The sequence below is a fragment of the Vulpes vulpes genome, chromosome X (genome assembly GCF_048418805.1).
Source record: "Vulpes vulpes isolate BD-2025 chromosome X, VulVul3, whole genome shotgun sequence".
NCBI classification, from domain to species: Eukaryota; Metazoa; Chordata; class Mammalia; order Carnivora; family Canidae; genus Vulpes; species Vulpes vulpes.
The window spans coordinates 55,179,465-55,467,822 of NC_132796.1; the positions used below are offsets into that span (position 1 = coordinate 55,179,465).

The 288,358-nt window shown below is 37.8% G+C and overlaps 2 protein-coding genes across 6 annotated transcripts; both read right to left on the bottom strand.

Annotated features, from left to right (window-relative positions):
* Positions 1-52,468: 52,468 nt before the first annotated feature.
* ZDHHC15 (zDHHC palmitoyltransferase 15) lies at positions 52,469-225,103 on the bottom strand. 5 transcript variants are annotated; one of them, XM_025987814.2, is made up of 12 exons: positions 224,707-225,103; positions 189,507-189,533; positions 155,752-155,846; positions 126,577-126,697; positions 123,489-123,558; positions 114,580-114,612; positions 113,732-113,852; positions 109,265-109,397; positions 107,572-107,698; positions 105,772-105,875; positions 64,329-64,403; positions 52,469-56,614 (listed from the first exon to the last, which is right to left on the bottom strand). In XM_025987814.2, the coding sequence occupies exons 1-11, from the start codon at positions 224,840-224,842 to the stop codon at positions 64,357-64,359; spliced, it is 1,014 nt and encodes a 337-aa protein (XP_025843599.1). In that variant the 5' UTR covers positions 224,843-225,103; the 3' UTR covers positions 52,469-56,614; positions 64,329-64,356. The 5 variants fall into 5 exon arrangements, with proteins under 5 accessions (XP_025843599.1, XP_072600924.1, XP_025843598.1 ...); XM_072744823.1 differs by lacking the exon at positions 64,329-64,403 and adding an exon at positions 103,339-103,435 and having other exon boundaries at positions 224,707-225,064; XM_025987813.2 differs by lacking the exon at positions 64,329-64,403 and having other exon boundaries at positions 224,707-225,087.
* Positions 225,104-263,158: 38,055 nt separating this feature from the next.
* MAGEE2 (MAGE family member E2) lies at positions 263,159-265,482 on the bottom strand. Its single transcript, XM_025987815.2, has one exon. The coding sequence runs from the start codon at positions 265,257-265,259 to the stop codon at positions 263,688-263,690; it is 1,572 nt and encodes a 523-aa protein (XP_025843600.1). The 5' UTR covers positions 265,260-265,482; the 3' UTR covers positions 263,159-263,687.
* Positions 265,483-288,358: the final 22,876 nt, after the last annotated feature.

A 288,358-nucleotide genomic window follows, 5' to 3' on the forward strand; every position in this document is an offset into this window, starting at 1 on the left:
GGGTCCTGTGCTGCTGGACCCACACTTCCCTGGGGGGGAGGGTCACCTCTTCCAAAGGGAATGGGGCAGAGCCACCTTCATCTGGAGCCAGCCCGCCTAACCGACTGGCTTCTCCCAAATGTTCCGGAGAGCTGCGGCCCTCCAGCCCTTTACTGATATTGGACTGCGGTTTGTGGTACGCTTTCCCCAGGTGCCCCTCCTCTTGTAGTGACTCCCAGAATCTTGAGGTTTCACTGCCCCTCCAGGGATTTTGCCTGATTTCCCTGCTAAGCACTTTACCGTCCCTGAAAATTCCGGTACAGATTTTTAAAGTTCCCGCTTCTCCAGGGCTGGGCTTTCATGTCCCAGAGTCTTTTGGGGCTCCACTTTAGCAGGGCTACTCGTGGTGCCCCGACCCCACTTTATTCTTTTTTATTTATTTTTTTCTGCCTTCCTACCTTGTTAGAAGCGAAAACTTTTTTCTCTGTAGCATTCCAACTGTTCTCTCTTTAAATCTCAGGTTGAATTCATAGGTATTCAGGATGTTTTGAAAGTTATCTAGGTAGATTTGTGGGACCAGGTGAGTTGAGGACCCCTACTCTCTACCATCTTGCCCCTCCCTCCCTCGTATTCATCCTTTCCTATGGCTGAGTAATATTCAATTGGTATGTATGTATGTATATATATATATATATACACACACACACATATATACATATATATACACATATATATACACACAACACACACACATATGTGTGTATATATACACATATGTGTGTGTGTATATATATATATATACACATACCAATGGATATATATACCAATGGATATATATATATATGTATGTATATATATGTGTATATTTTTTTTTTCATAGTTTTAAGACTTTTTTATTGGAGTTCAATTTGCCAACATATAGCATATCATCCAGTGCTCACCCTGTCAAGTGCCCCCCTCAGTGCCCATCACCCAGTCACCCCAACGCCCCGCCCACCTCCCTTTCCACTACACCTTGTTCATTTCTCAGAGTTAGGAGTCTCTCATGTTCTGTCATCCTCACTGATATTTTCACTCATTTTCTCTCCTTCCCCCTTTATTCCCTTTTAATAGTTTTTATATTCCCCAAATGAATGAGACCATATAATGTTTGTCCTTCTCTGATTGAGTTATTTCACTCAGCATCATACCCTCCAGTTCCATCCACGTCAAAGCAAATGGTGGGTATTTGTCGTTTCTAATGGCTGAGTAATATTCCATTGTATATATATACCACATCTTCTTAACCCATTCGGTATTTGTCGTTTCTAATGGCTGAGTAATATTCCATTGTATATATATACCACATCTTCTTAACCCATTCATCTTTCGATGGACACTGAGGCTCCTTTCACAGTTTGGCTATTGTATATCACATATTGTTTATCCATTCATCTGTTGAAGAACATCTTGGCTCTTTCCACAAGTTGGCTATTATCGACATTTCTGCTATAAACATTGGAGTGCAGGTGCCCCTTCAGATTACTACATTTGTGTCTTTGGGGTAAATATCTAGTAGTGCAGTTAAGGTCATAAAATAGCTCTGTTTTTAACTTCTTGAGGAACTTCCATACTGTTTTTCCAGAGTGGCTATAGCCACTTGCATTCCCACTAACAGTGTAAGAGGGTTCCCTTTTCTCTGCATCCTCACCAATATTTGTTATTTCTTGGCTTGTTGATTTTAGCCATTCTGACTAGTGTGAGGTGATATCTCATTGTGATTTTGACTTGTATTCCCTAATGCTGAGTGATATGGAGCATTTTTCTTTTCTTTTTTTTTTATGGAGCATTTTTCATGTGTCTGCTGACCATTTGTGTATCTTCTTTGGAGAAATGTCTGTTCGTGTCTTCTGCCCATTTCTTGATTGGATTCTTTGTTTCTTGGGTGTTGAGTTTGATAAGTCCTTATGCACCTTAGATTGCTAGCCTTTATCTGATATGTCATTTGCATATATCTTCTCCCATTCCATAGATAGCCTTTTAGTTTTGTTGACTGTTTCCTTTGCTGTGCAGAAGCTTTTTATATGAAGTCCCAATAGTTCATTATTGCTTTTGTTTCCCTTGCCTTTAGAGATATGTCTAGTGAGGAGTCAAGGAGTCGCTACAGCTGAGGTGAAAGAATTTGTTGCCTGTTTGTTCCTGTAGGATTTTGATGGATTCCTGTCTCACATTTAGATATTTTATCTGTTTTGAGTTTATCTTTGTGTAGGATGTAAGAAAAAGATCCAGTTTCAGTTTTCTACATGGCAACCACTAATTTACCTACTGTTTCTATGGATTTGCCTATTCTGAACATTTGGCTTAAATGATGGTGGAGTAGGAAGACCCTAAACTCATGTCATCCCGTGGACACAATTAGATGATATTTCCATCAGAGCAGACAACCCAGAAAAGTGCCCAAACAAACTTCACAACTAAATGTAGGGAAGAGGCCACATCAAAGAGGATAGGAAGGTAAGGGCTTAGTGGCTACCTAAACCCTGTGAGTCTCACCAGCAAAAGGAGGCTTCTGTGGGCACAGAGAATGGTAAGAAAGAAACTAGTACACCAGGGAGCCTACAAAGGGAAGATAAATCCCCATATCATTTTCCTTTTAAAAATCAGAGGGGCTAACGTGGGAATATATATATATATATATATATATATATATATATATATATATATATATATATATGAGTTAGGAGTCTTTATGTTCTGTCTCCCTTCCTGATATTTCCCAACATTTCTTTTCCCTTCCTTTATATTCCCTTTCACTATTATTTATATTCCCCAAATGAATGAGAACATACACTGTTTGTCCTTCTCCGATTGACTTATTTCACTCAGCATATATATATATATATATATATATATATATATATATATATATATATATTCATTCAGAGGGGCTGAATTTAGTGAATGTTTACAACTAGTGGGATTTAAAGCCTGAAATTTAAAAAATCAGGGGGCTTGCTTATGAAAGAGACCAGAGGACTATAGGAAACTGAGTCCTTGCCAGTAACAAGACAGCATAGCTGGGAAACAACAGTTTGAAAAGTAGCTGGGGCTTGTGGGATAGAGAGTTAGTTACTAACCTCAGAGTTTTCTCAGGAACTTCACCAGGAACAAAGGAGGTGGCAGATGCCATTTCTCTCCCTCACCCGACACTATAAACACACAGCCACCTGCAGGAACCACTGCAGCACCCAACTTACTACCTAACTTGCTTACACTGTTCTCTGTCACCATCAGCCAGACCTGGATCAGTCCCAGTGCTTTGGGTACCCTCCCCAAGAAGACTCATGCAAACTTTAAAAAGCACTGCTTCTACTGAACTCCCGTGGAGAAGTAGCACACCTTTGTTAAAAGTGCACACCTTGATGAAGGGAAGGAAAAATAAAACAAGATGAAAATTGAGAGGGAGACAAACTATAAGAGACACTAAAGTCTAAGAAACAAACTGAGGATTGCTGGAGGGGAGAGGGTCGGGGGAGAGATAGTTGGGTGATGGGCATTAAGGAGGGCACTTGATGTAATGAGCACTGGGTGTTATTTGCAACTGATGAATGACTAAATTCTACCTCTGAAACAAACAAATAAAAATAGATAATAAAAAGAAAGTGCATCCGTTGCCTGCACATACTTTGTCAAGCAGCCCAGGCTGGCCCGGGTCTATAGGGTGGCAGCAGGTCCCCTGTGGGAGAGGACCAATGCCCACAGCTTGTGTAACTGTGCCCCTTTCCAAATGTACACACTTTGTGAAGTGCCCCTGTCACCTGTGCAAGTTTTGTGGAGCTCCACCTCCTGCTAGAGGATGACCAGTTCTACCTGGTTAAAAGTTTGGCCCAATACTTTCAAGAGCAAGAGACATATTTGACTTTCCTAACACAGAGAGGAAAGATGAGGAGACTGAAGAATATATTACAAATGAAATAACAGAACAAAACTACAGATAAAGACCTAAGTGAAAAAGATATAAGTAAAATGCCTGATAGAGAATGTAAAGTGATAAAAACAAGATATTTACTGTGTTTAAGAAAAGAGTGGAGGAAATCAGTGAGACCTTAAGAAAGAGGTAGAAATCATAAAAAAGAACCAGAGATAACACAATAAATGAAATTAAGAATAGAGTTGATAGAATAAATCGCAGGGTGGAAGAAACAGAAGGAATTAATGAACTAGAATCCAGAGTAATGTAAAGTAATAAAGCTGAACAAATGACAGAAAAATGAATTATGCAAAATGAGAATAGACTTAGGGAATGTGGTGACTGCATCAAGCGTAATAACATTTGCATTATGGAGATCCTAGAAGAAGAGAAAAAAAAAAGCAGGAAGAAAATTTATTTGAAGAATTAATATCCGGAAACATCCATAATCTAGTGAAGAAAACAGATATCCAGATCCAAGAGGCACAGAAATCCCCCCAAAAAATCAATCAAAGGAGGTCCATATTAAGATACATAGTAATCAAAATGGCAAAAAGTAGTGATAAAGAATGAGGTTTTTTAAAATTAATTTTTACTGGTGTTCAATTTACCATCATACAGAAAAACACCCAGTGCTCATCCCGTCAAGTGTCCGCCTCAGTGCCCGTCACCCATTCCCCTCCAACACCCGCCCTCCTCCCCTTCCACCACCCCTAGTTCGTTTCCCTGAGTTAGGAGTCTTTATGTTCCGTCTCCCATCCTGATATTTCCCAACATTTCTTTTCCCTTCCTTTATATTCCCTTTCACTATTATTTATATTCCCCAAATGAATGAGAACATACACTGTTTGTCCTTCTCCGATTGACTTATTTCACTCAGCATAATATCCTCCAGTTCCATCCACGTTGAAGCAAATGGTGGGTATTTGTCGTTTCTAATTGCTGAGTAATATTCCATTGTATACATAAACCACATCTTCTTTATCCATTCATCTTTCAATGGACACCGAGGCTCCTTCCACAGTTTGGCTATTGTGGCCATTGCTGCTAGAAACATCGGGGTGCAGGTGTCCCGATGTTTCATTGCATCTGAATCTTTGGGGTAAATCCCCAACAGTGCAATTGCTGGGTCGTAGGGCAGGTCTATTGTTAACTCCTTGAGGAACCTCCACACAGTTTTCCAGAGTGGCTGCACCAGGTCACATTCCCACCAACAGTGTAAGAGGGTTCCCTTTTCTCCACATCCTCTCCAACATTTGTGGTTTCCTGCCTTGTTAATTTTCCCCATTCTCACTGGTGTGAGGTGGTATCTCATTGTGGTTTTGATTTGTATTTCCCTGATGGCAAGTGATGCAAAGCATTTTCTCATGTGCATGTTGGCCATGTCCATGTCTTCCTCTGTGAGATTTCTCTTCATGTCTTTTGCCCATTTCATGATTTGATTGTTTGTTTCTTTGGTGTTGAGTTTAATAAGTTCTTTATAGATTTTGGAAACTAGCCCTTTATCTGATATGTCATTTGCAAATATCTTCTCCCATTCTGTAGGTTCTCTTGCAGTTTTGTTGACTGTATCCTTTGCTGTGCAAAAGCTTCTTATCTTGATGAAGTCCCAATAGTTCATTTTTGCTTTTGTTTCTTTTGCCTTTGTGGATGTATCTTGCAAGAAGTTACTGTGGCCGAGTTCAAAAAGGGTGTTGCCTGTGTTCTCTTCTATGATTTTGATGGACTCTTGTCTCACATTTAGATCTCTCATCCATTTTGAGTTTATCTTTGTGTATGGTGAAAGAGAGTGGTCCAGTTTCATTCTTCTGCATGTGGATGTCCAATTTTCCCAGCACCATTTATTGAAGAGACTTTCTTTCTTCCAATGGATAGTCTTTCCTCCTTTATCGAATATTAGATGACCATACATTTCAGGGTCCACTTCTGGGTTCTCTATTCTGTTCCATTGATCTATGTGTCTGTTTTTGTGCCAGTACCACACTGTCTTGAGGACCACAGCTTTGTAGTACAAGCTGAAATCTGGCATTCTGATGCCCCCAGCTATGATTTTCTTTTTTAAAATTCCCCTGGCTATTCGGGGTCTTTTCTGATTCCATACAAATCTTAAAATAATTTGTTCTAACTCTCTGAAGAAAGTCCATGGTATTTTGATAGGGATTGCATTAAACGTGTAAATTGCCCTGGGTAACATTGACATTTTTACAATATTAATTCTGCCAATCCATGAGCATGGAATATTTTTCCATCTCTTTGTGTCTTCCTCAATTTCTTTCAGAAGTGTTCTATAGTTTTTAGGGTATAGATCTTTTACCTCTTTGGTTAGGTTTATTCCTAGGTATCTTATGCTTTTGGGTGCAATTGTAAATGGGATTGACTCCTTAATTTCTCTTTCTTCAGTCTCATTGTTAGTGTATAGAAATGCCATTGATTTCTGGGCATTGATTTTGTATCCTGCCATGCTACCAAATTGCTGTATGAGTTCTAGCAATCTTGGGGTGGAGGCTTTTGGGTTTTCTATGTAGCGTATCATGTCATCGGCGAAGAGGGAGAGTTTGACTTCTTCTTTGCCAATTTAAATGCCTTTAATGTCTTTTTGTTGTCTGATTGCTGAGGCGAGGACTTCCAGAACTATGTTGAACAACAGTCGTGAGAGTGGACATCCCTGTCTTGTTCCTGATCTTAGGGGAAAGGCTCCCAGTGCTTCCCCATTGAGAATGATATTTGCTGTGGGCTTTTTGTAAATGGCTTTTAAGATGTCGAGGAAAGTTCTCTCTATCCCAACACTCTGAAGTGTTTTGATCAGGAATGGATGCTGTATTTTGTCAAATGCTTTCTCTGCATCTAATGAGAGTATCATATGGTTCTTGGTTTTTCTCTTGCTGATATGATGAATCACATTGATGGTTTTACGAGTGTTGAACCAGCCTTGTGTCCCGGGGATAAAACCTACTTGGTCATGGTGAATAATTTTCTTAATGTGTTGTTGGATCCTATTGACTAGTATCTTGTTGAGAATTTTTGCATCCATGTTCATCAGGGATATTGGTCTGTAATTCTAATTTTGGTGGGGTCTTTGTCTGGTTTCGGAATTAAGGTGATGCTGGCCTCATAGAACGAATTTGGAAGTACTCCATCTCTTTCTATCTTTCCAAACAGCTTTAGTAGAATAGGTATGATTTCTTCTTTAAACGTTTGATAGAATTCCCCAGGGAAGCCATCTGGCCCTGGACTCTTGTGTCTTGGGAGGTTTTTGATGACTGCTTCAATTTCCTCCCTGGTTATTGGCCTGTTCAGCTTTTCTATTTCTTCCTGCTCCAGTTTTGGTAGTTTGTGGCTTTCCAGGAATGCGTCCATTTCTTCTAGATTTCCTAATTTATTGGCGTATAGCTGTTCATAATATGTTTTTAAAATCGTTTGTATTTCCTTGGTGTTGGTAGTGATCTCTCCTTTCTCATTCATGATTTTATTAATTTGAGTCTTCTCTCTCCTCTTTTTAATAAGGTTGGCTAATGGTTTATCTATCTTATTAATTCTTTCAAAGAACCAACTCCTGGTTCTGTTGATCTGTTCCACAGTTCTTTTGGTCTCGATATCATTGAGTTCTGCTCGAATTTTAATTAACTGTCTTCTTCTGCTGGGGGTGGGGTCTATTTGTTGCTTTTTCTCTAGTTCCTTTATGTGTAAGGTGAGCTTTTGAATTTGAGTTCTTCCCAGTTTTTGAATGGATGCTTGTATTGTGATGTATTTCCCCCTCAGGACTGCTTTTGCTGCATCCCAAAGATTTTGAATGGTTGTATCTTCATTCTCATTAGTTTCCATGAATCTTTTTAATTCTTCCTTAATTTCCTGGTTGACCTTTTCATCTTTTAGCAGGATGGTCCTTAACCTCCACGTGTTTGAGGTTCTTCCAAACTTCTTGTTGTGATTAAGTTCTAATTTCAAGGCATTATGGTCTGAGAATATACAGGGGACTATCCCGATCTTTTGGTATTGGTTCAGACCAGATTTGTGACCCAGTATGTGGTCTATTCTGGAGAAAGTTCCATGTGCACTTGAGAAGAATGTGTATTCAGTTGAGTTTGGATGTAAAGTTCTGTAGATATCTGTGAAATCCATCTGGTCCAGTGTATCATTTAAAGCTCTTGTTTCTTTGGATATGTTGTGCTTAGAAGACCTATCTAGTATAGAGAGAGCTAGATTGAAGTCACCAAGTATAAGTGTATTATTATCAAGGTATTTCTTCAGTTTGGTTATTAATTGGTTTAAATATTTGGCAGCTCCCACATTCGGGGCATATATATTGATGATTGTTAAGTCCTCTTGTTGGATAGATCCTTTGAGTATGAGATAGTGTCCCTCTTCATCTCTCACTATAGTCTTCGGGGTAAATTTTAATTTATCTGATATAAGGATGGCAACCCCTGCTTTCTTTTGAGGACCATTTGAATGGTAAATGGTTCTCCAACCTTTTATTTTCAGGTTGTAGGTGTCCTTCTGTCTAAAATGAGTCTCTTGTAGACAGCAAATAGATGGGTCCTGCTTTTTTATCTAGTCTGAAACCCTGCGCCTTTTGATGGGGTCATTAAGCCCATTCACGTTCAGAGTTACTACTGAGAGATATGAGTTTAGTGTCATCATATCTATTCAGTCCTTGTTTTTTTGGATTGTTCCACTGAACTTCTTCTTAAAGGGGAATTTTAAGAGTCCCCCTTAAAATTTCTTGCAGAGCTGGTTTGGAGGTTACATATTCTTTCAGTTCCTGCCTGTCTTGGAAGCTCTTTATCTCTCCTTCCATTTTGAATGAAAGCCTTGCTGGATAAAGTATTCTTGGTTGCATGTTCTTTTCATTTAGGACCCTGAATATATCCTGCCAGCCCTTTCTAGCCTGCCAGGTCTCTGTGGAGAGGTCTGCTGTTACCCTAATATTCCTCCCCATAAAAGTCAGGGACTTTTTTTCTCTTGCTGCTTTAAGGATCTTCTCCTTATCTTTGGAATTTGCAAGCTTCACTATTAAATATCGAGGTGTTGAACGGTTTTTGTTGATTTTAGGGGGGGATCTCTCTATTTCCTGGATCTGAATGCCTGTTTCCCTTCCCAGGTTAGGAAAGTTTTCAGCTAGGATTTGTTCCCAATGGATATTCTTTCCTGCTTTGTTGAAGTATATTTTACCATATAGTTGTATTTTCATTTCTGGATTTTCTCTTCTGTTCTGTTGTGTGTCTATTTTTGTGCCAGACCCACATTGTTTTGATCATTATACCTTTGTAATATAACTTGAAGTCTGGAATTGTGATGCCTCTAGCTTCGTATTTTTTTTTCAAGATTGCTTTGGCTATTCAGAGTCTCTTGAGCTTCCATAGAAATTTTAGGATTGTTTGTTCTAGCTCTGTGAAAAATTATGTTGGTATTTTGACAGAGATTGCATTAAATGTGTAGACTGCTTTGGATAGAATAGACATTTTCACAATATTTGTTCTTCTAATCATCATGGAATGTCTTTCCATTTCTTTGTGTCCTCTTCAATATCTTTCATTAGAGTTTTATAGTTTTCAGAGAATAGATCTTTCACCTCTTTGGTTAGGTTTATTCCTAGGTATCTTATGGTTTCTGGTGCAATTGATTCCTTGATTTCCCTTTCTCCTGCTTCATTATTGGTGTATAGGAATTGCAACAGATTTCTGTATGTTGATCTTGTTATTATGTGACTTTACTGAATTTGTGTTCTTGCAATTTTTTGGTGGAATTTTATAGATTTTTTATAGAGAATATCATGTCATCTGCAAATAGTGTAAGTTTTACTTATTTGCTGATTTGGATGCCTTTTATTCCTTTTTCTTGTATGATTGCTGTGGCTAGGACTTTTAGTACTATGTTGAATCAAAGTGGTGAGAGTGGATATCCTTTTCTTGTTCCTGACCTTCGGGAGAAAGCTTTCAGTTTTCATCATTGAGTGTGATGTTAGCTGTGGGTGTTCATATACGGACTTTATTATGTTGATGTATGTTCCTTCTAAACAAACTTTGTTGTGGGTTTTTATCAAGAATGAATGTTATACTTTGTCAAAAGCCTTTTCTGTGTCTATTGAAATGATCATATATTTTTTATCCTTTCTCTTATTGATTTGATGTATCACAGTGATTGATATGCAACTATTGCAACCTGGGAATAAATCCAACTTGATCATGGTGAATGATTTTTTTAATGTATTGTTAGATTCAGTTTGGTAATATGTTGTTGAAGATTTTTTGCATGTATGTTCATCAGAGATATTGGCCTGTAGTTTTCTTTTTTTATAGTGTCTTTATCTGATTTTGGTATCAGTGTAATACAGGCCTCATAGAATAAATTTGCAAGTTATACTTCCTCTTCTATTCTTTGGAATATTTTGAGAAGAATAGTAATAGCCCCTCAATGTTTGGTAGAATTCACCTGTGAAGCTGTCTGATCCTGCACATTTTTTGTTGGGAGTTTTTTAATAACTGATTCAAGTCCATTGCTGATAATAGTTCTGTTCAAATTTTCTTTCTTACTGATGCAATTTTTGGAGGTTATATGTTTCCAGGAATTAACCATTTTTTCTAGGTTGTCTGCTTTATTGGCATATGATTTTTCTTACAATTGTATTTCTGTGATGTCAGTTTGAGTATTATTTATTTTATTTATTTGAGTCTTCTCTCTCTCTCTCCTTTTTTTCCGATGAATCTGGCTACACATTTATCAATTTTGTTCATCTTTTCAAAGAACCAGCTCCTGATTTCGTTGTAGTTTTCTTTTCTATTTAATTTATTTCTGCTTAATATTTATTATTTCCTTCCTTCCACAGTTTTTAGTTTTGTTTTTCCTTCTTTTTTAGCTCTTTTATGTGTAAGGTTTGGTTGTTTATTTGAGATTTTCCTTATTTCTTGAGGTAGGCTTGTATTGCTAAGATTCCATCTTAGGACAGCCTTTGTTTCATCCTAGTAATTTTGGACCATTGTTTCTTTCCTTTTCTTTTCTCTCCATGTATTTTTTTAATTTTCTCTTTGATTCTTCATTGGCCAATTTATGTTTAGTAGCATGTTATTTAACCCACATATTTGTGCTCTTTACAGGTTTTTTTCTTATGTGGTTGATTTCAAGTTTCATAGCTTTGTGGTCAGGAAAGATGCAAGGAATGAATTTGATCTTTTTGAAATTTATTGATACTTGTTTTGTGATTTATTCTGGAGAATATTTCATGAGCACTTTTAAGGAATATAGATTCTACTGTTTTAGAATGGAAAGTTCTGAAAATATCTGTTAAATCTATCGAATCCAATGTGTCATTCAAAGTTACTGTTTCTTTTTTGATATTCTGTTTGGATGATCTCTCCATTGATGTAAGTGGGTATAAGTCCCCTGCATTATTGTATTACTACCAATCATTTCCTTTATGCTTGTTATTGACTGCTTTAAGAATTTGGATGCTCCCATGTTGGGTGCATAAATATTTACAATTGTTATGTCTTGTTGGATTGTCCCCTGCATGGTTAAATAGTGTCCTTTTTTGTCTTTTGTGATAGTATTTGTTTTAAGCTCTGTTTTATCTGATATAAATGTTGTTACCCTGGCTTCCTTTTCACATCCATTTGTATGGTAGAAGTTTCTCCATCCCCTCACTTTCAATCTGTAGGTGTATTTAGGTCTGAAATGAGTCTCTTGTAGGCAGAATACACATGGGTCCTGTTTTTTATTCATGCAGTCACTCTATGTCTTTTCTTTCTTTGTAGTTTCAAGTTTTTATTTAAATTCCATGTAGTTAACATACAGTGTAAGAGTAGTTTCAGTAGTAGAATTTAGTGATACATCAAACATAACACCCAGTACTCATCACAAGTGTGATTCTTAATATCTATTACCCATTTAACGCATCCCCTTGCCTGTCTCTCCAACACCACTCACGTCATTCTCTATAGTTAAGAGTCTGTTTAGGAGTGTCTGGGTGGCTCAGTTGGTTGAGTGTCCAACTCTTGGTTTTGGCTCAGGTCATAATCTCAGGGTCATAGGATTGAGCTCTGCATTGGGCTCCATGCTCAGCAGGGAGTCTGCTTCAGATTCTCTTCCTCTACCCCTCCCCCTTCAAATAAATAAATAAATAAATAAACAAATAAATAAATAAACACTATTTATTTATTTATTTAGACAAAAAGAGTCTCGGGGCACCTGGGTGACTCAGTAGTTGAATGTCTGCCTTTGGCTCAGGTTGTGATCCCAGGGCCCTGGGATCGAATCCTGAATTTAGTTCCCCACAAGGAGCCTGCTTTTCCCTCTGCCTATGTCTCTGCCTCTCTCTGTGTGTCTCTCATGAATTAATAAAATCTTTTTTAAAAAAAGAGTCTGTTTTATGGTTTGTCTCTTTTTTTTCTCCATATGTTCATCTGTTTTGTTTCTTAAATTCCACATGAGTGAAATCATATGGCTATTTCTCTTTCTCTGAGTTAATTTGCTTTGCATAATACAGGATATCTCCATGCACATTGTTACAAATGGCAAGATTTCATTCCTTTTTTAAGGCCAAGTACTATTCCATTATATATATATGCTATATATATATATATATATATATATATATATATATATATATACCACATCTTCTTTATCCATTTATCAGTTGACGGATATTTGTTTTTTTCCCATAATTTGGCTATTGTTGATAATACTGGTATAAACATTAGGGTTCATGTTTCACTTTGAATCAGTATTTTTGTATCACTTGTATATATACCTAGTAGTGCAATTGATGAATCATAGGGTAGTTCTATTTTTAATTTTTTGAGAACCTTCATACTGTCTTCCAGAGTGGCTGCACCAGTTTGCTTTATCACCAACCCTGAGAGTTCGTCTTTGTACATGTTATGCCAAATCTTTTGTTTCCTGTGTTGTTAATTATAGCCATTCTGACAGGTGTGAGGTGATATCTCATTGTAGTTTGATTTATATTTCCCTGAGGATGCGTGATATTGAGCATCTTCTCCCTTGTGTATTAGCCATAGGTAAGTTTTCTTTGGAAAAATGTCTGTTCATGTCTTCTGCCCATTTTTTAACTGGATTATTTGATTTTGGGTGTTGAGTTTGATAAGTTATTTATATATTTTGGATACTAACCCTTTATCAAATAGGTCATTTGCAAATATCTTCTCCCATTCCTTAGGCTGCCTTTTGATTTTGTTGACTGTTTCCTTTGCTATGCAGAAGCTTTTTATCTTGGTGAAGTCCCAATAGTACATTTTGCTTTTGTTTCCCTTGCCTCCAGAGATGTATCTAGTAAGAAGTTGTTACTGCCAATCTTGCAGTGGTTACTGCCTGTGATCTTCTCTAGGATTTTAATAGTTTCTTTTCTCATATTTAGGTTTTTCATGCATTTTGAATTTATTTTTGTGTTTTGTGTAAGAGTCCCAGTTTCATTCTTTCACATGTTGCTGTCTAGTTTTCCCAACACCGTTAGTTAAAGAGACTTTTTTCCCCCACTGGATACTCTTTCCTGCTTTGTTGAAGATTACTTGACCATAGAGTTGTGGGTCCATTTTTGGGTGTTATGTTTGTTCCATTAATGTGTGTGTCTATTTTTGTGGCAGTACTATATGGTTTGGTCCACTACAGCTTTGTAATATACATTGAAGTCCAGAATTGTGACGCCTCCAGCTTAGATTTTCTTTTTGAAGGTTGCTATGTTTCTTCAGGGTCTTTTGTGGTTGCATACAAATTTTAGGGTTGTTTGTTCTAGCTCTGTGAAAAATGCTGGTGGCATTTTGATAGGGATTGCATTGAATGTGTAGATTGATTGCTTTAGTAGTATAGACATTTTAACAATGTTTGTTCTTCCATTACATGAGCATGGAATATCTATTTCTTTGTTTCATTTTCAATTTCTTTCATCAGTGTTTTCTAGTTTTCAGAGTACAGATCTTTTACCTTTTTGATTAGTTTTATTCCTAGATATCTTATGTATTTGGTGTGATTGTAAAAGGAATTGATTCCTTGATTTCTCTTTCTTCTGCTTCATTATTGGTGTGGAGAAATGCACCAGATTTCTACACATGGATTTTGTTACCTGCAGCTTGACTGAATTCATATATCAGTTCTAGCAATTTCTTTGTGGAGTCTTTTAGATTTCCTACATAAAGTATCATGTCTGCAAACAGTGAAAGTTTGAATCCTTCCTTGCCTATTTGGATGCCTTTTACTCCTTTTTGTTATCTGACTGCTGAGGCTAGGACATTCAGTACTATATTAAGTAACAGTGGTGAGATTGGATATACCTATCTTAATCCTGACCATAGAGGAAAAGCTCTCCATTTTTCCCCATTAAGGAGCTGTGGGTTTTTTTGTATTTGGCCTTTACGATGTTAAGTCATGTTCCCTCTATCCCTACTTTGGTGAGGGTTTCCATCAAAAATGGATGTTATACTTGGTCAAATGCTTTTTCTGCATCTGTTGAGAGGATCAAATGGGTCCTATCCTTTCTTTTATTAATAGTGGTGTACCATATTTATTGATTTACAAATATTGAACCAGCCTTGCAAAATCCCACCTGATTGTGGAGAATGATTGTGTTAACATATTTGAGTTGCTAGTATTTTGTTGAGAATTTTTTTTTTGCCCATATTCATCAGGGATATTGGCCTGTAATTCTTTTTTCAGTGGAGTCTTTTTTAAAGAAAGATTTTATTTATTTATTTGAATGAGAGAGAGAGAGAGAGAATAAGCTGAAAGGAGAGGGAGAATCAGGCTCTCCACCAGGAGGGAGCCCATCATGGGGCTTGATCCCAGGACCCTGGGATCATGGCCTGAGCCCAAAGGCAGATGCTGAACCAACTGAACCACCCAGGTTCCCCTTCAGTGGAGTCTGTCGGGTTTTCAAATCAGGGTAATACTGGCCTCATAGAATGTGTTTGGAAGTTTTCCTTCCATTTCTATCGTTTGGAATAGTTTTAGATGAATAGATAGTAACTCTTCTTTAAATGTCTGGTAACATTTCCCTGTGAAGCCATCTGGCCCTGGACTTTTGTGTGTTGCTAGATTTTTAATACTGATTCAATTTATTTGCTGGTTATTGGACTTTTCAAGTTTTCTGTTTGTTCCTATTTCAGTTTTGGTAGTTTATATATACTTTAGGAATTTATCCATTTCTTCCATGTCTTCTACTTTATTGGCATATGGTTTTTCATGATTTTTTTTATAATTGTTTGTATTTCTGTGGCGTTGGTTATGATTTCTCCTGTCTCCTTTGTGAGTTTATTTATTTGAGTCCTTTAACTTTTCTTTTTTGATAATTCTGGCTAGGAGTTTATCAATTTCATTAATTATTTCAATGAATCAGCTCTTGGTTTCATTGATCTGTTCTACTGTTTTTTGTTTGTTTCTATAGAATATAGATATATATTCTATATATATATCTAATCTAAATATATAATCTAAATAATCTATCTAAATATAGCAGTTATTTCTGCTTTATTATTTTCCTACTTCTGGTGGCTTTAGACTTCATTTGTTCTTTTTCTATCCCTTTTAAAGTGTAAGGTTAGGTTGCTTATTTCAGATTTTTCTTGCTTCTGGAGGTATGCCTGTATTGTTATATACTTTCCTCTTAGGACCACTTTTGCTGCATCCTAAAAGTTTTGGAGTATCATGTTTTCATTTTCATTCATTGTTGTGCATAATTTTAAATTTCTCTTTGATTTCTTGGTTAACTCATTCATTCTTTAGTTGTATGTTCTTTAACTTCCAAATATTTATGGTCTTTCTAAATTTTTCTGATGATTGACTTCAATTTTCAGAGTTGTTGTGGTTAGAAAATATGCATGATATGATCTCAGTCTCTTTGTACTTGTTGGGGCCTGATTTGTGACCTAGTATGTGAGAATGTCCCATGTGCACGTAATAAGTTATGTGTATTCTATTGCTTTAGGATGAAACTTTCTGAATATATCTGTGAAGTCCATCTGGTCCAGTGTGTCATTCAAAGCCATTGTTTCCTTGTTGACTTTCTGCTTAGATGTTCTGTCCATTGATGTAAGAGGGGTGCTAAGGTTCCCTAATATCATTGTATTGTTATCAATACATTCCTTTATGTTTGTTTTTAAGTGTTTTATATATTTGTGTGTTCCCATTTTGGGTACATAAATATTGACAATTGTTAGATCTTCTTGTTGGATAGAACCCTTTATTATGATATAGTTCCATCCTTCATCTTTTGTTACAGTCTTTGGTTTCTTTTAATTTTTTAAAGATTTTTACCTATTCATGAAAGACACAGAGAGAAAGAGAGAGAGGCAGAGACATAGGCAGAGGGAGAAGCAGGCTGCATGAAGGGAGCCTGATGTGGGACTCAATCCTGGGACTCCAGATAACACCCTGGGCTGAAGGCAGGCACTAAACTACTGAGCCACTCAGGGATCCTTAGTCTTTGGTTTAAAATCTAGTGTGTTGGGCACCTGGGTGACTCAGTGGTTGAGCTCAGGTCATGATACCAGGGTCCTGGGATTGAGTCCCACATCAGGCTCCCCACAGGGAGTCTTCTTCTCCCTCTGCCTATGTCTCTGCCTCTCTCTGTGTGCCTCTCATGAGTAAATCAATAAAATCTTTAAAAAAATCTAGTTTGTCTGATAGAAGTATTGCTACTCAAGCTTTGTTTTGACTGCAATTCGTATGATAAATATTTCTCCATCCCCTCTGATGGGTCTCTTCTAGGCGCCCCTTATTTTCTTTGTTATTATTTATTTAGTTAGTTTTTAAAATTTAAAATCAATTAATTAACATATACTATATTACTTTCAGAGGTAGAGTTAAGTGATTAATCAGTTGCATATAATACCCAGTGCTCAGTACATCAAGTGCCTTCTATAATGCCCATCGCCCAGTTATCCCATCCCCTCACCCAACTCCCCTCCAGAAACCCTCAGTATGTTTCCTATAGTTAAGAGTCCCTTATGGTTTGTTTCCCTCTGATTTCATCTAATTTTATTTTTCCCTCCCTTCGCCTATGTTCATCCGTTTTCCTTAAATTCCACATATAAGTGAAATCCTATGGTATTTGTCTTGCCCTGACTGACTTATTTCACTTAGCATTATACCCTCTAGTCCCATCCAGTCATTGCAAATGGTAAGATTTCATTCTTTTTCATGGCTAAGCAATATTCATATATATATATATATATATATATATATATATATATATATATATACACACACATATATGTATAATGTCACCTCTTTATCCATTCATATTGTTAATGGACATCTGGGCTCTTTCCATATTTTGGCTATTGTAGACATTGCTGCTATAAAATTGGGGTGCATGTCTCCCTTCAAATCACTATGTTTGCATCCTTTGGATAAATAGCTACTGGTACAATTGTTGGGTTGTAGGGTAGCTCTATTTTTAACTTTTTGAGGAACCTCCATACTGTTTTCCAGAGTGGCTCTACCAGTTTGCATTTCTACCAGGAGCATAGTAAGGTTACCCTCTCTGCATCCTCCCCAACATCTGTTGTTTCTCAAGTTGTTAATTTTAACCATTTTGACTGGTGCAGTGATATCTCACTGTGGTTTTGATTTGTGTTTCCCTCATGCTGAGTGATGTGGAGCATTTTTTCATGTGTCTGTTGGCCATTTGTATGTCTTCTTTGGAGAAATATCTGTTCATGACTTTGTCTATTTCTTGAATGGAATATTTGTTTTTCGAGTGTTGAGTTTGATAAGCTCTTTATATATTTTGGATATTAGCCTTTTATCTGATAAGACATTTGTAAGTATCTTCTCCCATTCTGTAGGTTGCCTTTTAGTTTTGTTGACTGTTTCCTTTACTTTGCAGAAGTTTTTTGACTTGATGAAGTCTCAATAATTCATTTTTGCTTTTGTTTCCCTTGTGTCCAGAGACATGTATACCAAGAAGTTGCTGAGGCCCATGTCAGAGAGGTTGCTGCCTGTGTTCTCCTCAAGATTTGGATGGATTCCTGTCTCGCATTCAGGTCTTTCATCCATTTTGAGGGTTTTATTTTTGTTTGTTGTTTGTTGGTTTGTTGGTTTGTGGTGTAGAAATGATCCACTTTCATTTTTCTACATGTGGCTGTCCAATTTTTCCAACACCATTTGTTGAAGAGACTGTACATTTTTCTCCATTGGATATTCTTTCCTTCTTTGCCAAAGATTAGTTGATTATAGCGTTGAGGGACCATTTCTGGGTTCTCTATTCTGTTCCATTGATTTATGTGTTTGTTTCTATGCCAGTACCATACTGTCTCGATGATTACAGCTTTCTAATACAGCTTGAAGTCTAAGATTGTGATGCCCCTACCTCTGGTTTTCTTCTTCAACATTCTTTTGGCTATTCAGGTTCTTTTTTGGTTCTGTACAAATTTTAGGATTACTTGTTCCAGTTCCGTGAAAAATGTTGGTGGTATTTTGATAGAGATTGCATTAAATGTGTAGATTGTTTTGGGTAGCATAGACATTTTAAATATACTTGTTCTTCCAGTCTATGAGCATGGAATATTTTTCCATTTCTTTCTGTTCTCCTCTATTTCTTTTGTCAGAGTACAGATCTTTTACCTCTTTGATTAGATTTCTTCCTAGGTATCTTATGATTTTGTGTGTAATTGTAAATGGGTTCAATTCGTTGGTTTCTCTTTCTACTACTATAGGCAGCATTTAGATGTGTCTTGTATTTTTTTTATCCCTTCTCAAACCCTATGTCTTTTGATTGGACCATTTAGTCCATTTGCATTTAGAGTAATTACTGAGAGTAATGAATGTAGTGCCATTTTATTACTTGATTTGTCACTATTTCTGGAGATTTCCCTGTACTTTTCTAGTGTTTGTAGCTGTTGGTCTTTCTTTCCCACTCAAAGAGTCCCCTTGAAACTATTTCTTGCAAGGCTGGCTTAGTGGTCATTAACTCCTTTAGTGTTTGTTTGTCTGGGAAACTTTTTATCTCTTTTTCTATTCAGAATAACAGCCTTGCTAGTTTCCAAGATCTATAAAGAACTTATTAAACTCAACAGCAAAGAAACAAACAATCCAATCATGAAATGGGCAAAAGACATGAAGAGAAATCTCACAGAGGAAGACATGGACATGGCCAACATGCACATGAGAAAATACTCTGCATCACTTGCCATCAGCGAAATACAAATCAAAACCACAATGAGATACCACCTCACACCAGTGAGAATGGGGAATATTAACAAGGCAGGAAACCAGAAATGTTGGAGAGGATGTGGAGAAAGGGGAACCCTCCTGCACTGTTGGTGGGAATGTGAACTGGTGCAGCCACTCTGGAAAACTGTGTGGAGGTTCTTCAAAGAGTTAAAAATAGACCTGCCCTACGACCCAGCAATTGCACTGCTGAGGATTGAGGTTCTATGAGGCCAGCATAACCTTCCCCATTGAGAATGATATTTGCTGTGGGCTTTTTGTAGATGGCTTTTAAGATGTTGAGGAATGTTCCCTCTATCCCAAGACTCTGAAGAGTTTTAATCAGGAATGGATGCTGTATTTTGTCAAATGCTTTCTCTGCATCTAATGAGAGGATCATATGGTTCTTGGTTTCTCTCTTGCTGATATGATGAATCACATTGATTGTTTTACAAGTGTTGAACCAGCCTTGTGTCCCAGGAATAAATCCTACTTGGTCATGGTGAATAATTTTCTTAATTTACTATTGGATTCTATTGGCTAGTATCTTGTTGAGAATTTTTGCATCCATGTTCATCAGGGATATTGGTCTGTAATTCTCCTTTTTGGTGGGGTCTTTGTCTGGTTTTGGAATTAAGGTGATGCTGGCCTCATAGAACGAATTTGGAAGTACTCCATCTCTTTCTATCTTTCCAAATAGCTTTAGTAGAATAGGTATGGTTTCTTCTTTAAACATCTGATAGAATTCCCCTGGGAAGCCATCTGGCCCTGGACTTTTGTGTCTTGGTAGGTTTTTGATGACTGCTTCAATTTCCTCCCTGGTTATTGGCTTGTTCAGGTTTTCTCTTTCTTCCTGTTCCAGTTTTGGTAGTTTGTGGCTTTCTAGAAATGCGTCCATTTCTGCTAGATTGCCTAATTTATTGGCGTATAGCTGTTCATAATATGTTTTTTAAATCGTTTGTATTTCCTTGGTGTTGGTAGTGATCTCTCCTTTCTCATTCATGATTTTATTAATTTGAGTCTTCTCTCTCTTCTTTTTAATAAGGTTGGCTAATGGTTTATCTATCTTATTAATTCTTTCAAAAAACCAGCTCCTGGTTTTGTTGATCTGTTCCACAGTTCTTCTGATCTCGATTTCGTTGAGTTCTGCTCGAATCTTTATTAACTCTCTTCTTCTGGGTGTAGGATCTATTTGCTGTTTTTTTCTCTAGCTCCTTCAGGTGCAAGGTTCGCTTCTGTATTTGAGTTCTTTCCAGTTTTTCGATGTCTGCTTCTATTGCGATGTATTTCCCCCTCAGGACTGCTTTTGTTTCATCCCAATGATTTTGAATGGTTGTTTCTTCATTCTCATTAGTTTCCATGAATCTTTTTAATTCTTCCTTAATTTCCTGGTTGACCCTTTCATCTTTTAGTAGGATGGTCCTTAACCTCCACATGTTTGAAGTCTTTCCAAACTTCTTGTTGTGATTAAGTTCTAATTTCAAGGCATTATGGTCTGAGAATATGCAGGGGAATCCCACTCTTTTGGTGTCGGTTCAGACCTGATTTGTGACCTAGTATGTGGTCTATTCTGGAGAAAGTTCCATGTGCACTTGAGAAGAATGTGTATTCAGTTGAGTTAGCATGTAAAGTTCTGTAGATATCTGTGAAATCCATCTGGTCCAGTGTATCATTTAAATCTCTTGTTTCTTGGTGATGTTGTGTTTAGAAGACCTATCGAGTGTAGAAAGTGCTAGATTGAAGTCACCATGTATAAGTGTATTATTTTCAAAGTATATCTTAACTTTGGTTATTAATTGATATATTTGGCAGCTCCCACATTCGGGGCATATATATTGAGGATTGTTAAGTCCTCTTGTTGGATAGATCCTTTAAGTATTTTATAGTGTCCCTCTTCATCTAGCACTACTGTCTTCGGGGTAAATTGTAGTTTATCTGATATAAGGATAGCTACCCCTGCTTTCTTTTGAACCATTCGAATGGTAAATGGTACTCCAAACTCTTGTTTTCAGGCTGTTGGTGTCCTTCTTTCTAAAATGAGTCTCTTGTAGACAGCAAATAGATGGTCCTGCTTTTTTATCCAGTCTGACACCGTGCGCCTTTTGATGGGGTCATTAAGCCTGTTCACGTTCAGAGTTACTATTGAAAGATATGAGTTTAGTGTCACCATGATATCTATTCTGTCCTTGTTTTTGTGGATTGTTCCACTGGACTTCTTCTTAAAGGGGAATTTTGAGAGTCCCCCTTAAAATTTCTTGCAGAGCTGGTTTGGAGGTCACATATTCTTTCAGTTCCTGCCTGTCTTGGAAGCTCTTTATCTCTCCTTCCATTCTGAATGAGAACCTTGCTGGATAAAGTATTCTTGGTTGCATGTTTTTCTCATTTAGGACCCTGAATATATCCTGCCAGCCCTTTCTGGCCTGCCTAGTCTCTGTGGAGAGGTCTGCTGTTACCCTAATCCTCCTCCCCATAAAAGTCAGGGATTTCTTGTCTCTTGCTGCTTTAAGGATCTTCTCTTTATCTTTGGAATTTGGCAGCTTATCTATTAATTGTCGAATTGTTGAACGGTTTTTATTGATTTTAGGGGGGGGGATCTCTCTATTTCCTGGATGAATGCCTGTTTCCCTTCCCAGATTAGGAAAGTTTTCAGCTATGATTTGTTCAAATACATATTCTGGACCTCTGTCCCTTTCGGTGCCCTCGGGAACCCCAATAAACGTAGGTTTTTCTTCCTCAGGCTGTCATTTATTTCCCTTTATGTATCCTCATGATCTTTTAATTGTTTGTCTCTTTTTCCTCAGTTTCCCTCTTTGCCATCAACTTGTCTTCTATGTCACTCACTTGTTCTTCCACCTTGTTAAGCCTCGTCGTTAGGACTTCTAGTTTGGATTGCATCTCATTTAATTGATTTTTAATTTCTGCCTGATTGGATCTACATTCTGTAGTCATGAAGTCTTTGAGTCCTTTATGCTTTTTTCTAGAGCCACCAGTAGCTTTATAATAGTGCTTCTGATTTGGCTTTCTGACATTGAATTGCAATCCAAATTTTGTAACTCTGTGGGATTGAGGACTGTTTCTGATTCTTTCCTTTGAGGTGATGTTTCCTTTCTAGTAATTTTGCTCAGTGCAGAGTGGCCAAAAAAAGTTGTATTGCGAAAAGGAGAAAGAGAGAGGAGAGAAAGAAGGAAAGAATAGAGAAAAAGAAAAAAAGAGAAAAAGCGAAAGAAAAAGAATGAAAGGAAAAAAAGGGTAGGGGAAGCAAACAGAAATCAAAAAGCAAAAAAAAAAAAAAAAAAAAAAAAAAAACCACAGGGGAGTATCTTCTGATTCTGTATACTTTAAGTCCCTTGACTTCCCCTGGAACTTGTCTGTCTAGCTGGTCTTCTGGGGAAGGGCCTGTTGTGCTGATTTTCAGGTGTTAGCACTTGGCGGAGCTGCTCTGCCCCCTGCCTGGTGCAGGGCTCAGTGGGGGTTGTTTACCCCGTGAGGCCCCAGGAGGAACAGCCACAGTGGCGGGGGCAGCTCTGGAGCCCTGTATTCAGCTCCCTCAGTAACTCTGGAGCTTTCAGCCTGCAAGGGCCTGGATGCTCCGGGGGCGGGGCCGCTGATCTGCTCACCTCAGGGCAGGAGCGTCCTTGCTGTCCTGTGCCCTCCTGGCCTCTGCCTGTCCTGCGGGGAAGCCTGATCCTGGGCTGTGTCCCGGCGCCCTGTGCTCCCGGGCTTGCGCTGTTGGATTCGCGGTCCTGGCCGAGTAGCCCCCTCTAGGTGGAGCCGCCGCTGGAGTCCCTCCGAGCTGCTCCCGGGTCAATGAGTGCGCAGGCTGGAGCCCTTTAGGGAGCTCCAAGCACTCTCCCCGGTGTACAGTTGCTCTGTTAGTGTCCCAGGGAGCCTGAGGGCATCCCCGTCCCTTCTAGGGTCCTGCTCTAACTCTCTGCGAGTGCCTTTCTGTCAGGGAAGATTAGTGCAGCTCCTGCTTGTCCGGGACAGGGCTCTCCTGTCCTGGGGACACTCGCCCCGACCTTAGCCCGGCTCCTCGCGGAACCCCTCCCCCTTGGATGCCTTTTGTTTCTTTAATTCTTCCCCCCTCACCCCATCTTCCTACCTTGATAGAATCGCGAACTCTTCTCACTGTAGCATTCCAGCTGGTCTCTCTTTAAATCTCAGGCCGAATTCGTAGATTTTCAGGATGATTTGAAGGTTATCTAGGTAATTTGGTGTGGACAGGTGATTTGGGGACCCTACTCTTCCGCTACCTTGCCCCTCTCCGCTTGTACCCTTATTATTGTTGCTTTATTTTTTTTTAAATTTTTATTTATTTATGATAGTCACAGAGAGAGAGAGAGAGGCAGAGACACAGGCGGAGGGAGAAGCAGGCTCCATGCACCGGGAGCCTGATGTGGGATTCGATCCCAGGTCTCCAGGATCGCGCCCTGGGCCAAAGGCAGGCGCCAAACCACTGCGCCACCCAGGGATCCCTTATTGTTGCTTTAAATTCTGGTTTGGGCATATTATGTATATCTGTTCTGAGTAGATTCCTGTTTGTGACCTTTTCGTATTCTTTCTTTTGTGTTGAATACCCCCATCATTGCATTTTTTTTCTAGGCCTCTTTGTTCTTTCTTATGAAATTCTGTTATGGTTCCTGGTCCAGAAATTAATGGCTTTAGAAAAAAGATGTCATATACTGCTATTGCCTTGTGCATCAGGATGTATCTCTGTTGTATGCTGTGTGCACTCTGCTGCTGTGTTTTGGTTGCTTTTTTCTTTGAGTCAGCTCTCTGCAGAGATTTTCCTTGCCTGCAATGGGGAGTTTTTTTTACCATGCCCAGAGTATGGTGAGTTTTAAATATGTGTGCTCTGGTCTGCTTGTTGTAAGAGACCCAACACTGTTTCTATTAGAGCTGAAGCTTTGTAGAACTATGTTCAGTAGATAAAGTGTCTGTGGGGTTGGGTGGGGTTGTGCTGGTCTTCTGATGGAGAGACTGCTGCTCTGGTTCTGAGGTACGCTTGCCCTCGAAAAGCAGTACCTACAGAACACAGAGGGCAGGGCTTGGGTGTAAGCATTATAGGTCACCACTGTTGGTGCTATGCTGCTTACTGAAGTTACTTTATCCTGAGGGGAAGGGGAAAGAAATGGTTCCAGCTCTCCCTAATCCTGGAGATGGGAGTTTGCACTCATTGCTGTCTGGGTAGCCCTCTCAGAAGAGCAAACAATATCCCCTTGTGTGTCCAGGCATCCTTGATATCCCTGCCTTCACCCTCTTTGTATCTGGGCTGTCTGCCCACCTGGTACCACAGCGCACCTGTATTACATTCTAGGCAAGCTGGATGAGCTTTAAAGCAATGAACCTTAGTGACCTGGCATAGTGGGGACTGGCACTCTTACTCTCGGGGATGGTTTAGCTGCTCTGTGTCTGATGCAAGTTTGTCCCAGAAGGGCAGTCACACCAAAGTGCACAGGCATGGATTTTAGACTAAAGTACAGCAAAGAGCTGTGTCCAGGTTAGCTGCCCTCAGCAGATGTCTCTGCACCTGTACTGAGTGCCACAACAGGATAATGGCACCTACAGATCCTTTTGTCCCTGGAGATGCAATGCTGTTTCTTGAAGATGCGCTCCAGAAAAGGGGAACTGTCTCTCCTCGTGCATCCCAGGGGATCCTCAGATCTCACCCTCTGCTACTGGGCTATTTGCCCTCCACCACAGGAGCACTGTAACACCCACTAGCCATGTTGTGGACCACTGAAACCCCAGTCTTTCAACCCTGCTGGTTGTGAAAACTCATAAAAATCAGCTCCTCTGGTTTTTCTAGTCAGTGGCTTTCGGGAAGTGTTTTCCTTCTGCATCCCCTGAGTGCTTCCCTCCCCATTGCCTTCTCTCCATGACCAAGGCTCCCTACCTTCCACATCCCAGGGGATATTTTGCTTTCCCAAATCACATCTCTGCACCTCCTACCTTCTACGATGTGGCATCATCTCTCCTTCTAGTTGTGTAGTTTGTTCTGTCAGTCCTCAGATCAATTTCTTGGGTATTTAGAATGATTTGATATTTATCTAGCTATTTTCAAGGGATGGGGCAAACCCAGGTTCCTCCTAAAGCCAATATTTTAGCTCCTCACTTCTATCAGTTTTTTTGGTGGAGTCTTCTGGGTTGTCTATGTAGATTTCTATATTCTATATAGAATATCACCTCATCTAACAAATAATGAGATTTACTTCTTTATTGTCAATATCCTCTTTAATTCATTTCATTGTCTGATTGCTGTGGCTAGGACTTTCTGTACTATGGTAAATAACACTAGTGAGAGTGGGCATCCCTGTTTTGTTCCTGACCATAGAGGAAAAAACTCAGTTTTTCCCCATTAACTATGATGTTAGCTGTCAGTTTTAAATCGATGGCCTTCACTATGTTCAGGTATGTTCCCTCTGAACCTACTTTGATTAGGGTTTTTATAATGAATGGGTGTTGTACTTTGTCAAATGCATTTTATACATCTATTCAAATGATTATATGTTTCTTAGCCTTTCTATTATTAATGTGGTCTCACATAGATTGATTTGTGAATACTGTACCACCCTTGCAACCTGGAATAAATCCCACTTGGTCATAGTGAATGATTCTTTTAATGTATTGTTGGATTCAGTTTGCTAGTATTTTATTGAGAAATTTTGCATGCATGTTCATCAAGGATATTGGCCTGTAGTTCTCTTTCTTACCTGAGTCTTTATCTGGTTTTGTTATCAGACTAATGTTGGCCTTGTAGAATGAATTTGGAAGTCACTCTTCTTTTCTATGTTTTGAAATAGTTTAAGATGAATAGATATTAACTCTTCTTTAAATGTTATTAAAGGGGTTCAGGGCAAGATGGCGGAAGAGTAGGGACCCCAAGTCACCTGTCCCACCAACTTACCTAGATAGTTTTCAAATCATCCTGAAAACCTATGAATTTGGCTGAGATTTAAAGAGAGATCAGCTAGAATTCTACAGCAAGAAGAGTTCGCAAGTTTGCGCTTCTATCAAGATAAGAAGATGGAAAAAAATAAAGAAATAAAAAAACATCCAAGGGAGAGGGGACCCCTGAGGAGCCAGGCTAAGTCCAGGCAGCGAGTGCCCCAGGACAGGAAAGCCCAGTCCTGGAGAAGCAGAAATTTTCCCAATCTTCCAGGATGGAAAGGTGCCCGCAGGGAACTCAGGCAGGATCCCAGGAGGGGCAGGGATGCCCTCAAGCTCCCAGGGGTACTAACAGAGGAACTGCACCCCAGGGGAGAATGCACCACTCACTGCGGGCCAAGCTCCCTAAAGGGCCGGAACGTGCCCAGCACGGCCCGGGAGCAGCTCAGGCAGTGGCTCAGGTGGTGGCTCCACATGGAGGGGGCTGCCCAGCCCAAGGAGCCGATTCCAGCAGTGAAGTCCCCAGAGCCAAGGGCTCTGGGGGAAACAAACCAACATCCTGCACTCCCCCCAAGACAGGCAGAGACCGGGAGGACACAGGACAGCAAGGACGCTCCTGCTGCCAGGTGACCCTGAACTGTGAAGATCAGCGCGCTCCACCCACGGAGCATCCAGGCCCCTGCAGACTGGGAGCTGCGGTAGTTCCTGTGGGACCTGACTCCAGAGCTGGAGAGCTGGCCGCCACCATTGTTATTGTTCCTCCTGGTGACACCTTGTACCCGGGACTGAGCAGGGGCCTCACAGGATAAACAGCTTCCACTGAGCTGTGCACCTGGCAGGGGGCTAGGCAGCTCCCCCAGGTGAACACACCTGAGAATCAGAACAGGAGCCCCCCCGCCCAGAAGACCACCTGGAAGGACAGGGAACAGCAAGTTATTGACCAAGCAGCACTGAAAGTTCCAGGGGAAGTCGAGGGACTTACAGTATATATAATCAGAGGATACTCCCCCTTGTTTTTTGTTTTCTGTTTCTCCCCCCCCCCCTTTTTTTTCCTCTCTCTTTTTCTTTTTTTCCAGTACAACTTGTTTCTGGCCACTCTGCACTGAACAAAATGACTAGAAGGAAAAACTCACCACAAAAGAAAGAATCAGAAACAGTCCTCTCTCTCACAGAGTTACAAAATATGGATTAAAATTCAATGTCAAAAAGCCAAGTCAGAAGCACAATTATAAAGCTACTGGTAGCTCTGGGAAAAAGCATACAGGATTCAAGAGACTTCATGACTTCATGACTTCAGAATTTACAAATAATCAGGCAGAAATTAAAAATCAATCAAATGAGATGCAATCCAAACTGGAGGTCCTAACGATGAGGGTTAATGAGGTAGAACGAGTGAGTGACATAGAAGACAAGTTGAAGGCAAGGAAAGAAGCTGAAGAAAAAGCAGAAAAACAATTAAAAGATCATGAGGATAGGTTAAGGGAAATAAATGACAGCCTCAAAAGGAAAAATCTACGTTTATAATTGGGGTTCCCAAGGGCACTGAAAGGGACAGAGGTCCAGATTATGTATTTGAAAAAATCATAGCTGAGAACTTCCCTAACTTGGGAAGGGAAACAGGCATTCAGATCCAGGAGATAGAGAGATCCCACCACCTAAAATCAATAAAAACCGCTCAACACCCCTCGACATTTAATAGTGAAACTTGCAAATTACAAAGATAAAGAGAAGATCCTTAAAGCAGCAAGAGACAAGAAATATCTAACTTATATGGGAGAACTATTAGATTAACAGCAGACCTCTCTACAGAGACCTGGCAGGCCAGAAAGTGCTGGCAGGATATATTCAGGGTCCTAAATGAGAAGAACACGAAGCCAAGAATACTTTATCCAGCAAGGCTCTCATTCAGAATACAAGGAGAGATAAAGAGCTTCCAAGATAGGCAGAAACTGAAAGAATATGTGACCACCAAACCAGCTCTGCAAGAAATATTAATGAGGGCTCTGTAAAAGAAAGAGGAAGTCCAAGGAAAAAATCCACAAAAACAGGGCTTGAATAGGTATCATGATGACATTAAATTCATATCTTTCAATAATAACTCTAAATGTTAATGGGCTTAATGACCCCATCAAAGGGCAGGGATTCAGACAGGATAAAAGAGCAAGACCCATCGATTTGCTGTCTACAAGAGACTCATTTTAGACATAAAGACACCTCCAGCCTACAAACGGAGTGGAGAACCATTTACCATTCAAATGGTCCTCAAAGAAAGCATGGGTAGCCATCCATATATCAGATAAATAAAAGTTTTTCCCAAAGACCGTAGTAAGAGATGAAGAGGGACACTATATCATACTTAAAGGATCTATCTAACAAGAGGACCTAACAATCATCAATATTTATGCCCTGAATGTGGGAGCTGCCAAGTATATTAATCAATTAATAACCAAAGTTAAGACATACTTAGATAATAATACACTTATACTTGGTGACTTGAACACAATGCTTCCTACAATTGACAGATTTTCTAAGTACAACATCTCCAAAGAAACAAGAGCTTTAAATGTTACACTGGAACAGATGGATAACACAGATATTTACAGAAATTTACATCCAAACGCAACTGAATACACACTCTTCTCAAGTGCACATGGAACTTTCTCCACAGTAGACCACACACCCGGTCACAAATCAGGTCTTAACGGAAACCAAAAGATTGGGATCATACCCTGCATATTTTCAGACCATACTGCTTTGAACCTTGAACTCAATCACAAGAAGAAATTTGAAAGAAACTCAAACACGTGGTGGTTAAAGACCATCCTGCTAAAAGATAAAAAGGTCAACCAGGAAATTAGAGAAGAATTAAAAAGATTAATGGAAACTAATGAGAATGAAGATACAACCATTCAAAATCTTTGGGATACAGGAAAAGCAGTCCTGAGGGGGAAATACATCGCAATACAAGCATCGATCCAAAAACTGGAAAGACATTTAGGGAATATAAATATTAGTGAAAGGGAATAGAGGGGAAGGGAGAAGAAATGGGTAGGAAATATCAGAAAGGGAGACAGAACATGGAAGACTACTAAGTCTTGGAAATGAACTAGAGGTGGTGGAAGGAGAGGACGGCGGGGGGGTGGGGTGACTGGGTGGTGAGCCCTGAGGGAGGGAACTTGACAGGATGAGCACTGGGTGTTATTCTGTATGTTGGCAAATTGAACAGCAATAAAAAAATAAATTTATTATTTAAAAAAACTGGAAAGAACTCAAACACAAAAGCTAACCTTGCACCTAAAGGAGCTGGAGAAAAAAGAGCAAATAGATCCTGCACCCAGCAGAAGAAGAGAATTAATAAAGATTCGCTCAGAACTCAATGAAATAGAGACCAGAAGAACTGTGGAACACATCAACAAAACCAGGAGTTGATTCTTTGAAAGAATTAAGAAGATAGATAAACCATTAGCCAGCCTTAATAAAAGAAGAGAGAAAAGACTCAAATTAATAAAATCATAAATGGGAAGAAGAGATCACCACCAATACGAAGGAAATACAAACAATTTAAAAACATATAATGAGTAGCTATACGCCAATAAATTAGACAATCTAGAAGAAATGGATGCATTTCTGAAAAAACACAAACTACCAAAACTGGAACAGGAAGAAATAGAAAGCGTGAACAAGCCAATAAACAGGGAGGAAGGGGGGAGGGGCAAGATGGCGGAAGAGCAGGGTCTCCAAGTCACCTGTCCTCAACAAATTACCTAGAAAACCATCCAATCATCCTGAAAATCTACGAATTCGGCCTGAGATTTAAAGAGAGACCATCTGGAACGCTACAGTGAGAAGAGTTCGCGCCTCTATCAAGGTAGGAAGACGGGGAAAAAGAAATAAAGACAAAAAAGGCCTCCAAGGGGGAGGGGCCCCGCGAGGAGCCGGGCTGAGGCCGGGGCGAGTGTCCCCAGGACAGGAGAGCCCCGTCCCGGAGGAGCAGGAGCTGCACCAACCTTCCCGTGGAAAGGCCTCCCAGGGAATTGGAGCAGGATCCCCAGAAAGGCGGGGATGCCCTCGGGCTCCCTGGGACAGTAACAGAGGAACTGCGCCCCGGGGAGAGTGCGCCGAGCTCCCTAAGGGCTGCAGCGCTCGGCGGGACCCGGAGCAGCTCGGAGGGGCTCTGGCGGCGGCTCCGCGGAGGGGGCTGCGGGGCTCCGGGAGCAGCTCGGCGGCGGCGCCTCAGGCGGAGGAAGAAGCTCCGCGCGGAGGGGGCGGCGCAGCTCCGGGAACAGCTCGGAGGGGCTCGGGCGGCGGCTCCGCGGAGGGGGCTGCGGGGCGGGAGCGCGAATCCAACAGCGCAGGCCCCGGAGGACAGGGCGCCGGGACACAGCCCAGGATCCGGCCTCCCCCAGGGACAGGCAGAGGCCGGGAGGGCCCAGGACAGCAAGGACGCTCCTGCCCCGAGCTGAGCAGATCAGCGGCCCCGCCTGGGAGCCCCCAGGCCCTGCAGACGGAGAGCCCCGGAGCTACTGCGGGAGCTGACTCCAGGGTCCCAGAGCTGCCCCCGCCACTGTGGCTTCCTCCCGGGGCCTCACGGGGTGAACAACCCCCACTGAGCCCTGCACCAGGCAGGGGCAGAGCAGCTCCCCCAAGTGCTAACACCTGAGAATCAGCACAGCAGGCCCCTCCCCCAGAAGACCAGCGACACGGACCAGTTCCAAGGGAAGTCGAGGGACTTAAAGTATACAGAATCGGAAGATACTCCCCGTGGTTTTTGTTTTTGTTTTTTTTTTGTTTTTGTTTTTGGTTTTTTTGTGTTTTTTTTTGTTTGTTTATTTGTTTTGTTTTGTGTTTTTTTTTCTTTCTTTCTTCTTGATTTCTGATTGCTTACCCCACCCCACCCCTTTTTTTTCTTTTTTCTCCTTTCTTTCTTTTTCTTCTCTTTTTCCCCTTTTTTTCTTCTTTCTCTTTTTTCTTTTTCTCTTTTCTTTCCTTCTCTCTCTTTTTCTCCTTTTCCTAATACAACTTGTTTTTGGCCACTCTGCACTGAGCAAAATGACTAGAAGGAAAACCTCACCTCAAAAAAAAGAATCAGAAACAGCCCTCTCTCCCACAGAGTTGCAAAATATGGATTACAATTCAATTTCAGAAAGCCAATTCAGAAGCACTATTTTACAGCTACTGGTGGCTCTAGAAAAAACCATAAAGGACTCAAGAGACTTCATGACTGCAGAATTTAGATCCAATCAGACAGAAATTAAAAATCAATTAAATGAGATGCAATCCAAGCTAGAAGTCCTAACGACGAGGGTTAACGAGGTGGAAGAACGAGTGAGTGACATAGAAGACAAGTTGATGGCAAAGAGGGAAACTGAGGAAAAAAGAGACAAGCAATTAAAAGACCATGAGGATAGATTAAGGGAAATAAATGACAGCCTGAGGAAGAAAAACCTACGTTTAATTGGGGTTCCTGAGGGCGCCGAAAGGGCCAGAGGGCCAGAATATGTATTTGAACAAATCCTAGCTGAAAACTTTCCGAATCTGGGAAGGGAAACAGGCATTCAGATTCAGGAAATAGAGAGATCCCCCCCTAAAATCAACAAAAACCGTTCAACACCTCGACATTTAATAGTGAAGCTTGCAAATTCCAAAGATAAGGAGAAGATCCTTAAAGCAGCAAGAGAAAAAAAGTCCCTGACTTTTATGGGGAGGAATATTAGGGTAACAGCAGACCTCTCCACAGAGACCTGGCAGGCTAGAAAGGGCTGGCAGGATATATTCAGGGTCCTAAATGAAAAGAACATGCAACCAAGAATACTTTATCCAGCAAGGCTTTCATTCAAAATGGAAGGAGAGATAAAGAGCTTCCAAGACAGGCAGCAACTGAGAGTATGTAACCTCCAAACCACCTCTGCAAGAAATTTTAAGGGGGACTCTTAAAATTCCCCTTTAAGAAGAAGTTCAGTGGAACAATCCACAAAAACAAGGACTGAATACATATGATGACACTAAACTCATATCTGTCAATAGTAACTCTGAACGTGAACGGGCTTAATGACCCCATCAAAAGGCGCATGGTTTCAGACTGGATAAAAAAGCAGGACCCATCTATTTGCTGTCTACAAGAGACTCATTTTAGACAGAAGGACACCTACAACCTGAAAATAAAAGGTTGGAGAACCATTTACCATTCAAATGGTCCTCAAAAGAAAGCAGGGGTTGCCATCCTTATATCAGATAAATTAAAATTTACCCCAAAGACTATAGTGAGAGATGAAGAGGGACACTATCTCATACTCAAAGGATCTATCCAAAAAGAGGACTTAACAATCGTCAATATAAAAAAAAAAAAATCCTCAATATATATGCCCCAAATGTGGGAGCTGCCAAATATTTAAACCAATTAATAACCAAACTGAAGAAATACCTTGATAATAATACACTTATACTTGGTGACTTCAATCTAGCTCTCTCTATACTAGATAGGTCTTCTAAGCACAACATATCCAAAGAAACGAGAGCTTTAAATGATACACTGGACCAGATGGATTTCACAGATATCTACAGAACTTTACATCCAAACTCAACTGAATACACATTCTTCTCAAGTGCACATGGAACTTTCTCCAGAATAGACCACATACTGGGTCACAAATCGGGTCTGAACCGATACCAAAAGATCGGGATAGTCCCCTGTATATTCTCAGACCATAATGCCTTGAAATTAGAACTTAATCACAACAAGAAGTATGGAAGGTCCACAAACACGTGGAGGTTAAGGACCATCCTGCTAAAAGATGAAAAGGTCAACCAGGAAATTAAGGAAGAATTAAAAAGATTCATGGAAACTAATGAGAATGAAGATACAACCGTTCAAAATCTTTGGGATGCAGCAAAAGCAGTCCTGAGGGGGAAATACATCGCAATACAAGCATCCATTCAAAAACTGGAAAGATCTCAAATTCAAAAGCTCACCGTACACATAAAGGAACTAGAGAAAAAGCAACAAATAGACCCGACCCCCAGCAGAAGAATACAGTTAATTAAAATTCGAGCAGAAGTCAATGATATCGAGACCAAAAGAACTGTGGAACAGATAAACAGAACCAGGAGTTGGTTCCTTGAAAGAATTAATAAGATAGATAAACCATTAACCAACCTTATTAAAAAGAAGAGAGAGAAGACTCAAATTAATAAAATCATGAATGAGAAAGGCAAGATCACTAAAAACACCATGGAAATACAAACGATTTTAAAAACATATTATGAACAGCTCTACGCCAATAAATTAGGAAATCTAGAAGAAATGGACACATTCCTGGAAAGCCACAAACTACCAAAACTGGAGCAGGAAGAAATAGAAAAGCTGAACAGGCCAATAACCAGGGAGGAAATTGAAGCAGTCATCAAAAACCTCCCAAGACACAAGAGTCCAGGGCCAGATGGCTTCCCAGGGGAATTCTATCAAACGTTTAAAGAAGAAATCATACCTATTCTACTAAAGCTTTTTGGAAAGACAGAAAGAGATGGGGTACTTCCAAATTCGTTCTACGAGGCCAGCATCACCTTAATTCCGAAACCAGACAAAGACCCCACCAAAAAGGAGAATTACAGACCAATATCCCTGATGAACATGGATGCAAAAATTCTCAACAAGATACTAGCCAATAGGATCCAACAACACATTAAGAAAATTATTCACCATGACCAAGTAGCATTTATCCCTGGGACACAAGGCTGGTTCAACACTCATAAAACCATCAATGGATTCATCATATCAGCAAGAGAAAAACCAAGAACCATATGATCCTCTCATTAGATGCAGAGAAAGCATTTGACAAAATACAGCATCCATTCCTGATCAAAACCCTTCAGAGTGTTGGAATAGAGGGAACTTTCCTCGACATCTAAAAGCCATCTACCAAAAGCCCACAGCAAATATCATTCTCAATGGGGAAGCACTGGGAGCCTTTCCCCTAAGATCAGGAACAAGACAGGGATGTCCACTCTCACCACTGCTGTTCAACATAGTTCTGGAAGTCCTCGCCTCAGCAATCAGACAACAAAAAGACATTAAAGGCATTCAAATTGGCAAAGAAGAAGTCAAACTCTCCCTCTTCGCCGATGACATGATACGCTACATAGAAAACCCAAAAGCCTCCACCCCAAGATTGCTAGAACTCATACAGCAATTTGGTAGCATGGCAGGATACAAAATCAATGCCCAGAAATCAATGGCATTTCTATACACTAACAATGAGACTGAAGTAAGAGAAATGAAGGAGTCAATCCCATTTACAATTGCACCCAAAAGCATAAGATACCTAGGAATAAACCTAACCAAAGAGGTAAAAGTTCTATACCCTAAAAACTATAGAACACTTCTGAAAGAAATTAAGGAAGACACAAAGAGATGGAAAAGTATTCCATGCTCATGGATTGGCAGAATTAATATTGTGAAAATGTCAGTGTTACCCAGGGCAATTTATACGTTTAATGGAATCCCTATCAAAATACCATGGACTTTCTTCAGAGAGTTAGAACAAATTATTTTAAGATTTGTGTGGAATAAGAAAAGACCCCGAATAGCCAGGGGAATTTTAAAAAAGAAAACCATAGCTGGGGGCATCAGAATGCCAGATTTCAGGTTGTACTACAAAGCTGTGGTCCTCAAGACAGTGTGGTACTGGCACAAAAACAGACACATAGATCAATGGAACAGAATAGAGAACCCAGAAGTGGACCCTGAAATGTACGGTCATCTAATATTCGATAAAGGAGGAAAGACTATCCATTGGAAGAAAGACAGTCTCTTCAATAAATGGTGCTGGGAAAATTGGACATCCACATGCAGAAGAATGAAACTGGACCACTCTCTTTCACCATACACAAAGATAAACTCAAAATGGATGAGAGATCTAAATGTGAGACAAGATTCCATCAAAATCCTAGAGGAGAACACTGACAACACCCTTTTTGAACTTGGCCACAGTAATTTCTTGCAAGATACATCCACAAAGGCAAAAGAAACAAAAGCAAAAATGAACTATTGGGACTTCATCAAGATCAGAAGCTTTTGCACAGCAAAGGATACAGTCAACAAAACTAAAAGACAACCTACAGAATGGGAGAAGATATTTGCAAATGACATATCAGATAAAGGGCTAGTTTCCAAAATCTATAAAGAACTTATTAAACTCAACACCAAAGAAACAAACAATCCAATCATGAAATGGGCAAAAGACATGAAGAGAAATGTCACAGAGGAAGACATGGACATGGCCAACATGCACATGAGAAAATGCTCTGCATCACTTGCCATCAGGGAAATACAAATCAAAACCACAATGAGATACCACCTCACACCAGTGAGAATGGGGAAAATTAACAAGGCAGGAAACCACAAATGTTGGAGAGGATGCGGAGAAAAGGGAACTCTCCTGCACTCTTGGTGGGAATGTGACCTGGTGCAGCCACTCTGGAAAACTGTGTGGAGGTTCCTCAAAGAGTTAAAAATAGACCTGCCCTACGACCCAGCAATTGCACTGTTGGGGATTTACCCCAAAGATTCAGATGCAATGAAACGTCGGGACACCTGCACCCCGATGTTTCTATCAGCAATGGCCACAATTGCCAAACTGTGGAAGGAGCCTCGGTGTCCATCGAAAGATGAATGGATAAAGAAGATGTGGTTTATGTATACAATGGAATATTACTCAGCAATTAGAAACGACAAATACCCACCATTTGCTTCAACGTGGATGGAACTGGAGGGTATTATGCTGAGTGAAATAAGTCAATCGGAGAAGGACAGTGTATGTCCTCATTCATTTGGGGAATATAAATAATAGTGAAAGGGAATATAAAGGAAGGGAGAAGAAATGTTGGGAAATATCAGGAAGGGAGACAGAACATAAAGACTCCTAACTCGGGGAAACGAACTAGGGGTGTTGGAAGGGGAGGAGGGCGGGTGTTGGAGGGGAATGGGTGACGGGCACTGAGGTGGACACTTGATGGGATGAGCACTGGGTGTTTTACTGTATGTTGGTAAATTGAACACCAATAAAAATTAATTAAAAAAAATAAACAGGGAGGAAATTGAAGCAGTCATCAAAAACCTCCCAAGACACAAAAGTCCAGGGCCAGATGGCTTCCCAGGGGAATTCTTTCAAACGTTTAAAGAAGAAACCATAGCTATTCTACTAAAGCTGTTTGGAAAGATAGAAAGAGATGGAGTACTTCCAAATTCGTTCTATGATGCCAACATCAGCTTAATTCCAAAACCAGACAAAGACCCCACCAAAAAGGAGAATTACAGACCAATATCCCTGATGAACACGGATGCAAAAATTCTCAACAAGATACTAGCCAATAGGATCCAACAACACATTAAGAAAATTATTCACTATGACCAAGTAGGATTTATCCCCGGGACACAAGGCTGGTTCAACACTCGTAAAACAATCAATGTGATTGATCTTATCAGCAGGACAAAAAACAAACCATATGATCCTCTCAACAGATGCAGAGAAAGTATTCGACAAAATACAGCATTGATTCCTGTTAAAAACTCTTGAAAGTGTAGAAATAGAGGGAGCATTTCTCAGCATCTTAAAAGCCATCTACCAAAAGCCCACAGCAAATATCATTCTCAATGGGGAAACACTGGGAGCCTTTCCCCTAAGATCAGGAACACGACAGGGATGTCCACTTTTACCACTGCTATTCAACATAGTACTATAAGTCCTAGCCTCAGCAAAGAGGCAACAAAAAGAAATAAGGGGCATTCAAATTGGCAAAGAAGTAGTCAAACTCTCCTGCTCACAGATGACATGATACTGTACATAGAAAACCCAAAAGACTCCACCCCAAGATTGCTAGATCTCACACAGCAATTCGGCAGTGTGGCAGGATACAAAATCAATGCCCAGAAGTCAGTGGCATTTCTCTACACTAACAATGAGACTGAAGAAAGAGAAATTAAGGAGTCAATCACATTGACAATTGCACCCAAAGCTTAAGATACCTAGGAATTAATATAACCAAAGAGGTAAAGAATCTATACCCTAAGAAGTACAGAACACTTCTGAAAGCAATTGAAGAAGATACAAAGAGATGGAAAAATATTCCATGCTCATGGATTGGCAGAATTAATATTGTGAAAATGTCAGTGTTATCCCGGACAGATTACATATTTACTGCAATCCCTGTCGAAATACCATGGACTTTCTTCAGAGAGTTGTACAAATCATCTTAAGATTTGTGTGGAATCAGAAAAGACCCCGAATAGCCAGGGGAACTTTAAAAAAGAAAACCACAGCTGGGGGCATCCCAATGCCAGATTTCAGGTTGTACTACAAAGCTGTGGTCATCAAGACAGTGTGGTACTGGCACAAAAACAGACACATAGATCAATGGAACAGAATAGAGAATCCAGTATTGGACTCTCAACTTTATGGTCAACTAATATTCGACAAAGCAGGAAAGACTATCCACCGGAAAAAGGACAGGCTCTTCAATCAATGTTGCTGGGAAAATTGGACATCCACATGCAGCAGAATGAAACTAGACCATTCTCTTACACCATACACAGAGATCAACTCAAAATGGATGAAAAGATCTAGATGTGTGACAAGATTCCATCAAAATCCTAGAGGAGAACACAGGGAACACACTGTTTGAACTTGGCCACAGCAACTTCTTGCATGATACATCTATGAAAGTGAGGGAAACAAAAGCAAAAAATGAATTATTGGGACTTCATCAAGATAAGAAACTTCTATACAGCAAAAGAAACAGTCCACAAAACTAAAAGCAACCTACAGAATGGGAGAAGATATTTGCAAATGACCTATCAGATAAAGGGCTAGTATCCAAGATGTATAACGAACTTATTAAACTCAACAACAAAGAAGCAAACAATCCAATCATGAAATGGCAAAAGACATGAACAGAAATTTCACAGAGGAAGACATACACGTGGTCAACAAGCACATGAGAAAATGCTCTGCATCACTTGCCATCAGGGAAATACAAATCAAAACCACAATGAGATACCACCTCACACCAGTGAGAATGGGGAAAATTAACAAGGCAGGAAACCACAAATGTTGGAGTGGATGTGGCCAAAGGGGAGCCCTCTTGCACTGTTGGTGGGAATGTGAACTGGTACAGCCACTCTGGAAAACTGTGTGGAGGTTCCTCAAAGAGTTAAAAATAGATCAGCCCTATGACCCAGCAATTGCACTGTTGGGGATTCACCCCAAAGATACAGATGCAGTGAAACGCCGGGATACCTGCACCCGAAGGTTTATAGCAGCAATGTCCACAATAGCCAACCTGTGGAAGGAGCTTCGGTGTTCATTGAAAGATGAATGGATAAAGAAGATGTGGTTTATGTATACAATGGAATATTACTGAGCCATTAGAAAGGACAAATACCCACCATTTTCTTCGTCATGGATGGACTTGGAGAATATTATGCTAAGTGAAATAAGTCAATCGGAAATGGACAAACATTATATGGTCCTTTTCTTTTGGGGACCATATAAAAATTTGTGAAAGGGAATAAAGGGAAAGGAGAGAAAATGAATGAAAATATCAGTGAGGGTAACAAAAAGACAGGTAATTCTGCGAAATGAACATGAATAGTGGAAGTGGCAGTGGGCAGGGGGTTGGGGTAACTGGGTGACAGTCACTGAGGGGGGCACTTGGCAGTATGAGCACTGAGTGTTATGCTATATGTTGGCAAATTTAACTCCAATAAAAAAATAAATGTAATTAAAGTGTAATTCCCCTGGGAAGCCATCTGGCCTCGGACTTTTGTGTGTGGGGAGACTTTTCATTATTGATTCAGTTTCTTTGCTGGTTATTGTTGTTTTCATTTTCGTTCTTACTGTATCAGTTTTGGTAGTTTATATGTTTTCTAGCAATTATCTATTCTTCCAAGTTATCAAATCTGTTGGCATATTGTTTTTCATAATATTCTCTTATTGTTTTTATTTGTGTGGAGTTGGTTGTTATCTGTCCTCTCTCATTTGTAATTTTCTTTTTGGGATCCTTTCTCTTTTGGATAAGTCTGACTAGAGGTTTATTAGTAATTTTTTGTAGTACCCACCTCCTGGTTCCATTGATCTGTTGTGTTGTTTTTTTCAGTGTCTATACCAATTATTTCTGCATTGATCCTTATCATTTCCCCTGTTCTGCTGGCTTCAGGCATTTTTATTGTTCTTTTTGTAGATTCTTTATGTGTAATATACATCCTTCTTGGGACTGCTTTTGTTGCATTCTGACGGTTTTGGACCATTGTGTTTTCATTTTCAAATATTTGATTTTTTTTCCTTGATTTCCATATTGACCCATTTATTGTTTAGTACCATGTTGTTTAGCCTCCATGTATTTGTGAACTTTGCAAATATTTTCTTGTGGTTGACTTCAAGTGTCATAGCATTGTGGGCATAAAAGATATAGGATATAATCTCAATCTTTTTGTACTTGTTGAGGCCTGATTGTGACCTAGTATGCAATCTATTCTGGAGGATGTCTTATGTGCATTTGAAAAGAATGTGTATCCTGCTGTTTGGGGATGGAATGTTCTGAATATGTCTTATAAGTCTATCTGGTCCAGTGTGTCATTCAAAGCCATTGTTTCTTTGTTGATTTTATGTATAGGAGATTTGCCCATTGATGTAAGTTGGTATTAAAGTTTCCTACTATTAATTTATTATCCATTATTTCCTTTGTGTTTGTTACAAAATGTTTTACATATATGGGTGCTCCCCTTTTGGATGCTTAAATATTTACATTTTTAACATCTTTTTTGATAGATCCATTTATTATGATATCATGACCTTCTTCATTTTTTGTTACGGTCTGTTGTTTTATTTTGTTTTTTGTTTGGTTTTGATTTTAATGTATTTAGATTAAATTTTTAACATATAGTGTGTTATTAGCTTCAGGGGTAGAATTTAGTGATTCATCAGTTGCATGTAATACCCAGTACTCATGACATCAAGTGACTCCTTAATGCTTATCATGCAATTACTACACCCCTCATCACCTCCCCTCCAGCAACCTTCAGTTTATTTCCCATATATCAGATTTATGATTTGCCTCACTCTCTGTTTCTATTTCATGTTTCCCTCCTTTCTCTACGTTCACCTGTTTCATTTCTTCAACTCCACAAATGAGTGAAATCATATGGTATTTGTTTTTCTATAACTGACTTATTTTGCTTAACGTAATACTTTTTAGTTCCATTCATGTTGTTGCAAATGTCAAGATTTCATTTTTATTATTTGTTATTGGAGTTCAATTTGCCAGCAATAGCATATCACCCAGTGCTCATCCCAACAAGTGCCCTCCAAGTGCCCATCACCCAGTCATCCCAACCCCCCACCCACCTTCCTTTCAACCACCCCTTGTTCGTTTCCCAGAGTTAGGTGTCTCTCATGTTCTGTCTCCCTTTCTGGTATTTCCCACTCTCATGTTCTGTCTCCCTTTCTGATATTTACCACTCTCATATTCTGTCTCCCTTTCTGACATTTCCCACTCATTTTTCTCCTTTCCCCTTTATTCATTTCCCTATTTTTTATATTCCTCAAATGAATGAGACCATATAATGTTTGTCCTTCTCCGATTGACTTATTTCACTCAGCATAATATCCTCCAGTTCCATCCACGTCGAAGCAAATAGTGGATATTTGTCATTTCTAATGGCTGAGTAATATTCCATTGTATACATAGACCACATCTTCTTTATCCATTCATCTTTCGATGGACACCAAGGCTCCTTCCACAGCTTGGTATTGTGGACATTGCTGCTATAAACATCGGGGTGCAAGTGTCCTGGCATTTCACTGCATCTGTATCTTTGGGGTGAATCCCCAGCAGTGGAATTGCTGGGTTGTAGGGCAGATCTATTTTTAACTCTTAGAGGAACTTCCACACAGTTTTCCAGAGTGGCTGCACGAGTTCACATTCCTACCAACAGTGCAAGAGGTTTCCCCTTTCTCCATATGACCCTGATATCAAAACTAGACAAAGGCAACAAAATAAAAAAGACTACAGACTAGTATCCCTGATAAACACAGATACAAAAAATCCTTAACAAAATATCAAATTGCATTCAATGATATATTAAAGGATCAGTCACCAAAATCAAGTGGTATTAATTCCAGAGATGCAAGGATGGTTCAATATTTGCAAATCAATATGATACACCACATCAGTGAAATGGATAAAATCATATGATCATCCCAATTGATGGCCCCAAAGCATCTGACAAATTCAACATTTGTTCACAATAAAAAGTCTCAACAAAGTGGATTTAGAGGATGCCTCAACACAATAAAGGCCACATATGAAAAACCCACAGCTAACATAATAATGAAAAACTGAGATTTTTCTCTAAAATTAAGAAAACAAGGATGTCCACTCTAGTCATTTTTATTCAATATAGTCTTAGCCATAGCAATCAGAGGAGAAAAAGAAATAAGTATCCATACTGGTAAGGATGAATTTAAGTTGTAACAATTTGTAGATGACCTGATATGAAACATGGAAAACCGTAAATACTCCATCAGAAAACCGTTAGATGTAATAAATTAATTCAGTAAAACTGCAGGATACAATATCAATACCGAGAAGTCAGTAGTATTTCTATGCATTAATTATAAAGTAGCAAAAAAATTAAGAAAACAATTTCATTTGCAATTGCACCCAAAATAATAAAATATCTAGGAATAAACTTAACTAACGAGGTGAATGACCTGTACTCCGAAACCTATAAAACATGGTTAAAAAAATGAGGATGTCACAAATGGAAGGATATTGCATGCTCAAGTATTGGGAGAACAAATATTGTTAAAACTTACATATTACCCAGAGAAATCTATAGATTCAGTGCAATCCTTATCAAAATAACAAAAGCATTTTTCACAGAACTAGAATAAATAATCCCAAAAATTTATATCAAACCACAATAGACGCTGGATAGTCAAAGCAATCTTGGGGAAAAAAGAACAAAGTTGTAGTTATCATAATTCCAGATTTTAAGATATATTATAAAACTGTAGTAATCAAAACAATATGGCTCTGGCACAAAAATAGGCACATAGATCAGCAGAATTGCACAGAATCAGAAATAAACCCATGAGTATATGGTCAATTAATCTATGACAAAGGAGGCAAAACTATACAATGGGGAAAAACAGTCTTCAATAAATGGTGTTGGAAAACTGGAAAACTATATGCAAAATAATGAAACTGGACTAATATCTAACAGTACACACAGAAATAAAATCAATATGGATTAAAGACCTCAGTGTGAGACCTGATACCATAAAACTCCTAGAAGAGAACACAGGCAGTAATTTCTCTGATCTTGGCTGTAGCATCATTTTTCTAGACATTTCTCCTAAAGACAAGGGATACAATCTTTTTTTTAAATTTAATTTTATTTATTTATGATAGGCACACAGTGAGAGAGAGAGAGAGAGAGGCAGAGACATAGGCAGAGGGAGAAGCAGGCTCCATGCACTGGGAGCCTGACGTGGGATTCGATCCCGAGTCTCCAGGATCGCACCCTGGGCCAACGGCAGGTGCCAAACCACTGCGCCACCCAGGGATCCCAAGACAAGGGATATAAAAGCAAAACTAAACTTTTGGAAGTACATCAAAATAAAAAGCTTTTGCAGAGTGAAGGAAACCATCAACAAAGTACAAAGCCAACTTAATGAATGGGAGATGATATTTGTAAATCTCCATGCACCTGATAAGGGTGGGTTATGTTCAACATATATATAGAATGTATACAACTCAACACACATATAAACAAACAATCCAATTGAAAAATGGGCTGAGGACTTGAACAGACATTCTTCCAAAACAGACATACAGATGGCCAAAAGACAGAGGAAAATATGCTCAACATTACTAATCATCAGGGAAATTCAAATCAAAACCACAATGAAATATCACCTCACACCTGTAAAAATGGCTAAAAAACACAAGTACTGAGTGTTGGCGAGGATATGGAGGAAAAGAAACCCTCATGCTATTGGTCCAAAATGTAAATTGCTACAGCCACTGTTGAAAATAGTATGGAGGTTCCTCAAAAAACTAAAAATAGAAATACTATGTTGATCTGATAATTTCACAAATTGGTTTTAACCCAAAGAAGATTAAATCACTAATTTGGAAATATATATGCATCCTTGTTTATTGTGCAGCATTTACAATAACCAGGACATGAAAGCAACTTAAATACCCATCAATAGATTAATGGATATAGAAGGAAAAGATATATGTTATGGAATATAACTTAGCCATAAAAGGATAAGATTTTGCCAACTGTGACAACAGGGATGGACCTAGAACTTATTATGCTAAATGAAATAACTCAGACTGAGAAATACAAATACCATATGATTTCATTCATGTGTGGAACCTAAAAAACAAATGAGAAACAAAAAGCAGAATCAGACCTATAAATACAGAGGACAAACTGATGGTTGCCAGAGAGAAGCAGGATGCGGGTATGCAAAATTGATGAAGGGGAGAGGGAAATACAAGCTACTAGTCATGGAATGAATAAGGCATGGGCGTAAAATGCACAGCATAGAAAATGTAGCCAATGATATTGTAATAGTTTTGTACAGTAACAGTCAGTAGCTACACTTATGGTGAGCATAGCCTAACATATGAAGAAGTTGAATCACTATGTTGAATGCCTAAAATCAATGTAACATTGCATGTCAACTATACTCAAAATTAATAAAAAAAAAAAAACAGATGCAATCCCATGGCTGTAAGACTTATCATGAAGTAGTTTTAAAAGCTAGACTAGGTATAATAGAAGGACTTCATAAACACTTCATGCAGTGTTTTTATTTTTCAGCTAGGATTGTTATGGTCCACATTCTTTGAAAAGAGTCATATGAGGGCAAAATTGTTTCTGATGACTTTGGCTATTAGTGTACAAAACTGCCAAGTGAATAAAAAGTAGAAGACTTAAAAAAAGTAGACTTGATGAATTCATGACAAAGGAATATATTTTAAAAATAATGTTTAGAAATAGATGTTCTACGTGGTTCTATTAAGATATTCAGACAGAAGCAGTGATACAAATGCAAATCTGAAGTTGTCTCTGGATCAGTCAGCTAATAGGATAGATATAGAAGAGGTAAATTATTTTTACCCTCAACTAAATTACAATTTTAATAAACTGAAAATATGTAGGTAGAAAATAGAAGGCTTCAGAGTTTACAAGCAGTAGATAATCAAGTGGAAAGGGGTTAAATATGAATGTTTCCTATCTCATCTTCACTTATTTCTCCTAGAATTCCTCCTTGATTTTTTACATCTCACCAAACCCTCAATATTCAGTGTCCAGTAGTTTCGTCACACACAGACACATGTAATTCAGAAACAAGATTTGCATTTCTGTTGCATCCCTCTGAACCACATGACTCTAATAAGTACTTTCTAATTGTCCAGGGTAATTTACATTATACTGTGACAGTGGATTGGTAAGATAATGATGACTTTTGACTAACTGGTAACCTAACCTACATTCTTTAATGTTCCAAAGGCAAAAATTTTGCTTCCCCTGTACAGTGAATTGCATTTTATTTTTATTGAAATTCTTCTATGCCACGGCCAGATTCATTGTAGAATTTGCCAACACTGTCAGGATCTGGGTTTGATACTATCCTCATTTGCAAAATTGATTTGAATACTTCAGTTAAGGTTAGAGGAAAATTTCTTTACAAATCATAAACATATTCAAATACTTTTTAAAAATTTGCTTAAATTGTGCCTTTTACTATCATAAATTCTCCACCCCATAAAGCTGCCAAACATTGAAACATTGAACTACTGTGTGAGAATGAATATTTTTAATATACAAAGTGAAGTTGATTATTTTTTTCCATATATTTTTTATTGGAGTTCGATTTGCCAACATACAACATACAATATAACACCCAGGGCTTATAACACCTGTCAGGTGCCCCCCTCAGTGCTCATCACCTAGTCACCCCATTCCCCTGCCCGCCTCCCCTTCCACTACACCTTGTTCATTTTCCAGAGATAGAAGTCTCTCGTGTCTCTCGTGTCTCACACGATTTTTTAAAAATTTCTTTTTATTGGAGTTCAATTTGCAAACATATAGCATAACACCCAGGGCTCATCCCATCAAATGCCCCTCAATGCCTGTCACACAGTCACCCCCACCCCCCGCCCCCTCCCTTCACCCACCCCTTGTTTGATTCCCAGAGTTAGAAGTCTCTCATGTTCTGTCACCCTCTCTGATATTTCCCACTCATTTTCTCTCCTTTCCCCTTTAATCCCTTTCACTATTTTTTATATCCCCCAAATGAAGGAGACCATATAATGTTTGTCCTTCTCTGATTGACTTATTGCACTCAGCATAATACCCTCCAGGTCCATCCACGTCAAAGCAAATGGTGGGTATTGGTCATTTCTAATGGCTGAGTAATATTCCATTGTATACATAGACCACAGCTTCTTTATACATTCATCCTTCAATGGACACCGAGGCCCCTTCCACAGTTTGGCTACTGTGGACATTGCTGCTATAAACATAGGGGTGCAGGTGTCCTGGCGTTTCACTGCATCGGCATCTTTGGGGTAAATCCCCAGCAGTGCAATTGCTGGGTCATAGGGCAGATCTATTTTCACTCTTTGAGGAAACTCCACACAGTTTTCCAGAGTGGCTGTACCAGTTCACATTCCCACCAACAGTGCAAGAGGGTTCGCCTTTCTCCACATCCCCTCCAACATTTGTTGTTTCATGTCTTGAAGATTAAATCTTCACCATTCTCACTGGTGTGAGGTGGTATCTCATTGTGGTTTTAATTTGTATTTCCCTGATGGCAAGTGATGCAGAGCATTTTCTCATGTGCGTGTTGGCCATGTCTATGTCTTCCTCTGTGAGATTTCTCTTCATGTCTTTTGCCCATTTCATGATTGGATTGTTTGTTTCTTTGGTGTTGAGTTTAATAAGTTCTTTATACATCTTGGATACTAGCCCTTTATCTGATATGTCATTTGCAAATATCTTCTCCCATTCTGTAGGTTGTCTTTGAGTTTTGTTGACTGTTTCTTTTGCTGTGCAGAAGCCTCTTATCTAGATGAAGTCCCAATAATTCATTTTTGCTTTTGTTTCTCTTGCTTTCATGGATGTATCTTGCAAGAAGTTGCTGTAGCCAAGTTCAAAAAGGGTGTTGCCTGTGTTCTCCTCTAGGATTTTGATGGAATCTTGTCTCACATCTAGATCTTTCATCCATTTTGAGTTGATCTTTGTGTATGGTGAAAGAGAGTGGTCTAGTTTCATTCTTCTGCATGTGGATGTCCAATTTTCCCAGCACCATTTATTGAAGAGACTATCTTTCTTCCAATGGATAGACTTTCCTCCTTTATCGAATATTAGTTGACCATAAAGTTCAGGGTCCACTTCTGGGTTCTCTATTCTGTTCCATTGATGTATGTGTCTGTTTTTGTGCCAGTACCACACTGTCTTGATGATCACAGCTTTGTAGTACAAGCTGAAATCTGGCATCGTGATGCCCCCAGCTATGGTTTTCTTTTTTAAAATTCCCCTGGCTATTCGGGGTCTTTTCTGATTCCACACAAATCTTAAAATAATTTGTTCTAACTCTCTGAAGAAAGTCCATGGTATTTTGATAGGGATTGCATTAAACGTGTAAATTGCCCTGGGTAACATTGACATTTTCACAATATTAATTCTTCCACTCCATGAGCATGGAATATTTTTCCATCTCTTTGTGTCTTCCTCAATTTCGTTCAGAAGTGTTCTATAGTTCCTAGGGTATAGATCCTTTACCTCTTTGGTTAGGTTAATTCCTAGGTATCTTATACTTTTGGGTGCAATTGTCAATGGGATTGACTCCTTAATTTCTCTTTCTTCAGTCTCATTGTTAGTGTATAGAAATGCCATTGATTTCTGGGCATTGATTTTGTATCCTGCCACACTGCCAAATTGCTGTAGGAGTCCTTGCAATCTTGGGGTGGAGTCTTTTGGGTTTTTACGTGCAGTATCATGTCATCGGCGAAGAGGGAGAGTTTGACTTCTTCTTTGCCAATTCGAATGCCTTTTATTACTTTTTGTTGTCTGATTGCTGAGGATAGGACTTCTAGTACTATGATGAATAGCAGTGGTAAGAGTGTACATCCCTGTCGTGTTCCTTATCTTAGGGGAAAGGCTCCCAGTGTTTCCCCATTGAGAATGATATTTGCTGTGGGCTCTTCATAGATGGCTCTTAAGATGCTGAAGAATGTTCCCTCTATCCCTACACTCTGAAGAGTTTTGATCAGGAATGGATACTGTATTTTGTCAAATGCTTTGTCTGCATCTATTGAGAAGATCATATGGTTCTTGTGTTGTCTCTTGTTGATATGAGCAATCACATTGCTTTATGAGTGTTGAACCAGCCTTGCATCCCAGGGTTAATCCCTCTTGGTCATGGTGAATAATCTTCTTAATGTATTTTTGGATCCTCTTGGCTAGGATTGTTGAGAATGTTTGCATCTGAGTTCATCAGGGATATTGGTCTATAATTCTTTTTGGTGGGGCGTCTGGTTTTGGAATTAAGGTGATGCTGGCCTCATAGAATGAGTTTGGAAGTATTCCAACTCTTTCTATCTTTCCAAACAGCTTTAGTAGAATAGGTATGGTTTCTTCTTTAAACGTTTGGTAGATTTACCCAGGGAAGCCATCTGGTCCTGGACTTTGGTGTCTTGGGAGGTTTTTGATGACTGCTTCAATTTCCTCCCTGGTTATTTGCTTGTTCAGGTTTTCTATTTCTTCCTGTTCCAGTTTTAGTAGTTTGTGGCTTTCCAGAAATGCATCCATTTCTTCTAGATTGCCTAATTAATTGGCGTATTGCTGCTCATTATATGTTTTTAAAATCTTTTTTATTTCTTTGGTGTTGGTAGTGATCTCTCCTTTCTCATTCATGATTTTATTATTTTGAGTCTTTTCTCTCTTCTTTTTAATAAGGCTGGCTAATGGTTTATCTATCTTATTTATTCTTTCAAAGAACCAACTCCTGGTTTTTTTGATCTGTTCCACAGTTCTTCTGGTCTCAATTTCGTTGAGTTCTGCTTGAATCTTTATTAACTCTCTTCTTCTGGGTGTAGGATCTATTTGCTGTTTTTTCTCTAGGTCCTTTAGGTGCAAGGTTAACTTTTGTATTTGAGTTATTTCCTGTTTTTGGATGGATGCTTGTATTGTGATGTATTTCCCCTCAGGACTGCTTTTGCTGCATCCCAAAGATTTTGAATGGTTGTATCTTCATTCTCATTAGTTTCCATAATTTTTAAAAATTATTATCTATTTTCCTGGTTGACCCTTTCATCTTTTAGCAGGATGGTCCTTAACCTCCACGTGTTTGAAATCTTTCCAAACTTTTTTTTTTGTGTGTGATTTATTTCTAATTTGAAAGCATTATGAAAAAAAAGAAAAAAAAAGAAAAAAAAAAGAAAAAAAAAAAAAGAAAGCATTATGGTCTGAAAATACACAGGGAATGATCCCAATCTTTCAGTATCGGTTAAGACCTGATTTGTGACCCAGTGTGTGGTCTATTCTGGAGAAAGTTCCATGTGCACTTGATAAGAATGTATATTCAGTTTTGTTTGGATGTAAAGTTCTGTGTATATCTCTGAAATCCATCTGGTCCACTGTATCATTTAAAGCTCTTGTTTCTTTGGGGATATTGTGCTTAGAGAACCTATCAATTGTAGAAAGCACTACATTGAAGTCACCAAGTATAAGTGTATTATTATCTAAGTATGTCTTAATTTGGTTATTATTTGATTCATATACTTGGCAGCTCCCACATTCAAGGCATATATATTGATCATTGTTAAGTCCTCATGTTCCATAGATCCTTTAGGTATGATATAGTTTCCCTCTTCATCTCTCACTACAGTCTTCGGGATACACTTTAGTTTATCTGATATAAGGATGGCTACCCCTGCTTCCTTTTGAGGACCATTTGAATGGTACATGGTTCTACTACCTTTTATTTTCAGGCTCTAGGTGTCCTTCTGTCTAAAATTAGTCTCTTGTAGACAGCAGATAGATGGGACTTGCTTTTTTATCCAGTCAGAAACCCTGCAACTCTTGATGGGGTCATTAAGCCCGTTCACGTTCAGAGTTACTATTGAAAGATATGAGTTTAGTGTCATCATGATACCTATTCAGTCCCTGTTTTTGTGTTTTGTTTCCTTGGACTTCCCGTTTCTTTTACAGAGTCCCCCTTAATATTTCTTGGAGAGCCCATTTGGTGGTCACATGAAGCTCTTTATCTCTCCTTCTATTCTGAATGAGAGCCTTGCTGTATAAAGTATTCTTGGCTGAAGGTTATTCTCATTTAGTATCCTGAATATATCCTGCCAGCCCTATCTGGCCTGCCAGTTCTCTGTGGAGAGGTTTGCTGTTTTCCTAATGCTTCCCCCCATAAAAGTTAGAGATTTCTTGTCTCTTGCTGCTTTAAGGATCTTCTCTTTATCTTTGGAATTTGCAAGTTTCAGTATTAAATGTCCAGGTGTTGAGTGGTTTTTATTGATTTTAGGGGGTGGGATCTCTCTATCTCCTGGTTCTGAATGCCTGTTTCCCTTCCCAAGTTAGGGAAGTTCTCAGCTATGTTTTGTTCAAATACATATTCTGGCCCTCTGTCCTTTCGGCGCCCTCGGGAATCCCAATTACATGTAGATTTTTCCTTTTGAGGCTGTCATTTATTTCCCTCAACCTATTCTCATGATCTTTTAATTGTTTTTCTCTTTTTTCCTCAGTTTCCCTCCTGGCCATCAACTTGTCTTCTACGTCACTCGTTCTACCTCATTAAACCTAGTCGTTAGGACCTCCAGTTTGGATTGCATCTCATTTAATTGATTTTTACTTTCTGCCTGATTAGATCTAAATTCTGCAGCCATGAAGTCTCTTGAACCCTTTGTGCTTTTTTCTAGAGCCACCAGTAACTTTATAATAGTGCTTCTCAATTGGCTTTCTGACTTTGAGTTGTAATCCAAATTTTGTAACTGTGGGAGAGAGGACTGTTTCTGATTCTTTCTTTTGTGGTGAGTTTTTTCCTTCTAGTCATTTTGTTCAGTGCAGAGTGGCCAAAAAAAGTTGTACTGGAAAAAGCAGAAAAAGAGAGAGATAAGAAAGAATAATAAAAAGGGTGGAGGGGAACAAACAGAAAACAAAAAACAAGGGGGAATATCCTCTGATTCTATATACTGTAAATCCCTCGACTTGCAGCACTTTGTCAAGAACTTGCTTTTCCCCTGTCGTCCTAGCTGGTCTTCTGGGGGAGGGGCCCGCTGTGCTGTTTCTCAGGTGTGTGCCCGTGGGGGAGCTGCCCAGCCCACTGCTAGTTGCAGGGCTCAGTGGGAGCTATTTATCCTGTGACTCCCCTGCTCAGTCCCAGGTACTAGGTGATACCAGGAGGAACAACAGTGACGGCGGACAGCTGTCCAGCTCTAGAGTCAGCTTCTGCAGTAACTACCGCATCTCTCAGTCCGCACAGGGCCTGGATGCTCCAGGGGTAGGGGGTGCTTATCTGCACAGCTTGGGCCGCCTGGGGGCAGGAGCGTCCTTGCTGTCCTGGGCCCTCTGGGTCTCTGCCTGTCCCAGGGGGAGTGTCGATCTTGGGCTGTGTCCCCTTGGGCCATGCGCTCTGGGGCCTACGCCACTGGAGTGATGCTCCCAGTGCCGCACAGCCTCGTCTGCTCCGAAGCACCCCTGGAGCCCTGCCAGAGCTGCTCCCAGGGCCTCACCTGGTGCGCTCTCCCCCGGGGTGCAGTTCCTCTGTTAGTGCCCCTGGGAGCCTGAGGGCATTCCTGCCCCTCCTGGGATCCTGCTGGAATTCCCTGGGAACGCCTTTCTGCCTGGGAAGATTGGTAAAGCTCCTGCTTCTCCTGGTCGGGGCTTTCCTGTCCTGGGGGCACTGGCCAAGGGGCCTTAGCTGGGCTCCTTGTGGGGCCCCTCCCCCTTGGATGCTTTTTTATTTCTGTATTATTTTTTCCCCCATCTTCCTACCTTGATAGAAGCACTAACTCTTCTTACTGTAGCATTCCAGCTGTTCTGTCTTTAAATCTCAGACCAAATTCGTAGGTTTTCAGGATGATTTGAAAGTTATCTAGGTAAGTTGGTGGGGACAGGTGACTTGGGGACCCTACTCTTCTGCCATCTTGCCCTGCCCTCCCACCCTCTCTATTTTTTAACGTTCCTGCATAGTGAGAAAATTTGAAAAGTTTGTTTATAACATTAAAATGCTTGTTATTATGTTTACACATTCCTGTATAAATCATTATTGTAGATCTTTATATCAATAAAATTTCCTTTTGGTCATCTCTGCCTTTAATTTTCTTAGTAACCTCTTCAAATAAGATTCTTGTATAAGTCTCTTCCTTTATGCCTTTTTTAAAATCTAGAAATAAATTATTTGTCTTTTGTTTATAGTTTTTGAATTTTTTTCACTCTAATGCAAATTCAAGCTGTTCGTAGCTGATGCCTTAGAATAAATGAAATGGGATTTTCAGTTGAGATGTTTCAGGTCTTTACCTAAGCTAAGTAAGTACTATTTTATAATTATATTGATAACTTATTTTATAATTTATTTGGAATAAAATACTTTTTTTCTGGTTTTGTGTTAGGTCTGACCTCTATGGGCTGGGCTTCTCCCACATAATTCATGTTCTACACTATTATTGCATTGAGGTCAGCAATGACTGTTTCAAACTTCAACTTTCAATGCTTTGCATTCTTAATGACATGCCTTCTTTTTGGCTTATTGGGAGGCTTTTCTTTATTCTGTCTAAAAAGGTCTTTTTGTGCAGATGGTGCATCTATTGAGAGAAACTTCACTTGGAACTAATGAGGGTCTCTTCAAATATTTCTCTGAGGGTAATGTATAATTTAGAAGCAAGTGCACCATTGTGTTCTTTTCTCAGGATGATTGTATTCTTTTTATCAGGTGACATGCCTCTGGAGATAATAAACTTAGTGTTCAGTGTAAGAAAAAATAAACCAGAGTTCATACCACCCTTAGTCACATACGATAAGCTCTTTCTTTTTCTTTTTACTTACCGCATCAACAGAGGGAAAGGCAAAAGACACAAGGCTGAGCAGAGACCAAACATGATCATGTGCCATTAGACTAGTCAGCTTTCTATCTAGAAGCCATTACTGCTAACTTCCCAACTCATATCCATGTAGGAATATAAGAAAGACTGAGCACAGGGAAGGGGTCTGTTCAGTAGGTATGTTACATAAGAGTCTACATATTTACACTGTATGTATGTTACAGAAAAGTCCCAGTCACCCTGGCAGTGAATAAACTGTACTGTAACCCTGTGAAATCAAGTGTATGGAAACTTACATCAAAATGGTCTAAAATTTTAAGCTTTGCCAACATCGTTTAACAAAACTATAATATACAAAAGAAACAGTTTTATGCATATAGTTTTAATAAAGGACATAGTAAGATAAAGCTTGTTAGTATTTGTGGGTGTTTCTGTAAAGACACAGGATTTTAAGAATACCATATACAATAATTTTGAGTAGATTGGTGGAAAAAAAGATTTATAGCAAATTGACAAGTTCAGCTCACCTGCTGAAGGCCACAGTGCCTTTCTTTTTCTGGCTCTCCAATACATTTCATATATTATCAAGGCTAAGTACCAGCTTTCCTCCTGTGTCTGCTGATTTAACCAGCAGGGTGACAGCAATTATTCCTTGAATGCATCTTACCATATTGCTTTTTTTTTCTTTCCATGCCATTCCCTACTAAAATTGTTTCCTAGTATATTTCATTCGTTGTCCATTTTAACTCATTCTTCTGATGGCCACATACCAGCCTACTACAAAGAACAAATTTAGTAGTTTTAAACACTGTGCAGGACACAACCCTAGCCCTTCTGGGGAAACAAACAGCTGTTGGTTGCATGCTATTAGGAGCCACCTATTCATTATTATATTACATTGCATTCAAAAGACTACAACTTAATATGGTACATTATAGCTAAAGTTAAAGAAATGCAGATCTACCATACCCCATAAACCATTTTCTACTGATTAGATGGAAATCATAAATTTTATAAGAACGTAGGTCTTGTGAAAGGGTTTAACAATCTTTTTTGCACCAAATGAGTGCCATAGCTACTCTGGGATTAGAGGTTTTAGAATGAATAAATGGAGTGTTCTTCACTTGCAATGAGTGTTGGACTTTTTTCTAAAAGGAGAGGACAAAAAAATCACTATTTAAAGTATTTGCTCCTGATGACTAAGCAGCCTGCTTTGGGGGCAGTGTGTAGTGTACATATGTGTAGGCACACATGTATGTAGATATATATGTGTGATGAGGGGTAAAAGGGATAGGCTTTGCATAACTGTTAAATTTCTATGAATTTCGGCCATGTTAAATTTCAGGTGAATGTCACAATAATGTACATTCAGTATTCTTAAAACACACCTGCTTGGGATTGTGCTTAATCTCCATTAACCTCAATGACTACACTTTGTGCAATTTGGCATAAATATGGGGAAGCACATTCTTTTCCCTGGCAAAGACAGCCTGAGATTGGGCTCTATGAGTACCAGAGGAGATACTGGCACTGGCTGATGTCATGTAGTGTGAAATATATGTGTTACATGGGACCAGTGTGGGAAAGAGACACATATTACATTTATATCACATAGAAAATAACAGTTGTTTAATTGCATACTTTTAGATTTTGGATGAAGTGGAGCTTTTCTGAAATGTGATCCTGCCCAAATTGTTCTCAATGTTCTAAGCTGTTCCCTGATAATTCCAGTACTGGGAAGCCAAGTCAGTCTAACAGTGCACTGGAAATGATAAGTGAGGTGTATTCTGGACAGCTATGTGCTTTTGGAGGCTACTTCATTTTTTTTTTTGCTCTTAATTTTTTCCAGATGTGCCATGGGGAAAATGATTTCTATGCAAGGACATTGTTGTAATGAATTGAGGAACTTAAGTAATATAAACTCCGAAATAACAGGTCAGCAATGAGAATATGAAAGAAAGAATGGAGCACACTGGTTTGCCTAGAAACACTGTTATGGTTCCAGTTTTCATTCCAGTCCTTCAATGAAAGACTTTTAAAAGCACTAGAGAGTTACATAGCACCTTTCAGTTGTAGGATCCCAACAATAAGTGTCTACGCTTTGCAAATGGAGAATATGGGTACCAAAAATTGGAGGATGAGATCCCACAGAGGTAATTTGATAGGGCCTCAAGGAAAACAGGCAATAGAGCCAGATCAGGATACACTAATTATTAAATGACACTGTCAAACAATAGTCAATCAATTGGGGGGGGGTGTCTATGTACAGTAGTTAATACTGAATGATCTATGGATAGGGATATTATCAGAATTTATAAATTAGCAGAATAAAGGTGCTGAGATAGGAATAGGGTTTATTTCTTCAAGCCCCCACTTAAAACTCATTTATTTGGCCCTTTGAAGATGGTGTTAAGTCTGTAAGACATTAAACAATCAGCTTTGCATTATAGCTCTCCTGAGCTTTACCCTTTCAGTGCTTCCCTGTAGTTTCTTGACACTGTCTCTAATGACGTGATTTATATCATTGCTCAATGCTGATACGCTCTTTGCATTCAAGGTAGTTATTGATTCCTTCCTGACTTTGAATCATAGTTAAAAACTATTATTGGCAGAAAATGATAGATGGGAAAGGAAAAGATTTCTCTGAGGCCCACTGGCTGTGGAGTTAAGTAATGGCCATATCTTTGGAGAAAGGTGCATTACTATATGAGTAAAAGGCAAGGTTTGTCCATTTTAAGACCATGTGAATAGCTAAATTAGCTTTCAAGAAAAACCTAAACAAGAGAGTGTTTTGGAGACAGAGAGAGGAAGAGGGAAAATCTTCCCACCTGAACATACACTATTTCACTTGTGAAACCTATTGTGTATAGTCTTCTAGGTTGCTTCTTAGCATCTGAGTTTGAGAAACAGTCCCTGGCCCTAATAGATTTTGTCATGTCTAGTATTCTCTCAAATGAAACACCCACACAATCCATTTAATTTATGCTAAAAGTCTTACCCGGCCCCAAATCACCTAGGAGATACAAATGGACAGGTTTTTTTTATTTCTTTAAGTAGCTGAATTTTTCACTTTCTCAGCTCTACTGAAGCCTGAATACCAAATAGTTTGTGGTAGGTAAATTTTCTTTTACTCAAAAAGGTTTTAGTGGGGGATTACTTAGTAAACCTAATATCCTTCTAGAGCTCAACTCCTTAATATCTGTAAGATGCCTCTAACTCTCACTAATCTCTGTAAGAGTTGGGACTTCTACTGCTGGCAGCTGGGCACTAGAACACTGACTGAGAAATGAAAAACATCAATGCTCTTAGGTATTGTTATTATAAAGATTCAGCATTAGTGTTCATACTCATTAATTCAGGCACTAGGACTAAAAGAAAGGCTGATTATAAATAAATGCAGAAATGAATGTAAACTACCTTAATGGCTAAACTACCACTGAATCTAGAAAAAAAGAAAAAGAAAGTATTGGCATATTACTATTAGGTTATCATTATCTGTACATTAACCCCCTGTTGTGAAACCACAGATCTTGAGTGCTAATCATTAGGCTAATTTCAACTTTGAAACTTTACCCTATGAACAGTATTGTAATTAAACTTGAAAACTACCCTTAAGCCCCTTAACAAAATCTATGGTGCATGACTTCGGAGTATAGTTTTTTTTTTTAATCATAAGAACAATTCATATAGACAAAAATAAATCTAGGTAGCAGAGAAAATAATAAAAGTAACTGGAGAATTTTACTATAGCCTACATTAAAAGTCTTTAAAACACCAACTTATGTTTAATAAAGTGGAAATCTGATCTGATCTTCTCAGTTAGTTGTGGTGTTTTCAGGAACATCATACATTTATGACAAAGAATAGGCTTTGCATTGTTGTTCAATTCCCAATTTGAGGACCTTGATTATGGTATGTTGATTCTGCCTTTTGAATTTTAGATATCTGATATAGGGATGGTATTCACAGCCCAGCAAATATATATATTGCTCTTTAGGGAAGACAGTAGGATTGAATAAAAACCTTGTTTTTTTTTAATCTTGATTTTCACAACACCACTGCAGAATTTTGTGTAAATATGCTGCACATATGCATGCTTATAAATGCACAGGCACACAAGTAGCAAACACAGTCTTTTCCCCCTCAATACCACAAATATCTTATAAATATAATTAATAGTCTTTCCAGGGGAGTTAGAGACTCCATGGAAGTCTTTTGAATTCCTCTTTACCTGAGAAGAGGAATAAAAAGAGCCTCTGGAAAGGTATATATGTTACATTTAGGTTTTTACAGATTGGAGAGGTAAAATGAAGAAAGAGAGGAAGACTGGTTTGAATTAATTGCTACTAGATTGATGACTTCAGTTAGTAAACAAATAACTTGTAAAGTCCTGAAACATCTATCTGCGCAGCAAGTTTGATGGAAGCTTTCAATCCACCATGGTGACTTATTTTGAAGATTAAAATGGTTCCCAACATTGAACTCTGTAAGCCTCATGGGAGATGGAAGGCCCTGGGAATGGAAAAAAAGAAATTCACAGGTGAGCTGAACAACTGTAAATATCCACGACATTTGACATCCATTGACAATAATATGCAACCATTAAAATTATATTTATGAATAGTATGAGTCAGCACTGGAAAATGCTAAGTGAAAAGAGTAGGATAAAAAATTATACATACACTGTTATTATTATTTTTTTTTTAATTAATTTTTATTGGTGTTATTATTTTTAACCCAGAAATTGTATCTGAAACAAAAAACAGGGAATATACTAAATTGTTCGAAGTGGTGGTTTCATGGGTAATTTATTTTTATCTTCTTTACATTCTACTTATGCTTTCCATATTTTCTCAAGTAAATAAATAATCATTTGATAGCACAAAATAGTTATTTTTGAAATTCACACGAAAATAACATGAGCTTTGAAAGTGGGCAATTCTGAATTTGAATTCTAGCTTTGCTATACTTGTTTATCTCTGTGACTCTGGACAAATAACATCAATGGATCTTAGTTTCTTCATCTGTAACATAAGCACAATAAAATCTACCTGAAACAACATCTGCCATATAGTAGGCACTGAAGTAGCTATTATTAATATAAACTTTCTGGAAAACAATTCAGCCATATATTTTAAGAGTCTTTAAGTTCATACCAGTAATTTTGCTTCTAGGATTCTATCCTAAAAAATGATTATAAATGAGAAAACAGATTAATATTCAATGATATTATTGATAGCCTTATTCATAATAGTGAAAAATTGGATAAAATCTTAAGGTTGGAAAGTTAAAAAATTGATTAAATAAACAACAGTACCTTGATATAATGTGAAATTACTATCAGTGTTAATGAGAAATGCAGAATTCAAAACAATGCAATATGAGCTCAATGATTAAAAATATATTCATAGAAAATATTGGAATATTCATAGAAAAGATTTAACATCAGTTATCTTTAGGTGGTGGAATAGGTGATTTTAATTTTCTTCATAGTTTTTTCTTTTTGTTATGCTTGATATACCTTTAAAATTAAGTCTAATGTGTTTATTATAAAAGCAATTCATATTCATCACAGAATAACTGAAAAATATAGAAAGGAATAAAGAAAAATAATGACATATAACCTCATAGACTGTTTTTCATTCTCTCTCCTCATCATTCATTCAACAAATATTTATTGCATACTTAAAACATGCCAGGCACTGTTTAGGGACTGGCACTAAAATGTGAACAAGACATAGTCCTTGCTCTCAGGAAGCTTACAATCTAGTGAGGGAGGCAGAGAAGTAAATAATTATAACACAGAATAAAAGTGTTCTCATAATGTTATTATGGTAGCATCCAAAAGGGACATAGACCTCAACTATGTAGGTCAGCCAGTGATGTACCTGAGTAAATGATATGGAAGCTGAAAACTGGAAAATAAATATTATATAGCTAGATGAAGGAGACTGGTATGGAGGAGGTAGGACAGTGCTGAGAAAGCATGCCAATCATGGAAAACAGCAGGGTTTATGTTTGAGGGACTGAAAGCAGTAGAGTGTGGCTCAAGCATAGGGTGTGGAAATAAAACTAGTGGAGAGGAAGCTTCAAAGTTCAGAATTCTGGGAGATGAACCTGGAGAGATGAGCAGGAGCCAGATCATGAAAAGACTTGTAAACCATGTTAATGTGTTCAGACTATGCTGAGGCCAATGAAAGTCATTACACAGATTTGAGTTTTTTAACATCATTCTAGTTGCAATATGGTGAATGGATTGGATGAGGGGCAAGATTGAGGCAGGGAAGCCAGCTAAGAGGCTACTGCAGCAATAGAGGGGACACATGATCTGGGGTCATGGTAATTAGTATAGAGAAAAGTGCACAGCTTCCAGAGATATTTAGGAAACACAGTCAACACACCTTGGTGATTAACTGGATGTGGGTGGGAGATGAAGGAGTGGGAACAAAACAGGAAAAAGGTTTTGGATGAGTGAAGTTGAAAGGCATTTGGTTATTCAGGTCTAGAGTTCAGGAAAGAGTCCTGGGTTGGAGAAACATATTCAGTAGTTGTTAGTGTGTGCGTGTGTGTGTGTGTGTGTGTGTGCACAGTGTGTATATATAGCATATATATTATATACATTAATTATATATTACATACATATACACACACTCTTTAGCCAAGGAAAGGATAGATTTCCTAAGGACTAAGTAGATTAATGTGATGATCAGGAAAAATACTTGGTAAAGTTTGGGAAGATATTATTTTAAGGAGGAGATCTCTGATGGTGGGTGGGGGGGAAAGAAATTGTAGAAAGTTTCAGAGAAACATGACAGAACTTAAAATTTTTGCTTTGTTGTTTAATTTTTAAATTTAAATAAAGTAAAATTAACTTTTGTTTGGTATTATGAGGTTTTAGACATGCGTAGAATCTCATAACCACCATCTCAGCATACAGCTGTTATTTTCATATACGATTCTTTTTATTTTAAAGATTTTATTTATTTTTTCATGAGAGAAACACACACACACACACACAGAGAGAGAGAGAGAGAGAGAGAGAGAGAGAGAGAATGAGAGAGAAAGAGGCAGAGACACAGGCAGAGGGAGAACCAGGCTCCACATAGGAAGCCGGATGCGGAACTCAATCCCGGGACTCCAGAATCACGTCCTGAGCCAAAGGCACACGCTCAACCGCTGAGCCACCCAGGCATCCCTCATATACAAATTTTCTATAAACATATAGGTTTTCATTCTAGGGAAAATATACAAGAGTGGAATTACTGGGTCATATGGTTTAACTTTACAAGAAACTTTTAAACAAACTATCAAACTGTTTTCCAGAGTACCTGTGCTATTGTGCATTCCCACCAAAAATGTAGGAGAATTCAAATTACTCTGTCAACACTTGGAATTATCACTATCTTTTTAAAATTTATCCATTTCAGTATGAGTGTAAAGGATTCTCCTTGAAGTTTTAATTTGCATTTTCCTAATGGCTAGTGATGTTGAGCATTTTTTCTTGTGCTTTTTTTCCACTTTTTTGGGGAAAGTGTCCATTCAAACCTTTTGTCCATTTTTTATCATGGTGTTTGTTTTCTTATTTTTCAGCTTTTAGAACACCTGCATATTCTGAATACAAGTCCTTTATCAGATACGTGTTTTGCAAATATTTCCTCTCAGTCAGTGGCTCATCTTTTTATTTTCTTAACAGTGTTCTTTTGAGAAAACATTTTAAATTTTGTCCAAGTCTAATTTGTAAATTTTTCCTTTTATGTATTTTACTTTTGATGTCATATCTAAGAACTTTGCCTAAGTCAAAGTGACATAGGTTTTCTCCTACATTTTAAGAGTTTTATAGTCTTGAATTTTACATTTACATATATGATCCATTTTGAATTTTTTATGTTGTGAAGTGTACATGTTGCAGTGATATCTAGTTGTTCTAGCACCATTTGTTGAAGAGATTGTAATTTTTACCAGTGAATTACCATTATATCTTTGTGTAAAAACCCATAGATCATCTTTATGTGGGTCTATTTTTTAAAAATTTTTATTTATTTATGATAGTCACACAGAGAGAGAGAGAGAGGCAGAGACATAGGCAGAGGGAGAAGCAGGCTCCATGCTCTGGGAGCCCGACGTGGGATTCGATCTCGGGTCTCCGGGATCGCGCCCTGGGCCAAAGGCAGGCGCTAAACTGTTGCGCCACCCCGGGATCCCTATGTGGGTCTATTTTTGTATTTGATTTTTTTCTGTTCCATTGGGTCTTTTTGCTGCTACCACATTGTATTGACTATTGTGTAATTATAGTATGTCTTAATATTGGACAGATATTGTCTTCTGACTTTGATTTTCTTTTTCAGAATTTTTCTGGCTATTGTAGTTGCCTCATTTTTCCATATAAATTTTAGAATCAGCTTGTTTATATCTACAAAAATCTTGCTACAACTTTTTAAAATATTTTATTTATTTACTTGAGAGAGAGTAAGAGTGAGAGAGCAAGAGCAAGAGAGCACAGAGGGAGAGGGAGAAGCACACTTCCCACTGCGCAGAGAGCCCAGAAGCCTGAGATCATACCTTAGCTGAAGGCAGCCGCTTAACTGACTAAGCCACCGAGGTGCCCCAAGCCTGCTACAATTTTAACTGGGATTGCATTAAACCTGTATACCAACTTGGGGAGCATTGAAATCTTAACTATATTGAGTCTTCTGACTCATGAACGTAGTACATCTCTTCATTTATTTAGGACTTCTTTGATCTTTTTCATCAGTGTTTTGCAGATTTCAGCATACAGACCTTATATATAGTTTGTTAGATTTATATCTAGCTATTTATTTTTGGAATTATTGTTTTGGCAAATATTGTAGGTGGTACTGTTTTTTTTTATTTTGGTTTCCCAACTGCATTGCAAATGTATAGAAACACAATAGATGCTTGTGTGTTTATCTTGTGTGTTGTAAACTAGCTAAACTCACTTATTACTTCAAAGAGTTTTTGTAAATTCTTTGAATTATCTATGTAGACAATCATGTCATCTGCAAATCAAGATAGTTCTATTTTTTTCCAGAATGCCTTTATATTTTTTTCTAGCACTATTGCATGTGTTAGGATTTCATTATGATATGTGATAGGAGTGATATGAGAAGTTGTGGTTAATAGAAAAATTACTGGTAAGAAGGTAAGTAATGGTGATTTTTCAAGCCAATTTAGGCTGAAGATAACAAATGTGTAATCTCAATTGTGTTATTTGTAATAAGTTGCAATCAGTATTTATAATCTGTTGTGTTATTTTTGTAGTAGTTCTCAGCAGCCTTGGTATAGGAATGGAGAAGGCAAATGGATTGAATCTGGAATTTTCTTCAAGCTGAGGCAATGGAGTTAGGGAGATAAAAATATTGGCAAGAAATGCCATTTGCAACAACATGGATAGACCTAGAAAGTATGATGCTAAGTGAAATAAGTCAGTCAGAGAAAGACCAATATCATATGATTTCACTCATTTTTGGACATTTAGGAACAAAACAAATGAACAAAGAAAACAAACAAAAAAACCCTGGACTCTTAAATACAGAGAACAAACAAGAGGTTGCCTGAGGGAAGGTTGTGAGGGAGGGGTGAAATACATAAAGGGAAACAAGAGCACAACTTACCTTGATCAGCATTGAGTAATGTATTCAATTGAACCACATTGTACATCCGAAACTAATTAACACTACTTTATTATGCTTCAAAAAATATATTGGCAAGAGAGAAACTGAAGGCTCTCTCCAGTCAAAGCTGGGAGTAACCATGTAAAAATTTAATTTTCACTTATGTTTTTGTTACATTTTCTTTCAGTGTTTTTCTACATAGCTATATTTTAATACTTAACAGTTTTATTTTTATTTATTTTTTTTAAATTTTTATTTATTTATGATAGTCACAGAGAGAGAGAGAGAGGCAGAGACACAGGCAGAGGGAGAAGCAGGCTCCATGCACCGGGAGCCCGACGTGGGATTCGATCCCGGGTCTCCAAGATCGCGCCCTGGGCCAAAGGCAGGCGCCAAACCGCTGCGCCACCCAGGGATCCCAATACTTAACAGTTTTAAATTAAAATTTAAAATGTAATTTTAGAATCCTTTCAAGGTTTATCCATATTTTAACATATATTCTTTTGGTTGCCAAATAGTATTCACTTGTATGGATATTCCACATTTATTTATTTATTTATCAGCAGATAGACATTAGAGTTGTTTCCACATTTTGGCCATTATGAATAATGCTGTTGTAAACATTTATGCACAAGTTTTTGTGTGGACATATATTTTCATTTCTCTACATTATATACAAGGACTAGAATTTCTGGGTCATGTGGTATTTCTATGTTTAACATTTTGAAAGACTGTCAAACTGTTTTCCAAAGTGATTGAATCATTTAACACTCTAATCAGCAATGTGTGAGGTTTCTGATTTTTCCACATCATTGTCAACACTTGTTATTTTCTGTCTTTTGGATCCTAGTGGATATTAAGTGGTATTTTGTGGTTTTGATTTGTATTCTTCCAATAGCTAATAATGTTAAGCATCTTTTCATGTGCTTGTTGACCATATACCCATGGAGAAATATCTAGTCAGATACTTTGTTGTTTTTTTAAATTGGATTTTCTTTTTATTATAGAATTGTAAAAGTTCTTTATATATCCTGCACACAAGTTTCTTATCAGATATTTGATTTGCAAATATTTTCTCATCAAAGGCCACATATATAATTCCATGGGATCATGAATTATGTGGAATGTCCAGAATAGGCAAATCTCTACAGACAGAAAGGTAGATTAGTGGTTACCAAGAAGTGGGATGGAGGAATTGAAAGTGACTGCTAAAGAGTATGGTATTTCTAAATATTCCAAATTAATTGTGGTGATAGTTGTGTAGCTTTGTGAATATCTTAAAAACCACTGAATTGTACATTTTAAGTGGTCAAGTTATATGGTATTGTGAATTATATCACAATATAAGCTGATGCAAATATACCTTTAAAATTACACTGCATTAATACGGCTTTTTAACATAACTCTATTAATTGTTCTTCAAAATACTTTTATTGGTGTAATATATTTCATCATAATAATGAAGAAATTTATTTCACCATTCCTCTATTGTTAGATATTTAGCTTTGTTTCTACTTTTCTGGTGTTATGATAAGTTGATAATAAATAGTTGTGCAGGGACGCCTGGGTGGCTCAGCGGTTGAGTGTCTGCCATCGGCTTGCGGCTTGATCCCAAGGTCCTGGGATTGAGTCCTGCATCAGGCTCCCTGTGAGGAGCCTGATTCCCCCTCTGCCTATGTCTCTGCCTCTCTCTGTGTGTTTCTCATGAATAAATAAATAAAATCTTAAAAAAATAATAAAATAAAAAACCAGTTGTGCAGATCTCTGATTATTTCATTAAAGTACATCCCTAAAATTTGGTTATCAGAAAAAATTATATGAACATTTTATGGGTTTTTATATGTTACTAAATTTCATAAAAACGATGAATGAATTTAAATTTATAACAGCACCTGTTTCAATACATCCTTACCAATACTAAGTACTATAATTTATAAAAATTGGCTATTATGGTAAACAAAAAGTGATATTTTGGGTTATTTTAATTTGCATTTCTTTGTAGTGAATTTGAATAATTTTCATGTTTATTCTTCATTTTAAATTTTTTTGTTCATTGTTTGCATTGTTTACTCATTTTCTAATGGTTGTATTTTTTTTCCTTTCTGATTGGCAATATCTTTGTAAATTAAGGGTGTTAAATTTTGAGTGTTACATATTTTGCAAATGTTTCTAGTCTTTTCATATTGAAGGAAATATTTATAATTAGTGCTTTTTATATAAAAATTAGGGCAATAATGTCTTTTTTTACCTACAAACATTTTAAGCAAATTTAAAAATATGTCAGCAATTGTTAATTTCAAATTGTAAATAAATGGTCATTTAATTTAAACAATTTTGGGGAGATGGAGCATTATGCACATGAATTCTATGGAGTGTTATGGACATGAATTCTATATAAGGTCTACAGAAATGGAAACACATTATAAGGGCTATTAGTCAAGTTGTATAAATTATATATAGAACTTCTACTTATGTGAATAATATGAGGGTGAAAAATTTAATATCTTACTCACCAGAGCAAGAACTTAATTCTTTTCTAGTCTGCCCCTTAGCAGTCCAGGCAGCAATCTATATGCCTCCCTCAGAATACTGACCTGAGAGATGCAGGAAATGTGTAAACTACTATGTTTCTGTTTCCATGGTGAGAGATGATGAAGCTTCTGGATAATCTGAAAGGTTGAAAAGTGAAGGTGATCAAATGACCCTTTTTATTTTATGGGCGGGTATTATTTCACTGGTATATTTCATTTTTTTTCAATCCCTGGAGACAGTAGATATCTGCAGATCTCTAAAGACTGGTGTGCTATCCCAAAGCATTTGTAACCAGTTGAGATTTTCATATTCCAAAAGTAGTCAGGTTGATGTACTGTAAAAGAAGATTATTTTATTTCTAAGCATTATCTGATCTATAATAATGGCAGGTATTAGACTTAGACAGCTGATAACAACTCAACATCATCTGGCTTTAATGGGATGCTTTGGGTCTTGCTACTCAAAAAATTATCCTATTTCATGTTTTTCTACTGGACATATTGAAATAGCTATTAAAGTACTTTTGCTGTTGCTGTGTTTCTAAAAAGGACTAAGGCATCCAGAAAGCAAGAGGCTTTAGAATTAACAACATCATTTATGGTACACATGTTTTTGTTTCTAATATGAGCATTTTGGAGGAGTAAAGTACTTTTGAATCAGCTTGCTTAATGTACTGATAATCACTTTCTTTATACTCCTTGCATAATATTATACTTAGCAGTTTGAGATTTAAAAAAACAAGCTGACGGGGAAAGAAAAGTGGTGGTGGAATAGGGAGACTCTGGGCATGTCTTGTTCCATGAACACAATGAGATAACCATCAAATCATTCTAAATACCCCAGAAGTAGAACTGAAGACTGACAGAACAAACTCCACAAATAAAGGAAGAGAAGAGGTCACATCAAAAAAGGTAGGAAGTGGGGAGACATGGCTTGTGGGAGAAATGGATCACAGGTGCTGCAGAGGGGAGGGAGCCATGTTTGTAGAGAGAAGCATGCTTGCACACACGTGCATGCACACGCAGGAGAGAGAGACACACACAGGGGAATGCACAAGAATGCTTCCCCAAAGCCATTGGCTTGGAAAAGGGGAGGAGCTTAATTTCATGAATTCTTGCAAAAAGCAGAGCTTAAAGCCTGGAGTTTTATTTATTTATTTTCAAATTTTTAAAATAAATTTATTTTTTATTGGTGTTCAATTTACCAACATACAGAATAACACCCAGTGCTCATCCCATCAAGTGCCCCCCTCAGTGCCCATCACCCATTCACCCCCACCCCCCGCCCTCCTCCCCTTCCACCACCCCTAGTTCGTTTCCCAGAGTTAGGAGTCTTTATGTTCTGTCTCCCTTTCTGATATTTCCCACACATTTATTCTCCCTTCCCTTAAGTTTTAAAGGTCAGTAAACTTGACTGGGACAGAGCCTGGAGGGCACTTTGCTGCTCCTGGAGAGAAGACAGGTTGGGAAAACAATGATCTGAAGAAAACCCAGAGCACATGGGGGGAGATTATTAGCTCTTCTCAGAGCATATCTCTGAGAGGCAGCATTCACAGAGATGCCTCTCCAGGAAAAAAGGAGTTGGCCTGCATCATTTCCCTCCCCCACCCATCAGCATAAATACAGAGTCACCTGTTGGAAACACAGCAGTGCCTACCTTGGCTGTCTAACTTGCTTATATGAAGCCCCACACCCCTGCACACTGGTAGGACTGCCCTTTTCAGTCACACTTGCCTCAGTCCCAGTGTGGTGAGCCCTTCCCCCAGAAGACCGGCACAAACCCCTGACCAGACCATGTTTCCCAACCAGAGAGTTCTGCAGGGCTTCAGTTGTGGTAAAGATCTCCAGTCAGATCTCATTCCACAAGAAGACCAGAGCACACCTAGTTCAAACTCTCATCATTCAGGACAGGAACCAAACACTAAGGAGAGACTGCAGAAACTGGCCTGAAGGATAGAGAAGCCTAAACACAACAGCAGAGTACACAAAGCACACATCAGAGATACTACTCCCTGAAGGGCTAATCCCTGGGCACTACATAACCCCTTTGTCATAAAGCCATTATATTCAGGTGACATAGGAGACATAACTGGCTTTTCTAACACAGAGATGAAGGCAGAGACTTAGACAAAACATGAAGACAGAGGAATTTATCCTAAATGAAAAACAAGATAAGGCCATGGCCAGAGATGTAAACAAAACAGATGTAAGTAACATGACTGATAGAAAATTTGAAGCAACAATCAGAATAATTACTAGGCTTGAGAAAAGAATGGAAGACATCAAGGAATCCCTTACCACAGAGATAAAAGAATTACAAAAATCAGAAATGAAGAATGCAATAAATAAGATTGGAAACAGGCTTAAGGCAATGAATAGCAGGCTGCAAGAAGCAGAGGAATGGATCAGTGACCTAGAAGACAAAAGAATGGAAAGTAACGAAGGTGAACAAAAGAGAGAAAGAAGAATTATGCAACACAAAAATAGACTTAGGGAACCCAGTACTTCATCAAACATAATAATATTCGTATTGTTGGAGTCCCAGAAGAAAAGAGAGAAAAGGGGCAGAAAATTTATTTGAAGAAAGAATAGCTGAAAGTATTTCTAACCTGGGGAAGGAAACATATCCAGATTCAGGAGGCACAGAGGATTCCCATCAAAATCAACAAAAGCAGATAAACACCTAGACATCTCATAATTAAATTTGCAAAATATAGTGATAAGGAAGAAAATCTTAAAAGCATCAAGACAAAAGAAGTCCTTAATTTACAAGGGAAAAACCATAAGGCTAGTTGGGGATGTCTCAACAGAAACTTGGCAAGTGACAGAAAGTGGCATGTTATATTAAAAGTGCTGAATGGGAGAAACTGGCAGCCAAGAATACTCTATCCAGGAAGGCTATCATTCAGAATAGAAGGAGAGATAGTTTCCCAGAGAAACACTAAAGGAGTTCATGACCATAAAACAAGTCCTGAAAGAAATATTAAGAAGGACTCTGAGTGGAAAGGAAAAAAACAAAAGTAAAAAGACAAGAAAGGAGGGGTGCTTGGGTGGCACAGTCAGTTGAGCATCTGACTCTTGGTTTTGGCTCAGGTTGTGATCTCAGGATTGTGAGATGGAGCCCTGTGTCAGGCTCCATGCGCAGAGTAGAGTCTGCTTAAGATTCTTCCTGTGTCTCTCCCTTCTGCACTCTCTCTAAAATCAATTAATCAATCAATCAATCCTAAAAAAAGACAAAGATCAGAGAAAATCTCTAGACACAATGAAAAAAACAAGTAACAAACTAGTACTAAATACATATCTATCAATAATTAATCTGAATGTAAATGCACTTAACACTCTAATCAAAATACATAGGATGTCAGATGGATAAAAAACAAGACTCATCTACATGCTGGCTATAAGAGACTCACTTTAGACCTAAAGACACCTGCAGATTGAAAGTGAGGAGATGGAGAAAAATTTACATCACAAATGGATGTCAAAAGAAAGCTGGAGAGAAATACTTTTTTAAAGGATTTATTTATTTATTTTAGAGAGAGAGAGAGAGAGAGAGAGAGCGCAAGTGGGAGGGGCAAAAGGAAAGAATCTCAAGTAGACTCCCTCCCCATTGAGTATGGAGCCTTACATGGAGTTTGATCTTATGACCCTGAGATTATGACCCCAGCTGAAATCAAGAGTCAGATGCTTGACCAACTGAGCCACCCAGATGCCCCAAGAGAAGTACTTATATCAGACCAACTAGACTTTATTTTTTTAAAGATTGATTTGTTTATTTTAGAGAGAGCATGGGCAGGGTGGGAGAGGCAGAGGAAGAAGGAGAGAATACCAAGCAGACTCTCCACTGAACCAGGAGCCTGGTGCAGGACTAGATCCTAGGACTCTGAAATGATGAGCTGAGCTGAAGTCAAGAGTCAGATGCTTAACTGACTGAGCCATCTAGCACCACCAGACAAACTACACTTTAAAACAAAACAAAGCCTATAACAAAAGATGAAGAAGGGCCTATATAATCATAAAGGGGACAATCCAACAAGAAGATCCAAAAATTCTAAGTATTTATGCACCCAACATGGCAACACCCAAATTTGTAAAACAGTCAATAACAAACATAAAGGAACTAATAGATACAAATACAATATTAGGAGACTTTAACACCCCACTTACATCAATGGACAGATTATCTATACAGGAAAATAAACCAGGAAACAATGGCTTTGAATGACACACCGGATCAGATGGACTTAACAGATATATTCAGAACATTCTATCCTAAAACAGTGGCATACACATTTTTTTCAAGTGCACATGGGACATTCTCCAGAATAGATAACATACTAGGTCACAAATCAGGCCTCAAAAAATACAGAGAGACTGAAATCATACCATGCAACCTTACTGATCACAATGCTATGAAATTAGAAATCAGCCACAAGAAAAAGTTTGGAAAAATACATGCAAAGTTAAACAACATGCTACTCAACAATGAATGGGTCAACTAGGAAATTAAAGAGGAAATTAGAAAATACACGGAAACAAATGACAATGAAAACACGATGGTCCAAAACCTTTGGGAAGCAGGAAAAGCAAATGCAAGAGGGACATATATACCAATAAAGGCCTTATTCAAGAAGCAAGAAAAGTCTCAACAACCTAATCTTACACCTAAAGGAGCTAGGAAAAGAACAAATGAAGCCTAAAGCTAGCAGAAGGAAGGAAATAATAAAGATTAGAGCACAAATAAATGATATAGAAACCAAGAAAATAATAGAACAGATCAATGAAACCAGGGGGTAGTTCTTTGAAAACATTAATAAAATTGTCAACCTCCTAGCCAGGCTTACCGAAATGAAAAAGAAAGGACCCAAATAAATACAATCACAGATGAGAGAGGATAAAAAACAATCAACATGACAAAAATCCAAACAATTATAAGAGAATATTATAAAAAATTATTCCAACAAACTGGGTAATCTGGAAGAAATAGATAAATTCCTAGAAACTTATACACTACTGAAACTGAAACAGGAAGAAATAGAAGACTTGAATATACCAATAACAAGCAGAGAAATCAAACTGAATCAGTAATAAAAAAAATCTCCCAACAAACAAATTCAAGGACCAGATGGTTTCACAGGTGAATATTATCGAACATTTAAAGAATAATTGATACTTATTCTTCTCAACCTATTAAAAAATAGAAAAGGAAGAAAATCTTCCAAATTCATTCTATGAGACCAGCATTACCCTGATACCAAAACCAGAGGGAGACACCATTGAAAAAGAGAATCAGGGGCCAATATCCCTGATGAACAAGAAGGTTAAAATTGTCAATAAAACACTAGCAAACCAAACCCAACAATACTTCAAAAAAACCCAAATAATTCACAATGATCAGTTTGGATTCACTTCTGGGTTGCAAGGATGGTTCAATATTTGCAAACAAATCAATGTGATACACCACAATAAATGAAAGGATAAGAATCATATGATCATTTGAATAAATGCATAAAACGCATATGACAAAGTTCCACATCCACTCATGGTAAAAAGCCTCAACAAAGTAGGTGTAGAGGGAACATACCTCAACATAATAAAGGCCATAGATGAAAAACCCACAGCTGACATCATATTCAATGGAGAATTACTGAGAGTTTTACTTCTATGGAAGGGAACAAGACAGAGATGTCCACACTCACCACTATAATTTAACATAATGCTGGAAATCTTAGCCACCGCAATCAGACAACAAAAAGAATTAAAAGGTATCCAAATCAGCAAGGAATAAGTAAAATGTTCAGTATTTACAGATGACATAATACTTTGAATAGAAAACCTGAAAGACTACCAAAAAATTGCTAGAACTGGTACACAAATCTAGTAAAGTCACAGGATACAAAATCAACATATAGAAATATATTGCTTTTCCACACATCAATAATGAAGTAGCAGAAAGAGAAATCAAGGAATCAATCCCATTTACAATTGTATCAAAACCCAAAACATACCTAGGAGTAAACCTAACCAAAGAGGTGAAAGACCTGCATTCTGAAAACTAGAAAATACTGATTAAAGAAATTGAAGATGACACAAAGAAATAGACATTCCATGCTCATGGATATTGGAAGAACAAATATTGTTAAAATGTCTATACTACCCAAAGCAATCTATGAGTTTAATGCAATTCCTACCAAAATACCATCAGCATTTTTCACAGAGCTAGAACAAACTATCCTAATATTTGTATGGAATCACAAAAGACCCTGAATAGACAAAGAAATCTAAAAAGAAAAGTAAAGCTGGAGGCATCACAATTCTGGACTTCAGGTTATATTACAAAGCTGTAATAATCCAAACAGTATGGTATTGGCACAAACACATAGATGAATGGATGAATGGAACAGAATATAAAACCCAGAAATGAACCCATAACTATGAGGTCAATTTATCTTTGACAAAGCAAGAAAGAATATCCAATGGAAAAAAGACAGTGTCTTCAACAAATGATGTTGGGAAAACTAGACAGCAACATACAAAATAATGAAATTGGACCACTTTTTTACACCAAAGGCGAAAATAAATTCAAAGTAGATTAAAGAACTAAACTCTGAGACCTGAAACTTTAAAAATCCTAGAAGAGAATAGCAAATTCTCTCTGGATATGTCTCCTGAGGTAAGGGAAAGAAAAGCAAAAACAATAACAACAACAACAACAAACTATAGGGACTTCATCAAAATAAGCTTTTGCACAATGAAGGCAACAGTCAACAAAACTAAAAGGCAATCTATGGAATAGGAGAAGATATATGCAAAATGACATATCTTATAAAGGATTAATATCCAAAATATACAAAGAACTTATAAAATACAACACCCAAAAAACAAAGAATCCAGTTAAAAATGGGAAGAAGGCATGAGTAGATATTTTTCCAAAGAAGACGCCCAGATGGCCAATAGACACATGAAAAATGGTCAATATCACTGATCATCAGGGAAATGCAAATCAAAACTGCAAAAACATATCACCTCACATCTGTCAGAATGGCTAAAATCAACCACACAAGAAACAGCCAGTGTTGGTGGAGATGTGGTGGCGGAGAAAGGGGAACCCTCTTGCACTGTTGGTGGGAATGCAAACTGCTGCAAGCTGCTCTGGAAAACAGTATTCAGGTTCCTCAAAAAGTTAAAAAATATAAATAACCTACAATATAGCAATTGCAATCTTAGGTATTCACCCAAAGAATACAAAAATAGGAATTCAAAGGGATACATACATCCTGATGTTAATAGCAGCATTATCTACAATAGCTAAATTATGGAAATAGCCCATGTGTTCATCAATAGATGACTGGAGAAAGAAGATGTGGTGTGTGTGTGTGTGTGTGTGTGTGTGTATACAATGGAATGTTAGTCATAAAAAATAATGAAATCTTGCCATTTGCAAAGACATGGATGGGGCTAGAGAGTATTATAGTAAGCAAAATAAGTTTGTCAGAGAAAGGGAAATATCGTATGATTTCACTCATGTGGAATTTAAGAAACAAAACAAATGAGCAAAGGGGAAAAAAAGAGACAGAAAGAGGCAAACCATGAAAACAGGTGCTTAAGTATAGGGAAGAAACTTATCTTACCAAAATGCAGGTGGATGGGAGAATGGATTACATAGGTGATAAGGATTAAGGTGTGCACTTGTTATGAGCACAGGGTGATATATAGAATTGTTGAATCACTATATTGTACACCTGAAATTAATATTATACTGTATGTTCACTAACTGAAATTTAATTAAAGACTTAGAATGAATGAATGAATGAATGAATGAATAAAAAGGTAGCAGTGATTGTCCCTAATAGTTTTTGGTTAGTACATTCTCCTTTATGAAATCAATGTGCCATTCAGAGTACTTCCATAACTGTTCCATGGTGGGCACAACATTCTGTCTTATCTGGAATCCCAGGTTTAGGGTGTTCTTTCCCTTAGGTCTGAACAGAAAGCAACTGTATTGATCCAGCTCTTCAGTGAAGGATATATAGAAAATAACTCATGTTTGTCAAACATCTTGAAGAGAAAAATAGGCAGTAAATGCTTAAGCATACATCTCATTCTCACCTATATATTTCTACCAAAAAGGTGATTGATAAAGTGTGAAAGGCAATTCTGGAAGTGCAATGGGCTATCTGCCTTTCTGCTCCTTGCTGATGGTTGGTATTTCAGAATTTGGTAGGTATGATTTGACAATACACTTTTTCAGAAATTGACTTAGTATTCTGCTAAATGGGTTTCGTTAGCTTTTTACCAGTGCAATGCACACTCTTATTTGGCACAGAATGCTTCCTCCCAGCCATTAATTGATCAGGCTTGCAGACATTGAAGCCTGAGCTGAAAAACTGGATTATCAACTTCATGGTATCACTCCTGGCATTGATCGAGCTAAGGCAGCAAAGGTAGAGTCATCATGTGGTGAGGACTAAATTGAAAAAAAAAGCAGATACTTCAAAAAGTCATGCTATGTGTAATAGAAGACAAATGAAAAATTTGGGAAGTCAATTTGACTTCTACTATCTGTACCTATACTGCTTTCCCCACTCCTACCTGCTCTTGATGCCTGTGTTGTAGTGATTTCATCATTTATTCAATATATATCTACTTAAACCAAGAATGATGTAATTTTAGTATTAGTGTATTCTCAGTATTCATTCTCTTTCTGTATCATTCTAGATCTCCTCCTTTACTTTAAAATTCTATATTCCTACATAAACCCTGGATACCATGGGAAATGACCATAACAGTATGTGTATACTTCTTTCTAGTCGTTGGTTTTCAGAGATGGGGAAGTGTAGGGAAATGGACACAGTGTGGAATCTGGAAGAACCTAGTGAGTTGAAACTGCTTCATGGCCTTATATAAGTCACCTTATCTCTTCAGCCTCACCTTTTTCATCTGTAAAACAGGGAAATACTCTCTCATCTACAGTATTTTTATGATGCTCTCACCCAAATTATGAGTATCCTCTAAGGCTCTGTCATTTACACTCTATATTTCTCTTTTTCCATTCATTTCCTTATCCTTATACATGCATCTCATATTGCTTAGGTGATTCCAAATTTCACATTTATCTCCTTTTGCTAGCTTTATTTTCTCCCTTGATGATCTACATTTCTCATAGGTTTAACTGCCATCTCTATATGAATGAATCCCAGATCTCTCTAGCCAATGGGACTATTTCCAGTTAATTAAAATGTCTCCTGACTTTGATTCTTCTTCATTTCTAATGTTACCACCAGTCATGAAGCCATTGTGACATATGTCCAACTATCTATTGCTCTTTCTGGTTTTTGTATCTCCAAATTTCAATCCATCCTGCATACTAGTAACTAAGTTATCTTTATAAAATTTATGTTTCTTTATATCAATATTACTCAAGACCAAAGTTAATAGCGATTTCTTTTTGTATCAAGTCTAAAAAGCCCTCTACCATCTGTTCATATCTTACATCTCTAAGATTACTTCCCACAACCCACAATGCCAACCTTTATAGGAATGGATGGTTTCCTCAGTGATCTTGCCACATTCATGTCATACTTCTTACCTGCAATGTTGTTTCCTTATTTCTAGCATCTATCCAGATGTTACCCATCCAAATAACATATAGTTTAAGTACTGTCTCTTCCTCATAAGTTTCACTACTATAGCCCTTTATTAATATGATCAGTGTTTAAGCATCACACACGCTTACCATGTGTGCCACAAAGTACTTAGCATGGGTCTAAGCCTACATTAGTTATGTAATTGCTATCATCACTTTGATGGCAATGTGCACATTAAGGCTTGTGTTAGACTTGTGTGCTTTTCCTATCCTTCCTTACAATTGAAAATTACTTGGGGGCAGAGGTCACCTATTATTTATCTTCGTATCCTTCCACAGTACCTTGTCTGAGGTGTACCTTCAGGAAATGTTTTCTGAATTAAACTGATTGATTGGAGACCTTCAGTATTTCAGGGAAATGTACCAATTCAGAACTGAGTGTTGGACACTTCAAGTAAATTGGTAAAATGAACATTCATGATATTATTACATGAGTTAAGTTTTTCAGAAGCTGTAGGTATGGTCACTTCCTTCTTACCTAGAAACTAGGGAAGAAGTCACTTGGAAAATGCCTAGTTACCTAAAGGGTAGTCCCTCCATACCTTAGTGTATTATGTTTGATACTTTCAGGGATGAGACCTAGAATTTCTACTCTCAAGTAAAGTTAAATGATGAATGTGAGAATAGTTTGTTTACAGCCCAGTGGTCAAAATGCTAGGTGGATGTGATAAGAGGTAACAACTGGGTGTACTTAGGAGAATATTTGATTAAAGATATTTTATTCCACAGTAAGGGAGGCATATTTATAATGTGAATTTACAGTGGCTGCTCAAGTATAATATTTCTTCAAAAAAGAAAAAGAGCCATTTTGTTATCTAGTTGTGGTTATTCAGTTTGACTTCTAATTCCTCAGTATCAGATGGGATCACAGGACATCACACCTTAGAGCTGAGGATAGCTTAGAGATCATGCAATTGTAACTGAGGTCCAGAGAAGAGAAGGGACTTTCTAAAACTCATTCATTAAACCTAGTGGCAAAGCTTGGAAATGATTCCCATGCCAGGGCTTTATCCATGTTTTTTCATCATTCTATTTCTGATGAAAAAGGCATAGGAACTGAGATAATTTTTAAAATGGACCTTAAAAAGGTCTATAAACTTAAAAGTAAATAGCAAAGAAGAGACACAGTGATTAAGGGTTTGGACTTTGGAGCCAGATTGTCACTTATTAGCTATGTGACTTTGGGCTTCTCTACATTTGAGTTTCCTCATTTGTAAAATGGGTTTATTTAATATTTACAATTCATAAAATGTTTATGACTCTTAAATGTGACAATGTCTATAAATTACTTGGCATAAAATAGCCATTCAACAAATGTTAGTTGTACCCTTAGAATCAAGCAGTTATCTACATGCAACCTTAGTTTGCTAGGGCTTCAGAGAATAATGAAATAAAGGTGACAATGTTTCTCGAATCAAGGAATTCCCATCCAGTCCCTTACCATCCAAATTCTTTGTTGGAACCAGGCTACTATCTTCATCACTTAGCTTGGGGTCTCATGCATTACTTGTGATTTATGTGTACCTTCTACCTCTTCCTTCCTTGCCACCAATCTAAGTTCTATCTAATCTTTTCTGACCAGTCCAGCTCATAGGAATCACTCCTCTTTGAATATATATATATATATATATATATATATATATATATATATATATCTTTATGGTTCTACTCATTTGGTCAATATTATATCCTGTATTGTGTTTTGTTAAGCAAATTTTCATGTATGTGTCTTATCTCCTCAAATAAATTTAACAAATGTTAGTTTCTCCCTCTCCCCTGTCCTTTACCTAAATATCCTTGGTCAATCAACCAGACATTCTCCCCCAAAATGGAACTAACGCCTGTAAACATTCTGAATAATGGAAAATAGCCTTTAGGAAAAGAGCCACTCAATTAATCATCCCAAATGTGTATTCATAAGTATAATTCATTGGAAGATCATTGGTAACATGTTAGTATAGGCCTATGTATCTTGAATTCCTATATAGAAAGCTGGTAAAGAATTGACTTGGATTATGGATACTTCCATAGTTGGCCCTACCTATTGTTACTCTGCATGGGAATAAATAAGGACAATTTAGTACCCCAAAGGAATATATTCTGTGAGGTAGAAAACATGAATTTAACTTAGGGCCTTGCCTAAGTACTATGGTAGTATCTTCAAGTTCTTCATGGATGATCACGGAAGTCTGCTTAGGCTCAAAGAACTATGTGATAGGGTAATTTTTTTCTTTAAGCAAGATTCAATGGCTGTCTCTGACTGGTAGGTGATTGCACAGAATATCATCCATAGATGTTTCTAAGCAATATAGTTCTTGATATGAAAGGTCCCTTGTCTCAGAATCAGAGCTCTTATATACAGGATGTACATGAAGAGTTTGAGTTCTGATAAAGAGAAGGGCTCTTACCAATTCTCTCAGAAGGTCCAGAAATTAGAGCAATCTCTGAAATAGAATGGAAGTGTGCTTTGATAGGAGTATCACTTCATCATCTTCCTAAAACAGTATTTTCCTCACATGCACAAAAACCTGCACAAAAACCATCAGTAGTTCCCCATCACCCATATAATAAAGTTCTTAGTCTTATATCAAAGGTCCCAACCAATCTGACACCAATTTACTTGCTAACTTAATCTCATAATCATCTTCTATATGCAACACTATTTTGCAAAGTTTGCAGAAAATACTGAAATCAAGGTGACTAGGTCTCTGACTTCAAGGAATTCTCATCCACTCCCCCACCATTCAAACTAGCTGGAAGTAGGCTACTTTCTTCAAGTCCCCCTCACTTAGCTTGGGGTTCTATGCATAGCCTGTGGCTTTCCTAGTATCGTCCGTATTTTTATTCTTTGCCACTAATTCAAATCCTATCTAATCTCAAGACCAAAATTCTACTTGTTCTGTAAAGCATTTCCTGACTAGCCACAGAACTCATTCTCTCCTTTGAATTCCTATAGCATAAACTTCATGGTTCTAATTATTTGGTCAATAACATATATTGTACTTTGTTAGGCAACTTTTCATATATGTGTGTCTTATTTCCCCCAAATAAATACAAAACCCTTGAGTGCACAGACAATAATGCATAATGTCTCTTATGATTCTAATGTCATAACCTTAGCACGTTCTCAACAAATACTAGCTTATTTATTCTGTTATTCTTCCTAATGGATTATTTATTATGGCAGCAGGGACTACAAGACTGAAAATAAATCAGAAGCCTCTTCTACCTTGAAAAGTCACTAATTGTTTCAAACACAAAAGTTTTATCCAAACAAAATAGTAGGAAATTGCCCTATATAAAACACATAAAGGGGAAAGGAGAAAAAATAAGTGGGAAATGTCAGAAAGGGAGACAGAACATGAAAGACTCTAACTCTAGGAAACGAACTAGGGGTGGTAGAAGGGGAGGTGGGCAGGGGGTGGGGGTGACTGGGTGATGGGCACTGAGGTGGGCACTTGACGGGATGAGCACTGGGTGTTATTCTGTATGTTGACAAATTGAACACCAATAAAAAATAAATTTATTTAAAAAAAACCTCAGGAACACACAGTAAAAAAATAAAATAAAATAAAATAACATAAAATAAAGCACATAATATACTACAGTCTAATTCAATGTTTTTCTGGATAAGTGTCCAGCATTTGATAAGACTAATTTTTCTGAGCCCTGGTTATCATGAACACTAGAAGACTGAATTAGCAAGTTAAAGCAAATATTTTTTTTTGTATTAAGGAGATTTTTTCTTGACAAAAAAATCCCTTCTGGGACATACTATATTAAAATTATTAAAATAGGGATTTGGGTGGAAGATGGCAGGGGAGTAGGTGGACCCTAGGCTTGTATCGTCCCTCAAAGATAGGTAGATAATACATATCAGATAAAGGGCTAGTTTCCAAAATCTATAAAGAACTTATTAAACTCAACACCAAAGAAACAATCCAATCATGAAATGGGCAAAAGACATGAAGAGAAATCTCACAGAGGAAGACATAGACATGGCCAACATGCACATGAGAAAATGCTCTGCATCACTTGCCATCAGGGAAATACAAATCAAAACCACAATGAGATACCACCTCACACCAGTGAGAATGGGGAAAATTAACAAGGCAGGAAACCACAAATGTTGGAGAGGATGCGGAGAAAAGGGAACCCTCTTACACTGTTGGTGGGAATGTGAAGTGGTGCAGCCACTCTGGAAAACTGTGTGGAGGTTCCTCAAAGAGTTAAAAATAGACTGCCCTACGACCCAGCAATTGCACTGTTGGGGATTTACCCCAAAGATGCAGATGCAATGAAACGCCGGGACACCTGCACCCCGATGTGTATAGCAGCAATGTCCACAATAGCCAAACTGTGGAAGGAGCCTCAGTGTCCATTGAAAGATGAATGGATAAAGAAGATGTGGTTTATGTATACAATGTTATATTACTCAGCCATTAGAAATGACAAATACCCACCATTTGCTTCAACGTGGATGGAACTGGAGGGTATTATGCTGAGTGAAGTAAGTCAATCAGAGAAGGACAAACATTGTATGTTCTCATTCATTTGGGGAATATAAATAATAGTGAAAGGGAATATAAGGGAAGGGAGAAGAAATGTGTGGGAAATATCAGAAAGGGAGACAGAACATGAGAGACTCCTAACTCTGGGAAACGAACTAGGGGTGGTGGAAGGGGAGGAGGGCGGGGGGTGGGGGTGAATGGGTGATGGGCACTGGGGGGGCACTTGATGGGATGAGCACTGGGTGTTATTCTGTATGTTGGTAAATTGAACACCAATAAAAAATAAATTTATTAAAAAAAAGGTAGATAATAATCAAGTATTTCTAAATACCGCAGAAACCACCCTAAAGACTGACAGAACAAAGTCCACAGCTAAAGGTAGAGAAGAAGCCATAGTGAAGAAGGGAGGAATTGTGGAGACATGGTTTAGGGGAGAAATGGATCTTGAGTGCTACAGAGGGGAGGGATCTGTGGTTGTAGAGAAGGATGAGAGAGAGTAAAACACACAGGGGAACACACAAAGAGAACATTTCCCCAAAGCTATTGGCTGATAAAATGAGTGGCTGATTTTCATGAGTTCTTGCAACTAGTGGGGCTTAAAGCCTAGAGTTTTAAAGGGCAGAGGGTTTAGATGGGATAGCACCCAGAGAGCACTGCATTGCTCCTGGAGAGAAGGCGGCAAAAAACCCAAGGGGCAGACAGCATGGAAATAGTGATCTGAAAAACACCTGGGACACACAACGGGGAGAATATTCACTGTTCTCAGAGTGCTTCCCTAACAGGCCATATTCACAAGGATGTCTCTCCAGGGACAAGGTTGCTACTTGGCCCCATTTCCCTCCCTTGCCTCACAGCATAAACACAGAACCACTTGCAGGAAGCAGTGTGCAGCAGTGATACTGGTTCCCTACCTTGCTTATACCAAGTCCCACACCCCTACACTCTGGTGAGATTGCCCTTCTCAGTCAAGCTTGCTTCAGTCTCAGTGGAGTGGGCCCCTCCTCCAGAAGACCTGCAGAAACCCCTGTACAAACCATGTCTCCCAACAGAGTTCTGCAGGGCTTCAGTTCTAGACAAAGCAGTATTAGGTCTCATTCTCTACATAAGCAGACCAGAGTTCACCTTCTTAAAACTCACTACATTCTGGTCAAGGACCAAACACTGCACACCATAGGGAAGGACAGTCTCTGTAGACGACTAGCTTGAAGGATAGAGCAGCTAAAACATAATAGCAGAGCGCATGCAGCACACACCAGAGATGCTCCTTGAAGTACCAGGCCCTGGACACTATATGGTGTCTTCTTCATAAAGCCATTACTTTTAGGAGCAGGAGACACAATTGTCTTTTCTAACATACAGACAAAGGCAGAGACAGACAAAATGCCAAGACAGAGGAATTCTTCCCAAATGAAAGAACAAGATAAGGCCATGGACAGAGATGGGCATGCTAGGTGGAGAATTTAAAGCAATGATCACAAGGATACTCACCAGTCTTGAGAAAAGAATGGAAGACATCAGGGAGACCCTTGCCACAGAGATAAAAGAGTTAAAAAAGAATCAATCAGAAATGGAGAATGCAATAAATAAGATTGGAAATAGCTTGATGAAATGAACATCAGGTTGCAAGAAACATAGGAATGAATTAGTGATATAGAAGAAAACAATGGAAAATTAAGGTGAACAAAAGAGAGAAAGACTTATGCAACATGAGAATAGGCTTAGGGAACTCAGTGACCCCATCAAACATAACATTCATATTACAGGAGTCTCAGAAGAAGAGAAACAAAGTGGGGCAGAAAATTTATTTGAGAAAATAATAGCTGAAAACTTCCCTAATCTGGGGAAGGAAAGAGACATCCAGATCCAGGAGGAACAGAAAGCTCCCATTAAAATCAAAAGAGAAGGCCAATGCCAAGACATTTCATAATTAAAATTACGAAATATAGTGATAAAGAAAAAAATCTTAAAAGAAGCAAGTTAAAAGAAATCCTTAACTTATAAGGGAAGACCCATAAAGCTAGCTGGAGATTTCTCAACAGTTACTTAGAAAGCCAGAAGGAAAAAAAAAAAAACAAAAAAAACAAAAACAAAAAACAAACAAACAAACAAAAAAAAAAACAAAAAAAACCAAAAAAAAAAAAAAAAAAAAAAAAGAAAGCCAGAAGGGAGTGTGACATGATATATTCAACATGCTGAATGGGAAAAATCTGTAGCCAAGAATAATCTATCCAGCAAGGCTATCATTCAGAATTGAAGGAAAGGTAAAGAATGTCCCAGATAAAGAAAAACTAAAGGAGTTCATGACTACTAAACGAGCCTTGCAAGAAATATTAAAGAGGTCTCTTTGAGTGGAAAGGAAGACAAAAAGTGACAAAGACAAGAGAGGATCAAAGAAAATCTCCAGAAACAATGACAAAACAAGCAACAAAATGGCACTAAATGCATATATATCAGTACTTACTTTGAATGTAAATGGACTAAATGCTCCAGTAAAGAAAAAGACCTATCAATATGCTGCCTATAAAAGACGCATTTTAGACCTAAAGACACTTGTGGATAGAAAGTGAGGGCATGGAAAAACATTTATCACAGAAATGGATTTCAAAAGAAAGCTGGAGTAGCAATACTTATATCAGACAAACTAGATTTTTAAAAAAATTCCTATATAAATTCAATTTAATTAACATAGTGTATTATTAGTTTCAGAAGTAGAATTTAGTGATTAGATTAGTTGTATATAACACCCAGTGTTCATTCCATCTAGTGCCCTCTTTACTGACCATCACCCAGTTTTCCCATCCCTCAACACACCTCCCCTCCAGCAACCTTCGGTTTGTTTCTTATAGTTAAGAGTCTTTTATGGTTTGTCTTCTTCTCTGATAGTCTTATTTTATTTTTCCTTACCTTCTCCTATGTTCATCTGTTTTGTTTCTTAAGTCACACATATGAGTGAAATCATGATATTTGCCTTTCTCTGACTGACTTATTTTGCTTAGCAAGGACAAACTAGATTTTATTTATTTATTTATTTATTTATTTATTTATTTATTTATTATAGTCACACACACACACACACACAGAGAGAGAGAGAGAGAGAGAGAGAGAGAGAGAGGCAGAGACATAGGCAGAGGGAGAAGCAGGCTCCATGCACCAGGAGCCCGACGTAGGATTCAATCCCGGGTCTCCAGGATCTCGCCCTGGGCCAAAGGCAGGCGCTAAACCACTGCACCACCCAGGGATCCCAACAAACTAGATTTTAAAACAAATACTGTAACAAGAAATGAAGAGGGCACTATATCATAATTAAGGGGAAGATCCAACAAGAAGATCTAAAAATTATAAATACTTATGCACCCAACTGTATAAAACAGTTAATAAAAATATAAAGGAACTAATGGATAATATGTTAATAGTAGGGTACTTAAACACCCCACTTACATCAATGGACAGATGGTCTATACAGAAAACAAACAAGGAATTGTCTTTGAATGACACACTGGACCAGGTGGACTTAACAGATATATTCAGAACATTCCATTCTAAAGCAGCTGCATACACATTCTTTTCAAGTACACATGGAACAGTCTCCATAATAGATCACATATTAGGTAACAAAATAGGTCTCAACAAATACAAAAAGATTTAAGTCAGACCATACAGCTTTACTGACCACAACACAATGAAAGTAGAGGTCAACCACAAAAAAAGATCTGGAAAGTACATGGAGGTTAAATAACATGTTAGTAAACAAAGAATGGGTTAACCAGGAAATCAAAGAAGAAATAAAAAAAAAATAGGTGTAAACAAATGAAAATGAAAACAAGACATTCCAAAACCTTTGGGATGCAACAAAAGTGTTTCTAAAAGGGAAGTATATAGCAATACAAGCCTATGTAGAGAAGCAAGAAAAATCTCAAATCAACAACCTAAACTTATAACTAAAGAAACTAGAAAAAGAACAACAAATAAAAAAGCCAACAGAAGGAAGGGAATAATAAAGATTAGAGCAGAAATAAATAATATAGAAACTAAAAAGCAATAGAACAGATCAATGAAACCAGGAACTGGTTGTTTGAAAAAAATAATAAAACTGATATACCTCTCACCAGACTTATCAAAAAGAAAAGCATTTCTAAGAGGGAAGCTTTTGCAATACAGGCTTACATCAAGAAACAAGAAAAATCTCAAAAAAATCTAACTTTACACCTAAAGAAACTAGAAAAAGAACGAATGAAGCCTTAAGTTAGTAGAAGGAAGGAAGTAACCAAGATCAAAGCACAAACAGAGACAAAAAAGCTAAACAAAATACCAACGAATCTAGGAGGTGCTTCTTTGAAAAGATAAGCAAACATGACAAATTTTTAGCTAGATTCTCTAAGAAAAAAAAGAGAGGGCTCAAGTAAATAAAAGCAGAAATAAAAGAGGAAAAATTACAACTGATACCATAAGATGTAGAACGAGTCATAAGAAACTAGTATGAACAACTGTACACAAATTGAACAAGAGGAAATCGATAAATTTCTTACAACCACTCTTCTAAAAGTAAATCACGAAGAAATAGAAAATCTGAATAGAACAATTACTAGGAAGTCAATTGAATAAGTAATCAAAAACCTTCCAGCAAACAACTGTCCAGGACCAGACAGTTTCACTGGTGAGTTCTATGAAATGCTCAAAGAAGATGTAATACCTATCCTCAAACTTCCAAAAAGTAGAAGAGGAGGGAATGCTTCTAAATTCACTTTACAAGACCAGGATTACCCTGATATCAAAACCAGATAAGAACAAGACAATAATATATAATTGTGGGCTAATATCCTTAATAAACATAGTTGCAAACATCCTCAAGAAAATATTAACAAACCGAATTCAACAATACATTAAATAGATCATACAGCATAAATAAGGGGGATTTATTTCAGGGATGTAAGGATTTTTTTTTTCATACGGATGTTTCAACATTCACAAACCAATCAACATGATATACCACATTATCAAAATGAAAGATGAAAATCCTATGATCATCTCAGTAGATGCAGAAAAGCATGTGACAATATTCAACATACATTTATAACAACTCTTAACTAAGCGGGTATGGAGGGAAAATACCCCAACACAATAAAAGCCATATATTAAAAACCCACAGCTATATCATGCTTAATGGTGAAAAACTGATAGCTTTTACTCTAAGATTAGGAACAAAGGCTTTATTTATTTATCACCACTTTTATTAAATATGGGATTGGAAATCCTTAAGGCAAGAAAAAAAAGGCATCCAAATTGGAAAGGAAGATGTACCAAGGTCTTTATTTCAGATGACATGAAATCATATGTAGAAAAGTCTAAGGTCTTCACCAAAGACTGTTAGAACTAATAAATTCAGTAAATTTGTGAGATACAAAATCAATATACAAAAATGTGTATATATCAATATAATAATAAAATATCAGAAAGAGAAACAAAGAAAATATTCCCATTTATAATTACATCATAAAGAATAAAATACCTAGAAATAAATTTAACCAAAGGGACAAAACACGTGTACACTAAAAACTATAAGACACTGATGAAATAAATTGAAGACACACAAAAAATGGAAAGATACTCCATGCTCATGGATTGTAAACATCAATATTGTTAAAATGTCCATATTACCCAAAGCAATATATAGATTCAATGCAATCCCTATCAAAATTCCAAGTGCGTTTTTCAAAGAAATAGAAAAATAATTTTAAATTCTTTTTTAAAAATTTTTATTTATTTATGATAGTCACAGAGAGAGAGAGAGAGGAAGAGACACAGGCAGAAGGAGAAGCAGGCTCCATGCACTGGGAGCCCGATGTGGGACTCGATCCTGGGTCTCCAGCATCGCGCCCTGGGCCAAAGGCAGGCGCCAAACCGCTGCGCCACCCAGGGATCCCTAGAAAAATAATTTTAAAATTTTCATGAAATTACAAAAGATCCCGAATAACCAAGGTAATCTTGAGAAAAAACAAAGGTGTAGGTATCATGCTCCCTGGTTATTTTGGTTTTGTTTTTATTGAAGTTCAATTTGCTCCCTGGTTAAAAACTATACCACAAAGCTACGGTAAGCAAGGCATTCTGGTATTCGCATAAAAACACACACACAGGGCAGCCTGGGTGGCTCAGCGGTTTAGCGCCGCCTTGAGCCCAGGGCCTGATCCTGGGGACCCAAGATAGGGTCCCATGTCAGGCTCCCTGCATGAAGCCTGCTTCTCCCTCTGCCTGTGTCTCTGCCCGTCTCTCTCTCTCTCTCTCTCTCTCTCTCTCTCTCTCTCTCTCTCATAAATAAATAAATAAATAATTAAATAAACTCTTTTTAAAAATACACACAGATCAATGGAAGAGAATTGAGAGCCCAGACCCACACACATATAGGCAATTAATATATGACAAAGGAGATAAGTATGCACAATGGAGAGAGAAGAGTCTCCTCAATAAGTGGTGCTGGAAAAACCACACAGGCACATGCAAAGAAATGAAATTAGACCACTACCTTACACCATACACAAAAAACAACACAAAATAGATTTAAGACTTGAACATAAGACCTGAAAACTTTAAATTTGTAGAAAAGGTCTTTGTAGTAAGGTCTTTGTAAATTTGTAGTAAGGTCTTTGACATCAGTGTCATTGATGTGTTTGTATATTGATGCCAAATGCAAGGGAAACAAAAAGCAAAATAATCAAATGGGACTACATCAAACTAAAAGGTTCTGCACAGCTAAAGAATCATCATCAAAACAAAAAGGCAACCAACTGAGTGGGAAAAGATATTTGCAAGTCATATATCCAATTAGGGGTACATAAAGAACTCAACAATAAAAAAACCGATAAAAAATGGAGAGAGGACCTGAATAGACATTTTTCCAAAGAAGACGTACAGGTGGCTAACAGGAGTGTGGAAAGATATTCAACATCACAATCATCAGGGAAATATAAATCAAAACTACACTGACATATCTCCCTTACACTAGTTAGAATGACTAAAATCAAAATGACAATAAATAACAAGTATTGGTGTGGATGTGGATAATAAGGAACCCGCACGCACCATTGGTGGGAATGTAAATTGGGTTAGCCACTGTGGAAAACAGTATGGAGTTTCCTCAAAAAATTAAAAGTAGAACTACTATATGATCCAATAATTAGAACTACTGGGTATTGACCCCCCCTCAAATGAAAATACTAATTCAAAAAGATATATGAACTTCTATGTTTATTGTAACATTCTTTACAATAGTCAAGATATGGAAGCAACCTAAATATACAAAGTGGAATATTACACAGCCACAAAAGGATGAGACTGTATCATTTGAAAAAACACGGGGGGACCTAGAGGGTACTATGCTAAGTGAGATAAGTCAGACTGAGAAAGACAAATACCATATGATTCTATTCGTAAGTGGAATCTGTAAAAAAAGGGATAAACAAACAAAGTAGAATTCAACTCTAAATACAAAGAAGAACTGATGATTGCCAGAAGGGAAGGAAGTGAGGGGATGGGCAAAATGGGTGAAAGGGAGAGAGAGATAAAAGCTCCAAGTTATGGAATGAATAAGTCATGGGAATAAAATGTGCAGCATAAAGAATACAGTAATGATATTGTAATAGTGATGTAACAGGATAAATGATAGCTATACTTGTGATGAAACAGTATAAAATATAAACTTAAAAATCACTAAGTTGTACATCTGAAACTAATGTAACTTTGTGTGTCAATTAAGTAAAAAAAAGAAAAAGAAGTACACTATATAATGATAAAAGGATCAATCCAACAAGAGATATAATAATTATAAATATTTATAGACCCAACTAGAAGTACTGCATAAAGAAAATATTAATAGACATAAGGTAGAAATTGACAGTAATACAATAAATGTAGGGGACTCTAGCTCCCCACTTACATGACTGGATAGATCATCCAGACAAAAAATCAACAAGGAAATAGTAGCTTTGAATGACACATTAGACCAAATGGACCTAACTGATATATACAGAGCACTCCATCTAAAAACAGCAGAATACACATTATTCTAAAGTACACATGAAACATTCTCCAAGGTAGATTGCTTGTTAGGCCACAAAACATTCCTTAATATATTTAAGAAGCTTGAAATCATGTAAATCATCTTTTTCAAACAAAACAATGAAACTAGAAATCAATTACAAGAAAAAACTAGAAAGAACAAAACCACATGGGGGCTAAGAAACATGTTACTACACAACCAATGAATCAACAACAACCACAAAAATAAAGAATACATGGAGACAAATGAAAATGAAAATGCAATAGTTCAAAATCCTTGGGACACTAAGCAGTTCTTTGAGGGAAGATTATAGCAATACACCTCTACCTCAAAAAAAAAAAAAAAAGAAAAGAAAAAGAAAAAAAAGAAAAAGAAAAACTTCAAATAAACAACCTAATTATATAGCTAGAGGTATCAGAAAAAAAGAACAGAGACTATAAAACAATAGAAAAGATCAATGAAATCAAGAACTAGTTCTTGATAGATAAATAAAATTGATAAACCCTTAGCCAGAACCATTAAGAAAAAAAGAGGACTCAGATAAATAAAATCTGAAATGAAGAAGGAGAGATAACAACCAACACCACAGAAATATAAACAAACAATTATATGAGAATATTATGAAAAATTATATGCCAACAAATTGGACAACTAGAAGAAATTAGATAAATTACTGGCAACATACAATCCTCTAAAACTGAATAAGAAATAGAAAATCTGAAAAGACCAATTACTAGTAATGAAATTGAATCAGTAGTCAAAAAATTTCCAGTAAATGAAAGTCTAGGACTGGATGGCTTCACAGGTGAATTCCACCAAACATTTAAGGAAGAGTTAATACCTCTTCTCAAACTATTCCAAAAAAATGGAAAAGGAAGGAAAGCTTCCATATATATATTCTATGAGGCCAATGTAACCCTGATACCAAAACTGAAGACACTATGAGAGAGAGAGAGAGAGAGAGAGAGAGAATAGGAAGAAAACTACATGCCAATATTTCTGATGAACACTGATGAAAAATCTTCACAAAATATTAGCAAACTGAATTCATCAATACTTTAAAGGATCATTCACTATGATCAAGTGGGATTCATTACAGGGGTGCAAGGGTGGTTTGATATTTGCAAATCAATTAATGTGATATATCACATTAGCAAGAGTAAGATTAAAAAGTATATGATCATCTCAATAGAGAGAAAGCAAAGACAACATACTTTCATGATTAAAATCTCTCAACACAGTGAGTTCAGAGGAAACATACCTCAACATATGGGTGACATATGAGAAACCCACAACTAACATCATACTCAATGGTGAAAGACTAAAAATGTTTCCTCTAAGATCAGGAACAAGACAAAGATATCCAATCTTAACCACTTATAATCAATATAGTATGGGGAGCCCTAGCTGCAACAATCAGACAAAAAATTGAATAAAAGGCATCCAAATTGGTAAGGGAGAAGTTAAATGGTCACTATTTACAGTTGACATGATACTTCATATAGAAATCCTTAAAGATTCCACCAAAAAATTAGAACTGATAAATGAATTCAGTAAGGTCACAGGATACAAAATTAACATACAGACATCTGTTGCATTTCTATACACTAATAACAAAGTAGCAGAAAGAGAAATTAAGAAAACAATCCCATTTAAAATTGCATCAAAAAGAATACAATGGATAGGAATGAATTTAACCAAGAAAGTTGGTTGTATACCTGAAAACTCTAAGACATCAGTGAAAGAAACTGAAAATAACATAAACAAATGGAAATATATACAATGCTTATGGATTGGAGGGATTAACATTGTTAAAATGTCCATACTATTCAAAGCAATCTATAGATTCAATGCAGTGCCTATCAACATGTATAGAACTAGAACTAGAAGAAATAATCCTAAAATTTGTATGGAGCTAAAAAGGACCCTGAATGGCGAAAATAATCTAGGACAGAACAAAGCTTGTGGTATTACCACCTCAGATTTCAAGATATACTACAAAGTTGTAGTAAAACAGTATGGTACTGGATAAAAACAGATACAGATCAGTTGAATGGGATAGAGAACCCAGAAATAAGTCCACACACATATGATCGATTAATCTATGACAAAGGAGGCAAGAATATGCAATGGGGAAAAGACTATCTTTTCAACTAATGGTGTTGTGCAAACTAGACAATTATATGCAAAAGAATGAAACTGGACCACTTTCTTACACCATACACAAAAGTAAACTCAAAATGGATTAAAATCCGAACTGTGTGAATGCAATACAAAACTCCTAAAAGAAAATGTAGACAGGCAATGCGAACAAAAGTAAAAGTAAAGTATTTGTACTACATCAAAATGAAATATTTTTGCATAGCAAAGGAAACTATCAACAAAACAAAAAGGCAGCCTACTAAATGATAGTAAATATTTGCAAATGATATCTTATAAGGGTTTAATATTAAAAATATGTTAAAAACATATAGCTGAACACCAAAAAAGTCCCACAAACAATCTGATTGAAAAATGGGCATAGGATCCGAATAGGTATTTTTCCGAAGAAGACAAACAAATGACCAAAGAATATATGAAAAGATACTCAATAAAAACCACAATGAGATATCACCTTAAATCTTTTAGGATGGCTAGTAATAAAGGACAAAAAATAACAAGTCTGGCAAGGATGTGGAGAAAAGGGAACCCTCATGCACTGTTGTTGGGAATATAAATTGGCACAACCACTTGGAAAATATTATAGGGGTTCCTCAAACATTTTTATTTTTTATTATTTTTTAAAAATTTTTAAAAAATATTTTATTTATTTATTCGTGAGAGACACACAGAGAGAGAAAGAGAGGTAGAGACACAGGCAGAGGGAGCCCGACTTGGGACTCAATCCCCAGTCTCCGGGATCACGCCCTGGACTGAAGGTGGTGCTAAACCGATGAGCCACCCAGGCTGCCCCCTCAAACATTTTTATTTTATTTTATTTACTTAAAAATATATATTTTATTGGCGTTCAATTTACCAACATACAGAATAACACCCAGTGCTCATCCCGTCAAGAGCCCCCCTCAGTGCCCGTCACCCATTCACCCCCACCCCCCGCCCTCCTCCCCTTCCACCACCCGTAGTTCATTTTCCAGTTAGGAGTCTTTCTGTTCTGTCTCTCTTTCTGATATTTCTCACACATTTCTTCTCCCTTCCCTTATATTCCCTTTCACTATTATTTATATTCCCCAAATGAATGAGAACATACACTGTTTGTCCTTCTCCGATTGACTTACTTCACTCAGCATAATACCCTCCAGTTCCATCCACATTGAAGCAAATGGTGGGGATTTGTCGTTTCTAATGGCTGAGTAATATTCCATTGTATACATAAACCACATCTTCTTTATCCATTCATCTTTCTATGGACACCGAGGCTCCTTCCACAGTTTGGCTACTGTGGACATTGCTGCTATAAACATTGGAGTGCAGGTGTCCCAGCATTTCATTGCATCTGCATCTTTGGGGTAAATCCACAACAGTGCAATTGCTGGGTCGTAGGGCAGGTCTATTTTTAACTCTTTGAGGAACCTCCACACAGTTTTCCAGAGTGGCTGCACCACTTCACATTCCCACCAGAAGTGTAAGAGGGTTCCCTTTTCTCCGCATCCTCTCCAACATTTGTGGTTTCCTGCCTGGTTAATTTTCCCCATTCTCACTGGTGTGAGGTGGTATCTCATTGTGGTTTTGATTTATATTTCCCTGATGGCAAGTGATGCGGAGCATTTTCTCATGTGCATGTAGGCCATGTCTATGTCTTCCTCTGTGAGATTTCTGTTCATGTCTTTTGCCCATTTCATGATTGGATTGTTTGTTTCTTTGCTGTTGAGTTTAATATGTTCTTTATACATCTTGGAAACTAGCCCTTTATCTGATAGGTCATTTGCAAATATCTTCTCCATTCTGTAGGTTGTCTTTTCGTTTTGCTGACTGTATACTTTGCTGTGCAAAAGCTTCTTATCTTGATGAAGTCCCAATAGTTCATTTTTCCTTTTGTTTCTTTTACCTTCGTGGATGTATCTTGCAAGAAGTTACTGTGGCCGAGTTCAAAAAGGGTGTTGTCAGTGTTCTCCTCTAGGATTTTGATGGAATCTTGTCTCACATTTAGATCTTTCATCCATTTTGAGCTTATCTTTGTGTATGGTGCAAGAGAGTGGTCTAGTTTCATTCTTCTGCATGTGGATGTCCAATTTTCCCAGCACCATTGTTTAAAGAGACTGTCTTTCTTCCAGTGGATAGTCTTTCCTCCTTTATCGAATATTAGCTGACCATAAAGTTCAGGATCCACTTCTGGGTTCTCTATTCTGTTCCATTGATCTGTGGGTCTGTTTTTGTACCAGTTCCACACTGTCTTGATGACCACAGCTTTGTAGTACAACCTGAAATCTGGCATTGTGATGCCCCCAGACATGGTTTTCTTTTTTAAAATTCCCCTGGCTATTCAGGGTGTTTTCTGATTCACACAAATCTTAAAATAATTTGTTCTAACGCTCTGAAGAAAGTCCATGGTATTTTGATAGGGATTGCATTAAACATGTAAATTTCCCTGGGTAACATTGACATTTTCACAATATTAATTCTGCCAATCCATGAGCATGGAATATTTTTCCATATCTCTTTGTGTCTTCCTCAATTTCTTTCAGAAGTGTTCTATAGTTTTTAGGGTATAGATCCTTTACCTCTTTGGTTAGGTTTATTCCTAGGTATCTTATGCTTTTGGGTGCAATTGTAAATGGGATTGACTCCTTCATTTCTCTTTCTTCAGTCTCATTGTTAGTGTATACAAATGCCATTGATTTCTAGGCACTGATTTTGTATCCTGCCACACTACCAAATTTCTATATGAGTTCTAGCAATCTTGGGGTGGAGGCTTTTGGGTTTTCTATGTAGAGTATCATGTCATCGGCGAAGAGGGAGAGTTTGACTTCTTCTTTGCCAATTTGAATGCCTTTAATGTCTTTTTGTTGTCTGATTGCTGAGGCGAGGACTTCCAATACTATGTTGAATAGCAGTGGGGAGAGTGGACATCCTTGTCTTGTTCCTGATTTTAGGGGAAAGGCTCCCAGTGCTTCCCCATTGAGAATTCTATTTGCTGTGGGCTTTTTGTAGATGGCTTTTAAGATGTTGAGGAATGTTCCCTCTATCCCTACGCTCTGAAGAGTTTTGATCAGGAATGGATGCTGTATTTTGTCAAATGCTTTCTCTGCATCTAATGAGAGGATCATATGGTTCTTGGTTTTTCTCTTGCTGATATGATGAATCACATTGATTGTTTTACGAGTGTTGAACCAGCCTTGTGTCCCGGGGATAAATTCTACTTGGTCATGGTGAATAATTTTCTTAATGTACTGTTGGATTCTATTGGCTAGTATCTTGTTGAGAATTTTTGCATCCATGTTCATCAGGGATATTGGTCTGTAATTCTCCTTTTTGTTGGGGTCTTTGTCTGGTTTTGGAATTAAGGTGATGCTGGCCTCATAGAACGAATTTGGGAGTACTCCATCTCTTTCTATCTTTCCAAACAGCTTTAGTAGAATAGGTATGGTTTCTTCTTTAAACGTTTGATAGAATTCCCCTTGGAAGCCATCTGGTCCTGGACTTTTGTGTCTTGGTAGGTTATTGATGACTGCTTCAATTTCCTCCCTGGTTATTGGCTTGTTCAGGTTTTCTATTTCTTCCTGTTCCAGTTTTGGTAGTTTGTGGCTTTCCAGGAATGCGTCCATTTCTTCTAGATTGCCTTATTATTGGCGTATGGCTGTTCATAATATGTTATTAAAATCGTTTGTATTTCCTTGGTGTTGGAAGTGATCTCTCCTTTCTCATTCATGATTTTATTAATTTGAGTCTTCTCTCTCCTCTTTTTAATAAGGCTGAATAATGGTTTATCTATCTTATTAATACTTTCAAAGAACCAACTCCTGGTTCTGTTGATCTGTTCTACAGTTCTTTTGGTCTCGATTTCATTTAGTTCTGCTCGATCTTTATTAACTCTCTTCTTCTGCTGGGTGTGGGATATATTTGCTGCTTTTTCTCTCGCTCCTTTATGTGTAAGGTGAGCTTTTGTATTTGAGTTCTTTCCAGTTTTTGAATGGATTCTTGTATTGGGATGTATTTCCCCCTTAGGACTGCTTTTGCTGCATCCCAAAGATTTTGAACGGTTGTATCTTCATTCTCATTAGTTTCCATGAAACTTTTTAGTTCTTCCTTAATTTCCTGGTTGACCCTTTCATCTTTTAGCAGGATGGTCCTTAACCTCCACGTGTTTGAGGTCCTTCTTGTTGTGATTTAGTTCTAATTTCAAGGCATTATGGTCTGAGAATATGCAGGCGACGATCCCAATCTTTTGGTATCGGTTGAGACCCGATTTGTGACACAGTATGTGGGCTATTCTGGAGAAAGTTCCATGTGCACTTGAGAAGAATGTGTATTCAGTTGAGTTAGCATGTAAAGTTCTGTAGATATCTGTGAAATCCATCTGGTCCAGTGTATCATTTAAAGTTCTCATTTCTTTGGAGATGTTGTGCTTAGAAGACCTATCGAGGGTAGAAAGAGCTAGATTAAAGTCACCAAGTATAAGTGTATTATTATCTAAGTATTTCTTCACTTTGGTTATTAATTGCTCTATACATTTGGTAGCTCCCACATTCGGGGCATATATATTGATGATTGTTAAGTTCTCTTGTAGGATAGATCCTTTAAGTATGATATAGTGTCCCTCTTCATCTCTCACTACAGTCTTCGGGGTAAACTTCAGTTTATCTGATATAAGGATGGCTCCCCCTGCTTTCTTTTGAGGACCATTTGAATGGTAAATGGTTCTCCAACCGTTTATTTCCAAGCTGTAGGGGCCTTCTGTCTAAAATGAGTCTCTTCTAGACAGCAAATAGATGGGTCCTGCTTTTTTATCCAGTCTGAAACCCTGCGCCTTTTGATGGGGTCATTAAGTCCATTCACATTCAGAGTTACTATCAAAAGATATGAGTTTAGGGTCATCATGATACCTATTCAGTCCTTGTTTTTGTGGATTGTTCCACTGAACTTCTTAAAGGGGAATTTTAAGAGTCCCCCTTAAAATTTCTTGCAGAGCTGGTTTGGACGTCACATATTCTTTCAGTTCCTGCCTGTCTTGGAAGCTCTTTATCTCTCCTTCCATTCTGAATGAAAGCCTTGCTGGATAAAGTATTCTTGGTTGCATGTTCTTCTCATTTCGGACCCTGAATATATCCTGCCAGCCTTTCTGGTCTGCCAGGTCTCTGTGGAGGTCTGCTGTTACCCTAATACTCCTCCCCAAAAGAGTCAGGAATTTCTTGTCTCTTGCTGCTTTAAGGATCTTCTCTTTATCTTTGGAATTTGCAAGCTTAACTATTAAATGTCGAGGTGTTGAACGGTTTTTATTGATTTTCAGGAGGGATCTCTCTATTTCCTGGATCTGAATGCCTGTTTCCCTTCCCAGATTAGGAAAGTTTTCAGCTATGATTTGTTCAAATACATATTCTGGCCCTCTGGCCCTTTCGGCGCCCTCGGGAACCCCAATTAAATGTAGGTTTTTCTTCCTCAGGCTGTCGTTTATTTCCCTTAATCTTCATGATATTTTGTTTTCTCTTCTTTCCTCAGTTTCCCTCTTTGCCATCAACTTGTCTTCTATGTCACTCACTCGTTCTTCCACCTCGTTAACCCTCGTAGTTAGGACTTCTAGTTTGGATTGCATCTCATTCAATTGATTTTTAATTTCTGCCTGATTGGATCTAAATTCTGCAGTCATGAAGTCTCTTGAGCCCTTTATGCTTTTTTCTAGAGCCACCAGTAGCTGTATAATAGTGCTTCTGAATTGGCTTTCTGACATTGAATTGTAATTCAGATTTTGTAACTCTGTGGGAGAGAGGACTGTTTCTGATTCTTTCTTTTGAGGTGAGGTTTCCGTTCTAGTCATTTTTCTCAGTGCATAGTGGCCAAAAACAAGTTGTATTGGGAAAAGGAGAAAATGAGAGGAAAGAAAGAAGGAAAGAAAAGAGAAAAAGAAAAAAGGAAGAAAAAAGAAAAAAAAGAGAAGAAAAAGAAAAAGTAAAAGAAAGAAAGGAATAAAAGGGTTGGGGGAAACAAAGAAATCAAAAGGCAAAACAAAACAAAACAAAACAAAACCAAAACAAAATCCAAAACAAAAAAAACACGGGGGAGTATCTTCTGATTCTGTATACTTTAAGTCCCTTGCCTTCCCCTGGAACTTGTCCGTCTAGCTGGTCTTCTGGGGAAGGCTCTGTTGTGCTGATTTTCAGGTGTTAGCACTTGGGGGAGCTGCTCTGCCCCTGCCTGGTGCAGGGCTCAGTGGGGGTTGTTCACCCTGTGAGGCCCCGGGAGGAAGCCACAGTGGCGGGGGAGCTCTGGGACCCTGGAGTCAACTCCCACAGTAACTCCGGAGCTCTCAGCCTGCAGGGACCTGGATGCTCCGGGGGCGGGGCCGCTGATCTGCTCAGCTCATGGCAGTAGTGTCCTTGCTGTCCTGGGTCCTCCCGGCCTCTGCCTGTCCCAGGGGACGCCGGATCCTGGGCTGTGTCCCGGCGCCCTGTGCTCCGGAGCCTGCGCTGTTGGATTCGAGCTCCCGCCCCGCAGCCCCCTCCGCGGAGCCACCACCCGAACCCCTCCGAGCTGCTCCCGGGTCCAGCCGCGCGCACTGCAGCCCTTCAGGGAGGTCAGCTTACTCTCCCCGGGGCGCGGTTGCTCTGTTAGCCTGAGGGCATCCCAGCCCTCCTGGGTCCTGCTCCAAATTCCTGCGAGCCCCTTTCCACCCGAGAAGATTGGTGAAACTTCTGCTTCTCCGGGACGGAGCTCTCTTGTCCTGGGGACACTCGCCCCGGCCTTAGCCCGGCTCCTCGCGGGGCCCCTCCCCCTTGGATGCCTTTTGTTTCTTTATTTCTTTTTTCCCTGTCTTCCTACCTTGATAGAAGCGCGAACTCTTCTCACTGTAGCATTCCAGCTGGTCTCTCTTTAAATCTCAGGCCGAATTCGTAGATTTTCAGGATGATTTGAAGGTTATCTAGGTAATTTGGTGGGGACAGGTGATTTGGAGACCCTACTCTTTTGCCATCTTGCCCCTCCTCCCCTCAAACATTTTTAAATAGAAATATCATATGATCTAGTAATTCTCCTACTGGGTATTTATCTAAAGAAAACAAAAACAATTATTTGAAAAGATATATACAACCCTATGTTTATTGCAGCATTATTTACAATAGCCAAAATATGGACAACCTAACTATCCATTGATAAATGAATACAGAACATGTGACTATATATATATAATAATATATAATATTATATATATAATATATAATATTATATATAATAATATATATAATATATAATAATATATATATTATATATAATAATATATAATAATATATAATAATAATATATATATATATTATTCAGCCACATAAAAAAATAAATGACAATATGGATAGACCTACAGAGTATTATGCTAAATGAAATAAATCATACAGAGAAAGACAAACATCATACAATTTTCCTTACATGATGGAATCTAAAAAGCAAGACAAAAAATTCAGACTCCTAAATACAGAGAGTAAACTGGTGGTTGCCAGAAGGTAGTGGGTGGGAGAATGAACAAAATAGGTAAAGGAGATTAAGAGTTTCAGACTTTCAATTATAAAATAAATAATTACAAAAAAAAATAAAAAATAAAATAAAATAAATAATTACAAAGATAAAAAGTACATCATAAGGAATATAGTCAATAGTACTGTAATAATGTGCTATGATGACTTTACGTATTGTGGTGAGCATTGAGTAATATATAGACTTGTCAAATTAATATTTTGTACACTTGAAACTAATACAATATTGTATGTCAATTATACTTTAATCATCATCATCATCATCATCAACTCTTGAGAGGTCCTGGCCAGCTACTGGAAAGTAGTTATTCCTTTACTCCTCTATCCTGTCCCTAGGCAGACCAAGAGAACCGTATCACTAGGTTGTAGAGATTTTGGAGGCAAGCAAAATGAAAACAGAGACCAGGCATATCATTTAAGAAAAACTGCATATTGAAGAGAAAGGAACAACTAGTGAAGACATATGATTATGAATTGGTATTATCTAATGGTATTTATAAATGAAGAGAGGCCATGAAAAATTTACAGATACCTGAAAATTTTATATAAAAGATAGTTGATATCACTTAATTTTTATGAGCATTTATTCACAGGAGCTAATAATTACCTTATGAATTATAATTCTTGCTTTTTCAGGTATCAACGGATAGAAGAATTTTTTTAAGATTTTATTTATTTATTCATGAGAGACACACACACACAGAGAGGCAGAGACATAGGCAGAGGGAGAAGCAGGCTCCATGCAGGGAGCCCGATGTGGGACTCGATCCTGGGACTCCAGGATCATGCCCTGGGCCAAAGGCAGGCGATAAACCACTGAGTACCCAAGGATCCCCAGATAGAAGAATTCTTAATTGCATGTGCTCCAATCCAAGAAATTGGTGGTATTCTGAATGTCATACTGTTGGACTTTTTAGAATGTCTCAAACTTTGGGTCTGAGAATTTAGTTTATCCAGAAAACAACAAGACATGGTACCTGCAAGTTCCGAAGATGCTAAGAAACTAAGTAATGTATCTATAACGTTTACCAGCTTACCTGGGGCTAAAATATAGTTATTTGTCAGTGAAAGCTCATCTCTATTTATTAGATCTGTTAATGCAAAAACCTCAATTTCAGAAACTTAACTATTTTCTTTTTATTTTTTTAAAGATTTTATTTATTTATTTATTTATTTATTTATTTATTTATTTATTTATTTATGAGAGAGAGACATAACACAAGCAGGGATAGGGGCAGAGGGAGAGGTAGACTCCCCACTGAGCAGGGAGCCCAAGTCAGGGCTCAATCCAGAACCCTGGGATCATGACCCAAGCCAAAGGCAGATGCTTAACTGACTAAGCCATCCAGGTGCCCCAAAACTTGACTATTTTCATTCCATCTTACATTTTCGTTAGGTTTCAGTTATTTTTTTTCTAAAGATTTTATTTATTTATTCTTGAGAGACAGAGAGAAAGAGAAGGAGGCAGAGACAGGAAAAGCAGGCTCCCCGTGGAGCAGGGAGCCTGATGCAGGACTCAATCCCAGGACCCTGGGATCAAGACCTGAGCCGAAGGCAGATGCTTAACCAATTGAGACACCCAGGTGCCCTAGTAATTATCTTTTTGAATAGAATCTGCTGCTTCCATACCTTTGATGGAGGAAGACTATTCTTAGTGGCCCATTGTGATAATCACTGTGAGAACTGAGGTAGAAAAATCCCAAGAGGAAGTGGAGGTGCTGAAAAGGGCAGCTTGAGGCCCATAAAGATGGGAGATAATGTCAAGGAGGAAAATCTGGCTAAGATACTTTGCCCCAATGATCTTAGATTTTATTTAGTAGGCAGTGAGGTGTCAGTAAATGTGTTTGACTTAAAATAAAACCCTTTTTATAATGTAGTGCTACATTTATAGTTAAAGTATTTTGCTTACCAATACAAGACTCAGATGTGAATAGCTTTTTCCATTGTGGAAATATTTCAAAGCAGGTTATTAACACCCTATATTTCTCTGATTTTTTATTAGAGCTTGTTTTAAAAAACTAAACTAAACTAAAATTCTTATCACTTGTAACTGCTATAACTAAAAGTTGGCTCAGAAAGAGTGATAGCTGGAGCTAAAACAGTGGCATAGTAGGAGGACCCTAAGCTGGTCTTGTTCTTGGAACATAACTAGATAGCTATGAAATCATTTTAAATACCCCACAAATGAACCCAAAAACTGAAAAAACAAACTGCACAACTAAAGGGAGAGAAAAAGCCACATAAGGAAGGTAGGAAGTACAGAAATGTAGTTTGGGGGAAAAATGGATCATGGCTGCTGTGGAGGGGAGGGAGCAGTGGTCATGGAAAAAGGTGAGAGAGACAAGCACACAGGAATGCACAAAGAGAACACTTCCCTAAAGCCACTGGCTAGGAAAATGAGAGGGACTAGTATTTGTGAGTTCTTGCAACCAACAAGGTTTAGAGACTGGAGTTCTAAAGGTTGGCAGGCTTGGATGGATAAAGGCTTCAGGGCACTGCCCTGCTCCTGGAGAGAAGGCAGATGGTATGGAAATAGTGATCTGAAGAATGCCTCAGGCACACAGGTGGACATTGTTCACTCTTCTTGGAGCATCCCTGAGAGGTAGATTCACACATATGTCTCTCCAGGACAAAGGAGCCTGTGGGCACCATTTCCCTTCCCTGCCCCTTAGCATGAACACAGAGCCACGTATGGTACACAGCACAGCATCAACACTAGCTGCCTAACCGGCTTATTCCAAGTTCCATTACCTGTGCTCAAGCAGTACTGACCTACTTGGTCACATTGGCCTTAGTCCCAATATGGTGGGCCTTTTCTCCAGAACACCAGTGGAAGTCCTTACCGACAGCATGTCTTCCAACAAGAGAGTTCTGTAGGGTTTCAGTTATAGTGCAAGTAGGATCAGGCCTCATTTTACAAGCAGAGCAGGGCATACCTACTTAAAATTCACCACATTCTAGCCAAGAACCAAACACTGCCCACCATGGGCAAGAAGAAACTCTGCAGATGACTGGCTTGAAGGATAGAGCAGCCAAAACACAACAACAGAGTGCACCCAGCATACACCAGACACTCTCTGAAGTGCCAGGCCCTGAGCACTAACTACAAGGCCTCTTCTTCATAAAGCCATTACTCTCAGGATAAAGAATGATAGCTTTTCTAACACAGAGAAGAAGACAGAGATTTAGCAAAAATGCAAAGATGGAAAAATTCATCCTAAAATAAAGAATGTAAGAAATAAGGTCATTAACAGAGATCTAAGCAACACAGATAAGCGTAAGATACCTGGTGGAAAATTTAAAGCAACAATAATAAAGATAGACACCAAGCTTGAGAAAAGAATGGAGGACTTCGAGAGGCCCTTAATGCAGAGATAAAAGAGTTAAAAAACAATCAGTACGAAATGAAGAATGAAATAATTAAAATTCGAAACATACTTGATGCAATGGACACATGGAATGAAGAAGAAGAGGAATGATTAAGTGATAAGGAAGATACAACAATGGAAAATAATGAAGCTGGACAAAAGAGAGAAATAAGTCTTATGCAACATGAGAATAGACTTAGGGAACTAAGGGACTCCACCAAATATAGTAACGGTCATATTATAGGAATCCCAGAAGAACAAGAGAGAAAAGTGAGCAGAAAATTTTTTTTAGCAAATATTAGCTGAAAACTTCCCTGATTTGGGGAAGGAAAATGATACCAAGATCCAGGAGGCACAGAGAACTTCCATCAAAATCAACAAAAGCAGGCCATCACCAACAAATCCTGTCATTAAAATTGCAAAATATAGTGATGAAGAAAAAAAATTATTAAAAGCAACAAGACAAAAAAGTGCCTAACTTACAAAAGAAAATTAGATAGCTGGAAATTTCTCAACAGAAATTTGGCAAGCCAGAAGAGAGTGGCATGATATATATACACAACATGCTGAAGAGGAAAAACCTGCCACCAAGAATACTCTATCCAGTAAGCCTATCATTCAAAATAGAAGGGAAACTAAAGAGCTTACCAGACAAAGAAAACCAAAGGAATCTGTAATCACTAAAACAGCCCTGTAAGAAATACAAAAGGGGACTCCTTGTGTGGAAAGAAAAGAACAAAAGTGACAAAGACAAGAAAGGAACAGAGAAAATCTCCAGAAACAATGACAAAGTAAGTAATAAAATGACACTAAATACATAACTGTCAATACTTACCCTGAATGTAAATGGATTAAGTGTTTCAATCAAAAGTTATGGTGTCAGAATAAATTAAAAAACCTAGATCCATCTATATTCTTCCCACCAGAGACTCATTTTAGACCCAAAGACACTTGCAGATTGAAAGTGAGGGGATGGAAAAACAAGTATCTTGCAAATGGATGTCAAAGGAAGCCAGAGTAGCAATACTTATATCAAACAAAGTAGACTTTAAAACAAAGACTGTAACAAGAGATGAAGAAGGGCAAATGGGACAGTTTAATAAGAACATACAACAACTGTAAATATTTATACACCCAACACGGGAGCACTCAAATGTCTAAAAATTTTGATAACAAACATAAAGGAACTAACTGATGTTGCAGCAACTTACAGCAATGGACAGGTTATAGCAATGGACCTACAGCAATGGACAGATCATCTAAGTAGAAAATCAACCAGGAAGCAATGGCTTTGAATGACACTGGACCAGGTATATTCATAACATTCCATCTTAAAGCAGTGGAATGCACATTCTTTTAAAGTGCACATGGGAGAGGGGCACATGGGTAGCTCATTCAGTCAAGTGTCCAACTCTTGATTTTAGCTCAGGTCATTATCTCAGAGTCATGAGTTCAAGCCCCGCATTAGGCTTTGTGCTCAGTGAGGAGTCTGCTTGAGATTCTCTCTCTACACTCCCTCTGGCCTTCCCTCACCCCTGTACTCACTTTCTCTCATAATCAATCAATCAATCAATCAATCAATCAATCAATCTTTACAGTGCACATGGGAATTCTCCAGAATAGATCACATATTATATCACAAATGAGGCCTCAACAAATACAAAAAGATTGAGATAACACCATGCATCTTTCTTTTCTGACCACAACAGTATGAAACTTGAAGTCAATCACAAGAAAAAATTTGGAAAGACCACAAATACATGGAGTTGTATTACTCTGATACCCACAACAGAGAAAGACTTCATTAAAAAAAGAGAACTAAAGGCTGATATCCCTGATGAACATGGATGCAAAAATTCTCAATAAAATACTAGGAAATCAGATCCAACAGTATATTAAAAGAATCATTTAAGTGGAATTTACTACTGAGCTGCAAGGTTGGTTCATTATTGGAAAACCAATCAACATGACACATCACATTAATAAAAGAAAGGATAAGAACCATATGATCATTTCAAAAGATGCAGAAAAAGCACTTTAAAAAGCACAACATCGGGAATCCCTGGGTGGCTCGGCGGTTTAGCGCCTGCCTTCAGCCCAGGGCGTGATCCTGGAGTCCCGGGATCGAGTCTCACATCAGGCTCCTTGCATGGAGCCTGCTTCTCCCTCTGCCTGTGTCTCTGCCTCTCTCTTTCTCTCTCATGAATAAATAAATAAAATCTTTTTTTAAGAAAGCACAACATCCATTCATGATTAAAAAAAAACCCTCAAAAATGTAGATTTAGAGGGACTATATTTCAACATAATAAACGAAACAAGACAGTCCAAAACCTTTGGGATGCAACAAAAGTGGTCCTAAAAGGGAAGTATATAGCAATACAGGCCTGCCTTAAGAAGCAAGAAAAATCTCAAAGCAATAAATTAACCTTACACCTAAAGGACCTAGAAAAATAACAGCAAATGAAACCTAAAGCCAGCAGAAGGGAAATGATAAAGATTAGAGCGGTGGCTCAGCAGTTAGTATCTGCCTTTGGCTCAGGGCATGATCCTACAGCCCTGGGATTGAGGGAGCCTACAGGCTTCCCACAGTTAGCTTGCTTCTCCCTCTGCCTATGTCTCTGCCTCACTCTCTCTGTGTGTCTCACATGAATAAATAAATAAAATCTTTTAAAAAAAGAATAAATGATATAGAAACTAAAAAAACAATAGAACAGATCAATGAAACTAGGATTTGGTTCTTTGAAATAATTAATAAAATTGATTAACGCTTACCTAGACTTATCAAAAAGAAGAGGAAGGACTCAAGTAGATAAAACCACAAGTGAGAGAGGAGAAATAACAAACAAATACCACACAAATGAAAAGAAATGCTACTCTACAGAAAATCTGAGAAACTCCACCAAAAAATTTCTAGGACTGATACACAAATTCCATAAAGTCACAGGATACAAAATCAATGTGGAGAAATCTGTTGCATTTCCATACATTAATAATGAAGCTGCAGAAAGAGAAATCAAGGAATGGATCTCATTTATAATTATACCAAAATCCATAAGATACCTAGGAATAAATCTATCCAAAGAGATGAAAGACCTGTACTCTGAAAACTAGGAAACACTGATGAAAGAAATTGAAGATGACACAAAGAAATGGAAAAACATTCCATGATTATGGATTGGATTGTGGATTGTTAAATTGTCTATATTATGCAAAGCAATCTACACATTTAATGCAAAATTACACCAGCAGCAGTTTTCACAGAGCTAGAACAAGCAATCCTACAATTTGTATGGAATCACAAAAGACACTGAATAGCCAACACAAAACTGAAAAAGCAAAGAAAAGCAGGAAACATCATAATTCTGGACTTCAAGTTACATTACAAAGGTGTAGGGATCAAAATAGTATATTACTGGCACAAAAAATAGACACATAGGGATGCCTGGTTGTCTCAGCGGTTGAGTGTCTGTCCTCGGCCCAGGGTGTGATCCCAGAGTCCAGGATCAAGTCCCACATCGGGTCCCTGTGAGGAGCCTACTTCTCTCTCTCTGCCTGTGTCTCTGCTCTCTCTCTGTCTCTTGTGAATGAATAAATAAAATCTTTTAAAAATAGACACATAGATCAATGGAACAGAATAGAAAATCCAGAAATGAACCTATAACTATATAGTCAATTAATCTTTGACAAAGCAGGAAAGAATATCCAATGGGAAAGATAGTCTCTTCAACAAAGAGTGTTGGAAAAATGGGACAGCAACATGCAAAAGAATGAAAGTGGATCACTTTCTTACACCATACACAAAAATAAATTCAAAATGGATTAATGACCTAAATGTGAGACAGGAAACCATTAAAATCCTAGAGGAGAACATAGGCAGTAACCTCTTTGACATCAGCTGAAGCAACTTCTTTCTAGATATGTCTCCTGAGGGAAGGGAAACAAAAGCAAAAATCAGCTATTAGGACTTTATCAAAATAAAATACTTCTGCACATTGAAGGGAACAATCCTCAAAACTAAAAGGCAATCTATGAGATGGAAAATATATTTGCAAACAATATACTTGATAAAGGGTTAGTATCTAAAATATATGAAGAACTTACCAAACTCAACACTCAAAGAACAAATAATCCAGTTAAGAAATGGTCACGGGCACTGAGGGGGGCACTTGATGGGATGAGCACTGGGTGTTATTCTGTATGTTGGCAAAAGGAACACCAATAAAAAATAAAAATAAAAAAAATAAAATAAATGGGCAGAAGACATGCATAGACATTTTTTCAAAAAGACAGATGGCTAACAGACATAGGAAAAGATTCTCAACATCACTGACCATTAGGGAAATAAAAATCAAGACTACAATGAGATTATCACCTCATACCTGTCAGAATGGCCAAAATGAACAACACAGGAAACAACAGGTGTTCGTGAGGATGTAGAGAATGGAACTCTTTTATACTGTTGGTGGGAATGCAAACTGTGCACCCACTCTGGAAAACAGTATGGAGGTTCCTCAAAAAATTAAGAATAGAACTACCCTACAGTCCAGCAATTGCACTACTAGGTAATAACCCAAAGGATTTAAAAATACTAATTTGAAGGGATAAACACACTCTGATGTTTATAGCAGCATTATCTACAGGAGTCAAATTATGGAAAGAGCCCCAATGCCCATTGACTGATGATTGGATAAAGAAGATGTGGTATGTATATACAATGGAATAATAGCCATATAAAGGAATGAAATTTTGCCATTTGCAAGGACATGGATGGAGCTAGACAGTACTATACTAAATGAAATAAGTCAGAGAAAGAGAGATACCATATGATTTTACTTATATGTAGAATTTAAGAAACAAAACAAACATGGGGAAAAAGAGAAGAAAACCAAGAAATCAACTTTTCACTATCTGGGAACAAACTGATGGTTATCAGAGGGGAGGTGTTTGGGGATGGGTTAATTAGGTGATGGAGATTAAGGTGCACACATATTGTGGTAGCGCCCTGAGTTTTATTGAGTGTTAAATCACTAAATTTTATACCTGAAATTAATATTACACTGTATATTAACTAATCAGAATTTAAAAACTTGAAAAAGAAAAAAATTGAAAGAGTGATAGCTGATGGAAAGTAGGTCAAAATACAGTTTTTCAATAAAGGGTCAGCAGGAGTCAATAGGGAGGTGCTCAGTCAGCTGGGCAAGAACTCTTTCCCTTTGTAACTGAATTTTGGAAGGTTTTATCTTGCTTAGTCCTAACAACCCATCTTACTCTAAAACTGGACTTCCAAATAGAAATGCTAGGCCTAGATAATCTAACTGGGTAAACATTTATAAAGCTATGTTTCCCATCTGTGTTCCTCATCTCAATGCTTTTTTTAATGTCCTCATCAGCCTTATTCACTCTAGGTAATTTTTGACAAGCACTACAATTTCTCACTCAAAATTTTTATCAGCTATTGTATTATTGGGATCTGCTGGTAAAAATTACACTCTGATGCCTGGTATTAGAAACATAAACAAATGGTGGAGGCACACTTGTAAGCATAACGTCACGTGGAGACAAAGAACAGGTGATGGTAGGGGTATGTGACATGAGAACTTAACTTTCACCTTTTCACACACACACACACACACACACACACACACACACGCACACACCACAAATCTCATTATGATCCAAAATCTAGTGGGAGAACGGTGGAAGGACAAAGTTCTGCTTCCTCATTTTTCCTTTGCTGCTCTGCCTTTTAGAAAAGTAGACTACATGCAGGTGTAGGCTTGCCTACACATACTATATTTCTTTGTGTATTTAAACCATTTTAAAAGAGAATGGGAATGGGATTTTAAAGAAAATTTAACCAACATTAATAAATTAGGGTAGAGAAAGGTGAGCTGCTGCCCTCTGATTAAATTAACTCAAACAAAGCACCATGAATGGCCAACTGGCTGGATTATTTACAAATATAAACAGTAGTTTATTATGTGTCCTGACTTATCTGACTGATTATAAATCATGGTATCACAAATTTCGTAAGCAACCTTCCAAGTTGCCATCTAATCCAACCTAAGCCACCCATATTTGCTACACAAATCTGCCCATACTTGCCCTTTTCTATTCAAAGGGCACTTAGGAGGTTGACATGATTATATAATCTTTCTGGACACTATTTTCTCACTACACTACATCGGTTGTATTAACATGGTCTTTATTAGTGCTTGCTCTGCTGGGTGGAGAGCAGACTTCCTTTTGAGCCTCCTTACCTCGGTTTTCATCTTCATTGTCTTCCCAAGGCTCTTCATTTGCTAGCAGTGGGTTCTGTGACTCATTCATAGACCTCATAGGGAAGGAGTGTCCATCACCAGGGCTGTTGGGTAAAGGAAGGCAGTGAGCTCTTGCAGCTGACATAGACTTTTTATGAAGGTAATAGCCCTCTTAGAAATAGGAGGGGGTTCTTAGAAAGATTTAAACCATTTAGCTTATTTGCTAAAGCCATGGTGGAATAAGATTTTACAATAGCATCATTTAGTTGCTGTATTGCTCTCAGTGTCTATATCTGCATCAGTGTCAACTGTTCTGGTTTGTAAGCAACTGTTTAACTTGTTTCCCATAGTGCCCATTATGGTAATATGCACACATGGTGGGCTTCATAAATATTATTTACTGATGATCATCTCAATTTATATACAATTATTTTATTGCTTTGGTTCTAAATTTTCAACAAAAATTAGCAGATTCAGATTGTTTTCAACAAAAATAATCACTGATATATTGGAGATAAGTTGCTATGAATTGGTGATAGATATTAATGTCTGGATGCTCTGTTATTTGGCTTGAATGGCAGAAAGGTTATTGGGAACTGTGCGAAACAGCCAGAGTGAGGTATCTCTAGGAGTGCAGATTCTGGGGGCAATTATCCTCATGTGGGATCCACTATAGTAATCTAGGGCTACCTTCTTAGTTAATCTCTGTCCACTAACAGATGGGATGCGTTGGAGGGAACTAAGTTAGTTCTGGCTAGAGTGGGCTACAGTTTGGACACCTGAGTATATATATCTGAATGCACTGCAAATTTATATCTGAGTGACTTTTGGATTATTAGTTTTATATTACCTATGCCTTTTCTCCTGTTCACAATTGTCGTTAACTGAAAGTTGACAGATTTTATTGATAGTTCCCTACAGAAGATATAAGTATACTGATTATAAGGGAATGGGCTTTGCTTTTTGCTTTTGTTTTTTTTATTTCAGAGAAGACTCATTTTAGGCCTCTCTTTGATGTAGTGATAGTGCGTGTATATTTGTGTGTGTATGTGTAGTAGTGGGGTGCAAATAATTGCTGGTAAGAGTTATTAATCAACATTACCCACCAACACACTTTTGTCTTTTGCTTTATAGCCAGGATAGTAAGATATGCCATAGACCTTAAATAAATGAGCCTGTAAAACACTAACTGGTACCACTTACCACTTACAGCATTTTAGGGGTATATGTCCCCTCTGTTGGTTTTCGTCGGTATATGTTTATACATATTTTTGTGTATATTTTTAATCACAGAGTACATACCATTTGAATTCTACATTTTCCACTTAAAGTAGAGTATTTCCCTTTATTGTGACAGTCTTAATAATTATTATTTATGACTACATAATATTCCAGTCAGTGGGGATATATATAGCATATTGTTGAGTATTTAGGTTGGATGTTTTCTAATCATTGGCTGAAAATGATGTTGTAATGCACATTTCTGTGCCTAGTTTGTCTTTAGGATAGATTTTTAGAAGTGGAATTCTAAACAATGGACATGTGGATTCTTACAATTTTTGATACATATTACCAAATTCATTTGTAAAAGAGTGGTACCAGTTTGCATTGCCATAAAGCATGAGAATGTCCATTTATCATATCCTCATGTCTAATTTGTCTTTATTAACCTAGAAATAAAAAAACTTGGGAAATAGAGTTTTTCATTGGACTGTTACTTGTTACAAACAATTAAAATTGAATTTGCTACTTCAAGTCATGGTCTGGCATCAACGTCTTTCAGTGGTAATAATTACCTACCTGGACCCAATAGGTATTAACCAGAACTTCTTGTTATCTCCAAACACCTGCTGGATATTTTTGATGAAGCCAAGGTTGAACCCATTTTTCTCTGGGCCACTTGTAAACACTGGAGTACAGAAGGCCTCTAGGGCAGAATAGGGGAGTTGAAGAAAAGAGGGAAAAGGAACAAATTTCAGGACTATCATGATTTTATAGTTCTCCATGAATGTGACTTGATGTTATAGTGTCTTTTTGTTGTGGTAGCATAGGCTTCTCATCTTTAGATATTGTTAAATTACTTAGTAAAAAACAGTCTAATCACTTAATATAAAGTAATTTTGTTATTAAATGCAAAGAATTGGTACTCTTTTTTTTAAAGGCAGAAGAAGCACATAGTGGCAGAAATAATTAAGCAGCCATGAGGGAATTATATTTTGTGCTGCTGCATGTAAGGAGTAAAAGAACAAATTTAACAGTGCTTTATTTGAATGTAAGTGGCAATAGCAGCCAAATGGTCTCGATCTTTAGAGTTGAGACTAAAGTAATGATGAAGAGATGGTTATGACATTGATGTGGTTTTGAAACATTTCAGAAATGAAGATGTTTGCACTGAAACCTGCAATGTAAGAAATAAAGTTTTACTCCAGAAAAAAATGTCAACAGATGAACTATAATCACCCCAAAGGCTGAGGAATTGGACCATCTTAGTACACCTTATTTTTAGGCACATATTTATCCCATTAAGCAAACACTCACTGTTGGGCCAGCTGCATCTGGCCATTTCCCATTTTTTTCTTTGTTTTCAGACTCCATTATTGTGAAGTTTTTCGTGCTTCTCTACTTTGCAGTTATGTCTAAGCCAAATGTGGTGATCTACCACCCTAACAACTAAGTACTACAGATATTTGGTTTAGAAAAGGAGTGTAAATACTTTCTTAGATATTAGCATTATAAGTAAATGTGTTCCAAATATATAGTGGCTTTTGTACTAAACTTTCCTCAATCTATCTTAGCTAAACATTCAACACTTGGACACTTTCTCCTCATTCCTTATGCATTTATTTGTATACTATAGTGAAATATACATCTATAGTGAAATATGAAATAAAATTGTTGCACTTGAATTAATCAGAAATATAATTCTCCAAATAATAGCTTGGAGTATAGAGTAACAGTAAAAATGTTCACTTGTATTCATTTTCTAGAAACTTGCTTATTCAGTGTATTTATCATGCTCCCAGGCCCTCCAAAGATATTTGATGATTGTAGATATCCAATGATTTGTTGGTTTAGATTCTCAGCACTCTGTCTTTGGATGCCCTCAATAATTTCAATTCTTCTATCTTTATTAACCTTCACCTCCACCTTCTGATATTCCCTTCTGTAGTGATTTTTACCTTCACTTCCTCATGTGAACACATTAAGAAATTTTTCAAGCCATAAGTTTGGGGACCTATTACCCAATGTGAGCTATAAAGAGCAATGGTCCATTTTGGTTTTGTGTGAGGTTTCATTCAATAATGCTTTCTTCATTCACTATGGCTCTCCCAGTTTGGTTATATGCGTTTATACCTGTCTCAGTTTGGAGGCAAAGGAATGTCACTACAAATAAAATGCTTCACTGGAACTTTTTCTCTTCCTTGGGAATAATCCATAGGTCACTATGATATACATTAATGTGTTTTTCCCTAGTCTTAACAGCCATTCTTACCTAAGGTGGTTTTGTTTCTGCTGACAAGCCAACAATGGTAACCAAAGAGAATCACAAGGCTGACAAAAAACATGCAGGCCACAAAGAGGAGGAAAAGAACATGGAACTTTGAGCGAACACTGGGCAATTCCCCCTAGAAAAGAAATAATAAACAAATAGAAACAAAGGATTAAAGTGATAAGGATTGGCTAGTTTTTCTATATGTTATCATTTTTCTCACATGTATAAAATGTATAGTTATAATTAAAATGTAAATTTTATAGAAGTTTTAAAAAACAGTTCTGTTGATGACCATACCACATTATGGATATATTTTCAGTGTACAAAGCCTAAAATGGATCCCTGATTAAGTTCAGTGTAAAATCGAGTATATACTGCAGCAATTAGAAAAGGGTAGTGTAAAAAGGGTATAATCAGGCCATAATTGGTATGTGACCTCTTAAAGCTACTCCATTTAGTTTGCAAATTATGAATCACTGGCCAAAGGTGATCTTGAGGTCATATGGTTCATCCTCCTGTCTCAAGTTGGTTTTTCTGAAATACTTTATATATCATTATTCCTTGGACATATATGTGTTGAAAACATCACAATGGGGATCCCTGGGTGGCACAGCGGTTTGGCGCCTGCCTTTGACCCAGGGCGCAATCCTGGAGACCCAGGATCGAATCCCACATCGGGCTCCCGGTGCATGGAGCCTGCTTCTCCCTCTGCCTATGTCTCTGCCTCTCTCTCTCTCTCTCTCTCTCTCTCTCTCTCTCTCTCTGTGACTATTCATCAAAAAAAAAAAAAAAGAAAACATCACAATGATACATGTAGGAAGTTAAAACACACAGGTATATTTTTTAAATGCTCTACCTATAAGTTATAACCTGACGTTAAAGCTACTGAAAATTTTTTGTGGTTGTTTTTTATAGTTGAAGTAGAATGTCCTGGTATATCACATCCTGTGAAAAATAGCTCATTGGACAGTAAATTCAAGCAGGATTTGACAGGCAATTGTAAAAGTAGGTAGCTAAAGACTTTTATAATTATCTGGGACATCTTATTTTCCATGTGAAATCAGCTTTCCTTTTTGCATGCAGCCTTAAACCAGCATGCACAATGTGTAACATGTTATCTTCTGAAGAGAACATTAGAAAACAATTTCAATTCTGGAGTGAGCAGTTGAGAGAAGTTTTTTTATTTCCCCCTTTCCTGTGCTGATAATTGTTTTGGCATAATGAATTGTATTAAAGTATTTCCAAATACTCTTGAGTAATAAAATTAAAAGTGATTCTTGATTGAAGTGGACCTTAACATTAGTATCTTGTTCTACTTCAATTTGGAAGGAAAAAATTAAGACTTGAAAACACTTGGAAAATTCAAATAGCACAGATTTCTTTCTTAAAGAAGATTTTTATTTATTTTGATGTAAGGAAATATTGGGGATCTTTCAGAGTATATATATTTGAAGGATGAAGATAAAGGGAAATCAGTTAGTCAGATGTTTTCAGCTGAGGGGTGGTCTGGGTAAAGTTTGCATGGGGCAGAGCACCCCAGGAAATAGTTACCTCAGGGACTTCAACCTTCGGAAACCTTTATCTGAAGCTCCTTCCTGAAATGATCCCTCCACAAAATCTTGGCCTAAGCACCCAAACTGAATTTGATTAGTTTATGTTTGTTTTGTTCTGAGTTTATAGGAAAAATTTTATACATTGTTTTGTAGTGGTTTTAGCCCAACTAGGTTTTTGCTTTCATAATCTCTACTCTTTGAGTATGTTTGTTAAAGCTTTTAAAGCTTACATTTATTTTACTTCTTACTTTTCATGTTTAAGTGGGCAATAGGAAATGTCTAGGCAAGAGGGACTGATAGAAAGTTCACACTCTGGGTAGTTAAGCTGGAAGTCTTTTCCTCCCTTAATTACTCTTGCAGAACTATCTTTTATATGCCAAAGGATATCCCTTGATAAAGTCCTTTTTTGTTAGAAGAGGTTGACAGCCCTATGTTCAAAATTACCTTCCCAAGAGATAACTAAGCTAAATTGCTCAAAGCAATAATCACCAGAAACAGTTCAGGGGAATTTGGTAGAATAATACTACTATTTTGGCTCTAAAATAATTCACAGTCTCTGTGAGGAGATTCATGTCCCAGTGCGGAAGGGGTATATTACTACTTTTTTAATAAGGCAAAGATCAATTTCCTATCGAAGATGCTACTCTTTAAGCTAATATATAGAGAAAAAACATTCTTTGATGATAGTTTTCTGAATTCTTTATTCCAAAGAAGCTATAGCTTTTCCATAGCAGAACCATAATAGCAATAGGGTATGGCATAGTGTTTAAGATCTCTGGGTTTAGGGTCAGACAGCTTCCAGTGAGCCTCAACTTTATAATTTTTAAATGAGACTAACAATTCCTGTCCTGTGTACTTTATAAGGCTATGGTGAGAAGATGAGATAATAGGTATGAAAGTACTTTGAATATGGTAAATGGGGGTTGCTGTTCTTAGGAGAACCACTAGTCTCCTTGACACATGGTTTTTAAAATACATGGCAGTATTTACTTTTTATTTTAAGGTGAGACTCAATTTAAACTGAGAAAGCCTTCTCTAAACCACCCCAAAGTGCTTTCAGGTTAGAGAGACTGCAAAGAAGCATTTCTCTGAATAGTCAATGTCCTTTTCATTATGAAGGCAAGCCAAGACAGGTTTTCTTATGTCCCATCTGTCAGGCATGAGCTAGTCTATTGTAGAGAAAAAATGAGGGTATAGAAAAAGTACGAGGCTATATTCTTGTGCTTGTGAATACTGGCATATTTATAGTAATTAATTCATATCCAAATATAATCTATCAATAATAAAAAGTGCATACAGAACCTGGATAGCATTGTGGTAGTTGATGATTTGACTGACTTAGAGGGCCAAGGCAAAATGTGTAAAATGCAACATTGTTTACTCCATAAAGAGTTCTTAAATAGCAGCAGCCTATGTATTGAAGACCAAGTAAGGTCTGTAGTGAAGACCAAGTAAGATCTGTAGTGAAGACCAAGGCTGACACTTTCCCTGTTGAATTGGATGTAATAGATTTTCTTTACATTCAGGTAGTAGCTCAGTATGTGAATGGGATGCCAAACAGGTCATAAAAACCTGAGCAATAGATAAGAGATCCTGTGATGTGGAAAGGAGCCATAGAAGAGATGGAAGATAATGAAACATTTTGTATTTGGGGAAAATTTAAGAGAAAATTTTATTTCTGCTTATACTTTTGTATCTCTGAGTTGATATTTTGGTATACATTATATAATTCCTGATTCTTAAAGTTATTAAATATCTGAATCAATTAAGCAAGTTGGGGGAATGGAAAGCACATTACTATAATTTTCTATACTGTATTTTCTACACTAGTAGGGATAAAAACACTAAATAATTTAACTACTCTCAGGTATTTAGGTTCTCACTGCCTGTCTTTCTTCTTTGTTCTCCAGTTTATTATAATCTTTATTCTGGTCACAGGATTCACATTCTTTCCCTGCTGCTTTACCTTTTCACCTGAGGTGAGATATTCCTGTTATATGGGCTCTTATATAATTCCTACAGTAATAACTAATAGCTCTGCCCATATCTGTCTTTTGCCACTTATTTACAGTTTGGAACCCTCATCATGGAAGATTATTATATTTTAACTACTGTACTGGAATTGTGGGGAAGGGATATCTTCTGAAGTCCATTTGTATGAAATAAAAAAAATTACTATACTGCTGCCAGACTCCATACACATATGTAAAGTAAAAATATGCCTTCAACTCTTTTGGAAATAGGGTATAGTTGAAATCTTCAAGTAGAAGAAATATGAAATTATTTTTTAGATTTCACTATAATCATCAAAATCGTATGTTGAAACGTAAAATACTTTTAACATATGTTTTATCTGATCTTGGCAGTGAGTCAGTGAAGCAGGTAACAGAGCCAGCATTAGAACTTAGGTTTCCTAATTCTCAACCCAGTGTTTGTCATACAAAGTTCAATAAGACTCATTTCATTTTGGTCATATGCGAAGATTAGTCAATTAATCTTTGTGTTCAGTAGAAAATTTGCATTTCTCTTTTGAACAGGAAATGAGAAAGTCTTTTGCTAGCATTTTTCTTAGGAAACTAGAGATTCAAAATTACTTTCAACATTTTAGAAATCTATAATTGGAAAGAAGTGGATTTTTAAACTTGACTAGATAAGTACATTATAAAGAATCACTAAGAGTCAAGAGATTAGGTTCTTAAGGGTCTTAACAAGATTCTCATGTATGACATAAATTTGTTTAAGTGGAATCCTTAAATAACAAATTCCTAAATCTCAGAATAGTCAACATGGGAAATTTGTTTTTGGTGCCTTCCTTTCTGGTTACTTTAGTATTACCTATTTCAAAATGTAAAAAAAAAAGTTGAAAAATATCCCAGATTGGAGTACGTATGTATTTGTTCTGGCGATGACTTACTCTCCAGTATTTGATGAAATAGTTGAAGACTGTTGTAGCAATATACAGGCAGTAGAGAACAGAATAAGCTAAGAACTGAAGAAAGAATTTGTAGTTGGAAAATCCAATGCAATTATTAACCCTAAAAAAAGAAAAAAAAGGAAAACTAATTTGAAATCAAGATCCATTGATTGAAAACACACTGATACATAAGTGAACAAAGCAATGAAGTATGTTACTCCTGCTACTTCATTATGTGTTGTGTAGAAACTCAAAAGAAATAGAAGTCCCTTAATAGGAACAGATTGGAAGAACAAGTTCATGTCTCACTTGTTTTTCCTTTCATTTACAGGCATAGAGACACCTGGCCTACTTAATAGTTCTGGACTGGTTTCTGACCCACCCAAGGAAACCTGAATCTTGGATGCTGAAAACCTATTACAATTTTAACAGCTATACTTAGTATAGTGTGGCATGTTCTCTTTGTAGTTACATGGTTTCAGATGGATTCCCTAAGTCAGACCTATGGAATTTGGAGAAGAATTCCTGAAATTAACAATCTAGAATATTTCAAGCATCAAGACAACTAAAAATAGAACTGAATTGTATAATGTCAAAGAAGAAAACTATTTGTGCTTGATTTCATTACTACACCCAGCTAATTTTGAGAGCCCAAGAATTCACTACCATACCTTTGGTAGTATATTTATTTTTGCTTTAAAATGTTATGCCTCCCCTGTCCCCCATGTACATACAAAACCCAGTGATTTATGGTTGTATAAACACACATTACAACTATGCTTAGGAAGGTAGGTATTTTGAGCAATTTTGACCCTTTCAGAGTAAAGAAATGAATCAGAAGGATATACCAAGGGCAGTGATGGTCCATTTTTAATACACACCTACAAAATAAACAAAATACAATGTGGTAAGTGGAGCTACGGAAATGAAGTATCACTTCATAATTGAACTCAAATCTCAGTATTTTTACATGGTACCAGCACACGCATTCCTAGATTTCCACTATGAGCTACTGCAAAACTATTTTGTCTTCAGTTATTTCTAGGATAAGCCAATCACAACACTTTACAGGATTATGCTGGCAGCAAGTTACATGCCTAGAAGTACAAGATATCTTCCCCATTTTGCTCAATATACAGATTAATAAAAGTACAGAAAACAACACATGGCTACAATCTTTTAAAATAAAAAAAACAAATGGAGAACACCTTTGAAAATTTCCCAAGTGTACAAAACCAGTTTAGTCATACAAACAAAGCTTAATTTAGCTTACTTTGTAAGACTGACTTGACCTGGGTCATTTCTTGCTTATGACTCTGGAAATCATTAGTAAAATTTAAACTGTTTTCCAAGGTTTATATAATCACTGACCAAGTTTCTATCATTTAAGAAAATTCTAAATATTCTAACTAATCACTGTGAAGAATAAAAAGCCCTTGTTTTCTCACTATATAAGCTATTTTATATCAATATACCTCAAGCCTCATTTTATGCTTTGGTTTGAGTGCTCCTGGTTTGCAAACTGTCTTTTTTGTGTGTACAAAATAAAATTTTGCTAATTATGGGCACCTGGGTGGCTCAGTCAGTTAAGTGTCTGCCTTCGGCTCAGGTCATGATCTTGGAGTCCTGGGATCGAGCCCTGCATTGGGCTCCCTGCTCAGTAAGGAGTCTTCTTCTGCCTTGCCCTCTGCTCCTCCTCTGCTTGTGCTCTTTCTCTCTGGCTCTCTTTCTCTCAAATAAATAAATAAAACCTTTAAAAAAAACCAAGAAAATCTACTAATCACTATTCTGGTGATTTATTTGTTTCACATTGGGTATTTATGAACTTTTGACAGATCCGTTTGAATCAAGAGTAAGAGAAATATGCGTGGAACACACAGCCAAGAAGAACATGAAGATTATATTTATTAACATAAAGATGTGACTTTACAAAGCTAGAGTAATTCGAGTAAGAAAATAAAGTGATATTGAGGTATAACCCACAGTATAAAGGAATATCCATGCCTATAGACTTATATGAATAATCAACAAATAAACAAGCAAACAAAGGAGAAGAGATAAACTCCCATGCAGAAGAATTCCAAACAATTTATGTAGATACTCTGCCTTCAAGGAGGGGGAGCATAGCTTCCTCCATTCCTTTAGTTTGGGCTATACATAGTGACTTCCTCCCAAAGAGTAAAGGAAGCAGAGGAGGAACAGTAAATTTACATTACAGAAATCTGACAAACACTACCTTAGCTAGAAGATCAACGTTAATATTGGAGTGATAAGTCATGTTCATAGTATGTGCCATTGATAAAATAATGGCACTTTACCTCTAAGCTCTTCCTAACCAAAACATAGTACCCAAGTCTAATCATGAGAAAAATGTCAGACAAATCCCAACTGAGGGATATTCTACAAAATAGCTGATCAGGGAGGGGCAAGATGGCAGAAGAGTAGGATCCCCAAATCACCTGTCCCCACCAAATTACCTAGATAACCTTCAAATCATCCTGAAAATCTACGAATTCGGCCTGAGATTTAAAGAGAGACCAGCTGGAATGCTACAGTGAGAAGAGTTCGCGCTTCTATCAAGGTAGGAAGACGGGGAAAAAGAAATAAAGAAACAAAAGGCCTCCAAGGGGAGGGGCCCCGCGAGGAGCCAGGCTATGGCCGGGGTGAGTGTCCCCAGGACAGGTCCCGGAGGAGCAGGAGCTGCACCAATCTTCCCGGGCGGAAAGGGGCTCGCAGGGAGTTAGAGCAGGACCCAGGAGGGCGGGGATGCCCTCGGGCTCCCTGGGACACTCACAGGCACCTGCGCGCCCAGGAGAGTGCGACAAGCTCCTGAAGGGCTGCAGTGCGCACGGCGGGACCGGGAGCAGCTCCGACGGGCTCGGGTGGCGGCTCCGCGGGGCGGGCGGGGGGGGGGGGGGCGCTGCGCGGCTCCGGGAGCGGCTCGGCGGCGGCGGCGGCGGTGGCTCGGGCAGAGGAAGAAGCTCCGTGCGGAGGGGGCTGCGCGGCTCCGGGAGCAGCTCAGAGGGGCTCGGGTGGCGGCTCCGTGGAGAGGAGGCTGCGCGGCCGGGTTCGCGAATCCAACAGCCCAGGCCCCGGAGCACAGGGCACCGGGACACAGCCCAGGATCCGGCCTCCCCCCGGGACAGGCAGAGACCGCGAGGGGCCAGGACAGCAAGGACGCTCCAGCCCGGAGCTGAGCAGATCTGCGGCCCCGCCCCGGAGCCTCCAGGCCCTGCAGACTGAGAGCCCCGGAGTTACTGCCGGGGCTGAATCCAGGTTTCCAGAGCTGCCTAGCCATTGTGGCTGTTCCTCCTGGGGCCTCACGGGGTAAACAACCCCCACTGAGCCCTGCACCAGGCAGGGGGCAGAGGAGCTCCCCCAAGTGCTAACACCTGAAAATCAGCACAGCAGGCCCCTCCCCCAGAAGACCAGCTAGAAGGACCAGTTCCAGGGGAAGTCAAGGGACTTAAAGTATACAGAATCAGAAGATACTCCCCCATGTTTTTAGTTTTTAGTTTTTTAGTTTTTTTTTCTTTTGTTTTGTTTTCTTTCTTTTTGATTTCTGATTGCTTCTCCCACCCCTTTTTGTTTCAGCTTTCTTTCTGTTTCTTTCTCTTTTTCTTCTCTTTTTTCCATTTTTTTCTTCTTTCTCTTTTTCCTTTTTCTCTTTTCTTTCCTTCTCTCTCTCTCTCTTTTTGTCCTTTTCCCAGTACAACTTGTTTTTGGCCACTCTGCACTGAGCAAAATGACTAGAAGGAAAACCTCACCTCGAAAGAAAGAATCAGAAACAGTCCTCTCTCCCACAGAGTTACAAAATCTGGATTACAATTCAATGTAAGAAAGGCAATTCAGAAGCACTATTATACAGCTACTGGTGGCTCTAGAAAAAGCATAAAGGACTCAAGAGACTTCATGACTGCAGAATTTAGATCCAATCAGGCAGAAATTAAAAATCAATTGAATGAGATGCAATCCAAACTAGAAGTCCTAACGACGAGGGTTAACGAGGTGGAAGAACAAGTGAGTGACATAGAAGACACGTTGATGGCAAAGAGGGAAACTGAGGAATAAAGAGACAGACAATTAAGAGACCATGAAGACAGATTAAGGGAAATAAACGACAGCCTGAGGAAGAAAAACCTACGTGTAATTGGGGTTCCCGAGGGCGTCGAAAGGCACAGAGGGCCAGAATATGTATTTGAACAAATCCTAGCTGAAAACTTTCCTAATCTGGGAAGGGAAACAGGCATTCAGATCCAGGAAATAGAGAGATCCCCCCTAAAATCAATAAAAACCGTTCAAAACCTCGACATTTAATAGTGAAGCTTGCAAATTCCAAAGATAAGGAGAAGATCCTTAAAGCAGCAAGAGAAAAAAAGTCCCTGACTTTTATGGGGAGGATGATTAGGGTAACAGTAGAACTCTCCACAGACACCTGGCAGGCCAGAAAGGGCTGGCAGGATATATTCAGGGTCCTAAATGAGAAGAACATGCAACCAAGAATACTTTATCCAGCAAGGCTCTCATTCAGAATGGAAGGAGAGATAAAGAGCTTCCAAGACAGGCAGGAACTGAAAGAATATGTGACGTCCAAACCAGCTCTGCAAGAAATTTTAAGGGGGACTCTTAAAATTCCCCTTTAAGAAGAAGTTCAGGGGAACAATCCACAAAAACAAGGACTGAATAGATGTCATGATGACACTAAACTCATATCTGTCAATAGTAACTCTGAACGTGAACGGGCTTAATGACCCCAACAAAAGGCGCAGGGTAATTTCTTGTTTATGACTCTGGAAATCATTTCAGACAGGTTTCAGGTTTCAGACTGGATAAAAAAGAAGGACCCATCTATTTGATGTCTACAAGACACTCATTTTAGACAGAAGGACACCTACAGCCTGAAAATAAAAGGTTGGAGAACCATTTACCATTCAAATGGTCCTCAAAAGAAAGCAGGGGTAGCCATCCTTATATCAGATAAACTACAATTTACCCCGAAGACGGTAGTGAGAGATGAAGAGGGACACTATAGCATACTCAAAGGATCTATCCAACAAGAGGACTTAACAATCCTCAATATATACGCCCCGAATGTGGGAGCTGCCAAATATTTAAACCAATTAATAACCAAACTGAAGAAATATTTAGATAATAATACACTTATACTTGGTGACTTCAATCTAGCTCTTTCTACCCTCGATAGGTCTTCTAAGCACAATATCTCCAAAGAAACGAGAGTTTTAAATGATACACTGGACCAGATGGATTTCACAGATATCTACAGAACTTTACATCCAAACTCAACTGAATACACATTTTTCTCAAGTGCACATGGAACTTTCTCCAGAATAGACCACATACTGGGTCACAAATCGGGTCTGAAGATACCAAAAGTTTGGGACCATAATGCCTTGAAATTAGAACTAAACCACAACAAGATGTTTGGAAGGACCTCAAACACGTGGAGGTTAAGGACCATCCTGCTAAAAGATGAAAGGGTCAACCAGGAAATTAAGGAAGAATTAAAAAGATTCATGGAAACTAATGAGAATGAAGATACAACCGTTCAAAATCTTTGGGATGCAGCAAAAGCAGTCCTGAGGGGGAAATACATCGCAATACAAGCATCCATTCAAAAACTGGAAAGAACTCAAATACAAAAGCTCACCTTACACATAAAGGAGCTAGAGAAAAAACAGCAAATGGACCCCACGCCCAGCAGAAGAAGAGAGTTAATTAAAATTCGAGCAGAACTCAATGAAATCGACCAAAAGAACTGTGAGTTGGTTCTTTGAAAGAATTAATAAGATAGATAAACCATTAGCCAACCTTATTAAAAAGAAGAGAGAGAAGACTCAAATTAATAAAATCATGAATGAGAAAGGCAAGATCACTAAAAACACCATGGAAATACAAACGATTTTAAAATCATATTATGAACAGCTCTACACCAATAAATTAGGCAATCTAGAAGAAATAGACGCATTCCTGGAAAGCCACAAACTACCAAAACTGGAACAGGAAGAAATAGAAAACCTGAACAGGCCAATAACCAGGGAGGAAATTGAAGCAGTCATCCAAAACCTCCCAAGACACAAGAGTCCAGGGACAGATGGCTTCCAGGGGAATTCTATCAAACGTTTAAAGAAGAAATCATACCTATTCTACTAAAGCTGTTTGGAAAGATAGAAAGAGATGGAGTACTCCCAAATTCGTTCTATGAGGCTAGCATCACCTTAATTCTGAAACCAGACTAAGACCCCACCAAAAAGGAGAATTACAGACCAATATCCCTGATGAACATGGATGCAAAAATTCTCAACAAGATACTAGCCAATAGGATCCAACAGTACATTAAGAAAATTATTCACCATGACCAAGTAGGATTTATCCCTGGGACACAAGGCTGGTTCAACACTCGTAAAACAATCAATGTGATTCATCATATCAGCAAGAGAAAAACCAAGAACCATATGATCCTCTCATTAGATGCAGAGAAAGCATTTTTTTTTTCAGAGAAAGCATTTGACAAAAGACAGCATCCATTCCTGATCAAAACACTTCAGAGTCTTGGGATAGAGGGAACTTTCCTCGACATCTTAAAAGCCATCTACGAAAAGCCCACAGCAAATATCATTCTCAATGGGGAAGCACTGGGAGCCTTTCCCCTAAGATCAGGAACAAGACAGGGATGTCCACTCTCACCACTGCTGTTCAACATAGTATTGGAAGTCCTAGCCTCAGCAATCAGACAACAAAAAGACATTAAAGGCATTCAAATTGGCAAAGAAGAAGTCAAACTCTCCCTCTTCGCCAATGACATGATACTCTACGTAGAAAACCCAAAAGCCTCCACCCCAAGATTGCTAGAATTCAAACAGCAATTTGGTAGCGTGGCAGGATACAAAATCAATGCCCAGAAATCAATGGCATTTCTATAGACTAACAATGAGACTGAAGAAAGAGAAATTAAGGAGTCAATCCCATTTGCAATTGCACCCAAAAGCATAAGATACCTAGGAATAAACCTAACCAAAGAGGTAAAGGATCTATACCCTAAAAACTATAGAACACTTCTGAAAGAAATTGAGGAAGACACAAAGAGATGGAAAAATATTCCATGCTCATGGAGTGGAAGAATTAATATTGTGAAAATGTCAATGTTACCCAGGGAAGTTTACACGTTTAATGCGAACCCTATCAAAATACCATGGACTTTCTTCAGAGAGTTAGAACAAATTATTTTAAGATTTGTGTGGAATCAGAAAAGACCCCGAATAGCCAGGGGAACTTTAAAAAAGAAAACCATATATGGGGGCATCACAATGCCAGATTTCAGGTTGTACTACAAAGCTGTGGTCCTCAAGACAGTGTGGTACTGGCACAAAAACAGACACATAGATCAATGGAACAGAATAGAGAACCCAGAAGTGTACCCTGACCTTTATAGTCAACTAATATTCGATAAAGGAGGAAAGACTATCCACTGGAAGAAAGACAGTCTCTTCAATAAGTGGTGTTGGGAAAATTGGACTTCCACATGCAGAAGAATGAAACTAGACCACTCTCTTTCACCATACACAAAGATAAACTCAAGGTGGTGAGAGATCTAAATGTGAGACAAGATTCCATCAAAATCCTAGAGGAGATCACAGGCAACACCCTTTTTGAAGTCGGCCACAGTAACTTCTTGCAGGATACTTCCACAAAGGCAAGAGAAATAAAGGCAAAAATGAACTATTGGGACTTCATCAAGATAAGAAGCTTTTGCACAGCAAAGGATACAGTCAACAAAACTAAAAGACAACCTACAGAATGGGAGAAGATATTTGCAAATGACCTATGAGATAAAGGGCTAGTTTCCAAGATCTATAAAGAACTTATTAAACTCAACAGCAAAGAAACAAACAATCCAATCATGAAATGGGCAAAAGACATGAAGAGAAATCTCACAGAGGAAGACATAGACATGGCCAACAAGCACATGAGTAAATGCTCTGCATCACTTGCCATCAGGGAAATACAAATCCAAACCACAATGAGATACCACCTCACACCAGTGAGAATGGGGAAAATTAACAAGGCAGGAAACCACAAATGTTGGAGAGGATGCGGAGAAAAGGGAACCCTCTTACACTGTTGGTGAGAAAGTGAACTGGTGCAGCCACTCTGGAAAACTGTGTGGAGGTTCCTCAAAGAGTTAAAAATAGATCTGCCCTATGACCCAGCGATTGCACTGTTGGGGATTTACCCCAAAGATGCAGATGCAATGAAACGCCGGGACACCTGCACCCCGATGTTTCTAGCAGCAATGTCCACAATGGCCAAACTGTGGAAGGAGCCTCGGTGTCCATCGAAAGATGAATGGATAAAGAAGATGTGGTTTATGTATGCAATGGAATATTACTCAGCCATTAGAAACGACAAATAAGGGATCCCTGGGTGGTGCAGCGGTTTAGCGCCTGCCTTTGGCCCAGGGCGCGATCCTGGAGAACCGGGATTGAATCCCACGTCGGGCTCCCAGTGCATGGAGCCTGCTTCTCCCTCTGCCTATGTCTCTGCCTCTCTCTCTCTCTCTCTCTGTGACTATCATAAATAAATAAAAGTTAACAAAAAAAGAAAAAAAAAGAAACGACAAATACCCACCATTTGCTTCAACGTGGATGGAACTGGAGGGTATTATGCTGAGTGAAGTAAGTCAATCAGAGAAGGACAAACATTGTATGTTCTCATTCATTTGGGGAATATAAATAATAGTGAAAGGGAATATAAGGGAAGGGAGAAGAAATGTGTGAGAAATATCAGAAAGGGAGACAGAACATGTAGACTTCTAACTCTGGGAAATGAACTAGGGGTGGTGGAAGGGGAGGCGGGCGGGGTGTGGGGGTGAATGGGTGACGGGCACTGAGGGGGACACTTGACGGGATGAGCACTTGGGTGTTATTCTGTATGTTGGTAAATTGAACACCAATAAAAATTATTTTAAAAAAATAGCTGATTATTTGTCCTAAAATCCTAAAAACTGTCATGGTTATCAAAAACAAGTAAAGTCTGAGAAACTTTCAGAGCTAAAAGAGCCTATGAAGACATGCCAAATAAATGTAATGTGATATCCTTAATGGGATCTTGGAAAAGATAAAGAATACTAAATAAAACTAAGGAAATCTAAATAGAGCATCGGCTTCAATTAAAAATAATGAATTGATGTTGGTTCGTGAACTGTAACAAATGTATCATATTAATGCAACATGTTGACAATAGGGGAAACTGGATGTAGAACATATGAGAACTATCATCACAATAATTCTATAAATCTAAAACTTCTAAAATAAAGTTTTATTTTAATTAATTTATTAGTTTTAAAGATTTTCTTTATTTGAGAAAGAGAGAATATGAAAGAGAGAACACAAGCAGAGGGAATGGAGAAGGAAGGGGGGAGAAGTATACTCCCCTCTGAGCATGGAATCTGATGTTTGGCTCCATCCCAGGACCCTGAGATCATGACCTGAGCTGAAATCAAGATTTAAATCCTCAACTGACTGAACCACTCAGGTACCTTGAATATTTATTTTTAAAATGGGGTTTTATATCCCTTTCCTATCTTTAGAATACTTTGAATCACCATCATTCCAAGAAGGTGTATGGCATGTGCTCATTATGATTGAAAAGAAATGCTCTTATCTAGGCATGGTCACATGCTAGGATTAATCACTTTGTTGTCCAAGTTCAGCCCAGGGGAAATATAGATGTCACTTACATGGCACAGACAGAGCAGTGGTGGCAGCGATCCGGCTTGATCAAATGGCACCTGTCACAGAATCTAACAGCTATAGGAGAAATAAAATGGTTAGCATTGGTTTAGGGCTCAGTATGACACTATGTATCTTGTTAGCCTATCTGGATGACTTGTTATACACTGATTACAAGTAGTCAAAGTCATCTCAAATTACCAAGAAAAAGGCATTTCACAGAAGAGAATTGTGGTATGTATTTTTTTCTCCTGTTAGATTAGTCTTGATGGCATCTTTTAGGGGATGAAGGTAAAGGGGAAAGTTTTCATATCTGGATATCTGATAATAAGATTTGGCATTATAAAACAAACTATACCGTCAACTGCTTGACAATTGGGAAAATTATGGGAAAATAATTTAAATTCTGTTTACTCCAACTTTCCTATATGAAAATAATCAATTCAATTGACCATTTCACAAATAAAGGAAGTAAAGACTTGAGCCATATCAAGTGACTTCCACAAGATCACATAGCAAGTAAACGGCAGGACAGTGACCACTATGGTTTTCCTGATTCCTTAGTTGATTCAGGGTTCTCTTCACTCTGTAAGTCTCCAATTCATATCATATACCTTTGGTTTATAACCAATCTCTGTTCTATCATATCATTCTGTTTACTACTGTGAGAAATTATACAAATAATTTCCTGTCTACTTTTCACTATATTTCAGTATGCACATATATATATTTCATACATATAATATATATATAACATTTCTCCCTCTTCCTTCTCTCCTTCCCTTTTTATTTCCCTTAGATGAAAGGCATTTTCTTTTTCTTCTCATTTTTTTTCTGTTCATTGATGAGTATGACTGTTTAATGTAATTATTATTAAGTGAAACAACTAAAATCATATATAATTTGAGCTAACATAATAATTCATCTGAAGTGTACATTAAGCACACATAACTGATTCAGCATAATGGACCACTAATTCAGCAGTTTGTGTTTATGTCTAGCAATGGGGAGGATGACAGAAGTATGGTTATAGATGAGTCAAGGAAAAAGGGAGAAGGACATTCATGCTTAATTCATTCAGATGTTTTTAAAGATACAGTAATGCCATTGCCTAGTTTAAGTCACCATTATCTCTCATTTGGATGTCTGCAGTAGATGCCTTATTATTTACTCTGCTTTCATTCATGTTCCGCATAATATGTTCTCTACAGAATAGCCAGATGATCTGTTAAAATGTAAAACAGATTATATCATTTTTACTTAAAACCTTCAATGGACTTCTAATGCCATTAGAATAAATTCCAAATTCCTTACCAAGGTCTGCATCATCTGGCCTCTGCTTGCCTCTTCAGTTTTTATTGGTATCACTCTCCAGTTTTTATCCTCCAGTTCCATGGCTATCTGTCTATTCTAATACTGCAAGCTTGTTCTGGTATAAGGGACTTTTGTACTTGCAGTTCCTTCTGCCTAGGATGTTAGTCCCTCTGCTTTTTACTTCCTGCTAGTTACTTTTTATTATTCAGGTCTCAAATCAAATGATATTTCCTCATAGGATCCTTCTCTATGTCATAGGGCTGCAAACAAATGATTCAAGGGTCCAGAGAATTGTGAGAAATGAGTGAAGCAGCCAGTTGGAGACTGTGAGAGAACTTGAGAATGTAGGCCTTATTTAAAGAGAGTGGATCCTACTCAACTTTAGCTAATTAACTTTTGCCATGTGAAAATGCAGATTGAATGCTGCCATAGTCCGAATTTTCAAGAGAAGCCAGAAATATAGAATTTCATGTGGAAATATTCTAATTGTTAAAAATCAGTAACAAATGCAAAGTTTTAAAAGATACTTTAGAGATCAAACAAAATTTATCTCGGGTCCAATTCATCCCGTATATCTTTAGTTTGTAACCAATCTGTTCTATCATATCATTCTGTTTACTACTGTAAGAAATTACTACTGTGAGAAATTACATGAAAAAATTTCATGTCTACTTTTCACCATATTTCAGTATGTATGAAGACTATTAAAAAATCATGACCACCATGACATCAATGCTTTAACAAAATTAATAAAAAGTCCCTAATAACTAATACCCAGACCATATTAAAATTCCCTCAATTGCCACATTGGATCTTAACAAATGACTACTGAATAAATAAATGACAAACAGATGAACATAAATGTCAGTATAATTCTCAAAGCCTTGAGACACAATCTTCCTTATTAGAAGCATTATAATGACTTGTCAAAAGAGGTTTGATTTTCAAATTTCGAAAGGTGGAGAATTGGTTCAGCTAGTAATATCGATTTAAACTAATAGTCAAACTCCATAGTGGATATTTACCCAAGAAAGATGACATATCTCTGCACAAATACTTGCACAAGAATATTAATAGCAAACTTGCTCATGATAGCTAAGCACTGGAAACACCAAATGTGCATCAGCTGGTGAATGGATAAACAAACTATGCTATATTCACACAATGAAATATTACTTAGCAATAAAAGGAGTAAAATACACAGCAATGTGAATGAATCCCAAAAAATATTATGCTAAGTAAAAGAAGCCATATACAATAGTACATACTGTATGATTACAATTATATAAAATTCTAGAGCACGTAAAACTAATCTATGATGGAAAACTATCAGAATAGTGGTTGTCTTGGTGGTGGTTGATGGGATTGACTGGGAAGGAGCATGAGAGACCTTTCTGGGAGTGTGGTAATATTTATAGAAGTTTTGGTAACACAGATGTGTACATTTGTCAAAATACTGAATGGCATGCTTAAGATTTGTATATGTCTTTGTATGCAAATTTCACCCTGAAAAGAATGATAAAATATTAAGGTAGATGTGTACTGATATCTGCTGCTTAATTTGAAATGTATGAATAAATAAGATGGCTTTATGGATGATGGCTAGAGGGATGGGTTTGTAGACAGATATGTGATAAAGTAACATAGTAAAATGTTAGTGGTAGACTCCAGTGCTAAGTATACAGATGAGCCTGTGGATATATATGACTTAGACTTTTTCAGATCCTTGCTAGTCTCAAAAGGTGACTTGCCGCTTCTCTAGGTGACTTTGGATGAACTGACCTCCACTCCCAGTTCTTGTGTAAACCGGTAGTTTTTTGGCCATATCGACGAGCATCTGCTTCTGGACCTCAGGTCTCTCTTCATTTTCATAGCGTTCCTTGTCTGAATAGGACAAGTGGAACTAGAACCAGAAGTGAGAGGCCAGAATTTATTTTCCAAGGTTTGCAGAATATGTTAAAAACATTTTAACATTTAAACAATAACTATTTAGATGAAAATATTTGTTATTTACCCTTGGAGTCCAGGTACCAATTTGGCTCATAACTTTCTTGGCATAATTATCTTAATTATTGTAATCTGGCTTTTATATTAATTTTCATAAGTCCATGTGATAGGTAGTATTGTTTTATAAATAAAGAAAAGAAAATTTAGCAAGATTAAGTACTTTGTCCATGGTTATACTCACTTAACTAGTATGTAGCAAAACTAAGGTCCAAACCCAGTTCACTGGGCTCCAAGACTTGTGCCTTTTCTACTCCATTATACCATAATATGATGTTATATACAGATATGTGATGTTTTGCTGCCAGGCCCTGTTGATGATTAATGATGATTGTTATTAAGTTGTAGTTATTTTTCAGAGGTTGCACTCTTAGGGAAGATGGATGAGACTGCTTGTGACACTATATTCTAATTTTGCAAATGAGTAGAAATTTGGGTAGTCTCACTATTTCAGAAATTTTTAGTCTGATATGAAGCTTATTGCCAACATTGGCACCACACTTTGCTAATCTTGCAAAAGATATGTCAACAATTTTCCAGAGTAACATAGACTTGAAAGCTTTCTTCTCTCTGGGCCAAAAGGTAGGCAGAGGTGAAAAAGAGAAAGGTCTGTGATCAGATCTTTGGGGTTTAAACCTCATCTCTTCCACTTAATAGTTAAAAAAAAATCACTTTGAAAAACCAGACACTCTTAACCCAAGTTTCTTCCTCTGTGAAATAGAGAAAATAATACCTACTTTATAAGATTGATATAAAAGTACTGGACAATGAGTAAATAAAAGTTTCTTTTACAAGTCCAATTTCTTAAATCATTTAAAAGATTTGATACTAGAATTTTAGATTTAACTATTCTAGTTAGTAGTATAAAGTTCAAACAATTATTATTTTGAAGATTTTATTTATTTATTCATGAGAGACAGAGAGAGAGAGAGGCAGAGACATAGGCAGAGGGAGAAGTAGGCTCCCTGCAGGGAGCCCAATATGGGATTCAATCCCAGGACCCTGGGATCATGACCTGAGCCAAAGGCAAGGTTGAGCCAAGGCTCAACCACTGAGCCACCTAGGTGCCCCTAAACAATAATTTTTTATTTTGATAAAAGTAGCACTTGGGGAAGCACTTTAATTTGGGGGCTGACCTTGGGAATATAACTTTTGTGTTGCATACTGCACCTGCTTGAAAAGCAGAGGCAGAGTTGTTACTGCTAGTATATGATGAAAACCTTGTGGTTATTCAACACGTAAGCTTTGGATTGGAATAAGATGTCATCTCTGGATGCCCTATCTGGTACCAAACACGTCATTTTGAGGATTAGAATGCAATTAACCAGTAAACACATTTTGGGTGGGCAATTGGTGATAGATTGGGATGTATTTGGTATTAGGGAAATAAATATCATGGCTATGAAATAGGCCCCAAAGACTCACCTTTTTTTTTTTTTTTACCAATTAAAAATGATGAAGATGTAGTCTTAGGTGTTAGAAATTTGCAATTCTTATTTAAATCTTACTATCATTCCACCCAGTTTAGTCCTACAAAACTCCCAACCATTCAGTCTTTCTGTTGGCCTACAAGCTTTCTAAATAGTGTGAAGGGGACAGTTATTTACACTGAGCTAAAATCCACATAACATAAAATTCCATTTTATTTTTTTTAAGATTTGTATTTATTTATTTATTTGAGATAAAGCATGAAAGAAAGAGAGATCACAAGCAGGCAGGAAGGGTAGAGGGAGAAGCATACTTCCTGCTGAGCAGGGACTGCCCCCCCCCCAATGTAGGGCTCGATTCCAGGACCCTGGAATCATGACCTGAGCTGAAGGCAGATGCTCAAATGACTGAGCCACCTAGGTGCCCTAAAATTTCATTTTAAAGCATACATTTCATAGCGTACAATTCAGTGGTATTTAGTACATTCACAGTGTTGGGCAGCCGTCACTACTATCTAGTTCCAGAATATTTTCATCACTCTAAAAGGACACCCCATATGTATTAAGCAGTAATTTCTTACTTCCCTCATCCCCAGATTCTGGCAACCACTAATCTACTTTCCACCTCATTAGATTTCTTTCCTTTCTGGATATTGCATACGAATGGTATCAAACAATATGTGGTCTTTAGTGTCTGGTGTTTTTCATTTAGCATAATGTTTTCAAGGTTCATCCATGCTGTGTGTGGCATGTATCAGTAATGCACTTTTTGTAATTGGCTGGATAATACTCCATTTATGGACATACCATCCTTGGTTTACCCATTCATCTGTTGATGGATATTACATCTTTTGACTATAGGTAATAGTGCCCTTATGGACAACTGTGTATAACTTTTGAACACATGTTTTCAACTTGAGCATATACCTAGTAATAGAATTGCTAGGTCACAAGACAACTTTATGTTTAGCTTTATGAGAAACTGAAAAATTGTTTTCTACACCAGCTGTACCATTTTACATTCCCAGTAGCAATGTATGAGGATTCAGAGTTTCTCACATCCACATTAACAGCTGTTCTATTCCTTCCTTCCTTTTCTCTTTTCTGTATGTATGTACATTTTGGACTTCTTAGTGGATGTGAAGTGGTATCTCTTGTAATCAGTTTACATTTCTTTATTGACTAATGATGTCAATCATCTTTTCATGTGTTTTTTGGCCATTCACATATATTCTTCAGAGAAATGTCTAGTCAAATCATTTGCCCATTTATTAGTTGGGTTGTCTTTTTGCTGTTGAGTGGTAAGAATCTTTAAATATTCTGGATAAACGACATTTATTGAGTATATAATTTGTGAACATTTTCTCCCATTCCACAGGTTGTCTTTTCACCCTGTTGGTTGTGTTTTTTAATGTCCAGAAGTTTAAACTTTAATGTAGCCCAATTTACTTTTACTTTTGTTTCCTCTGCTTTTGATGTCATATCCAAGAAATCATTGCGAGCTCCAATGTCATGAAACTTATTCCCTATGTTTTTTTCTAAAGATTATTTATTTATTTATTTATTTATGAGAGAGCACACATGAGAGAGGGCATGAATGGGGTGGGAGCAGAGGGAGAGGGAGAAGCAGATGCCCCCTTGAGCAGGGAGCCCAACTCAGGTCTCCATCCCAGGGTCCTTGGGACCATGACCTGGGTTGAAGGCAGATGCTAAACCAACTGAGCCACCCAGGCAACCCACCCATGTTTTTTTGTAATGGTTTTGTAGCCTTTTAGTTGTAGGTACTTTATCCATTTGAGCTAATTTTTTTATATGTTGTAAGGTTTGAGTCCAACTTCATTATTTTGCATGTGCATGTCCAATTTTGCCAGTACCATTTGTTGAAAAGACCATCTTTTCCCCATTGAATGGTCTTGACATCCTTTTCAAAAATCATCTGCCATATATGTAAGAATTTATGAGTCCAACTTCATTATTTTGCATGTGCATGTCCAATTTTGCCAGTACCATTTGTTGAAAAGACCATCTTTTCCCCATTGAATGGTCTTGACATCCTTTTCAAAAATCATCTGCCATATATGTAAGAATTTATTAGTAGGCTCTTACTTCTATTCCATTAGCCTTTGTGTCTGTAGCATCCTGTTTTGATTACTGTAGCTTTGTAGTAAGGTTAGAAACAAGTAAGTGACACCTACAACTTTGTTCTTTTTCAAGATTATTTTGGCTATTTGGGGGTCCCTAAAGATTTCATATGAATTTTAAGATGGAATTTTCTATTTATGCAAAAAAATCATTGTGCTTTTGATAGAGCTTGCATCAAATCTGTAGACTACTTTGGATAGTAATGACATTCTTAATATTAACTTTTCTAATCCATGAACATGAGCTGTATTTCCATTTATTTGTATCTAGTTGTTTTTAGCAACAGTTTTTAGTTTTCAGTGTAGATTTTCACCTCCTTGGTGAAGTTTATTACTAAGTATTTTTCTTTTTCATAATATTGTAAATGTAACTGTTTTCTTATTATTCATTGTTAGTATATAGAAATGTAACTAATTGTTGTGTGTTGTGTGTTTTGTATCCTGCAATTTTGCTGAGTTAATTTATCACTTCCAATAGGTTTTTTTGGGGAATCTTTAGAGTTTTCTACATGTAAGACCATACTATCTGTGAACAGAGGTAATGTTACTTTTTTTCTATCCAATTTGGATGCCTTTATTTTTTTTTCTTGCCTACTTGGACTGGTTAGAGAAAGTGTTCCTCACTTTCTTTCTGTCTGTCTGCCTGTCTGTCTGTCTGTCTCTCTTTTAGGAAGATTCTAAGAAGGACTCATGTTAATTCTTCTGATTGAATTTACCTGTGAAACCATCTGGTCCTGAGCTTTTCTTTGTTGATTATTTTTTGATTAATCTCTTTACTTATTTTATGTATATACAAGTTTAAAAAATATTTTCTTCTTGAGTCAGTTTTGGTAGTTTGTGTATTTCTAGGAATTTTTCCATTTCATCTAGGTTTCTAATTTGTTGGTGCACAATTCCTCGTACTATTATTATTCTTTGTTTCTGTTAGGTCTGTAGTAATGTCCCACTTTCATTTCTGATATTAGTAGTTTGTGTCCTATCTCTCTTTGTTCAGTCTAGCTAAAAGTTTCTTAATTTTGTCAATCATCCCAAATTCCTAATTTTGTTTTTGCTATTTCTATTATTTTCTATTCTATATTTGGTTTTATCTCTGCTCCATTCCTCACTATTTACTGCTGCTAACGTTGGGGTTAGATTGCTCTTCATTTTCTGATTCTTTAAGGTGTAAAGAATATTGAATTGACATATTACTCCTTTTATAATATAAGTATTTATAGATATAAATTTTCCTCTGAACCCCGCTTTATTGCATCCTAAAATTTTTGGTATGTTGTTTCTCATTTAACCTCAAAGTATTTTTTAAATTTCCCTTATGATTTTTTAGTTAATTTCACAAATTTGTAAATTTATAGTTTTCCTTAAGTTATTGATTTCTAGTTTCACTCCACTAAAGTCAGAGACAATCCTTTATATGATCACTTTCTTTAAATTTATTGAGACTTGTTTTGCATCCTAATGTAGGGTCTATACTGGAGGATGTCCTGTTTGCTCATGAGAAGAGTGTATGTTATTCTATTTTGGGGTGGAGTATTCTATACATGTGTGTTACATCTAGTTGGTTTACAGTGTTATGAAATCCTCCATTTCCTTATTGGTCTTATATCTAGGTGTTTTATCCATTATTGGAAGTGGGTTATTGAAATCTCCAATTATTGTAGAACTGTATTTTTTTTCTTCAATTCTGGGTGTTTTTACTTCCTGTATTTTGGGCCACACTCTATGTTTATAACTGCTGCATGTTCTTGCTGAATTGACTATCTTATCAGTATGTAATGTCCACCCCTCTTTTTCTTTGAGTTAAATATTTTATTCATTTTATTTTTTCCAGCTTTATTGAGATATGGCTGGTGGATAAAAATTGGATATATTTAAGGCATGTCATGTGATGTTTTAATATACATATAAATTATGAAATGCTTACCACATCAAGCTGATGAACATCTGTCAACTCACAGAGTTAAGATTTTTGTTGTGGTAGAACACTTGAAATTATTCTCTTAGTACTTTAATTATACAATATTACTAATTATTAATTATAGTCACCATTCTATACATTAGGTCTCCATAACATTCATTTTATAGCTATAATTTTGTATATTTTTGCCAATATTTCCCCTAAGCCCCACCTCCCAGTTCCTGATAACCACCATTCTGCTTTATTACGATGAGTTTGACCTTTTTTTTTTTTTTTTTAAAGATTCACATATAAGTGAGATAATGCACTAGTTGTCTGTGTCTGGCTTATTTCACTTAGCATAATGTCCTCCAGGTACATCCATGTTGTTGCAAATGGAAGGATTTCTTTATTTTTAAAGACTGAATAATATTCAATTAAACATATATCCCATATTTTCTCTATCCACTCATCTGTTGATGAACAAATAGGTTGTTTCTATATATTTATGACTGTAAATAATGCTGCATTAAACATAGGAGTGCATATGTCTCTTCAGCAACCTGTTTTCATATCTTTTGGATATATAACTAGAAGTGGGATTATTTGATCATATGTTATACCGTTCTATTGCTAATTTCTGAGGAACTTTGATATTGTTTCCCATAACGGTGGTAGCAATTTACATTCTGTCAAACAGTGAAAAAGGACTCCCTTTCTTCCACATCCTCACAAACACTTGTTTATGCCTAGACTTTTTGATAATAGCAATCCTGATAGCTGTGAGGATTTGGTTTTGGTTTACATTTTTCTGATGATTAGTGAGGTTGGGTACCTTTTCATGTACCTGTGTGCCATTTGTACATTCTTCTTAAAAACATCTATATAGATCTTTGACCATTCTTAATAAGGCTATTACTTGACCCCATCAAAAGGCGCAAGGTTTCAGACTGGATTAAAAAGCAGGACCCATCTATTTGCTGTCTACAAGAGACTCATTTTAGACAGAAGGACACCTACAACCTGAAAATAAAAGGTTGGAGAACCATTTACCATTCAAATGGTCCTCAAAAGAAAGCAGGGGTAGCCATCCTTATATCAGATAAATTAAAATTTACCCTGAAGACTATAGTGAGAGATGAAGAGGGACACTATCTCATACTCAAAGGATCTATCCAACAAGAAGACTTAACAATTCTCAATATATATGCCCCAAATGTGGGAGCTGCCAAATATTTAAACCAATTAATAACCAAACTGAAGAAATACTTTGATAATAATACACTTATACTTGGTGATTTCAATCTAGCTCTTTCTATACTAGATAGGTCTTCTAAGCACAACATATCCAAAGAAACGAGAGCTTTAAATGATACACTGGACCAGATGGATTTCACAGATATCTACAGAACTTTACATCCAAACTCAACTGAATACACATTCTTCTCAAGTGCACATGGAACTTTCTCCAGAATAGACCACATACTGGGTCACAAATCGGGTCTGAACCGATACCAAAAGATCGGGATAGTCCCCTGTATATTCTCAGACCATAATGCCTTGAAATTAGAACTTAATCACAACAAGAAGTTTGGAAGGACCACAAACACATGGAGGTTAAGGACCATCCTGCTAAAAGATGAAAAGGTCAACCAGGAAATTAAGGAAGAATTGAGAAGATTCATGGAAACTAATGAGAATGAAGATACAACCGTTCAAAATCTTTGGGACGCAGCAAAAGCAGTCCTGAGGGGGAAATACATCGCAATACAAGCATCCATTCAAAAACTGGAAAGAACTCAAATTCAAAAGCTCACCTTACACATAAAGGAACTAGAGAAAAAGCAACAAATGGACCCCACCCCCAGCAGAAGAAGACAGTTAATTAAAATTCGAGCAGAACTAAATGATATCGAGACCAAAAGAACTGTGGAACAGATCAACAGAACCAGGAGTTGGTTCTTTGAAAGAATTAATAAGATAGATAAACCATTAGCCAACCTTATTAAAAAGAAGAGAGAGAAGACTCAAATTAATAAAATCATGAATGAGAAAGGAGAGATCACTACCAACACCAAGGAAATACAAACGATTCTAAAAACATATTATGAACAGCTGTATGCCAATAAATTAGGAAATCTAGAAGAAATGGATGCATTCCTGGAAAGCCACAAACTACCAAAACTGGAGCAGGAAGAAATAGAAAACCTGAACAGGCCAATAACCAGGGAGGAAATTGAAGCAGTCATCAAAAACCTCCCGAGACACAAGAGTCCAGGGCCAGATGGCTTCCCAGGGGAATTCTATCAAACGTTTAAAGAAGAAATCATACCTATTCTACTAAAGCTGTTTGGAAAGATAGAAAGAGATGGAGTACTTCCAAATTCGTTCTATGAGGCCAGCATCACCTTAATTCCGAAACCAGACAAAGACCCCACCAAAAAGGAGAATTACAGACCAATATCCCTGATGAACATGGATGCAAAAATTCTCGACAAGATACTAGCCAATAGGATCCAACAGTACATTAAGAAAATTATTCACCATGACCAAGTAGGATTTATCCCTGGGACACAAGGCTGGTTCAACACTCGTAAAACCATCAATGTGATTCATCATATCAGCAAGAGAAAAACCAAGAACCATATGATCCTCTCATTGGATGCAGAGAAAGCATTTGACAAAATACAGCATCCATTCCTGATCAAAACACTTCAGAGTGTTGGGATAGAGGGAACTTTCCTCGACATCTTAAAAGCCATTTACGAAAAGCCCACAGCAAATATCATTCTCAATGGGGAAGCACTGGGAGCCTTTCCCCTAAGATCAGGAACAAGACAGGGATGTCCACTCTCACCACTGCTGTTCAACATAGTTCTGGAAGTCCTCGCCTCAGCAATCAGACAACAAAAAGACATTAAAGGCATTCAAATTGGCAAAGAAGAAGTCAAACTCTCCCTCTTCGCCGATGACATGATACTCTACATAGAAAACCCAAAAGCCTCCACCCCAAGATTGCTAGAACTCATACAGCAATTTGGTAGCGTGGCAGGATACAAAATCAATGCCCAGAAATCAATGGCATTTCTATACACTAACAATGAGACTGAAGAAAGAGAAATTAAGGAGTCAATCCCATTTACAATTGCACCCAAAAGCATAAGATACCTAGGAATAAACCTTACCAAGGAGGTGAAGGATCTATACCCTAAAAACTATAGAACACTTCTGAAAGAAATTGAGGAAGACACAAAGAGATGGAAAAATATTCCATGCTCATGGATTGGCAGAATTAATATTGTGAAAATGTCAATGTTACCCAGGGCAATTTACACGTTTAATGCAATCCCTATCAAAATACCATGGACTTTCTTCAGAGAGTTAGAAAAAATTATTTTAAGATTTGTGTGGAATCAGAAAAGACCCCGAATAGCCAGGGGAATTTTAAAAAAGAAAACCATAGCTGGGGGCATCACAATGCCAGATTTCAGGTTGTACTACAAAGCTGTGGTCATCAAGACAGTGTGGTACTGGCACAAAAATAGACACATAGATCAATGGAACAGAATAGAGAACCCAGAAGTGGACCCTGAAATGTATGGTCATCTAATATTCGATAAAGGAGGAAAGACTATCCATTGGAAGAAAGACAGTCTCTTCAATAAATGGTGTTGGGAAAATTGGACATCCACATGCAGAAGAATGAAACTGGACCACTCTCTTTCACCATACACAAAGATAAACTCAAAATGGATGAGAGATCTAAATGTGAGACAAGAGTCCATCAAAATCCTAGAGGAGAACACAGGCAACACCCTTTTTGAACTCGGCCACAGTAACTTCTTGCAAGATACATCCACAAAGGCAAAAGAAACAAAAGCAAAAATGAACTATTGGGACTTCATCAAGATAAGAAGCTTTTGCACAGCAAAGGATACAGTCAAAAAAACTAAAAGACAACCTACAGAATGGGAGAGGATATTTGCAAACGACATATCAGATAAAGGGCTAGTTTCCAAAATCTATAAAGAACTTATTAAACTCAACACCAAAGAAACAAACAATCCAATCATGAAATGGGCAAAAGACATGAAGAGAAATCTCACAGAGGAAGACATGGACATGGCCAACATGCACATGAGAAAATGCTCTGCATCACTTGCCATCAGGGAAATACAAATCAAAACCACAATGAGATACCACCTCACACCAGTGAGAATGGGGAAAATTAACAAGGCAGGAAACAACAAATGTTGGAGAGGATGCGGAGAAAAGGGAACCCTCTTACACTGTTGGTGGGAATGTGAACTGGTGCAGCCACTCTGGAAAACTGTGTGGAGGTTCCTCAAAGAGTTAAAAATAGACCTGCCCTACGACCCAGCAATTGCACTGTTGGGGATTTACCCCAAAGATTCAGATGCAACGAAACGTCGGGACACCTGCACCCCGATGTTTCTATCAGCAATGGCCACAATAGCCAAACTGTGGAAGGAGCCTCGGTGTCCATCGAAAGATGAATGGATAAAGAAGATGTGGTTTATGTATACAATGGAATATTACTCAGCGATTAGAAATGACAAATACCCACCATTTGCTTCAACGTGGATGGAACTGGAGGGTATTATGCTGAGTGAAATAAGTCAATCGGAGAAGGACAAGCAGTGTATGTTCTCATTCATTTGGGGAATATAAATAATAGTGAAAGGGAATATAAAGGAAGGGAGAAGAAATGTTGGGAAATATCAGGAAGGGAGACAGAACATAAAGACTCCTAACGGGGAAACGAACTAGGGGTGGTGGAAGGGGGGAGGAGGGCGGGTGTTGGAGGGGAATGGGTGACGGGCACTGAGGTGGACACTTGACGGGATGAACACTGGGTGTTTTTCTGTATGATGGTAAATTGAACACCAATAAAAATTAATTAAAAAAAATAAGGCTATTACTATTATTATTATTATTAACAGTAACTACTACTGTTATTGAGTTGTATGAGTTACACATATATTTTATATAATAACTGCTTATCAAATAGTTACAAATATTTCCTCCCATTCCATAGATTGGCTTACTACTGTATTTGTTGTTACTTTTGCTATGCAGAAACTTTTTAGTTTGATGTAGTCCGACTTGTTTATTTTTGCCTTTGTAATGTGTGACTTTGGTGTCAAATCCAAAATATTACACTAAGACCATTGTCAAAGAATTTTCCTCTTTCTTTTTTTAGGATTATTATGGTTTAAGGTGTTTTGTTTAAGTCATTAACTCATTTTATTTTATTTTTTAAAGATTTTATTTATTTATTCATGGAACACACACACACACACACACACACACACACACACACACACACACACACAGAGGTACAGTCACAGGCAGAGGGAGACACAGGCTCCATGCAGGGAGCCAACGTGGGACTCAATCCCGGGTCTCCAGGATCACACCCTGGGCTGAAGGCAGGGCTAAACCACTAAGCCATCTGGGCTGCCCAAGTCATTAATTCATTTTAAATGAAATTTTCTGAGATAAAGATCCAATTTTTCTTTTGCATGTGAATATCCAAGTTTCCCAGCACATTTATTAAAAAGATTATCATTTTCTGATTGGGTATTCTAGGCAACTTTGTTAACGATTAATTGCATATGCATAGGTTTATTTTGAGCTCTCTCCTAGTGGTCTATGTGTCTCTTTTTATGACCGTATGATACTGTTTTGATTGCTATAAATTTATAATGTAATTTGAAATCAGGAAGTGTAGCACCTCCAGCTTTATTTTTCTTGCTCAAAATTGCCTTAATTATTTAGGATCTCTAATGATTCCAAATGAATTTTAGGATTGTTTTTCATATTTCTGTAAAAAATGGCATTGGAATCTTGAGAGGTATTGCTCTGAATCTGTAGATAGCTGTGGGTGTGTGGACATTTTTACAATATTAATTCTTCCAATTCATGAACATAAGAAATCTTTCCATTTAATTGCCTTATTCAATTTCTTTCATCATTGTTTGTAGTTTATCGTGTATAGTCCCATCAAAACTTTGGTTAAATTTATTCCTAAGTATTTTATCCTTTCTGATGCTATTGTAATGCAATTGTTTTAACTTTTTGGGGGGATAGTTTGTATTTATGGTATAGAAATACAACTGATCTATGTCTTTTTCTCTTTTCCTTACAACATTATTGAATTTATTAATTCTAAAAGGTTTTTCTTGTGTATTTTTTAGCGTTTTCCATAAGTAATATCATGTCATCTAAAAACAAAAAACTGTTTCCTTTTTGATTTGTGTGCCTTTATTTCTTTCTCTTTCCTAATTGCTCTACCTAGCACTTTCAGTACTATGTTGAATAGAAGTGGTGAGAGTGGGCAAGCTTGTCTTGTTCCTGATCTTAGAGAAAAAGCTTTCAGATTTTCATGGTTGAATATGATATTAGCTGTGGTTTTATCATATATGGCCTTATGCTGTTGAGGTATGTTCCCTTTAATTTGATGAGAGTTTATTTTTGTATATTTTTTAATTGGAGTTCGATTTGCCAACATATGATGATCTGATTCCCTGTGATTCTATCACATTTCTTTCTGGAGGTGAAAGTTCTAAATGCTCACGAAAAGGGCTAGTCTGGGGGATCACTGAAGGATCCATATCCACAGCAAATGAGAAGCGCACACTTATCCTAGCTACCAGCTGCTGAGCACTTACTATGTACTGCCAGGTGCTGTTAATCCTTACGCTTGAGGGTCAGAAGTCAGAGGTCCAGAGGGTCACAGTTCTCGGACATCTATGGATGCATCCTTAGGGAACCACTAGGAATTGTGTAACACTTAAATACTTGTATGTTTAGAAAAGAAAGGAGAAAAATATCAAATTTTCAAAGAAAAAAAAAAGCACTGGTATAACACCCAGTGCTTATCTGGTGAAGTGCCCCACTCAGTGCCCATTACCCAGTCACCCCATGCGCCTGTCCACCTCCCTCTCCACTACCCCTTGTTCGTTTCCCAGAGTTAGGAGTCTCTCATGTTCTGTCACACTCTCTGATATTTCCCACTCATTTTCTCTCCTTTCCCCTTTAATCTCTCTCACTATTTTTTATATTCTCCAAATGAATGAAACCATATAATGTTTCTCCTTCTCCAATTGACTTATTTCACTCAGCAAATACCCTCCAGTTCTATCCACGTTGAAGCAAATGGTGGGTATTTATTCCTTCTAATGGCTGAGTAATATTCCATTGTTTATATAGACCACATCTTCTTTATCCATTCATCTTTCAATGGACACCGAGGCTCCTTCCACAGTTTGGATATTGTGCACATTGCTGCTATAAACATTGGGGTGCAGGTGTCTCAGCTTTTCACTGCATTTGTATCTTTGGGGTAAATCTCCAGTAGTGCAATTGCTGGGTTATAGGGTATCTCTATTTTTAACTCTTTGAGGAACCTCCACATAGCTCTCTAGAGTGGCTGCACCAGTTCACATTCCCACCAACAATGCAAGAGGGTTCCCGTTTCTCCACATACTCTCTAACATTTGTGGTTTCCTGTCTTATTCATTTTCGCCATTCTTACTGGTGTGAGGTGGTATCTCAATGAGGTTTTGATTTGTATTTCCCTGATGGCCAGTGATGTGGAGCATTTTCTCATGTGCTTGTTGGCCATGTATATGTCTTCTTTGGTGAAAATCCTGTTCATGTCTTCTGCCCATTTCGTGATTGGATTGTTTGTTTCTTTGCTGTTGAGTTTAATCAGTTAATTATAGATCTTGGATACTAGCCCTTTATCTGATATATCATTTGCAATTATCTTCTCCCATTCTGTAGGTAGTCTTTTAGTTTTCTTGACAGTTTCTTTTGCTGTGCAAAAGATTTTTATCTTGGTTTAAGTCCAATTGTTCAGTTTTGCTTTGTTTCCCTTGTCTTCTTAGATGTATCTTGCAAGAAGTTGCTGTGGCCAAGTTCAAAAAGGATGTTGCCTCTGTTCTCTTGTGTTGCCTAGGAATTTGATGGATTCGTGTCCCACATTTCTATCTTTCATCATTCTGAGTTTATCTTTGTGTATGCTGTAAGGAAATGGTCTAGTTTCATTCTTCTGCATGTAGCTGTCCAATTTTCCCGCACCATTTATTGAAGAGACTGTCCTTTTCCCAGTGGATAGTCTTTCCTGCTTTGTCGATATTAGTTGACCAGAGTTGAGAGCCCACTTCTGGGTTATTTGTTCTGTTCCATTGATCTATGTGTCTCTTTTTTTTTGTTTTTGTTTTTTGTTTTTTTGTTTTTTGTTTTGTTTTGTTTTGTTTTGTTTTGTTTTGTTTTGTTTTGTTTGGCAGTACACACTGTCTTGATGATCAGGGCTTTGTAGTACAACTTGAAATCCGGCCTGGTGATGCCCCCAGCTCTGGTTTTCTTTTTCAATATTCCCCAGGTCTTTTCTGATTCCACACAAATCTTAAGATGATTTGTTCCAACTCTCTGAAGAAAGTCCATGGTACTTTGAAAGGGATTGCATTGATCGTGTATATTGCCCTGGGGAGCATAGACATTTTCAGAATATTAATTCTTCCAATCCATGAGCATGGAATATTTCCCCATCTCTTTGTGTGTTCTTCAATTTGTTTCAGAAGTGTTCTGTAGTTTTTAGGGTATAGACCCTTTACCTCTTTGGTTAGGATTATTCCTCGGCATCTTACACTTTTGGGTGTAATTATAAATAGGATTAACTCTTTAATTTCTCTTTCTTCAATCTCATTGTTAGTGTATAGAAATGCCACTGATTTCTGGGCATTAGTTTTGTATCCTGCCATAGTGCTCCATGGCTTTATGAGTTCTATCAATCATGGGGTGGAGGCTTTTGGGTTTTCTATGTACAGTATCATGTCATCTGGGAGGAGGGAGAGTTTGACTTCTTTGCCAATTGGAATGCCTTTTATTTCTTTTTGTTTTCTTATTGGTGAGGCTAGGACTTCTAGTACTATGTTGAATAGGAGTCGTGAGAGTGGACTTCCCTGTCATGTTCCTGTTCCTAGGGGAAAGGCTCTTCGTTTTTCCCCATTGAGGATGATATTTGCTGTGGGGTTTTCATAGATGGATTTTAAGATTCTGAGGAATGTTCCCTCTATCCCTACACTCTGAAGAGTTTTGATCAGGAATGGATGCTGATTTTGTCAATGCTTTATCTGCATCTATTGAGAGGATCATATGGTTCTTGTGTTTTTTCTTGCTGATATGATCTATCACGTTGATTGTTTCATGAGTGTTGAACCAACCTTGCATCCCTGGGATAAATCCCTCTTGGTCATCATGAATAATATACTCAATGTACTTTTGGATCCTATTGGCTAGTGTCTTGTTGAGAATTTTTGTATCTGTGTTCATCAGGATATTGGTCTATAATTCTCCTTTTTCTTGCGGTCCTTGTCTGGTTTTGGAATTAAGGTGATGCTGGCCTCATAGAACAAGTTTGGAAGTATTCTGTCTCTTTCTATCTTTCCAAACAGCTTTAGTAGAATAGGTATGGTTTCTTCGTTAAAGGTTTGATAGAATTCCCCTGGGAAGCCATCTGGCCCTGGACTTTTGTGTCTTGGGAGGTTTTTGATGGCTGCTTCAATTTCCTCCCTGGTTATTGGCCTGTTCAGGTTTTCTATTTCTTCCTGTTCTAGTTTTGGTAGTTTGTGGTTTTCCAGAAATGCATCCATTTTTTCTAGATTGCCTACTTTATTGGTATGTAACTGCTCATAATACATTTCTAATATTTGTATTTCCTTGGTATTGGTGGTGATCACTCCTTCTCATTCATGATTTTATTGAGTCTTTTCTCTTTTGTTTTTATAAGGTTGGCTAATGGTTTATTTATCTTATTAATTCTTTCAAAGAACCAACTCCTGGTTTTGTTGATCTGTTCTACAGTTCCTCTGGAATCTATTTCATTGATTTCTGTTCAAATCTTTATTAACTCTCTTCTGCTTGGTGTAGGTTTTATTTGCTGTTCTTTCTCCAGTTCCTTTAGGTGCAAGATTAGCTTGTGTATTTGAGTTTTTTCCAATTTTTTGAGGGATGCTTGTATTGCGATATATTTCCCTCTTAGGACTGCTTTTGCTGTATCCCAACGATTTTGAACAGTTGTATTTTCATTGTCATTAGTTTCCATGAATCGTTTTAATTCTTCTCTAATTTCCTGGTTGAACCTTTCATCTTTTAGCAGGATGCTCTTTAACCACGTTTTTGAGTTTCTTTCAAATTTCTTCTTGTGATTGAGTTCAAGGCTCAAAGCATTTTGGTCTGAAAATATTCAGGGGACAATCCCAATATTTTGGTATCAGTGAGACCTGATTTGTGACCCAGTATGTGATCTATTCTGGAGAAAGTTCTATGTGCACTTGAGAAGAATGTGTATTCAGTTGCGTTCAGATGCAAAGTTCTGTATATATCTCTGAAATCCATCTGGTCCAATATATCCTTGAAAGCTCTTGTTTCCTTGTAGATGTTGTGCTTGGAATATCTGTCATTTGCAGAAAATGCCGTGTTGAAGTCTCCTACTATACATGTATTATTATCTAAGTGTCTTTACTTTGGTTATTAATTGATTGATATACTTGGCAGCTCCCGCATTTGGGGCATAAATATTCATGATTGTTAGGTCCACTTGTTGGACAGATCCTTTAAGTATGATACAGTGTCCCTCTTCATGTCTTACTACAGTCTTTGGGATATACTTTAATTTATCTGATATGAGGATTGCTACCCAAGCTTTCTCTTGAGGGCCATTTGTTTTTGTTTTGTTTTGTTTTGTTTTAATAAATTAATTTTTATTGGTGTTCAATTTACCAACATACAAAAAAAACACCCAGTGCTCATCCCGTCAAGTGTCCCCCTCAGTGGAGGGCCATTTGAATTGTAAATGGTTCTCCAACCTTTCATTTTCAGGCTGGCGGTGTCCTTAGGTCTAAAATGCGTCTCTTGTAGACAGCAAATAGATGGCTCTTGCTTTTTTATGCAGTCTGAAACCCTGCATCTTTTGATGGGATCATTTAGCGCATTCACATTCAGAGTTACTATTGAAATATATGAATTTTAGTGTCATCATGATACCTATGCAGTCCCTGTTTTTGTGGATTACTTCTTTGGGCTTCCTATTTCTTTTACAGAGTCCCCCTTAATATTTCTTGCAGAGCTGGTTTGGTGGTCACATATTCTTTCAGTTTCTGCCTATCTTGGAAGCTCTTTATGTCTCCTTCACTTCTGAATGAGAGCCTTTCTGGATAAAGTATTCTTGAGTGCAGGTTCTTCTCACTTAGGACCCTGAATATATCCTGCCAGCTCTTTCTGGCCTGCCAGGTCGCTGTGGAGAGGTCTGCTGTTACCCTAATACTCCTCCCCATAAAAGTCAGGGATTTCTTTTCTCTTGCTGCTTTAAAGATTTTATCTTTGGAATTTGCAAGTTTCACTATTAAATGTCGACCTGTTGAACGGTTTTTATTGATTCGGGGGGGATCTCTCTATCTTCTGGATCTGAATGCCTGTTTTCCTCCACCAGTTAGGGAAGTTATCACCTATGATTTGTTCATATATGCTTTCTGGCCCTCTGGCCCTCTTGGCGCTCTCTGGAACCCCAATTATACCTAGATTTTTCCTTCTGAGGCTATCATTTATTTCCCTTAATCTTCCCTCATGGTGTTTTAATTGTTTTTCTCTTTTTCCCTCAGCTTCCTTCCTTGCCATCAACTTGTATTCTGTGTCACTCACTGGTTCTTCTACCTCATTAACCCTCATTGTTAGGACCTCCAGTTTGGATTGCATCTCATTTAATTGATTTTTAAGTTTGGCCTAATTAGATCTAAATTCTGCAGTCATGAAGTCTTTTGAATCCTTTATGATTTTTTCCAGAGCTACAAGTAGCTTTATAATTGTGCTTCTGATTTGGGTTTCTGACATCGAGTTGTAATCCAAATTCTGTAACTCTGTGGGAGAGAGTATGGTTTCTGATTCTTTCTTTTGTGGAGAGTTCTTCTTTCTAGTCATTTTGCTTAGTGCAGATTGGCTGTATAAGCAGACTGAGTCAAGAACATCAATCATGGCCTAAGTAAATTTCACCCTAGATGATTCTGATGAGGTCAGAGACCAGAAATTGAAAACAAAGAATGTTATAAAACAAAAGGATCTCTAAAGTGAAAAATATATTTTAAAACAAGGTGTTATAAAATAAAAGGCCAAGAATCCCAAAGAAGAAGAGAAAGAAAAAGGGAAAGGAAAAGAAAAAGGGGGGGCTGAGAGACGGTGGTCGTGAGGAAGTTGTAGTGGAGGGAGAATGTAGTCTACCTGAGGGGTTTTAGAGGGTGATCCCCTTGTTTCTGAGTATATTAAGTTCTGTACATTAGAAGATGTTAGAAGATGCTCTGTCCTGAGTTTATATAAACCAGAAATACTTATAGAAGGCCCCAACATTGACCACGAAAACATAAATGAGATAAAAGAGTGGGGCAAAATGGGAATGATGAATTTCACAGCATGAACGAGCACCATATACTAGTTGGTTCTGGGTGCATGCGGTTATGTTTTAGAAGGTATTAACTTCCACCATTGTATAAAAAAATGAGGCAGAGAAACAAAAAAACCCATATCTTGTATATCTCCCAAAATTACGTTGAGCATGGTGAAGGGAATCTAGAAGTGGAAAATATATCTAGGACCTGTAATTGTAGAAATATGAAAGTCACAAAGGAAGAATCTTAAAAATGAAGAGGTGGTAAAATATCGTAGCTAAGGTGAGAAAAGGGAAAAAAAAGTTGAAAATTTACAGTGTGATATAAAAACGAGTTTTACTGGAAAAAGGAAGAAAAGGAAAAAAATAGGATGGGTACCCTCTGGTTCTATATATTGTAAATCTCTCGACTTCCTCTAGAGCTTTCTAGTGCTGCTTGGTCAAGAACTTGCTCTTCCCCTGATCTTCCAGCTGGTCTTCTGGGGGAGGGGCCTGCTGTGCTGATTCTCAGGCGTGTGCAGTTGGGGGAGATGCTCCACCCCCTGCCTGGTGCTGGGCTCAGTGGGAGCTGTTTACCCCGTGAGGTGTCTGTCCCCTGGTGTCTCCGCTCCTCCCAGGCACACAGTGAAACAAGGGGGAACAACAACAATGGCAGTGGCCAGATCTCCAGCTTTGGAGTCAGCTCCCGGCAGTAACTACCACAGTCTCTCAGTCTGCACCTGCTTAGATGCTCCCAGGCCGTTGCAGGTGTGGTGATCTGCACAGCTTGGGGGCGCTCAGCGCAGGAGAGTCCTTGCTGTCCTGTGCCTTCCCGCCTCCACCTTTCCCGGGGGAGTGCAGGATCGTGGGCTGTGTCCACAAGGCACGCTGGAATCCCTGGCCTGTGCTGCTGGAATCGTGGAATTGTGCTTCGGAGGCACAGCTCCTGAAGGCAGCAGGGCACAGTCCCCTCCACCCGGAGTCCCAGCCTGACTGACCGGCTCCTCCCGAGGTCCCGCCGGGTGTGCGCTCCAGCCCTTTACCGAGTTTGGCCCAGAGTCTGTGGGCTCTCTCCTCCGGGGTGCACTTCCTGTATTAGTGACTCTGGGAAACCGAAGGCTCCACTGCCCCTCCTACTATTCAGCTTAATTTCCCTGCTAAGCACCTTTCCGTCCTGGAAGAATTCGGTGGGGATTTTTTAAAGTTCCTGCTTCTCTGGAACTAGGCTTTCCTGTCCGGAGGCTTTGGCCACTGGGCTTTAGCCTGACTCCTCACGAGGCCCCTGCCCCACATGACTTTTTTAAAAAAGTTTTTTTCCACCCTCCTACCTTGTTAGAAGAGAAAACCCTTCTCTCTGTAGTGTTCCAGCTGTTCTCTCTTTAAATCTCAGGTCGAATTTGTAGGTTTTCAAGATGGTTTGAAAGTAATCTAGGTAAATTGGTGGGGCCAGGTGAGTTGAGGACCTCTATTCCTCCGCCAGAGTTTTTTTTTTAATCATGAAATGATGTTAAAATTTGTCAAATGCTTTTTCTGTATCTATTGAGACCATCATATGATTTTTATCCTTCATTTTGTAAATATGGTGTATCACATTTATTGATTTATATATATGTCAAACCATCCTTGTATCCTGAGTATGAATCCCACTTGGCCATGATGAATGATCTTTTTAATATGCTGTTTAACTTGGTTTCCTCGTATTTTGTTAAGGATTTTACATCTATGTTCACCAAGGATATTGGCCTGTAGTTTTCTTTTCTTGTAATGGCTTTGTCTGGCTTTGTTATCATGATAATGCCATCCTTGTAAAATGAGTTGTGAAATGTACTGTCTTCTCCCGATACATATAAATTTTCCAGTTTTCATCCTGTTATTGATTTCTACTTTCATGAAGTTATGATCAGAAATTATCCTTAATATGATTTCAATTTTCTTAAATTTAGTATTTGTTTTTTTGTCAAGTAGATAATCTAGTCTAGATAATGTTCTGTGTGTGAAGAGGAAAAAATGTATTATTCTGTTGCTAGTAGAATGTTTTGTATATATTTTTTGGTCCATTTGGTTTATAGTGTTATTCAAATTTGCTTTTTCCTTATTAATTTTCTGTCTGGATGATCTATGCATTGATAAAAATGGGGTGCTGAGGCCCCCTATTACCGTATTGCTGTCCATTTCTCACCTTGGTTCTGCCAATCTTTGTATGTTTAGATGCTCCAGTGTTGGGTACATATATATTTACAATTTTATACCCTTCTGATGAATTTAACCCTGTATCATTATATAATTATCTTCTTTGTCTCCTGTTACAGTTTTTGACTTAAAGTCTCTTTTGTCTGCTATAGTATAGCACCCTTAATTGCTTTTGATTTTCATTTGCATGGAATATCTTTTAGTATTCCTTTGCTTTCAGCCTATGTGTATCCATAAATCTGAAGTGATTGTCTTACATGCAGCATGTAGTTGTGTTTTGTTTTAAAATCCATTCATCCACTCGATGCCTGTTGGTTGGAGAATTTAATCTATTCACATTTAAATGACTGATAGGTAAGGATGTACTATACCATTTTGTTAATTGTTTCCTGGCTGTTTTGTAGTTTCTTTGTTTCTTTTTCTCCTTGCTATTTTCTTTTGTGATTTGATGTTTTGTATAGTGGTGTGCTTTTATTTCTTTATCTTTTGTGTATCTGCTTGAATTTATTTTTATATTTTTGAAGATTTTATTTATTTGTTTGACACAGAAAGAGAGTGCATGCATAAGCAGGGGCAACAGCAGAGGGAGAGGGAGAACAGGCTCCTTGCTGAGCAGGAAGCCCAGTGAAGGCTCAATCCCAAAACCCTGGGATAATGGCCTGAGCTGAAGGCAGACACTTAACCAACTAAGCCACCCAGGTGTCCCTTGAGTTCATTTTTTAATTCGTGGTTACCACTGACCTTTCATTAAACACATTTGTATTATTCTATCTGAAGCTAGTTAGAAGGCAACTTTGGATACATACAAAAATGTCACCCTATCTCTTCCCCTCAGTATTTTATGGTTTTGATTTCACAATTTACACCTTTTCATAGTATATTCATTAATAATTATTTTAGCTATGGTTATTTTATATTTTTATGACTATTTTAATGATTTGTCTTTTAACCTTTATATTAGAGTTAAAAGTGATTTACCGGGATCCCTGGGTGGCGCAGCGGTTTAACGCCTGCCTTTGGCCCAGGGCGTGATCCTGGAGACCCAGGATCAAATCCCACGTCGGGCTGCCGGTGCATGGAGCCTGCTTCTCCCTCTGCCTATGTCTCTGCCTCTCTCTCTCTCTCTCTCTCTCTCTCTGTGACTATCATAAATAATAAATAAAAAAAAAGGAGCAACTGGCTCTTAAAAAAAAAAGTGATTTACCCACTACCATTACAATATTGTAGTATTTTTAAATGGTTATATAGTAACCATTACCCGTGATTTTTATTTACTTTCATATGTGTCCATATTACTAATCAGAATATTTCCATTTTAGCTTGAAGAACTCCCTTCAACACTTTTTTTGTAAGACAGTTCTCCTGGTGATGGACTCTGTCAGGTTTTGCTCTATGGGAAAGTATCTCTCCTTCATTTCTAAAGGATGGCTTTGCTAAGTAAAGCAATCTTGGTCCATCATTTTTTCTTTTCCTACCAGGAGTTTAAATATATCATCCTACAAAGTCTTGATACACAAGGTTTCTGCTGAGACATCCACTGATAGCTTTATAGGGGTTCCCATGAAAATAACTAACCTATTTTCTCTTGCTGCTTTCAGAATTCTTTGTCTTTGATTTTTAAAGATATGTATGTATTTGATAGGCAGAGAGCACAAGCAGGGGGGGCAGGAGGCAGAGGGAGAGCAAGATGTGGGGCTCAATCTCAGGACCCTGGGATCATGACCCAAGGTGAAGGCAGATGCTTAACAAACTGAGCCACCTAGGCACCCTGTCTTTGATTTTTTAAAGTTTGATTATAACGTGTCTTGGTGGGAGTACCTGGGTGGCTTAGTCAGTTAAGCATCCAAGTCTTGATTTCAGCTTAGGTCATGAGCTCAGGGTTGTGAGATAAACCCCATGTTGGGCTCTGTGCTGGGCATGGATCCTGCTTATGATTCTCTCTCTCCCTCTACCTCTCTCTCCCTAACTTGTGCATGCTCTGTCTCCTCTCTAAAAAAATAATGTGTCTTGGTGAATTCTTCTTTTGGTTTAACCTATTTGGGGACTTTTGGCCTTCATATATCTGAATGTCCATATGTCTCATCAAATTTGGGAAGTTTTCAACCATTATTTCTTTAAATAAGCTTTCTTCCCCTTTCTTCTCCTTCTTTTATTACCATAATGCATATATTCTTATGCCTGATAGTGTCTTACAGGTTCCATGAGCTGTCTTTACTATTTCATTTGTTTTTCTTTCTGTTCCTTTAACTGGGTAATTTCAAAGGACCTGTCTTTGTGTTTGTAGATTCTTTCTTCTGCTTGATTAAGAATGCTGTCAATATTGTCTCTACTGTTTTTCATTTCCTTGTGTTCTTTAGCTCCAGAATTTCTATTTGGTTCTTTTTTATGGTTTATTTTTGTTTAACTTCTTGTTTTGTTTATATATTGTACTCTTAATTTTGTTAAGCTATTTATCTGTGTTCTCTGTTTGCTGAGATTCCTTAAAACAATTATTTTGAAGTAGTTTTTTTTAAATAGGTATCTATTTCTTTGCAGGTAGTTATTGGAATGTTGTTGCTTGAATGGTGTCATTTTCCCTTGAGCTTTTATGTGCATATTTGATGGAGCTGTCATCTTTTCCAGACTATATGGACTGGTTTCAGTGAAGAAAGACCATCACCTGTAGATTGGTGCAAGGGTGCTTGATGGGTGGGATGAGGCAGTTCTAGCTCCAGAGTAGATGCAGTAGCATGGTCCCTGTGCACCTCTGTTACCTGTCATCAGAATCAACATACACTAAAGGGGTCTTTGATGGTCAAGCCCACAGGTGTCTGCAGTGGCAGTGAGGGCTGTTGGGGTCTTCAGTGGTGAAGGCGCTTGGGGCCTCCTGGTCTCTTTTCCTCCCATGGTGGAAGTCATGGCTGAGAGGATCTTTCCAGGCCCTGGATTCAGCTTGTGAGCACACTTACAATGGCTATGTCAATGATGTTTTATGCATGGGTGCCCATGGAGTAGCAATGGAGCCAGAATCTGGGGTGGAGGCATGCATGAAGCCCCTAGGGTTGCTCTGGGGTCTGGGGTAGTGGTGGTATTAGTGCTTGGGATACAAGCACCCCTACTGTATAGTGTTGGTAATGGTGTGTGAGGTAAGGTCCTTGCAGAACAGCCATGGAGCTGGGGACCAGAGCACAGGCTTGCACAAAGCTACAGAGGCTCTGAGATCTGAGGCACAGGTACTCCTGCTGTTGAAATGACCCCATCACCCTTTGTGAAAGAACTCACAGAGCAGTTACAAAGCAGGGGTCCAGGGAGTGGCTTGTGAGATGCATGGATGAGCCTGCTATGGCAGTAGCTTGGGTGTCCTAAGTTTCAGCACTTGTGGAGCAGCTGTGGACCTGAGTTCTAGAGGGCTGGTGTACCCGCTGCAGCAGTGCTGCAATTCCTATGAGTACTTGAGGAGTGGCCATGGAACCAGGGTCCAGAGTACAGGTGTGTATGAAATGATAGTGTCTCAGAGTCTAGGATATGGGATACCCTGCAGTGTTGGTGGCTCTGGTTTTGGAGGTGCTGGTGCATGAAGAATGGCCATTGAGTCAGGGTCTGGAGCATGAGTGTGCATTCAGTGGTTGTGAAGCTGGGGTCTGTTGTGCAGGTGCACATGAAGTGGCCATGGCTCTAGGATCTAGGGCAAGCACAGGTTTGGCAGGAAGGGGGATGGCAGACCTGGTACTGGTGTGGCACAACAGTGGCTGTTTCATATGAAGTTCTCAGCAGTGTCTCACTCTATAGGGAGTCTGTGGTGGTGATAGCTGTTGGTTACTTCAGTTGCAAAAGCTGCCAGTATCATCTGCGGAGCAGGCTGCTGGGGTCGGTCCCACACAACAAACATTATGGAGTGCTCTGCTATAAAAGAAGTGGGAATTTGTGGCTGCCTTGGGAGTTGTTGAGGTCCTCAGAGGTGAAAACTGCAGGTTCCTCCATTGAGCAGGACACTGGGAACTTTATTGTTACCTGCCACATGGCTGATACTGATAACCTTTGCCCATTTTCTTTGTTGTTAGTCTTTTCCAGATGTCTCAGCCATGCTGCTTTCCCCAGTAATCCTTCTGTGAGATTATTCTTTTTTTATTTTATTGTGTTGTTGTATGTTCTTAATTAGACTCTTGAGCTCTACCAGTGCTATTTTCATTCAAACATACTGTCTGTCTGTTTGTTTGTTTTTGTGGTAAGAAAAAGGCTGTCTTTTCTACTTTGCCATATTTCTGACATCACTAATATGGTCTTTTTTTCTTTGTATCTTGTAATATTTATTGGCTTAAAGCCCTTTTTCATGTGATATTGTATACCTACCCTTGGTCTTTTAAAATTACTATTTGCTTGGAATAACTTTTTCCATCCTTTCACTTTCAGTCTATTTACCTTTGGTTATAAAGTGAGTTGCTTATAGATAGCATAAAAAATAGATGATAAAGGGGCTTTCAGGGAAGATGGCAGAGTGGGAGGACCCTAGGCTCACTTCTTCCCGCAGATAAACTAGATAACACTCACATCAGTGTAATAACCTGGAAAATGACCTGAAGACTGGCAGAATAAACTCCACAACTAAATGCAGAGAAGAGGCCATGTCAAAGAGGGTAGGAAGGGTGGAGACACAGTCAGGAACTAAAGGGGCTCCTGAGACTGTCTGCGGGAGAGAAGGAAGGCTTAAGCATGAAAAGGGGAGTGAAACAAACTCCACACTAGGAAGTTTGCACAGAGAATACAAAACCCCATATCATTTGCCTTTAAAAACCAGAGGGGCCAAATTTATGAACTCTTATAACTTCAGGACTTAAAACCTGAAATTTTTAAAAATCAGCAGGTTCAGCTCTGGAAGAGCTGGTGGACAAGAAGAAACTGAGTACCTACCCTTAAAGAAACAGCGCAATAAACAGCCTGAAAAGATACAGTATAGAAGCAGCAGTTTGAAAGGTGCCTGGGACATATGGGAGGGAGTTATTTATTAATCTCAGAGCATGTCCTGGAGGGACAGAACTAACAAACAACTCCAGAAACAAAGGAGCTAGATGCCATTTCTCTCCCCAGCCCTAAAGTTGGACTTGCTATGTAAATTGCTAGCAGTGCCACTTAAATCCTCCATGCATTGCTTCTGCCAGTTCACTGCTCCAGATACCTCATCTCAGTCTGTCACTGCAGGGCCCCTCCCACAGGGGACCACAGGCACACAAAGTTTGCTGTCGACACAGTGACACCAACCAATACCTCCTTCCCCCATGGTGCTCCAGTAGATGTGCACTCTTCAATATGCTTTTGGTCAAAGCCCATACAGGATGATGCCACAAGTCTGGTAGTGTGCAAGCAGCTCCTATAATGGCTAGCAGCACACCAAAGTGTGTGCCTTAGGAGAGAGGGAAAGATAACCACAAACACCACTCGGACTAAGGTCCCAGCAGACGGCTAGAAGCAGATTATTGGTCTGACTTCAGGCTTTGCCCACCAGTGAAGGCTTCTCAGGGACAACATGGGGAAAGCACCCAGAAGTTACATGCTATTGCATCTCTGGCAAATGCCTGTTCTGACTTAACTTAAGGCATCCTCATATTGCCCTACACCACAGGGAGAAAGAGCTACTGACAAAAGGCAAAGAACCAATAGGGATGACAGGACTGAGGGGAAAAGGTAGCTTAGTCACAGTGGCAGAGTGTGTGAATTACACATAGGAGACATCCCTGAAGTGCCAGGTTCTGAACAGGGGATAGTGCACAGTAGGGCACTACAGGACTCTTCTCCATAAGGCTATTACTTTCAAGTGCAGGGGACAGATCTGTCTTTCCTAACACAGAGAAACAGATACAGAGAGTAAGGCAAATGAGGATACAGAGGAGTATGTCCCAAATAAAATAACAGAATTACAGTTAAGAGACCAAAGTGAAACACAGATAAGTAATTTGCCTGATAGAGAGTTTAAAGAAATGATTATACTCATTGGGCTTGAGAAGAGTGGAAGACATCAGTGAGACCCTTATGAAAGATACAGAACACACATAAAAGAACCAGAGATGAAGAATACAATACATGAAATTTAAAATATATTAGATGTAATATATAGTAGACTGGATGAGGCAGAAGAATGAGTCAGTGATCTGGAGGAGAGAGTAATATAAAGTAATCAAGCTGAAGTAGGTGAGAGGAAAAAATGTGCAAAAAAAGAATAGACTTAAGGAGATCAGTGGTGCTATAAAGTATAATAACATTTGATCCCATATGGATCCCAGAAGAAGAGAGAAAAGGGTCAGAAAATTTATTTGAGGCAGTAATAGCCTAAAATTTCCTGAATTTGAGGAAGAAAACAGGAATCCAGATTCAGGAGGTAGAGAGATCCCACAATAAAATCAACCCAAGGAGGTTCACATCAAGATACATAGTAATAACTAAGATGGCAAAAAAAGTAGTGAGAAAGAGAATTTTAAAAGCTACAAGAGAACAGAAGACAGTTACATAAAAGGGAACCTTCATAAGGCTATCAGCTGATTTTTCAACAGAAACCTGCAGGCAAGAAGAGAGCGGCATGATACATTCAAAGTGCTGAATGGGAAAATTTTGCAGCCAAGAATACTCTATTCAGCAAGGCTATCATTCAGAATATAAAGAGATAGCGTTTGCTCAAACAAAAGTTCAAAGAATTCATAAAGACTAAATCAGTCCTGCAAGAAATTTTAATTTTTTTATATTTATTTATGATAGTCACAGAGAGAGAGAGAGAGAGAGGCAGAGACATGGCAGAGGGAGAAGCAGAGGCCTGCAAGAAATTTTAAAGGTGAGTCTTTGAGTGGAAAGGAAAGACCACAAGCAAGAGTAAGGAAAGTAGGAAGCACAAAAGTAGTAAAAGTAAGTATATGTGTAAAAATCAGTAAAGGGACTCCCAAAATAAAAGAATGTAAAGTGTGACACCATATACTTAAAAAGTGAGGAGGAGAGAAGTCAAGAATGGGTTCAAATTTAACCAACCATCAAATTAGTATAGACCACCATATACAGAAGATCTTATATATAATCCAAATAGTAACCAAAAATTAAAAAAACAGTAATAGATATGCAAAAGATAGAGAGAAAGGAATCAAGGTTTATCACTAAAGAAAGCCAATTAATCATGAGAGAAGAGAGCAAGGTAAGAAAGGGATACAGAAAAAACTACAAAAATGATAAAACAAGTAACAGAATGGCTATAATAAATACATATCTATCAATAATTACTTTGAATGTAAGTGGACTAAATGATCCAATCAAAAGACATAGGGTGACAAAATGGATTTAAAAAGACCTATCTAAAAAAAAGACCTATCTATATGCTGCCTACAAGAGACTCATCTCAGACTTAAAGACACATGCAGATACAAATTGAGGGGATGGATAAGCATTTATCAGGCAAATGGATGTGAAAAGAAAGCCAGGATAGCAATACTTATATCAGAAAAAAAGACTTTAAAATAAGGACTGTAACAAGAGACAAAGAAGAATACTATATAATAATCAAGGGGAGAATCCAATAAGATATAACAATTGTAAATATTTATACACCCAACAAGGGAGCATTCAATACTTAAAGTAGCCGATAATAAACATGAAGGAAGTAATAGATATAATTGTAGGGGATTTTCACACCCCACTGATATTGATCACAGATCATCCAAACAGAAAATCAACAAGAAAACAGTGTCTTTGAATGACACACTAGACCAGAGAGATTCAACAGATATGTTCAGAGCAATCCATCCTAAAACAGCAAAATACACATTCTTTCCAAGTGCACATTGAACATTCTCCGGAACAGATTACATATTAGGCCACAAAACAAGTATCAACAAATTCAAAAAGATCAAAGTTACACTGCTCATCTTTTCTGACAATAATGCTATGAAACCAAAAGTCAACAAGAAAAAAAATCTGGAAAGACCAAGAAGCAAGAAAAATCTCAAGGAACCAAACTTTCCATCTAAAGGAACTAGAAAAAGAGGAACAAACAAAACAAAACAAAAAAGAAAGTTAAAAATAGAACTATCCTACAATCCAGCAATTATACTGCTAGATATTTATCCACAGCATACAAAAGTACTGATTTGAAGAGGTACATGCACCCCAGTGTTTATAGCAGCAGTGTCTTCAGTAGTCAAAATATGGAAAAAGCCCAGATATCCACTGACAGATGAATGGATAAAGATGATGTGGTATATATATGACTATTACTCAGCCTACAAAAAGAATGAAATCTTACCATTTGCAATGATGTGGATGGAACTAGAGGGTACTATGCTAAACAAAATCAGTCAGAGAAAGACACATACAATATGATTTCACTCATATGTGGAATTCAAGAAACAAAACTGCTGAACAGAGGGGAAGGGAGAAGAAATTAAAAGAAGATAAAAATAAAGAAGGAGAGAAACCATAAGAGACTCTTAACTATAGGAAACAAACTGAGGGTTGCTGGGGAGGAGGTGGGTGGGGAGATGGTGTAAACTGGGTACTTGGTATTAAGAAGGGAGCTTGATGGGATGAGCACTGGGTGATAGGTGCTACTGGGTGATGAATCACTAAATTGTACTCCTGAAAATAATAATACAGTATCTGTTAACTAAATTGAATTGAAGTAAAATTTTTAAAAAATAATTATATCACTAATTGAAATAGTGGTTTCTTAGTCTTCAAGTATGTATGGCCAGTGAATTTGCAATAGAGCATCCTACCCTTAATTTACCTTTATCATTAAGAGTCCTTTTTAAAGATTACCCTAATCTCTCCTGTAAATGAAAGTTATTTGCTTTTTTGCATTTCTGCTTTCCTGTTTTTTAACCTTTAGGAAGCAACCAGTATTCTTACCTTCTGATTTGGCTGTTGTGGGAGTGTAAATATGGACTTCCAGTAGGTCCAGGTAAAGAACACAAAGATGGCATGGTAGAATATGAGGTAGATAACTGAAATTTAAGAGAAAAAATTCATTGTTTATACTATCATTTTTGTTTATATCTAGGGGTTCAGAAAGACATAACACTAAACAACAAATTTTGGTTTTGTTTTCCTATTACCAAGTATTTTATAGTATTATAAAATGTTAATTCTTACCTTTTTTCCCATGCAGTGATAGAAAAAGTTACAGTGCCAAATTTTCAGTGAGACCTTCTGGAAGTTGCATGTTTTTAAAGTTGCCATGTGATTATAAAAATAAAGGGGAAATGTTTTTTTAAAACAATGTGAGGGAAGCTCCCATAGCCACTTATTATCTCTGCCATTTTAGTTGCTAAAAGTTGATAATGATAATATTTGCACAACACTCTAGAGTTTACAACGTGATTTCATGATGTTATATCTTTTTATTGTTTCAATAACTTTGTGAGATAGGTAATAGGATAGGGAAAGTTGGTTAACCATCAGGAGAAGTTGACTATCCAAAGTGATACACCTACTATCTAATGTAATCTGGTCTTAAACACAGTATTACTGTCTATAAACTGCAAGATCTTTTCAGTAGCCTCAAAGACTACATATTTATTTTTTGTGAGCAGTCTGGACTCATATTTATTGAAGCCAGTAATGAGAGACATCTTTTCCAGCACTAGAAAGCAAGGTTCCACATGACTGCATAACTGCATCTGGTTAGAGCCTCATTCCTGGACTAAGACTGGTGGAGGAATAATCTGCAGTCCTAATTTTACATTAAAAATACCAATAAACTTAGTATAAAGATGACAATGAACTTTCACTTGCAGCATCAACATGGTTAAGGTCATTATGTACAGACCAGATACTTTCAACTTTGTTAAACTAATAAAACATGACAGTATCTTCAGATTATATACTTTCGAATTGTGAGTTGTATCATTGCAATAGTTGTAGAAGTTGGTCCATAGCTTATCTTTTTATACTCTTTTTATAGCACTTTTGATATCAAAAACTTCACTATTCTACAGAGGCCATTATAAGACTGATGGTCATTTCACTATTTCATTGCAAGTCCTTGCATGGCAAGGTGTTATTACCTCAATCCATCAGAAAGACCCAAGGGAATGATAACTCAAGGACAAGTTAATAGGGCTGAGCACCTTATACATATATGGTTGAATTGAAAAACCTGTACTCTCTTGGTCCAATGTTCCTAATCTTATGGTGCAAGTCCTTTTTTATGTGCCTAATTTGTGTAATTATGAAATCTCATTTTTAAATTCAAGAAATTTAAAGTAAAAAGTAAAACCTACCACACATATACATCGAGCCTCCCACCTCCTCCTCCTAAAGGCATTAATACCTGTTTGCTGTTTGGTATATATCATCCCAGACCTTCTGATTTTTATCTCTTTATATAAATATATGAACACAATACAAATATGGAATTTTTGTCATATTTAAATTTTTTTCAATATATTTCTTTTGAAAGATAATACATTCACAACATTCAAAATTTGAAGGCATAAAATAGCATACAGTAAAAGTTTCCTTTCCATCCCTGTCCCTCAGCCACCAAGTTTCCTTCCTGGAAGCAACAAATCTCAGTTTCATGACTTTATTCTGTACACTTGTAGATTTTATACATATAAAAGCACTGAAACTGTTTTTTCACACAAACAGTAGTATTATATACACAGTTTTGTACAAATTTCTTTTCATTTTCTGTAAGTTGGAGATCGTTCTATTTAGTATAACTTGCAAAGAGTAAGTTTCCTCATTCTCCTTTAAAAATAATGCATGGGGGGCAGCCCGGGTGGCTAAATGGTTTAGTGCTGCCTTCAGCCCAGGGTGTGATCCTGGAGACCTGGAATCGAGTCCCAAGTCAGGCTCCCAGCATGGAGCCTGCTTCTCCCTCTGCCTGTGTCTCTGCCTCTCTCTCTCTCTCTCTGTCTGTCTCTCTCATGAATGAATAAATAAAATCTTTTAAAAAAAAGCTGCATGTGTTTTCACTGCATCAATGTGGCCTAATTTAACCAAAGTGTTTCTTTTTTTTTTTAACCAAAGTGTTTCTGATGAAAATTTTGTTTCTCCCTCTTTTCTTGCTAATACAAAGAATCCTGTAAAAAAAAACTTTGTAAATATGTCATTAGCACATGTACTAAATCTATAGGGTCAATTCCTTAAAGTGGGATTGCTAGGCCCAAACATAAGCCTTTTGGTAGATAATGTCAAATTGCCATTTAAAAAAGTTTTGTTTGTTTGTTTGTTTATTTTTTGGTGTAGAGTAACCATAAGGTTCCATAAGGCCACTCGGGTGATATTTGGGACAGGGCCACTCAGGTAGTATTCAGGACAGGCATGCCCAAGCATTGCAAGGCAGAACCATGAGGGGAACACTCACATGAGGGGAGCATCGGGATCTTGCTCACACTGAACCTACTGACCTCCCACATGCCAGTCCGCTGCCTCCTTCCTGCTGCTGCTCTACCATGCATCCTCCCATGCATCCTCCATGCTCCATGGATGGGCACCGGAGGTTCCATATGGCCATTCACTGAATTGTGGTTCGCCAAGTCCTGTGATCAGTGCTGGAGTGGTACAGATAGTAAGACTGTTGTTGGAAGGGACCCTGGACATCACCTACTCCAACACTCCTTTCACAGGATCAAGTAAGGTACCTACAAGGGTCTGTTACATTGTCATCTCCCTGGTGGTTTCAGGTCATGGCAGAATAAGGATATTGAAGTTCCCTGTATATCATCCCACATATTGGAAGTCTGTTTATCTTTATAGTAAAAATTCATTTGGGGGAGAGAGAAGATTGCAGTTGAGTGGAGGACCCTAAGCTCATTTCAATTCATGAACACAACTATTAAATCATCATAAATGGCCCAGAAATAGGCAAGAAGACTGACAGAACAAACTACACAACTAAAGGGAGAGAAGAAGCCATGTCAAAGAAGGTAGGAAGTACAGATACAAGGTTTAGGGGAAAAGGGATTGTGGGTACTGTGGAGGGGAGAGAAATGTGGTCATGGAGAAGGGAGAGAGGGAGGGATGGATGGATGGAGAGAGAGAGAGAGAGAGAGAGAGAGAGAGAGAGAGAGAGAGAAGAGAGAGAGAAAAGCACATGGGGGATGCACATGGAGAAGGTTTCCCCAAAGCCATTAGCTTGGAAAATGAGAGGGGCTGAATTTTGTGAGTTCATGCAACCATCAAGGCTTAGATCCTGGAGCTTTAAAGGTCAGTGGGCTTGGCTAGGATAGAGCCTGAAGGACAACTGCTGCTTTTGGAGAGAAGGCAGGCAAACAAACCAGGATTAGACAGCATGGAAACAATGATCTGAATAACACCTGGGATACCCAAGGGGGAGATTATTTGCTCGTCAGGGTTCATGGAGACTCCTCCCCAGGAACAAAGGAGCTGGATGGTGCCATTTCCCTCCTCCTCCCCTTAGCATAAACACAAAGCCACATACAGGAAGCAGTGCAAAGTTGACACTGGCTGCCTAACATTCTTACACCAAGCTCCTCACCCTTGCACTCTGGTGGGACTGCCTTTATCTGTCATGTTTGCCTTAGTCCCAACAGAGTGGGCCCCTCCCCAGAAGACCAGAACACATTCCTGACCATGCCACATGTCCTGACCAGAGAGTTCTGCAGGACTTCAGTCCTGGCAGAAGATGTGTCAGGTTTCATTTCATAAGCAGACAAGAACACATCTAGTTAAAACTCGCCACATTCAGACCAGGAGCCAAACTGCACACAGCAGGCAGAGAGTATCTACAGACTGGCTTGAAGGAAGTGCAGGCAAACTACAACAGCAGAAAACAAGCAGCACACACCAGAGGCATTCCCTGAAGTGTCAGGCCCTTTGTAATACATGAACTATTATTTATAAGGCCATTACTTTTAGGACCAGGAGACATAATTTCTTTTTCTAACACAGAGAAGAAGGCAGAGACTCTAAGACAGAGGACTGTATCCTAAATGAAAGAACAATAAAAGGCCATGGCCAGAGATGTAGGTAAAACATAAGTAACATGCCTGATGGAGAACTTAAAGTAACCATAATAAGGATACTCACTGGGCTTGAGAAAGGAATAGAAGACGTCAGTGCGATCCTTACTACAGAGATCTCAGAGTTAAAAAAGAATCAATAAAAATGAAGAGTGCAATAAATAAGGTTGGAAACAGGCTTGATGCAATGAGCAGCAGGCTAGAAGAAATAGAGGAATGAATTAGCAGCATAGAACAAAATAATGGAAATAATGAAGCTGAACAAAGGACAGAGAAACCTATGCAAAATGAGAATAGACAGGGAATTCAGTGACTCCATCAAACATAATAACATTCACATTATAGGAGTCAAAGAAGAAGAGAGAGAAAAGGGGGCAGAAAGTGTATTTGAGAAAATAATGGCTGAAATCTTCCCAAATCTGGAGAAGAAATAGATATTCAGATTCAGGTGGCACTGAGAACTCCCATCAAAATCAATAAAAGCAGATCAGTGTATATTTGCAAAATATAGCACTAAAGAAAAAAGTCTTAAAAGCAACAAGACAAAAAAAGTCCTTAACTGACACGGGAAGACCCATAAGGCCAGCTGGAGACTTCTCAACAGAAACTTGGTAAGCCAGAAAAGAATGGGATGATATGTTCAAAGTGCCAAATGGGAAAAGTCTGCAACCAAGAATATTCTATACAGCACAGTTATCATTCAGAATAGAAGGAGAGATAAAGAGTTTCACAGACAAAGAAAAACTAAAGGAATTTTTCACATCAAATCTGCCCTGCAAGAAATATTAAAGAGGACTCTTTGAGGTCAAAGAAGAAAACAAAAGGGAAAAAGACAAGAAAGGATCGAGAAATTACCAGGATCAATGACAAAACAGCTAATAAAATGGGACTAAATACATATCTACCAATAATTACTATAAATGAACTAAATGCTGAATAAAAAAGACATAGGGTGTCAGAGTGGATGAAAAACAAGACCCATCTATCTATATGTTGCAAAGAGACTCATTGTGGACCTGAAGACACCTGCAGATTGAAAGTGAGGGATGGAGAAACATTTATCATGCAACTGTATGTCAAAAGAAAGCCAGTAGAAATAGTATATCAGACAAACCAGACTTTAAAACAGACTGGAAGGGGATGCCTGGGTAGCTCAGTGGTTTAATGCCTGCCTTCGGCCCAGGGTGTGATCCTGGAGTCCCAGGATCAAGTCCCACATTGAGCTTCCTGCATAGAGTCTGCTCCTGCCTCTGCCTGTGTCTCTGCCTCTCTCTCTCTTAGTCTCTCATGAATAAAAAAAATTAAATCTTAAAAAAATAAAACAGACTGGAGGGATGCCTGGGTGGCTCAGCAGTTGAGCATCTGCCTTTGGCTCAGGGCGTAATCCTGGAGTCCTGGGATCAAGTCCCACATTGGGCCTGTTTCTCCCTCTGCCTATGTGTTTGCCTCTCTCTCTAAGTCTCTCATGAATAAATAAATAAATAAATAAAATTTTTACAAAAAAATAAAACAGACTGGAAAAAGAGACAAAAAAGGGCACTATATTCCAATAAAGGGGACAATCCAACAAGATCTAACAATTATAAATATTTATGTCCCCATATGGGAGCACCCAAATGCATAAAACAATAACAAACATAAAGGAGCTAATTGATAATAATGCAAAAATAGTAGTGATTTAACCTCCCAGTTACACCAATGGACAGATCATCTAAACAGAAAATAAAGAAGGAAACAATGGCTTAGGATGGCATACTGGACCAAATGGAATTAACAGATATATTCAGAACATGTCATCCTAAAACAGCAGAATACACATTCTTTTCAAATGCACATGGGACATTCTACAGAATAGATCACATACTAGGTCACAAATCAGGTCTCAATAAACACAAAAATACTGAAGTCACATTATGCACATTTTCTGACTACAACAGAAAGAAACTAGAAGTCAACCACAAGAAAAAGTGTGGAAAGACCACAAGTACATGGAGGTTAAACAACATGTTGCTAAAGAATGAATAGGTCAAACAGGTTATACTATATGTTGGCAAATAGAACTCCAACAACAAAAAAAAAACATACAAAAAAAGAAAACCTCAAAGACTCCACAAATAAAGTATACTAATACATAATTTTAGTAAAGTAACAGGATACAAAATTATCCTACACAAATCTGTTGCATTTCCACACACCAATAATGAAGCAGCAGACAGAGAAATTAAGGAATCATTCTCATTTACAATTGCACCAAAAACCATAAGATACCTAAGAATAAACCTAACCAAAGAGGTGGAAGACCTGTTCTTGGAAAACTATAAATGCTGATGAAAGAAACTGAAGAGGACACAAAGAAATGGAAAGATATTCCATGCTCATGGATTGGAAGAAAATATATTGTTCAAATATGTATACTATCCAAAACAATCTATATATTTAATGCAATCTATACCAAAATACCACAGCATTTTTCACAGAGCTGGACCAAACCATCCTAAAATTTGTATAGAACCACAAAAGACCCAGAATAGCCAAAGCAACCTTGACAAAGAAAAGCAAAGCTGGAGGCATCACAATTTGACTTCAAGTTATATTGGAAAGCTATAGTGATCAAAACAATATGATACTGACACAAAAATAGACACATAGATCCGTGAAGCAGAATAGAAAACTCATAAATGAACCCATAAATATATAGTCAATTAATCTTCAACAAAGCAGAATAGAATGTCTAATGAGGAAAAGATAGTCTCTTCAACCAATGGTGCTGGGAATACTGGAGACCATCATGCAAAAGAATGAAAATGGACCATGTTCTTATACTACACACAAAAATAGAATAAAAATGGATTAAAGACCTCAATGCACATCTGAAACTATAAAAATCCTAGAAGAGAACATAGGCAATAACCTCTTTGACACTGGCCACAGTAACTTCTTTCTAGATATGTCTCCTGAGGCAAGGGAAACAAAAGCAAAAATAAACTATTGGGACTTCATCAAAATCAAAAGCTCTGCACAGTGAAGGAAGCACTTTAATGAGCATTGGGTGTTCGATTTGCCAACATAAACATAACACCCAGTGCTCATCCCACCAAGTGCCCCCTCAGTGCCCGTCACCCAGTCACCCCATCCCCCTGCCCACCTCCCCTTCCACTATCCCTTGTTCATCACTCAATTACCCCATCTCTCCAACCACCTCCCCTTCAGTAACCCCCAGTTTGTTTCCAAGGGTTGAGTCTCTCATGGTTTGTCTAATAGCTTTTTTTTAAAATTTTTTAAATAAATTTATTTTTTATTGGTGTTCAATTTGTCAACATACAGAATAACACCCAATGCTCATCTCGTCAAGTCCCCACCTCAGTGCCCTCCACCCAGTCACCCCACCCCCTGCCCACCTCGCCTTCTACCACCCCTAGCTCGATTCCCAGAGTTAGGAGTCTTTCATGTTCCTCATTACCCAGAGTTAGGAGTCCTCTCATGTTCTGTCACCCTCACTGATATTTCCCACTCATTTTCTCTCCTTTCCCCTTTAATCCCTTTCATACAGGGAATATAAAAAATAGTGGAAAAATTTTAAATCCAACACTTCCCATCTCAATCATTGCAATAAAAAATAAATAACCTTAGAACACTACGAAGTACGAGTGTAGTTTTCAACATGCAGGGGAGCCAAACTGCAGAAATTTATTACCTTTGAAGTACCCAATAAAGTTATTTTCTCCTAATTTCTTTGTAACCAAAAATTCCACAATTCCATTCCATACTGAAGGACAGGATTTAGCATATGTCCCTTTTAAGTTAGACATGTAATAGACATCTTCCATATATGTCTTAGAGAACATAGAAATCATCTAGTTCCACCTCCTCATTTTATAGAGAACTAGCTAATTGAGACACAGGTAGGGTATGTGATTTGATTAAGGTTACCTAGCAAAGTTATGGAAGCAATGGAACCAGAATCCAGGCTTCCTCATTCTCAGTCCAAAGCTCTTTTCCTTGGAGCAGTGGTTCCCAAATTTCAGTGTGCATCAAAATCACCGTGGGAGGTTATTACAATGCAGATTCCCAAACTCTATACCAAGGATTGTGAATCAGTAGTCAGAGATGGAGTCCAAGACTCTAGCAACTCCCCCAAGTGATTCTGAGACAGATAAACCATGGAAAGTGGGGCTTTAGGGGTTATTTGATTGTTCAGTCTACCATCCCAAGGGGAAACTTGTCTCCAACATTCCCGGCAGGAAATTTCCACATCTCTGCCTCATTTCATCCTGAGTGAGTATTATTATATTATGGATGGGACCTAGGATTCTCCATTTTATGTTTCTCCCTATATATTCAATGTTCCTAAGGTATGGTTCCAAATGTGTGAAAGTTCATTCTTTTTCTGCCTTAAAAAATCAAAAACATTTTTCTTTATATTAACTATTTAGTACCTAGAATAATTATCCTTATAAACTGCACGGACAATGAGTTTTTTAAGTGTGATGCTCTAGTGAGATTCCATATCACTAGAAAAATAAGAGCTTGTGAACAGTATTCCTAAACGCCATTATTCATTGACATTGAAATGAAACAGGGAAACACCTTTTTAAAGCAAACAGGCACAGCAGTCTTTTGTTTATCTGGTAGTGATCACAGTGATGGGGTGTCAGAAGCTGCTGGAACTGTGATTACCACATAAAAGCCAAAAACCTTTCAAGTGTTTTTTTTTTTCCTTCCACTTGTCCAAAGGTTTTCAAGAGAAAAGCTCAGCCATAAGGAACAAGACCAACTGCCAAAGAAAAATCCACCTAAACATGCAGTTTTTCTGAATTTAGTCACTGTGTTGCAATGTCAATATCCCATTATGGAAATAGCTTGTGAAATGAGAAAGCTACTTGAACTTTTTTCTTGACATAATAATTCATAAACACCTTGATAAAAATTATAGAATCTGAAAGTACATGGTGGAAGTAGCATAAAGTTATTATTAGCAACATCTTTCAATAGCAGGATGCCTTTCTAACTGTTGTTCCCAGGGACTAATGGGAAATGAGTGATTTTGTGTGTGTGCATGCCCATGCACACACTTTCTTGTGTGAATAAGAATGAATGCAGCAGATAAGCTGCTCTGAATGCAGCAAGATGAGCACCAAAATGGGGAAAATAGGAATATAATGAAGTTTTACTATATATATTTAGACAAGTAAATACTAAGGCTGTTATTGTGGCAATTATCCAACATACCTCTTTTCTTTTTTTTTTTTTTTTTTTAATTAAGTTTTATTGGTGTTCAATTTACCAACATACAGAAAAACACCCAGTGACATACCTCTTTTCTTTAAAAGCTATTAGATATCAGAAAGGGAGACAGAACATGAAAGACTCCTAACTCTGGGAATCGAGCTAGGGGTGGTAGAAGGCGAGGTGGGCAGGGGGTGGGGTGACTGGGTGGAGGGCACTGAGGTGGGGACTTGACGAGATGAGCATTGGGTGTTATTCTGTATGTTGACAAATTGAACACCAATAAAAAATAAATTTATTAAAAGAATAAAAAAAAGCTATTAGACAAACCATGAGAGACTCAACCCTTGGAAACAAACTGGGGGTTACTGAAGGGGAGGTGGTTGGAGAGATGGGGTAATTGAGTGATGAACATTAAGGAGGGCATGTGATGTGATGAGCACTGGGTGTTATACTATATTTGGCAAATTAAATTTAAATTTAAAAAAGAAAATTATGTTTCAATAAAAAAGATACTATTTTCTTTTTAAAAAAATATTTTATTTATTTATTCATGAGAGACAGAGAGAGAGAGAGAGAGAGAGAGAGAGGCAGAGACACAGGCAGAGGGAGAAGCAGGCTCCATGCAGGGAGCCCAACGTGGGACTCAGTCCCGGGTCTCCGGGATCACGTCCTGGACTAAAGGCAGTGCTAAACCGCTGAGCCACCTGGGGTGCGGGATACTATTTTCTGTAATACCTTCTGCATCAATTGGTAACTAAAAGCTTTTGAGTTTGGTAATGGGGAGAAGGGTGTACCTTTCAACTACATACCATGATTCAAATTGGAACAGCAGTTGTAGCTTTAGCAATTGAAAGAATCCTCACTCAAACCCCCATTTTGGCCCAAAATAGAAATCTCCAGATTATTATCAGGGGAAATCTGTCTGCCAGTCACCTCTCTCTTTGAGTAGGAGACATCTATCAATGAGCTTTTGACTCTAATATTTGAGTTCACTGCCTTAATTTACTTACATTGCCTTAAAAACTTGAACAAAGAGCTAAACCTTCTCTCTGAGCTATTTGGAGTATTTGGAGAGAATGGAGTTAGAGGCCCATAGATTATAGCCAAAGACCTAAGGATAATTCATGAGAACACAAGAACTGTCCAAAAGTTGATTCCATTATTTAGGTAACCCCCCTGCCCTTGGAGAATATAAGGTTTTATTAAGAGTTGTTTTTCTTTTTTTTAAAACATTGTATTTATTTATTTGAGAGAGAGGGAGGAAAAGTGAGCATGAGCAGGGGGAGAGGCAGAGGGAGTGGAGAGAGAAAATCTCAAGAGACTGTGCTGAGTGCAGTTGTAGAGCTCCATCCCATTATCATAGATCATGACCCAAGCCAAAACCAAGAGCCAGATGCTCAACTGAATGAGCCACCCAGGCACCCCAAGAGTTGTTTCCTTTTTCTTTTTTTAAAAGATTTTATTTATTTATTTATTTATTTATTTATTTATTTATTTATTCATGAGAGACACACAGAGAGAGGCAGAGACATAGGCAGAGGGAGAAGCAGGCTCCTCAAGGGGAGCCTGATGTGGGACTCAATCCCAGGACTCTGGGACCATGCCCTGAGCTGAAGGCATATGCTTAACCACTGAGCCACCAGGCATCCCCAAGAGTTGTTTTCAAGGTTTAGCCGGCTACTCCTTAGGAGTCTCTCTGATGGTGGTATCAGATTCTAGTACCAATATATGACATCATATTTTAAAAGACCACGGTTTTCCTTATTGATAACAACTTTAAAAGTTAGGGTTCTCTCTCAAATATCCTATATTCCCTTAATTATCCATTAGGAATCTACCATCTATCAGTTAAATATAAATCTTTTATGAAGCCAATTATCTTCAGTCTATACCCATTCTGGGGGTAATGAGTCCCATAGGTTTGCCAGCCTCTGTGCAAAGCAGGGCTTCATTTGAATTGTCTTAAATTCAGTTATTTTTTTTTCATTTTCAAAGAGCTTTCTAGTCCCAGTATATGTAATTTGGAAAACAACACAAAGCTAACAAAATATATAGCCTACAGGTCTTTATAAACTTGGATTATAGCCCCTCTCAGCTTATTTTTGCCATGCTGAAGAGGTCTTTCTTTTTGGTCTATTTTGAGCATTGAAATGCCAAGCAAAATACAATGGATTTGGAATCTGATGATTTGGGTTTGAATTCTAGGTCTGCAAAGTAATAACCATGTATTCTTGAGAAGCTGGGTTAACTTTGGTGATCTCATGATATATGCACACACACACACACAAAAACCACCTTACCAGTTTGCGTGACAAGGTTGTGAGAACAAATTGACTTAAATGTGAAAGTATCTCACATTCTCTTAGAACTTAATTGACATCAGTTTTCTTTCTCTCCTTTCCGTCCTCTTAAGTCTTAGTGATTTCTGAGATATGGTGGTAAAAACTACAGTCTTCAGGGATAGACACATTACGGCTTTGTTCAAAAGGAGAAATGTGGTTTGTTTTCAGTGTTCTTTTTGATAATGTTTACTTAATATTTCATTGATTCATTGTTTGTGGAAATAAATAAGTACACAGGGCAGCATCACTTGGGGAATAAACTTTGGTTACTTTCCTGATTTAAAATGGATAGTTGAGGGAGGGGCAAGATGGCGGAAGAGTAGGGTCCCCAAATCACCTGTCCCCACCAAATTACCTAGATAACCTTCAAATCATCCTGAAAATCTACGAATTGGGCATGAGATTTAAAGAGAGACCAGCTGGAATGCTACAGGAAAAGAGTTCGCACTTCTATCAAGGTAGGAAGACGGGGGAAAAAGAAATAAAAAAACAAAAGGCCTCCAAGGGGGAGGGGCCCCGCGAGGAGCCGGGCTGAGGCTGGGGTGAGTGTCCCCAGGAGAGGAGAGCCCCGTCCCGGAGGAGCAGGAGCTGCACCAACCTTCCCGGGCGGAAAGGGGCTCCCAGGGAGTTAGAGCAGGACCCAGGAGGGCGGGGATGCCCTCGGGCTCCCTGGGACAGTAACAGACACCTGCGCGCACAGGAGAGTGCGCCATACCCCCCGGCCGAGCTCCCTAAAAGACTGCAGCACGCACGGCAGGACCCGGAGCAGCTCGGAAGGGCTGGGCCGGCGGCTCCCCAGACTGGGCTGCCCGGCCGGGAGCAGCTCGGAGGCGGCTCCGGCAGAGGAAGAGGCTCCGTGCGGAGGGGGCTGCGCAGCTCCGGGAGCAGCTGAGAGGGGCTCGGGTGGCGGCTCCGCGGAGGTGGCTGCCCGGCCGGGAGCGCGAATCCAACAGCGCAGGCTCTGGAGCACAGGGCGCCGGGACACAGCCCAGGATCCGGCCTCCCCCTGGGACAGGCAGAAGCCAAGAGGGCCCAGGACAGCAAGGACGCTCCTGCCCCGAGCTGAGCAGATCAGCGGCCCCGCCCCGGAGCCTCCAGGCCCTGCAGACGGAGAGCCCTGGAGTTACTGCGGGAGCTGAATCCAGGGCTCCAGAGCTGCCGCCACCACTGGGGTTGTTTCTCCTGGGGCCTCACAGAATAAACAACCCCCACTGAGCCCTGCACCAGGAAGGGGGCAGAGCAGCTCCCCCAAGTGCTAACACCTGAAAATCAGCACAACAGGCCCCTCCTCCAGAAGACCAGCAAGAAGGACAAGTTCCAGGGGAAGTCAAGGGACTTAAAGTATACAGAATCAGAAGATACTCCCCCGTGGTTTTTTCTTTTCTTTTTTTGTTTTCTTTTTGATTTCTGTTTGCTTCCCACACCCTTTTTTCCCTTTCTTTCTTTTTCTTTCTCTTTTTCTTCTCTTTTTCTTTTTCTCTTTTCTTTCCTTCTTTCTCTCTCTTTTTCTCCTTTTCCCAATACAACTTGTTTTTGGCCACTCTGCACTGAGCAAAATGACTGGAAGGAAACCCCCAACTCAAAAGAAAGAAACAGTCCTCTCTCCCACAGAGTTACAAAATCTGGATTACAATTCAATGTCAGAAAGCCAATTCAGAAGCACTATTATACAGCTATGGTGGCTCTAGAAAAAAGCATAAAGGGCTCAAGAGACTTCATGACTGCAGAAATTAGATCTAATAAGGCAGAAATTAAAAATCAATTGAATGAGATACAATCCAAACTAGAAGTCCTAACGACCAGGGTTAACGAGGTGGAAGAACAAGTGATTGACATAGAAGACAAGTTGATGGCAAAGAGGGAAACTGAGGAAAGAAGAGAAAACAATTAAAAGACTATGAGGATAGATCAAGGTAAATAAACGACAGCTTAAGGAAGAAAAACCTAAGTTTAATTGGGGTTCCCAAGGGTGCCGAAAGGGTCAGAGGGCCAGAATATGTATTTGAACAAATCATAGCTGAAAACTTTACTAATCTGGGAAAGGAAACAGGCATTCAGATCCAGGAAATAGAGAGATCCCCCCCGAAAGTCAATAAAAACCGTTCAACACCTCGACATCTAATAGTGAAGCTTGCAAATTCCAAAGATAAAGAGAATATCCTTAGCGCAGCAAGAGACAAGAAATCCCTGACCTTTATGGGGAGGAGTATTAGGGTAACAGCAGACCTCTCCACAGAAACCTGGCAGGCCAGAAAGGCTGGCAGGATATATTCACGGTCCTAAATGAGAAGAACATGCAACGAAGAATACTTTATCCAGCAAGGCTCTCATTCAAAATGGAAGGAGAGATAAAGAGCTTCCAAGACAGGCAGCAACTGAAAGAATATGTGACCTCCAAACCAACTCTGCAAGAAATTTTAAGGGGGACTCTTAAAATTCCCCTTTAAGAAGAAGTTCAGTGGAACAATCCACAAAAACAAAGGACTGAATGGATATCATGATAATCCTAAACTCATATCTATCAATAGTAACTCTGAACGTGAATGGGCTTAATGAGCCCATCAAAAGGCTCTGGGTTTCAGTCTGGATAAAAAAGCAGGACCCATCTATTTGCTGTCTACAAGAGACTCATTTTAGACAGAAGGACACCTACAGCCTGAAAATAAAAGGTTGGAGAACCATTTACCATTCAAATGGTCCTCAAAAAAAGCAGGGGTAGCCATCCTTATATCAGATAAACTAAAATTTACCCCGAAGACTGTAGTGAGAGATGAAGAGGGATACTATCTCATACTTAAAGGATATATCCAACAAGAGGACTTAACAATCCTCAATATATATGCCCCGAATGTGGGACCTGCCAAATATATCAAGCAATTAATAACTAAAGTGAAGAAATACTTAGATAATAATACACTTATACTTGGTGACTTCAATCTAGCTCTTTCTACACTCGACAGGTCTTCTAAGCACAACATCTCCAAGAAAACGAGAGCTTTAAATGATACACTGGACCAGATGGATTTCACAGATATCTACAGAACTTTACATCCAAACTCAACTGAATACACATTCTTCTCAAGTGCACATGGAACTTTCTCCAGAATAGACCACATACTGGGTCACAAATCGGGTCTGAACTGATACCAAAAGATTGGAATCATCCCTTGCATATTCTCAGACCATAATGCCTTGAAATTAGAACTAAATCACAAAAAGAAGTCTGGAAGGACCTCAAACACGTGGAGGTTAAGGACCATCCTGCTAAAAGATGAAAGAGTCAACCAGGAAATTATGGAAGAATTAAAAAGATTCATGGAAACTAATGAGAATGAAGATAAAACCGTTCAAAATCTTTGGGATGCAGCAAAAGCAGTCCTAAGAGGGAAATACATCGCAATACAAGCATCCATTCAAAAACTGGAAAGAACTCAAATACAAAAGCTAACCTGACACATAAAGGAGCTAGAGAAAAAACAGGAGATAGATCCTACACCCAGCAGAAGAAGAGAGTTAATTAAAATTCGAGCAGAACTCAACGAAATCGAGACCAGAAGAACTGTGGAACAGATCAACAGAACCAGGAGTTGGTTCATTGAAAGAATTAATAAGATAGATAAACCATTAGCTAACCTTATTAAAAAGAAGAGAGAGAAGACTCAAATTAATAAAATCATGAATGAGAAAGGAGAGATCACTGCCAACCAAGGAAATACAAACGATTTTAAAAACATATTATGAACAGCTATACGCCAATAAATTAGGCAATCTAGAAGAAATGGACACATTCCTGGAAAGCCACAAACTACCAAAACTGGAACAGGAAGAAATAGAAAACCTAAACAGGCCAATAACCAGGGAGAAAATTGAAGCAGTCATCAAAAACCTCCCAAGACACAAGAGTAAGAGTCCAGGGCCATATGGCTTCCAGGGGAATTCAATCAAACGTTTAAAGAAGAAATCATACCTATTCTACTAAAGCTGTTTGGAAAGATAGAAAGAGATGGAGTACTTCCAAATTCGTTCTATGAGGCCAGCATCACCTTAATTCCAAAACCAGACAAAGACCCCACCAAAAAGGAGAATTACAGACCAATATCCCTGATGAACATGGATGCAAAAATTCTCAACAAGATACTAGCCAATCGGATCCAACAGTATATTAAGAAAATTATTCACCATGACCAAGTAGAATTTATCCCCGGGACACAAGGCTGGTTCAACACTCATAAAGCAATCAATGTGATTCATCATAGCAGCAAGAGAGAAACCAAGAACCATATGATCCTCTCATTAGATGCAGAGAAAGCATTTGACAAAAGACAGCATCCATTCCTGATCAAAACACTTCAGAGTGTTGGGATAGAGGGAACATTCCTCAACATCTTAAAAGCCATCTACGAAAAGCCCACAGCAAATATAATTCTCAATGGGGAAGCACTGGGAGCCTTTCCCCTAAGATCAGGAACAAGACAGGGATGTCCACTCTCACCACTGCTATTCAACATAGTATTGGAAGTCCTAGCCTCAGCAATCAGACAACAAAAAGACATTAAAGGCATTCAAATTGGCAGAGAAGAAGTCAAACTCTCCCTTTTCGCTGATGACATGATACTCTACATAGAAAATCCAAAAGCTTCCACCCCAAGATTGCTAGAACTCATACAGCAATTTGGCAGGGTGGCAGGATACAAAATCAATGCCCAGAAATCAATGGCATTTCTATACACTAACAATGAGACTGAAGAAAGAGAAATGAAGGAGTCAATCCCATTTACAATTGCACCGAAAAGCATAAGATACCTAGGAATAAACCTTACCAAAGAGGTAATGAATCTATACCCTACAAACTATAGAACACTTCTGATAGAAATTGAGGAAGACACAAAGAGTTGGAAAAGGGCCCACAAAAAAAAGAGATTATAGATGCGGGGAAAAGGGAACCCTCTTACACTGTTGGTGAGAATGTGAACTGGTGCAGCCGCTCTGGAAAACTGTGTGGAGGTTCCTCAAAGAGTTAAAAATAGATCTGCCCTATGACCCAGCGATTGCACTGTTGGGGATTTACCCCAAAGATGCAGATGCAATGAAACGCCGGGACACCTGCACCCCGATGTTTCTAGCAGCAATGTCCACAATAGTCAAACTGTGGAAGGAGCCTCGGTGTCCATCGAAAGATGAATGGATAAAGAAGATGTGGTTTATGTATGCAATGGAATATTACTCAGCAATTAGAAACGACAAATACCCACCATTTGCTTCAACGTGGATTGAACTGGAGGGTATTATGCTGAGTGAAGTAAGTCAATTGGAGAAGGACAAACATTATATGTTCTCATTCATTTGGGGAATATAAATAATAGTGAAAGGGAAAATAAGGGAAGGGTGAAGAAATGTGTGGGAAATATCAGAAAGGGAGACAGAACATGTAGACTCCTAACTCTGGGAAATGAACTAGGGGTGGTGGAAGGGGAGGAGGGCGGGGGTGGGGGTGAATGTGTGACGGGCACTGAGGGGGGCACTTGACGGGATGAGCACTGGGTGTTATTCTGTATGTTGGTAAATTGAACACCAATAAAAATTAATTTATTAAAAAAATAAAATGGACAGTTAAGATGCCACTATACTATATGTATCATTTGGATTAAGTATAGCCCAATGCCTCCATGTTGTCAGGGATACTGAACATTGGACACCAAAGCAGAACAGAGTATCTCTACTTTCTACATAGTAGCTAAGTATTTGTAAGCCAGTTTTTCACTGGCTGGGAAAGTGGCAGGAGTCATCTCAAACCCAGCTTGGTTCCCTCGGAATATATTTCCCTTTTTGATGCAATTAATAAATTCTCTACCTCATTAATATAATGTTGACTTATTTTAATATAAAATTTTAGATTTGGAAAAGTCTTTAGATGCCATTTGGACCAACAGTCTCCATGATGTAGAAATGTCTAAATCTGCTTTGCACTATTGCTAATAATTGGCCAGCTTTTGTTTGAATACCTGAAGTTATGGGAAACTTATGAACTCTTGGAACAGCCCATTCTATTGTTACACAACTCTGCTTGTTAGACAAGTCTTCTTTGTATTAGGCAGAAACATGCCTCCTTGTAATTCTCTCCCATTGATTATAATTTTTTCCCTGGAAAGGAATCATATTTGCTTAAAAACAGAAAGGATTGCATCTAGATATTTAAAGATTTCTTACAACTCAATAAGAAGACAAAGACTCAATAAAAATAGGCAGAAGACTGAGACACTTCAAAAAAGAAGATACAGAGATGGCAAACAAGCACATGAAAAGGCGCTTATTATTAATCATTACCTAAGTGCAAAGTAAAACTACAAGGAGATACCACATCAGCCACAATAAAATGGTTTAAAATCCCTGACAACACCAAGTGACAGTGAGGATATAGAATGACTGGAACTCTCATATATCACTGATAGGGATGCAAAATGGTAGAACTGCTTTGCAAAACAGTTTAGCAGTTCCTTATAAAGTTAAACATACAATTACCATATAGCCCAGCCATCCACTCCCAGGTATTTACCCAGGAGAATTAAAAACATACATTTCCACGAAGGCCTGTACATGGATATTCTTATCAGCTTGATTCACAATAGCCCCAAACTGGAAACAGCCTAAATGCTCATTTACTTGTGAATAAATAAGCAAGTTGGGGTACATCAATAATACAGCAAACTACTCAGCAGTAAAAAGAATCAAACTACTCATATATGCACTGACATGGATGAATCTTAAATGCATATTACTAAGTGAAAGAAGCCAGATACAAAAGGCCAGATACAAAATTCAATTTACAGGACATTCTGAGAAAGATAAAACCATATGGAGAGAAAGCAGATAATTGGTTGCCAAGGTGGGAAGTGAGAAGACTGCTTGTAAATGAGGAGGAGAGAATGTTTTTAGGATAATGTAAATATTCTGTATCTTAATAGTGGTGGGGTTTACATCACTGTATACATTTGTCAAAATTTATCAATCTGTGTATTTATAAAGAGTGATTGTTATTGTATGTAAATACTATCTTGATAAACATGATAAAAAACCCAAAGAGATCTAAAAATGGGTCTTTTCTGGGGTGATGTGATGCAGCCACAAGCCAAGGAACAAAGGCAGTCACTGGAAGCTGGAAGAGATAAGATTTGGTATATTCCCTTAAGCCTCTGGAGGGAGCATGGCCTGTAGACATCATAATTTTACACTTCTGCCCTCTAGAACCATTTGCAAATGAATTTTGGTTGTTTTACGCCACTATGGTTGTCATAATTTGTTATGACAGTCCTAGAAAACTAATACAGTTCTATACTCAGCTTTTTTTCATGCATAAATGAGTATATGGTAATACTTTCTAGGGCTGTAATGAGAATTAAGTGAATCAATACATCCAAGGTATATTAGAGCAGTAGTTGTCACAGAGTAAGTGGACTTGTAATAGTATTTTTAAAAATATTTTATTTATTTTAGAGAGAGAGCCTGTGTGAGCAGTGCATGGGGGAGGGCAGAGGGAAAAGGAAAATCTCAAGCAGACTCCACATTGGGCATGGAGCCCAAAACTGGGCTCAGTCCCACAAACCTGAGATGATGACCTGAGCCAAAGTCAAGAATTAGATGCTTAACTGACTGAGCCACTCAGGCACCCCTGAAATAGTATTTATTATTCTCTAACCTTAGTTATCATTTAGTCTCCAGTCCCTTCATCTATTAATTGGTAATAATAAAAAAATTGAGTCTAACAACTTCGAAACAAATAAACAAAAATGGGCCTTTTTCTTTGATGTCTTTTCATTTTAGATTTTCTAACATTTAGCATAATAGATGGCTATTAATTCTGACTTCCCAACCTAACATTTTTATTTTTCTCATAGCCATATTTAGATGTGTTGGGAATTCCAGTCTGTATGATAGAAAGCAATGCCAAATGGTATGCAGCTAGGGTAGGAAGCAGAATCATGATGCTGAAACCTAGCATTGGCCGAACTTTGGCTGATCTTTTGTCAGTCATATAGATTTCATTATTTTGGCTCCATAAATGCCCCCGCCAAGCAGTAAACTGATACAAGTGGGTGTTGGCAGGAGTCATATTGGGAAGTACACAGGAGCATGTAAGTTCTAGCTCAGGCCATTGGGAGGGATAAAAGCAAGTACATTTCTATATCAAAAGAGACTTGTCACAATGTATAGGAGCAAAATTCCTTTTTAAAATTTTTACTAAGTACACAATAAACACCACTGGATTTTAATTTTTTTTCATTTTAGCATAGATACACATTAGTTTCATGTATACAACAGAGTGATTCAACTTCTCTATACATCATGATATGCTCACCAAATGTGTAGCTACCATCTGTCCCTATACAGTGCTATTTATCATTTACTATATTCCCTATGCTTTACTTTTTATCCCTGTGATTTATTCATTCCGTCTGAAAGTCTTCTCACTCCCCTTCACCCATTTTGCCTATCCCTGAACCCCCTTCCCTCCAGCAACCATCAGTTTGTTCTCTGTATTTATGTCTTCTTCTTGTTTTTTTTGTTTATTAATTTGTATTTAGATTCCACATATGAGTGAAATCATACGGTATTTGTCTTTCACAGTCTGATTTATTTCACTTAGCATAATACTCTGTGGGTGCTCCATGTGGCAGCAAATAGCAAGATCTCATTCTTTCCTTATGGCTGCATAATTTTCCATTGTGTATACACATAGTATTTTTATTATCCATTTGTAAGTTGATGGACACTTAGATTGCTTCCATACCAATTAGTAAAATTATCTATTTTTTTAAAAGAAAAACCTCCATACTGTTTTCCACAGTGGCTATAACAATTTACATTCCCACAAACAGTTCATGAGTGTTCTTTTTCTCCATATCCTTGCCAACACTTGTTATGTCTTGTGGTTTTGATTTTAGCCATTCTGACAGACTTAAGGTGATACCTTGCATTTTTGATTTACATTTCTCTGATGATGAGTGATGTTGAGCATCTTTTCATGTCTGTGAGCCATCTGTATGTTTTCTTTGAAAAAATGTCTATTCAGGTCCTCTGCTCATTTTTAAATTGGATTGACATTCCAAAACATTTTCTGATGTTGATATATTTAAGCTCTTTTGGATATTAACCCCTTATTAGATATATCATTTGAAAATATCCTCTCTCATTCAGTAGGTTGCCTTTTTGTTTTGTTGATGGTTTCCTTCACTGTGCAAAAGCTTTTTTATATTGATATAGTCCCAATAGTATATTTTTGCTTTCATTTCCCTTGCCTTGGGATGCATACCTAGAAACATGTTGCTAAGAATGATGCCAGAGAAATTGCTGCCTGTGTTCTTTTTTAGGAATTCTACGGTTTCAGGTATCATATTTAGTTCTTAAATCCAATTTGAGTTTATTTTTATTTATGGTGTAAAAAAAGTAGTCCAGTTTTATTCTTTTGCATGTAGCTGTCCAGTTTTCCCAGCACCATTTAATGAAGACTGTCTTTTCCTTACTGTATATTCTCGCTTTTTTTCTCATAAATTAACTGACCATATGATTTTGGGTTTGTTTCTGGGGTCTCTTCAATTCGGCTGATCTATTTTTGTGTCAGTACCATTGTCTATTCATTCCTGTTGTCTATTTTTGTGCCAGTACCATACTGTTTTGATTACTATAGCTGTGTAGCATATCTTAAACATTGGAGTACTTGAAATCTGGAATTCTGATACTTCCAGCTTTGTTCTTCTTTGTCAAGATTGTTCTTGGTGTTTGAGGGTCTTTTGTGGTTCCATGCAAATTTCAGGATTATTTGTTCTCGTTCTGTGAAAAATGCTGTTGCTATTTTTTGATAAAGAAGGCATTGAATCTATAAATTTCTTTCGGTAGTATAGAAATTTTAACAATATTAATTTTTCCAATCCATGAGCATGAAATATTTTTCCAGTTGTTTGTATCATTTTCAATTTCTTTCATCAATGTTTTATAGTTTTCAGAGTATAGGACTCTCACCTTCTTGGTTAAGTTTTTTATTGGTATTTTTTAGGTGCAATTGTAAATGGAATTATTATATTTCTCTGCCACTTTGTTAGTGCACAGAAATGCTATCAATTTCTTGGTATTAATTTTGTATCCTGTGACTTTATTGAATTCACTTATTATTTCTGGTAGTTCTTGGTGGAGTCTTTAGGGTTTTCTATATATTGTATCATGTCATCTGCAAATAGTGCCAATTTAACTTCTTCCTTGCCAATATGGATCCTTCTTATATCTTTTTTTTTTTTTTTTTTTTGCCAGATTGCTGTGGCTAGGACTTCCAGTACTATGTTGAATACAAGTGGCAAGAGTGGACATCTTTATTTAGTTCCTGATTTTAGATGAAAAGCTCTCAATTTTTCACCATTGAGTATGATGTTAGCTGTGGGTATTTCATATATAGCCTTCACTATGTTGAGGTATGTTCCCTCTTAGTCCACTTTGTTGAGACTTTCCATTATGAATGGATGTTGATATTGTCAAATGCATTTTCTGCATCTGTTGGGATTATCATATGATTGTACCCTTTTGTTGATGTAATGCATCACAATGATTGATTTGCAAATAATGAACCATCCTTATGTCCCCAGAATAGATTCAACTTGACAATGGTGAATGATCTGTTAATGTATTTTCTGGTCAATGTATTGTTGAATGCAGTTTGATAATATTTTGTTGAGGAATTTTGCATCTATGTTTATCAGGTATATTGGCCTACAGTTTTGTTTTTGTGGTATCTTTGGTTTTAATATCAGGGTAATGCTGATCTCATAGAATGTATTTGAAAGTTTTCCTTCCTCTTCTATTTTTTGGAAAAGTTTGAGGAGAATAAATATTAATTCTTCTTTAAATGTTTGGTAGAATTCACCTGTGAATTGACCTGATCCTGTACTTTTAATTTTTGGTAGTTTTTTGATTACCAATTCAATTTTGTTACTAGTAATTGATCTGTTGAGATTTTCTGTTTCTTTCTAATTCAGTTTTGGAAGACTGTATGTTTTAGAAATTTATTCATTTCTTCCAGATTGTCCACTTTGTTGACACATAATTTTTCATAATATTCTCTTATAATCCTTTATACTTACATGGTGTCAGTTGTCTTTTCCTCTTTCATTTCTGATTTTATTTATTTTGGTCCTTTCTCCTTTTCTTGGGGTGTCTGGCTAATAGTTTATTAATTGGTTTATCTTTTCAAAGAACCAGTCTTGATTTCATTGATCTTTTCTATTGGTTTTTCTCTGTTTTATTTATTTCTGCTCTAATCTTTATTATTTCATTCATTCTACTAGCTTTGCACTTTGTTCTTCTTTTTTCTAATTCCTTTAGGTATATGGTTAGATTTTTATTTGAGCTTTTCCTTGTTTCATGAGGTAGACCTCTGTCGCTATATATTTCCTTCTTTATAATTGTTTTCACAGTGTCTCAAAGATTTTGGACCATTGTGTTATCAGTTTTATGTGTCTCCATATTTTTGTGTTTTTTATTTTGATTTCTTCATTGATCCATTGGTTGCTTAGTACAATGTCATTTAGCTTTCATGTGTTTGTGTTTTTTCCAGTTTTTTCTTGTGACTAATTTCTAATTTTTTATACTGTAGTGGTTGGAAAAGATGCATTGTATGATTTCAATTTTCTTAAATTTACCAAGACTTGGGTTTTGGCCTAACATGTGATCTATTCTGGAAAATGTTCCATGTGCACTTGAAACAATGTGCATTCTGTTGCTTCTGGATGGAATGTTCTTCATATATCTGTTATGTCCATCTGGCCTAATGTGTCATTCAATAACACTGTTTCCTTATTGAATTTCTGTCTGGATGATCTATCCATTGATGTAAGTGGGGTGTTAAAGTCTCCTATTATATATTTCTCTCTTTATGTATGAAAATATTTGCTTTATGTAATTAGGTGGTCCAATGTTGGATGCATAAATATTTATAATTGTTATATACTCTTGTTGGATTGTCCCCTTTATCATTAGGTAATGCCCTTCTTTGTCTCTTGTTATATAGTCTTTGTTTTACAGTCTATTTTGCATGATAAAAGTATTGCTATCCAGGCTTTGTTCTTCACTTCCAATTGCATGGTAAATATTTTTCTATCTCTCCACTTTAGTTTATATGTGTCTTTATGTCTCAAGTGAAACATCAATGAATCTTGCTCTATCCTTAACCTCTGCAGTAATTACAAAGGACTAATACTTTCTACTTTATACATTTCTATACTACTTACATTTTGTGTGGTTTTATTTCTCATAATTAAGAAAAATAATAAAATTTATTTTTTAATTTTATTATTAGGTAAGGTTAAATAAATCATGGTATATGCATACTATTTAATACCCTGAGATCATTAAAAAATGAAATACATTTTTATATGCTAACATGGAAAAATATATATATTATTGAGATAAGTAAGCAATAGAATAATATGCACAGTATCATCCAGTTTTTAAAAAACCCAAATCTATATAAATATACACATCTGTACTCATATGTTTGTATGTAAAGACAGAGCAAAATATCTAGGCTACAAATCAAACTAAATATAGTAGTTATCTATAAATAGTGATGGGGAAGAGGCAGCATGAGGAAGGCTTTAATTTTTTATCTCATATCTTTGTATTATTTAAATTTTCAATGAGCATTACTTTTGTTAATATAATATTATTATTATATTATTAACAATTATTGTTATGATTATATTGAAATTGATATAATATTCTTTTATTTATTATTACTATTATTTAAAAATATATTTGATACATCCAATGGAATGTATCTTTTAAAAAATATTTTATTTATTTATTAGAGAGAGAGAGAGCAAGCGAGCATGAGTTGGGGAGAGGCAGAGGGAGAAGGAGAGGGAGGAGCAGACTCCTCACTGAGCAGGGAGTCTAAAGACAGGCATGATATGAGGACTGAACTTGATCTCAAAACCTGAGCCAAAGTCAGATGCTTAACTGACTGAGCCACCCAGATGCCACAATATAATATTCTTTTAGAAATGGGTTGGCCTCTAAAGAGAGCTTCATTTGGTCCCCCAAATCCACATTATATAGTAATTTTACAATAATAAGTATAAAATAGTCTATAATTAAGAACACTGAGCTAACTGCTCAAAGCCTAGCTGAGGATTTTCTATGCAGTATGAATGTGAATATAAAAGATCATACTGTGGCCCAAACTTTTCCCTCCCAGTACATTTTCAATTTCCTGGTGTCTAATATATGACCAATAAATCAAGATTAATTTAATCAAGTAGACAAAAAGTGAATACTTCCATGCTCTGGGTTTTCATTTTTTAAAATTTTTTATTTATTTATTCATGAGAGACCCAGAGAGAGAGGCAGAGACACAGGCAGAGGGAGAAGCAGGCTCCAAACAGGGAGCCCGATGTGGAGCTCAATCCTGGGACTCCAGGATCATGCCCTAAGCAGAAGACAGGCGTTTAACCACTGAGCCACCCAGGCGTCCCTGGGTTTTCAAATGGAAACCTAAATAAGTTCTTATATTAATTGCTAAGACTGCAATAACAAAGTACCACAGACTGAATGACTTAAACAGCATAAATTTACTTTCTCACAGTTCTTGAGGCTAGAAGTCAATATTAAAGTATTAGCAGGGTTGGTTTCTTCTGAGGCTTTTCTTCTTGGTTTGTAGATGGCCATCTTCCTGTGTCCTCATATGTCTTCATTCCGTATGTGTTTGTGTCCTAATATCCTCTCTTTATAAGGACACCAGTCATAATGATTAGGGCTCACACTAGTGACCTCATTTTAAATTAATTACCTCTTTAAAACACCCTATCTCCAAATACAGTCACAGTCTGACATACTGGGGGTTAGGAGTTCAACATATGAATGTTGGGGGAACATAGTTCAGCCCACAGAGGTTCAAGTATTTAGGAATCACATCTATTTCTAAAAAGGTAAATAGCTACAACTATATCCAACTTTAAAAGGGAAACCAGAGAATTTAGTATGAAACTAGTATGCAAATGAATTCTCAAAAGATGCGTAAAACTTTTACTTAAAATGATTAACGGCCCTTTTTGAAGATAACCAACTGGTCAATACATTATTCTGATTATATGTGGATTTTCTGACAGATTATGCCTATCTCTTTCCTAAATTCATCCCCTATTTCACTTATCCTTGGACCCTACTAAATTTCTAACATCAAGTGCATCCCAGATCTTCCTATCAAGATCTTCAAAATACAGACAGATACTATGATGCTGAATAAGATAATCTATGGAAAAGAGTCTTATGAAAACAAAATTATTATTATGGGATTTGTTTCTAGTATGATCTATGGAAAAAGATTTGGACTCATGTGTTAAAAAAAGAATTTGTGAATCTTGTAGAATCAAGGATGATATACTATATAATATTCTGGAAAATGGTTCAGATAATCTGGGCTTTAGTTCTTTCTGTGCACTAGAATCAACATGACTAGATCAACATATGTTACTTCTTTTGAACTCATTTGTTCTACTTACAAGATAGGAGTGCATGGCTTTTGATAATATATTATGTTTATATTTATATATATATAAATATATATATATTTACAAAGGTATAGCCCTAAAATATATATCCTTATATATTTTACAAATATATATTATAAATATAATAAATATAAAATATTTTTATAAATAAATAAAATATATATGTATATAAATAATTATAGTCCTAAAATATATTATGCTTCTTAGAAAAAAGATCTTTTAGGTCCTTTCCAATTAATGTTAATAACAATAATAATAATAGTATCTACTACTATTTATTTTGTGCTTATCATATGCTAGGCACTATGCCATGAGACTTACATATATCATCTTATTTAGTGCTCTACACATGATTTAAGATAGCTACTTTTATAACAATCTTACAGATGAAGAAAGTGAAATTTAGTCCAAAGGTAATATATATATTAAGTGGAAAGGCAAGATTTGATCCTGGGTATATCTGACACCAAAGTCTGTGCTTATTTGCTACTGTTACAATGCTCTTAGTGCATTAGAGATTGGGATTAATCAGTAATTGTGTTAATTCCTCAGGTTTGTCATAAGAAGTTCCACAAACTGGGTGGCTTAAAGAACAGAATTTATTCTCTCATAGTTCTGGAGACTAGAAGTCTGAAATTAAGGTTTAGGCAAGGTCATACATATTCTCTTAAGTTTCTAGGAGAAAATCCTTCCTTGCCTCATCCTAGCTTCTGGTGTTCCCTGGCAATACTTGGTGTTTTTTGGTTTGTGGCAACATAATTCATTCTTATTTTGTTTTTGCATGACCATCTCTCTCTGTGTATCTAAATTTCCCTTCCTTTATAAGTACATCTGTCATAGGGCCTACCCTAGGGCAGTATGATCTCAACTTGATTACATCTGTAAGGACCATATTTTTTAAATTTTATTAGTTTCAAAGGTAGAATTTGGTGATTCATCAGTTGCATATAACACCCACTGCTCATTACATCAAGTGCCCTCTTTAATGCCCATCACCCAATTACCCTTCCCCACACACGCCTCCCATCCTACAACCCTCAACCCTCAGTTTGTTTCCTAGAGTTCAGTGTCCTTTATGGTTTGTCTCCCTCTCAGTTTTCATCTTATTTTATTTTTCTTTCACTTACCCTATGTTCATCTGTTTTGTTTCTAGATTACACATATGAGTGAAATCATATGGCATTTGTCTTTCTGTAACTGACTTATTTCACAAAGCATAATACCTTCTAGTTCTATCTACAATCTTGCAAATGGCAAGATTTTATTCTTTTTGATGGCCGAGTAATATTCCACTATGTGTATATATACACACACACAAACACACACACACACAATGTATTCCACTGTGTGTGTGTATACATCTTTATTGCAAGGACCATTTTTAAGAAAATATTTTATTTATTTATTTGAGAGAGAGAGTGAGCAAGTAAAAGAGAGAGAGCACAAGTAGGGGGAGAGGGAGAAGCAGACTCTCCACTGTGCATGGAGCCCCATATGAGGCTTGATCCCAGAACACTAGGATCATGACCTGAGCCAAAGGCAGACACTTAACCAACTGAACCATCCAGGTGCCCAAGGACTGACTTATTTATCTATATCTATATCTATATCTATATCTATATCTATATCTATATCTATATCTATCTATATCTATCTATATCTATATCTATCTATAGCTATATGTATCTATCTATCTATCTATCTATCTATCTATCATCTTTAAAGATTTTATTTATTTATTCATGAGAAAGGCAGAGACATAGGCAGAGGGAGAAGTAGGCTTCATGTGGGAAGCCCAATGTGCAACTCGATCCCAGGACCCTGGAATCATGCCCTGAGCTGAAGGCAGACACTCAACCACTAAGTCACCCAGGTGTCCCTAAGGACCATATTTTTAAATAAAGTAACATTTATTGGTTTTGGGTGGTTATAAATTTTGGAGGGAGCTTTTCAACCCAATAAAAGAACCATTAAGCAGAAAAGAAATGGAAAAACTTTTACGGTATGTTTGATTATGGTTTTCTTAAGCTATAGAAACTGAATAAAAGGTTATGTGATTTGAGGTCTTCATTTATTTGGCAGTAATATATTCTTTGCCATTGCCAAATAATGTACCTACTAGCAGTAATATGTCATATTGTATTTACTTCAATGTGTGCAAAATTCACCCATTTTGAATTTATTTGAAACAACCCACAAATTCATTGGGTAATAAGGGGCTACTGATATTCATTAGGCATATTGGTCAGCTTCTAGGCAAGGCTTACCAATTCATCCCAGATACTTGGGTGTCTAATACTTTCTGAAAAATAAATTTCAAGGCATTGCCTAGAAACCAATGATAGTCTTTAGAAGTTCTTTGTAAGTCTAAATTTTAATCTTCTGGTTACAATAAAATCTACTTTCAGCTTATTAATCCCACTGTGTTTGAGAACCCTGACATAAAAAATGTTATAACTGAGATTGTTCATACTTAACATTTACAAAGCAGTTTACTCTTATATACTTTTACTCCCATATAATTTCATGCTTGCTAGCTTACAACAAATCTGTAACACATCACTAAACTCATCTCCTTTATAGAAATTGAGGTTCAGAGAAGTTGAGTTATTTACCAAAGACCACAGAGCTAGTAAATGATAGAGCTGTAACTCCAGCTCAGACCTTCTGTCCCTAAATCCCGTGCTCTGTCTCATTATGCCCCAGTGCAGAACCAAGAAACAAAATCTAATCTTATTCTTTATTATATTGATAAATCTGAGAGCCATCAGGAAAAAAGTGCTTGGAATCAGAATTCTAGTGTCAAAGGAGCTTAAAAATCATGCACTGTATTTTCCTTATGATGAGTGATGTTGAGCTTCTTTTCATGTGTCTGTCAGCCATCTGTATGTCTTCTTTGGAGAAATGTCTATTTATGTCTTCTGCTCATTTCTTAACTGGATTATTTATTCTTTGTGTATTGAGTTTGATAAGTTCTTTATAGATTTTGGATACTAACCCTTTATCATGTATGTCATTTGCAAATATCTTCTCCTATTCCAAGGGTTGTCTTTTGGTTCTGTTGATTGTTTCCTTCACTGTGCAGAAGCTTTTCATCTTGATGAAGTTCTAATAGTTCATTTTTGCTTTTGTTTCCCTTGCTTCTGGAGTTGTATCTAGATGCAATGACCAATGTCAAAAAAGTTGCTGCCTACGTTCTGTAGGATTTTGATATTTTTCTGTCTCACATTTAGGTTTTCACCCATTTTGAATTTTGTGTCTGTGTGTGTGTGTGTGTGTGGCGTAAGAAAGTGGTCCAAATGGATAAAGAAGTTGTGGTATATATCTACAATGGACAATCACTCAGCCATCAAAAAGAATGAAACGTTGCCATTTGCAATGATATAGTGGAGTTAGAATGTATTATGCTAAGCAAATAAGTCAGCCAGAGAAAGATAAACACCACATGATTTCATTCATATGTGGAATTTAAAAAACAAAATAGATGAGCATGGGGAAAAAGAGAAAGACAAAGCATGAGACAGGCTCTTAAGTATAGAAAACGAACTGAGGGTTGCTGGAGGGGAGGTGGGCAGGGGGATGGGTTAAACAGGTGTTTAACCCTAAATAACCTAAATAACCTAAATACATAAGTATTAAGGAGGGCACTTGTTGAGATGAGCCCTGGTTCTTGTATATAAGTGAAGAATCACTAAATTCTACATCTGAAACTAATATTACACTGTATGTTAACTTGCTGGAATTTAAATAAAAACTTAAACAAACAATCAAACATTATGACCACTAAAGTCCCTGAACAGACAAAATAATCTTGAAAAACAAAACTGGAGGTATCACAATTCCAGACTTCGAGTTATATTACAAAGCTGTAGTAATCATCATGGTACTGGCACAAAAATAGACACATAGATCAACAGAACAGAATAGAAAGCCCAGAATTAAATCCACAATTATACAGTCAATTAATCTTCAAAAAAGCAGGAAAGAGTGGTCAAAAAGAAGAGAGTGATAAACCAAGAAACAGTCTCTTAATAACTATAGAGAACAAATTGATGGTTACTAGAGAGGAGGTACGAGGGGAGAATTGGTCAAATAGGTGATAAAAGAAAAAGAAATCATACATGTGCAACATAATCTAAAGAGCTCAAATCCCAGCAACTAGATTGATGCTACTAGGAAGGCTCTGAACTGAGTTGAGCTTACAAATGACACCACACTGGTGTGATTGAGTTCACTGACAATATATAAAAATGAAGATAGAGAATTTTGGCCACTAGATAAAACAGCAATTGAATATCAAATTTCTCATTAAGGAGCTCAACTGAGCGAATAAGGGAGTTATAGATTGAAAAGTAAAAGACAACTGCAGGTGTTTTACTGCACTATAGATACCTTATCTAGTTTTGGTATTAGGGTAATGCATTTGACAAGGTACAACATCCATTCATGATAAAAAAAAATCTCAACAAATTAAGTTAAGAGAAAACATCCCTCAACATCATAAAACCAAAAACTAATATCATCCTCAATGGGGAAAACCTGAGAACTTTTTCTCTATGATCAGGAACAGGAATGTCCACTCTCACCACTGTTATTTAACATAGTAATGTAAGGTGTAGCTATAGCAGACAATGAAAAGAATTGAAACATGTCCAAATTGGCAAGGGAGAAGAAAATCTTTCACTATTTGCAGATGACTATTTGCAGATTCACTATTTGCATGCTATATAGGAAACCCAGGGGACACCTGGGTGGCTAAGCAGTTAAGTGCCTGCCTTTGGCCCAGGGCATGATCCTGGGTCCTGGAATCGAGTCCCACATCAGGCTCCCTGCATGGAGCCTGCTTCTCTCTCTGCCTGTGTCTCTGCCTCTCTTTCTCTCTCTCTGTCTCTCATGAATAAATAAAATCTTTTTTTAAAAAAAGGAAACCGAGAAGACTCCACCAAAAAACTGCTAGAGCTGATATGTGAATTCAGTAAAGTTGCAGGATAGCAAAATCAACATAGAGAAATCTATTGTATTTCTATACAGCAATAATGGAGGAGCAGAAAGACAAATTCAGAAAACAATTCCACTTACAATTGCAACCAAAATAAGAAGATAACTAGGAATAAACCTAACCAAAGAGGTACAATACCTGTACTCTGAAAACTAGAAAACACTGATGAAAGAAATTGAAGAGGATACAAAGAAATGGAAAGATACTCCATGCTCATGGATTAGAAGAACAAATATTAAAATGTCTATACTAACCAAAGCTATCTACACATTCAGTGTTATCCTTACCAAAATACCACCATTATTTTTCACAGAGCTAAAACAAACCATCCTAAAATTTGTATGGAACCACAAAAGACCTCAAATAGCCAAAGCAATCTTAAAAAAGAAAAGCAAAGCTGGAGGCATCACAATTCTGGGCTTAAAGTTATATTACAAAGCGATTATGATCAAAGCAGTATGGTACTGACACAAAGATAGACACATATATCAAAAGAACAGAATAGAAAACCCAGATATGAACCCACAAATATATGCTCAATTGATCTTCAACAAAGCAGGAAAAGATATCCAATGGGAAAAAGACAGACTCTTTAACAAATGGTGTTGGGAAACCTGGACGGCGACATGCAAAAGAATAAAACTACACTACTTTCTTACACCAAACACAAAAAAAAATAAATTCAAAATGGATGGAAGATTGAAATGTGAGACCTGAAACCATAAAGCCTAGAGGAGAAAACAGGCAGTAATCTCTCTGATGTCAGCCATAGCATCTGCTATTTTTAGGTACAGCTCCCGAAGCAATGGAAATAAAAGGAGAAATAAACTATGGGGACTATAGCAAAAGTAAAAAGCTACTGTACTTCAAAGGAAGCAATCAATAAAACTAAAATGCAGCCTAAGGAATGGGAAAAGGTATTTGCAAATGACATATCCAATAAAGGATTAGTATCTAAAATATGTGAAGAACTTATACTCCTAAATGCTCAAAACTCCTAAAACAAATAATCCAATTAAAAATGGGCAGAAGGCATTTCTCCAAAGACATCCTCATGGTCAAAAGACACATGAAAAGATACTCATCATCTCTTATCATCAGGGAAATGTAAATGAAAATCACAATGAGATATCACCTCACATCTATAAAATGGCTAAAACAAAAAATATAAGAAACAACAAGTGTTGGTATGGGTGTGGAGAAAGGGCGACTCTCTTGCAGTGATGGTGGGAATGCAAACTTGCGCAGCTACTGTGAAAATATTATGGGGGTTCTTCAAAAACTTAAAAATAGAACTACTCTATGATGCATTGATTGTACTTCTGAGTGATCACCCCCAAAATACAAAAACAGTAATTGAAGAGATACATGTCCCCATATATTTACTGCAGCATTATTTATAATAGCCAAAATTGGAAGCAGACTATGTGTGCATTGATGGATGAAGATGTGGTAAATATATACAATCAAATATTATTCAGCCCCATAAAAGAATGAAATCTTGCCATTTGCAAACAAAATGGATAGAGGTAGAGAGTATAATGCTAAGTGAAATAAGTTGGTCAGAGAAGGATAAATACCCTATGATTTCATTCATAGGTAGAATTTAAGAAACAAAACAAGGAAAGAAAGAAACAAGAAACAAAACAAGCACAGGAAAAAAAGATGAAGATAGGCAAACCAAAAAATAGATTCTTAACTATAGAGAACTAATTGGTGATTACCAGAGGGTAGTTAGTTTGACAGATGGATGAAATAGGTGAGGGGAGCAGCGAGTACACTTATCATGATGAGCATTGAGTAATTGTGAATCACTATATTGTATACCTGAAACCAATATACTACTCTGTCAAGTATATTGGCATTAAAATAAAAAAATTAATAAAATGTGTAATATAAATATTATATAATTAATGAATTACAATTGTTAATCCGATGAAGTGAGAATAAAAAGTTGCTATATAAAGTGGCTACATAAATACTTACGGTTATGTCTGAAAAAATAATGTGAAGTTAAATGTTTGTTAAGACTCATCTTTAGCTTACACATTTTTAGTGGAAAATTACTTAATGTCTCTACAGTGGTAGTATAAATTGAAGATTAAGCCAAATGGGGATGAAGAGTGAAGAAGAATATGTAAATATATTGCAACTGTGATGGTGAAGGACTTATCCCTTTAAATTTCCTCATGGTACCCTTACTCCATACCTTGAAGAGGGAATGAATTGTGCAGGAAGACAAGGTACCTAGGACAACAGTAATGAAGCAAGAGCCTGGGATCACTATGGCCAATAGCATGGTTACTTCTGCCTTTCTCTATCATAAATTCTGGTAACTTACAATTCCTGTGCTACAGCCAAAGGGGCCACTGATATGTTTTGCTGTATCTCTGGATAAGCTCTGGGTATGCTTCCTGAAAAATACCATCCTAAACTTTCCATTTAATTCAGTATTCCTGGGAAAGTTGCTCAATTTATAGGCTTTTATGTAATTGACTTTTAGATAGAAAGAAGGATACAATTCTGACCAATACAATTTACAATACTATCTTACCTTTTTCTGCTGGGCTCAAAACAGTTACTGTAAAAAGAAAGAGAAAGTTAAAAATTAGTGATATTTTAAAACATTTTCATTTCCTTTTTTAAAGATTTATTCATTTATTTACTTATTAGAGAGAGAGAGAGAACAGATGGAGAGTGAGTCTTAAGCAGACTTTGTGCTGAGTGCAGAGCCTGATGTGGGGCTCGATCTCTTAACCTTGAGATTAGGACTTGAGCCAAAACCAAGAGTCAGACACTTAATCACTACACCACCCAGATACTCCAAATTAATCCAAAATTTTTGAGCAACTTATTCAATGGAATAATACTTTAGGAAACAACCAGCCTGCTAAGATGAGGGAAGGCATGGATGATTAAATACATCCTTTGCTCCTTCTCCATCTTAAACCTAAGAATTTCTACTCATTTATCAAATACATATATAAATAGATTTTTTAAAGATCCCACCAAATCAAAACTGTTGAGCTATCTAGGAGCTTAAAAGCCAATCAATTAGGAGGAGATGACTATTCATTTTCTCAAAGTATTCACTGGAAAGATCTTTAAATATCAAGTTTCTCTTATATATTTAGAGTTAATTTAGAGTGGAGGTTGCATGATAGCTCTGAAGTCAAACTGCCTGGTTTTTAAAAACCCAGTTGCACTATTTTGTGACCTTAGGCAGGTTCCTTACTTCCCTAACTTACCTCCCAAGGTTACTTGAGATTCAAACAAGTTAATGCATGTAACTGCTGTTTAACATCGTGTCTAGCACAAGGCAAGTATATAATAAATATTAATACTTCTTATTATATTTGAACTATGATTTTTTTTTGTTTTTTTTTTTTTTGAACTATGATTTTGTAAAATATCACAGCTGTAAGAAACTTTAGCAATTATCTGGTTTATCTGTCTCATTTTACAACTGGGAAAAAAGAACTAGAGTAGTACCAAATGATTTGCTCAAGGTCATAGAGTAAGTCACTTGTAGAGCTGGGACTAGATTCTAGCCTCCAAGGCTTTTTTCATGTACTGTGTCTACCTTTCCCAATCATTCTTTGCTGCCTTATGTGATATATACATAATTTTTGCCAGAATGATATTTGAGCAGTGAGGCCTACCTATCTTTAGTCACCACCATCTGTGTACATCTATATTAGGTGTTAATGCAAAGTGAAACTATAAGGCATGCCTTTCAATCTTGAGAAACTATTGAATTAAGATGGTTTTCAGGTTTGCTTGGGTGGCTCAGTCGGTTAAGCATCCGATTCTTGATTTCAGCTCAGGTCATGATCTCAGTGTTGTGGAATCCAGTTCTGCGTCGAGCTCCATGCTGGGTGTAGAGCCTACTTGGGAGTGTCTCTCTCTTTCTCTGCCCGTCCCTCCCACTTGCATGTGTTCTCTCTCTTTAGAAAAGAAAAAAAATTAATTTAAAAAATACATGGTTTTCAGACACAATGATAAATACTTAATGTCAGAAAAACATATCATCCTAACAGAGAATGATACTATATTCTAGGGGCTATTTCCTCAGGTCATTCATCAGTTATACTTTGTATTTCTCTTCATTTCCAGGTCTGTTTTTGTAGAGTCTTAAAAGTTTATCCTTTTAATCACCATTTGAATGAACTTTATTAAAGCTATTCTATGTTATTTGTGCAAAAATCTGACCAGGTAATGTCCTCTTATTTATAATACACCTGCCTGGAGATGGATATTCTTTTTTTTCATTTCCAGTTAAAAAATTCTGGTTAAGAATGATTGAAAGAAGCATATACTCTCCTTTGACAATACAAATGGAAATGGAAACAAGAAGCCTTGGTGGATCAACCTAGGATTGATTCATGATTTTGCACATACATCTTGCATGACCGAATCAGTTGAACTAGGCTCTGAATTAGGTTAATAACTTCTCATTAAAATGGAGTGAGAGAGAGTAGAGTTGCTTAGAGACCAATCTTAATAAAGACTGGCTGATAAATTGATGTTTGGTATATCTCTTTCTGCCTCTGTGGCTGAACAATCACTGGTAAGCAAAAAGTGGAGGTCTGCACTACCATTTGCTTGACCACTTGCTGTAATACTTGTGGGTGAGGGAAGGCAATCATTCAGTGCTTTGAAGATATCAGACTGAGACAATGTGTGCACAGAAAAATGAGTGTAAACGAGTGAAGTCTCTGGGGGAAAACAGCTGTCTTTAAGTAATCTTATGTCTGTCATGGTGTAAATGGGATTGGTTTATATGACTCAAGAACTGTGGATAGAAACAGAATTAATGGGTAAAAGCTGCAGGTCAACACATTTTAGCTCACTATAAGAAAAAATGATTATTTTGATGATGATGATGATGATGATATGATGATGACGATGATGATGATGATGATGATGATGATGATGACTATGATGATGGATTGGCAGCATTGGAAAGGACTGAGTTTCCCATTACACACATTTGGAAATGTTGCAGAGGACATTTCCACATTAGTTAGGCATTTGACTGTTAAAGTTCCTTATATTCCTAAAATCCATAAGGATGAAATAAGCCTGAGGGGAAAAATATATTCTTGCAAAATTCCCTGTTGGAAGTTACACATTTCTGAAGAAAAAAAGAAGTGCCTTTATTATAAAACATTAGGGGCACTTCTCTTAGTAGTTCTGCCTGCCCTTTAGTGATCTTTGTAATATTGCCCTTCTCACTATTAAAGGAAGAGACTAAGAATATGTCGGTATTTATTTACTTTGTCAGTCATATTTAAAATGAAAATGTTATTACTTGTGCTCTTTAATTTTATGTGTCAACTTGACTAGGCTAAGGGACGCCCAGATAGCCAGTAAAATATTATTTCTGGGTGTGTCAGTGAGGATATTTCTGGAAGAGATTAGCATTTAAAGCAGTAAACAGTAAGGATCACCCTCACCAATTTGACATGAGCATCATTCAATTCTTTGAGGGTCTGAATAGAACAAAAATGTGGAGAAAAGGCAAATTTGTTGTCTGATTGACTTAAAACATCTATCTTCTCTTGTATTCAGATGTTGGCATTCTTGGTTCTCAGGCCTTTGGACTTGGATTAAAACTTGTACCATTGGTTCCCCCAGTTCTCACGCCTTCAGATTTGTGCTGGAACTACACCATTGGCTTTTCTGGGCCTCCAGCTTGAAGAAGGCAGATCATGGGTCTTAACTTCAGTAATCACCTAAACTAAGCCCTCACAAGCTAAATCCCTTTCTATAAATCTCTATATATCCTATTAGTTCTGTTTCTTTGAAGAATTCTAATAGAATGCTAGAACACAGATGAAACTCAAAAATTTCATGCACAGTGAAGAAGTCAGATAGAAAACACTGTATATATTGTACAATTTTGTTTGTATGAATGTCTAGAAAAGGTAAGTTTTAGAAAAAGAAAGCAGATCAGTGGTTGCCGAGGGCTGGAGGTAAAAGTGAGGTGCTGCAAATGGGCATGAAGAAACTTTTTGGGGTGACAGAAAATTTTTATAACTATACCAGGTGATGGTTGCAGAGTTCCATATATTTATGAAAATCACTGAACTTAATACCTGCAATGGGTGGATTTTATAGTAATTTATACTTTAATAAAGCTGTTTTAAAATAATAAATAAAATGAAAATGCTACAGGTGTCATTGTAAACTTTTACAAAATTGATCTTTTATCAAGAAATCTCTTGGATATGTAAATGTACACTTAGTCATTCTATGAGTAACTTACCAGGTATGATTGTATAGTGATGTGCTGATATGTGTAATACATCTGCTTTGTTCCTTCATATTTTAGCTCACTACTGGGATGTTAAGTACTTGGAGTTATCATCAAATAGATTTTTGCACTGTTTCTCCCTTTTTCTTTATTCTAATTACTGATTCTTAAAACTAGATGTGGAGAAAAGGTATGGAAATGTGGAGTGCATGCAAGGGCTTTTCATCACACACAATTAGTGTTAAAATCAAAGCATATCTCATAAAATTTCTCTAAGTAGATGCATACTGTAGGGTTGTCAGAACGGGAATGTTAGAATAACCCTAATTTGAGGCAAGTTGGAGATGGTCAACAAATGTACTAGAAAGGACATGGAAGAAATCCTACAACAGTGATGTCCAATAAAAATATAATGCAAGCCATGTAATTTATTTTTCTAGTAAGAACATTTCAAGAATTTAAAAAATTCAAAGGGAAGTTAACTTTAATATTTTACTTAGTCCAATATAATAAAAACATCATTTCATCATGTTATGCACATAAAATTATTAATACTTACATTCTTCTTTTTGTATGAAATTTTTGAAAGCTGGTCTGTACAATATGCTTCAGCACATCTCAATTCAGATGCCATATATCAAGTGTTTAATAGCCACATGTGGCTAGTGGCTGCCATTCATTGGAATACAAGTCCATTTGAGCTTTACTATCTAATTTGGTATTATTTTAAACAACATTATTTATTGTTTAAAAATAAATAAAGTAAAATATTGTTTATTATAGTGATCCTAAAGTTTCACATGGTTTTAAAGTAATGTATTCAATGTCAAGATGAGTATATTTGATACCTACTTTTTCCATTAGATGTGTCTTAGACTTTAGGTTAGGAGAGGGAATAGAATTCAAAATGGAGAACCTAGATACATTTCTCATTATGTTCTGCTTCCTGAGAGCAAACTAACCACACGAGATTTCATTTACTCCTTTGAAAAAGTTACTCAGGCATTCTTTTACTTTTTCGGCAGCCATTTTCAAACCTGATGATTTCAATACCCACCGAGGGAACTGATAAAAACATAGATTATAGAACCTCCCTCATATAAAAAATCTCTAGGTGAAGGTACAGGAATTCATACTTAAAAAAACCCAGTAGATGATTCTGATTATCAGCCAGGTATAAGAACTACTGGAGTTATTTTTGATGTTTGGTTTGATATCTTAGTAGTCAGGTGTGATACATTTAACTGTTTTGCATATGGATGACTTACACAACTATTTTAGATATGAGAATACCATGATTCACATAGGCATTCACACAGACTTAAATGGGTAACTTTTGCTTATTCAGAAACTTGGTTTCCAGAAAATATTCCTTCTGTGTGTGGGTTATTTTTTTCTTATTAGTGTTAATTTCTTCTGAATATTTTTTAAGGATTTCTTGTTTCTGAGTAGAATTATTTCCTGGACCTTTTTAAATCTCAAAATGGACACTGTTAATCACCAAAATAGCAGAGTAGGGAATTCCTGGGTTTTGTCTCTTCCCAAAAAGTTATAAATGATGTGATAATTGTTAGAATCAACTTTTGCAGAATTCTATTATTTAATAAAAAATGTACAATAATCAAGAGGGAAAGTTAGTGAATAAAGAAGCTTTTACTTTTTGGTAAGAGAATGCTGTGGCATTTTAAATTTCCTGCTTACCATTCTTCATATCCAAGAACAGGAGGGGCTGTGAGAATAGACTGGTGCAGGTTTATAAATGCCAGAAGTAGCAGCAATACAGACCTTACTCACAAAGAATTGTAGTTGTGAGTGTTGATGGTCTGACAGCTACTTCAAAAAGTAATACAAATCCTTCCCTGGCTTTTATTTGACTCAGAGCATTCCCAGGTCTGAGGCACCTTCCTGAGTCACCTTTGCTGAAAATATTTATAGGTACAGGTATTGAATGCAGCAGCCTGGGGCAAAGGACAACACTTGAGACTGGCAATTAACAGAATAAAAAGCATAGGAAGAAAGAGATCAACAAAAGAGATCAGAAGAATAAAAATAAAATATATAAGTGAAGAGATACAATATAGAGAAAGCAACCAAATAGAGATCCTGGAGATGAACAGGACAATCATGAAATGAAAAATTTACTAGAGGGATCCAACAGCAGATTTGAGCAGGCAGAAGAAAGAATCAGTAAATACGAAGACAGGTTGACTTAAATTACCCAGTCTGAAGAGCAAAATGATAAAAAAAAAAGTGAAAGAAAAATGAACAAAGCATATGAGACTTGTGGCACACTGTCAAATATACTACCATATGCATAAAGGGAGTTTAGAAAGAGAGCAAAAAAGGGGGGAGCAAAAAATATTTGAAGAAATGATGACACAAAACTCCACGAATTTAGTAAAAGACATGAATCTAAACATCCAGGAAGTTCAATAAACTCCACATATGATAAACTAAAGGATATACACAATCAGACACATTATAATCAAACTGACAAAACCAATACCAAAGAAAATATCTTGAAAGCAGGAAAGGATAAGCAACTTCACATACAAAAGTAATGAGATTAACATATGACTTCCCCATGGAAACCATGGAGGGCACAGAGCAGTGAGATGTGATATTTAAACTGTTGAAAGAAAAAAGAAAAATATCTGTCAGTCAAGAATTTGATAACTAACAAGAATAACCTTCTTTTTTAGATTACTTATTTATTCATGAGAGACAAAGAGAGAGAGAGAAAGGCAGAGACACAGGTAGAGGGAGAAACAGGCTCCATGCAGGGATCCCGACATGGGTCTCCATCCCGGGTCTCCAGGATCATGCCCTGGACTGAAGGCGGCGCTAAACTGCTGAGCTACCTGGGCTGCCCCAAGAATAACCTTCAAAAAATGAAGGATAAAATAAGACAGTCACAGTTAAACAAAATATGATGGAGTTCATCATTGGTAGAAGTGTCCTTTAAGAAATAATGGAGTTGTCCAGGAAAAAATCAAAGTGTGCTAACTATAACCCAATTCATTAAAAGAAATCAAGACTACTGGTAAATATAAATGTAAAGCCATAAATATTGCTTTTTTGCTTTATAGTTTTATGTGGTATATGATTTAAAAGATAAATCCATAAGATAATAAGGATAAATGTATACTAACAGGCACACAATGTATGAAGATGCAATATGGGAAAGTTACCAACATAAAGTGGAGACTGGAGCTAAAAAGGAGTCGAGTTTTGTATACTGTTATACTAAATTGATATTGATTCAAAATAATTATTTGAACCTAAGTATAATAAACTTAAAATATTAATTATATTACCAGGGTTGAGCACTATGAAAAAAACTAAAAAAATATAGAAAATGAAATTACATAAATTAAAATGAGTGCAGTAGAAAGAATCAACTAAAAAACAAGGATGAGGGGATCCCTGGGTGGCGCAGCGGTTTGGCGCCTGCCTTTGGCCCAGGGCGCGATCCTGGAGACCCGGGATCGAATCCCACATCAGGCTCCTGGTGCATGGAGCCTGCTTCTCCCTCCGCCTGTGTCTCTGCCTCTCTCTCTCTCTCTGTGACTATCATAAATAAATAAAAAAAAAAAAAAAAAAAAATTAAAAAAAATTTAAAAAAAAAAAAAACAAGGATGAAAAAATAATAACAATGAAGTAAAACAATAAGCCATTACTACATATATATTAGAAAGGCAAAACTCTAAAATACTAACACCAAATGCAGACAAGGATGTGGAGAAACAAGAAATCTCTTTCATTGCTGGTAGGAATGCAAAATGATGAAGATAATTTGGAAGACAGTTTTTCAAAGACATCCATGTAAATAACAACCAAAAAAGACCTAGGGTCACTATACTAATAACAGAGAAATAGATTTTAAATTAAAGATTGATATAGGATCCCTGGGTGGCGCAGCAGTTTAGCGCCTGCCTTTGGCCCAGGGCGTGATCCTGGAGACCCAGGATCGAATCCCACGTCGGGCTCCCAGTGCATGGAGCCTGCTTCTCCATCTGCCTGTGTCTCTGCCTCTCTCTCTCTCTGTGACTATCATAAATAAATAAAAAATTAAAAAAAAAGATTGATATAAAAGATGGAGGAGAAAGGAAAGATGGCAATGGAATAAGATGGCTCTAGGCTGTCTCATCACAGGAAGAAAACTAGGTAAGTATCAAATCATCCTAAACATACCAGAAACCAAACTGAAGACTGAAAGAACAAACTATACAACTAAAGGGAGAGAAGAGACCAAATTGAAGGTGGGACATATGGACACGTGATGTAGAAGAGAAAGGAACTGCAGATATTTCAGAGGGAATGGAGATGTGGTTGTGGAAAAGGTTGAGAGAGAAAGAAGAACACACAAGGCAATGCACAAGAACATTTCCATAAAAGCCAATGTCTTGGAAAAGGAGAGCAGTTGAATTTGATGAGTTCTTACAAGCAGCAGGGTTTCAAGTTTGTAATTTTAAAGGTCAGCAGATTTGGCCAGGGCAGAGCCCTGAGGGAACTGTCCTGCTCCAGGAGAAAAGGTAGGCAAACACCTGGGGGAAGACAGCACAGAAACAGTGATTTGAAGAGCACCTAGTACAATCCTGGGTGGGTGGGGAGAGATTATTCACTCTTCTTGGAGTGCTTCATTGGGAGGCAGCATCCATAGAGATCTCTGGGAAGAAACAAACTGGCTGGTGCCATTTCCCTCCCCCATCCCTCAGCATAACACAGATCCACATGCAGGAAGCAAACCAGTGCCAACACTGACTGCCTAACTAGCTTACACCAAGACCCACCCTGCTGTGCTCCGGCTAGAATGCCCTTCCCAGTCCCATTGGGACTGAGGCTAGAATGCTGGCCTCAGTCCCAATGCAATAGGCATCTCCCCCAGAGGACAGCACAAACTCCTGACCCCACCACACATCCTAACCAGAGAGTTCTGCAGGGCCTCAGTCCTCATGGAAGTGGTGTCAGGTCTCATTTCACAAGCAGGCCAGAGTACCCCTAGTTAAAACCCACAACAATCAGGCTGGGGACCAAACACTACACACAGCAAGCAAGGAGAGCCTCCACAGATGACTGGCCTGAAGGATAGTGTAGACAAAAGACAATAGCACAGTGCAAACAGTACACATCAGAGACACTCCCTGAAACATCAGGCCCCAGACACTACATGACCTCTTCATAAGGCCATTACTTTCAGGAGCAGGAGACATAATTGGCTTTTCTAACACAAAGAAGGCAGAGACTTAGACAAAATGCCAAGACAGAGGAATTTATCTCAAAATAAAGAACAAGATAAGGCTATGGCCAGAGATGTAAGCAAAACAGATATAAGTAACATGCCTGATGGAGAATTTAAAGCAACAATCATAAACAATCATAAGGATACTCACTGGTCTTCAGAAGAAAAAAAAAAGAAGAAGACATCAGTGAGACCCTTACCACAGAAATAAAAGAGTTAAAAAAAGAATCAGTCAGAGATGAAAAGTGCAATAAATGAGATTGGAAACAGGCCTCATGCAATGAGCAGCAGGCTGGGACAAGCTGAGGAATGAATTAGTGACCTAGAAGACAAAATAATGGAAAATAATAATGCTTAACAAAACAGAAAAAAGAATTATGCAATATGAGAATAGACCTAGCAAACTAAGTGACTCCATCAAATGTAATAACAGTTGTATTATAGGAGTCCCAGAAGAAGAAAAGAGAAAAAAGGGGGCAGAAAATTCATTTGAAGAACTAATAGTTGAAAACTTCCCTAATCTGGGGAAGAAAACAGACATGCACATTCAGGAGACACGGAGAACTCCCATCAAAATCAACAAATGCAGGCCAACACTAAGGCATATTATAATTACATTTGCAAAATATAGTGATAAAGAAAACATCTTAAAAGCAGCAAGACACAAGAAGTCCTTAATTTACAAGGGAAGACCCATAAGGCTAGCTGGAGATTTCTCAACAGAAACTTGGCAAGTCAGAAGGGAGTGGGACGATATATTCAAAGCGCCAAATGGAAAAAATCTGCGGCCAAGAATACTCTATCCATCAAGAGGAGAGATAAAGAGTTTCCCAGACAAACAAAAACTAAAGGAGTCTGTGACCACTAAACCAGCCCTGCAAGAAATATATTTTTTTTTAAGATTTACTTATTTATTCATGAGAGACACACACACACAGAGGCAGAGACAGGCAGAGGGAGAAGCACTCTTGCAAGGAGCCCGATGTGGGACTAGATCCCAGATCCTGGGATCACGCCCTGAGCTGAAGGCAGATGCTCAATCGCTGAGCCACCCAGGCATCCCCCTGCAAGAAATATTAACAGCGTCTCTTTGAGGGCCAAGGAGAGACCAAAAGTGACAAAGACAAGAAAGGATCAGAGAAAAGTCTCCAGAAATTATGGCAAAACAAGTAATGACATGGAAACAAATCCATATTTATGAATAATTATTTGCAAGGAAGTACACCAAACACTCCAATCAAGACAAGGGGTAGTATCTGGGTGGTAAAGTCAGTTGAGTGTCTGACTCTTGGTTTTCAGTTTGTGTCATGATCTGGGTCATGAGATCAAGCTCTATGTCGGGCTCTATGCTTAGTGCAGAGTCTGCTTGGGATTCTGTCTTCCCTCTCTCTCTCTACCCCTGAACACTACTCCCTCTCTCTATCTGTAAAATAAATATATTTTAAAAAGACATCAGATGTCATAATGGATAAAATACAAGACCCATCTTTACAGTGCCTACAAGAGACTCATTTACTCACTTGCAGATAGAAAATGAGGGGATGGAGAAATATTTATTATGCAAATGGATGTCAAAAGAAAGTGAGTAGCAATACTCATATTGGAAAAAACTACACTTTAAACAAAAACTATAACAGGAGATACAGAAGGCAGAGGAAGAAGCAACAGTCAGCACTGATTTGGGGGCACAGCCTCTACACCATGAACTTCCTCAAAAACCCCAAGACTTGAGATGACCATGGAGGTACAAGAAGTGCAAGGAAGAAGAATTTAACACAGGTTCACTCTCTGTGTTCATGCAATAGTGAAGAATATTGTCCAGGTGCTCATGAATTGGCACAAGAAGAAGGTCCTGGTCAATGTGAAAGCGGGGGAAAAGCACTGCAACATGGTTGTGGAAAATGTCAAGGAGATGTTGACCAAAGTTCTCAAGAGCAGCAAGGGCAAAAATTCCAAGTAAGTCAGCAAGGACTGCTGCATCTCCAAAATGTTTCTACTTGGGTACTCAGGTATTACGGTCCTGCAGAACCATCATTGCAGGTAAGTAGGGGCTCCTCCCCACCATCAGAATATCCTTACTCATCCTACAAAGACTGTAATGCCTTCGTAATGGGAATAAGAAAGCCCTGTGTTTCATCTAGTGGCAAAAAGGGAAAGGGTGGGCAGCCCAGGTGGCTCAGCGGTTTAGCGCCACCTTGAGCCAAGGGCCTGATCTCCCTCTGCCTGTGTCTCTGCGTCTCTCTCTCTCTCTCTGTGTCTCTCATGAATAAATAAATAAAATCTTAAAAAAAGGAAAGAGTACTATATCAAAGTAAAGGGGACAATCTAACAAGAATATCTAACCATGGGGCATCTGGGTGTCTCAGTGGTTGGGCATCTGCCTTTGGATCAGGTCTTAATCCTGGGGTCCTAGGATCATATCCCATGTCAGAATCCCCACAGGGAGACTGCTTCTCCCTCTGCCTATGTCTCTGCCTCTCTCTCTGTATCTCTCATGAATAAGTAAATAAAATCTTTAAAAAAAAATCTAACCGGGAGGAATATTTATGTACCCAACATAGAAGCACCTAAATATATAAAACAATTAATAATAAACATAAAGACACTCATTGATGATAATACAATAATAGTAGGGGAGTTGAACAAATCATATACATCAATGGAAAGATAATTTAAACAGAAAATCAACAAGGAAACAATGACTGAATGACACAGATGGGCTTAAATGATATATTCACAACATTTTATCTAGTGAAATACACATTATTTTAAAATTTACACGGGATATTCTCCAGTATAGATCACATCCTGGATCACAAATAAGGTGTCAAGTAAAACAAAGATTTAAATTATGGTATGATTCTTACAACACTATGAAACTAGAAGTCAATCACAAAAAAAACTGGAAGACCACCAGTACATGGAGGTTAAAGAACAAGCTACTAAATAATGAATGCATAAACCAGGAAATCAAAGAAGGAATTAAAAAGTTCATGCAAACAAATGAAAATGAAAACGCAACAGTCAAAAAATTTGGGATGCAAAAAAGTGGTTTTAAGACAGAAGTATATGGCAATACATGCCTACCTCAAAAAGCACAAAAAAACCTCAAATCAACAACTTAACTTTTTACCTAAAAGAGATAAAAGTCAAAATCCAGCAGAAGGAAGGACATAGTAAAGATTAGAGCGGAAATAAATGATACATAAACTAAAAAAAAAAAAAAGTAGAATAGATGAATGAAACTAGGAGCTGGTTCTTTGAAAAAATTAATAAAATTGATAAACCTCTAGCGAGACTTAAGAAAAACAAAAGAGAAAGGACCCAAATGAATAAAATCACAAGTGAAAGAAGAGAAAGAACAACCAACACCACATAAATACAAACTGTTATAAGAGAATATTATGAAAAACCAAACCCCAACAAAATTGGGCAACCTGGAAGAAATGGATAAATTCCTAGAAATATATAAACTATCAAAACTGAAACAGGAGGAAACAGAAAACTTGAACAGACTGACAACTAGCAAAAAAATAGAAATCATAAAATTCCCAACAAACAAAACTCCAGTGCCAGATGGCTTCCAGGGGAATTCTACCAAATATTTAAAGAAGAGGTAATATCTATTTTTCTCACACTATTTCAAAAAAATAGAAAAGGAAGGAATACTTTGAAACTCATCCCATAAAGCCAGCTAAATTACCCTTATACCAAAACCAGATAAAGGCTCCATTGAAAAAGTGAGCTACAGGACAAAATCACTGATGAACACGTATGCAAAAATTCTAGCAAAAATCAAATCCAAGAGTACATTAAAACAGTCATTAACCATGATCAAGTGGCATTTATTCCTGGGCTGCAAGAGTGGTCCAATATTCACAAATCAGTGTGATACACCATGTTAATAAAAGAAAGGATGAGAACCATAAGATCATTTCAATAGACACAGAAAGAGCATATGACAAAGTACAACATCCATTTATGATAAAAAAAATTCCAACAAAAGTAGGTTTACCAGGAACATACCTCAACATAATAAAGGCCATATATGAAAAACACACAGCTAATTCCTAAATGGGGAATACCTGGGCTCATTTCTTTCACAGTCAAGCAGAAGACAGGGATTTGGATTCTCACCACTACTATTTAACAGAGTAGTGGAAGTCCTACCCACAGAAATTAAACAACAACAAGAAAAGGCATACAAAGCAGCAAGGAAACAGTCAAACTTTCCCTATTTTAAGATGATATACCCTATATAGAAAACCCAAAAGACTCCATGAGAAAATTGCTAGAACTGATACATGAAAACAGTAAAGTTACAGGATACAAAATCAACATACAGAAATGTATTTCATTTCTATGCAATAATAATGAAGCAGCAGAAAGAGAAACGAAGGAATCAATCCCATTTATAATTGCATCAAAAATCATGAGACATAGGGAATAAATCTATTCAAAGAGGTAAAAGACCTGTACTCTGAAAGCTAGAAAACACTGATTAAAAAAAATTGAAGATGACACAAAGAAATGGAAGGATATTCCATTTTCATAGATTGGAAGAACAAATATTGTTAAAATGTCTATACTACCCAAAACAATCAACACATTCAATGAAATCCCAATTAAAATAACAAGGACATTTTTCACAGACATAGAAAAAATAATTTCAAAATTTGTAGAGAACCACAAAAGAGCCTGAATAGACATAGCAACCTTGAGAAAGGAAACGAGAACTGGAAGCATAACAATTCTGTATTTCAATTTATATAACAAGGCTGCAGTGATCAGAAAAGTATGGTACTAACAAAAACAGACACATAGATCAATGGAACAGAATAAAATACCTGGAATGAATCCACATATCCATGGTCAGTTAATCTTTGACCAAGTAGGAAGAGATATCCGATGGGAAAAAGAAAGTATTTTCAACAAATGGTGTTGGGAAAAACTGGACAGAAACATAAAAAAGAATGAAACTGGACCACTTTCTCACACCATATACAAAAAAAATTCAAAATGCATTAAAGATTGGAACACATGGGTGGCAGTCAGTTAAGCATCTGAATCCTGGTTTGGCTCCAGGTCATGATCTCAGGGCCATGAGATCAAGCCCTGTGTCAGATTACTTGCTCAGTATAGAGTCTGCTTAAGACTCTCTCTTTCTCTACTCTTCCATGCTGCTCTCTCTTCTCTAAAATAAATAAGTAAATCTTTTAAAAATGAATTACAGATCTAATGTAAGAGTTGAAATAATCAAAATCCTAGAGGGGAACACAGGCAGTAACCTCTTCAACATTGGCCATAGAAGTTTCTTTCTAGATATGTCTCCTGAGGCAAGGGAAACAAAGGCAAAAATAAACTATTGGGACTTCATCAAAATAAAACACTTCTGCATAGCAAAGTAACAATCCACAAACTAAAAGGCAATCTTCTTCTAAAAGAAGATCTAAGAATCTATAGGAGAAGATATTTGCAAATAACATATCTTACAAAGGGTTAGTATCCAAAATAGATTTTAAAAAATGTATTAAACTCAACACTGAAAACTGAATTATCCAATTTAAAAATGGGTGGAGGACACGAATAGACATTTTTCCAAAGAAGACATCCAGATGGCCAACAGACCCATGAAAAGAGCTCTACATCACTGAACATCAGGAAAATGCAAATCAAAACACAATGAGACATCATCTTACACAACAGGTTATGGCAAGGATGTGGAGAAAGGCGAACCCTCTTGTACTGCTGGTGGGAATGCAAACGGTTACAGCCACTCTGGAGAGCAGTAGGGGGTTTAATAAAAAAGTTAAAATAGTACTACCCAAAGATCCAACAATTGCACTACTAAGTACACAAAAAATACAAAAAAAAAAAAACCTAATTCAAAGGGAGATATATACATTGATGCTTACAGCAGCATTATCTACAATAGAAAAATAATAGAAACATCCTGATGGTCCAGCAACTTATGAATGAATAAAGGAGATGTGAGATATATATATATATATGATATATATATGAGTATATATATAAAGAAATATTAATCAACCATAAAAAAGAATGAAATCTTGCCATTATAAATAACATAGATTGAGCTAGAGAGTATTAACACAATACAAAATAAGTCAGAGAAAGAGAAATACCATAAGATTTCATTCATATGTGGAACTAAAGAAAAACACCCAAAGAGCAAAGAAGAATAAAAGCGAGAGACAAAACAAGAAACAGTCTCTTAACTATAGTGAAGAAACTAACAGTTACTGGAGGTGAAGGGTGTCTGTGGAAGGATGGGTTAAATAGGTGATTGGGATGAGGAGTGCATGAGTAATTAGCATTGGGTGTTGTATGCAAGTGCTGAATCACTGTATTGTACAACTAAAACTAATACTACATTATATGTTAAATAACAGGAATTTAAATAAAAATGTAAAAATTAATATAAGAGGCAGCAAATGATATTAATTGCTAAAGGGAATAACTCATAAAGAATATGTAAAATTATAAAAATGCACAAAATGAACCACAGACAACCCCAAATATAAGAACCTAACATTAATAGAATAGAAGGGAACTATAGATGGTATTTAAATGTTAGCTTAACATCCTGGAAAAAATTGAAAAAACTCAATTACACAAACTACCCTCACATCTAAAGGAACTCACAAAAACAGCAAATAAAAACTACAACAAGCAAAAGAAGAGAGTTAGCAAAGATTCGAGCAGAACAACCAAAACTGGAGCAGGAAGAAATAGAAAATCTGAACAGGCCGATAACCAGGGAGGAAATTGAAGCAGCCATCAAAAACCTCCCAAGACACCAAAGTCCAGGGTCAGATGGCTTCCCAGGGGAATTCTATCAAACGTTTAAAGAAGAAACCATACCTATTCTACTAAAGCTGTTTAAAAAGATAGAAGGAGACAGAATACTTCCAAACTCGTTCTATGAGGCCAGCATCACATTAATTCCAAAACCAGAGAAAGACCCCAAGAAAAAGGAGAATTATAGACCAATATCCTGATGAAAACAGATGCAACAATTCTCAACAAGACACTAGCCAATAGGATCCAACAGTACATTAAGTAGATTATGCATCATGACCAAGAAGGATTTATCCCCGGGATGCAATGTTGCTTCAACACTCATGAAACAATCAACGTTATAGATCATATCAACAAGAGAAAAACCGGAAACCATATGATCCTCTCAATAGATGCAGAGAAAGCATTTGACAAATATGGCGTCCAATCCTAATGAAAACTCTTGATAGTGAAGGGATAGAGGGAACATTCTTCAGCATCTTAAAAGCCATCTACGAAAAGCTCACAGCAAATATGATCCTCAATGAGGAAAAACTAAGAGCCTTTCCCCTAAGAACAAGAACATGACAGGGAAGTCCACTCTCACGACTCCTATTCAACATAGTACTAGAAGTCCTAGCCTCACCAACGAGAAAACAAAAAGAAATAAAAGTCATTCAAATGGGCAAAGAAGTCAAACTCTCCCTCCTGGCAGATGACATGATACTGTACATAGAAAACCCAAAAGAGGGATCCCTGGGTGGCGCAGCGGTTTGGCGCCTGCCTTTGGCCCAGGGCATGATCCTGGAGACCCCGGATCGATTCCACATCGGGCTCCCGGTGCATGGAGCCTGCTTCTCCCTCTGCCTGTGTCTCTGCCTCTCTATCTCTCTCTCTGTGACTATCATAAATAAATAAAGATTAAAAAAATGTTTAAAAAAATAAAAAAAAAAGAAAACCCAAAAGACACCGCCCCAAGATTGCTAGAACTCATAAAGCCATGTGGCACTGTGGCAGGATACAAAACCAATGCCCAGAAATCAGTGGCATTTCTATACACTAACAATGAGTCTGAAGAAAGAGAAATTAAGAAGTCAATCCCACTTACAATTACACTCAGAAGCATAAGATGCCGAGGAATAAACCTAACCAAAGAGGTAAAGTATCTATACCCTAAAAACTACAGAACACTTCTGAAAGAAATTGAAGAAGACACAAAGAGATGGGAAAAGTATTCCATGCTCATGGATTGGAAGAATTAATATTCTGAAAATGTCTATGCTCTCCAGGGCAATATACACGATCAATGCAATCCCTTTCAAATTACCATGGACTTTCTTCAGAGAGTTGGAACAAATCATCTTAAGATTTGTGTGGAATCAGAAAAGACCCCGAATAGCCAGAGGAACGCTGAAAAAGAAAACCAGAGCTGGGGGCATCACAAGGCTGGATTTCAAGTTGTACTACAAAGCTGTGATCATCAATACAGTGCAGTACTAGCATGAAAACAGACACATGGATCAATGGAACAGAATAGAGAATCCAGAAACAGACCCTCAACTCTATGGTCAACTATTATTCCACAAACCAGGAAAGACTATCCACTGGAAAAAGGACAGTCTCTTCAAAAAAATGGTGCTGGGAAAATTGAACAGCCCCATGCAGAACAATGAAACTAGACCATTCTCTTACACCATACATAAAGAGAAACTCAAATTGGATGAAAGATCTAAATGTGAGACAAGAATCTTTCAAAATCATAGAGGAGAACCCAGGCAACACCCTTTTGAACTTGGCCACAGCAACTTATTGCAAGATACAACTATGAAGGCAAGGAAACCAAAAGAAAAAATGAACTACTGGGACTTAATCAAGATAAAAAGCTTCTGCACAGCGAAAGAAACAGTCAACAAAACTAAAGGACAACCTACAGAATAGGAGAAGATATTTGCAAATGACATATCAGATAAAGGGCTACTATCCAAGATCCATAAAGAAGTTATTAAACTCAAAGGCAATGAAACAAACAATCCAATCATGAAATGGGCAGACGATATGAACAGAAATTTCACATAGGAAGACATAGTCATGGCCAAAAAGCACATGAGAAAATGCTCCACATCACTTGCATACCAGGAAATACAAATCAAAACCACAGTGAGATATCACCTCACACCAGCGGGAATGGGAAAAATTAACAAGACAGAAAACAATATTGGAGAGGATGTGGGGAAAGAGGAACCCTCTTGCAATGTTGGTGGGAATGTGAACTGGTACAGCCACTCTGGAAAACTGTGTGGAGGTTCCTCAAAGAGTTAAAAAAAAAGAACTGCACTACGACCCAGCAATTGCATTACTGGGGTTTTACCCCAAAGATACAGATACAGTGAAAAGCTGAGACACCTGCGCTGCAATGTTTATAGCAGCAATGTCCACAATACCCAAACTGTGGAAAGAGCCTCAGTGTCCATCAAAAGATGCATGGATAAAGAATATGTGGTCTACATATACAATGGAATATTAATCAGCCATTAGAAATAATGAATACCCACTGTTTGGTTCAATGTGGATAGAATTGAAGGGTATTATGCTGAGTAAAGTAAGTCAATCGGAGAAGGACAAACATTATATGATTTCATTCACATAGGGAATATAAAAAAATTGAAAGGGATTAGAGGGGAAAGGAGAGAAAATGAGTGGGAATTATCAGAGAGGGTGACAGAACATGAGAGACTCCTAACTCTGGGAAACGACAAGGGGTTGTGGAAGGGGATGTGGGCAGGGGGAAGTGGTGACTGGGTGACAGGCACTGAGGAGAGCACTTGACAGGATGAGCATGGCTTTTATACAATATGTTGGCAAATCAAACTCCAATAAAAATATACAAAAAAAGAAAAAGAAATACATTAGTCGGAGAAAGATGAATTATCAGATTATTTCATTTATATGTGGAATTTAAGAAACAAAATAATGAACATGGGGAAATAAAAGAGACTAACCAAGAAACAGACTCTTAACTATAGAGAACAAATTATAGACGAGGGAAGGTGGAGGGGGGGATGACTGCAACAGATGATGGAGATTAAGGAGCGCATTTGTTATGATGAGCACTTGGTGTCATTCAGAAGTGTTGCATCACTATACTGTGCACTTGAAACTAATGTTGCACTGCATGTTAACTAACTGGAATTTAAGTAAAAACTTGAAAAAAGTGTTAGGTTGAGACTACAGAAAAACTAGGCAGATGATCAATAGGAAAACAGAGGACAGGAGGTGGGGCAAGATGGCGGAAGAGTAGGGTCCCCAAGTCACCTGTCCCCACCAACTTACCTAGATAACTTTCAAATCATCCTGAAAACGTACGAATTTGTCCTGAGATTTAAAGAGAAAACAGCTGGAATGCTACAGTGCGAAGAGTTCCCACTTCTATCTAGGTAGGAAGACAGAAAAAAATACAAATAAAGAAACAAAATAAAATAAATAAAGAAATAAAGAAATAAGAAAGCATCCAAGGGGGTAGGGCTAAGTCGAGGTGAGTGCCCCCAGGACAGGAAAGCACAGGCCCGGAGAAGCAGAAACTTTACCAATCTTCTTGGACGGAAAGCCGCTGGCAGGATTCCAGGAGGGGCAGGGATGCCCTCAGGCTCCCAGGGGCACTAACAGAGGAACTGCACCCTGGGGTAGAGCGTGCCACTCACTACGGGCCGAGCTCCCGAAAGGGCTGGAACGCACACTGGGCAGGGCCCCAGGAGCAGCTCAGGTGGCAGATCACTGTGGAGGGCCTGCATGGCCCTGGCGGCATGATTCCAGCAGTGCAGGCATCGGAGCAAAGGGCGCTGGGGGACACAAACCAAGATCTGGCACTCCCCCAGGGACATGTGGGGGACAGGAGGACACAGGGCAGTAAGGACTCTCCTGCCCTGGGGTAGCCCCAAGGTGTGCAGATCGGTGCCCCGCCCACCCCCGGAGCATGCAGAACTCTGCAGACTGGGAGCTGCAGTAGTTACTGTGGGGCTGACTCTGGAGCTGGCCAGCTGGCTGCCGCCACTGTTGTTCCTTCTGGTGTCACCTGGTAACTGGGATTGAGCAGAGGCATCACAGGATAAACAGCTCCCACTGAGCCATGCACCTTGCAGGGGGCTGGGCAGTTCCCCCAGGTGCACACACCTGAGAATCAGCACAGCTGGCCCCTCCGCCAGAAGACCAGCTGGAAGGACAGGAGAAAAGCAAGTTATTGACCAAGCACTGCTAGAAAGTTCCAGGAGAAGTCAAGGGATTTACAGTATATAGAATCAGAGGACACTCCCCCTTGTTTTTTGTTTTCTGTTTGTTCCCCCCCTTTCTTTCTCTCTTTTTTTCCTTTTACCAGTACAACTCGTTTTTGGCGACTCTGAACTAAGCAAAATGACTAAAAGGAAAAACTCACCACAAAAGAAAGAATCAGAAACAGTCCTCTCTCCCACAGAGTTACAAAATTTGGATTACAATTCAATGTCAGAAAGCCAATTCAGGAGCACAATTATAAAGCTACTGGTGGCTCTAGAAAAAAGCATAAAGGATTCAACAGACTTCATGACTGCAGAATTTAGATCTAATCAGACCGAAATTAAAAATAAAAAAAAAATAAAAATTAAGAAATTAAAAATCAATTAAATGAGATGCAATCCAAATGGGAGGTCCTAACGACAAGGGTTAACGAGGTAGAAGAATGAGTGAGTGACATAAAGACAAGTCGATGGCAAGGAAAAAACTGAGGAAAAAAGATAAAAACAATGAAAAGAGCATGATATAGGTTAAGGGAAATATATGACAGCCTCAGAAGGAAAAATCTACGTTTAATTGGGGTTCCAGAGGACGACGAAAGAGACAGAGGACAATAAAGTGTATTTGAATAAATCATAGCTGAAACCTTCCCTAACTCAGGAACAGAAACAAGCATTCAGATCCAGGAGATAGAGAGATTCCCCCGTAAAATCAATAAAAACCGCTCAACACCTCGACATTTAATAGTGAAACTTGCAAATTTCAAAGATAAAGAGAAGCTCCATAAAGCAGCAAGAGACAAGAGATCCCTAACTTTTATGGGGAGAAGTATTAGGGTAACAGCAGACCTCTCCACAGACACCTGGCAGGCCAAAAAGGAATGGCAAGATATATTCAGGGTCCCAAATGAGAAGAACATGCAGCCAAGAATACTTTATTCAGCAAAATTCTCATTCAGAATAGAAGGAGAGATAAAGAGCTTCCAAGATAGGCAGAAACTGAAAGAATATGTGACCACCAAACCAGTTCTCCAAGAAATATTAAGGGGGACTCTGTAAAAGAAAGAAGAAGTCCAAGGAAACAATCCACAAAAACAGGGACTGAATAGGTATCATCATGACCCTAAATTCCTATCTTTCAATAGTAACTATGAACATGAATGGGCTTAATGACCCCATCAAAAGGCGCAGGGTTTCAGACAGGATAAAAAAGCATGACCCATCTATTTGCTGTCTACAAGAGACTCATTTTAGATGTAAGGACACCTACAACCTGAAAATAAAAGGTTGGAGAACCATTTACCATTCAAATGGTCCTCAAAAGAAAGCAGGGGTAGACATCCTCATATGAGATAAATTAAAGTTTATCCCAAAGACTGTATAGTAGGAGATGAAGAGGGAAACTCTATCATACTTAAGGGATCTATCCAACGGGAGGACCTAAGAATCATGAATATTTATGCCCCAAATGTGGGAGCTGCCAAGTATATCAATCAATTAATAACCAAAGTTAAGACATACTTAGATAATAATACACTTGGTGACTTGAACACAGCGCTTTCTACAATCGACATATCTCTAAGCACAACATCTCCAAAGAAACAAGAGCTTTAAATGACACACTGGAACAGATGGATTTCACAGATATTTACAGAACTATATATCCAAACGCAACTGAATACACATTCTTCTCAAGTGCACATGGAACTTTCTCCAGAATACACCACATACTGAGTCACAAATCAGGTCTGAACCGATACCAAAAGATTGGGATTGGCCCCTGCATATTTTCAGACGATAATGCTTTGAAACTCGAATGCAATCACAAGAAGAAATTTCCAAGAAACTGAAACACCTAGAGGTTAAGGAGTATCTTGCTAAAAGATGAATGGGTCAACCACAAAATTACAGAAGAATTAAAAACAGTCATGGAAACTAATAAAAATGAAGATACAACCGTTCAAAATCTTTCAGATACAGCAAAGCCTGTCCTAAGAGGTAAATGATCACAATACAAGCATCCATTTAAAAACCGGAAAAAACTCAAATACACAAGCTAAACTCGCACCTAAGGGAACTGTAGAAAAAATAGCATATAAAATCTACACCAAGCAGAAGAAGAGAGTTAATAAAGATTCCATCAGAACTCAAATAAACAGAGACCAGAGGAACTGTGGAACAGATCAATGAAACTAGGAATTGGTTCTTTGAAACAATAAGATAGATAAACCATTAGCCAGCCTTATTAAAAACAAAAGAAACTCAAATTAATAAAATCATGAATGAAAAAGGAAAGATCACAACCAATATCAAGGATATACAAACGATTTTAAAAATATATTTTGAGCAGCATATGCCAATAAATTAGACAATTTAGAAGAAATGGATGTATTTCTGGAAAACCACAAAGTATCAAAACTAGAACAGGAAGAAATAGAAAACCTGAACAGACCAATAACCAGGGAGGAAACTGAAGCAGTCACAGACCTCCCAAGACACAAAAGTCCAGGACCAGATGGCTTCCCAGGGGAATTCTATCAAACATTTAAAGAAGAAACCATACCTATTCTACTAAACCTGTTTCAAAGGATAGAAAGGATGGGAATACTTCCAAACTCATTCTATGAGGCCAGCATCACGTTAATTCAAAAACCAGACAAAGACCCCACCAAAAAGGAGAATTATAGACCAATATCCCTGATGAACATGGACTTTCTTCAGAGGCCTGGAACAAATTATCTTAAGATTTATGTGGAATCAGAAAAGACCCCGAATAGCCAGGGGAAGTTTAAAAAGGAAAGCCATAGCTGGGGGCATCACAATGCCAGATTTCGGGTTGTACTACAAGGCTGTGATCATCAAGACATTGTGGTACTGGCACAATAACAGACACATAGATCAATGGAACAGAATAGAGAATCCAGAAGTGGACCCTCAACTTTATCATCAACTAATATTCCACAAATTAGGATAGACTATCCACTGGAAAAAAGAGAATCTCTTCAATAGATGGTGCTGGTAAAACTGGACATCCACATATAGAAGAATGAAACTAGACCATTCTCTTACACCATACACAAGGATAAACTAAAAATGGATGAAAGATCTAAATGTGAGACAAGAATCCTCAAAATCATAGAGGAGAACCCAGGCAACACCCTTTTTGAACTTGGCCACAGTAACTTTTTGCAAGATACATCCATGAAGGAAAGAGAAACAAAAGCAAAAATGAATTATTGGGACTTCATCAATATAAAAAGCTTCTGCACAGCAAAAGAAACTGTCAACATAACTCAAAGACAACCTACAGAATGGGAGAAGATATTTGCAAATAACCTATCAGATAAAGGGCTAGTATCCAAGATGTATAAAGAACTTATTAAACTCAACAGCAAAGAAAGAAACAATCCAATCATGAAATGGGCAGAAGACATGAACAGAAATTCCACAGAGGAAGACATAGACATGGCCAAAAAGCACATGAGAAAATGCTCTGCATCACTGGCCATCAGGGAAATACGAATCAAAACCACAATGAGATACCACCTCACATGAGTGAGAATTGGGAAAATTAACAAGGCAGGAAACAACAAATGTTGGAGAGGATGTGGAGAAAGGGGAACCCTCTTGCAGTGTTGGTGGGAATGTGAACTGGTGCAGCCACTCTGGAAAACTGTGTGGAGGTTCCTCAGAGCGTTAAAAATAGAACTGCCCTACTACCCATCAACTGCACTGCTGGGGATTTACCCCAAAGATACAGATGCAGTGAAACGCCGGGACACCTGCACACCAATGTTTATAGCAGCAATGCGCACAATAGCCAAACTGTGGAAGGAGCCTCTGTGTCCATCGAAAGATAAAGAAGATGTGGTCTATGTATGCAATGGAATATTACTCAGCCATTAGAAACAACAAATACCCACCATTTGCTTTGATGTGGAGGGAGGTGGGGGGTATTATGCTGAGTGAAATAAGTCAATCGGAAAAGGACAAATATTATATGGTCTCATTCATTTGGGGAATATAAAAATTCGTGAAAGGGGATAAAGGGAAAGGAGTGAAAATATCATTGAGGGTGACAAAACATGGGACACCTGACTCTGGGAAATGAACAAGGGATAGTGGAAGGGGAAGTGGGTTGGGGGTTGGGGCGACTGGGTGATGGGCACTGAAGGGGGCAGTTTGCGGGATGAGCACTGGGTGTTACGGTATATGTTGGCAAATTGAACTCCAATAAAAAATTTTTTTAATTAGAAAAAAAAAGAAAACAGAGGACATGAACAACACTATAAAACAATTCATCTAACAGACATATGTAGAACACTAAACTCAATAACAAACTTAACTCAAGAACTCAATACGTTCTTCTCAAATATACATGGAACATTATACATTATACACCATATTAGACTAAAAAACAAATATAAATAAATTTAAAAGTTTGAAATCATTCAAAGCTTCTTTTCTGATACAAAGGAATTAAACTAGAAATGAATAACAATGAAAACAATAACATTTAAAAGATAAGGAAATTAGAGGAGGCAGCAAGATTGCAGAAGAGTAGGGCTCCTTGTTTCATCTGGTCCTGAAAATTTACCTAGATAACTTTCAAACCATCCTGAACACCTAAGAATTCAACCTGAGAAGTTAAGAGAGAACAGCTGGAATGCTACAGAGAGAAAAGTGTTCGCTTGTTACAAGGTAGGAGTGCAGGGAAGAGAAACGGGGGGGGGGGGTGTTATATCGGAAGATAAATAGCAGAGGCGGGGGAGCCTTTGTAAGCTGCTACAGGAAAGTGGTACCACACACAATCGAGACCTTTAGAAATCTGTTCCTGAGAGAGTCTTCCCTGCTTGAAAAATCCTCAGTAGTGAAATAGGGCAGAATTGCAGGAGGGGCAGTGAAGTCTCAATATGCCCAGAGATACAGTAAGAATATGGATGCCCGGGAGAAAGCTCACCTTGTGCCATAAACTGCCAACAATGATGGTATCATGGGACCCATGTTGTCGTAGGTCTCAGTATAGAACTGGAATGCAGCAACCCTCCCGGCATCTGGGAGAGGTGGACCTGCTCCACAGTCTAGCAGCAGAACCTGTCTGCCCCAGGTTCTGGTGGCAGACAGAGCAGACTATCTTCCATTTCTTCCAGGAAAGGTGGAGCTGGGGAGCTCACAAGATGTCAAAAGCTTTTCCACAACCTGGCCCCCTTCAATTTGTAGGAACTAGTGCCCCCATTCCTGCCCATAGGAGGATCTGTGCCAGTGTGCACAAAAGACTGGATTTTGGTACCTGCTCAGAGCCCTAAGTTCTGGGGCTACAGATATGACCACGAAAACTTTTTTTCTCCTTTCACCATGGAGAGGTATGGACTCTAGGGAACAAAGACCTCACAGGACAAACAGTTCCAACTGAGCCAAACCACCTGGCAAGGAATGGGGCATTTCCGCCCAGGCACAGACACCTGAGAATCAGCTCAGCGGGCCCTTCCACCAGAAGATCAGCTGGAAAAGCAGGGGAAAGCTAGGTTACTGACTAAGTAGCACTGGAAAGCTCCAGGACTGAGGGAAAATAGTCTCTAGAACTCAAGGTTTTTTTCCTTATGATACGTTTATCTTTCAGGTTAAAAATTTGCAATATTATTTCTTTATTCCTGTCTTAACTAAAATATTTTATCAACTCTTCCTTTTTTAACTTTTTTCCTTTTTGACTTTCATATATTTACAATTACATCTCATAGATATATTTTACATTTTTCACTTCTTTCAATATATTCAATTTAATTTTTATAGATAAACGTTATGGGATTTTTTTTTGGTCTTGTTTTGTTTTATAATTTTGCAATTTAGTATATTCTAACACACGGACCAAAATAAACTCAGAACCAAGTGGAGCACCGTGTTAGTCCACTCTTTGAGATTATATTTTCTCTTCCTTCCCATGCTGCCCCCTTCTTTTGACTTCTTGTTTTTGTTGCTGCTGTTGTTTCTCTCTATAAGTTTTTCTGTTTATGTAAATTAGAGATTTAGCACCTTCTAACATAAGACCAAAATACACTCAGAACCAAGAGGACCACCGTCTTGGTCCACTAGGTAGGACTATATTATCTCTCCCCCACCACATCCTCCCAGTCTTTTTAAAAATTTCTACTATTTTTTTTCATTTGTTTTTCACTTTTGTGGTCTTTTTTTTTTTTTTCTTTTCCTTTTATTTTCTGGTCCCTGACCTATTTGGAATTGTCTTGGGTATATTTTACTTAGGTCGTGGATGGTATTTTTTTAAAGATTTTATTTATTTATGAGAGACAAAGAGAGAGAGGCAAGGACACAGGCAGAGGGAGAGGCAGGCTCCATGCAGGGAGCCCAATGTGGGACTCGATCTTGGGACTCCAGGATCATGCCCTGGGCTGAAGGCAGGTGCTAAAGCACTGAAACACACAGGGATCCCCCCAGTGGATGGTATTTTTTTACTCTGCTTGCTCATACAGGCATTCTGCACTGCACAAAATGACTAGAAGGAAGAAATCACCACATAAGAAAGAACCAGAGGTAATATTCTCTGCCACAGATCTAATGGATGTGGATTTAAGTAACATGTCAGAGGTACAATTCAGGAGTACAATTATAGAATTACTGGTGGCTCTTAAAAAAAAGCATAAAACATTCTAGAGATGCTCTAACTGCAGAATTGAGAGCTAAATTAAAAATACATTAACTGAGATGCAGTCTAAAACGGATGCTCTAACAGATAGGTGAAATGAGGCATGAGAGAGTCACATAAAAGAAAAGTTGGAAAGGGAGGAAGCTGAGGGAAAAAAGAGAAAAACAATTAAGAGCCCATGAGGAGAGGCTCCGGGAAAAAAGTGAAGGTTTGAGAAAGAATAATGTTGATCTTTTTGGGATTCCAGAGGGTGGAGAGAGGGAGAGGGAGAGAGAAAGACTGAGAGAGAGAGAGAGAGAGAGAGAGAGAGAGAGAGAGAGAGAGAAGAACCAAAAAGTATATTTAAACAAATCATAGCCGAGAAGTTCCTTACTCTGGGGAAGGAAACAGGCACTCAGATCCAGGAGGAACCCCTCCGGCCCCGCAAAATCAACAAAAATCAATCAACACCCCAACATATAATAATGGAGCTTGCGAATATCAAAGATAAAGAACAAAACCTAAAAGCAGCTCAAGGCAAGAGATTCTTAACTTATATGGGGAGAAATATCAGATTAACTGCAGACCTCTCCACGGAGACCTGCCAGGCCAGAAAGGGCTGGCATGATATATTTAGGGTACTAAACGAGAAAAACATGCAGCCAAGGATACATTATTATGCAAGGCTGTCATTCAGAATAGGAGAGATAAAGAGCTTCCAGGATAGGCAGAAACTGAAAGAATATGTAACCACCAAACCAGCTCTGCAAGAAATAATAAGGGGGACCCTGTAAGCAAAAAAGGGAGCCCAAAGAAATAATCTGCAGAAACAGGGACTCTGTAGGTTATACTATGACACTAAATTCACACCTTTTAATATTTATCCTGAACATGAATGGGCTAAAGGATCCCATCAAAAGACACAGGGCTTCAGACTGGATAAAAAAAGCAAGACCCATCTATATGCTATCTACAAGAGACTTATTTTTTTATTTTATTTTTTATTTTATTTTATTTTATTTTATTATTTTATTTTAATTATTTTATTTTATTTTATTTTAGATTTTATTTATTTATTCATGAGAGAGAGAGAGAGAGAGAGAGAGAGAGGCAGAGACACAGGCAGAGGGAGAAGCAGGCTCCATGCAGGGAGCCTGACATGGGACTTGATCCCGGGTCTACAGGATCAGGCCCTGGGCGAAGGCAGTGCTAAACTGCTGAGACACCTGGGCTGCCCAAGGGACTCATGTTAGACCTAAGGACACCTTTAGCCTGAAAATGAGGGGGTGGAAAACCATTTAACATGCAACTTGTCCTTCAAAGAAAGCTGGAGTAGCAATCCTCATATCAGAAAAATTAGAATTTAAAACAGTGACTGTACTAAGGGATTAAGAGGGACACTTCATCATACTTAGTCTATCCAAGAAGAAAACCTAACAATTATGAATATTTATGCCCCAAATGTCAGAACAGCCAATTATATCAATCAATTAATAACCAAAGTAGGGATCCTTGGGTGGCTCAGTGGTTTAGTGCCTGCCCTCAGCCCAGGCCATGATCCAGGAGTCCCGGGATTGAGTCCCACGTCGGGGTCCCTGCATGGAGCCTGCTTCTCCCTCTGTCTATGTCTTTGCTTCTCTCTCTCTATGTCGCTCATGAATAAACAAACTCTTTAAAAAAATAACCAAAGTAAAGAGACACATAGATATTAATACATTAATAATAGGAGATTTCAAAACTCCACTCTCAGCAAAGGACAGACCTTCTAAGCAGAAGATCACCAAATAAACAAGGGTCTTGAATGACACTGTGGATGAAATGAATTTCACAGATATATACAGAACATTCCATTCTAATGCAACTGAATACATGTTCTTCTCAAGTGCACATGGAACTCTCTCCAGAATAGACCACATACTGGGTCACAATCAGGTCTCAATCAATACCAAAAGATTGAGATTATTTCTTGCATATTTAGACCACAATGCTTTGAAACTCAAACTCAATCACAAAAAATTTGCAAGGAACTCAAACACATGGAGGTTAAAGAGGATCTTACTAAAAGATGAATGGGTCAACCGGGATATTAGAGAAGAATTAAAAAGGTTCATCAAAACTAATGAAAATTAAAGTACAACTGCTCAAAATCCTTGGGATACAGTAAAATGGTCCTAAGAGGGAAATATATCTCAATATAAGCCTCCCTCAAAAAATTGGAAAAAATCTGAAATACACAGGCTAACCTTATACCTAAAGGAACTGGAGAAAGACAAACAAAGAAGCCTAAACCAAGCAGAAGAAGAGAGATAATAATGATTAGAGCAGAACTCAATGAAACAGAGACCAGAAGAACTGTAGAACAAATCAAAGAAACCAGGAGATGACTCTTTGAAAGGATTACTAAAATAGGTAAACCGTTAGCCAGACTTATTAAAAAGAAACAAGAGAATATTCAAATTAATAAAATCATGAATGAAAGAGGAGAGATCAGAACCAATACGAAGGAAATACAAATGATTTAAAAAACATTATGAGCAATGATATGCCAACAAATTAGGCAATCAAGAAGAAATGGATGCATTTCCGGAAACCTACAAATTACCCAAACTGAAACAAGAAGAAATAGAAAACCTGAAGAGGCCGATAACCAGTGAGGAAATTGAAGCAGTCATAAAAAACCTCCCAAGAAACAAAAGCCCAGGGCCAGATGGCTTTCCAGGGGAATTCTAAGAAACACTTAAAGAAGTAATAATACCTATTCTACTAAAACTGTTTCAAAGAATAGAAATGGAAGGAGTACTTCCAATCTTGTTCTATGAGGTCAGAATCACCCTGATCCCAAAACCATAGAGAGAAACCACCAAAAAGGAGAATTATAGACCAATATCCCTGATGAACACACATGCAAAAATTCTCAACAAGATACTAGCCAATAGGATCCAGCAGTACATTAAGATTATTCAGCATGACCAAGAAGGATTTATCCCCGGGATGCAAGGCTGGTTCAACACTCGTAAAGCAATCAACGTGATAGATCATATCAACAAGAGAAAAAACAAGAACCATTTAATCCTCTCAATAGACGCAGAGTAAGCATTTGACAAAATACAGCATCCATTCCTGATCAAAACACTTCAGAGTGTAGGGATAGAGGGAACATTCCTCAGCATCTTAAAAGCCATCTATGAAAAGCCCACAGCAAATATCATCCTCAATGAGGAAAAACTAAGAGCCTTTCCCCTAAAATCAGGAACACAGTAGGGATGTCCACTCTCACCACTGCTATTCAACATAGTTTTAGATGTCCTAGCCTCAGCAATCAGGCAACAAAAAGAAATAAAAGGCATTCAAATTGGCAAAGAAGACGTCAAACTCTGCCTCTTCAAGGATGACATGATACTGTATTCGGAAAACATAAAAAAACTCCACCCCAAGATTGCTCGAACTCATACAGCAATTTGGCAGTGTGGCAGGATACAAAATCAATGCCCAGAAATCAGTGGCATTTCTGTACACTAACAATGAGACCAAAGAAAGAGAAATTAAGGAATCAATCCATTTTACAATTGCACCCAATTCCATAAGATACCTAGAAATAAACCTAACCCAAGAGGTAAAGAATCTGTGCTCTAAATCCTACAGATTACTTATGAAAGAAATTGAGGAAGACACTAAGGGATGGAAAAACATTCCATCCTCTAGAATTGGAAGAATAAATATTGTGAAAATGTCTTGCTACCCAGAGTAATTTACACATTCAATGCAATCTCTATCAAAATACCATGGACTTTCTTCACAGAGTTGGAACAAATAATCATAAGAATTGTTTGGAACAAGATAAGACCCGGAATAGCCAGAGGAATGTTGACAATGAAAACTAAAGCTGGATGCATCATGATGCCTGACCTCAAGTTCTAAAACAAAGCTGTGATCTTCAAGACAGTATGGTACTAGCACAAAAACACATAGATCAATAGAACAGAATAGAGAACCCAGAAATGGACCCTCAACTCTATGGTCAACTCATCTTCAACAAAGCAGGAAAGAATATCCACTGGGGAAAAAAGACAGCTTCTTCAACAAATTGTGTTGGGAAAATTGGACAGCCACATACAGAAGAATGAAACTGGACCATTCTGTTACACCATACACAAAGATAAACTCAAAATGGTTGAAAGCTCTAAGCGTGAGAAAAGACTCTATCAAAATCCTAGAAAAGATGACAGGCCATCACCTCTTTGACCTAGGCCATAGCAACTTCTTGCAAGACACAGCTATGAAGGCAAGGGAAACAAAAGTAAAAACAAACTATTGGGACTTTATCAAGATAAAAAGCTTCTGCACTGCAAAGTAAAGTCAACAAATGTAAAAGACAACCTACAGAAAGGGTAAAGACAGTTGCAAATGACCTATCTGATAATGGATTAGTACCCAAAATGTATAGAACTTATAAAACTTAACACCCAGAAAACAAATAATTCAGTTAAAAATAGGCAAAAGATATAAATAGACATTTTTCAAAAAAAGACATACATATGCTTTATATTATCTCACAACAACAATGTTCTAACTGGCATATAGTAGGTGCTAAGCAAGTATTTGTGGTATGAGTGAGCAACCATATAAGCGAGGTACCATGTTAGGCAACCCTGGTTGATAAAGATTAGGTAACTTGCCCCAGATCTCCTAGTCAGTAAGTGGCAGAATTCAAGCTTTATCAGACAGAATTATAAGAGAACAATATCATTTTTAGCTTCAGTTCTAACATGAAATTACATATAAAGATACCAGGTTTATTTCTAGAAAGAAGTTAGGTCCTTAATATAACCTTTTGTGTCATATTAAAATTTGAATCTGTTCATTTGGTTGTGTTGTTTTCATTTCAGGCAGCCTCAATGCTCAATTCTCTAATATTTACTAAACAAGTGACTTGGGAAAATGTGATTTAACCTCTGACAGCAACATTTCAGAAGATTGCAAAACGAAAATGACAGAATGAAGGCAGAGCCAGAATTGGAAGTCAAGGCTACCTTACTCTCTCGGCTTTTAAATAATGGCAACTGATACAAAATGAAAACACTGCGCAGGCCAAATAAAATACATCTGCAGGCTGCATTTGGCCTGTTATTCACAAGATTTTACTTCTTTATTGGCTGATAGAAGGCAGAGAGTTTCAACATTGTGGTGGCTAAAGCATGGACTATGGAACCATACTGCCTAGGTTGGCATCCAAGGTAGGCCATTTACTAGCTCTATGACCCTAGGCAACCTTCTTCATCTGTCTTTGCCTGTTTCTTGTCTTTAAAATGGACATGCACCTTATAAGGTTGTTATGAGGATTATGTTTGTGTGGGTGTATATGTGTGTGTGCCACTTAAAACAGTGCCTGGCATATAGCAAGTGCTCTGAAAATTTAAAAAAAAAAAACTCTAAGCTTACTTTGATTATTTTCACTAATTCTAACTTGATCCATCCCTCAGTTTGCACATCCGTAAAATGGGTACCTATTTTATACGGTTATTGTGAGGATTAAGTGATTTAATATAGGGAGAACTAATATATCTGCAGTACTTAGAACATGGCCTAGAACAAATTAAGCACTATGTAAGTGTTAGGCATTATCATTATTAAGTTTTCAATTGAATGCTTGACAAAGCTCACATAAGTCAGTACTGCAAAATTGTAAAATATGCTTAGTAGTGTTTACAAGATGGCATTGATCCTAAGAAGCAAAATCCATAGTATAATAATGGAGGTGAACTTTTAATCCTTTAATCAGTCATTCAAAAGGGCAAAGTGGTGAAGTCTGAGAATAATAAAACTTTCTAATCATTGCATAGTCCACGTAATACTCATCGATAAAGCTGAGGTATATTGTTGAGGTAAAGGTTGAAATAAAGGTTGAGATAAAAAGAAATACAGCCTAAATTTGCATCTATAAAGGCAACTAATGAATTTATTTATAACATCTCTCTACATTTTCCATAATAAATCTAAGGAGACGTGGATAATTCAAACTCTCACACATAGTTAATTAGAAGAAATTTCTATATTGGAAAACAAAGCCATCTCCTGGCTCCCTACTTAATGTCCACCTAATTGGAGTAAACTATTGCTATATATATATATATATATATATATATATATATATATATATATATATAGTATATATTGTCAAATATATAAGGAAGGAAGTTGTAAGAACTTCCTTAGTAGTAACTTCCTAAGTAGTAATAAGGGTCAGGTCCTGGGGTTGGAGAAAACGGCACCTGAACTGTAATTTTTAAGATGATAAGAACCCAGTATAAAGAAATAAAGTTATCGTGGAAGGACTTGGCAGTGCGTGGATCACCAATGGGACAAATAAGAGTCCTAATGTAAAGGGACTGGAAATATGCTGGAACTTCATACTGAATTAATGGGGATCATTGCAGGACAAAAGTTTAAAAGGTGCTAGAAGTAGAATTTCTCAGGACGCCTGGGTGGCTCAGCAGTTAAGCATCTGCCTTCAGCTCAGGGTGTGATCCTGGAGTCCCAGGATCGAGTCCCACAACAGGCTCCCTGCATGGAGCTTGCTTCTCCCTCTGCCTATGTCTCTGCCTCTCTCTCTCTCTCTCTCTCTCTCTCTCTCTCTGTGTGTGTGTGTGTGTGTGTCATGAATAAATAAAAGAAGTGTAATTTCTAATAATGAAGTGACAATAACTATTAGTGAATCTCCTTTGAGAAGAGTTTGAAATTCTTCAATGTGAGAGGACAGAGGCAAGAGGAGTTCTCACTGTGATAAAAACAGAAGATCTGTTGCGAGGAGACAGGATATAATATGAAAACTCCATTGTGAATTTACAAGAACACTATAAAACCATTAGTGATAAGGATAGGTGACTGGGGTAATACAATTGAGGAACATAAAAGATAGGATGTTGAAGTTTGTGTCAGGAAATACTGTGGAATTCTGAGTTTGGAAGCATAAAATATATTGTGGGAACCATTTTACAGATAAGGGGGGGATGGAATGCTCCATAATGTGACAGGACAGGGTATAAGAGGAGACTCTAGATTTATAGAAGGGGTGGTCTGATGAAATGGGACAAGAAATGAGGTTCCTGGGACGCCTGGGTGGCTCAGCAGTTGAGCGTCTGCCTTTGGCTCAGGGTGTGATCCTAGGGTCCTGGGATCGAGTCCTGCATCGGGATCCCCTCAGGGAGCCTGCTTCTCCCTCTGCCTATGTCTCTGCCTCTCTCTCTCTCTGTCTCTGTGTCTCTCGTGAATAAATAAATAAAACCTTTAAAAAAAAAATGAGGCTCCTATGGGACTGGGAAGGAAATATTAGAAATCCCAGTAGAAAAGGATGGTGTTTTCCTAGTTTGAGAAGACAGAGGACAAGGACAACCCTAGAGGGAAGTAAGATAAAATAATACTAATAATAGAAACCTAGAGAAACAGGATGGTAAAATGTGTGGTTAACAATAATAGAGAGATGGAAAGGAGGTGGGAGTAGTTTTCAAAAAAGATAACAAGAGGGGAGTATCATTAGAAAAGTAGTGGTACTGGAGGGATATGAGAGATTCTGCAAACTCTTATGGGAGGGTAAAGAGGACACTAATGTGAGAAGACAGTGGACAAAGTATGACCATGTTGTGATAAAAGCAGGGTGCCTAGTATGAGGTGTGAGAAAATAATGTGGGGACCCTAAGGGAAAGGAGTGAATGATCCTCAAAGCAGGAAACTAGAAGACTAAAGGGAACCCCAGTATGATAAATCAGGGTCTCTAATGTGAGGGGACAGGACAAGATGTATTGTAGGACTCTCATTCCATTGGAGAAGATGACAAAATAGTAAAGCCCACAGGGAAAGAGAATAAAGGGCCCATTTTCGCTTTGTGAAAAGGGGTGACTCAGTGAAGTAAAGCAAGACATACTGTGGGATCCTAAGTTGGAGAAGATATGAAGCACTTCAGCCAGTTGAGAGGATCATGGAAAAAGGACGAATTCCAGTATTGGAAAAACGAGAACCAGTAAGACAGTACAGGACATATTTTGGGATTCTTTAGTAGGAGGGAATGCGAAAATGTGGGGCTCCTAGTTGGATACATCGATGGGATTCACAGTGTAAGCAGTTTAGCGATACAGGGTGTGTTGTTTCCTCAATTCTGTAGGGTGGGAGCCCCCAGAACGAGAACACCAGGCACAAGTGCTTGTCCTGTATGAGAAAAGGGGGTTCTGGTGGAAAGAGCCAGGAGATTCTTGTGGATAAGGCCAGGGAATAATGTAAAAAAATCTCAGTGGGAAGTGATGGAGACATTGTGGGACCCTCACTGGAAGATTGTGAAGAAATATGTGAGAAGACAGAGGTTGGAGATGCGGAGGTCTCCTGAGAGCTAAGAACAAACGAACAACCCCCTCCCCACAAGCAAACCAACAAAGAAAGAAAACAAAACAAATCCTGCAGTGTGAGGGCTAAAAACGCGGGGGAGAGGGACACCAATGTGAAGGGTAGGACAGACAATTACGCTGGAGCATAATATCCCCATCTTAGGTGACCAGCTCCACTTACCCAGGCAGAGTTCAAAGACGTAGGCATAGTAGGACCAAAGCACAACGAGGACAATAACGAGCACTGGCACCCAGGAAAGTAGTCGGCGGCAGCACCGCAGCCCCCCGGACAGAGACATCTTCCAGCCCCGCCGCATCTTTGGATCGAAGATCGACCGAGCAGGCCTGCTGGCGCTGGGTCGGAACTGCCTGGCAGGCAGCTGGGAGGCAAGAAGGCGCGCTGTGCGGCGCTCCACTGCCTAGCCTGGCGGGAACTGTCTCACCAAGCGAAAACCACCTGTAAGGCTGCAGGGCAGAGTGAGCTCGGCCCGGCACAATAAGCATGAGTCATGGCGGGGAGGAACTGGCCCAGTTGGAGCGGAAGGTGATCCGCCCGGCAGCCGAGGCTGGGCACACTCAGAGGGAGTGCAGTCCCTCCCCTTTCCTCTCCTTCCACCTCCATGCTACAGCCCTAGATGCAGAGCTGAACCCGTGCAAACGGTGAAGCAGAAGAAATTTGGGTCCGCCTATTGTGCTTTTACCGCACTGCGTCCCCTCCATCTCTTTTCTGATCTCTCTTTCTGTTTTTTGTCTCTGTTTCCCCACTCAACATAAACGAGAGCACAGGAACACGCTGTGCGAAAGATGACAGCCCGAGCCTCTTAAGACTAAAAGGTTACCCAACCCCATCCTTCCACTGCTGCTTGAAAAATATGCTTTAACGCATAGTGCTGCAATCACTGCTTAGGTAAGTCCATTCACAGGCGTTCCTCCTTCCTTCTCTCTTCCCTTACCCCAAGTTTAGCTTCGTTCACTTTCAGAATAAACCTATTGGCTGAGAAAGACAAATGAAGGGGACGTGAATTCTGTGAGAAGTCATGGACAGATAACAAAGGTAGTAAAATTTAAACTGAGATTTATTTAATAGTAAATGTTTGGTAGGCAGACTAGAGGGGAAGGATCATTCAGAGGAAACAGCGTTTGGAAAGGCATAGAGTCACAAAAATCCAAAAGCGTTCAAGGAACAACTAATATGGCTTGAGAAGGTGTGTGTAAAGGAGAGGCTGGGACTGAGACTGGGAATATATAGACTGAGAGAACAGTGTGAAGGTCCTTAAATGCCCTGCCAGGGTATGTGGACATAATCCTTTAAAACAGATTACTATGAACAGCCATTAAAGGTTTGGGACAATGGAATGACATTAGCAGAGATGTATTTTTGTAAAAGAACTGGCAGGATTTGGGAGAGGAGGATGGCCTGGAAGCAGACCAATTAGGAAGCAATTTAATTCAACAAATGTTTTTGGGATGGTTGCTTTGTGTAGGTCAACTTTGGTATAAAAAAGATGAAGAAACAAGAGGCTTATCACCATGAAGCTCATGTCCTCATCAGGGGTTAGATGTTCAATGACACAAGTATAATAATGGAAGTATAGTAAGATTTTGACATTTATGGATTTAAAACTCACTGTTTAATTATTTATAAAGGTCTATGACATGCAGAAATTTGTGATTTTGCTGAGACCCATATTTTATTTATATTTATTTATTTATTTACATTCTGTATTGGGAACAAGGATTTCAACAGGGTTGTGCTCTATTCTTTATTTATGGTTATATATGCAGTAATTTCCTGAAGTGATAAGAGCTTTCTTGTTTTTTTCAGATTAACTTCATAGTTATTACTAAATTAATGATGCAGTGAAACACAGACTCCTTTCAGTTGCAATATTTATTTTAATAGCCCAATTAATTATTTGAGTCCTATGGTTCAGACATCTGTATTTAAATATTATTTTTCCCGATGTTTATTGTGGTATAATTGACAGATAAAAATTGTATATATTTAAGGTGTATAATTTGGTAGGTGTATATACATTGGGAAACAATTATGACAATCAAGCTAATTGATGCACTATTATCACATAGTTACCATTTTTTGATATTTTTACAAGAGATATATTTTACATACAACATTGTGTAAATTTAAGGTGTACATTTTTTAAAGTTTTTATTTACATTTCAGTTAGTTAACATATAGTGTAATATTAGTTTCAGGTGAACAATATAGTGATTCAGCACCTCCATACAACACCAGATGTTCATCACAACCAGTACACTCCTTAATCTCCATCACCTATTTAACCGGTCCACCCTCCCAACTCCATTCTGGTAACCATAAGTTTGTTCTCTCTAGTTAAGAGTCTGTTTTGTAGTTTGCCTCTCTGTCTCTCTCTCTTTATTTCCTTTGCTCTTCTGTTTTGTTTCTTAAATTCCACATACGAGCGAAACCATACAGCAGGTGTCAATTTCTGATGGACTCATTTCCCCTTGCATGATACTCTCTAGCTCCATCCATGTCATTGCAAATGGCAAGATTTCATTTTTTATGGCTGAATAACATTCCATTGTGTATATACGTATATGCATATATGTATATGCATATATACACATATACACAGATTCAGTCTACTAGTATTTTATTGTGTGTGTGTGTATATATATATATACACACACACACACATATATGTATATGCATATATACACATATACACAGATTCAGTCTACTAGTATTTTATTGTGTGTGTGTATATATATATACACACACACACACACACACACACACACACACCACATCTTTATTCATTCGTCAGTCGATGGACACATGGGCTGTGTCCATAATTTAGCTACTATGGATGATGATGATGCTGCTAAAAGCATTGGGGTGTATGTCTCTCACTTAGTATTTTTGTATTATTTTAGTAAACAACTACTAGTGTAATTGCTAGATCTTAGGGTATTTCTATTTTTAACTTTTTGAGGATGTGCTAATATTTTCCAGAGTGCCTATACCAGTTTGCATTCCCATCAATAGCACAAGAGGATTAGCCTTTCTCTACATCCTCACAAACACCTGTTATTTCTTGTGTTGCTGATTTTAGCCATTCTGACAGGCTTGAGGTGATAGCTCACTGTAGTTTTGACTTGCATTTTCCTTATAATAAGTGGTGTTGAACATCTTTTCATGTGTCTGCTGGCCATCTGGATGTCTTTTTTTTGGAAAAAAAGTCTATGTCTTCTGCCCATTTTTAATTGGATTATTCATTTTTTGGGTGCTACATAAGTTCTTTATATATTTGGGATGCCAACCCTTTATTCACATATGCCATCACAAATGTCTTCTACCATTCTGTAGGTTGCCTTTTAGTTTTGTTGATTGTTTTCTTTGCTGTGTGGAAACTTTTTATTTTTATAAAGTCCCAATAGTTTATTTTTGCTTTGGCTTCCCTTCCCTCAGGAGATATATCTAGAAAGAAGTTGCTACAGACAATGTTAAAAAAGTTACTGCCTATGTTCTCTTGTAGGATTTTTGTGGTTTCAGGTCCTACATTTAGGTCTTTTCTTAAATATTTTATTTATTTATTTATGAAAGACAGAGAGGGAGAGAGAGAGAGGCAGAGACACAGGCAGAGGGAGAAGCAGGCTCCATGCAGGGAGCCCGATGTGGGACTTGATCCCGGGTCTCCAGGATCACGCCCTGGGCTGAAGGCAGCGCTAAGCCGCTGAGCCACCCAGACTGCCCCTTACATTTAGATCTTTAATGCATTTTGAATTTATCTTTTTGTATAATGTAAGCAAGTATGGTCCAATTTCATTCTTTTGCGTGTTGTTCTGTTTTCCAAACACCCTTTGTTAAAGAGACTGTTTTTTATCTAACGGATGTTCTTCCCTGCTTTGTTGAAAATTAGCTGACCATATAGTTGTGGGTATATTTCGGGGTTTTCTGTTTTATAGTTCTATGTGTCTACTTTTGTGCCAGTACAATACTATTTTGATTAGTACAGCTTTGTAATATAACTTCAAGTTTGGAATAGTGATACCTCCAGTTTTTTCTTCTTCAAAATTGCTCTCACTGTTTCAGGTCTTTTGTGATTCCATACAAATTTTAGGATTGTTTTTTTCTAGCTCTGTGAAAAATACTAGTGGTATTTTGATAGGGATTTCATTAAATGTATAGATGTGTTTGGGTAATATAGACATTTTAACATATTTGTTCTTCTGATCCATGAACATAGAATGTCTTTCCATTTCTTTGTGTCATCTTCAGTTTCTTTCATCAGTGTTTTCTAGTTTTCAGAGTACAGGTGTTTCACCTCTTGGTTAGGTTTAATCCTGGGTATCTTACTATTTTGGGTATAATTGTAAATGGGATTGATTCCTTATTTTCTCTCTCTGCTGCTTCATTATTGCTGTAGAGAAATGAAACAGATTTCTGTACATTGATTTGGTACCATGTGACTTTACGGAATTCTTGTATCAATTCTACCAGTTTATTGTTGGACTCTTGGGTTTTCAGGATGGAGTATCATATCTAATGCAAATAGTGAATGTTTGACTTCTTCTTTGCTGATTTGGACCTTTTTTAAAATTTCTTTCTGATGTCTCATTGCTGTGCTGGGACTTCCAGTACTGTTAAGTAACAGTCGTGAGAGTACACATCCCTGTATTCTTCCTGATTGTAGAGGAAAAGCTCTCAGTTGTTCTCCATTGAGTATGATGTTAGCTGTGAATTTTTCATAGATGGTCGTTAGTATGTTGAGATATATTCTCTCTAAACCTACATTATTGAGTGCTTTTATCATGAATGGATGTTGTATTTTCGAAAATGCTTTTGATGCATCCATAAAATAATCATGTGGTTATTGTCCTTTCTTTTATTGATGTGGTATATTACGATTTGCAAATATTGAGCCACCCTTGTACCCCAGGAACAAATCCCACTTGATCATGGTGAATGATTTTTTAAATGCTTTGTTGGATTCAGTCTGCTAATATTTTATTGAGAATGTTTGCATTCATGTTCATCAGGGATATTGGCCTGTAGTTTTTTTTGTTTAGTGATGTCTCCATTGGTTTTGTATTAGAGCAATGCTGGCCTCATAGAAAGAAATCTTTTCCTTACTTTTCTATTTTTTTTTTTTGAAATAGTTTGAGAAGAAGAATGCGTATTAACTCTTCTTTAAATGTTTGGTAGAATTTGCCAGTGAAGCCATCTTGTGTTGGCCTTTTGTTTCTAGGGAGTTTTGTGATTACTGAATTGTTTGCTAATTATCAGTCTGTTCAAGTTTTCTATTTCTTCCTGTTTACTATTTCTTTAGTTTTGGTAGTTTATATGTTTCTAGGAATTTATCTATTTCTTTCATCTTTTCCAGTTAGTTGGCATATGGATTTTGATAATATTCTTTTATAATAGTTTGTATTTCTGTGGTGTTAGGTGTTCTTGTCACCTAGGTGTCCTTTCTTGTCTTTGTCACTTTTGGTCTCTCCTTGGCCCTCAAAGAGACGCTGTTAATATTTCTTGCAGGGCGATGCCTGGGTGGCTCAGCGGTTGAGCATCTGCCTTCAGCTCAGGGCGTGATCCCAGGATCTGGGATCTAGTCCCACATCGGGCTCCTTGCAAGAGTGCTTCTCCCTCTGCCTGTCTCTGCCTCTGTGTGTGTGTGTCTCTCATGAATAAATAAGTAAATCTTAAAAAAAAATATATTTCTTGCAGGGCTGGTTTAGTGGTCACAGACTCCTTTAGTTTTTGTTTGTCTGGGAAACTCTTTATCTCTCCTCTTGATGGATAGAGTATTCTTGGCCGCAGATTTTTTCCATTTGGTGCTTTGAATATATCGTCCCACTCCCTTCTGACTTGCCAAGTTTCTGTTGAGAAATCTCCAGCTAGCCTTATGGGTCTTCCCTTGTAAATTAAGGACTTCTTGTGTCTTGCTGCTTTTAAGATGTTTTCTTTATCACTATATTTTGCAAATGTAATTATAATATGCCTTAGTGTTGGCCTGCATTTGTTGATTTTGATGGGAGTTCTCCGTGTCTCCTGAATGTGCATGTCTGTTTTCTTCCCCAGATTAGGGAAGTTTTCAACTATTAGTTCTTCAAATGAATTTTCTGCCCCCTTTTTTCTCTTTTCTTCTTCTGGGACTCCTATAATACAACTGTTATTACATTTGATGGAGTCACTTAGTTCGCTAGGTCTATTCTCATATTGCATAATTCTTTTTTCTGTTTTGTTAAGCATTATTATTTTCCATTATTTTGTCTTCTAGGTCACTAATTCATTCCTCAGCTTGTCCCAGCCTGCTGCTCATTGCATGAGGCCTGTTTCCAATCTCATTTATTGCACTTTTCATCTCTGACTGATTCTTTTTTTAACTCTTTTATTTCTGTGGTAAGGGTCTCACTGATGTCTTCTTCTTTTTTTTTTCTTCTGAAGACCAGTGAGTATCCTTATGATTGTTTATGATTGTTGCTTTAAATTCTCCATCAGGCATGTTACTTATATCTGTTTTGCTTACATCTCTGGCCATAGCCTTATCTTGTTCTTTATTTTGAGATAAATTCCTCTGTCTTGGCATTTTGTCTAAGTCTCTGCCTTCTTTGTGTTAGAAAAGCCAATTATGTCTCCTGCTCCTGAAAGTAATGGCCTTATGAAGAGGTCATGTAGTGTCTGGGGCCTGATGTTTCAGGGAGTGTCTCTGATGTGTACTGTTTGCACTGTGCTATTGTCTTTTGTCTACACTATCCTTCAGGCCAGTCATCTGTGGAGGCTCTCCTTGCTTGCTGTGTGTAGTGTTTGGTCCCCAGCCTGATTGTTGTGGGTTTTAACTAGGGGTACTCTGGCCTGCTTGTGAAATGAGACCTGACACCACTTCCATGAGGACTGAGGCCCTGCAGAACTCTCTGGTTAGGATGTGTGGTGGGGTCAGGAGTTTGTGCTGTCCTCTGGGGGAGATGCCTATTGCATTGGGACTGAGGCCAGCATTCTAGCCTCAGTCCCAATGGGACTGGGAAGGGCATTCTAGCCGGAGCACAGCAGGGTGGGTCTTGGTGTAAGCTAGTTAGGCAGTCAGTGTTGGCACTGGTTTGCTTCCTGCATGTGGATCTGTGTTATGCTGAGGGATGGGGGAGGGAAATGGCACCAGCCAGTTTGTTTCTTCCCAGAGATCTCTATGGATGCTGCCTCCCAATGAAGCACTCCAAGAAGAGTGAATAATCTCTCCCCACCCACCCAGGATTGTACTAGGTGCTCTTCAAATCACTGTTTCTGTGCTGTCTTCCCCCAGGTGTTTGCCTACCTTTTCTCCTGGAGCAGGACAGTTCCCTCAGGGCTCTGCCCTGGCCAAATCTACTGACCTTTAAAATTCCAAACTTGAAACCCTGCTGCTTGTAAGAACTCATCAAATTCAACTGCTCTCCTTTTCCAAGACATTGGCTTTTATGGAAATGTTCTCGTTGGGCATTGCCCTGTGTACTCCTCTCTCTTGCCCTACTCTGTGATCACAGCTCCCTCCCCTCAAGAGCACCTATTACCCATTTCTCCCCCAAAGCATGTCTCTATATTTCCTGAACCACCTTCTTTGATATGACCTCTTCTCTCCCTTTAGTTGTATAGTTTGTTCTTTCAGTCTTCATGTTGACTTCTTGGGAATTTAGAATGATTTGACAGTTATCCAGTTCTTTTTGTAGGATGAGGCAAGACTAGGATTCTCCTTCTCCACCACCATCTTCCTCTACTCCTAAGGTGTATAACATATTGATTTGATACATTGCTATTGCAACTTGTTTGCCATTGCCAATACCTCTATCCTCTCATATAGTTATCATTCTTCTAGTGGTGGGAACATTTACAATCTAGTCTCTTTGCAAGTTTAATATTTATAATATATCTTTGTCCTCTCTAATGACTGTATTGTATATTAGGTTTCTAAGACTTGTTATCAATTGCAAGTATGTATGCTTAAACATCTCTCTCATCCCCTACTCCCAATCTCTGGTAGCTACCATTTTATTCTCTGCTTTTATGATTTCTGTTCTTTTAGATTCCACATATAAGAGATGGTACACAGTATTTGTCTTTCTGTGTGATTTATCTCATTTAGCATGATGTCCTCAAGGTCCATCCATTTTGTTACAAATGGCAGGACTTTTGTCTCATTATTCAATAATGTTTCATATAAACGTACATGTATATATCTATCTGTATCTATCTCTCTATATATATACATACATACGTAAAATATATATACATATAAAATCCAGTCTTATTTACTTCTTTATCCATTTATCCATGCATCTGTTAACACTTAAGTTGTTTTCATACCTTGGCTATTTTGAATAATGCTGCAATAAATTTGGGTGTGCACATGTGTTTTGGTAACCTCTTTTGATTTCCTTTATATAAGTAAGGGGGATTTCTTTTTTTAAAAGATTTATTTATTTATTTATTTATTTATTTATTTATTTATTTATGAGAGACAGAGAGAGAGAGCGGCAGAGACACAAGCAGAGGGAGAAGCAGGCTCCATGTAGGGAGCCTGACGTGGGACTTGATTCCTGGTTTCCAGAATCACACCCTAGGCTGAAGGCGGCGCTAAACCCCTGAGCCACTGGGCTGCCCGAGGGGATATTTCCTGAGTGTATGGTAATTTTTAATTTTTTGAAGAACCTCTATACTGTTTTTCCTAATGGCTGAACCAATTTACAATACTACCAACAGTGCATAAATATTCCCTTTTCTTAACATCCTTTGTAACACTTATCTCTTGTCTTCTTGATGGTTGCCATTCTTAGAGATGTAGGATGATATGTCATTGTATTTATCATTGTGTGTGTGTGTGTGTGTACTAGAAACACTTAAAATCTATACCCTTAGTAAATTTCAAGTATACAATACAGTATTATTAATTATAGTCATGTACATTAATCCCCATGTCTTATCCATCTTATGATACTAAGTCTGTACCCTTTCACCAGCATTTCATTATTCTTTCTCTCTGACCCCAGCAGGAACCACCTTTCTACTCTCTGCTTCTATAAATTCACCTTTTTTATTCCACATATAAGTGAAATTGTGTAGTATATTTTCTGTGCCTGGCTTATTTCACTTAGCATAATGTACTACAGGTACATCTATGTTTTTGCAAATGGCAGTATTTTTTATTTACATGGTTGAAAAATATCCCATTATATTTTTGTATCCATTCATCCATCAATGAACACTAGGTAGCCTCCATATATTGAAGACTGTCAGTAAGATGAAGATGAACGTACGAACTTAGATATCTCTTTGAAATACAAACTTCCTTTCCTTTGGATATATACTCAAAAGTGTGATTGATGGATCACATGCTAGTTCTATTGTTAATTTTTTGAGCAACCTCCATACTGTTCTCCATAATGGCTCTACTAATTTGCATTCCCACAACAGTGCACAAGTATTCCCTTTTCTCCACACCCTTGCCAACATTTATCTGTTTTTAAATTAAAAAAAAAACATTATTTGTAATTGAAGTATGGTTGGCATATAATATTATTAATTTTGCATGTACAACATAGTGATTTGATAATTATTTAAATTATGAAGTACTCATCATGATAATTTCAGTTACCATCTGTTACCATATAAAATTATTACAATATTGGAATGTCAGATAGAAAGACAAATACCATATGATTTCACTTACATGTGGAATCTAAAAAACAAAACAAAAGAACAAAATAACAAAAAGAGAAATAGTCTCATAAATATAGAGAACAAACTGGTGGTTGCTGGGAGGGTATAGATAACTGAAACACTTGTTAGGTTTTTTTAATATTAGCTATTGAAACATACATGAGATGATATCTCACTGTAGTTTAATTTACATTTCCTTGATGATTGATTTCCTTGATGTTGAGCACCATTTAGTATATCCATTGGCCATTTGCATGTCTTCCTTGGAAAAAATGACTATTTAGATCACTTGTCCATTTTTTAACTATTTTTTGCTATTGAATTAATTGTGTAAGTTCCTTACATATTTTGGAGCCTAACCCCTTTTGAGGTAGATGATTTGTAAGTATTTTTTCTTCCATTCTGTGGGTTGATGCTTCATTTTCTTGATTGTTTCCTTTGTTATGCAGATATTTTTAGTTGAATAAAATTCCACATGTTTATTTTTGCTTTTGTTACATTTGCTTTTGGTGTCATATCCAGAAAATCATCACCAAGACCAATGTCTGGGAACATTTTCCCTATGCTTTCTTCTCTAAGTTTTACAGTTTAAGATTATACATTTAAATCTTTAATCCATTTTGATTTGATTTTTGTGAGTGCTGTAGGATAGGTTCCAAATTTATTCTTTTGTATGTGGATATCTAGATTTCCCAGTGCGATTTATTAAAGAGACTGTCCTTTATCCATTGTGTATTCTTAGATCCCTTGTCAAATATTAGTAGACTGCATATGTGTGGGTTTATTTCTGGACTCTCTATTTGTTCCATTGGACTATGTATCTGTTTTTATGGTAGTACCATACTGTTTTGATTACAAGAGCTCTGTAATAGAATTTAAAACCAGGATGTATGATGCTTCCAATTTGTTCTCCTTGCCCAAGATTCCTTTGGCTATTCAGTCTTTTGTGGTTTCATGTGAATTTTATTATTTTTTCTATTTTTATGAAAAATACCACTTGAATTTTGATAGCGATTGCATCTAATCTATAGATCACTTTGAGTAGTATGGGCATTTTAACAATAGTAAGTCTCACAATTCATGACCACTGGATATCTTATCATTTATTTGTGTCTTGTCCAATTTATTTCACCAATGTTCTATAGCTTTCAGTTTTTCATTTCTCCTGTTCAATTTATTTCTAAGTATTTTTCTTTTTGAAGCAATTATAAATGAGATTGTTTTCTTAACTTCCCTTTCAAATAGTTTTTTATTGGCGTATAGAGATGCGACCGATTTTTGGATGCTTCTTTTGTATCCTGCAAATTCATTAAATTCATTAATTTGTTCCAATAAGTTTTTGGTGGTGTATCTAGTTTTCCCTAGAAAGACTGTGTAATCTGCAAACAACAATTTTACTTTATGATTTGGATGCCTTTTATTTCCTTTTCTTGCTTAGTTGCTCTGGCTAGGACTTTAAGTACTATTTTACATAGAAGTGGTGAAAGTACGCATCTTTGTTTTGTTTCTTAAAGGAGAAGCTTTCAGATTTTCATCATTGAGTATGATGTTAGTTGTGGCCTTATCATATATGGCCTTTATTATGTTGAAGGACTTGTTGCTATACCTTATTTGTTGAAAGTTTTTGTCATGAAAGATGTTGCATTTTGTCAAATGTATATTCCACGTCTATTGAGATGGTCATAGGATTTTTATTCTTTATTCTGTTAATGCCTAGTATCACATTTATTAGTTGCATACATTGAACCATCCTTGCATCCCAAGAATAAAATCTTACTTGATTGTAGTATATGATCCTTTTTATATGCTGTTGAATTTGGTTTGCTAGTATTTTGCTAAGGACTTTTGCATCCAAATTCATCAGGGATATTGGCTGAAGATTTCTTTTCTTTCAGTGTCCTCCTTTGGCCTTGGTTTAGGGTAATGTAATGTTGGCCTTGTAAAATGAGTGGGAGGTGTTCACTCTTGTTCAGTTTTTGGAGAAGAGTTTGAAAAACAGTTGAAATTAGTTCTTTTTAAATGCTTGTTAGAATATACCAGTGAGGCACCTGGCCCTGACTTTTCTTTGTTGGCATATTTTGGATTACTAAGTCAGAATCCTTACTCATTAATGGTTTGTTCAGATTCTATTTCTTCATGATTCAGTCTTGGTCAGTTGTATATTTCTAGGAATGTATCCATTTCTTTTCGTTCATCCAATGTGTTGGCATATAATTGTTCATAGTAATCTCTTATGATCATTTTTATTTCTTGGTATTAGTTGCAATATCTCCTCTTTCATTTACAATTTTATTTATTAAGTAGCTAAAAATTTGTCAATTTTGCTTTATCTTTTCAAAAACTCAATTCTTAGTTTTGCTGATCTTTTCTATTGTTTATTCAGTTTCTAGTAATTTATATCTGTTCTAATCTTCATTATTTACTTCCTTCTTCTAACTTTGGTCTAAGTTTGTTTAGTTCCCTGAGATGAAGTATTAAAGTGCCCTACTGTCATTGAATTACTGTCTATTTCTCCCTTCATTTCAGTTAATATGACTTTTATATATTTAAGTGCTTCAGTATGTACTGCATTTATATTTACAATTGTTATATCTTTTGATGAATTGACTCCTTTATCACTGTATAGTGACCTTCTTTGTTTATTGTGGCACATTTTGAGTGAAAACTCATTTTGCCTAATACAAGTACAGTCACTTCTGCTATCTTTAGGTTACTATTTGTATGGAATAACTTTTTTCATCCCTTCACTTTCAGCAAATGTCTGCCTGTTACTGAACTGGGCCCTTGGGCTCTCTAAGCAATAGAAATTGACAAGGCCTAACAGGAATTCCAGACAAGGCTACTGAGGCTTATGCTCCAGCACAAGGGAGATAGCACAAAGGAAAGTGTTCTCAGGCTGACTCTCTGAGGAGAGGTAGGGAGAGTTTTAAAGAGGCTTAGGTGGGAAAAAAGGATGACATTTAAATATGTAGAGTCAGGGACTTATCATACCTTACACACTTAAAAGATCATATTTTCTTATACATTGCATATCTAATGAGCATGTTAAATCTCTACCCCTAGGCATGATTTTTAGCATTATAATCAGAGAAAAGTTGATGAAAGGTCAGTGCTGGAGTCTGCTATTGCTCAGGCTGGTCTGATCTACTTTTTGTAGGAGCAAAACTAGTTGTAAGCTGGGCCATTGTGCTTGTTTGGAGCTTTTGGTTTCTGCCTTCTTGATATCAAGCATCACCTACAAGTTGGGCTAGTTCTCTAGAACTGGGTTGTAATTTTTTTCTGTGAATTTCTGCAGTAGGGGTCTTGAGCCCCATCCCTGCTTTGTCTCATGCCCTTACAGCTAATGTAAGTCTCTTGGAGGCAGCATATTATTTGAACTTTTTACAATCCATTTACCCACTCTCTGTCTTTGGATTTGTATTTAATCCATTTGTATTTAAAATAATTATTGATAGATAAAGATTTACTATTGTCAATTTGTTCGTTGTTTTCTGACTGTATTCTTAAGTTTCTTTGCTCCTTTTTCCTTCTCTTGCTGTCTTCTTTTTTTGATTTCTTATTTTTCTAACAATATGCTTTGATTTTTTAATCTTTATCATTTGTGTATGTACTAGAGGTTATTTTGTGGTTACAATGAAGCTTACATAAAACATAATTATAACATTTCTGTTTTAAGCTAATAAGAACTTCAACCACTTGAAGAAACTTAATAGTTTTATTCCTCTCCCACATTTTAAACTATTGATATCACACTTCACAACATTTTATATTGTTTATCAATTAACAAATTATAGTAGCAATAGTTATTTTTTAAAGATTTATTTATTTATTTATTTATTATTTATTTATTTTAGAGAGAGAGAAGAAACATGAGTTGGGGGAGGGACAGAGGGAGAGAGAGAATCTCCAGCAGACTTCCCACTGAGCGTGGAGTTTGATGAGATCCTCAATTCCATGACCCTGAGATCATGATCTGAGCTGAAATCAAAAGTCAGGCACTTAACCAACTGAGCTACCCAGGCACCCCTATAGCAAATTTGTAATACTTTTGTTTTTTTAACATTTTCCTAGAGTTTAATGATTTACATACCACTACTACAGTATTAGAGTATTCTGAATTTTACTATATATTTACCTTTACTTTATGCTTTCATATGTTTCCTATTATTTCTTAGCTTTCTCTCATTTCAACTTGAAGAATTCCCTTTAGCATTTCTCATAAGACTAGTCTAGTAGTAATGACCTTCCTCAGCTCTAATTTGTCTGGGAATATATTTATCTCTCTATTTCTAAGCATTAGCTTTTCTGGATATAGTATTTCTGGTTGACACTTTTTTCCTTAAGCACTCTGAACATAGCATCCCACTTCTTCCTGTCCTATAAGGTTTCTGCTGGTAGCCTTATGGGAGATTCCTTTTATGTGACAAGTTGCTTTTCTCTTGCTGCTTCAAAATTCTGTGTTGATCTTAGACTTTTTACAATTTGATTATAATATATCTTGAGATAATCTCCTTTGGTTTGATCTCATTATGGGATATTTGAGCTTCATGAATGTGGATATCTATCCATCCCAAAACTTGGGAACCATTCAGCCATTATTTCTTTAAATAAGCTTTTTTGCCCTTTTCTTTTTCTTTTCTCCTTCTTTGATTCTTATAATGCATATAGGATTTGTATGCTTGTATTGTCATATAGGCCCTATCGGCTTTCTTCATTCTTTTCCATTCTTTTGTTGTCATTATTTTTCTCTTAACACACTAATTTCAAATGACTTGTCTCCAAGTTGCTGGTTCTTATTTCTGCATGATTGAGTCTCCCCCAAGCAGTTTCTTCCCTTCCTACTTCTTTGAGGTGGCTCCTTCTCTCCCTTTAGTTGTGGTGTTTGTTCTGTCAGTTTTCAGGTTGATTTCTGGAGTATTCAGAATGATTTAATAGTTATTTGGTTGTGTTTGAGGGACAAGACGAGCTTAGGGTTCTCCTACTATACTGCCATCTTTGTTCCTTTAGCTTTAAGTATTTATGAAGGAATTAAAGGACTTTAAAGGAGTTTCACTGCTCTCTGCTTTTTCTGATTACTTCTCTCATCTTTTTCCCTGAAAGCTTCTTTCAGATTTCCCCCATTATCTGTAAACTTCCTAGTCTGTGTCCACAGCACAATTCCTTTTGTATGGGCTAGAACTTCTGTGGTAAGGCCCCTAAGGAGTATAAATTAGGTAATTTTTTTTCTTCTTGAGGCTTGCTCCTTCATTCTAGACTCAGTGGTCTACAGTTATTTATTGGACCACCACCTCTATCCATCACACATTTCTTTGTCAGGCTTTCAGGCCCCTAGATTGCATGTGCTCTGGGTCCTGTCTATTATGAACTAGGACATGTTATGTCTTCAGGGAGAGTGAGAAGTAGTCCAGACAATAAAGTCTGGGGAAATCTGGGGAAGATCATCCCATATGTTGGAGACACCATGAGGAGGAAAGCTGGAGTAGAGAGCATGGGCACGGATTGTCATTGCATAGTCAGTGGTTTGGGAAGACTGATACATGGAGTATGAGAATGTAGGGTGGTCTACAAGAGAGGGGTGTATTAATTTCTTATTTATATATTTGTTTCATTCATTAATCCCACAAAGCTTTGTGTTAGATGCTGTCATTGAATATAAGACAGACAGTTTCTCATTTCAAAGACATTAACTTGTGGAGAGAGTCAGTCAAAAGCATTTTTAACACATAGTAACTTACACATTCTAATAACATTAAATAATATTTACTAAGTGTTAGATAGGGTGCCAGGAACTGTTCTAAGTGCTTTACATGGATTTTCTCATACTCTTCAAAAACATATGATATAGTATTGTTGTCATCCCCATTTCACAGATTAAAAACCTGAGACATTGAGAAAAACCCTTTAATGGTAAACACAGATTATTGTAATTGCCACTAAAATTGATAAGCATCTAAACAGACTGACAAAAAAAAAAAGATGAAGACACAAGTTACCAATAATGGGAATGAAGAATGAGACATTGCTATATAGAATGGTAATATTAGAAAGATAATAAGGGATTATTAACAACTTTATATCAATATATTATATAACTTAGATGAAATAGAAAAATTATCTGAAAGACTTATACTATCAAGGCTTACTCAGTAAATAATCTGAAAAGCCCTATATCTAAAGAAAATAAAATTAATGAACAGTAAGTTTCCCAGAAAAAAAAAAAACAGAGATGCCCTTGCTGCTGATTTCTATCAAACATTTAAGGAAGAAATAAAATTCCACTTGAATTTTTCCAAGAATAATCCTCCCTAATTTGTTCTATAAGATCAGCACCAACCTAATACCAAAAATGTTACCAATAAAAAGTACTCATCATTATACCCCAATAATATAGGTACTAAAATCATTAATAAATACTAATAAGTCCTATCCAGAAATATATAAAAAGGAAATTACTTCTTGACTAGGCAGAGTTTATCCCTGAATTTCAAGATTGGTTTAACACTAGATAAATAATATAATTCACCATATTAAGAAACTAAAAGTGAAAACCTTTTGATTATCTCAACTAATGCATATTAAATATCTGACAACATTTGGTATCCATTAATAACAAAAACTCTCAGCAAATTGGAAGTAAAAGGAAATGTTCTCAACCCAATAAGGGTTATTTATGATATTAGCTAATGTCAAACCTAACATGGTGAAAACTTGAACATCTTTCCCCTAAAACTAGGATAATGCAGAAGTATCTTCTCTATTCTTTTTTGTATCCTAGGTCCTACCAATATAAAGAGCAATAAAATGGAGTAAAATATAAAAATATTAGAAAGGCAAATACAAATCATATAACAGATGACATTATTTATATAGAAATTCCCACGGAATCTACAAAAAAAATGAGACACTGAGAAGGTAGGTAGCCTACCTAACTAAATTCATATATTGTTTTAATGGAACAAGGTGTAGTGGGAGCACATAAAAAGGGCAACTTATCTGATGGATTTATGTATTCAAAGAAGGCTTTTTGGAGAATATTAAATCTAAAGTGAAATCTAAAGGGTGAAGAAAAAATACTAAGCAAATGGAGGTGAGAGTGTTTAAGTTGGAGTGATGATCATGTGTTCTTCAGAGAGAACTGAAAAATAAGCAGCCTCAATATTGGTAATTTGGATAGATCAGTGTTTGTCAGGAAGCCATTAGTGGCCTAAAAGCTTGGAATTATTTTTTGAGGGTTTGGGATTTTATGCAGAAAGCATAGGGACATTCTACATCAGGAAATGACAAGGGCATGGTCTAATTAAAGCAGTAAAATCAGACAGTGGTCAGCCAAGTAGAGGGTTACTTATTTGATAGGAGTTTTATAGAACTTGACTGATGTTTTAGTTTTGAGGAGATGGAGTTTAATCCTGTGCAAAAGAAGGTACCTGGGTGGATGCTGGAGCCATCAATAAAAAGAATTCAGAAAAAGAAAACATGAAGAAAAATTCAATGCCTGTTACTCTTTATGTTTCTTTGTAGGAACTACGCCTTCCTCTACTGCAGCTAGAGCCCAGTTCCAGAAAATTTTCTGAACCTTGCTTACTAGACAATTCTGTGTGGCTAGGCTATCCTCTGAAATATATATTAAAGTTTCAGAAGCTGGCTGATAGGCTCACAGCCTAATACGGAATCTTGCTGAATAAAATAAAGAAAAAAGATAAAATTTCAGGCCCTAATGGTTGCTGTGATAGGTAAAAAACAGCCTGATCAGGACAACTTTCTCTACTTCAATGAGTTTGTTGATTTTTTTGTAATGTTTATTTTCTTTTTTTTTTTTAATTTTTTATTTTATTATTTATTTATGATAGTCATACAGAGAGAGAGAGAGAGAGAGAGGCAGAGACACAGGCAGAGGGAGAAGCAGGCTCCATGCACCGGGAGCCTGACGTGGGATTCGATCCTGGGTCTCCAGGATCGCGCCCTGGGCCAAAGGCAGGCGCCAAACCGCTGCGCCACCCAAGGATCCCTGTAATGTTTATTTTCAATTTAAGTGATTTCCACTCTTAAGTTTTCATTCTACAAATTTGTTCTTTTTTCCACCTTCTTACGGTGGAAGCCTAGTTCATTGATTTTATTTTATTTTTTAATTTCTTTTTATTGGAGTTCAATTTGCCAACATATAGCATAACACCCAGTGCTCATCCCATCAAGTGCCCCCCTCAGTGCCTGTCACCCAGTCACCCCCACCTCACGCTCACCTCCCTTTCCACCACCCCTTGATCGTTTCCCAGACTTAGGAGTCTCTCATGTTCTGTCTCCCTCTCTGATATTTCCCACTCATTTTCTCTCCTTTCCCCTTTATTCCCTTTCACTATTTTTTATATTCCCCAAATGAATGAAACCATATGGTGTTTGTCCTTCTCTGATTGACTTATTTCACTCAGCATAATACCCTCCAGTTCCATCCATGTCGAAGCAAATGGTGGGTATTTGTCATTTCTAATGGCTAAGTAATATTCCATTGTATACATAGACCACATCTTCTTTATCCATTCATCTTTCGATGGACACCGAGGCTCCTTCCACAGTTTGGCTATTGTGGACATTGCTGCTATAAACATCCAGGTGCAGGAGTCCCGGCGTTTCACTGCATCTGTATCTTTGGGGTAAATCCCCAGCAGTGCAATTGCTGGGTTGTAGGGCAGATCTATTTTTAACTCTTTGAGGAACCTCCACACAGTTTTCCAGAATGGCTGTACCAGTTCACATTGCCACCAACACTGCAAGAGGGTTCCCCTTTCTCCACATCCTCTCCAATATTTGTTGTTTCCTGCCTTGTTAATGTTCACCATTCTCATTGGTGTGAGGTGGTATCTCATTGTGGTTTGGATTTGTATTTCCCTGATGGCAAGTGATGCGGAACATTTTCTCCTGTGCATGTTGGCCATGTCTATGTCTTGCTCTGTGAGATTTCTCTTCATGTCTTTTGCCCATTTCATGATTGGATTGTTTGTTTCTTTGCTGTTGAGTTTAATAAGTTCTTTATAGATCTTGGATAGTAGCCCTTTATCTGATAGGTCATTTACAAATATCTTCTCCCATTCTGTAGGTTGTCTTTAGTTTTGTTGACTGTTTCTTTTGCTGTGCAAAAGCTTCTTATCTTGATGAAGTCCCAATAGTTCATTTTTGCCTTTGTTTCTCTTGCCTTCATGGATGTATCTTGCAAGAAGTTACTGTGGTTTAGTTCATTGATTTTAAACATTTCTCCTTTCCCAATATAGGCATGATAGCTATAATTTTTCCCCTAAGAGCTATTATAGTGGCATCAAATTTTGATAAGTTGTGTTTTCATTATCATTCAGTGTGAAATATTTTATTTCCCTTGACATTTCTTCCTTGACCCTTTCTGATTTCAGTGTATATTACTAAATTCCTAAATATTTATGAATTGTATAGGTATCTCGTTACTATTGATTTCTAATTTAATTCCATTATTATCTGAAAACAAACACTGTAAGTCTTAAATCCTTTTAAATATATATTAGATATATTCTATGCCTAGCATATGGTCAGTATTGGTGAATGGTCCACACGTACTTGAAAATAAGTATAATCTGCATTGTATAGTGGAGTGCTCTATAAATGTTAGTTAGATCAACTTACTTGAGATTGTTTCTTAAATATTCTTTATCCATATGTTGCTCCCAAAAGTACAAGTTCAGCTAAAATACAAATTAAGTTGATCCAGCCTCTCATATTGTGTCTTGACAGAAGGGCCATGCCTTTTTTGTGAAAGTATATTTTTATTTCTTTACTTACATTTTACATAAATACCTAACATGCATTTTTAAAATACTGAGTATATGAAGAATCAAACAAATGTAACTTACAACCAAACAAGTAAACAATCAATATACCCAGACAAGAGATGGGCCAAATTATGGAATTATAAGACCAATTTGAAAATACCATTTTAATAAGTATGTTAAAAGATCCAACATAGAGACACATTATAGTCAAATTCCTGAAAAATTAAGTCTAAATAGCAGCCATAGGAAAAAAAATACCTTAAATATAGGGGAACAATGATAAGTTTACACTGATTTTAAAGCAGAATCCATGGAGTATGGAACACAGTGGACTTACATATTTAAATTTTTGATAGCAAAATTTTGTTAACTTAGAATTCCAAGTGAAACAAAAAATAGTTCAAAAATAGGGAAAGTAAAAGTATTTTCAGATATGAAAATTGAGAGATATTTTTGTCTCCAGCAAGTCTGATTAAAACAAATGCTCAAAGAAATTCTTTAAGATAAAGGGAAATAGGGATCCCTGGGTGGCACAGCAGTTTAGCGCCTGCCTTTGGCCCAGGGTGTGATCCTGGAGACCCGGGATCGAATCCCATATCGGGTTCCCAGTGCATGGAGCCTTCTTCTCCCTCTGCCTGTGTCTCTGCCTCTCTCTCTCTCTCTCTCTCTCTCTCTCTGACTATCATAAATAAATAAAAATTAAAAAAAAGATAAAGGGAAATATTATCAGATAGAAGTCTATATCTGCAGAAACTTAAAAGAGCACCACAAATAGTAAATATATATGAAAATGTTAAGTATCTTTATTTCAGATATAAATCTATTTTAAAATATTTTAAATACTAAAGACATTTTAAAGCAAAGATGAAATCACTACATTATAGAGATTAATAACATGTGTGGAAGGGAAATATCTGACAAGTGTGCAAAAGATGTAAGGCATTGATTTCCTTTGCTAAGTATTGTGTTTTAGTCTATGAATATCTTCAGATTGCCCTTCCCAAAACAGGCTTGGATTTAATCTCTCCCAAGGCAACAGAAGCAAAGCCTATGAAATGGGATTACAAATTTAAGCCTCCTGAAGTTTCCATGGTACTGTCTAGTCCTTGTCTTTCCTCAAGATCACATCTCAGCAGTGGTGTGTTAGTAAACTGGAACTTCATGGGGATAAAAAGGTTCTTACATGTAGTATTTGATGATTTTTTGTGGTGTGAATATGCTCACTATGACCAATTTCAAGCTACTAATAGTTTAATAATTTGCTCATAAAATCCCTCATTATCAGTTGGCTGTCATGCACAGAATTAGATATTTCCAATCCCTTTGAGTCTATATAAAAACACAGTATTTCTCCATTTCACTTGTATAATGCAGTTGTTTTTGGAGCTGAACAGCCTGGATTAGAATTTTGTCTCCAATGTAGGTGACTTGGTATGATACATGCCCACTTTGTGCCATAAAATCCTTGTCTATAAATTGGAGATAATGTTACTACACACCTCATAGTTTTGTTTTGAGCCTTAAATGTCATAATTTTCATAATGTTCAGAAACATGTCTTTTGCTGGAACCCCTGCACAGCAGTATAGGAAGAAGGGGAAAAGGAATCCAAGGGGAATGAACTAGAAGTTACATCTGAAGAATTCCATATGTTTGTTCCCAAAGAAGGCATGCAAGAAATCGTCCTGCAGACTCACCTAATGGAGAATCTGCTTCATCTACAGAAAAAAAAAAAAAAAAAAGAAAAGGCCCAGGGAGGGTAGTCAAACCTGAGCCTATAGGAAGAGGGGTTCACATGGGGGAAGGAGTTAAGGGAGCATCTTTAAAATTTTTTTAAATTTAAATTCAATTTAATTAACATATACTATATTATTAGTTTCAGTGGTAGAATTAAGTCATTCATCAGTTGCACGTAACACCCAGTGCACATTCATCAAGTGCCGTCCTTAATGCCCATCACCCAGTTACTCCATGCCCTCACCCACCTCCCCTCCAGCAACCTTCAGTTTGTTTCCTATAGTTAAGAATCTCATGGTTTGTCTCCCTCTCTGATTTAATCTTATTTTTTCTTGCCTTCCCATATGTTCATCTGTTTTGTTTCTTAAATTCTGCATATGAGTGAAATCATATTTGTCTTTCTTTGACTTACTTATTTTGCTTAGCATGATTCACTCTAGTTTCATCCATGTCATTGCAAATGGCAAGATTTCATGACTTTTGGTGGCCGAACAATATTCCATCCATATATATGTGTATATATAAATCTCCCTCGTCTTTATCCACTCACCAGTTGATGGACATCTGAGCTTTTTCCATATTTTGGCTATGGTGGACATTGCTGCTATAAACACGAGGGTGCATGTGCCCCTTTGAATCACTATGTTTGTATCCTTTGGGTAAAAGCCTGGTAGTGCAATTGCTGGGTCATAGGGTAGCTCTATTTTTAACTTTTTGAGGAATCTCTATACTATTTTCCAGAGTGGCTGCACCAGTGTGCATTCCCACCAATAGTGTAAGATGTTTCCCCTTTTCCATATCCTCGCCAATGTCTGTTGTTTCCTGAGTTGTTAATTTTAGCCATTCTAACTGGTGTGAGGTGGTATCTCATTGTGGTTTTGATTTGTATTTCCCTGATGCTGAAAAAATGTTGAGCATTTTTTCATGTCTCTGTTGGCCATTTGTGTGTCTTCCTTGGAGAAATGTCCATTCATATCTTCTGCACATTATATATGTATGAATTGTTCATTTTTAGGTGTTGAATTTGATAAGTTATTTATAGATTTTTGATACTAGCCCTTTATCTGTCAAGACATTTGCAAATATCTTTGCCCATTCTATAGGTTGCCTTTTAGTTCTGCCGACTGGAGAAAATGTGTCTTTTTAAAGGAGGAACCACACATGACAAAAATCGCCTGCTTTTGTTGATTTTGATGGAAGTTCTTTGTGTCTTCTTGTTTTGGATGTCTGTTTCCTTCCTCAGATTAGGGAAATTTTCAGCAATTATTTCCTCAAATAACTTTTTTGCCTCTTTTTATCCTCTCTTCTTCTGAAATTCCTATAATATGAATGTTATTACATTTGATGAAGTCACTGAGTTCCCCAACTCTATTCTTCTGTTCCATAATTATTCTTTCTCTCTTTTGTTCAGCTTTATTCTTTTCCAGTATTTTATCTTCTATATCACATATTTGCTCCTTTGCTTCTTCCATCCTTATATTCATTGCATCGAGTCTATTGCAATTCTCAGTTATTGCATTTTTCATTTCTGACTAATTTTTTAAACTCTTATCTCTGCAGTAAGGGCCTTCTGAAGTCTTCCATTCTTTTCTCAAGCTTAACGAGTATACTTATGATTGTTGTTTTAACTTCTCCATCAGACATGTTACTTATATTTGTTTCACTTAGATCTCTGGCCATGGCCTTATCTTATTTTTTCATTTAGGATGGATTCCTTTGTCTTGGCATTTTATCTAAGTCTCTGTCTTCTCTGTGTTAGAAAAGCCTGTTATATTTCCTGCTTCTGATAATAATGGCTTTATAAAGTAGTGGCTTTATAAACCACAGGGCCTAGTGTTTCAGGGACTGTCTCTGGTGTGTGCTGTGCGCACTCTGCTGCTATTTTTGGCTGCTCTGTTCCTCAGGCCAGTCATCTGCAGAGGTTCTTCTAGCCTACAATGGGCAGTGTTTGGTCCTTGGCCATAGTGTGTCAAGCTTTAACTAGATGTGCTCTGGTCTGCTTGTTAAATGAGACCTGATGCTACTTCCATTAGAACTGAGGCCATGCAGAAGTCTGTGACTATGAGATGTGTTTAGGCAGAGGTTTCTGCTGGTCTTCTGGGAAAGGGGCCCACCACACTGGGACTAAGGCATACCTGAACAGGAAGGGTAGTACTGGCAGAGCACAAGTGTGTGGGACTTGTTGTGAGCAAGTTATGCAGCCAGTGTCAGTACTGTGGTGCAGAAGGTAGTTCTGTGTTTATATAGAGGGTTGGGGGAAAGAAATGGCACCAGCCAGCATCTTTGGCCCTGGAAAGGGGTCTCTGTGCTTGCTGCTTTCAGGGAAGCACCCTAATAAGAGTCAACAGCTCCCCTCCCCACTGTGTGCCCTGGGAACCCCCTAGATGGCTGCCTTCACGCTGTCTGCTTCCAGGCTGCTTGCCTACCTTCTTTCCAGAAGCGGGACAGCACTCTCAGAGGTCTATCTCAGCCAAATCTGCTGAGTTTCAGAACTCCAGGTTTAAGGGACATTGAATAGGGGCCTGCACTGTTCCTCTAGGAGAGGTTGTTTCTTTGCTGGGACTCAGGGAGACTTGACCAAGGGCAGTCATGCCAGAGCAGGGGCAATGGATCCAGATCAAGCAGGCTAGGTAACCATTACTGGGGCTGAGCTTCTGTTGGGAGGTGTCTCTGCATCATTTATGCTAAGGGATAGAAGAGAGAGATGGTACCTACCAGCTCCTTTGTCCTGGATAGAATCTCCATGAAGTCTATCTCTCAAGGACATTCTCTAAGAAGAGTGAATAATCTCCCCCTATGTTTCCCAGATATTTCTCAGATTGTGCTGTCTGTCCCGGGGTTGTTTGCCAGCCTTCTTTCTAGAAGTAGAGCAGCAACCTCAGAGCTCTATACCAGCTAAGTCCTCATAACTTTAAAATCCCAGTCCTTAAGACTGCTGGTTGCAAAAAACTCTTGAAAATAAGCCCCTTATTTTCCCAGCCAATGGCTCTGGGAAGATGTTCACCTTGAGCATTATCCTGTGTGCTCCTTTCTGTAGCCTTTCTCCATGACAAGGGCTCTCTCCCATCCACAGCAATCATGATCCATTTCTTCCCCAAAACACATCTCTGCACTTCCAACCTTCTTGAATATAGCCTCTTCTCACTCTCTAGTTGTGGAGTTTGTTCTGTCAGTTCTCAGGTTGATTTCTTACATATTCAGAATGATTTGAAAGTTATCTAGTTGTGTTTGAGAGATGTTATGAGACTACAGTTCTCCTACTATGCGACCATATTAGATTCCCCACTGTTTGCCAATTTTTATTTATACATTTTCAAAACTAAATTTATTTTTTACTGGTGTTCAATTTACCACATACAGAATAACACCTAGGGCTCATCCCGTCAAGTGCCCCCCTCAGTGCTCGACACCCTTTCCCCCCAACACCCGCCCTCCTCCCCTTCCACCACCGCTAGTTCATTTCCCAGAGTTAGGAGTCTTTATGTTCTGTCTCCCTTTCTGATATTTCCCACACATTTCTTCTCCCTTCCCCTATATTCCCTTTCACTATTATTTATATTCCCCAAATGAATGAGAACATACAATGTTTGTCCTTCTCCGATTGACGTACTTCACTCAGCATAATACCCTCCAGTTCCATCCACGTTGAAGCAAATGGTGGGTATTTGTCGTTTTAATGGCTGAGTAATATTCCATTGCATACATAAACCACATCTTCTTTATCCATTCATCTTTCGATGGACACTGAGGCTCCTTCCACAGTTTGGCTATTGTGGACATTGCTGCTATAAACATCAGGGTGCAGGTGTCCCGGCGTTTCACTGCATCTGTATCTTTGGGGTAAATACCCAGCAGTGCAATTGCTGGGTCGCAGGGCAGATCTATTTTTAACTCTTTGACGAACCTCCACAAAGTTTTCTAGAGTGGCTACACCAGTTCACATTCCCACCAACAGTGCAGGAGGGTTCCCTTTCTCCACATCGTCTCCAACATTTGTTGTTTCCTGCCTTGTTAATTTTCCCAATTCTCACTCATGTGAGGTGGTATCTCATTGTGGTTTGAATTTGTATTTCCCTGATGGCAAGTGATGCAGAGCATTTTCTCATGTGCATGTTGGCCATGTCCATGTCTTCCTCTGTGAGATTTCTCTTCATGTCTTTTGCCCATTTCATGATTGGATTGTTTGTTTCTTTGGTGTTGAGTTTAATAAGTTCTTTATAGATTTTGGAAACTAGCCCTTTATCTGATATGTCATTTGCAAATATCTTCTCCCATTCTGTAGGTTGTCTTTGAGTTATGTTGACTGTCTCTTTTGCTGTGCAAAACCTTCTTATCTTGATGAAGTCCCAATAGTTCATTTTTACTTTTGTTTCTTTTGTCTTTGTGGATGTATCTTGCAAGAAGTTACTGTGGCCGAGTTCAAAAAGGGTGTTGCCTGTGTTCTCCTCTAGGATTTTGATGGAATCTTGTCTCACATTTAGATCTCTCACCACCTTGAGTTTATCTTTGTGTATGGTGAAAGAGAGTGGTCCAGTTTCATTCTTCTGCACCTGGATGTCCAATTGTCCCAAGACCATTTATTGAAGAAACTGTCTTTCTTCCAATGGATAGTCTTTCCTCCTTTATCGAATAATAGTTGACCATACAGTTCAGATTCCACTTCTGGATTCTCTATTCTGTTCCATTGATGTATGTGTCTGTTTTTGTGCCAGTACCACACTGTCTTGATGACCACACCTTTGTAGTACAACCTGAAATCTGGCATTGTGATGCCCCCAGCTATGGTTTTCTTTTTTAAAATTCCCCTGGCTATTCGGGGTCTTTTCCGATTCCACACAAATCTTAAAATAATTTGTTCTAACTCTCTGAAGAAAGTCCATGGTATTTTGATAGGGATTGCATTAAACGTGTAAATTGCCCTGGGTAACATTGACATTTTTACAATATTAATTCTGCCAATCCATGAGCATGGAATATTCTTCCATCTCTTTGTGTCTTCCTCAATTTCTTTCAGAAGTATTCTATAGTTTTTAGGGTATAGATCCTTTACCTCTTTGGTTAGGTTTATTCCTAGGTATCTTATGCTTTTGGGTGCAATTGTAAATGGGATTGACTCCTTAATTTCTCTTTCTTCAGTCTCACTGTTAGTATATATAAATGCCATTGATTTCTGGGCATTGATTTTGTATCCTGCCACGCTGCCAAATTGCTGTATGAGTTCTAGCAATCTTGGGGTGGAGGCTTTTGGGTTTTCTACGTAGAGTATCATGTCATCGGCGAAGAGGGAGAGTTTGACTTCTTCTTTGCCAATTTGAATGCCTTTAATGTCTTTTTGTTGTCTGATTGCTGAGGCTAGAACTTCCAGTATTATGTTGAATAGCAGTGGTGAGAGTGGACATCCCTGTCTTGTTCCTGATCTTAGGGGAAAGGCTCCCAGTGCTTCCCCATTGAGAATGATATTTGCTGTGGGCTTTTCGTAGATGGCTTTTATGATGTTGAGGAAAGTTCCCACTATCCCAACACTCTGAAGTGTTTTGATCAGGAATGGATGCTGTCTTTTGTCAAATGCTTTCTCTGCATCTAATGAGAGGATCATATGGTTCTTGGTTTTTCTCTTGCTGATATGATGAATCACATTGATTGTTTTACAAGTGTTGAACCAGCCTTGTGTCCCAGCGATAAATCCTACTTGGTCATGGTGAATAATTTTCTTAATGTGTTGTTGGATCCTATTGGCTAGTATCTTGTTGAGAATTTTTGCATCCATGTTCATCAGGGATATTGGTCTGTAATTCTCCTTTTTGGTGGGGTCTCTGTCTGGTTTTGGAAGTAAGGTGATGCTGGCCTCATAGAACAAATTTGGAAGTACTCCATCTCTTTCTATCTTTCCAAACAGCTTTAGTAGAATAGGTATGATTTCTTCTTTAAACGTTTGATAGAATTCCCCTGGGAAGCCATCTGTCCCTGGACTCTTGTGTCTTGGGAGGTTTTGGATGACTGCTTCAATTTCCTCCCTGGTTATTGGCCTGTTCAGGTTTTCTATTTCTTCCTGCTCCAGTTTTGCTAGTTTGTGGCTTTCCAGGAATGCGTCTATTTCTTCTAGATTTCCTAATTTATTGGCGTATAGCTGTTCATAATATGTTTTTAAGATCGTTTGTATTTCCTTGGTGTTGGTAGTGATCTCTCCTTTCTCATTCATGATTTTATTAATTTGAGTCTTCTCTCTCTTCTTTTTAATAAGGTTGGCTAATGGTTTATCTCTCTTATTAATTCTTTCAAAGAGCCAACTCCTGGTTCTGTTGATCTGTTCCACAGTTCTTCTGGCTCAAATATTTATTAACTCTCTTCTTCTGCTGGGTGTGTGATATATTTGCTGCTCTTTCTCTAGCTCCTTTATGTGTAAGGTTAGCTTTTGTATTTGAGTTCTTTCCAGTTTTTGAATGGATGCTTGTATTGCGATGTATTTCCCCCTCAGGACTGCTTTTGTTGCATCCCAAAGATTTTGAACGGTTGTATCTTCATTCTCATTAGTTTCCCTGAAACTTTTTAGTTCTTCCTTAATTTCCTGGTTGACCCTTTCATCTTTTAGCAGGATGGTCCTTAACCTCCACGTGATTGAGGTCCTTCCAAACTTCTTGTTTTGATTTAGTTCTAATTTCAAGGCATTATGGTCTGAGAATATGCAGGGGACAATCCCAATCTTTTGGTATCGGTTCAGACCCGATTTGTGACCTAGTATGTGGTCTATTCTGGAGAAAGTTCCATGTGCACTTGAGAAGAATGTGTATTCAGTTGCGTGAGCATGTAAAGGTCTGTAGATATCTGTGAAACCATCTGGTCCAGTGTATCATGTAAAGCTCTCGTTTCTTTGGATATGTGCTTAGAAGACCTATCAAGGGTAGAAAGAGCTAGATTGAAGTCACCAAGGGTAAGTGTATTATTATCTAAGTATTTCTTCAGTTTGGTTATTAATTGGTTTAAATATTTGCAGCTCCCACATTTGGGGCATATATATTGAGGATTGTTAAGTCCTCTTGTTAGATAGATCCTTTAAGTATGATATAGTGTCCCTCTTCATCTCTCACTATAGTCTTTGGGGTAAATTGTAGTTTATCTGATATAAGGATGGCTACCCCTGCTTTCTTTTGAGGGCCATTTGAATGGTAAATGGTTCTCCAACCTTTCATTTTCAGGTTGTAGGTGTCCTTCTGTCTAAAATGAGTCTCTTGTAGACATCAAATAGATGGGTCTTGCTTTTTTATCCAGGCTGAAACCCTGCGCCTTTTGATGGGGTCACTAAGCCCATTCATGTTCAGAGTTACTATTGAAAGATATGAATTTAGTGTCATCATGATATCTATTAAGTCCCTGTTTTTGTGGATTGTTCTCTTGGACTTCCTCTATTACAGAATCGCCCTTAGTATTTCTTGTAGAGCTGGCTTCATGGTCACATATTCTTTCAGTGGAAGGAGCCTCGTTGTCCATCAAAAGATGAATGGATAAAGAAGATGTGGTTTATGTATACAATGGAATATTACTCAGCCATTAGAAACGACAAATACCCTCCATTTGCTTCGATGTGGATAGAACTGGAGGGTATTATGCTGAGTGAAATAAGTCAATCGAAGAAGGACCATCATTATATATGATCTCATTCATATGGGGAATATAAAAATAGTGAAAGGCAATAAAGGGGAAAGGAGAAAAATGAGTGGGAAATATCAGAAAGGGAGACAGAACATGAGAGACTCCTAACTCTGGGAAACAAACAAGGAGTGGTGGAAAGGGAGGTGGGTGGGGGGTGGGAGTAACTGGGTGATGGGCACTGAGGGGGGCACTTGATGGAATGAGCACTGGGTGTTATGCTATATGTTGGCAAATTGAACTCCAATAAAAAAAATACCTTTATGGACTCCATATAGCCAAATCTATATTTATCTGCTGGATTATTTCCTGAGAAAACCTTCAAAAGTGTTAGTTTGCTGCCAAAAGACTCTCCATAAAGGAGCTGTTTCTATCTATGCTCCTACCCACAGCATAAGACCTTTTCTCAACTCAATTTGCATTCAAGAATTAAAATTATTTTTCACTTTTCAAAAGAAAGAGGTCATCACAGTATGCCTTTGGTGTTTTCTTCAATTTATTAAAACAAATATAATTTCACCATGGAAAAGTATGGAAGTGGTATTATAATATATGCAAAAATAGCACCTGCAAAACTACTAACAAAAGATGAATAAAATTATAATATGGCCAGAGAAATAGTCCTTTTTAATTTCATAGAAATTAAGTTATACTGCTAATATTGTCTCCTAAAGTAACTGACTTGTTACTAACCATTACTGTTCATTATCATTTCTACTGTCTGTATGCCATTCTATTACATAGACAGACTTTTACCTCCCTTACCAATCAAATGTTATTGAAGATTTAGTTGGTGTTTTTAGTTGTGTTTGTTGGCATTTCTCCTCATTTAAGTAAGTCTGGAATAATCCTCCAAGCCAAATGTAAGTTCACACCCAAAAACAATTTCTCAAAATTCATTATTATAAATGGAATGTAATCATTTCTTTAAAATGTGTAGTATTTAATGTAGCCCCGTATAACCCACTACTAATTTATATTTCTAGGAGACATGTAAAAAAATGCATTCTTTTTCCTTTTGCATTCTCCTACCATGGATATTACAGTACTTTTATTTTCTCTGGTCATAAGCTGACAACCAGAGTCTTACTGTTATTGACAGATTCAGCTGCTTTAAACATTTTATCTTATTTATTTGAATGTTATTTTTTTCAACCAAAGTAGAAACTTAAATTACTCTAAATTTGTTTACCCTATGGTAAGCACTTGTATTAATCTCCTATTGCTTCTGTAACACATTACTACAAACTTGGTATTATTATTATTTTATAATTCTGAATGTCAGAAATCCAACATTAGTCTTACTGGACTAAAGTCAAGGTCTCAACAAGGCTAATTTTTCCCAAGTCTCCGAGGGGAGAATCTATTTCCCTTACGTTTTTCAGTTTGCAGAGGCTGTCTGCATTTCTTGGTTCATGACCCCTTCCTCACATCACTTTAATCTCTTGCTTCTTTTGTCACATCCCCTACCACTAATCCTGATTCTCCTGCTACCTTTTTATTAAAACTATTTTGATTACATTATCCAGGATAATCTCTAATTTCCCCTATCTCAACATCCTTAGTTGAATCATATCTGAAAAGTCCCTTTTGCCATGTAAAGTAACTAAGTCACTAGTTTCAGGGATCATTACCCATGTAATGATATCTTTGAGGGACTATTATTTTGTCTACTACATCACTCTTCATAATTTAAAAAATATGTTTCCAATATTTGCACATACACTTAACAAGACAATATTGACTCTATATTTAATATTTCATCACTTGCTTTTTGTAGTTAATAATACATATTGAATATCATTTCTTACTCTTTAATAGTCCATCATTCCCAAATATTTTACGCTTTTCAACTGGAAGGAAGGACACTAATTCTATTAATAAGTGAAACTAAAGTATATACTATGAGATTTTAAGTTGACTTCAACTTTTACCTACTGAAGTAAATGATGTGTTCTGGTCAAGATGTGATATTACATTCCTCTTTTCCCTTTCTTTCCAAAATCCGATTGAAATGACACTAAAAATTTATAAGATGAATAAACTATAAAAGCAATGAATCATAAAAGGCAGCAAAGATTTGGGTAAATATCTTAAAGATATGTGTACAGGAGAGGCTTCCATGGAGCATGAGGTATTCTCGTCAGAGGAGATTCAGAGAACCTCCAACCTCAGAAAGACACTGTGTCTGTGCTTGAAAAACTGCAGTGGAACAATTGCACCAGACTGCATGTAACTTCATTCTTTCTCCCCAAGAGGGAGAGATTGGAGGCAGAGACAACATGAGAGTCTCTCAGGAGGTAATGCCTACTAAAGGTTAGCACACAGACATAAGTTATAAAGCACATATGAAAACCCACCATCATTAATTAGATACTGAGCAGACCTAACAAATGGCAGAATTAACAAAAAAATAGGCAAATACTTAAAAATTTTAAAATAAGACTGATTAAAATGTTTAAAGAGATGAAAAAGACTGGAATCCATAAGAAAAGAACAATGTCCTTATTTAGAAAAAATAAGGTATATCTGAAAAAGAAACAATTATAAATTCAAGAAATTAAAAAGTTATGCATTGGAATAAAACCTTGATATATTAGTTATACAGTTGTACAGACTCAAAGCTGAATAGAGAATTAGAACACAGATATGGTAGGGAGCACATTTAATTCATCTCTGTGCCCTAGTGTCTACCATGATGAGGCCAGCATATAGCAGGTGTTCAACAACTGCTTATTAAACTGAACTAGGCAAGGGTGCCTGGGTGGCTCAGCTGGTTAAGCCTTTCACTCAGGTCAAGATCTCAGGGTCCTGGGATTGGGCCCCATGTCAGTCTACCTGCTCAGTAGGAAGTCTGCTTCTTCTTTTCCCTTTGCCATCCCCCACCCCCCACTTGTGCGCTCTTTCTCCATATCTTTCTCAAATAAATAAATAAATAAAATCTTTTAAAAATGAAAAAAAAAAAAACCTTAACTGGGCAAGTGGCCCTTTAACAAGCCTGATTTCCAAAGGCTCCTTCAGCATAGATGAATCTCAGAGGCCAGGACAGCCTTTGGTTTGGGCTGAACTAGGTCTTACTCCTTGTGGGTAAGTTTGGCAGTGAAGGCCATGCAAACAAGAGGCTTGGGTGCTGCCACTGATCCTAAGGGTCAGTTTGTTTCCTGTCATAGCTGGCCTTTGACTTCTGTTCACTCAGCATGTCTGACTACTGTTCTTCTTCCCTGTTAGGAACTATGAGCATGCCCATGCCCATTATTGTATGAGGAGACATGATATAAAAGGTTAGTAGTTATGCCAAAGCTCCCTCTCCTCACTTCTTCCATCCTAGGCCTTGCACTCCTCCTAGCCCCCAATCCAGAAAAAGGAGAGTAGTCCTGTGTACAAGTATTTCTCTACAGCTAGATCTCAGTGGTCTCCCTCACTGTCGGAAGTAATGAATATCTTCCAGAATAGCAGTCCTCTTTGTCTTGCAGAACAAGACCAAACGTTGTCACTTGGCAGGGAAGTTTCTCTCAGCTGTGGCCCAAGCAGGTTAAGGCTTGAGAACAGAGGACAGCTACAGAAGTAATGACCATTCTTGTGTTTTCCCTTTCTCCATCCTATATTTTGAGAAAAGTGGATGTTTAGAGGACAGAGACCCTACCCTGGCCAGCCCATGCCAAACCAAATGCTCTAAGGAGAAAGGCAGTATGAAATAAGGTCACTCAGAAAGAGTTTTTTTTTTTTTTTAAACAACACCATTTAAAATTTCACCACAAAAGAATGAAATGCCTAAGAATAAACTTAACCAAAGAGGTGAAAGACCTGTACTCTGAACACTATAAAAGACCTATGAAATAAATTAAAGATGACTCAAACAAATGGAAAGATATTCCGTGCTCATGGGTTGGAAGAATTAATATCATTAAAATGTCCACATTACCCAAAGCAATCTATGATTCAATGCAATTCCTATCAAAATACCAACAGCATTTTCACAAAAATTGTAACAAATAATCCTAAAATTTGTATGGAATCACAGAAGACCCTAAATAGTAATCCTGCGAAAGAACAAAGTAGAGGTATCACAATTCCAGATTTCAAGATATACTACAAATCTGTAGTAATCAAAACAGTATGGTACTGGCACAAAACCAAACATATAAGTCAATAGAACAGAATAGAGTCTCCAGAAATAAACCCATGATTATATAGTCAATTAATCTATGACAAAGGAGGCAAGAAAATAAAATGGGGGAAAAGATAGTCTCTTCAATGAATGGTGCTGGGAAAACTGGACAGCTACCTGTTAAAGAATGAAACTGGACTGCTTTCTAACACCATACACAAAAATTAACTCAAAATGAATTAAAGACCTAAGCATGAGACTCTTAAACCATAAAAATCCTAGAAGACAGCATAGGCAATAATTTCTCTGACATTGGCCATAGAAACATTTTTCTAGATATGTCTCCTAAGGCAAGGGAAACAAAAGCAGAAATAAACTATTTGGATTATTTTTTAAAATGTTCACAGTGACAGGAACCATCAACAAAACAAAAAGACAAACTACTGAATGGGAGAAGATACTTACAAATGATTTATCCAATAAGGGTTTAATATCCAAAATATATAAAGAACTTATCAACTCGACACCTAAAAAAACAAATGATCCGATTAAAGAGTGGGCAGAGAAACTGAATAGACATTTTTCCAAAGAAGACAGATGGCCAACAGACACTTGAAAAGTTGCTCAACATATGTGTAATTATATATCACCTTACAAAAATAAGAATGGCTAAAATCAAAGTAAGATCAAAATGATAAGAAATAGGTGTTGGTGAGGATATGGAGGAAAAGGAACCTTTGTGCACTGTTGATAGAAATGTAAATTAGTATAGCCACTGAGAAAAACAATATGGAGGCTTGTCAAAAAATTAAAAATAGAAATACTGTATGATCTAATAATTTCACTACTGGGTATTTACCCAAAGAAAACAAAAATACTAATTCAAAAAGACATATTGCTCCTATATTTATTGCAGCATTGTTTACAAGAGCCAAGATATGGAAGCAACCTAAGTGTCCATCAATAAATGAAGGTATAAAGAAATGTTATATATATATAATATTATTAATATTATATATATATAATTTTATATATTATATATTATATTATATATAAATATGTTTTTATATAAATATAAACTTATGCATTATATATATTTTATATATAACAATATATAATTAACAATTATATATTCACCAGTGGAATCTCAAAAAATGAATAAACAAAAGAATCATACCTATAAATACAGAGAACAAACTGATGGTTGCTAGAGGGAAAAGGAGTGAGGGATTGGACAAAATGGGTGAAGGGAGAGAGATACGGGCCTCCAGTTTTGGAATGAGTATGTCATGGGAGTAAAAGTCACAATCTAAGGAATACGGTCAATGATATTGTAATAGGGATTTAACATAACAGATGGTAGCTACACTTGTGAACATAGCATAACGTATACGCTTGTCAAGTCACTAAGTTGCATATCTGAAACTAATGTAACATTGTGTATCAAATACTCAAATAAGAAATAAGGTTGCTCAGACATTAGGCTTGAGCTCCCAACTCCCTTCCTAACCCTGACCTTTATCAGAGAAGTCCTCATTGTTTAGGACTCCCTAAACATATGATATGTATTCATGAGAGACAGAGAGAGAGGCAGAGACACAGGTAGAGGGAGAAGCAGGCTCCCTGTAGGGAGCCCGATGTGGTACTCGATCCCAGAACCGGGATCATGCCCTGAGCCAAAGGCAGACACTCAACAACCGAGCCACCTAAGCATCCTCCTGAATGATATGTAAAGCCTAATAGTCTATTCCTAATAGTCTTTGAGACCTGCTTAAAGAGACCATGCAGAAGCCCCTAGAAAAGTGTCTTGTGGATGGGTGTTTGCAAAAAATATGTTATTAATGCAGCCAAACTTTATGATTCATAACAACCTGGAGTTAATATTCACCTGAAATAATTGTTAGGAAAATCCCAAATACTAGTAATTCTAAGAAATCTGTATTCATTTGAACTCAGCTACCAAGGTGTTGACAAGTAATCTTAAAAGCAGTGTAAATAATTGAAATATTACTAGACTAACATACAATTGGCCTAGGTTATATAGTTCTCTGACATCATCGAATAGTGTATGACTCTGGGCTTTTCTATCAATTTCTTGAAAATAGTTTTAGGTAGTTTAGATAGGGATGTTGAGTACCTTGCCCAAGGTCACCAGGAAGTGAGAGCCAGCATTGTCCAGATCCAGAGTTCATAATCATTCTGACCTACTGCCCCCTACTTATCATATGCTTATTGTATTCCTATGAGGCCTACAACAGGAATGTCTGAGTGAGCCAGAGCCCACTCTGATAATTCTTTTCCAGCTTTCTTTACAACTAGCCTCAAACCCTGTCTGCAGAGAATTCCTTAGGGCATTGACAAATACTCATGGAGGGGAAAAAGAAAGTATGTAAAATGAGAAATCTCACTGTCTGGAAATCCCCACTAGAAAGGTAGAAGACAACTGTGAGGTCCTTGTCTGAACCCAAAGGGTACTTACAGGCTGGTCTAGATTGTTGGTATTGGAGGGCCTAGGAGCAGCAATCCTAGGGCTGGGAGAACTGCCTTGAAGACCACATGTGCCAGTTCAACTCAGCTTTTCCTTCAATTATAATGCTCATTGAGTGTGCTCAGTGAGAAACTGATGGAAAGAAGGCAGGAAAAGTCTTCCCTAACCACCCATCTTCTCCAGAAGAGGACACTCCTGGGTCTCAGCAACTGAAAGTGAATGTATTCTCAACATTTTCTTTTTTTTTTTTTTTTTAAATTTTTTTTTATTTATTTATGATAGTCACAGAGAGATAGAGAGAGGCAGAGACACAGGCAGAGGGAGAAGCAGGCTCCATGCACCGGGAGCCCGACGTGGGATTCGATCCCGGGTCTCCAGGATCGCGCCCTGGGCCAAAGGCAGGCGCCAAGCCGCTGCGCCACCCAGGGATCCCTCAACATTTTCTTTCCAGGAAGGATCAAAGGGGAATCCAAATGGCATTGTATATATAGAGTTATGAGCTCATATCTAACTAACACCCATTTTGCAAGCCCTAACTTGGCCAAAATTCAATACTTGTGGTATTGATAGCCCAAAGAGTCTACAAATGAACTGAGACTTTATCATTTTTCTAAATTCACACAGATAAGAAAAATATTTGGTTCAGTGTTTAAAGGCCTATTGGTGATTGTACATTTAATTAATTCATGCAGCATCTTTTGTAAGTCTTATTTTCTAGACACCCACTTCCATCACTGTTTCTCCTAGGGGGTGCTAATTTTAATTTGGTGTGTGTAGAAAGCAGAGTGCCCAGATCTCCCCTAGCCTTCCAAGGAATGGCTGTAGCCACAGAGAGACTACAACCTTTCCCTTACCACAGGCATGTGCCCCATGCAAGTCTCATCTTTGTCACTTCTAGGAAACTACATGTGGCATCTGTGACAGAGAGGCTATCTCCCACTTCTGTTTTTGCATCCTGAGCTCCCTTTGGCAAAGCATGATCTCTATCAGGCCAGTGTTCTTTCAGGATCACAAAATACATTGCCAAACATTTCTGGAGGTCCAGAAATGGTGATGTTTTACTTTCTCTGGGTGAAAGCCAGCATATAAGGCTGGAAGCTTGCAGGAAGAGGGCAAATTGGGGAAGACTCATAGGACAGAGTAAGGAGATTGGACAAAAACGCACTTTCTACACCTAGACAGCTCTAGTGGAGCCTGAGTGATGGAACGAGGAAGAGCCTGGAAAATTTCAGCAGTACTTTCATTGGCCTCCAGAGGGCTATCATCTTGCCTCTCCCATCATGTCATGCAGCCTTTCCTTATATTTCTCGAGATTCAATAAGTTAGAGTGAAAACAGAGCACAAGCTGGAAGGGGCCTGCGATGTAGTATACTGGAAAGAGTGTGAACCATAGTCACAGGCAGCCTTAGACTCCAACACCAGCCTTCGGTGACTGGCTGTGTGGGCCTCAGTTTCCTACAGTGCCAAATAAGGCTATTAAAATGCTTCTTAGAGAACTGCTGGAAAGATTAGAGCTAAAGGAGGTAAAGAACCCAGCACAGTACTAGAACAAATTTAGTATTAAAGAAGTTGGCAGTTTTACACTATTGTTGGTCTAGATGCTACACCCACCCCTTGGCAGGTTTCTCTCTACTGGTACCCGCAGAACAACTGATGTTCTCGAGGATCCAGACACTGCACCAACCCCTCCCCCCCCCCCAAAAAAAAATCAGAGCAAGGAAAATTTGGCATCTTAATCTGTTTGCCCCCCTCCCCTGCCTCACAAGCATGCACAGATTAAGGATCCAAGGAGGCTAAAGAATGAGATCTCAGCATGTAGGCAGGACCCTACTTCAAGGTCCCGCCTTTGAGTTAGAAGCTCTCCTGCCTCATAACTCCAACCCCCATCCCATTTTCCAGAACCCCTTTAGCTCTAGCTCTCTAGTTACTCATTTTCTCATGACTGCAAATCCTGCCCTTAGTGTTCAGTTTTCCCCGGATTGCTGTGATAGGGAGATCACTGAGACAAGGTGGGGGTTGTATCTCCCAGGCAACCGCGCAGTGCGCGTGCGCGGTGGCTTCCCCAAGCAAGCAGCTCTAATTTGACCTCTGCAGGCTGCGGTATTTGGGACCAAAACGGTGTATTTCCTTTCTTGTCCCCTCCCCCGGCAAAATGGTCGTGTCATTCTCTTCCTGAGACTGATGAAAATGTGAGGAGCATCTTTTCTCATTTGTTAGGAGGTGGCAGTTGAGGGTAGCCCTTATTGATTAAACGGATGAAAGGACAGAAAGCTTATGGGTGCGGGGATGGGGGGTGGGGGGTGAGGAAACAAAATCTACACCATGCATAGGCACCTCCCCCACCCCTGCCGTCATAGATGACTTTCCATATAACATCCACTACTGAGCCAGGACTCCCTTATAGAAATTGTTATTTGCAGGCTTTCTAGGGAAAACTTAGGGAGAGCTGTGAGGAGGGTTAGAAGCTGCAAAAAAGCATCAGGATGAAGAGAGCCAAAATACTCACTCACCTTAACAGCTTAGGTGTAGAAATAAATTCCACTGGCCAAGGTTGCTGGACAGAGCTCCAGGTAGATTGTTCTGTCTGACCCAAGAGCCAAGACCAGCTGCCTTCGGGAGAACCATTGTTGATTCCCAAGACCCACTCTGGAGAATATGGGTCTTCCTTATCTCTGCCCCAGGCTTCCCTCTCCCACTTCCCCTTGAACTGAACATTGTCTTTGTGAATCCTCTAAAAGCTGTTTTACATACTTCCCCTGACTTCATAAACAATCCCTCCCTCCCCCACCCCAACCTCAGGTAGTAGAATAGAAGTCACTATAGGACAACTTGTCCTGAGCCCTCCATACCACCTCATTATCCCCTACCACCTCCTCTGCCACTCCCCTACTAATCTTTTGCTTGACACCACCCTGCCCCTCCCCTAGCCTTTCTTGTGCCCCATTGTCTTCTCCACCATCCCCTCCCAGCACCTACAGTTTAGTTGGAAATTACTCCTGTGGCCTCTCCTAGAACTCTTGAGTTTATCCTCATTATACCATCTTGCCACAGCAATGAAACAATTTTTGGTTTACTTCCATGGATCCCTTAAGCCCTGGGTTCAGCTGGGTCTTCTTCACCTTTATATTCCCAGCACGGAGCATAGCAGATGCTTAATAAATGTTTGTTGAATAAAAAAGAGTGCTTAAGCATGGGATCTAACTCATTATACTTTTATTTTTCACAACATTTTGGAAAAGCAAAGCAAACAGGTGAATACTAGCCTTTTTTTCCTTACACAAGAGTAGACACAAAGAAGGCATCCACAGATAAGTGCTTTTGTGTTTGTTTTTGTTGTGTGTGTTGTTACTATTGTTACTTAATATTTGCACCATACCATTTTACTAATTATTTCAAACAGTTAAAAAACAACTTTATATTCTCTTCCATATCATAGAAAGATGTAAATATCACCAATGCATTTTACACAGTTATCTGAGCTTTTATAGTAAAATAAGACGGGGATCACAAATGAGCAATTTCATTTATAAACATTGATCATGAACCTAATTCAAAGATATATTATAAGAAAGGAAATACTATTAGTAATAGAACACAAATAGCAAGCACAATGTGTACTTTCCACCCCAAGCCTGACTGACTTCTTATTTGGAGCCCCAGTGCCCATTTCCCCAGGGCCCCTTTAACTGATGCCATACAACTAAAGTGATACATTTCCCCAGACTTCACATGGGGCTGAAGAAGAACATGGCAGTTGCCTCAGATCTGGCTCTGGACTCCTCATCTTCAACAGCCTCCCTATATTGCTCAGGCCAGTCCTGTGGTCGCTTTCTGTAGAGCCTGGCCATATACTCCAAGGCTTTCATTTTGGTAGTTTCAAGGTGAGCTCTTGGACCCCAAAGAAGTTCATATTCAACCGGATTAGAGTAGGAGAGTGGCCTGCATTCCAAGTATCGCTGTCTCATAAGCTTGCAGGTGATGGCATGCTTTCTCCCTACATCCACACCAAATCTTCGAAGCATGTTCCAGATGTTGGCCTCTTTGACACGGTTTCCCATCAGGAAGATCAAACCCAAAATTGGCATCACATATTCTTGAGTGGGTCTCCCCAGGCTGTCTAGCATCATTTGCTCTTCTTCTGATTCTGGTTGCTGGACAAGGAGGTAGATGTGCTCACTGGTATCAACTTCAATCAGAGAGAATCCATAGAACAGATCAAGGATTAGAGTAGCTCGACTGAGGATATTTGGGAACACTTCTTCAAATTCTTTGCCAGTGTGAGCCAGTAGCTCATCCTGATGTATAGGTAGCAACTCCTCAGTGACATTAATGGCCAATTGGACCAAATCATTGGCCTTATCATTCATAGTGTCCTCTGACCAGAATTCCAAGCCAGCAGCCTGTCTTCTTTCTTTGGCTTTGTCAGCTTCCAGGGCCTTGTTATATTCTTCTGGCCAGCTCCAGGGTTCTTCATCATGGGCCTCTGCCACAAATTTCAGGGCTTCCATCTTTGTGATTTCCCTATGGGCTCTAGAGCCCCACAAGAACTCAAATTCAAGGGGATTGGTGCCATACACTGGCCAGTACTCCAAGAACCGCATGCGCACAAAGTCAGTAATGAGCAGGTTTCTTGTGTTCGCAAAAAGGTTGTTGATCCTCTGAGGATCACCCAACAAATCAACCTTTAACAGCAGGTCCCAAATGGATGCTTCTCTTGCCCGGTTACCATTCAGGAGGATGTGGCCTAAGACCAAGGCCAGGAGACCTGCCTTTGGCACATCCAGGGATTCTGCTAACTGATCAGAGGTCTGGAAACCCCGTTTGCTGATTAGGTTGTAAATGTCAGCCTGGGGATCAAGAACCCTCAGGTTCAACCCAAACACCTGATCCAGGTGGGCTGAGGCTCGTCTGAGGATCTCAGGGAACTGATCTTTGTATTCTCTGAGGAACTCCAGCATCTCAGCCTGCTGGATGGAACCTTCTGTTTGGCTTTTCATTCGCATGAAATTCACCAAAGCAATCGACCTGTCTTCTAGAGGGTCCTGGACCCTGAGCGCCCCCAAACGTTGGGACTGCTCTTCGATTAGGACCTCGAGGTCATTCGGGTCCTGCGCAGCCTGGAAAGCGCTGGCACCCTGAGGGTTGATTGGCGCATGAGTGCTCTGGAGGGCCTGGGGAACTAGCATGGAGGTCGGGGACCCGGAGGCGTTACTAGCCTGCATCTCACCCTGGCCGTCGCTGTAATCTGCAGTGGTCTCTGCGCTGCCGCGGCGCGCATTCTGGCTTACCAGAGACATGGTTCCAGGAGTCAGGAGCAGGAACCGGGAGTTCAGCAACCTGTCAGAGAGAGGATGGTAGGAATGTCGGCGCCTCCGGCAAATCCTAAACCAGAGACCCGGGATCCGGAGTGAGAGCTGGTGAGAGAAGTGATATTTTCACACACACACCCAGTGAGCAATGACCACTGGCCTCTCAGTGCTCCGCGTTGTCGCAGCCTACGCAAGCGCAGTCTGGTTCTGCGACACTGTGGCCACGCCCCGCTACCCGCCCCGCCACTCCTGCGTACTACCTCTGTCAGGAAGGCTAGGCTATAGTGGTCACTGCTGAATTCAAACTTGTTAGAGCAGACAATTCAAGAAAGGGGGCAACAAGTGGAGGTAAAGCAAAATGAACAAGGGATGGGGAATGTTCAGTGACCCTCTACTTAATAGTTTTTCTGTGAGGTATGAAGCACCACGTTAATAGATAGTAGAAGAGTCAAAGAAGAAAAGGAGGATGCTAAGAATGAGAATTGTCTTATGGATTCATGAATTTATCCACAAACTCAACAGACATTTCTTGAGTACGTACTTCATGCCAGGCACAGTGCTGGGTACTAGGGTCACATCAGAGGACAAACATATAATTATCTTTTTCTGTAGAGTTTACATTCTGAGGCAAGTTCAAACTGCTGATAATAATGAGAACCTACCGTTATGAAGCATTTACTATGTACCAGGCAGTTTCTGGTACTTCCATTTGTCCCATATTAAAACATTTAATGCTAGATATGAGGTGGCTACTCTTAATGGTCTTCATTTTGCGGATGAGGGAACTGGGTCAGAGGAGTGGATTTACTTGTTCAAAATCAGGGAGCAATAAATGGAAGAGAACAGGATTTGAACCCAGTTCTGTCAGAGTCTCAAGCATAAGTACTCTCTATGACACCATCTGCCATTCAAAGAGTTTGTTTAACCCTGTTCATTAAAAATGACCTATAAAGTAGAGGGAAATAGTTGCTGTAATGTAGGGTCAATTAACATATAGTATACACACAGAAGGAGCAAGCCATGAATTACAGCTTAATTTGAGAAATCTTGAAATGGGGGCACATGCCTCAAGGAGGAATTGAATGGAAAGGATCTATAAGGGAATTCCAGGCTGAAGGATCAGCACCAGAAAAGTCCCAGAGATGTGAAAGTACGACATAAGTTGCATTACATCTGGTTACCCAAAGTGGCTAAAACCAAAGTGTACCAGGGTGGGTGGGAAATGAGGATGCAGATGGTAAGCCAGAAATTATTGGATTTCCTGTTTTCTAATTTAGCATTAACAGAATTGGTTGGGACCCCACAAAATGGGAATGGCAAAACCAGAATAGGGCCTGGTTATTTAGAGGTTGGTTATGTGTTTGCGGAAGCATAATCCAAGCACTCTGACCAGGAAGAAAGATCAGCTGCTTTATTTTTAGGGAGTGCTAGCAAAATAATTGGGCTAAATCCTAGCTCTCACATCAAGATACGTGGTTAAATATTGGGGAAGGAGAAAAAAATTACATAAGATTGCCATCTGCATGCAATGAAATGCTGGGACACCTGCACCCCGATGTTTCTAGCAGCAATGTCCACAATAGCCAAACTGTGGAAGGAGCCTCGGTGTCCATCGAAAGATGAATGGATAAAGAAGATGTGGTTTATGTATACAATGGAATATTACTCAGCCATTAGAAACGACAAATACCCACCATTTGCTTCAACGTGGATGGAACTGGAGGGTATTATGCTGAGTGCAGTAAGTCAATCGGAGAAGGACAAACAGTGTATGTTCTCATTCATTTGGGGAATATAAATAATAGTGAAAGGGAATATAAGGGAAGGGAGAAGAAATGGGTAGGAAATATCAGAAAGGGAGACAGAACATGAAGACTCCTAACTCTGGGAAACGAAGTAGGGGTGGTGGAAGGGGAGGAGGGTAGGTGGTGTGGGTGAATTGGTGACGGACACTGAGGGGGGCACTTGACGGGATGAGCTCTGGGTGTTATTCTGTATGTTGGCAAATTGAACACCAATAAAAAATAAATTTATTATTTAAAAAAAGATTGCCATCTGCAGCCACAATAGAAAATCTTCCCTAAATTCTTGATGGTAATAAACACTATTAAATTTAGTTATCCAGTGCCCAAGAATTTCTTCAGAGAGCACTACCGTCAAATGTGGAGGCCGCTTACCTCTAATATTTTCTACATTTCAGATGCTCTCTTACAGTAGCAAAGCAGGCAGTTCAGGATCCTGGATGTTGCCAAACTGGACTACAGAGAACAATGTTTATACAAATGAATATGCATGCTTTACAAGAGAGAAGTGCATGGTTTGTATACTGGTTATATCTCAGAGGAATCATATGGAAAGCAGCACCAACTTTGAGCTGCAAAAAAGGTGTAACTGAGATCAGATCTGGTGGCATCCCTCAGTGTGGTCTTTCCATTTCCCCACAAGAACTCCATGTTCTTAAAGACTCCTAACTCTGGGAAACGAACTAGGGGTGGTGGAAGGGGAGGAGGGTGGGGGGTAGGGGTGAAAGGATGATGGGCACTGAGGGGGGCACTTGATGGGATGAGCACTGGGTGTTATTCTGTATGTTGGTAAATTGAACACCAATAAAAAATAAATTTATTTTTTTAAAAAAGAACTCCATGTTCTTTGTCTAGACAGGTGCTACCAAGGTGTAGATTCAAAGAGGATTTTTATTCCCAGTCACAAAAAAAGATATATATTTTCCTGAAACCCAGCTCACATTTTTGTCATGAGTTGAAACTTCTATTAACCCTCCATCTAGTAACCAAAAAACCAACATCAAATGGTAGCATTTTACTTCTGAAATAACATCCTAATCTAATTCCACAGATTTCAAGTCCTTCACAAATTGTTCCCTACCTGGGTTTCCATCTTCATTTTTATCCACCAGAATCCATTCATGAAGTCTACTCCCAGGTTACACAGTGCTACATTCCTGGTCTCAGTTATTTATTATTTTTTAAATTCTTTTATTGGAGTTCAATTTGCCAACATTTAGCATAACACCCAGTGCTCATCCCATCAAGTGCCCCCCTCCGTGCCCATTACCCAGTCACCCCAACCCCGCACCCACCTCCCTTTCCACTACCCCTTGTTCATTTCTCAGAGTTAGGTGTCTCTCACTGATATTTTCACTCATTTTCTCTCCTTTCCCTTTATTCCCTTTCACTAATTTTTATATTCTCCAAATGAATGAGACCATATAATGTTTGTCCTTTTCTGATTGACTTATTTCACTCAGCACAATACCCTCCAGTTCCATCCACGTCGAAGCAAATGGTGGGTATTTGTCGTTTCTAATGGCTGAGTAATATTCCATTGTATACATATACCACATCTTCTTTATCCATTCATCTTTTGATGGACACCAAGGCTTCTTCCACAGTTTGGCTATTGTGGACATTGCTGCTATAAACATCGGGGTGCAGGTGTCTCAGCATTTCATCTCAGTCATTTATAGTCTACTGGTCTCTGAAATAGTTCTAGTTCTTGCTAAATGGAAAATTAAGGAGTTGTGACTGTGAATATGATATATGGTATATTTTGCACTCTAAGTGTGAATGAAAAAGATGAGACCATACTCACCATTTTGGACTTCTAGCGATACTTTCTGACATCCTTTTTGCAATTTAAAACCATGAATATCTTAAATTCCACATATGAGTGAAATCATAGGGTATTTGCCTTTTTCTGACTGACTCTTTTCATTTAGCATTATACTCTCTAGCTCCAACATATCGTTGCAAATGGCAAGATTTCATTCTTTTTATGGCTGAGTAACAATCCAGTGTGTGTGTGTGTGTGTGTGTGTGTGTGTGTGTGTGTACCACATCTTCTTTATCCATTCATCTATTGATAGACAATTGGAATGCTTCAATAATTTGGCTATTATAAATAATGCTGCAAAAAATAAAGGAATATATATATCCTTTTGAATTAGTGTCTTGTATTCATTGGGTACTCAGTAGTGCAATTACTGGATCATAGGAACCTATTTTAAATTTTTTTTTAACTTTTATTTTTAACTTTTTGAGGAACCTCCAAACTGTTTTATACAGTGTATACAGTAGTTTGCATTCCCACTATTAGTGCACAAATTCCTTTTTCTCCACATCCTCAGCATTTGTTGTTTCTTGTGTTTATTTTTATTTTAATTCGTTAGTTATCATACAGTGTTATATTAGTATCAGGTATACAGTATAGTGATTCCACAATTCTATACATCACCTGGTGTTAATAATAACAAGTACACTCCTTAAACCCCATTCCCCTATCCCCCACCCCCTGGTAAGCATCTATTTGTTCTCTGTAGTTAAGAGTCTGTTTCTTCATTTGTCTCTATCTTTTGTTTTTTCCCTTTCCTCATTTGTTTTGTTTCTCAAGTTCCACATATGAGTAAAATTATATGGTATTTGTCTTTCTCTGACTGACTTATTTTGCTTAGCATAATACCCTCTAGTTCCATCCATATGTTTGCAAATAGCAATTTCATTCCTTTTTATACCTGAATAATATTCAGCTATTGTAATCTGGCTATTGTAAATTTGGCTATTGTAAATAATGCTGCTATAAACATAGCTTTTTGGCTATGGTAAATAATACAATTTGGCTATTGTAAATAATGCTGCTATAAACATAGGGGTACATGTAGCCCTTTAAATTAGTGTTCTTGTATTCTTTAGGTAAATAGCTAGTAGTGCTACTGCTACATCATGAGGTAATTCTACTTTTAACTTTTTGAGGAAATTCCATACTGTTTTCCATAGTGGCCACACCAGTTTGCAGTCCCACCAACAGTGTATGAGTGTTCTTTTTTCTCCACATCTTTGCCAACACCTGCTCCTTGAGTTTTTTATTTTAGCCATTCTGACAGATGTAATATATCTCATTGTAGTTTTGATTTGCATTTCCGGATAGTAACTGATGATGAGAATCTTTTCGTGTGTGTGTTAGCCATCTGGATGTCTAGAGAAATGTATGTATATCCTCTGCCCACTTTTATTTTATTTTTTTGTTTTTATTTTTTCATTTATTTTTTAAATTTTTATTTTTATTTTTTTAAATATTTTTTTTGGAGTTTGATTTGCAAACATATAGCCTTACACCCAGTGCTTATCCCATCAAGTGCCCCCTTCAGAGCCTGGCACCCAGTCACCCCATCTCCCCACCTACCGCCCCTTCCACTACCCCTTGTTCGTTTCCCAGAGTTAGGGGTCTTTCATGTTTTGTTATTCTCTCTAAAGTTTCCCACTCATTCTCTCTCCTTTTCCCTATAATCCCTTTCACTGTTCTTTATATTCCCCATAAGAGTGAAACCATATAATGTTTGTCCTTCTCCGATTGACTTACTTCACTCAGCATAATACCCTCCAGTTCCATCCACATCGAAGCAAATGGTGGGTATTCATTGTTTCTAATGGCTGAGTAATATTCCATTGTTTATAGAGACCACATCTTTATCCATTCATCTTTTGATGGACACCGAGGCTCCTTCCACAGTTTGGCTATTGAGGATATTGCTGCTATAAACATTCGGGTGCAGGTGTCTCGGATTTTCACTGCATCTGTATCTTTGGGGTAAATCCCCAGCAGTGCAGTTGCTGGGTCATAGGGCTGATCTATTTTTAACTCTCTTAGGAACCTCCACACAGTTTTCCAGAGTGGCTGTACCAGTTCACATTTCCACCAACCGTGCAGAGGGTTCCTATTTCTCCACATCCTCTCCAACATTTGTTGTTTCCTGTCTTGTTAATTTTCCCCATTCTCACTGGTGTGACATAGTATCTCATTGTGCTTTTGATTTGTATTTCCCTGATAGTCAGTGATGCAGAGCATTTTCTCATGTGCTTGTTGGTCATGACGATGTCTTCCTCTGTGAAATTTCTGTTCATGTCTTTTGCCCATCTCATGATTGGATTGTTTGTTTCTTTGCTGTTGAGTTTAATAAGTTCTTTATAGATCTTGGATACTAGCCCTTTATCTGATAGGTCATTTGCAAATATCTTCTCCCATTTTGTAGGTTGACTTTGAGTTTTGTTGACTGTTTCTTATGCTGTGCAGAAGCTTTTTATATTGATGAAATCCCAATAGTTCATTTTTGCTTTTGTTTCCCTTGCCTTCATAGATGTATCTTGCAAGAAGCTGCTGTGGCTAAGTTCAAAAAGGGTGTTGCCTGTGTTCTCCTCTAGGATTTTGATGGAATCTTGTCTCACATTTAGATCTTTCATCCATTTTGAGTTTATCTTTGTGTACTGTGTAAGAGAGTGGTCTAGTTTCATTCTTCTGCACGGGGCTGCCCAATTTTCCCAGCACCACTAATTGAAGAGACTGTCCTTTTTCCAGTGGATAGTCTTTCTAGCTTCGTCAAATATTAGTTGACCATAGAGTTGAGGGCCCATTTCTGGGTTCTCTATTCTGTCCTATTGATCTATGTGTCTGTTTTTGTGCCAGTACCACACTGTCTTGATGATCACAGCCTTGTGGTACAACATGAAATCTGGCATTGTGATGCCCCAGGCTCTGGTTTTATTTTTCAATATTCCCCTGGCTCTTCGGGGTCTTTTCTGATTCCACACAAGTCTTAAGATGATTTGTTCCAACTCTCTGAAGACAGTCCATTGTATTTTGATAGGGATTCTGCCCACTTTTAAATTGGATTATTTGTTTTTTGGGGGGATTGAGTAATAGAAGTTCTTTATAAATATATATATATATATATTCATGTTCAATATATGTATATTAAGATTTTATTTATTTATTCATGAGAAACAGAGAGAGAGAGAGAGAGAGGCAGAGACACAGGCAGGGGGAGAAGCAGGCTCCATGCAGGGAGCCTGATGTGGGACTTGATTCCGGGTCTCCAGAATCACACCCTGGGCTGAAGGCAGCGTGAAACTGCTGAGCCATCTGGGCTGCCCTCTTTATATATTTTGGATAATAACCTTTTATCAAAAAATAACCCTTTATCAGATATGTCTTTTGCAAATATCTCCTCCTGTTCAGTAGGTTGTCTTTTAGTTTTGTTGATTGTTTCCTTTGCTGTGTAGAAGCTTTTCATTTTGCTGTAGTCCCAATGGTTTATTTTTGCTTTTATTTCCCTTGCCTCAGGAGACATATTGAGGAAAATGTTGCTACTCCCAATGTCAGAGAAATTACTGCCTGTGCTCTCTTCTAGGATTTTTATGGTTTCAGATCTAATCTTTAGATCTTTAATCCATTTTGGCTTTATTTTTGTGTATTGTATAAGGAAGTGATCCAGTTCCTTTCTTTTTCATATACCTGTCCTGTTTTTCCAGAACCATTTATTGAAGAGACTGTTTTATCCCATTATATAGTCTTGCCTCTTTTCTCAAAGATTAATTGACAATAGAATTGTGGGTATGCGATGTTTATAGCAGCAATGTCCACAATAGCCAAACTGTGGAAGGAGCCTCGGTGTCCATCGAAAGATGAATGGATAAAGAAGATGTGGTTTATGTATACAATGGAATATTACTCAGCCATTAGAAATGACAAATACCCACCATTTGCTTCGACATGGATGGAACTGGAGGGTATTATGCTGAGTGAAATAAGTCAATCGGAGAAGGACAAACAGTGTATGTTCTCATTCATTTGGGGAATATAAATAATAGTGAAAGGGAATAGAAGGGAAGGGAGAAGAAATGGGTAGGAAATATCAGAAAGGGAGACAGAACATAAAGACTCCTAACTCTAGGAAACAAACTAGGGGTGGTAGAAGGGGAGGAGGGTGGGGGGTGGGGGTGAATGGGTGACAGGCACTGAGGGGGGCACCTGACAGGATGAGCACTGGGTGTTATTCTGTATGTTGGTGAATTGAACACCAATAAAAATAAATTTACTATTTAAAAAATGAAATGAAAAAAATCTATGTCATTCTAAAAAAAAAGAATTGTGGGTATGTTTTGGGGCTTTTTATTCTGTTCTATTGTTCTATTTGTCTATATTTGTGCAAGTACTATACCGTTTTGATTACTACAGCTTGGTAGGATTTGTTTTTCTTTTTCAAGATTGTTTTGGCTATTCTTGGTCTTTTATGGTTCCATACAAATTTTAGGATACTTTGTTCTAGTTTTGTGAAAAATGTTGGTATTTTGATAGGGATTGAATTAAATTTGTAGATTGATTTGGGTAGTATGGACATTTAAAAAATATTTTCTGGGATCCCTGGGTGGCGCAGCGGTTTGGCGCCTGCCTTTGGCCCAGGGCGCGATCCTGGAGACCCGGGATCGAATCCCACGTCGGGCTCCCGGTGCATGGAGCCTGCTTCTCCCTCTGCCTGTGTCTCTGCCTCTCTCTCTCTCTGTGACTATCATAAATAAATAAATAAATTTAAAAAAAAATAAAAATAAAAAATATTTTCTTTCCAATCCATGAACATGGAATATCTTTCTTTTGGTGGGGGCATGGAATATCTTTCCATTTATTTTTGTCACCTCAGTTCCTTTCATCAATGTTTTATAGTTTTCAGAGTACAGATATTTCAGCACCTTAAGTTTATTACTAGATATTTTATTATTTTAGCTATAATTGTAAATGGGATTGCTTTCTTAATTTCTTTTTCTGTTGCTTTGTTATTAGTGCATAGAAATGCAGTGGACTTCTGTGCATTGATTTTATATCCTGTGACCTTACTGAATGCATTTATTACTTTTACAGTTTTTTGGTGGAGTCTTTAGGGTTTCTATATTAAGAGTATCATGTCATCTGCCAATGGTGAAAGTTTCAGTACTTCCTTACCAGTGTGGAAACCTTTTATTCCTTCTTCTTGTCTGATTGCTGTGGCTAGAACTTCCAATACTATGTTGATTAAAAGTAGTAAAGAGTGGACATCCTTGTCTTATTCTTTACTGTAGAAGAAAAGCTCTGTTTTTTTTTTCCCATCGAGTATGATGTTTTCTGTGTGTTTTTTACATATGGTATTTATTATGTTGAGGTATGTTTCCTATAAATCTACTTTGTTGAGACTTTTTTTATCATGAATGGATGCTGTATTTTGTCAAGTGCTTTTTTGCATCTGTTGAGAACACCATATAATTTTTATCCTTTGTTACTGTGGTGTATCACATTGATTTGCAAATATTGAATCATCCTTGTATCCTGGGAATAAACTCCACTTGATCATGGGGAATGATGTTTCAATGCATTGTTGCATATGGTTTGATAATATTTTTTGACAATTATTACATTTGTATTCATCAGTGTTACTGATTTGTAGTTTTCTTTTTATATGAAGTCTTTGGTTTTCATAGGAAAGTAGTGCTGAAGTAGCAGAATGTATTGGAAACATTTCTTCCTCTTCTAATTTTTTGAATAGTTTGATGATAATAGATATTACCTCTTCTTTAAATATCTGGTAAAATTCACATGTGACTCCATCTGGTCCCAGACTTTTATTTTTAGTAGGTTTTTCATTACCAATCCAATTTCATTTCTTGTGATAGATCTGTTCATATTTTCTATATTTTCCTGCTGTAGTCTTCAGAAATTGTTTCTAGGGATTTATCCACTTCCTATAAGTTATCCAGTTTATTGGAATATAATTTCTCATAGTATTCTCTTATATTCCTTTGTACTTTTGTGGTGTCATTTGTTACTTCTCCTCCCTCGTTTCTTATTTTATTTATTTGGATCCTTTCTCTTCTTCATGTGTTTGGATAAGGATTTGTCTATTTTTTCATGAGAACCAACTCATGGTTGATTTTTCTTTTTCAGTCTTAACATCATTTATTTCTGCTGTGATCTTTATTATTTCCTTTCTTCTACTCACTGTCAGCTTTGTTTGTTCATTTTCTAGTCAAGTCAGATTGTTTATTTGAGGTTTTTCTTGTTTTTTTTTTTTTATGGTAGGCCCATATCATTATATAATTCCCTCTTGCAACTACTTTTGTTGCGTCCCAGAGATTTTGGACCACTGTGTTTTATTTTTAATTTCTCTCCACATATATTTTTAATTCCTTCTTTAATTGATGCATTGACCCATTTGTTGTTTAGTGTCATGATGTTTAGTCTCCATGTGTTTGTGGGAGTTTTTTCCTTCTGATTTTTTTTTTCTAGTTTTATACCATTGTGATTGGCAAAGAATCATTTAAGTTTCCTTAAATCTATTGAAGCTTCTATTGTGGTCAATTATGTGATCCATTCTGGAGAATGGGTGTGACTGGGTAGCTCAGTTGGTTAAGTGTCCAACTCTTGGTTTCAGCTCAGGTCCTAATCTCAGGGTCAGGAGACTGAGCCCCACATTGGGCTCTGTACTAGTGCAGAGTCAGCTCAAAGTTCTTTTCCTCTCCCTAACCCTTTCCTCTGTTCCTCCCCCTGCTCATGCTCTCTCACATTAAAATAAATAAATGAATGAATAAATAAATAAATAAATAAATAAATAAATAAATAAATATTTTTCAAAGTATTCTGGGGAATGTTCCATGTGCACTTGTAAAGAATGTGTATTCCGGACTTTTCGGATGGAGTATTTTCATATCCATTATGTCCATCTAGTCCAATATGTCATTCAGTGACATTGTTTCCTTATTGATTTTATGTCTGGACAATTTATCCCTTGATATAATTGTAGTATCAAAATCCAATACTATTATTGTATTAACATTAACTTCTCTTTTTATGTCTAACTAACATTTGTTTTATGTATTTAGGTGCTTGCTCCAGTGTTGGGTACCTAGATATATACAAATGTTGTATCCACTTATTGTATTGATACTTTTATCACTATGTAATGCCATTCTTTATCTCTGTTAGTCTTTGTTTTAAAGTTGAATTTTCTGATATAAGTATTGCTACTTTTTTTTTCTACTTCCATTGCAAGGTTAATATTTTTCCATCCTTTCACTTTCAGTCTGTATGTGTCTTTAGGTCTTAGATGAGTCCCTTGTAGTCAATATATAGATGGATCTTATTCTTTTATCATTACACCACTCTATGTCTTTTGATTGGAACATTGAGGACATTCACATTTAAAGTAATTATCGATAGGTATGTACTCATTGCCACTTTAAAAAATTTCTTTTCTGGTTGTTTTTCTACTTCTTCTTAGGTCCCTTATTCTTCCCTTGTTTCTCTGTGTTTGATGAATATCTGTAGTATTTTGTTTGCCTTTCTTTCTCTTTTTTGTGTGTATCTATCATAGATTTTGGGTTTGTGGTTATGATGAGGTTCCTATATAACATCCTAAATAAATAGCAGCCTCTATTAATTTGATGGGCATTTAAGTTCAAACATATTCTAAAGGAAAAGAAAAACCAGAAAAATTCTCCTTTTTTCTTTTTCTCCTTCTCTTGCTTTTATACTCCCTTCTCCATGTTTTAAGAATATGTTATCATATTTTACATCTTTTCATTCATATTTTTCTTCTATCAAATTATGGCCATTTCTTTTCCACTTAAAGAAGTCGCTTTAACATATCTTGTAAAGATAGTTCAGTGGTGATAAACTATCTTTATTGTGAAACTTCTTATCTCTCCTTCAAATCTGAAATATAATCTTGCTGGGTAGAGTATTCTTGCTATTAGGTTCTTCCTTTCAGCACTTTGAATATATCATCCCAGTCTCTTCTGGTTTGCAAAGTTTCTGATGAAAAAGCAGTTTACAAGTCTTATAGGCTTTCCCTTTTAGGTATCTTTGTGCATCTTTCTTGCTTCTTTTAAGATTCTTTATCTTTTACTCTGTGTAGAAAACCTAAAGGGCTCCACAAAAAATTACTAGAACTAATACATGAATTCAACAAAGTTGCTGGATATAAAATCAATGGGCAGAAATCAGTTGCATTTCTATGCACCAATAATGAAGCAGCAGAAAAAGAAATCAAGGCATTTATCACACTTGCAATTATAACAAAAACAATAAGATAACTCGTAATAAACCTAACTAAAGAGCTGAAAGACCTGTATGCTGAAAACTATAGAGCATTTATGAAAGAAATCGAATAGGACACAAAGAAATATAAAAGAATTTCATGCTCATGGAGTGGAAGAATAAACATTGCTAAAATGTCTATACCATCCAAGCCAATTTACACTTTTAATATGATCTCTGTCAAAATGCCACCAGCACTTTCCACAGAGCTAGAAAAAAAATTCCTAAAATTTGTATAAAATCAGAAAAGCCCCCAAATAGCCAAAGAAATGTTGAAAAAGAAAACCAAAGCTGGATGCATCACAATCCCTGACTTGAAACTGTATTATAAAGCTGTGATAATCAGGACAGTATGGCACTGGCACCAAAACAGACACAGAGATCAATGGAACATAAAGGGAACCCAGAAATGGACCCTCAAATCTATGGTCAAATCTTTGACAAAGAAGGAAATAATATCCAATGGAAAAAAGACAATCACTTCAACAAATGGTGTCAGGAAAATTGGACAGTCACACACAAAAGAATGAACTGGACCCTTTCTTACACCATACACAAAAATAAATTCAAAATGGATGAAAGACCTAAATGTGAGACAGGAATCCATGAAAATCCTAGAGGAGAACACAAACAGCAAAGTTTTTGACCTCACCTGCAGCAACCTCTTTCTAGACATGTCTTCAAATGCAAAGGAGACAGTGGGATGCCTGGGTGGCTCAGCGGTTGAGCAGTTGCCTTACTCTCAGGGCATGATCCCGAAGTCCTGAGATCGAGTCCTGCATCAGGCTCTCTGCATGGAGCCTGCTTCTCCCTCTGTCTATGTCTCCATCTCCCTCTCTCTGTGTTTCTCATGAATAAATAAATAAAATCTTTTAAAAAATGCAAGGGAAACAAAACAAAAAAATGAACTATTGGGGCTTCATCAAGATAAAAAGCTTTTGCACAACAGAGGAAACAGTCAACAAAACTAAAAGGCAACCTACAGAATGGAAGAAGATATTAGCAAGTTACTCATCAGATAAAAGGCTAGCATCCAAAATCTATAAAGAATTTATCAAACTCAACACCCATAAAAGAAAAAATCCATTTCCCAGAGTTAGGAGTCTTTTTGTTCTTTAAAAAAATAATAATAATAAAAATTAAAAATAAAAAAATAAAAATAAAATAAAATGCACAATTGAAAAAAGAAAAAAGAAAAAAATCCGGTCAAGAAATGGGTAGAAGACACAAACAGACATTTCTCCAAAGAAGACATATAAGTGGCCAACAGACACATGAAAAAATGTTCAACATCACTTGTCATCAGGAAAACACAAATTAAAACCACAATGAGATATTACCTCTCTCCAGTCAGAATGGCTAAAATTAACAACCCAGGGAACAATAGATGTTGGTGAGGATGAGGAGAAAGGGGAACCCTCTTCCACTGTTGGTGGGAATGCAAACCAGAGTGGGAGTGCAGCCACTCTGGAAAACAGTATGAAGCTTCCTCAAAAAGTTAAAAATAGAAGCAGTCTATGACCTGGCAATTGCACTACTTACTAGGTATTTATCTAATAGATACAAACATAGCAATTGGAATGGGCACATGCACCCCAATGTTTATAGCAGCAATGTCCACATAACCAAAATATAGAAAGGGCCAAATGTTCGTTGATAGATGAGTGAATAAAGAAGTGGTATATATAGAGAGAGCGGAATATTACTCAGCCATCAAAGTAATTAAATCTTGCCAATTCCAAAAACATGGATGGGACTAGAGGGTATTATGATAAGTGAAATATGTCAGTCAGAGAAAGACAAATGCCATATGATTTCACTCATATGTGGAATTTAAGAAACAAAACTGATGAACATAGGGGAAGAAAAAATAAGATAAAAACAGAGAGGGAGGCAAACTATAAGAGACTCTTAACTATAGGAAACAAACTGAGGGTTATTGGAGGGGGGGTCTTGGATGGGGGAAATGGTAATTGGATGATGACATTAAGGAAAGCACTTGATGAAGTGAGCACTGGGTGTTATATGCAACTGATGAATCCCTAAATTGTACCCCTGAAAGTAATAATACACTATAAGTAACTAAAATGAATACAAAAAATGTTTAAAAGATGTTAGTTGAAAAAATGAAATTATGTACTTGTGTTTTTCCTAGTCTTCTTTCATATAAATTATTTTTAGTTTCATACCATTGTGGTTAGAAAAGATGGTTGACATGATTTCAGTTTTCTTTGTTTTCTTTTTAATTGAAGTATAATTGACATATTTTATGAGTTTCAGGTGTACAACATAATGATTTAACAATTAAATACATTATGAAATGCACACTCTAAGTACCATCTGTCACCATATATTATTTTATAAATATTATTGACTATATTCCTATATAGTTTATATATAGTTCCTATATATTCCTATACTTACTCTTCATTTTTATAACTTACTTATTATTTTTAAATATTTTTGGGGGGATATCTGGGTGGCTCAGTGGTTGAGCGTCTGCCTTCAGCTCAGGGCGTGAATCCAGTGTCTTGGGATTGAGTCCCACACTGAGTTCTCTGAGGGGATCCTGCTTCTCCCTCTGCCTGTGTCTCTGCCTCTCTCTGTGTGTTTCTCGTGAATAAACAAAATATTTAAAAAATATATTTTTTATTTATTTGAGACAGAGAGTGTATGAGCGAAGAGAGGAACAGAGGGAGAAGGAAGGACAGAGAGAGAGAGAGAGAGAGAGAGAGAGAGAGAGAGAGAAGAGACTACCTGTTGAGCCCTGAGCCCAACATAAAGCTCAATCTCATGACCCTGAGATCATGACCCCCCCAAGCCGAAATCAAGAGTTGGATGCTTAAGCCAAGCATCCAGGCCACCCAGGATTGAGCCACCCAGATGCCCCTTGACTTACTCTAAAGGTGGGAGTTGATGCCACTTAATTACCTTTACCTATTTTGCATTTACTCCACACCCATTCCCTCTGGCAACCAGTAGTTCATTCTCTATATTCATGAGTATGTTCTTCTTTGTTGTTGTTTTTATTTGTTTGCTTGTTTAGTTTTTTAGCTTCCACATATCAGTAACATCATATGGTATTTGTCTTTCTCTTTCTGACTTATTCTACTTAGGAAAATACCTTCTAGGTCCATCCATGGACCATTTGTCATAAATAATGGCATTTTATTCTTTTTTGTGGATGAATAATATTCCATAGTGTACATATACATCTTGTTTAACCATTAATCTATCAATGACTACTTAAGTTTTACAAGTTTTGAACCAACTTTGTTCCCGGGGATAAATCCTACTTGGTCATGGTGAATAATTTTCTTAATGTGTTGTTGGATCCCATTGGCTAGTATCTTGTTGAGAATTTTTGCATCCATGTTCATCAGGGATATTGGTCTGTAATTCTCCTTTTTGGTGGGGTCTTTGTCTGCTGTCGGAATTAAGGTGATGCTGGCCTCATAGAACGAATTTGGAAGTACTCCATCTCTTTCTATCTTTCCAAACAGCTTTAGTCAGATAGGTATGGTTTCTTCTTTCAGCGTTTCATAGAATTCCCCTGGGAAGCCATCTGGCCCTGGACTTTTGTGTCTTGGGAGGTTTTTGATAACTGCTTCAATTTCCTCCCCGGTTATTGGCCTCTTCAGGTCTTCTATTTCTTCCTGTTCCAGTTTTGGTAGTTTCTGGCTCTCCAGTAATGCGTCCATTTCTTCTAGATTGCCTAATTTATTGGCGTAGAGCTGTTCATAATATGTTTTTAAAATCATTTGTATTTCCTTGGTGTTGGTAGTGATCTCTCCTTTCTCATTCATGATTTTATTAATTTGAGTCTTCTCTCTCTTCTTTTTAATAAGGTTGGCTAATGGTTTATCTCTCTTATTAATTCTTTCAAAGAACCAACTCCTGGTTTTGTTGATCCTTTCCACAGTTCTTCTGGTCTCGATTTCCTTGAGTTCTGCTCGAATCTTTATTAACTCTCTTTCTGCTGGGTGTGGGATCTATTTGATGTTTCTTTCTCTAGTTCCTTTATGTGTAAGGTTAGCTTCTATATTTGAGTTCTTTCCAGTTTTTTTTTAATTAATTTTTATTGGTGTTCAATTTACCAACATACAGAAAAACACCCAGTGCTCATCCCGTCAAGTGTCCACCTCAGTGCCCGTCACCCATTCCCCTCCAACACCCGCCCTCCTCCCCTTCCACCACCCCTAGTTCGTTTCCCCGAGTTAGGAGTCTTTATGTTCTTTCTCCCTTCCTGATATTTCCCAACATTTCTTTTCCCTTCCTTTATATTCCCTTTCACTATTATTCATATTCCCCAAATGAATGAGAACATACACTGTTTGTCCTTCTCCGATTGACTTATTTCACTCAGCATAATACCCTCCAGTTCCATCCACGTTGTCTTTCCAGTTTTTGAATGGATGCTTGTATTGTGATGTATTTCCCCCTCAGGACTGCTTTTGCTGCATCCCAAAGATTTTGAATGGTTGTATCTTCATTCTCATTAGTTTCCATGAAACTTTTTAATTCTTCCTTAATTTCCTGCTTGACCTTTTCATCTTTTAGCAGGATGGTCCTTAACCTCCACGTGATTGAGGTCCTTCCAAACTTTTTGTGGTGATTTAGTTCTAATATCAAGGCATTATGGTCTGAGAATATGCAGGGGACGATCCCAATCTTTTGGTATCAGTTCAGACCCAATTTGTGACCCAGTATGTGGTCTATTCTGGAGAAAGTTCCATGTGCCCTTGAGAAGAATGTGTATTCAGTTGAGTTTGGATGTAAAGGTCTGTAGATATCTGTGAAATCCATCTGGTCCAGTGTTATCATTTAAAGCTCTCGTTTCCTTGGAGATGATGTGTTTAGAAGATGTATCGAGAGTAGAAAGCGCTAGATTGAATTCACCAAGTGTAAGTGTATTATTATCTAAATGTGTATTCATTTTGGTTATTAATTGATTGATATATTTGGAAGCTCCCACATTCGGGGCATATATATTGAGGATTGTTAAGTCCTCTTCTTGGTTAGATCCTTTAAGTATGATATAGTGTCCCTCTTCATCTCTCACTACAGTCTTTAGGGTAAATTTTAGTTTATTTGATATAAGGATGGCTACCCCTGCTTTCTTTTGAGGACCATTTGAATGGTAAATTGTTCTCCAACCTTTTATTTTCAGGCTGTAGGTGTCCTTCTTTCTAAAATGAGTCTCTTTGTAGACAGCAAATAGATGGGTCCTGCTTTTTTTTATTCAGTCTGACACCCTGCACCTTTTGATGGGGTCATTAAGCCCATTCACGTTCAGAGTTACTACTGAAAGATATGAGTTTAGTGTCATCATGATATCTATTCAGTCGTTGTTTATGTTGATTGTTCCACTGGAATTCTTCTTAAAGGGGAACTTGAAGAGTCCCCCTTAAAATTTGTTTCAGTGCTGTTTTGGAGGTTACATATTCTTTCAGTTCCTGCCTGTCTTGAAAGCTCTTTATCTCTCCTTCCATTCTGAATGAGAGCCTTGCTGGATAAAGTATTCTTGGTTGCATGTTCTTCTCATTTAGGACCCTGAATATATCCTGCCAGCCCTTTCTGGCCTGCCAGGTCTCTGTAGTGAGATCTGCTGTTACCCTGATACTCCTCCGTAGAAAAGTTAGGGATTTCTTGTCTCTTGCTGCTTTAAGGATCTTCTCTTTATCTTTGGAATTTGCAATCTTAACTAGTAGATGTAGATGTCGAGGTGTTGAATGGTTTTTATTGATTTTGGGGGGCGATCTCTCTATTTCCTGGATCTGAATGCCTGTTTCCCTTCCCAGATTAGGAAAGTTTTCAGCTAGGATTTGTTCAAATACATATTCTGGAACTCTGTCCCTTCGGCGCCCTTGGGAACCCCAATTAAACATAGCTTTTTCTTCCTCAGGCTGTCGTTCATTTCCCTTCATCTGTCTTCATGGTCTCTTAATTGCCTGTCTCTTTTTTCCTCAGTTTCCCTCTTTGCCATCAACTTGTCTTCTATGTCACTCACTCGTTCTTCCACCTCGTTAACCCTCGTCATTAGGACTTCTAGTTTGGATTGCATCTCATTCAATTGATTTTTAATTTCTGCCTGATTGGATCTAAATTCTGCAGTCATGAAGCCTCTTGAGTCCTTTATGGTTTTTTCTAGAGCCACCAGTAGCTGTATAATAGTGCTTCTGAATTGGCTTTCTGACATTGAATTGTAATCCAGATTTTGTAACTTTGTGGGAGAGCGGACTCTTTCTGATTCTTTCTTTTGAGGTGAAGTTTTCCTTCTAGTCATTTTTCTCAGTGCATAGTGGCCAAAAACAAGTTGTATTGGGAAAAGGAGAAAACGAGAGGAGAGAAAGAAGGAAAGAAAAGAGAAAAAGAAAAATGAAAAAAGGGAAGAAAAGAAAAAAAGAGAAGAAAAAGAAAGAAAGGAAAAAAAGGGTGGGGGAAGCAAACAGAAATCAAAAAGCAAAAAACAAACAAAGAAACAAACAAAAAAACACGGGGGAGTATCTTCTGATTCTGTATACTTTAAGTCCCTTGACCTCCCCTGGATGGAACTTGTCCGTCTAGTTCGTCTTCTGGGGGAGGGGCCTGCTGTGCTGATTTTAAGGTGTTAGCACTTGGGGGAGCTGCTCTGCCCCCTGCCTGGTGCAGGGCTCAGTGGGGGTTGTTTACCCCATGAGGCCCTAGGAGGAACAACCACAGTGGCAGCGGCCAGCTCCAGAGCCCTGAATTCAGCTCCGGCAGTAACTACAGAGCTCTCAGTCTGCAGGGGCCTGGATGCTCTGGGGGCGGGGCCGCTGATCTGCTCAGCTCAGGGCAGGAGAGTCCTTGCTGTCCTGGGCCCTCCTGGCCTCTGCCTGTCTCAGGGGGTGGTCGGATCTTGGGCTGTGTCCTCGGAACCCTGTTCTCCCGGGCCTGTGCTGTTGTATTCGCGCTCCCAGCCACGCAGCCCCCTCTCCGCGGAGCCGCTGGAGCCCCTCCGAGCTGCAACCGGGGCTGCGCAGCCCCCTCCGCGCGGATCCTCCGCCCGAGTCCCTCGGAGCTGCTCCTGGGTCCAGCCGTGCGCTCTGCAGCCCTTTAGGGAGCTCGGTGCACTCTCCCGGGGGCGCAGGTGTCTGTTAGTGTCCCAGGGAGCCTGAGGGCATCCCGGCCCTTCTGGGGTCCTGCTCTAACTCCCTGCGAGCGCCTTTCTGCCCGGGAAGATTGGTGCAGCTCCTGCTCCTCCGGGACGGAGCTTTCCTGTCCTGGGGACACTCGCCCCGGCCTTAGCCCGGCTCCTCGCAGGGCCCCTCCCCCTTGGATGCCTTTTGTTTCTTTATTTCTTTTTTTCCTCATCTTCCTACCTCGATAGAAGCGTGAACTCTTCTCACTGTAGCATTCCATTTGTTCTCTCTTTAAATCTCAAGCCGAATTCATAGGTTTTCAGGATGATTTGAAAGTTATCTAGGTAATTTGGTGGGGACAGGTGACTTGGGGACCCTACTCTTCCACCATCTTGCCCCTCCTCCTCCAAGTTCTTTGAAGTCTTTGCTATATCTAACATCTGCATCCCCACTGAGTCAGTTTCCACTGACTACATTTTTTTCTTGTATATGAGTCACCCTTCCTTTGCATGTCTTGTACTTTTATTTTTTGTTGAAAACGGCACTTTTAATCAGATCCAGAGTTGAAAGAGTAGTTCAATACATGACCAGTTTAAATAAACTACTGTTTCAACTCTGGATCTGACTCTTTCTTATCATTCAGGGGAAAGTCATAGTTGTTGTTTTCTTTAACTTTTCTTTTTTTTTTTCTTTTCTTTATTTAAATTCCAGTTAGTTAACATACAATGTAAGATTAGTCTCAGGTGTAGAATTTAGTGATTCAACACTTACATACAACACCCAGTGCTCATCACAATGAATACCCTCCTTAATCCCCATCGCTCGTTTAACACATCCTCCACCCATCTCACCTTTGGCAACCCTCAATTTGTTCTCTATTGTTAAAAGCCTTTTTTATGGTTTCCCTCTCTCTTTTCTTCCCCCGTATGTCCATCTGTTTCATTTCTTAAAATCCACATATGAGTGAAACTTGTAGATTTTCAATATGAATTATGAATATTTGTAAAGATTTGATGATGTGTTATGTGTGGGGATATAAAAATTGGGGGGAAATTTAGAGTGAACTTCTGGATTAAGCAATTGGACACATAGGAATATATTTTCATGGGATGGTGAAGATTAGAAAAGGAATAGGTTTTCTTAGAGGAAATCAAGAGGGTTTTTTTTGGCCATGTCTTTTTTTAAGTGGCTTATTATTCATTCAAACAATAAGGTCAAATAGGCTTTTGGGCCTGTGACTAGAGAAGCCTGGACTCGAGATTGCCTTGTTTTAAACTTAAACTTTAGTTAGTTAATATACAGTTCAATATTGGTTTCTGGAATAGAATTCAGTGATTCATCACTTGCATACAACTGGGTGTATGTTACAGCTCATCACAGCTTATATCACAGCTCATCACAACAAATGCCTTCTTTAATGCCCATCACTGAATTAGGCCATCTCCACCCACCTCCCTCCATCAATCCACAGTTTGTTCTTTTTTGTGAAGAGTCTCTTATGGTTTTTTCTCTCCTTTTTCCACCCTTCCCATATCTTCATCTGTTTTCTTTCATAAATTCCACATATGAGTGATACTGTATCGTATTTGTCTTTCTCTGACTTATTTCACTTAGCATAATGCTATGCTGTGACATTGCTGAATTCAACTCTAGCTCTATCCATGTTGTTGCAAATGGAAAGATTTCATTTTTTGATGGGTTAATAACATTTATATAAATATAAATATAAATATAAATATGCTACTGCTTCTATATCAATTCATCAGTTGGTGGGCATTTGGGCTTTCTCCAGAGTTTGTCTATTGTTGATAATGCTGCTATAACATTGGGGTGCATGTACCCCTTCAAATATGTATTTATGTATCGTTTCGGTAAATATCTACCAGTGTAATTGCTGGATCACAGAGTAGTTCTATTTTTAATTTTTTGAGAGACCTCCATACTGTTTTCCAGAGTGCCTGCACCAGTTTCCATTCTGACCAGCAGTGCAAGAGGGTTCTTCTCCAGATTGCATTTGAAACCATCAATCTAGGAAAAATCACCCAGGAGCAGAGTATAGGTTGAGAGAATGAACAAAGACTCAGGATACGACACTGAATCCTTCCTACATGTAGAGCTGAGGTAGGTTAGATGACTGTTGTATTTGTGCTAAGAATCACTCTAATCTTCAGCCAAAGATTTCATATTTACAACGATCTTCTAGGGAACAATTCTTCCTAATAACAAATGTGGCCCAACTGCCTTTCAGGTGGGAATAGATTGGTGTTTGGTGGACATTGTAGAACAAGCTTAGTTTTTGGCATTCTGTTTTTATAATTTTGATGAGTACATGGATGTATAAACCATTTACCCACAAACAACAAACATATACTGGGTTCCAACATGTTCCAGATCCTGATAAGTCATAGGGATGAAGATTTTTAAGACACATTTTATATTTTCAAAGGGCTAAATAGGGTTAATTACAAGATACTGTTGAGGTATGAGAAAGGGAGTTCTTAACCATGTCTGTGGGATTCTGGCAATATATCATAAAGGTGATATTTATGCATAGTAGGAGTTTTCCCAGGATAGTGCTTCATTTGGAATATAAGTTAGTCTTTGCAATGATTTTAGGTGGTAATTATCCATTTATTTAAATGTGTAAAAGAAAAAGAGATAAACATATAAATAGATACAAACAGATGAACATGCACACACACATAGACATATATGTCATAATGAACTCACAATTTCTCAGATATTACTATTGTGAGTGGAGAAATGTACACATCCCTAATGATCAGTCTCATTTATATTGAAGAACTCAAAATCTCAGGTTGGAAGATAACACTGTCCAGTAAACTTAACATGTTGTCCCACTCTGTTTTCTTTGCTACTTGCTAAAATTCTTTTCCTTCCCTAAACCTCCACTATCCCCCCAATCCCCTCTCACACAGCAAGCTCATGACTGCATCTCATTTGTCATTTAGAAAATATTTGCAACTAAAAGGAAATTTCATTGTCTTTCCTCCACCAAAATGATCAACTTACTGATATGTTTACCTATATATTTTGTCTACCTTTCTTTTATAATGGGTGACATGCCCCTGTTTCTATTAAAGGTTGATCCCTATACTTTTGCTAGAGATATTACTCCTTTCTCTATTTAAAAAAATATGTTTGAATATATGTATAATAGTTTATAGTATGGATAACATACAATTGATTCAATTCTCTAATGATAAATTGTTTTCAAACTTTGCCATTATAAACAATACAGTAATAAATATTCTTACATATATTCCTAAGTACTAGTGTTTTACATGATACATTTCCAAATGCAAGGCTCATGGTTTGAAAGCTTGCATATTTTCAATTTTAATAAATATTTGCATACCACTTACCCAACCAGTTGGCTTTGGCAATTCTAAGGCCTATACTTTTCCACTTGAATTTTATAATAAGCTTGTCTATGCCTATAAAAATCTTACTGAAATTTTTACAGGAATTACATTAATGCATACAGCAATTTGAGCAAAATTGACTTGTTTAGCATAATGATTCTTGCAGTCCATCAACACGATATGTCACTAGATTTGTATTCTTTGGTTTCTTTCATCAGCATTGTGTAGTAAGCAACAAAGTCCTGTACTTTGGGATGAGTAGATACACACTTAAGTGTTTTGTGGGTTTTTTACATAGTGATTTTACACAGTATTGTATTATTAATTTCAATATCCAGATGTTTATTGGTACTAAATAGAAATACAATAGATTTTATATGTTTAATTTATGACATTGCTGTGACATTGCTGAACTCAATAATTAGTTTTAGAAAATTATTTTGATATATTATTTGATATTTTCTTTGTAGAAAATCATATTATTTGCAATTAAGACTTACCTTTTCATTCCAATATGTATTTTTATTATTTTTTTCTATATTATGATGAATAAGAGTGCTGAGGGTGGACATCATTTTCTTGTTTCCAGCCCGAGGGAAAAGCAGTCAGTCTTTCACTATTAAATATGTTAACTCTAAATATTTTGCAGGTGTTCTTTAGAAAATTGAGGACATTCCCCAATATGCCT

Coding starts and splice junctions, on each gene's coding strand:
- ZDHHC15 (XM_072744823.1), bottom strand. CDS start 224,842: ATGCGGCGGGGCTGGAAGATGTCTCTGTCCGGGGGGCTGCGGTGCTGC. Junction 155,847..189,506: donor TTTGAGCCCAGCAGAAAAAG/GTAAGATAGTAT, acceptor CTTAAATTTCAG/TTATCTACCTCATATTCTAC. Junction 113,853..114,579: donor ATGGACCATCACTGCCCTTG/GTATATCCTTCT, acceptor TTCTTTTTTTAG/GGTTAATAATTGCATTGGAT.
- MAGEE2 (XM_025987815.2), bottom strand. CDS start 265,259: ATGTCTCTGGTAAGCCAGAATGCGCGCCGCGGCAGCGCAGAGACCACT.